The 243793-nt window shown below is 35.4% G+C and overlaps 5 protein-coding genes, 1 long non-coding RNA gene and 1 other non-coding gene across 12 annotated transcripts; 4 read left to right on the top strand and 3 right to left on the bottom strand.

Moving 5' to 3' along the window:
* Nucleotides 1-3468: 3468 nt before the first annotated feature.
* On the bottom strand, nucleotides 3469-83975 carry LOC123533984 (rabankyrin-5-like). Its single transcript, XM_045315997.2, has 25 exons — nucleotides 83917-83975; nucleotides 77278-77467; nucleotides 75509-75630; nucleotides 74529-74664; nucleotides 72741-72864; nucleotides 70360-70509; nucleotides 69205-69370; nucleotides 67636-67840; nucleotides 56626-56755; nucleotides 54867-54972; nucleotides 54013-54110; nucleotides 52584-52821; nucleotides 51450-51699; nucleotides 50317-50485; nucleotides 44146-44264; nucleotides 43523-43585; nucleotides 41113-41206; nucleotides 38703-38903; nucleotides 37121-37297; nucleotides 35775-35922; nucleotides 19613-19703; nucleotides 12071-12195; nucleotides 9438-9584; nucleotides 6375-6465; nucleotides 3469-5069 (listed from the first exon to the last, which is right to left on the bottom strand). Exons 1-25 carry the CDS (start codon nucleotides 83951-83953, stop codon nucleotides 4937-4939), a joined length of 3510 nt encoding a protein of 1169 aa, XP_045171932.2. The 5' UTR covers nucleotides 83954-83975; the 3' UTR covers nucleotides 3469-4936.
* Nucleotides 23099-24414, top strand: LOC123533989 (uncharacterized). Its single transcript, XM_045316003.2, has 2 exons — nucleotides 23099-23650; nucleotides 23915-24414. The coding sequence occupies exons 1-2, from the start codon at nucleotides 23353-23355 to the stop codon at nucleotides 24160-24162; spliced, it is 546 nt and encodes a 181-aa protein (XP_045171938.2). The 5' UTR covers nucleotides 23099-23352; the 3' UTR covers nucleotides 24163-24414.
* LOC123552463 (uncharacterized) lies at nucleotides 26793-28374 on the top strand. Its single transcript, XR_008366354.1, has 3 exons — nucleotides 26793-26948; nucleotides 27533-27720; nucleotides 27985-28374. It is a non-coding gene; the product is annotated as an uncharacterized LOC123552463 (long non-coding RNA).
* Nucleotides 83976-84013: 38 nt separating the features above from the next.
* LOC123535138 (uncharacterized) lies at nucleotides 84014-126173 on the top strand. The gene is made up of 13 exons (XM_045317685.2): nucleotides 84014-84056; nucleotides 88246-88354; nucleotides 90652-90677; nucleotides 93746-93824; nucleotides 96514-96564; nucleotides 97690-98054; nucleotides 98936-99120; nucleotides 102124-102237; nucleotides 104995-105148; nucleotides 106943-107023; nucleotides 110756-110840; nucleotides 112718-112794; nucleotides 114599-126173. Exons 2-13 carry the CDS (start codon nucleotides 88339-88341, stop codon nucleotides 114767-114769), a joined length of 1404 nt encoding a protein of 467 aa, XP_045173620.2. The 5' UTR covers nucleotides 84014-84056; nucleotides 88246-88338; the 3' UTR covers nucleotides 114770-126173.
* A 48280-nt stretch (nucleotides 126174-174453) lies between these two features.
* Nucleotides 174454-178739, top strand: LOC123534974 (uncharacterized). Its single transcript, XM_045317477.2, has 4 exons — nucleotides 174454-174657; nucleotides 175963-176154; nucleotides 177536-177667; nucleotides 178428-178739. The coding sequence occupies exons 1-4, from the start codon at nucleotides 174543-174545 to the stop codon at nucleotides 178583-178585; spliced, it is 597 nt and encodes a 198-aa protein (XP_045173412.2). The 5' UTR covers nucleotides 174454-174542; the 3' UTR covers nucleotides 178586-178739.
* Nucleotides 178740-182873: 4134 nt separating this feature from the next.
* Nucleotides 182874-198622, bottom strand: LOC123534375 (uncharacterized). Of its 6 annotated transcripts, none has more exons than XM_053518960.1 (6): nucleotides 198556-198622; nucleotides 188205-188229; nucleotides 185352-185482; nucleotides 184987-185163; nucleotides 184547-184690; nucleotides 182874-184330 (listed from the first exon to the last, which is right to left on the bottom strand). In XM_053518960.1, exons 3-6 carry the CDS (start codon nucleotides 185374-185376, stop codon nucleotides 184068-184070), a joined length of 609 nt encoding a protein of 202 aa, XP_053374935.1. In that variant the 5' UTR covers nucleotides 185377-185482; nucleotides 188205-188229; nucleotides 198556-198622; the 3' UTR covers nucleotides 182874-184067. The 6 variants fall into 6 exon arrangements, with proteins under 6 accessions (XP_053374935.1, XP_053374937.1, XP_053374932.1 ...); XM_053518962.1 differs by lacking the exon at nucleotides 198556-198622 and adding an exon at nucleotides 188891-189724 and having other exon boundaries at nucleotides 184987-185064; XM_053518957.1 differs by lacking the exon at nucleotides 198556-198622 and adding an exon at nucleotides 188891-189196.
* A 3648-nt stretch (nucleotides 198623-202270) lies between these two features.
* Nucleotides 202271-202343, bottom strand: Trnat-ugu (transfer RNA threonine (anticodon UGU)). Its single transcript has one exon. It is a non-coding gene; the product is annotated as a tRNA-Thr (tRNA).
* Nucleotides 202344-243793: the final 41450 nt, after the last annotated feature.

The following is a 243793-nucleotide window of genomic DNA, read 5'->3' as shown; positions in this document are numbered from 1 at the left end:
GATAGTAACTTGCATGTAAAACTTTAACCAGAATTTTCTAAGTCCAAAAGGGGGCATAATTTGCTCAAAATACATGTTAAGAGTTATGGAACCTGACCCAGTGAGGTTGGTAACTGACCTAGAAAAAGAATAAATAAGTTTCAAAGCTATATGCCTTTTGGTAATAGCTGTATGTACTTGCACGCAAAATTTTAACCAGGATTTTCTAATTCCAAAAGGGGGCATAATTTGCCCAAAATACATGTCAGAGTTATGGGACTTGATTCTATCAACTAGTTTTATAACCCCGAAGACACGTGAAGTTTCAATTTAATATCTGCATTAGTTTTGGAGATAGTAACTTGCATGTAAAACTTGAACCAGGATTTTCTAAGTCCAAAAGGGGGCATAAATTGCTCAAAATACATATCAGAGTTATGGGACTTGACCCAGTGAGGTAGGTAATTGATCTAGAAAAAGAAAAAATAAGTTTCAAATCAATATGCCTTTTAGTAATAGCTGCATGTACTTGCATGCAAAACTTTAACCAGGATTTTCTAAGTCCAAAAGGGTGCATAATTTGCTCAAAATACATGTCAGAGTTATGGGATTTGACCCAATGAGGTAGGTAATTGATCTAGAAAAAGAAAAAATAAGTTTCAAATCAATATGCCTTTTAGTAATAGCTGTATGTACTTGCACGCAAAACTTTAATCAGAATTTTCTAAGTCCAAAAGGGGGCTTAATTTGGCCAAAATACATGTCAGAGTTATGGGACTTGACCCAGTGAGGTAGGTAATTGAGCTAGAAAAAGAAAAAATAAGTTTCAAATCTATATGCCTTTTAGTAATAGCTGTATGTACTTGCACGCAAAACTTTAACCAAAATTTTCTAAGTACAAAAGGGGGCATAATTTGGCCAAAATGAAGGTCAGAGTTATGGGACTTGGTGCTATCAACTAGTTTTATAACCCCGAAGACACATGTGAAGTTTCAATTCAATATCTGCATTAGTTTTGGAGATAGTAACTTGCATGTAAAACTTTAACCAGGATTTTCTAAGTCCAAAAGGGGGCATAATTTGCTCAAAATACATGTTAGAGTTATGGAACTTGACCCAGTGAGGTTGGTAATTGACCTAGAAAAAGAATAAATAAGTTTCAAAGCTATATGCCTTTAAATGATAGCTGTATGTACTTGCATGCAAAAACTTAACCAAGGTGTGACGCCGACGCCGACGCCAGGGTGAGTAGAATAGCTAGACTATTCTTCGAATAGTCGAGCTAAAAAGTATGGTTTTCTCAGCTGGGTACGAGTCCAAATATATCTCGTATTGTACAGTACAATGTAAACATGGGACTTTTTGAACTGTCCAGATACGAAAAAATACAGGTTTTTTGTACGCATGTGCAAAATGGACATTCACGATTGGCTCGATAAAGTAGATATAGAATAATCAAAATATCTCTCCGTGGGACATGACATTGAAGGAGACATCACAGGTTCACACAAGTTGTGAGAGATTGCATTTCTGAAGTTTTAAATGCAGTTTTACATTAAAAATTTTTTTTTCATTATTTAATTAAGAAAAATTCAACTATCACAATCATGTAAGGTCTCTCTTTTTTTTTTTAACAAAGACTTTTGTATTAAAGAATGCAATGAAAAAAAACAACAGGTCTTTACACAGACTGGTTTGTTTATTTCTTTTATAGGGTTTAAACGTCACACATAAAGAATTTGTATCAATGAATGACTGTCCTGCTTCAGATGAAGGAAAAAGACCCCTAGCTGCCTCTCTTAGTATTGTTTTAGTGAAGGCTAGCATGTGAAAACAAATATCAAAGGCCTAGGTCTTGTGGTTTTAGAGAAGAAGATTTTTAAAGATTTTTCCTATGTAAGTCTATGTAAAACTTGTGACCCCCAGGGCAGGGCCTTTTTTCACCCCAGGGGCACAATTTGAACAATCTTCATAGAGGACCATTAGATGATGTCACCTGCAAAATATCAAGGCTCTACGCCTTGTGGTTTTTTAAAGTTTTTCCTTTTGGTTGCCATGGCAACCTGAGTTCTGAATGGAATTCAATTCTTTGAACAATTTTGAAAGGAGGCCACCCAAGGATCATTCCTGTGAAGTTTGGTGTAATTCTGCCTAGTGGTTTTCAAAAAGATTTTTTTCAGAAAATGTTGACGGACACACGACAAACGACTGATGACGGACATTGAGCGGTCACAAAAGCTTACCATAAGCCTTTGGCTCAGGTGAGCTAAAAACTAGCTGTGTGAGTTCTGTTTATGAAAGAATCTATACCTCAAGGTTTTGAACTCACATGTATGAGAGACAAGTGATTCCTAGTCAACGACCTTAACCTCTCAGCAGTGGAGGGCCTCTTAAGCCATTGGAGCCTTTGGCAGTTAAGGCCAACTATTTCAGAATTTTACTTCACATAAAACAAGAGCACCGCCTTGCGGGTGCTGACGCTCATCTGATTTTTTTTGTGTAATAAAAATATTGTCCTACCCATGATTTTCTAAGTCTAAAAAGGGCCATCATTCTTGCAAAAAGCAGGATAGAGTTATGTTACTTGATGTACAGTGTCCACTTATGATGGTGAAAAACTGTTGCAAGTTTTAAAGCAATAGCTTTGATAGTTTATGAGAAAAGTTGACTTAAACATAATACTCAACCAAGAAAATGATTTTCTAAGTCCAAAAGGGGCAATAATTTTTGCAAAAAGCAGGATGGAGTTATGTTGCTTGCTGTACAGGGTCAGCTTATGATGGTGAACAAGTGTTGCAAGTTTCAAAGCAATAGCTTTGATAGTTTAAGAGAAAAAGTTGACCTAAACATAAAACTTAACCAAGAAATCTGATATTTTCTAAGTCCAAAAGGGGCCATAAATCTTGCAAAAAGCAGGACGGAGTAATGTTTCTTGCTATACAGGGTCAACTTATGATGGTGAACAAGTGTTGCAAGTTTTAAAGAAATAGCTTTGATAGTTTAGGATAAAAGCTGACCTAAACATAAAACTTAACCAAGAAAACTGATTTTCTAAGTCCAAAAGGGGCAATAAATCTTGCAAAAAGCAAGATGGAGTTATGTTTCTTGATGTACAGGGTCTGCTTATGATGGTGAACAAGTATTCCAAGTTTCAAAGCAATAGCTTTGATAGTTTAGGAGAAAAGTTGACCTAAACATAAAACTTAACCAAGAAATCTGATATTTTCTAAGTACAAAAGGGGCCATAAATCTTGCAAAAAGCAAGATGGAGTTATGTTTCTTGCTATACAGGGTCAGCTTATGATGGTGAACAAGTATTCCAAGTTTCAAAGCAATAGCTTTGATAGTTTAGGAGAAAAGCTGACCTAAACATAAAACTTAACCAGGCAACGCCGACGCAGACGCCGACGCCGACGCCGACGCCGACAACCGCTCAAGTGATGACAATAACTCATCATTTTTTTTCAAAAAATCAGATGAGCTAAAAACAACAAACTTGGCACTTTCAAAATAGAATATCAAAACAAAATTGACCGCGTACTTCAACAAAAATATTAGCAAATACTTTACAAAAAGCAAGTCTACAGCACGGCGATTTGCATAAAAAGCACAACTGAATCTTGTAAAATAATTAATTGGTCACATTTTTCTTTCACAAAACTTCAAAAATTATGCCATTCAAAGATCATGTTGTTTTTGTTAAATAATATGATACAGACCAAATAATTGCACAGTGATAGTGTTCTTGGTGGTAAAGACGAAACAATTCTTCTCTGTGATAAAGACAAAAATACACATGTACTGTGAAATCATTAACATTCGCGGGGGACTAATTTTCGTGAATTTCGTGGTTGACTCAATCCACGAAATTTAATCCCAATGAACAAGTAAAATTCTCATTCATTTTATGTTCAAAAGTTGAAATCCACTAATTCATATCCCCACAAAATTGCCGTTATGACCAAAACCATGAAATTTCATGCCCACGAAATTTGATGATTTTACAGTATACACCAGTATGAGGACATTTTACATAAGTTAAAAGTGCATCTTTGATCATCTGGTAGCTTGCCCTAAATATGACTCCAGGGGTTAAGAGTTCAAGATCCACTCTAAGAACAAATGTGCAATTCCGAACTTTTTATCTATAAGTTGTGCAAGGAGTATTTGTAATATTTGATAAAACATATTCAAAACCCTATGTAAACTCTAGAAAGCTGCCTTTGACGGTAACAATTACTGAACTATAAGTGAATGAAAAAAAGTCAATATTCTGTACAAAATTCACAAACATTATGGTAATTCTTTTTACAAAATGGTACTTATGTCCCATGCTTTGAACTGTTAAAGCCGTAAGAATGTCCTTACATGTAGATTAAAATGTGCTTTTTATTAATAATTAATTTTATTTTAGTGCAAAAAATCTTGTTTATCAGATATACCCCTTTCAATTAAAAAAAAACATAGAAATTAAATCTCATCCAATATATAATGCAAAACTTGGCCGTAGTTAATTCACACGTGTATATAATGCCGTATTTAATCATACTGCTTTGTGGACTTTAACTTAAGATGTGATTCCAAAAACTGACATGCATGCATTGCAGATGATGTTACAGGCCACTTCAGAGATGCAGTGCAAAATGCTCTTTTAAGAATAATACCGCAGCAGACGTCATATCCATGCAGCTTCTCTATAAGATATTACAAAGTAGCAGACATCATATAAATATTTTCTTCTTCTGCACAACACATCATGTCCACTGATGTCAAATCAAACGACACACCTTAGTTAGAGGAATTTATATCAAAATACACCACTTTTAGGTTTAACATGACAGCCAACATTACACCAAAAGATGCACAAATAAGTTAAGTGATGTTACATCGAAATGTTCCGCTGATGATATAATATCACAGTGGACATTACAAAGCACTAAAACTTGAAGATGTCCAATCAAAATGCTCCTCCAAGCGACAGCACATCAAAGCAGACGTCACAAACTCGTACAGGTTTCGACAGGTTGTATTTTACAATTGGCATGTCTTTTGCAGAACATTTGGAACACAATAAACGGCCACAATGTCGGCTGAAAAGAAAAACAGTTGAAAACTTTTATCAAAAAAATCAAAAAAATCTAAGAATGCACAATCTAATCTGTCTAAAGGAACTGACTTAAAAATAGAATTAATAAACTGAATTAAACAAGAGCTGTCTCCATAGGATGACACATGCCCCCAATGGCACTTTAATTGAATAGTTATGGCAGATGTTAGAGTTTAGGACCTTTGACCTACGAAGCTGGGTCTTGCGCGCGACACATCGTCTTACTGTGTCACACATTCATGCGTAGTTATTTTAAAATCCATGCATGAATGACAAAGATATGGACCGGACACGCCCATCAATGCACTATCATGAAAAATGACCTTTAACATCTAAGTGTGACCTTGACCTTTGAGCTACAGACCTGGGTCTTGCGCGCGACATGTCGTCTTACTGTGGTACACATTCATGCAAAGTTATTTGAAAATCCATCCATCGATGACAAAGATATGGACCGGACACGCCCATCAATGCACTATCCCTTAATGTCTAAGTGTGACCTTGACCTTTGAGCTACTGACCTGGGTCTTGCGTGTGACACGTCGTCTTACTGTGGTACACACTCATGCCAAGTTATTTGAAAATCCATCCATCGATGACAAAGATATGGACCGGACACGCCCATCAATGCACTATCCCTTAATGTCTAAGTGTGACCTTGACCTTTGAGCTACGGACCCGGGTCTTGCGCGCTAAACGTCGTCTTACTGTGGTACACATTCATGCCAAGTTATTTGAAAATCCATCCATCGATGATAAAGATATGGACCGGACACGCCAATCAATGCACTATCCCTTAATGTCTAAGTGTGACCTTGACCTTTGAGCTACGGACCTGGGTCTTGCGCGCGACACGTCGTCTTACTGTGGTACACATTCATGCCAAGTTATTTGAAAATCCATCCATCGATGACAAAGATATGGACCGGACACGAAAAATGCCGACAGACCGACAGACGGTTCAAAAACTATATGCCTCCCTTCGGGGGCATAAAAATAGGTGGTCATTCATAACTCATGAAATTTAACTGTTAGTGGGTTAACAGGAAGAGAAAATGGCAATATTTCCAGGCAGGTTATGTAGTATTAATCTATATTCAAAGGTAGACTTTAATACCGATTTTACTATATTATAAATGACACCTTCACAATATTATTATTAATAATTAAGTTTTACCTCAAAAATCATATTAAATTTCTCACTTCCGCAAGTACAAGTGATGGAAAAGTCGATGAAAAGTCATTACTTACTTACTTCCTAAAATACAATAAAGAATTCAATACTTACCAGTGATGTTTTCTGGTTTTGATACTAAATTTAACATTACATTCTAAACAGACTTCCCCATCACTCCATGGCGGCTCTTTTGATAACATATCTGTAATACAAACATAATAGTGCAAAATTTTAGCTTTTTTTTTTTAAATTTAAACTTACATGTATTCATTTCAAGAATGTTCTTACAATCTACGTTAACTAGCTCAACACGAGCTTTCTGGATTTCTGATTTCACAGGATTTGATAAAGTTGTGGAGTATGTGGTCAAACTCCGCTCTCACTGAAATCTGAAAAGGAAACCTCAGGATCCGGAATCTTATCCTATAAGTCTGCTCCCTAAGTGATTATTCAATTTCTTTTGTAGAAACTTTCATCAGGATAAATGTTTGTAGGTGACAAATTGAAAGATAAACAAGAACTGTTTGTATGCCTCCATCACCATAATGGCCTGTTAGAAACTATAGCTATCACTAAATGTGATGAATGTACACCTAGCATGCACTGACACAGTACATTGCAATTTGACGCACACAAGATTGCATAATTATGTGGACTGTATGTATATAGACTGTATGTATACAGTATAGTAACAAAAAACAAGTCCCATAACTATGCAGAATATTTATCTAAAAGAACGTGACATGCACCATGCACAACTAGGGTTGGTACTGATCACTTGTGTGAAGTTTCATTAAATTGTGTGCAAGGGTTCGGAAGATTAGGCGTGCACAAGATTGCATATGCACACTGTATGTACATAGTAATGTTTACAAGAAACAAGTCCCATAACTCTGCAATTTTTGTTGTTGAAAGAACCTAACATGCCCCATGCACAACTACTGTTGTTACTGACCACTTGTGTGAAGTTTCATCAAATTGTGTCAAGGGGATGAGGAGAGATGGTGCGCACAAGATTGTGTCTATGTATATAGTATAGTAACAAAAAACAAAGTCCCGCAACTCTGCCAATTTTTTTTCTGAAAGAACTTAACATGCCCCATGCACAACTACTGTTATTACTGATCACTTGTGTGAAGTTTCATTAAACTGTGTCAAGGGGATGAGGAGAGATGGTGCGCACAAGATTGTGTCTATGTATATAGTATAGTAACAAAAAACAAAGTCCTGTAACTCTGCAAATTTTTTTTCTGAAAGAACTTAACATGCCCCATGCACAACTACTGTTGGTACTGATCACTTGTGTGAAGTTTCATTAAATTGTGTTAAGGGGATGAGGAGAGATGGTGCGCAAAAGATTGTGTCTACGGACGGACAGACAGACAGACAACCTGAAACCAGTATACTCCCCCTTACAACTTTGTTGTCTGGGGGTACAAAAACATATGACTGTACCGGTAATATTGTGTGCTGTAAGCCTAAAAGATCAGAAACCATTTTTAGCTTCAAGGTCACTGTGATCTTGACTTTTGACCCATTAACCCCCAAAACATCTACTGATTACAGGAAATAATTACAGAATGTTAATGGAAGGCACAAGTTTTCCTTATTAATTGAGCGAAAAATGTTTTTCAGTTTTAAAGTCAATGTGACAATGACATTTCACCTTTCAATATCAGAGGTCATCTACTGACCACAGGCAATCATCCTATGAAGTCTGGTGACAGTATGTCAAAGGATTCTTAAATTATTGAATGGAAACCCATTTTCAGTCTGGAGGTCACTGCGATCTTGACCTTTGATCTACCAACCCTCAAAATAATAGGAGTCATCTACTGATCACAAACAGTCGCCCTATCAAGTCTGAAGACTGTAGGCCAAAATGTTCTTTAGTTATTAAGCAGAAACTGTTTACATTATGATGGTCACTATGACCCTGACCTTTGACCTATTGACCCAGAAACAATTCTCTAGTTACTGATAAGAAACAAAATGGTCTAGCAACAGACGGACAGGCCCAACTACAATGAGCAAATCAATATACCTCTTGTTCTTTGAAGGCAAGCATAATAAATGGGAATTTCATTTTTTCCTTATGAGCCAATAAATTAGTGACTCTCAAACAATTTCACCATATGTTTTAACAAGTCCTACTGGACTTTATGGAAGTTTTGATTTTTTTTCAATGTTTTCTGCAACTGAAATACACATGTTAAGAATATGACTGAAATATGCAGTCACAGTTGAAAATTCAGTCTTGCAAAAGTAAATCTAACATACAATAAAGTACTACGAAAAGTCTATCACTCGAAAAAAGTTGTTAATACTTTTCAACATATGCACATTCAGACAATCCCTGTTCTACATAATTATGTACATTCAGACAATCCCAATCCTACATTATGTACATTCAGACAATCCGTGTCCTACATAATTATGTATATTCAGACAATCCCAATCCTACATTATGTACATTCAGACAATCCCAATCCTACATTATGTACATTCAGACAATCCCAATCCTACATTATGTACATTCAGACAGTGATGATCCTATGTACATTCACATAATCACTATCAAATACATGTACCTTGAGACAGTTACTATCTTACATCTGTACATTCAGACAATCATTTTTCTATGTATGTACATTCATATAATCACTATCCTACACATGTGCATTCAAACAATCACTATTTTACACTTGTAAATTCAGACAATCTTATTCGTACATAAGAACATTCAGATAATTACTATAATGATGACAATTACTACATATATACATTCAGACAAAAATTATCCAGCATAAAATTATCCCTATCCTACATATGTACATTCAGGTAACTACTATTCCACACATGCACATTCAGACAAATGCTATCCTGCATATGTACATTCAGACAATCCCTATCCTACATATATAGATTCAGACAGTAACTGTCTTACATCTGTACATTCATCATTATACATATGTACATTCAATCACTATCCTAAATATATACATTCAGACAATCACTATCCTACATAAGTACATTCAGATAATTACTATTCTACATCTGTACATTCAGACAATTGCTGGCCAGCATGTGTACATTCAGACAATCCGTATCCTTTTATTATGTACAGTCAGTAAATCACTATTATACAATGTTACCAACAACACGAGCATTTACCTAAAAGTTTAAAAAGCAGCTGTTTAGTTGCCACCGGGGCATTGAACACGCTAAGTCCTTGCTTGTTGACCTCTCCCAGCGGAGACCCTGCACGCACCAGAGCTCGACACAAGTTTCCATTACCATTCATGTACGCCAACAACAATACTGAAATATAGAAACAACAACACTGAAATCTAACAAGAGCTGTCCGTAAGACAGCCAAGCTCGACTATTCGAAATATTGTCCCAGAAGCAGGAAAATATTACCCAAAAAGGTTAAATATCAAAAGAGTTTTAAGTTCAAAAGAGGGCATAATTTGACAGTTATGGGACTTGCTGCTATCAACTAGTTTTATAACCCCGAAGGCACATGTGAAGTTTCAATTCAATATCTGCATTAGTTTTGGAGAGAGAAACTCGCATGTAAAACTTTAACCAGAATTTTCAAAGTCCAAAAGGGGGCATAATTTGCCCAAAATACATGCCAGAGTTATGGGACTTGACCCAGTGATGTTGGTAATTGATCTAGAAAAAGAAAAAATAAGTTTCAAATCTATAATTACGCCTTTTAGTTATTGCCGTATATACTTGCATGTAAAACTTTAATCAGGATTTTCTAAGTCCAAAAAGGGGAATAACTTGCTCAAAATACATGTCAGAGTTATGGAACTTGATCCAGTGAGGTTAGTAATTGATCTAGAAAAAGAAAAAATAAGTTTCAAATCTATATGCCTTTTAGTAATAGCTGTATGTACTTACACGCAAAAATTTAACCAGAATTTTCTAAGTCCAAAAGGGGGCATAATTTGGCCAAAATGAAGGTCAGAGTTATGGGACTTGCTGCTATCAACTAGTTTTATAACCCCGAAGACACATGTGAAGTTTCAAATCAATATCTGCATTAGTTTTGGAGATAATAACTTGCATGTAAAACTTTAACCAAAATTTTCTATGTCTAAAAGGGGGCATAATTTGCTCAAAATACATGTCAGAGTTATGGGACTTGACCCAGTGAGGTTGGTAATTGATCTAGAAAAAGAAAAAATAAGTTTCAAATCTATATGCCTTTTAGAAATAGCTGTATGCACTTGCACGCAAAACTTTAACCAAAATTTTCTAAGTCCAAAAGGGGGCATAATTTGGCCAAAATGAAGGTCAGAGTTGTGGGACCTGCTGCTATCAACTAGTTTTATAACCCCGAAGACACAGGTGAAGTTTCAAATCAATATCTGTATTAGTTTTGGAGATAGTAACTTGCATGTAAAACTTTAACCAAAATTTTCTAAGTCCAAAAGGGGGCATAATTTGCTCAAAATACATGTCAGAGTTATGGGACTTGACCCAGAGAGGTTGGTAATTGACCTAGAAAAAGAAAAAATAAGTTTCAAAGCTATATGCCTTTAATTGATGGCTGTATGTACTTGCATGCAAAAACTTAACCAAGGTGCGACGCAGACGCCGACGCCGACGCCAGGGTGAGTAGAATAGCTAGACTATTCTTTGAATAGTCGAGCTAAAAAAAAAAATCAATAATAAATTACAGAAGTATAAAAATGACAATACTGAACAAGAGCTATTTGTACAACACATATGCCCCCATGATGATCTTCCCATTTTTAGTCCTGAGATCACTACTTTGACCTTTGACCTTTGACCTACTAGTCCCCAAAACAATAGGTATTATCTACTGACCACAGGCAATCACCCTATGAAGTGTGTGCACTACAGGCAAAAGCATTCAATTATTGAGGGAAACCATTTCCAGTCCCGAGGTCACAATGACCTTGACCTTTGACCTACTAACCTTTAAAACAATAGAGATCATCTACTGACCACAGGCAATCATTGAACACAACAGTCCAAAGGTACCTTAATTACCTAGCAGAAACCATTTTCAGCTTTGAGGTAACTGTGGCTGTGATCTTTGACATACTGACCTCCAAAACAAAGGTGTCATTTACTGACCACAAGCAATCATATTATCAAGTTTAATGATGTAGGCCACTGCGTATTCAATTATTGAGAAAAAAAAGTGTTCAGTCTTGAAGTCACTGTGACCTTGACCTTTAACCTTCATCCCAAGAAACAATACTGTAAAAGCTCATATTTTCACTGGATAAAAATTTCATGAATTTGAAATTCTGAGTATATTTGCGAAGTTTAATATTCGCGAAAAAGTAAATGTGGTATCCTACTTGAATTTGAATTATACTAATGGTGAATATTTACATGAGGATTAATTTTTTGCGAGATGTTGGGCCCCACTAATATAGCGCAAATTAAACCCTCGCGAAAATTTCTGCTTTTACAGTATGGTTCTTCTACTGACCACAAGCAATCTAAAATAATAGGGTTGTTTTTCCACAGTACTGATTATCTCCCCTGAGGTAAAATGTAGGTGATCATGGAATTGCTCAAATGTTGTCCAGTGAAACTTAGATACAACCCAATTTCAATAAGTAGAATAAAATTCTGTAAAAGGAGAGAATATTTTTCTTGATAAATTTGTATAAAGGTAGTCATCATAACTGCATAAACAAAACATTTGTTTTCCTTATAGCATTAGCAATATTCTACAGATATCTAATATTCAAATGCCTGCATATGTTAAAGGTAGGCAACTGTTACAAAAGATAGAAACTATAACAAACCTGTATTTCCTTCAACATCAGTTTTGGCAATGGGATATTCTGGCATACTCTCTTTAAACAGTTCAAATATGGCTGCTGCATTGTCCCTGCCATACTGACCAAGTACATGTAATGGGTTCTGCCCTCTATAAAAAGTAAAATCACATTTCTAATTTTATAGAGGATATTTGTTTGTTTCAGTGTAAGATTGAAATATATTTCACCGAGTGAACACCATATTCAATATTTTCACGAGTGGCGCAGTCAAAAATAATTAAGGGCCTAGAAGTTTGTGTCACATGTATCTCATTAAGTATTTGACCTTGAGTCATGAAACATTTTCAACTCTGTTTTATATTATTATGTATCTATCTATCCCAAACATTTCAATTTTCCTTTTTAATTATACTGATATTCAAAGATTCTGTATTCTCCTATATCACTAACAAAATGACATCACAATATAATAGACAATTAATAATTGTTTGTTTGTTTTTAAGTTAATTTATAGTTGCCACTGGTAACCCATATTGGCGACTCCTCCATAAGACTGTTACCAATTTTTAGTGGAAGGATAGTGCAAGATACAGAAGACACTCCAATTCCAGAAGCTTCCATGGTTCTTTAGCTTCAGCTCCAATACAAAGGACTCTTCTCCAAATCTTGATATTTGTAGCTGGAGGAATACTGGCTCAAACTCTTGATCCCTCGTTTGGTAGTTAGACAGCGTTACCAACAGACCACTGTGTTCCCTCTTAATTGATGATTTGTGTGTGTGTTGAGTTGTTTAACATCGCCACCAGTTAAAAAACCATATGGGCGGCTGGTTCTACAATTATACTCCTCCTCCTCGTCTTTCGTCTACTCCCATTAGTTATCTTCATAGTTATGTAGCTTCATTGTTGTGAAACATCATGATTATGTAGTGTGTCATTGTAGTTAGCTGTTCTACAATTACGTGATATCGCCTTGAAGTGAATGAGCATCGCTGTTATGTTTCTGCATTTAAAAAACGTCTGGTCGTCTGGTCTTCATCCCGTCTTCTTTCCCCGGCGTTGTACGTCACTCCTGTTGCTGTCTTGCCCAGAATGTCACATCCAGAAGCCTGATTCCGAAGTCCCTCCTTGTCGATGAACCAGCTGGAGTTGGACTGCACAAACCCCCTGAGATGGTAATCTGGCATCGAGTTGGCAGACAAGGATCAACATCAACCTCGTTGATGAACCAGCCGAAGTGAACGCTACCCAGTCATATCATCAAAACCGGGACGCCCCTCAGAGATGGTAATCCGGCATTGAGTTGGCCAGGATTGACCAGACCCGGCACTCCGGAGACAGAAGAAAGGTCCAACACCATAGACAAGTTGGCAAGATGAAGTCCAGTGGATAGATGTCCCCTTTTTACGGCCACACTCCCCGGTTTTAGTCATGTGGCACTAACTAGGCTGACAATATACAGACAATATACATGACCCAGTCAGTGCCACATGTGCACTATCTGCGACGTGCACGCACCGGGGAGCTTGGAGAAGAATTGATGATTGCTCCACTACTGTCATTTTAAAGGTTTTAGGTTTGCCTTGTCTGACAGGTCAATGTTTAGCTATCTCTGACAGGTCAACATTTTGCCTTTTCTGAGTGGTCAACAATTTTGCCTTTTCTGATTGGTCAATGTTTTGCCTTTTCTGATAGGTTTTGGGTTTGCCTTGTATGACAGGTCAATGTTTTGCCTTTTTTGACAAATCAACATTTTGCCATTTCTGACTGGGCAACGTTTTGCCATTTCTGATAGGTTATGGGTTTGCCTTGTATGACAGGTCAATGTTTTGCCTTTTTTGACAGATCAACGTTTTGCCATTTCTGATTGGGCAACGTTTTGCCTTTTCTGATAGGTTTTGGGTTTGCCTTGTATGACAGGTCAATGTTTTGCCTTTTTTGACAGATCAACGTTTTGCCATTTCTGCTTGGGCAACCTTTTGCCATTTCTGATTGGGCAACGTTTTGCCTTTTCTGATTGGGCAACATTTTGCCTTTTCTGATTGGTCAATGTTTTGCCTTTTCTGATTGGTCAATGTTTTGCCTTTTCTGATTGGTCAATGTTTTGCCTTTTCTGATAGGTTTTGGGTCTAACTTGTCTAACAGGTCAACATTTTGCCTTTTCTGATTGGTCAACATTTTGCCTTTCCTGACTGGTCAATGTTTTGCCTTTTCTGATAGGTTTTAGGTCTGCCTTGTCTGACAGGTCAATGTTTTGCCTTGTCTGACAGGTCAACATTTTGCCTTTTCTGATTGGTCAATGTTTTGCCTTTTCTGATTGGTTTAAGGTTTGCCTTGTCTGATAGGTCAATGTTTTGCCTTTTTTGACAGGTCAACATTTTGCCTTTTCTGATTGGTCAATGTTTTGCCTTTTCTGATTGATTTTAGGTTTGCCTTGTCTGACAGGTCAATGTTTTGCCTTGTCTGATAGGTCAATGTTTTGCCTTTTTTGACAGGTCAACATTTTGCCTTTTCTGATTGGTCAATGTTTTGCCTTTTCTGATTGATTTTAGGTTTGCCTTGTCTGACAGGTCAACATTTTGCCTTTTCTGATTGGTCAATGTTTTGCCTTTTTTGATTGGTTTAAGGTTTGCCTTGTCTGATAGGTCAATGTTTTGCCTTTTTGACAGGTCAACATTTTGCCTTTTCTGATTGGTCAATGTTTTGCCTTTTCTGATTTATTTTAGGTTTGCCTTGTCTGACAGGTCAATGTTTTGCCTTTTTGACAGGTCAACATTTTGCCTTTTCTGAACTGGTCAATGTTTTGCCTTTTCTGATAGGTTTTAGGTTTGCCTTTTCTGATTGGTCAATGTTTTGCCTTTTTTGATTGGTCAATGTTTTGCTTTGTCTGATTGGTCAATGTTTTGACTTTTCTGATAGGTTTCAGGTTTGCCTTTTCTGATTGGTCAATGGTTTGCCTTTTTTGATTGGTCAATGTTTTGCTTTGTCTGACTGGTCAATGTTTTGACTTTTCTGATAGGTTTTAGGTTTGCCTTTTCTGATTGGTCAATGGTTCGCCTTTTTTGATTGGTCAATGTTTTGTTTTGTCTGATTGGTCAATGTTTTGACCTCTCTGATAGGTTAATGTTTTGCCTTTTTTGACAAGTCAACATTTTGCCTTTTCTGACTGGTCAATGTTTTGCCTTTTCTGATAGGTTTTAGGTTTGCCTTGTCTGACAAGTCAATGTTTTGCCTTTTTGACAGGTCAACATTTTGCCTTTTCTGACTGGTCAATGGGCCTATTTTGACAGGTCAATGTTTTGCCTTTTCTGATAGGTTTTAGGTTTGCCTTGTCTGACAAGTCAATGTTTTGCCTTTTTTTCATTGGTCAGTCATTCACAGGTGCTGGTTGTCTGACCTGTTTACTTTTGTTTATAATTGTTCTCATTCATTCTTGAAGGCACTGACTGTTGTTTTGATATATTTAAACAAATAACTAAATAAGGGCGACTATGATGCATGGCGGACAGAAGATTTGGTAACCTAAAAACAAAGTTAAAGTATTTTCAAACCATTTTAATCTACAAATTGTCTTTATATACACAACACATTTCTCTGATATGCAAAAAAATGTAGCATCTGTTTTACTGTTATGGTATATTATTACTCAAACTCCTTACTTCCAAACTGTGATTCACATATAACCATGTGTCTGTTCAATATATTTCCATATAATGCAACATTTTTGACTTGATCTTGATGTTAAATCACCATGATAAAAAGTATCTGTATGAATATCAACATTACTTAATGTTTGATGCAGTGTTTCTATATAAGTTTAAAAGATAAAATTGTGTCTTTTTGACATTTTTTTCTTTTTTCTACTGAAAAAATAAGCGTAGAATAAAAAGATTTTATCACTGTCCTATTCAATATGTTGGATATAATTGGACTAGTAGCCATCCAAAAAACATATTGGTCCAAAAAGTATTTTCGAACTGGTACTAATTGGATATATAGCTATACTGTACAGAACAATGTTAATAACCAAATATTAACTTTAAAAATGTCACAAAAAGTCTGCAAGGGTTTTTTTACTTTGCTTCATGCTCTCAACCCAATTGGTAACAAAAAACAAAGACTGAAAAATATCTGTCCACCCAAGAACGCGAGAAAAAAGAATTTATCCAGAAAGTGTGCAATATCTTGCCAGGTGATTTCTGTTTCAATTTCATTTTCATCTTTGGGCTCCATTTCATCCTTTGAGGTAATAACTATGTCTTTGTGTCCTTCTTCTGCTGAATGAATTTTTCTACCTCCTTTCATGCGAGAGCAAGAATTTCTTCTATCTCTAATACATTCACATTTCAGGAACCTAACACATCTGATAATGCATTGTGGGACTTTTTCCGAGTCTGGTTTATGGAAGAGTTTCATTTGGAGAATAACAAAAGCTGTATTGAGTCCGCTAAACATCATCATGGACACAGTATAGAAACAAAGATACGATATCGGCGAAGAGGAACGAGGCAAAATATCCATTATCATATTAAGTAGCACAACAAATGACAAGAAACATGTCACTGAAAATCCGACTCGTTCCCCCGACTCGACTGGAAGCCAGAATACCATACCATTCAGAAGTACGAGCACTAAAATCGGAAGAATTATGTTAAATGCAAAATATAAAGGTTTCCGTTCAATTGTTATCGACAGACTAACTGCTGGTTCACTATCAGTAAATGCACCTGAAGTTTCAGTGTCTGTTTCAATCAGGGTCCATTCTCCATTCTCCTCATATGAACTAATGCTCCATTCTCTTTTATATGTATTAAGATATAATTCATGACCTGTATATCCCCATGCTGAAAATGTAAATGTGCACTTTTGTCTATCGAAAGGGTAGTAGGTAACATCAGGCGAACAAGCGCTATGCACTTGCACTCTCGGATTCCACTTGACCTCTCCCGTTTCTAAATTAAACCTCTGCCTAAATGCATTCCCACCGATACTTTCCATTGACTCAACAGAGTTCATCAAAACCAGCTTTGGTGTCCAGATTGTTCCATGTGGAACTAAGAGTGTTTTAAGCCTTGGTAAAGTATTTGACGCCAACGGAAAAGCTTCGTACATAGATAACCCATTGCAATACACTATTTCATCAAACCAAGACATATTAAAGCCAATCATCAATTCTAACGAACCGGAAACTTCATCAAAGTCAGTTAGAGCGTACAGCTCAACACTGAGTTGAACGTGAATTGCGTCTTCCGTCTGCAATATCGGGATGAAATCTTGAACACTTATATTGTTGCTGCTGTAGAGTTCCGTTAAAGTCACAAAATGTGCTGTAACATCCGAGTGAGTTACATTTGATGGATCGCCTGCAGTATGAGAGATGTAACTGCCCCCGAATATCCAAAATAAAAGAAGTCCAAAACATAACTGCATTTTGCTACTGTACTTAAACGCAAAATTTTCTTCAGTTCAAAAATTTATTACAGAAACTTGTAAGCATAATTTTAGAAAACATAATTCAAGTCTCAATTCCATAGAATCTCTTATACAATTGCAGATTTCTCATTTTCTTTGCTTGTAAAAATTTTTTAAATTTGTTGATACCCACTTTAAAAATCAAAATTTAGTATTATTGACAAAAGGAAAACTTCTATCATTCTAATTGTTATAAAAATTGAACCATAAATAAAATTGTTTATATAAAAGTTTTTATTGCCTTGTAACAGAAAATTAACATTTTCAGTAGAATGGTTTACTGCTATAGAAAAATTTAACCACTTTTGTCATTTAAGGGTAAACAGTCTGTAGCCAATCTAAATTTTATTACTGTCAAGTAATTACTGTTATTGGTGTTATTCCCTGCTGTGATTTATCCTATCATAACATTTATTTTTGTCACCAAAATGTCAGCAATGATTTCCAATTTAAAATAATTTGAGAAAAACAGATCAGCTCAGAGGATGTCTTATCTGTAATTCTACCCACACGGCCTTAATAAAACTCTACCCTCATGGCCTTTGTGGCAGACAAAAATACTTTCTATATGTTGACCTTTGGTCTAAGTTTCCGACCTTGACCTTAAACACACAGGGAGTTGCTTTCTGCAAATGGTCTTATATGTAAAACCAAATTATGCATAGATCAAAGGAGCGAAAGATTTATGGAAGATATAGATACTATTTGACCCTTTGACCTCAATGTATGAATCTGACCTTGAACTGTCAAGGCTGAAATTGTGTTCTGAACATTGATTCTTTATATGTCAAACTTTTGCTTATTTCATTAAAATTCTTTTCAAGAGAGTTAAAAGAAAATGGGCATCAATTTCTGCCTATATCCTTTCCACGCCTGTAACATAACAAAACATATTAACATCTGATGGCCCTTTCACGCTTCTGTAGAATATACATTTATTACATGAAATCCATTTTGAAACTATTTCTGAAATGTCTAGGTCTGCAGCTCTCAAATATAGAAATATCTAACATCCGAGGCATATACTGACACTTTTAGACAACATCAAAAAGGACCTTTTGAACGATTTGACAAAGTTCCAAAAATCTCAATATTCCCTTGCTCTGTTACGGACACCTGTGGGTTTGTGTTTATTCCGAGTTCAAATATTTTTTCGTAGATGAAAAGCTGACATGTCATGCTAAAGCCCAGGTATTTTCAAATCGTCAGAAATTGTGCATACATTTAGATAGGGTGACCCCTGCGTGTGACCCCTGACTATAGACCAATGCAGATGCGACATGAGTTTTCAAGTTTAGCCAGGTGTTTACTTTCATTTTCTTTACTTCCGGAAAAAGCTGACGGTCATCTGACATAATTTGCTGTGTTGTCAAAAACATACTTATGCCTGGCGAGATTGTATAAAAATGTGCTTGTCATCTTAAGGATATTAGGAAATTCATTTTTTTCTAAAAATGAGTGTTTTTTTCAACATTTTTTACATGTTTGTATGAAAACAGCCGAATGAGACAAAAATAGCTATAAAAATGCAGTTTAGGAAACCTGTATATCCTTTCCACACCTGTAACATAATAAAACATATTAGCATCTGATGGCCCTTTCACGCTTCTGTAAAATATACATTTATTATAAGAAATTCATTTTGAAACTATTTCTGAAATGTCTAGGTCTGCAGCTCTCAAATAAGGAAATATCTGACATCAAAGGCATATACTGACACTTTTAGACAACATCAAAAAGGACCTTTTGAACAATTTGACAAAGTTCCGAAAATCTCCATATACCCCAAGAAGTGGCCAAAACATCATAAGATAATATGATGAATTAAGGGCCATAACCCTACTGAAAATGATGGAACCAGTTAATTCTGACGACATTCACTGTTAAGTTTGCCAATGATCACTCTTGTGAAGTCTGATGTAAATATGCTCAGTGGTGTCATAGAAGTTGCATGGACAAACTTTATGACATACAGTTAGACAGACTGGAAGATGGACTGCACTTCAATTTGTCACCCCAACTACATGTTGGAGACATAAATAGATATATATATATATATATATATAAGAAACAAGTATGAAAATATAAAACTTACTTGGCATTTATTGCCTCAGCATTTATACTCGACTCTGTCAACAGCACCCGTACACTGTTTAAGTTACCATTCTTCACGGCTAAATGTAATGCTGAAAGTAGAAGATTTGGCAAATGATTTTCATAAGGAAGGAGATTCAATGTTAGATAAAAATGTATTAAATTTATGGACCCCGCCCCAACTCCGCCTCCACAAACTCCCATTTCAATCTCTGACAGCCCACTCTTTCAACATTGGCTGATGATTTTTCATTCTAACACGACCCGTTTCATTTTCATATTAAACAAAGAAGGCTGAAAACTCAGTTATTAAACAACAATTCATTTTTCTGACGTCACAATTATTACATCATAGTGTCAAATGGCATAGCGGCGCGCTGGAAAAGAAACCAACAGAAAACTGGCAAATATTTAATGTATGTCATCAAGGATGTACTTTAAAATCCTTGGGAATGTGTTAGAATCAAAATAATATATCTCATTTAGTGATTTGCTCTTGAATAAAATCATTGTTTGTCGTTCAGATGCGTATTATTACCCCGCTGCGCCTTCATGATATAATTCCATAATCACTTTGCATCTGAACTCCAAACAATGATTTTATTCAGCAACGAAATCATAAAATGAGATATATCATTTCTTAAGTAAAATAATACATCATAACTGAAAGATTTAATAATGTACAGAGGTGCAAAAAGGTCAGGATACCAGGGACACGAAAGTGTCTGGACTAGCTGACATTTGTTTTGGGTTTAATGCCGTTTTTCAACAGTATTTCAGTCATGTAACGGCGGGCAGTTAACCTAACCAGTGTTCCTGGATTCTGTACCAGTACAAACCTGTTCTCTGCAAGTAACTGCCAACTTCCCCACATGAATCAGAGGTGGAGGACTAATGATTTCAGACACAATGTCGTTTATCAAATAGTCACGGAGAACATACGCCACGCCCAAGGATCAAACTCACGACCCCGCGATCAGTAGACCAATGCTCTACCTACTGAGCTAAGCGGGCAGGCTGGGTTAGCTGAGTGGGACCAATGTGTAGATACAAACTAGTAAATGATCCCCAAGAAGAAAAGGCACTAGCAAAGTAATCTACTTCGTGCCCTGTGTGGCTGCATTTGCTATATGTAAAGCGCCTTTGAACGTGTTTATCATGAAAAGGGCACTATATAAATCTGGTATAATATATATAATATATACTATGGCCTTTTTACATTGTTTTAATTTTTCTTACATTAAGTACATTACAGATTACTAATTACTGCTAAAAATAACAATTAATCTGTTAAAATTTTAGCCAACTTAGAAATTCTACAACTACATTTACACACACTGATCTCAACATTTTCCCACAAATCTTGCTACAAAAAGTGTGTCTAAAATAGGCAGTCAAGGCTATCAACAGTCATGTGAAGAGGTCAACATATTTGGAATGAAACTTCGATCTTGTCTTTAAAGGTGGTCATATCACATTTAAGCAATTTTAATTTTTATGACATCTTTAACATTTCATATATTCTGTTAGAGATTCACTTGAGGAACAAACTTAAAAAATACTGACTACATAAAAATAGATTATTATTAGAAATGTATCTTTTTCATAAACTTTTGTAATTTGCCCCTAAATTGGTATAAAAGTATTTGAGAATGATAATGAGATATTTCAACAATCTGACAAAAAGGCAAGTTTTTAAAACTGTTTGGCTTCAAAAATACTTTATTTCCAGTCAACCTTGGTTGCACAACCATGATAAGAAAAGGAAGGTAATAATATTCAATTGAAATTTAGCTAAATATATAACTGTCAATGCAACTCATTTTTTTTATATTTAGATCATTCCTTAGGCAAAGTATGTTTACCAAATTTATACTCATGCTTAATTAACTCTTATCTTGGTTGGGCAACAAGGATAGGAATATAATCAAAGCCTTGAAATGGCTGATGGTTGCGGGTTGTTGGTAAATTTATTTTCTGTTTAAATGCCAGTCTATGAATATACATGAATGAGAAACAAATACAAATTTAATGTGCCTCATATCTAAGATGAACTCTGCCTGACCCAGCTTGTGATGTAACCATGGGCTGGAATGCCTTATCATTGATACATCTTATATAATCTAAATGGTCAGTGCTAGTGGATAAAGGCTGAATAAGAACTGCTTGTTCAATGATAATTCATCCGCATTGTTCATGAATGGGACTATTTTGTGTAGCACATGAACATACTTTGGATGTGATTTGGAATCAAATAAAGATGCTATGATTGTCAGAAATACACTTTAACTTTGGTAGCGGGATAAACCCGCAACCAAAAATACAAAGATACCTCAAACAAAAATTTAACATGTAAGCAGATAGTAAATATAAATAAGTGTAAAAGATCAGATATCAAGTTTTGGACAAATCCACAAAGTGACCAAAATCAGACTAACCACCTTTAAGAACCTTCTTATCATGAATTACGCACAATAAGAGATTCAGGTCACAGATAAAAGACATAATCAGTAGAAACTAGCAAACATTTGGGACATGCCACAGTGGCAATATGTACATGACAAGGATGTACACCATTAGGCTAACTACCCTATTTCTAGTGACAATTGTACCTCTCTGTTTTGGCAATGCTGACCCTTCATCAACAGCAATTTGGAAGAGACTTGAAGCTCTAGAAAGAAGAGGTACAAAACTTTCTTTCATTATATATTTTTCTTCCCTACTTCTAAAGCAAAATTTAGGTCATATGAAAACTTAACAAATTTCATTTTTCCTCTCATTAACAGACTCAAGACAATCCAATCGAGTTTACTATTACTTTGCTCTAATGCTTCTAAATGGTTTTATTCTTATTTGTATGTAAGCTTATTTATAGTCATCTCCAGACATCCATATGGGCAACTCTTCCAGAAAACTGTTAGTATGTTGTTTAGAGGGAAGATAGAGCAAGATAAAGAAGACGCTAAAATTCCAGAAGCTTCCCTGGTTCCATAACTTGCCAGGTGTAAAGCACCCAAAAATGAGACTCTTATCCCAGTGTTAGTTAATTTTTGTTGGAGAAGCAAACTCTCGAGCTCACGATCCCTGGTTTCATACTCAGAATATGGGCCACTAGACCACTTTTTGATTCTAGTCTTCTTATGAAATTCATTAACAGATTTGTGGAGGAAGGCCCTGTGATCCTCTGAGCAGTTAAGTATATGAAGCACATGGGCAGAACCACGGACCTATCTCATAAAAGAATTTGACATTCTGCACAAGGCTCAAACAAATCAAGGTGAGGGTAAAGTGATTTGAGGTCAGCAACCTTAACTACTTGTTCCAAACACCATTATACAAAATAAACTAAACTTTATGTATAGATCAATCAGTTTTACTGAGATTAATGACAAAGTTTAATACTTTTTACTTTTACCTTAGCAACATTTTTTTATTGACTGAACTGTATCATGATACGTCTGCACTACTTCCAGACAAGGAACAGTCAAGTGAAATAGATACACTGAGGCACGTGTAACTATCTCCAATAAGAAACTGACAATCTTCTCTGAACTGAATGAAGACCTCCAAAAATATCTTGCTGCTAAAACCAAGGAACTTGCAGAGCAAAAAGGCATTATAGAAGCACTCAAGCAAGATGTAGAACTTCAAAAATCAGAAGTTGAGAGCAACAGAAGAGAAGTTGAAATCCTTGAGCTGAAAGTTCAGAAGCTGGGTGAAAGACCAGAAGAGACAGATAAAATGTTTGTCCAACCTAAAACAAATACTGAGGAGCTAAACAATATCAAAGCCATACTGGATGGAAAAGGTGAATATACAGTAAAGAAACAACATCCAAACACTCTGGATTCAAATACAGAAAATGGGGAACAAGAAGAAAGTGTTGAAACTGAACTGAAATCATCCCCAGCCAATCACAAGCTTGCTAAGAATGGAATCATAGACTCGGGATCAGATATGGTTGGAAAGCTTTTGAACACTTTTACTGGAAACACACTACATACATCAGTCCATGGAAAGCTGAAAACCAGACATACTGGTGAGTTTCTACCCCCAATAACCACCTACTTCTCACTCCACTCTTTAAGAATGACAAATTGGCCAAAATCAACTTCATTTACACAGTTGTATGATTAATATCAACTCAGAACAATCTGGCACAGAGTTTTAAACAGATTATTTATTTCAAGTCTCATTTTTGTCTTTAAAGACAAAAGTCTACAGAATGATTGAAGACTTGTGTAGATGCTGTGTCAATATCAGTTCACTAAACCTAAAATTTTCTTGTTCTGTTTCATTCCAGGGGCTCAGATCTCTAAAAGGTTTTTGACCAATGGTGTTCAAGAGGGACCTGTAGCATTCCATGCAGTTATAGCTAGGAATCATATTGAACATCTAGGTCTTGATCAGAATGTTGTCTTTGAATCTGTTAACCTCAACCTAGGGGGGAGGTTACAGCAATCAACATGGACTTTTCATTGCTCCAAAATCTGGACTTTACATTTTCTCTACATCAATTATGAGCTATATAAATGCAAAAGCAGAGTTTAGTGCAGCAATAATGAAAAATGGAAACACTCTTGCTGGTGCCTTTGGTCACGGAGATTCTGGGAGACCTGATCAAGGCTCTGTTACCGTGGTAACTCAGTTAAATGTCGGGGATGAGATCAGTGTGAAGAACAAGAATATTGCTGATGATGACCTATGGGGAGGCAGATTCTGTAGTTTTATGGGAATATTAGTTATTGAAATGTAACAACCACACTAACTTCTGTTTTCAAAACTGTAAGCCATTTTTCAATAAAAGAAACTGGCACATTGTTTTTGTATTAAATATATACCAATAAGGAATAAAATACCAATTATCTTTCTCAAAGCAAGAGTAACTGTTGTCAAAAGGATAGAAAAGTAGATTATTTGAAATTGTCTGCTAATAGACAGGTGAAAATGACTGTCAACAGACATGTGTGTGAGTGTGTCTGTGCATGTGTGCATCTGTGTGTGCATGAGAAAGAGAGAAATAGGGAGTAATGCAGGGGTGGAGCACTAAGAAAATATAATGAGTAAAGTTACGGGTGAAACACAATATAGGGAGCATTTAGAATATCGCATTGTTATACATGGTTTTCAAAAATTTCCTAACCCTTTAGTGCAATTTAACATTTACACTTCACAACACTAAATATGAAGAAGTTCTGTGCCAAATTTTATTGATCTAGCTCAAATAGTTTTCAAGCAGTGGCAAAAAACGCATCTAGAAAAAGTCATTTTTGAAGCGTTATGTTGTTGCACTTAGAATTTTCCATATTTTTCAAATAAAATAATGGTATAATATTATATATTTCTATGTAAATGTGTGTTATCAGCATAAAGACAATTTTTTAAAGATTATTTTGGTGTTTGATTTATCATGATCAGATGAAAATTGTTGAAGCTGTCGAGAAAAATGTGAAATGGGTAAGATGTTATGCAGTTTTTCACTGAAATTCCTTCCTTTTGTTATAATGATTAATTGCTATGTTAACATTATTTTTTCTTTAATATTTTGGTCCAGAATCATTTCTCTGTTGTAATAGTACTTAAAGAAAAAAAATCAAAATCATGTATTTCTGAAATTTATTTGCATGAATTTTTAAAATTGAAAATCAGGTTTTTATGAAAATATGTAGAGTCCGTAACCAATTGTATTTTATAGATTTGTAAGATATTATAAGAGTCTTTATTGATTTTTTTTTATCAAATTTAACTGTTGACATTAAATTTTTATGCTATTTCCTTTATTGTTAACTACATTTTTGCTGTAGCACCACTAATATGGTTACAGACACTACAAAAACACTGTAGTGTCCGTAACCTGTCTTTCAATGGTGTAAATAAACATTTTTTTAAATTTTGTTTATAGCTATTCTTATGAAAGTAATAACTGATTTCACAAGTTAATTAATCAACTTTATTTTTCATCAACTTGTTGATGTTGCAACCACATTGGAAAACCCTTATTGCAGCATCTTTATATACAGCATCATTTTCTGTTGCTGCAGCATGAAATTGAAAGATGTAATAGCAAACATTGAAGCGATGAGAGATAAAGAATCACTACTTTTTTTCAATTTGGAAGGTTCACTGATGACAAATTTAGTAAAGTCTATTAATAATTTCACTACAAAAGGTAAATTTTGTCTATTTAATAATGCTACTTGAAACTGTAGTGTCCGTAACCAGAGCTGAAAAAATTAAAACGTGCATCTTTTTACAGAAAAATGAAAAATCATCATTTCAAAGTTTATTAATATTGAGAAAAAAAACAAATATATGTATTTGTTGACAAATATTTTCAGTTATGGAAAATATAGATACAGTTCAAAAGTACTAAAAAACATGTTTATCATCTAAATTGCACAGAAAAATGTAAAGATGTGATAATGATAATTAACAGTTATTCACTTAGACAAATTTCTTCAAGAGCATCATTGTTAAGATAATTCAAGTTCATGCAGCTTACAATAATGTTTCTTTTCAAAATGTTTCAGAGGGGCAGTGTTATCTGGTTACGGACACTACAGAAATTAAAACAATGTAAAAAAACATCCAGTATTACTGAAATTTCTGTTTAAATTATTATACATCTTACAGTTCAAGTGAATAAATCTTTACAAGTATTTATGATTAAAAGTAATATCTTAAAACTTGCAAATGAAAGCAAGATCTCTCCAAGAAGTACTAAGTACAAACCATGTGATGACAGGTACATGTATATTCATTTAGATGAGATTTTATATTTATGTGATGGGCATATAGTGTTGCTGCTCTATGTATGTACGTCCGTCAGTGCATTCAAAGTCTTGTGTGTCCAACTCCTCCCGCCATTAAATTGCTCTGCTTCAAACTTTCATAGGTGAACAACCTTGATGTGTAGATAACCATAAAAGAAGGAATTTCTCAGTGACTATTTTAACCACAGTTATGATACTATGATATTCAGGCCCTTCCCCAGCCGCATAAGGCGCCGCGCTACCGCGGCGCTTAAAACACGCAATACAGCTTCCCGCAGCGCTTAATTATCCCACACGGTGCCTCAATTATTAGCGCAGCGTCTTAAATCAGTAAGCGATTTCATCCCTCAGGTAAATATCGATCGGGGAAGTTTATGAATACACAGTGTAGCTAGCTGTTTACCGTGTACTGATAAGGGTTTAAAGATGACACGTGTTGATGAAAGTCTGTGTTTTCACAAGTTTGTGGTTAATTGGAGCAGGAGTGATTGGATTATAATTAGTTAAAGATTATAATTAGTCTCTGCAACGAAATGGGATAACAGTTGGTGACGGAATGCATGGGTAAGTTAATTGTTATCGAGTAATAATTAGCAGAGAAAGGCAACTGTATTAAAATGACCAGTGATTCTTTGAAGTTTGAAATCATTGTTCCAGATGAACCGAAGCAAACTTTTTCGAGGATGTTTAATTACAATTGTTTAAGATGCTATTAATTTCTAAATATTAAACTTTATCTACTATGATATTTTGTGTTTCACTTTGCTTTTGTATCTCTCAAAGTAAACATGCAAAGACCAAACGATACAAGTTTCAGTGGAATAACAAAATTTAGGGCAGGTTACCTAACCATCGTTCCTGGGAAAGACCAGTTCCAAATAAGCAACTGCCTACTTTCTCACGTAAAGAACTGGGCTAGTCGATAAAAGGGATGAATGAATTCTCTTCTGCTGTATTTCAAGGAAGTCAATATTTCTATGCTAAATAAACATTGATTTAATTATTTACTGACTATATTTACAGCATCATGTATGGTCCAAAGAATTTTAGAAGAAAAAAAAAACAAGAAACTTATCAACTACAAAAAAGTTATGATTCATTTTGTCAAGTCATTGAAACATGTCATTGTAACTTATGTTTCATTTCAGGCTCTTTCATCACTCTTCTCCCTTGAAGAAGACCGGGCGGTTATTGAATGGGCACAGGCGAAAGCCACCCTTACCACAGATGAACACTTTGCGCACCATGGAGTGGATTGTTGGTAATCTGTCCGAGTCTCACCCAAACCTGAGCAAAGTCGCTACAGTGGGACTGCTTCTACCAGCCTCCACAGCTGGTGTGTATACATGTTCTTTCTGAAACTTGCTGCTTGCAGTAAAATACAGTAGTTAAACTTGAAATACAGAACCTGCTTCTGTGTGTAAAAAAGCTGCAATGGTGTTGTTAACACCCACAAATTTTTAACAGAAATACTGTTGCAATTCATTGTGCAGAAGAACACAAGATAAATGTCAAATCTTAGGAACTTTTACAATATAAATCCATCCTTGGTTATCCTTGCTCTAGGAAAATAACAAATACTTTTTTTTTGTACTTTCAGATTGTGAGAGAGGTTTCAGCAGTTGAATGTGTAAAGACCACCCACCATTCACCGGTGAGCATGAAAGTGCTTAATGCCTTACTCATGGTGTCCATGCAGGGACAAAAATTGAATGACTTTAATTTCAGTGGTGCAGTAAAGGAATGGCACAGAGCCAAAGACAGACACTTACCTGTATATGAAAACAAAAATGCCTATGTGTTGTTAGTGTTAGTACAAAAGAAGTGGAAGGACATATGTGTTGTTTGAAAATACATATAAAAGAAGTGGACATCTGTTTAGTGTATATGATATATTGATGGTTATATGATTATGTAAAAATGTAGAAGTAATGAAAAACATGTTGTTGTGTTTTTTTGCATATGGTATACTTAAAAAAGCACCATTTGGGTTCGATTTTTAAAATAAAATCGAACACGGGAGGGGAAACCTCTCCCGCACCCACCCCTTATCCCGCCACGCAAACTTTACCCCAGCGCCTTAAAAAATTTCTGGGGAAGGGCCTGATATTTTTATATAGAAATATAGAATATATCTAGAAAAATCTTGTGTGTCCAACTCCTCCCACACTATTAGCCTGATTGGATTCAAACTTTTCACAGATGAACAAGCTCAAGATGTGTATATTACAATAAAGCGACATTTTTTTTCTTTGACTATTTTACTACAGTTATGGCCCTTCGATAATTTCTGTTTTATCATAAGGAATATAGAGAAACATTTTTATGTGTCCAACTCCTCCAACACTAGTAGCCTGATTTGTTTCAGACTTTCACAGATGAACAAGCTTGATGTTCAGATGACTGTAAAGGGAGAAATTCTTTCTGTGACTGTTTTTATTTTAGTTATGGCCCTTTGATAATTCTTGCTATATGGAATATAGTATGATAGGGGAAAATCCTGTCAACGATTCCCACACTTTTAGCCTGATTTGCTTCAAACTTTAACAGATGAACAAACTTTATGTGCAGATAAAGGGAAGGAATCTTCTCTGAGTATACTTTTACTGGCGGCAGTTATGATCATTTTTGCTTTCTAGAGAATGGGCAATGGCATGTGTATGTGTGCACATCTGTGTCGTATGGTTATAATATCTAGTTTTATACTGCAATTTAATTGCTTTATAATAAAGTAGAAGTATGTCTGATTTCATTGTGCATTTGTGGTTCAGATATAGAGTTTTGATCTGATGAGCCACCTGCAGTGCTGAAACTTAAAAGGCACAAAAATGCTGAATACGTTAGAAGAGGTTAAATGGCAAGAAAGGCAGAAATTCAATCCAGGCCAATGTGAAAATTAAAAGAAAAATGAGAGAGAAAGAAAGAAGGGTGGTAGAATGAGACAGCGACAAGAAGTAGAGAAAAGTAACTCAAAACTAGATTAGTTAAGAAAGCACATGATGAAGGAAAAAGAGTGGAAAGAAATTTATGTGTCTGCGCAAACAGGATCTGGCATAGGAGATAAGAGACAATGTTGTTGCATTTATAGATGAATCTACTATGACTGATAATAGGGCTACATTTTCAACACCAAGACATCTGAAAATTTGAGAAAAAAAAGTTACAAAAAGATTATAGATATGTGTACTTTCGTTAGATAATTCATTTTGTACTTTTGGAGTGTCCATAACCATAAACTTAATTTATTTTTTCTGGTTAGTGACATTCTTGAGTAAAAAAGTGTAAGTGTTAGTTGTGTGATACGAATACAAAGTATTGATAATAATGTATCATTTAGGGAACTTAATATTGCTTGTTAAGTTACAAGATTTCATGAAAACAGTTTTCAGATTTTGTTGTTCTGTTTTCTTTGGTTTTAATTTGGCAAGTTGTATATTTTTGTTTGAAGAATATCAAATTTTAATACACTTTCCATTCAGATATCATTTTAACATGATACCAAATAATTCATGAGTGGATTTAATGTTTTTAACATAATCTAATTAATGCAAAACCATTCTTGAGGCTTTTTTGTAGTGTCCGTAACCAATTACTGGTATCCATCAATATTTAGGATTTTTTGAAAATTATTCACTTTCCCTTTTAATCTAAGTCATTTTGTTTCAACAAAGACTGAATTTGTGTTGATTTTTCATTAAGTTTTCATCATTAAAACTGAAATTGAAGATGTCAGATGATTTGAAATATACATGTTTTTTAGCAACAAAGTAATATCCAACAATATGTTTCTTTTTTCGGTATCTATACCTTTTCCAGACCTATTTTTGCCTTGCATTATGTATTTCCATGTGTTTGTCCTACAAAACAGTAAAAATAGTTCAAGTTTATCATAAATTTGAAGCTTTATTTTACAAAATGTACCACTTGTAGTGTCCGTAACCAGCAAAAATATGCATTTTATCAGCCTTTAAAAATTACATTTCCGATACAAATACCAGCAAACCACTTAAGTTGCTTATACTTCAAGCACTCTGCTATGTAGAAAAATACTTTTTTTGCCAAAATTAAGAACTTATTTCTTCACCTCCAAGTGCAACACTATTGTTCCCTATATTGTGTTTCACCCGTTAGTAAGAAACTACCAAATATATGTTAGTGTGTGAAAAATCAAGTTGTATTACATACATTATGGATTAGTTTAGCAGACAAATTGTTTTTGCTGCCTACAATTTATTTTATCAGGCTAAAAACTTCATTTACACACATTGATCTTAATCTTTTATACTAAATATATGTACTGTTGAAGAGTGCATGACATGTGAACATTGGAAACAATCGTGTAGAAAGGTGAATTTATTTGGAAGGAATCTTTTATCATTTCCTTATTTAGCCTTATCTTCATAGAAAACATTTAGGTCACAGTTATACAATTATATGAAATGTTAATATGCCATAGTGGTAATATGTACAATATAAAGATGTACACCATTAGTCTAGCTAGTGTATTTCTGATGACCATTGTGCCTTCAAGTTCTGGTAAAGCTGATCCTTTGTCAACAGAATTTTGGGATAGAATTGAGGCTCTAGAAAGAAGAGGTACTGAAACTACATTTTAGTTTGTATCAATATTTATTCATACTTTTTATAAGCATAAAATTACATTTTAACAAGAGGTCCACAGGGCCTGCTTTGCTCACAAGTTCTTTTTGTGTGGATTTCATATTTCATTTAATTTGACAGTTGGCATGTAGTGCAGTACATGTAACTGGACTTGTATACATGAATGATTTAGACCACATTTGGTGAAGACCTATCACTCGGTTCATGTGAAGAAGTTGACACCAAACGACCTTATAACCTCATCTTACTCCTTCTGACTTGGTCCTGACTTGGTCAAGCTAACAGTAATAAATTTCACAAATTAGACTCACATAGCATGAAATAGCCTTTATATCAGACTCTATAATGCTAAAGAACCTTACACATCTTGATTATATAACTCTCAGAGTTCAATTATACAGTTTGGCATTTAAAAGGAAGGTTCTGATCTTACTGAAATCTGTTACTGATTGAGCCATTTTACAATAATCATTCATCTTCACAACTTTCAGACAAAGAACACTCAAGCCGAATCGTAACTTTGGAGCAACAAATTATACTCTCCAATAAGAAGCTGACAATCTTCTCTGAACTGAATGAAGACCTCCAAAAAGATCTTGCTGCTAAAACCAAGAAACTTGCAGAGCAAGATGGCATTATAGAAGCACTCAAGAAAGATGTAGAGTTTCAAAAATCAGAAGTTGAGAGCAACAGAAGAAAAGTTGAAATCCTTGAGCTGAAAGTTCAGAAGCTGGGTGAAAGACCAGAAGAGACAGATAAAATGTTTGTCCACCCTAAAACAAATACTGTGGAGCTAAATGATATCAAAGCCATACAGGATGGAACAGGTGAATATACAATAAAGAAACATCCTAACAATCTGGATTCCAATACAGAAAATGGGGAACAAGTAGAAAGTGTTGAAACTGAACTGGAATCATCCCAAGCCAATCACAAGCTTGCTAAGAATGGAAACATAGACTCAGGATCAGATATAGTTGGAAATCTTTTCAACACTTTAACTGGAAACAGACTACATACATCAGTCAATGGAAAGCTGAAAACCAGACATACTGGTGAGTTTCTACCCCCAATAAACACCTCCTTCCCACTCTTCTATTCAAGAGTGACAAATTGGTCCAAAATCAACTGCATTTACACAGTTGTATGATTAATATCAACTCAGAACCATTTGGCACATAGTTTTAAACATATTATTTATCCCAAGTTTCATTTTTGTCTTTAAAGACTGAAGTCTATAAATTTCTTGAAGAATTAATGTGTACATGCTGTGTCACACATCAGTTCACTAAGACTAAAATTTTCTTGTTCTGTTTCATTCCAGGGTCATATCTCCAAAAGGTTTTTGACAAATGGTGTTCAAGAGGGACCTGTAGCATTCCATGCAGTTATAGCTAGGGGTCATGTTGAACATCTGGGTCTTGATCAGAACATTGTCTTTGAATCTGTTAACATCAACCTAGGGGGAGGTTACCATGACCAACATGGACTTTTCATTGCTCCAAAATCTGGACTTTATATTTTCTCTACATCAATTTTGAGCTATGTAAATGCAAAAGCAGAGTTTAATGCAGCAATAGTGAAAAACGGAAACATTCTCGGATATGCCTATGGTCATGGAGATTCTGGGAGACATGATCAAGGCTCGGTTACTATAGTAACCCAGTTAAATGTCGGGGATGAAGTCAGTGTGAAGAATAAGGTTATTTCTGATGATGACCTGTGGGGAGACAGACACTGTAGTTTTATGGGTATATTAGTTATTGAAATATAAAAACCAACACAATCTTCTGTTTTCAAAATTGTATGCCTTTTTGCAATAAAAGAAACTCGCACATTTTTGTCTTAATAAATATGTCATAAAGATTAAAAACAAAAAATTATCTATCTCAAAGACTTTAAAATGAAACAAGAGCAGTCAAAAGGACAGTGTGCAAGAAAGGTTACTTATTTTGATTAGATATACAATTGAAATCATATGTTCTGTGCAATATATAAGTACTATCTTTTTCATATGTGGGGTGAGATTGAGTTTTGGTGAAAAAAAAGAGGGAATCAGGCTGCAGTCAAGAGGGTCTCTTAGGCAAGACACTGTCCATGGTCCTTGGATCTAAGGCCCTGGAGTCATAAGAAATGCAAAATTTTGCATCCTTATCCAATAATGAAAGGCTAATATTCTTTATAAACCTACAAATGTACTCATTTACACTACTGATGTTTTAGGCTCCACTGTAATTTAAAAGAATTTGAAAATGAACATGTAATATAAATAAAATGATGAGACTAATACAGTTGTTGATGCTCCCAGCTGTTCCCAGCTTGTCTGTGCATTCTTAAAAGAAAGAAAGTTTTACATGATGCTATCTTGTCAAAATAAAGAAGTATTTTTCTTTCATGTTGTACCATCAGAAAAGTGTTTTTTGCAGATTTCATAGCAAACTGCTTGTTGAGGGGCTGAAGTTGTAACTCAGACAAATTCTGAAAGGAGATCCTTCAAAAGCAGCCAAACATAATCGGTGAAATACCATATGTTGTCTAAGACTCTGTCCATGTGTTTGAATCCCTGCGGCTGTTACTGTCTCCATGCTAGGCTTTCACTAAACTTTTAAAACTGTTATTTTTCTCAGGTCATGATTAACAATATCATGTTATTTGAAAGTAGATTTAAAATGTTAGAAGTAAAAGATACCAGTTGAAGCTTAATAGATTAAGAAAGATTTCAGTTTGAGAAGTTGGTGAATGACATCTTTGTGTACCTCTATACCATACTGGAATACAAGCCCATCTAGTTTGGGCTCAGATTCCCTTTCATGAACTGTGTCATGCAGCATTACCAAGATCTCTGCGAGTGGATCTTAACACTGGCTTGAAAATACAGGTGTATCTTGCAACTGCTATAATTTTTTATGTAAATACTTCTTCAATCTTCAATAACCATGCAAATGAGCTCATAGTAAGAATTAAAGACTATTATGCTGGACATCAAAATCTTTGTTTCAATACACATGAATATCAGAGCATATGAGGCAACTGCAACTTCCTGTGACTTCAAGAAATTTGACCTGTGACTTCCAAAATTCCAAGGAAGGATGACATGACTTCCTTAAATCAAAACCTTTGTGGAAGCCCTGTATAAAAATTTGCAGAAATACACTGGATGCAAAATATGCAACAAGAGTGTCAGACTGTCACAAATTATGCCCGTCATTGAACTTGGCCTAATTCAAGGGGCATAATCCAAGAGTGCCTGGGGCAATTTTGGTGGTTATCGTACTTGGCCGAGATATTATGCCCACAAACATTGTCAGCAGGTTTGGTGAAGATCGGATGAAAACTGTTTGACTTAGAGTGCGGACAAGGCTGAATTCGCAGTTTTTTTTAGTAATTCAAGGGCCATAATCCAAGAGTGCCTGGGGCGATTTGGCTGGTTATTGAATTTGGCCGGGATATTATGCCCACAAACATTGTCAGCAAGTTTGGTTAAGTTCAAATGAAAACTGTTCGACTTAGAGAACAGACACGGCTAAATTCGCAGTTTTTCAAGTAATTCAAGGGGCATAATCCAAGAATGCCTGGGGCAATTTGGCTGATTATCGTACTTGGCCGAGATATTATGCCCACAAACATTGTCAGAAAGTTTGGTGAAGATCGGATGAAAACTGTTGGACTTACAGAGCAGACAAGGCTAAATTCTCAGTTTTTCAAATAATTCAAGGGCCATAATCCAAGACTGCCTGGGGCGATTTGGCTGGTTATTGAGCTTGGCCGAGATATTATCGATTTAGAGAACAGATACGGCTAAATTCGCAGTTTTTCAAGTAATTCAAGGGCCATAATCCAAGAATGCCTGAGACGATTTGGCTGGTTATCAAACTTGGCCGAGATATTATGCCCACAAACATTGTCAGCAAGTTTGGTAAAGAGCCGATGAAAAACTGTGCGACTTAGAGAGCAGACATTCTTTGGACGCCGACCGCCCACCCGCCGCCACAGGTGTTCACACAATACGCACCCCCTCTTTCAGAGACGGGCGTATAAAAAGTTAATAGCATAAGCAGATAACAAGGTAAATGTTTCAGGTAAATGTTAGGTATGCCAACTGTTTCCAGTAACATCTAGCCAAATATTTTTCAGTTGATATGCTCGACATAAATTTAAAACTACCATACAGTAAACAAGTTTATGCAAGGTGGCTAATAAATGCTTATGAGATGATACAAACCAAGCCGGAAACAATCAAAAGTGGAAGGTACCAATAAGACTTGCTATCAAATGCTTGAAGTACTTAAAAGGTTTTGTATTCAATAACAGGCCGAAACTTTGTACCAGGTTTGTGACTGTAATATTGACAGTACATATAGACCTACTTTGATATAAGCTATTCTGAATGATAGTGTGGCTAGTGGACATGGCAAATGCATTTTGTATGCTCAACAAGGTAAAATATTGTATATTCTTTACACAGAAATATGTGTAATCAAGTTGTATGTTTTTGTAAGCTTGCTTCCATGGTACTTTTAACTCTTACCATGCTGGACATGATTGATTCTGCCTTTGCGACCAATGTAGATCATTATCAGCCTGCACACCCATGCAGTCTGATCAAGATCTGCACTGTTCTCCTTTCAGTCAGTATCTTTTTGGTAAGCACCCCTTTTAACGGTCAATGGTACTGTCTAAATTGAAAGACGGACCTGTTCATTATAGAAATTCAGCAGGGTCAGAGTTAAACTACATACATGTAGTTTCTGCTATATGTAAAACACTTACCATTATCTGAATTATCATCCAGACCATCAAAATCCACTCCATTCTCTAACAATATTGTACAGATAACAGAATGGTCTTTGCTTGCTGCTATATGTAACACTGTCTGTTTATTGTTCGTCTTTGCATTTACATCAGCGCCAGCCAGTAGCTAAAAACACAGAAAAGTTTTAAACAAATTCTTGATTTAATTCAATTTTACAACCGAATTTCAGTTAAGTAACTATGACCAGTTAACATAGCAAATGTTCCTGGATTCTATACCAGTACTTACATGTTCTTGTTCATAACTCACTCAACTTTCCCACATTAGAGATGAAACGCAAATTATTTCTGACCACATTTTCTTCTATAAAATCATCAAGGAGAACATGCATTGTGGCCTGAGATTGAACATGTGACAATACAATTCTTGAGGTACCAGAGCTGGCACCAGAAGTTAAATTTGGGCAAGAGTTTACATGAATTTATAGCTGGATAAAGACTTAAAATAAAATTGATTTCAATATTTAGCTACTCTGTAAGATATACTTTCAGCAATCACAAGGGAGTAAGGTTTGGTCTTTAGTCGATGAAGATTTTCAACATTCAACATTCTGATAGAAACAGCAGTCACTTAAACAACAATGTTTAAAGAATAAGGAACAATTAAGAGCTCAAGATTTGTCCTGTATTAGACTGTGCATAAAGTGTCATAAATTTATAATTTACAGGTAGTTTTGGTCCAAAATTTGCATCATTTTTAATAAAATTGACATGCTTGATCAGTTAAATAGCAACTGATATGTAATTTGTCCACAAATAACACAGGAATTGGCTATTTCTGCCTGTCTCAGACTGATTTTGAGGCATAAAAAAAAATGTGTTGTAATTTCCAACACTGAAAAATACTGAAGTTAATTAAGGTAGTGGATCCGTAATATTGTTGTAATCTGCAATTTCCATTTCCTGGCTAGTATGGAAAGCTGCTACAGTAATGGCAAAAGAATACAGAAGTAGAATTCAGAAATTACTTAATGCCATAGAAACTGCTGAGCCTCAATATGGGTCCATTCTCTTGAGACAAAAACATTCACATTATACTGTTAAAGCACATATTTTCGCTGGGTCAAAACTTCGCTAGTTCTAAATTTTGAGCATGTTCCCAAGGTTTAATATTCGTGAAATTGTAATCAATGTATCCTACTTGAATTTGAATTATACCACTGGTGAATAATTACGCGAGGATTAATTTTCGCGAGATGTAGGGCCTCGAGAATATATAGAAAATTAAACCCTCTTGAAAATTTCTGCTTTCACAGTACATAGTCATCTACAGTAATATGTCAAGCTATAAAATGTGTACTTACTAAATTGCGAACAATGATTTCGGAGCCCACATCTACAGCTAAATGCAACGGGGTTAAATGTTTAGAATCCTGAACACGTGAATTAACGTTTGCATGAACACTAATCAAGAATAGCACACTTTCTATGTCTTTGTTCATTATGGCAACATGTAAGAAATTCCGTCCTCGATTATCTACCTGAAAAAAAAATACAATGAAGATATAAGTCCAAGTGAGCATATAACACAAAGTCTGTACCCCTGTTTATAATAATACAAGGTCAAAAAACTTACAATTTCTCCAATGTGTATTTCAAAAACTGCATGTTTTATGGTAAATTCTAGCAAATACTGTAAATTCCTAATTCAAACAAGGGCACCACCTTTGGGTGCCATCGCTCGTCTGCAAGTGCTGGTCAGTATGTAAGAAAAGTGTTAAAGTTCAGAATTTCTAAGTACAAAAAGGGCCATTATTCTGACAAAATGCAGGTCAGATTTATGTTCTTGGCCTACATAGTCACCTAATGATGATAAACATGTGTGCAAAGTTTCAAAGCTGTAGCTCTTAGTTTTTGAGGAAAGGTGGACCTAAACAAAAATTTTAACCAACAAACTCAAATTTTGTAAGTACAAAAAGGGCCATGTGTTCTTGGCCTACTAAGTCACCTAATGATGATAAACATTAAAATAAATAAATTTCAAAGCTGTAGCTCTTATAGTTTTTGAGAAAAGGTGGGCCAAAACAAAAAAAATTGACCAACGCCCACACCGACGATCAAGTGACGACAATACCTTGTAAGTTTTTTTTCAAAAATCAGACAAGCTAAAAATGATTAACATATTTATATATAACGGAGCCAGTATACTGTCAAAATCTAATCTGACAACCTCTAATAATTAAAGAGTAATAACATTTGAAAAATATTGTAAGTAATGATATGTCTATCTGACTAAAGAACATGCAAACTAAATTTTATGAACTTCAAGTTTCAGTTATAATCACACAGAGTGCAAAGACTGAAAGTGCAGAAATGTTTCACAAAACTTTAAAAGATCATTACATGTTATGTATGCATTGAGGTAACATTTAAAGGCACTGACCTCCAGATTTGGCTAAAACTAATCTTTCTTTCAAATTGAAGTTTGGTCATATTATGAACATTAGAATATGAGTTTTTGTTTCTAAAATATTTAAAAAATTCAAAATCAAGAAAAAAAGATGACCGTGTCAGGAATCGAACCCCGGACCGCCGCGGCAATAAAGACATTTTCCCATCGTCATAACCAATAGCATTATAGCGGAATTAGTGAATTATGACTTCAAAATATAGATATTTATAATCGAGACAGTTTACCTGGAGTAAAGCGTTACAAACGCTTTTCGATTTTCATCGTAAAAAGTAGTAAAAACAGCAAATTCTCATGTGTTTCCATAACATATAGTTTGTCAGTTATTAAGTTTTAAAGCCTTCTTAAGAAATATAGCATTTATTTCCAGATATCTAAAAAAAAATTATTTTTGTTGTTGTCGAACGATCGGAGGCCAGTCCCTTTAAGTAACTTGACTAAAATATACCAGTATCAAACTGTCAGAAAAATCTTACTTGTTCGGCAGCCTTGGGCTCCCTATTCAAAATAGACTGTGCCGCTTTATTATTCCTAGTTGTCATGGCTGCTGCAAATGGGGTGAGTCCATTCTTGTCTCGTAGGTTAAGATCAAGGTTTGGATGTGAAAGTAAAAGGGAGATTATCACAGTGTGTTGGTTCTCTATGGCAATATGTACTGGAGATTTTCCATCAATGTCCTATACGAATAAAGTTATATATTTTAATACCTATGCCAACAACATGTTCAAAAGAACCATCGTACAAAAGACATTATGCTGAAAAATGATGCTGAAAATCTTTTTTTCTATTTTATTTATTTTTTTATTTTTATTTTTTTGTTGGGTTTAACGTTGCACCAACACAATTATATATCATATGGCGACTTTCCAGCTTTGACGGTGGAGGAAGATCCCAGGTGCCCCTCCGTGCATTATTTCATCACAAGCTGGTACCTATGTAGAACCACCTACCTGCCGTAAGCCAACTAGATGGCTTTCTCACATGAAGAATTCAATGCCCCGAGTGAGGCTCGAACCCACATCGATGTGATTTGAAGTCAGCGACCTTAACCACTCAGCCACGGAGGCCCCTTTTTTATATTTTATATTATAGTTTTTCATATTTTGTTTAAAAACACACAGGAAACAATATACATGACACCTTGAATTACGTAACTTGCCTTGTGAGGTCACCTCATGTTGCAAAAGTCATGTTTGATGTTTGAAAGCATTTGGCCTAGCAGTTTTTGAGAAACCTGCTTACATGTAAAACTTTAACCAGTTATAAAGGGGCATAATTTTGACAAAAATAACAGCTAGTTATGTAACTTGTCCTGTGAGATTACCTCATAATGCCAAATATATATTTTGAAAGTATTAGTCTCAGTAGTTTTAGAGAAACCTCTTTAAATGTGAAACTTCTGTGATGCTGACACTGATGAAAGGGAGACAACATAAGCTCTACTATCTGAAACTGAAAAATTTCAGATAGGCGAAGTAAACAAGAGGACCATGATGGTCCTGAATCGCTCACCTCTTCCCACATGACCCAGTTTTGAGTATGACGTCGTTTTTTCTATTATTTGACATAGTGACCTAGTTTTTGAGCTCGTGTGACCCAGTTTTGAACTTGACCTAGATATTATCAAGATAAAAATTCTGACCAATTTTCATGAAGATTCATTGAAAAATATGGTCTCTAGAGAGGTCACAAGGTTTTTCTATTATCTGACCTATTGACCTAGTTTTCGAAGGTACGTGACCCTGTTTTGAACTTTACCTAGATATCATCAAGGTGAACATTCTCACTAATTTTCATGAAGATCTCATGAAAAATATGGCCTCTAGAGAGGTCACAAGGTTTTTCTATTTTTATACCTACTGGCCTAGTTTTTGACCGCACGTGACCCAGTTTCAAAATTGACCTAGATATCATCAAGGTGAACATTCAGATCAATTTTCATGAGTATCCATTGAAAAATATGGCCTCTAGAGAAGTCAAAAGATTTTAATAATTTTAGACCTACTGACCTAGTTTTTGTCCGCAGCTGACCCAATTTCAAACTTGACCTAGATATCATCAAGATGAACATTCAGACCACCTTTCATACAGATCCCATGAAAAGTATGGCCTCTAGAGAGGTCACATGGTTTTTTTATAATTTGACCTACTGACCTAGTTTTTTAAGGCACGTGACCCAGTTTCAAATCTGACCTAGATATCATCAAGGTGAACATTTTGACCAATTTTTATGGAGATCCATTCACAAGTATGGCCTCTAGAGAGGTCACAAGGTTTTTCTATTTTTAGACCTACTGACCTAGTTCTTGACCGCACATGACCCTGTTTCGAAATTAACCTAGATATCATCAAGATGAACATTCAGACCAATTTTCATACAGATCCCATGAAAAATATGGCCTTCAGAGAGGTCACAAGGTTTTTCTATTATTTGACCTACTGACCTAGTTTTTGATGGCACGTGACCCAGTTTCAAACTTGACCTAGATATCATCAAGGTGAACGTTCTGACCAATTTTCATGAAGATCTTGTGAAATATATGGCCTCTAGAGAGGTCACAAGGTTTTTCTATTTTTAGACCTACTGACCTAGTTTTTGAAGGCACGTGACCCAGTTTCAAACTTGACCTAGATATCATCAAGGTGAACATTCTGACCAATTTTCATGAAGATCTTGTTAAATATATGGCCTCTAGAGAGGTCACAAGGTTTTTCTATTTTTAGACCTACTGACCTAGTTTTTGATGGCACGTGACCCAGTTTCGAACTTGACCTAGATATCATCTTTGTGACAGGTGAGCTAAAAATTGATAAACATTTACGAATTCCTTCATGTAAGTTTAGGTTCAGCATAATGCAGCAGGATATTCTAGTACTATTGCCTACCTGAGTATTAACTTCGGCACCAAATTCCATCAGACATTGTACAACCATTTCCATACCCCAGGCACATGAAAGATGAAGGGGAGTCTGACCATCTCTGTAGATATATTTCACATTTCACTGAATGTTTTTAAAGCCTTCTTACATTAAACAATATCAAGCAGCAAGCTGAATTTTCTCTCCAGACAGGGGACTACTTTTAAAGACCAAATTTACAATTTTAGAAGTACTACTTTCATACACATGATCCAGGGATCATCCTAGGTCCAAATTTTCCACAGAATTTAGAATGTATTATGCTATGTGTGCATCAAGTTTTACAACTTCACTAAACAGATTACAACAGTCTGAAAACTCGGCAATTTGGATTTTGCCCGAAAGCAATAATTAGGAGAAGTGGCCGATTCTACAGAGACGATATTGCTCAAATTGCCCTGTAGGATGATCCCTGCACCTCATCAACATTAAATTTGACTACAGACCCAAATTACTCCATTGTAAAAATATCAAAGCTTTAGGCTGACAGTGTATCTTCTTTGATCAGCATTAAAATATCAAGTGAATTTATCCTAGCTCATAGATAACAAGAGGACCATGATGGTCCTGAATCGCTCACCTGTTCCCACATGACCCAGTTTTGAGTATGACGTCGTTTTTTCTATTATTTGACATAGTGACCTAATTTTTGAGCTCATGTGACCCAGTTTTGAATTTGATCTAGATATTATCAAGATAAAAATTCTGACCAATTTTCATGAAGTTCCATTGAAAAATATGGCCTCTAGAGAGGTCACAAGGTTTTTCTATTATTTGACCTATTGACCTAGTTTTTGACCACAGCTGACCCAGTTTCAAACCTGACCTAGATATCATCAAGATGAACAGTAAGAACAACTTTCATACACATCCCATGAAATATGGCCTCTAGAGAGGTCACAAGGTTTTTTCATTATTTGACCTACTGACCTACCTTTTGATGGCACGTGACCCAGTTTCGAACTTGACCTAGATATCATCATGATGAACATTCTGACCAATTTTTATGAAGATCCATTCGAAAGTATGGCTTCTAAAGAGGTCACAAGGTTTTTCTATTTTTAGACCTACTGACCTAGTTTTTGACCGCATGTGACCCAGTTTCGAACTTGACCTAGATATCATCAAGATGAACATTCAGACCAACTTTCATACAGATCCCATGAAAAATATGGCCTTCAGAGAGGTCACAAGGTTTTTCTATTATTTTACCTACTGACCTAGTTTTTGATGGCATGTGACCCAGTTTAGAACTGGACCTAGATATCATCAAGGTGAACATTCTGACCATTTTTCATGAAGATCTTGTGAAATATATGGCCTCTAGAGAGGTCACAAGGTTTTTCTATTTTTAGATCTACTGACCTAGTTTTTGACCGCACTTGACCCAGTTTTGAACTTGACCTAGATATCATCAAGGTGAACATTCTGACCAATTTTCATAAAGACCCCATGAAAAATGTGACCTCTAAAGTGGTCACAAGGTTTTTCTATTATTTGACCTACTGACCTAGTTTTTGAAGGCACGTAACCCAGTTTTGAACTTGACCCAGATATCATCAAAGTGAACATTCTGACCAATTTTTATGAAGATCTTGTGAAATATATGGCCTCTAGAGAGGTCACAAGGTTTTTCTATTTTTAGACCTACTGACCTAGTTTTTGACCGCACGTGACCCAGTTTCGAACTTGACCTAGATATTATCAAGGTGAACATTCTGACCAATTTTCATAAAGACCCCATGAAAAATGTGACCTCTAGAGTGGTCACAAAGTTTTTCTATTATTTGACCTACTGACCTAGTTTTTGATGGCACATAACCCAGTTTCGGACTTGACCTAGATATCATCAAGGTGAACATTCTGACCAATTTTCATGAAGATCTTGTGAAATATATGGCCTCTAGAGAGGTCACAAGGTTTTTCTATTTTTAGACCTACTGACCTAGCTTTTGACCGCACATGACCCAATTTCGAACTTGACCTAGATATCATCAAGGTGAACATTCTGACCAATTTTCATAAAGACCCCATGAAAAATGTGACCTCTAGAGCGGTCACAAGCAAAAGTTTACGCACGGAAGCACGGACGGACGACGGACGCTGTGCGATCACAAAAGCTCACCTTGTCACTTTGTGACAGGTGAGCTAATAAAACTAAGAATGGAGACCAGTCTATACAGCAACCTTGTCATTGGTCAATTTCAGAAGTGTGCTCAGCAACAACCAATCAGATGTTAAAACTTTTAGACTGTTTTCTAAACTCAGTTTTATAACCTTGGATCTGCAGTATTGGTAACAAATACTGGTCCCTTGAAGTCCTGGAAGCTGAAAAAAGGCAGAAAGATATTATGGTAATTCAGCAAAAGTCCCTTACCTGGCCTCCTCTCCACCTTCACCATTAGGCCCGGGCCTGCGAGGGCTATTTTTATCACAGTGACTTGAAAAAAAGAAGAAGAAAAAATACATTTTCTAAAAGATATACAGTACTTTTTCCCCAAATTTTAGCTAATATCTTGCAGAAATATAATATCTCAAGGAAAGGCAGGCAGTATTTTGATTTTAAGGTAAAATAAAGTAACACGTATTTTCTTTTTCATAAAGTAAATAAATTTTTTTTGGCACAGTTCAGAATTTGGCAAATTTCAAGCTTCAAGTTTATTTTATTTAATTAATGGAAGCAATGCATAGTTATATGCTACTATGAAGTTTACATACACAGCTAATGGGGGTACCAAATTCCAAATACGGTATCAATCAGTTGTCTACCCCCTCCAGTTAACCCTGCTTACTGTGAAATCATTTAATTTTGTGTTTTTGGCTCAAAAGATTATTTAGTGATGATCTGATTTTGTGGGTTTCAAAGTTTGAAAACAGAATGAATAGATATTTTCTTCATCATTTGGGATGAACTGACCCAACCATTAAATCCAAGAAAATTAATCCCCTATGAATATTAATGATTTCATAGTACCTTGTAACCATGGTTACAGTTCTTACCTTCTAATAAGGAAGCATGCTACAGATTCATTATTTTCATCTATTGCTCTATGTAACAATGTTTGTTGGCAGTTTCCTGGACCTGACAACCACAGATCTACATCACAACTGTGTTTTACCTGTAAGTAAAATATACAACAAATTACGGCAGTTTCTTTACACTAACACCTGTATTTGCAAATGGAATTTTAATTTTAGTAAGTATTGTAATTCTTTTGTTTTTGTAAGTCCACAAAAATCTCCTTACCAGGTAGAGATACCTTAAAATACACCTAAAATTTGAAAGTAACATCTATGTTGTACCACAGAAAAGTGGTCTTGGTTTTTCCCTATGGTCAATTATAAAAAAGTTACATTAAGTTATTTATAGTAACAACTAAGCGAAGTTAATCTTAAACAAGAGGACCATGATGGTCCTGAATCGCTCACCTATCCCCACATCACCCAGTGTTGAACTGAGTATGACGTCGTTATTTCTATTATTTGACATAGTGACCTACTTTTTGAGCACATGTGACCTAGATATCATCAAGATAAAAAATTCTGACCAATTTTCATGAAGATCCATTGAAAAATATGGCCTCTAGAGAGGTCACAAGCTTTTTCTATTATTTGACCTAATGACCTAGTTTTTGAAGGCACGTGACCCACTTTTAAACTTGACCTAGATATCATCAAGGTGAACATTCTCAGCAATTTTCATGAAAATCTCATGTAAACTATGGCCTCTAGAGAGGTCACAAGGTTTTTCTATTTTTCGACCTACTGACCTAGTTTTTGACCAAACATGACCCAGTTACGAACCTGACCTAGATATCATCAAGCTGAACATTCTCACCAGTTTTCATGAAGATCCATTGAGAAATATGGCCTCTAGAGAGGTCACAAGGTTTTTCTATTTTTAGACCTACTGACCTAGTTTTTGACCCCACGTGACCCAGTTTCGAACCTGACCTAGATATCATCAAGGTGAACATTCTGACCAATATTCATGAAGATCTCATGAAAAATATGGCCTCTAGAGAGGTCACAAGGTTTTTCTATTTTTAGATCTACTGACCTAGTTTTTAACCACACGTGACCCAGTTTCGAACTTGATCTAGATATCATCAAGGTAAACATTCTGACCAATTTTCCTGAAGATCCATTGAAAAATATGGCCTCTAGAGAGCTCACAAGGTTTTTCTATTTTTAGATCTACTGACCTAGTTTTTACCCCCACGTGACCCAGTTTAGAACTTGACTTGATCTAGATATCATCAAGGTGAACATTCTGACCAATTTTCATGAAGATCCATTGAGAAATATGGCCTCTAGAGAGGTCACAAGGTTTTTCTATTTTTAGACCTACTGACCTAGTTTTTGATCCAACATGACCCAGTATCGAACTTGACCTAGATATCATCAAGATGAACATTCTGACCAATATTCATGAAGATCTCATGAAAAATAGTGCCTCTAGAGAGCTCACAAGGTTTTTCTATTTTTAGATCTACTGACCTAGTTTTACCCCCACGTGACCCAGTTTCGAACTTGACCTAGATATCATCAAGGTGAACATTCTGACCAATTTTCATGAAGATCCATTGAGAAATATGGCCTCTAGAGAGGTCACAAGGTTTTTCTATTTTTAGACCTACTGACCTAGTTTTTGACCGCAAGTGACCCAGTTTCTAACTTGACCTAGATATCATCAAGGTGAACATTCTGACCAATTTTCATGAAGATCCATTGAGAAATATGGCCTCTAGAGAGGTCACAAGGTTTTTCTATTTTTAGACCTACTGACCTAGTTTTTGATCCAACATGACCCAGTATCGAACTTGACCTAGATATCATCAAGATGAACATTCTGACCAATATTCATGAAGATCTCATGAAAAATATGGCCTCTAGAGAGGTCACAAAGTTTTTCTATTTTTAGATCTACTGACCTAGTGTTTTCCCCCACGTGACCCAGTTTCGAACTTGACCTAGATATCATCAAGGTGAATATTCTGACCAATTTTCATGAAGATCCATTGAGAAATATGGCCTCTAGAGAGGTCAAAAGGTTTTTCTATTTTTAGACCTAATGACCTAGTTTTTGACCCCACGTGACCCAGTTTCGAACTTGACCTAGATATCATCAAGGTGAACATTCTGACCAATATTCATGAAGATCTCATCAAAAATATGGCCTCTAGAGAGGTCACAAGGTCTTTCTATTTTTAGACCTACTGACCTAGTTTTTGACCCCACGTGACCCAGTTTCGAACCTGACCTAGATATCATCACGGTGAACATTCTGACCAATTTTCATGAAGATCTTGTGAAATATATGGCCTCTAGAGAGGTCACAAGGTTTTTCTATTTTTAGACCTACTGACCTAGTTTTTGATGGCACGTGACCCAGTTTCGAACTTGACCTAGATATCATCAAGGTGAACATTCTGACCAACTTTCATAAAGATCCCATGAAAAATGTGACCTCTAGAGTGGTCACAAGCAAAAGTTTACGGACGCACGCACGCACGGACGGACGGACGGACGGACGGACGGACGACGGACGCCGCGTGATCACAAAAGCTCACCTTGTCACTTTGTGACAGGTGAGCTAAAAACAAAATCAAAAAAAAAAAAAAAAATTGCAAGTCCGCAAAAAAAATCTTACTAGGCAGAGATAGGTCAAAAGACACCTCAAAATTGGATGTAACATGCATTTTGTACTACAGAAAAGTGGTCTCGATTTTTCCCTACGACCAGTAATGAAAAAGTTACAATATAAGCTATTTATAGTAAAAACAAAGGGAAGTAATTCTAAAGAAGGGACCTGTGCATGAAACTCCATCTCATAATGGTGTACAATTGTGCCAAGTTACATCAAAATCCCTCCATGCATGAAGAAGAAATGATCCGGACAAAGTTTTCATTCTTGTTTCCTTTGACTGCTAAGTGTGACCTTGACCTTAGACCTAGGGACCTGGTTCTTGCGCAAGACACTCTGTCTCATGATGTTGAACAATTGTGCCAAGTTACATCAAAATCCCTCCATGCATGAAGAAGATATGCTCCGGACAAAGTCATTCTTGAATTTGACCTTTGACCTCTAAGTGTGACCTTGACCTTAGACCTAGGGACCTGGTTCTTGCGCAACTCCGTCTCATGATGGTGAACAATTGTGCCAAGTTACATCAAAATCCCTCCATGCATGAAGAAGATATGCTCCGGACAAAGTTTTCATTCTTGAATTTGACCTTTGACCCCTAGGTGTGACCTTGACCTTCGACCTAGGGATCTTGTTCTTGCGTATTACACTCCGTCTCATGATGGTGAACAATTGTGCCAAGTTACATCAAAATCCCCCCATGCATGAAGAAGATATGCACCGGACAAAGTCTGTGAATGCCACCTGTCCGAAATCCCACCCGCCCGCCAGGTGGGTTCCCATAATACGTCCCGTATTTCGGACGGGCGTATAAAAATTGGTATCACTAGACCTGTGTAGATCAAAATATAAATGTCACTGGGATGTAAAATACTCTGTAATTTCAAGACACTCAATAACTGTTCTATCTCCCCTAAGATTCTAGGATTTTCATTGATTAAAACATTTCCCAATAACTTTAATCTGCTTACATTACAAGTAAACAAGAGGGCCATGAAGGCCCTGTATCGCTCACCTGACCTATTGACCTAAAGATCATCAAGATCAACATTCTGACCAAGTTTCATTAAGATATGGTCATAAATGTAGCCTCTAAAGTGTTAACTAGCTTTTCCTTTGATTTGACCCGGTGACCTAGTTTTTGCCCCCACATCACCCAGATTCAAACTTGACCTAAATATCATCAAGATTAACATTCTGATTAAGTTTCATGAAGATACAGTCATAAATCTGGCCTCTAGAGTCTTAACAAGCTTTTCCTTTGATTTGACCTAGTGACCTAGTTTTTTAACACACCTGACCCAGATTTAAACTTGACCTATAGATCATCATGATTAACATTCTGACCAAGTTTCATTAAGATATGGTCATAAATGTGGCCTCTAAAGTGTTAACTAGCTATTCCTTTTATTTGACCCCCGTGACCTAGTTTTTGACCCGACATGACCCAGATTCGAACTTGACCTAAAGACCATCAAGTTTAACATTCTGACTAAGTTTCATGAAGATATAGTCATAAATGTGGCCTCTAAAGTGTTAACAAGCTTTTCATTTGATATGACATAGTGACCTAGTTTTTGACTCCATCTGACCCAGATTTAAACTTGACCTAAAGATCATCAAGATTAACATTCTGACCAAGTTTCATTAAGATATGGTCATAAATGTGGCCTCTACAGTGTTAATTAGCTTTTCCTTTGATTTGACCTGGTGACCTAGTTTTTGACCCGACATGACCCAGATTCAAAATTGCCCTAAAAAATCATCAAGTTTAACATTCTGACCAAGTTTCATGAAGATATAGTCATAAATGTGGCCTCTAGAGTGTTAACAAGCTTTTCCTTTGATATGACCTGGTGACCTAGTTTTTGACCCCACCTAACCCAGATTTGAACTTGAGCTATAGATCATCAAGATTAACATTTTGACCAAGTTTCATTAAGGTATGGTCATAAATGTGGCCTCTACAGTGTAAACTAGCTTTTCATTTGATTTGGCTTGGTGACCTAGTTTTTTATCCTACATGACCCAGATTCAACCTGGACCTTGAGATCATCAATATTAACAATCTGACCAAGTTTCATGAAGATCCAGTCATAAATGCGGCTTCTACAGCGTAACAAGCTTTTCCTTTGATTTGACCTGGTGACCTAGTTTATGAACCCAGATAACCAAATATCGAACTCGTCCAAGATTTTATTAAGGGTAACATTCTGACCAAGTTTCATTAAGATTGGGCCAAAAATGTGACCTCTAGAGTGTTAACAAGCTTTTTCTTTGATTTGACCTGGTGACCTAGTTTTTGACCCCAGATGACCCAATATCGAACTCGTCCAAGATTTTATTGAGGGTAACATCCTGACCAAGTTTCATTAAGATTGGGCCAAAATTGTGACCTCTAGAGTGTTAACAAGCTTTTCCTTTGATTTGACCTGATGACCTAGTTTTTGACCCCAGATGACCCAATATCGAACTCGTCCAAGATTTTATTGAGGGTAACATTCTGACCAAGTTTCATTAAGATTGGGCCAAAAATGTGACCTCTAGAGTGTTAACAAGCTTTTCCTTTGATTTGACCTGATGACCTAGTTTTTGATCCCAGATGACCCAATATCGAACTTGTCCAAGATTTTATTGAGGGTAACATTCTGACCAAGTTTCATTAAGATTGGGTCAAAAATGTGACCTCTAGAGTGTTAACAGTCAAATTGTTGACGACGGACGGACGGACGGACGGACGACGGACGACGACGGACGCCGGACACAGGGTGATCACTAAAGCTCACCTTTGAGCACTTCGTGCTCAGGTGAGCTAAAAACTTCAGCCAATCAGCGATGTTTTGCGACAAATCTTTGCAAACCAATCAAAATCGGCCATGAAAGCATGACTGCATCCTTTTCAATGCTGAATTACGAACATTTTAATTTCTTGAAGTAAATTTCTTAACATGCAATTAGAAGAATTAATCTTTATTAATCACAGTCATGCAGTATTGTCTTAATTCATCGTGAGCAAGCATGTTGCTAAGATTATTTTCAATTCTGCATGCCAAATAATGGCCAACACACTGAACGGCTGAAACTGCTCCCGGAAGTAATTACGAGTGTGCATGCTCAACAAAGAAACAAACAAAATTAATCACCTCTGATGGTTGAGAATGCTGACAAGAAGATTTTTGAAGTTTTCCCTAAAAGCATATATGAAAAAAACATGTCTGCTGGCAGCCATGTTTTTTTGATAAATTTAAATATTTTGAATATTTCTGGTAGAAGGTCACCAAAAAAATAATTTTGTATATTTTTTTCAAAATTGGACAGCACGTACATTGTAAAAGGAAAGATGTAACTGATAGATTTTTCTTTACGTTAAGCTCTGGTGACCAATATACTACAGAGCAGAACTCAGTGAAGTACCACAATAGCTTACCTTGACAACATTATGTTCTGGTGAGCTTAAGACAAAGTTCTCATTTACTTTATATTCAAACCACTAATTCATGTCTCTGAAAAATAGCAATATTTACCAAGGTTTGTGCTATATCTTCTTGACCAGAATCTAGTGCCTGCCACAATGGACAGTTGTTGTTGTTGTCTGTTATATTCATATCCACTCCACGCTGACACAGGACCTCCACAACCACCGGTAGGTGGCGCTTTATTGCATGCTGCAATGGAGTTTCATCTTCCGTTGTTCTAAAAATAGTACAAATAAAAGTCAATGCAATAATTTAATTTTCTGGATAAAAAAATTCATGGTTTTGCCCAAAACAGCTACTTCATTAACCTTTAGCCTGCTGGTGGCAAGTGATTATGCCTTTGCAACCAGCGCAGACCAAGGTCAACCTGCACATCTGTGAAGGCTGATCATGGTCTGCACTGTTCACTGTTCAGTCAGTAAATTTTCAGTGAAAACCCCTTTGAATAGTAAATGGTACTGCCCAAATTGTATGATAGACCAATTCATTTTAGAAATTTAGCAGGATAAAGGTTAAGATATGAATTGTTGGTTTCCACTTACCAAGATAATAGAATGAGCATCTTACATAATATCATTCAATTCATGGATTAACACAACTATGAAATCTGCAGAAATTACTCCCTCACGAATATTAATGATTTCACAGAATATGAATTTGACATGTATTGATTATAACAAGAAAATACTGTACTATAATATCAACAATTCCCTGTTAATAATCTTCTGGTAGTACAAGAAAACTTTATAACCCTTTTTCGGCTTAAATCAAATCTGACAGATGTAGAGAATTAGGTTATAGTGCAAACTTGGGTAACATGAAACACTGAAATTACTTAAAAGAAAGCAGAAGTGGATAAATCAAAATATTGAAAATGAAAGAGAAAATACATCTGTGAAAATTAAGAATGAATCTTGGATGGCCAGGTTGCTGTATGTTTTCATTTAGCTATGAAATACATTGGATTGTGTTTAAAATTACACATGGAGAAGATGGGAGGGGAAGCTGTAGCCACCACACACTTTTAAACACATTCAATGTAGTTCATATACATTTAATTCATATCTAAATGAATATCCAATGTAATTCATATCTAAATGGATATCCAATGTAATTCACATCAAAATGAATATCCAATGTACAAATGTAATTCATATACAAATTAGCACCATCATACTTACTTTATGGTCAGATCTGCTTGATGTTCTATTAAGAACAATGCCCCGGAGATGTCCTGTTTCTCTATTGCTTGGTGAAGTAAGGTGAGACCTTCTGTATTCTTCTCATTAATATTTGCCCCCGCCCCCAACAATTTCCCCGCCTCCTCATACAGGTGGCTCCACAGTGCAAGACCGAGCACCGTCTGTCCGTCTGAGTCTTTGATGTTGAAGTTAGGAATAATTTTGTTATCTGAGCTTTGTGCAGCTTCCACTGTAACAAGGTATAGTTTAATTCGGAGTCACTTTAAACATTTTAAAATACCACACTTCTTCTGTAACAAAATTATGGTTTAATACCAAATCATTTGAAACATTTTTACATACCATACTTTTACTGTAACAATATACGATTTAAAATTGAGTCATTTAAATATCTTAAAATATCGAAATTTAATTGTTTAATACTGAGTCATGTTAAACATCTTTAGAAATCACAATTTCACTGTAACAAGAAATGGTTTAATACTGAGTCATTATAAACAACTTCAAATGAGACAACAGCACTGAAACCAGATACGGTTTAAAGCGGGGGTCATATAACATACCTAGATACCACAACTTCATTCTATTAAACAAGATGTGGTCATTTGAAACATTAGTAAATACAGCAACTAAATTTATCAGGAAAAGGCTTATAACTAAGTTATTTTAAACATATCTAAATGCCACAATTATATATACAGTCAAACCTGTGTTAAAGACCACCTCTGAATAAAGACCATCTAGAATAAAACATATATCAAGAAAGACCACCTATGTCACTTCCCATCTGTGGTCTTTGTTCACAGGTTTGACTGTACAGTACATTCCTCATGCCACATACTTTATGCAACTTCAAATGTAATATTATTAATTTAATCTTAAAACTCATTATTTACCTAAAAATAGTGCAATTTTACCCATTTTTTGAGACCATCCTTATTTCAGACAATTTCTTTCCTAGGGGAGTTCTGTATCATAAGACTGACCGTATTTTATGGCTTAGTTCTATAGAGGAAGTAACTTAAATTTTGTGGATTGATTCAACAAAATCAGCCCAAGAATATTACTGATTTTACAATAATTAAAACTAATATATTAACAACATAAACATACATTTAAACTGTAGGAAGACGTTGACTATATCACTATGACCATTTAACAAGGCGAGATGGAGCGGAGTCTGCTGTGATACTGGCACCGTATCAGTTTCCGACAGTAAATCGGCTGTCAACATGCCTCCAGGGGTCTCCACTCTCACTGTCTGAGCATTTGGGTTACTTCCCTTGTCTAGCAGAATTATTACAAGATTTGTAAGGCCCTTCTCACATGCTATATGTAATGGAGTTTCACCCTGCAAAATAATTATGTTCATTGAAATGTGCCACGTAAAAGTGTACAATACTGTCATGACTGACCCTTTATTAATAAACTACAAGATGGTTTTATATATTTTCATTTTAACTTGCTAAAAAAAAATAAAGGATAAAATTATGATAAATTTGATGTATTTCATCACAGTAGAAATGAACTAGATGTCATTTGGCAATGTGATGTCATAGTTTATTACATTATGTTCTCTCATTGGTTCCCATGTCAACCATTGTTTATTGATCAATAAACAACGTTTGTCTTCCTTTTATTTTTAACTAACAACAAATTGAGCCATGTTAGATTTTAGTATATTTACATTGCTTCTGCATTTGAAACAATAAACCTGTAAAACCAAAGTGTTTCATAATTTCTTCTAACCTCACATGGCCATAATATCATATAAAGGCAATCACAATATACATCTGACTACATTTGTCTACATTCTTCACATCATCATCTGAGAGATACGTGCATTTACTAGATTTCAACCATATATATGGTGTGATGTAATTTTAGAAGCTTTGTTTTTCCAACAGCCATCTTAAATTGATAATTTTTTGTTTTAAGATATCAAAAATTTCAAATGTATGCAAAACTGCATTCACTGAAACAATTTTGAAAGTAACGGAAAATAAATGTAAACGCTTCTGATTTTTTTAGGTATCAAATACAAAATTTTGTTACAAGTATGCAAGAAAGCTTCAGCCCCCACATACTTTAACCCTGACCCTGCAAAATTTCTATAATGAACTTGTCCATCTTACAATTTGGACAGTATCATTAACCATTTAAAGGGGTTCTTACCAAAAAGATACTGACTGAATGGCGAACAGTACAGATCATGATCAGACTGCATAGATATGCAGGCTGATCATGATCAACACTGGCCACAAAGGCAGAATCAATCTTGTCCAGCATAAGGGTTAAACATAACCATAAGTTTCATACACAAATGTTTTCTAATCACTCGTGATTTACATCTTAAATGAACTACGGACCAATTAAAGTTAAATCTGCCCTTGCAGCCATCTGTAATAAGCAGTCATGCACCTTAAGCAGTCATTCAGCTTACTTCCCGTACTGACATTTTGTTCTTATTTCCATCTGCCTTAAACAACCATACAATATCAGACCCTTGACTGGCTGCCTAATGCAGGTCCGACAATTATACCTTATGGTTAGCCTGTCCAGGTTTGGCACCATGGGTAGCCAGGAATATAGCTGCCTTCTCGTTACCAGATCTTGCTGCAGAATGTAGTACCGTATCACCTGTAAACAGACATAACTTGATGCAGAATTTAGTACTGTATCACCTATAAATAGGGTTAACACACGCGCCCTCTCTTCTTCTTTCTTTTAATTTCATCCCTCATATTGAGTATTGTCAAAGATTATGCTATTTTCAGTCTTGACGGGAAATAACTTGTGTTTACCGCTTTAGTCATTCGTTTTCTTTTCAATTATTACAGTTCATCAGCTTGCCCACAAATATACGTTTGTATCTATTTAAAAGTAGATTTTGGAATAAAAAAACAACACTGCACATATTTGCACCAATGCCAGTGCAAGCTGTTGTGGTTTGGACAAGTTATGTGAATGCTTATTAGGCACAAGGAAAAGGCGTATTCTTCCAAAAAATCTGGAGTCAGATGCTCTGTGCACGTACCAGAAGTACACATTTTTTAATTCGATAGCATATCTCATTCGGTAATTTGATAGGATTGATTCCCTATAATAGTAGCTTGGTCTGGGATACTGTATTCAGCTCAAGTGAATTTTGCAAGGTCAGATGACATGAGGTGCGCAAGCGCCCAAGTGTTATCCATCCTGGCAAAATCCATGAGAGCCGAATAGGAAATCTCAGAAGATCTAGCTACTGTTATAATGACCCTTCGTATATACCTCCACCTTTTTGTTTGTCGTTTTGATATCGGACACACATTAATTTTCATGTGCTTTTGATTTAAATTAAGCCCCATCCTAACTGAGGCAGCCGGGAAAACTAAAATGTTTCTTCAAAATAACCTGACTCCGGTTCTGTAGCATTGGGATCACTTCCATGTTTCAGTAGCTGTGCTGCAAAACTCTCTTCACTGTAAATGTCCTCCGTCCTGCCATCTACAGATTCTCCCTGGAAGAGATATCTTTTGGTTATAATCTCAATTTGTTCTCATATCTTATGTTGTTTTATGAATTTTAATGTATTAGCCTTTAACCTGCTGGGGACAAGTGATTCTGCCTAAGCGACCAGTGCAGACCAAGATCTGTGCAGGCTGATCATGGTCTGCACTGCTCGCTATGCAGTCAGTAAATCTTCAGTGAACACCCCTTCAAATAATAAATGGTATTGCCTAAACTGAGTGATGGACCAGTCCATTTCAGAAATTTAGCAGGCTAAAGGTTAAGTACATATTGCATAAACAAATATGAGTATCTGCTAAAAGGTGATAAAAATAAACCTAGCCTGTACATCATTGCTTAAATTTATTATAATAACATATTCAATATAATGGCATATTTCCTGGTACCAAATACAAATTTATGGATTTAATAACTGAGTCAATCTGCAAAACTGAATTCCAGAGATTTCAAGACAAAAGAAGAAAAACAGATAAGACAAACAATGTACCTGTATTTGTGGATTTGGGTAAGTCTTGCACTATATGGCAATGTGTGACCATGATGGTAAGGAAGTGTTCAAAGTTTCTAAACCATATATCAAAAAGTTTAGACAAAATATGGTATGGTATGCAAACTTAACTAATTTCTATGTCAAAAAAGGGCTATAACTGAGCTAAAGTCCTTATCGTAGTTATGTTAAATCTTGCCTACATATATAGACTATGACAGTAAACAAGAGGTCAAAGTTTCAAAGCCATATGACAAACAGGTTAGGCAAAATATGGACTGGTATGAAAAATTTAACTGATTTCCAAGACCAAAAAGGACCATAATTCAGCCAAAAAACTTGACAGAGTTATGTACTCTTGCCTACAGATGAAGATCATACCATTAACAAGTGCTCAGAGTTTCAAAGCCACATGTCAAATAGTTTTGATAAAACCCTGATTTGTACAAAAACTGAGCCAATTTCCATGTCTAAAAAGGGCCATAATTCAGCCAAAATATTTGACAGAGTTATTTACTCTTGCCTACAGATGGAAATCATGACAATAAGTGAGTGAGTGCTCAAAGTTTCAAAGCCACATGTCAAATAGTTTTGACAAAACATAGACTTGTACGAAAACTGAACCAATTTCCAAGTCCAAAATGGGCCAGATGAAGATCATGTCCATAAACAAGTGTTCAAAGTTTCAAAGCCACATGTCTAATATTTTGACAAAACATTGACTTGTACGAAAACTGAACCAATTTCCAAGACCAAAAAGGGTCATAATTCAGCCAAAATAAATGACAGAGTTATGTACTATTGCCTACAGATAGAGACTGTTATAATAAGTGATAAAAGTTTCAAAGCCATATGTCAAACAGTTTACACAAAATATGAACTGGTACGAAAAACTTAAGATTCATAAGCTAAAAGGGACCATACTTTAGCCAAAATCCTTGATGGAGTTATGTACTCTTGCCTAAAACTGGACATGGTGATGGTACATAAGTGTTGAAAGTTTCAAAGCTTTATCTCAAAAGGTTTTGTTAATATGTGGACAGGTACGAAAAACTTAACCAAGGTGTGATGCCGATGCCGACACCATGGTGAGTAGGATAGCTTACTTATTCTTCCAATAGTCAAGCTAAAAATGATTCCACAGAATGTTTTTACCTCTTGTAAGGCCAGCCAGAGAACAGTATGTCCATCGGCATTCTTCAGTTCTAAATTTGGTTTGCCTTCATGTAACAACACTTTAAATACTGGTTTGTTTTTACAGAATATTGCACTGTGTAATGGTGTACTGAAAATACAAAACATAATCAATAAAATCTGTGAGAAGATCCTTTGGTAGCAAAGAGTGTAAATAAGAACAAGAGGACCAAATGGTCCTAGGTCGCTCACCTGAGAACAGCTTGATCAAATTTAATGAATATCTTGCTTTAAATGCGATTCTGATTTGACTGGGTGACCTAGTTTTTCACCCTAGATGAATCATATTCGAAACTGACCTAGATTTCATCCACACAAACATTTTGATCAAATTTCATGAAGATCCAGTGTAAAATGCAGTCCCTAGTCCAGTGACCTAGTTTTTGACCCCAGATGACCCATTTTCGAACTTAGCCTAGATTTTATCAAGGCAATCATTCTGACGAAATTTCAAGAAAAGCAATTGAAAAATACAGCCTCTATCACATACATAAGCTAAATGTTGATAGACGACAGACGCCGTACATCGAGCGATCACAATAACTCACCTGAGCATCAGGTGAGCTAAAAAATCTACAAAACATTAAAAAGCAGTCAGAGGACAGCAACACTTGACTATTCAAAAGCCGTGTGCATGAATACCAAAACTGCAAAGAAGCATAAATTTGTGGAGAAGCTAAACCAAATTATGAATTGCATCATTACAGTTAACAATTTTGGTAAATTTTAATCCATTCCCAATAGTGGGTACCGAGACACCAGCTTACAATATAATACTGGTATACAAAAACTTGCCAAGTTGAAACAGGGGCATATATTTGTAAATTGCAAAACAGAATTATGGAACTTTTGTAAAGCATATCAGATCAAAGTAGTAAACATATGTGTAAAGGTTCATTTTATTCCTGCCAGTAGTTACTGAGATACCAGCTTACGTAAGTATGTTTACAAAAACTTTTGAAAATTTAGGATTCAATTAATTTCTGCACTGTACACAAAACTTGATTCCATCATCAGTGTACAAGAAGAAGTACTTTAACCTTTAGCCTGCTGGTGGCAAGTGATTTTGCCATTGTGACCAGTGCAGACAAAGGTCCATGCAGGCTGATCACAGTCTACACTGTTCACTATTCAGTCAGTAAATTCTCAGTGAATTCCCCTTCGAATAATAAATGGTACTGCCCAAATTGAATTATAGAACAGTCTATTTTAGAATTTAGCAGGATAAAAGTTAAAGGGACATTCTCAGCTTAGGCTAAAGCAAGACCATTTAAAATATGAAGGGGTGCATTATGCAGGTACTGTACATTATGCTACAAACTTTATTAGAAGTAGTTGTGTTTTTTTTTGGTAACAACAAAATAATTTCCTAACAGCTCTGTAATGTTTTTTTAGAATTTATACTTATTGAGTTATCTTACAATTACAAAAGATTACTGAAGTAACAAGTGAATAGCAAAAACAGTTAAAATATCTTCCTTTTGAAACAGAAAGAGGAAGTATTAAGTTTTGCAATTTTCTAATATAAACAAATGTCAAAGAAATACAATTTTATCCAGAACTGCTTTTTATCATAGGGTTTGAATTTAGAGAGATAAAATGTGAAGGTAATGTATTCTGATTCATTGGCATTATGAAACAACAAAAAAATAGGCTTTAGCAGTACCATTAAATTAAAACAAACAGTGTAGGGTGGGGTGTGTTTGTGAAGGGGGAATGTAATGGATTTGCCTGAATCTTTTACAAATCTATTACAAAATTATATGATAATTTATTTATAAATATTCACTGGGTAATTAATACAGTCATGTTAGATTTTTACTGGAGATATTTTCAAACTTTGACTTTTCAAACGTGGTCAGCACAATGTTCACGGTCGTAAACCAAAGTTCACGGTCATTAACATAGGATAACGGCCGAAAATCATAGTTTTGTTCAAGAAACCTAGTTTATCGAACGTAAACCTAGGTTCATGCTCGTATACACAAGTTCACGTCCGTAAACATAGGTTCACGTCCGTAAACTATGGTGCACAGTTGTAAACATAGGTTCACGTCCATAAACATGATTCTTGGCCATAAAACCCATGTTCACGCCGAAATTCATAGTTGATTTTATAATCCTAATATATCGACTGTAAACCATGGTTTACATTTGATAAACTAGGTTTCTCAATTGAACTATGAATTTTGATTGTTATCCTATGATTATGGTCGTTATCCTATGTTTACGCTCGTAAACCCCAGTTCACGCTCGTAAACCATAGTTTATGAACATGAACCTATGTTTATGACAGTGAATTTGGGTTTACAAGCAGAACCTACGTTTACGGGCTTGAACTATGGTTTACGGCGTTATCCTATGTTTTTGCTTGAAAATATAGGTTAGTATTAGAAAAACCTGGTTTATCTATCGTTATTATTGGACAAATGGCGTGCCATAACCGTTACATAAATGAAATACTGTTGAAAAACTGCATTAAACCCAAAACAAACAAACAAATATTTAAAGATTGAAAATAAATCAATTCCCAATCTTCAAACAGTTTAAAGACGTTTTTGAAGATAAAATGAATTGGAATTTAACTTTTTCATTTGGAGTTAATTTCATGGAACAGACACAGCATTAAAATAAAAATCAATTTCACAGTATTCCACCATGAAATGCTACAGGGCAAGATAAAGACAAGGAGCAAGTCTTTATACTCATAACAATTATTTTCAGAATGTTTCATCAACCTGGCTTTTTTGAGAATATGTATATTTAACACTTTCATACATTAATTAATATTCATACTAAAATTAATGTTTCAACAACCTGGCTATATAGTCAAAGTCCGTTGGCTCAAACTCAGAGAATTCAAAGATCACCCTTCACTCAAACTCATGATCAGGTTCGGGCAAAATCCCTGTGTAATGTATATTATTTGTTGGCTTGAACTACTGATAACAGAAACAAATTCTGTTTGTCTCAAATGACTGTATTGAGAATACCCAAACAAATTTTGTTTGTCTCAACTAGTTCAAGTTAATGAAGTTTGACTGTATTGAGAATATGTACATTTAACACGTTCATTTATTTATTATAAGAATGTTTAATCAACCTGGCTATATTGAGAATATGTATACAATGTATTTAACACTTTCACTCATTAATTTCAGAATGTTTCAACAACCTGGCTATACTGAGAATGTATCAGTGAGACTGTCAGAAGTGCTTGCTGATATAGGGGTAGATGAAAGAATTGTAACAAAGCAAAGAAGAACTTGGCTGCTGGCAGAATCTATAGGATCAATATCACTACAATTAGACGATCTCAAAGGTTCATTATACTATTTAGGCAGCAGATCTGAAGGCACAACTACACCTGAACTTTCTTCAGACATTGATCTACTTCTCTGTTATAACAACTTAAATGTGATACAAGACTGGTGTAACTGGGAACTTGGTGTATCCAATTACTTGGTGATCCAGGATGAGACTGTATCACCTGGTTATTGTCTTCTACAACGTCTGAGAGGTGACGCTCCTCTTCCATGCAATAATGTACATATTGAAGATCATTTCAGAGACAGAACAGGAAGAATCCTTTTCAAAAATAAAGTTATATCTGCAGCTGTAGCTCACATTTATGGGGAAGCAGTAAGAAATGGACCAGCATTTACAGAAAAGCCTGGGTATTATGATATTGACCATGTTTATGCTTTCTTCTGTAAATCATGGCCCCAACAAGCTAGACAACGGTTAGTCTGTCGAGGACAATGGCCTTCAGTTGATATAAGGAGATATTGTAGCAATACTAGTTGTTTTGTTGTTCCAGTTGGAAGCAAGGGCAGTGGACACGAGGACCTTGAATGGAGAGTATCAACATGTCTAGCCGAAAAGTGTTTAATGTTTAATCTTAATATTACACAGATTCGATGTTATGTCTCAATGAAGATGATGTTAAAAACATTCTTCAAGTATCCACAATTTAAAGATACCATTTCAAGTTACATGTGTAAAACAGTGCTATTTCACTGTATTGCAAACACACATTCTAACATCTGGAAAGAAAATAACTTACTGGCATGTCTATCATTATATTTATTTGTGCTGTACCATAGTATTTCAATTGAAAATTGTCCACATTTCATCATACCTGGAAATAATTTAATGAGAGGGAAGATTTCACCTCAGGTGAAACCTTACATTCTTGATATACTAAGGTTTATAATAAACAGTGAAGGAACAGCATTACTGGGGATTAAGTGTGATGAACTAGGTTCAAGGCTTCTGCTGAAAATGAATACTTTATTCACATTCAAAACATGCGAAACTGTTTCAGGTTCCTTAGTTTATCAAAGTGCAATGACAACTGATGACAGTATAAAGATCTGTCTACATCCTGTTATAAACAGTAGTTATGAAGAAGCTATACAAACACTGCTTAAATACATTTTCAATCTAGTCAGTATATCTAATCAATGCCAAGGAGTGGACAGAATAGCTTGCTGTCTTCTTGCACCAAGGTTTTGTACAACCCTGGGATCTGTCCTGGCATCCTACAGCATTCAACAGTATAATGCTATATCAGCAGAGGCTCTCACCTGGATCTCACTGGGTCTGAATACAGATGTTTCCTCTAGTAAACTAAAACTTGCATCCATGTTTTACTGTTTAGGAGACACTCAAAGAACAGACATTGTTCTAAGAGATATTGAAGAAAACTATGATCTAAGCATTGTTGAGCCTATCTGCTATTGCCATGAGTATATCCGTCAAGCTCTAAGAAGAGGATTCAATGCAATCTCTGACAATCACAATGAAGAAGCTATACAGAATATTACAGCATCTTGTGTCAGATTTTTACCACATGAAAATAACTGCATTCCGACTGAACTACAGTATGAAATATTTAGATCTACACAAGATGACATGGCTTCCAGAGGTATAGTTGATTACTGGATGGACTGTGCTGTGGTGGATTCTCTGCCTTACCTCTACTTCCTACAATACAAGACCTACAGCCATCTTGAGAGACAAAATGATAAACAAGAAGCACTGTCTAACCTTGTCAGGACCATTGACTGGGAACCAAACCTGGGACATAGGGAAACAGCCCTGAATCTACTTGGACAATGTATGGAGCAAGAGCACAGATCTAGGGATGCTTTACATTGTTATTTAATATCCCTAAATCTAAGGGAGAAAAACAATGCTGCCAGAATCCATATTTGTAGACTTTTATCAAATTTTGCAAATAATCAGTAATTAATACAAGAGGGCCATGAAGGCCCTGTATCGCTCACCTGACTATTGACCTAAAGATCATCAAGATTAACTTTCTGACCAAGTTCCATTAAGATATGGTCATAAATGTGGCCTCTAGAGTGTTAACTAGTTTTTCCTTTAATTTGACCTAGTGACCTAGTTTTTGATACAACATGACCTAACGAACTTAACTTAAAGATCATCAAGTTTAACATTCTGACCAAGTTTCATGAAGATATACTCATAAATGTGGCATCTAGATTGTTAACAAGCTTTACTTTTTATTTGACCTGGTGACCTAGTTTTTGCCCCACCTGACCCAGATTGAAACTTAAGCTTAAGATCATCAAGATGTTTGCATTGCTCAAAACCCTTAACAAGAGGGCCTATGTCACTCACCTGTGTAACACACCATAACAGTGAAAACATGTTTTACCATGTGATTTCATGGAGACAAATATTTTGACCAATTTTCATTAAGATTGGACCAAAAAACCTGGCCTCTTGAGTGTAAACAAGCGTTTTCTTTGATTTGACCTAGTTATCTATTTTTCCCCCAACATCACCCATGAACTTGTCCAAAATTTCATGAAAACAAACATTCTGACAAAGTTTTGGGAAGATTGAAGAAAAAAAGTGGCCTCTAGAGTGTTTACAAGCTTTTCCTATGATTTGACCTAGTGACCTAGTTTTTGACCCAACATGACCCAGATTTGAAAATTGTCCAAGAATTCATGAGAACAAACATTCTGACCAAATTTTATGAAGACAGAATAAAACAAGTGAATGAAGTATTGCCATGCAATACAAAGTCCCCTACTGGAAGGCACCTAATTTTCTCTACTGCAGTGTAGCATAATGAACTGATATCTGTCAGTGATGTATAAACAATATTGTACTATATATACAGTATGTTATAAACAAAAGACTTGGATTAAAATTTGTATATATAAAACCCTATAGTTGTTTTCATATAGCATTTTTGGCCAATTATTAAAACGTTATTTATAGTAAAAAAAAAAAAATCGATGTAAGTCCACACAAAACTCTTTACCAGGTAGAGATAGGTCAAAATACACCTAAAAATTGGATGTAACATGCATGTTTACCACAGAAAACTGGTCTCGATTTTTCCCTACGGCATGTAGTAAGTAAGTTACAATATAAGCTATTTATAGTAATAACAAAGGGAAACAAGGAGCTGCGTTCAATAAACGCTTGATGCCCCCGGTGGCATCCTTGTCGATACAAAGCAACCTAAGTCCAAAATAAGGTCAAGGTCAAACTGAGGTCAGGTGATGTTTGAAGATGAGGAATGATCACAGGTTTCATCTGTATTAGTATCAATTCATTCTTGTAAGCGGTATTAATGCTAGATGAAACAGTCCCATTTGGTTAACCAAGAGATGGCCCATATAAAGCAACCTAAGTCCAAAATGAGGTCAAGGTCAAGGTCAAACTGAGGTCAGGTTATGTTTGAAGATGAGGAATGGTCACAGGTTACATCTGTATTAGTATCAATTCATTCTTGTAAGCGGTATTGATGCTAGACGAAACGGTCCCATTTGGTTAACCAAGAGATGGCCTATATAAAGCAACCTACGTCCAAAATGAGGTCAAGGTCAAGGTCAAACTGAGGTCAGGTGATATCTGAAGATGAAGAATGTTCACAGGTTACATCTGCATTAGTATCAAGTCATTCTAGTAAGGGGTATTGATGCTAGACGAAACGGTCCCATTTGGTTAACCTCGTATGGACGGACGGACGAACGAACAGACGGACAGGAAGATCAGTATATGCCTCCCGCATCAGTAGATGCCGGGGGCATAATAATTCTAAAAAACAAGAGTGCCTCATGGTGGTGAACATTTGTGCCAAATTACATCAAAATGCCTCCATGCATACAGAAGAAATGCTCCAGACAGTCATTCTTGAATTTGGCATTTGACCTCTAAGTGTGACCTTGACCTTAGACATAGTGACCTGGTTCTTGCGAATAACAATCTGTCTCATGATAGTGAACATTTATGCCAAGTTACATCAAAATCCCTCCATGCATGAAGAAGTGTTCCAGACAAAGTCATTCTTGTATCTGACCTTTGGCATCTGTGTGTGACCTTGACCTTCAACCTAGGGACCAGGTTCTTGTGCACGACACTCCCTCTCATAGTGGTGAACATTTGTGCCAAGTTATATTCAAATCCTGTTTTGCATGACAAAGTTATACACCGGACAGGAAAAATGTCCCATTAACCTTTGATCTCCAAGTGTGACCTTGACCTTTAAGCTAGGGTTCTGGGTGTTGCGCATGACACGTCGTCTCATCATGGGGAACATTTATGCCAAGTAATATTAAAATCCCTTGAGTTCTGGACCGGACAGGAAAAAAACCCTATTGACCTTTGACCTCCAACTGTGACCTTGACCTTTAAGCTAGGGATCCTGGTTTTGCGTATGACACGTCATCTCATCATGGGGAACATTTGTGCCAAGTGATATTAAAATACCTTCATGGATGGCAGAGTTATGGCCGGACATGAAACGGACCCTGTTCATGCAATGTTAACATTTGACTGCCAAGTGTGACCTTGACCTTTGAGCTAGGGGTCTGAAAGTTGTGCGTGACACATCGTCTTATTATGAGGTACATTTGTGCCAAGTAATATTAAAATCCCTTCATGGATGACAGAGTTATGGACCAGACAGGAAAAAAGCTCTGTTGACCTTTGACCTCAAATTGTGACATGACCTTTCAGCTAGGGATCCTGGTTTTGCGCATGACATGTCGTCTCATCATCGGAAACATTTGTGCCAAGTAATATTAAAATCCCTTCATGGATGACAGAGTTATGGACCGGACACGAAACAGACCCTGTTCATGCCATGTTAACATTTGACTGCCAAGTGTGACCTTGACCTTTGAGCTAGGGGTCTGAAATTGTGCATGACACATCGTCTTATTATGAGGTACACTTGTGCCAAGTAATATTAAAATCCCTTCATGGATGACAGAGTTATGGACCGGACAGGAAAAAAGCCCTGTTGACCTTTGACCTCAAATTGTGACCTTGATCTTTAAGCTAGGGGTCCAGGTTTTGCGCAAGACACGTCGTCTCATCATGGGGAACATTTGTGCCAAGTAATATTAAAATCCCTTCATGGATGACAGAGTTATGGACCGGACACGAAATTGCGGACGGACGGATGGATGGACGGAAAGGCGGACGGATGGAAAAGCGCATTCCTATAGTCCCTGAAACAGGGGACTAAAAATGTGCTCCCTTGGATGTAAACAAGCTTATTCTTTGATTTGACCTGGTGACCTAGTTTTTGACCCCATATGACCCAGATAAAAATTCCTACAATATTTCATGCAGACAAACATTCTGACCAAGTTTCATGCACACCAAATGAACAAGAGTGTCAGCAAGCTCTTCCTTTGATTTGACTGGGTGACCTTTTTTTGATCCCATTTGACCCAGATTCAACCTTTGCCTAGGAATCATCAAGATAAACATTCTGACTAAGTTTCATGAAGATACGATCATAAATGTGGCCTGAAGAATGTTAACAAGCTTTTCCATTGATCTGACCTTATGACCTACTTTCTGATCCCATATGACCCAGTTTCAAACCTGGCCTAGATATCATCAAGATAAACATTCTGGCCAAGTTTCAAGAAGATAGGATCATATATGTGACCTCTAGGTTGTTAACAAGCTTTTCCTTTGATTTGACCTGATGGCCTAGTTTTTGACCCGACATGACCCAGTTTGGATCCAGGCCTAAGATCAACATGATAATCATTCTGAGCAAGTTTGTATAAAATCAAAGCATATATAGCTGAAAGGGCCAAAATAGAAAATTTTGCCGCATTCAGGGGCAGTAACTCTAGAACCCATAATGGAATCTAGCCAGTTTTCGTAACGAATTGAGATCTTATTGTGACTTAAGTTGTGTGTAAATAAGATTAAAATCAAACATAAAATGTCACTTCTATCATGTTCACAAGGTAAAAATTACCAAATTTTGGCTCTTTCAGGGGTCAATCAGGGGCCGTAATACCAGAACCTATGATTGGATCTGACAGATTCATCATGGAATCCAAGATTTATTGTTGTTGAAGATATTTTGCAAGTTTGTATCAAATCAAACAGTAAATGAAGTCTCTATATGACTGCAAAAGGCAAAATAGCAAATTTTAGCCCCTTAAGGGGCCATAACTCTGGAACCCAAGATGGGATCTGGCCACTTTTCTAAAGGAACCGAGATACTATGCCAATAAAAGTTATGTGCAAGTTTGATTATAGCTGATTGCAAAATGTTGTCCCTATCGTGTTCATAAGCCAAAAATAGCCAATTTTGGCCCTTTAAGGGGTCATAACTCTGTAACCCATGATGGGATCTTGAAAGGAACCGAGACATTATACCAATACAAGTTGTGTGCAAGTCTGATTAAAGTTGATTACAAAATGTGGTCTCTATCGTGTTCACAAGCCAAAAATAGCAAATTTTGGCACTTTAAGGGGCCATAACTCTGGAACCTATAAAGGGATCTGGCCAGTTTGAGAAAGGAACTGAGACATTAAGCCAATACAAGTTGTGTGCAAGTTTTATTAAAGCTGATTGCAAAACAAGGTCTCTATCATGTTCACAAGCCAAAAATGGTAAATTTTGGCCCTTTAAGGGGACATAACTCTGGAACCTATGACGGGATGTGGCCAGTTTTCAAAAGGAACCGAGATATTATGCCCATACAAGTTGTGTGCAAGTTTGATAAAAATCAAATACAAAATGTGGTCTCTATCGTGTTCACAAGGAAATTGTGAATGGACGGACGACGGACGCTAAAAACAGATGCTTATCCTCTTGTGACTTGTAACAAATAAAAACAAGTTTAATTTTCTACCTTACTATGGTTCTTTTTGCATGGTCGAAGTTTTGATGATTTTACCCAAGACAGAGTCATTTCAGCTTATTAGTAATATATTTTAGATTAACTGTTGAAAAGTATCTACAATTTAATAATAAGTCACTCTCGACATTTCATTCTATACTGTACCAACAGCCATGAGCATGCAAGAGAAATGAAACCAGTCTCTTTCAATATTGGGAACAATTCAGTCTGTTGTTGATAACAGTACAAATCTACCAACACAGAATTGAAGACAACTCTTCCAAACTTCAGTATGCTGATTCCAGATTACTATACTGAAGAAATCCAAAAGCGCAAAGAAAGCCAAATCTGAAGAGCTAGTCTAATTCATATACAGTCTAACCTGTATTATAAAGACCACCTCAGATTAAAGACCACAACTATATCACCTCTCTATAAAGGCCAACATATTCTCTCCTCAGTACAAATCTACCTTTAATGAACTTCTTGTTTTTTTTGTTTGTTTGTTGGTTTAACTTCACACCAACACAATAATAGATCATATGGCGACTTTCCAGGTTTTCATGGTCGAGGAAAACCCCAGGTGCTCATCGGTGCATTATTTCATCACGGGCATGCATGGTAGAACCATCCGCCTTCCATAAGCCATCTGGATGGCCTCTTCACAAGAACTCACTGCTCCGAGTGAGGCTTTAACCAACATTAGAGAGGGCCAAATAATTTTAGGTCAATGACCTTAACCACTCAGCCACAGAGGCACCCTGGTCGGTAAAAACCAGCTTGACCAAAACAGATATACAGCAGTGATAGTTATACTAACCTGCCTGCAGTGTCCTGTGAATTTACTTGTGCTCCATTGTTCAACAGAAGCTCCGCTGTTCTTGCCATACCCGACATAATTTCCGGACTGGTGATATCCGGACTAAAACAAGCAGTCATATGTAATGCTGTCTCTTTGTCCAGATGTGTGGTCATGTTTACATCCGCTTTGTTCTTTATCAAGAAACTCGCTGAAAACTCATCACCTTAAATGTATTTAAAGTGTAATTTTGCACATTTTTAAAGTAAAAATCCAGCAAAAATAGATGTGTGTGTAAAATGGGAGGAAGAAGTTATAGCTTTTAACCAGTTTACTCTTCCCGTTACCAGTATGAAATGATTTCTTTCCAAATATGACTTTTCTTATTTTGACTGGAGCAGTCCTTTTAAGAAAAGTCAAACTGCATGCAGGAGTTGCTTCCCTTCAACTTCAGAAATCTCTACCTATAGGTAATGCAGATCACTGCAGAGAAGATTGAAGAAAAGAACTTTTATTTTATTAGTCTGATTTCTTTATTTCTGAGGGGCATCAACTTCAAATACTTATGCGTCATTATCGTATATTTGGCACATCTAAATGCACAGCAACTGAAAATTGCTTTTATAAAACATTCACCAAAACCACACTATGTGCAGTAAGATGCTCAGGACATCGACAATCATCAGGAAAATAATTTTAAGGCTCTGAATAATTTTTTGAGTGTTGCATTATCAGATAACTATCACTGAAATCTTTGAAGCACTTGACCTGCATAATTTTTTTTCCCTAAAATTTACTCTTAAGTTTGTGAGAACATAAGTCATAAAAATACATATGACTATATCAATCAACCTTACTGTTTTTGGTTGGGAGCTTTTAGTCACGTGTTTTTTTTTTTTTCAGGTATTAATTCAGGCATGGGCAGACACCAGTGCAAAGCCATCAGCCCACAAGCAAGCCTGACAAAATTGTCAACCAACATTTATATTGATGTTAATATGGTTCAACAAATATAGGTAATGAGAAGTGAGTCAAATTCAGCTCCCCGCAGAAGTCCCATTTAATCTTACAACAAATTTAACATAACCACATTCATTCAATTTATCTAACAGCAGTAACTATGACAAGGTTCTGAGCTTACAAAACTGACCATTGGTCAATTTAGAAATTGTGCTATCAATGAACCAATGAACCAGCCCGCCCGCTTAGCTCAGTAGGTAAGAGCGTTGGTCTACGGATCTCGGGGTCGCGAGTTCGATCCTCGGGCGGGGTGTATGTTCTCCGTGACTATTTGATAATCGACATTGTGTCTGAAATCATTAGTCCTCCACCTCTGATTCATGTGGGGAAGTTGGCAGTTACTTGCAGAGAACAGGTTTGTACTGGTACAGAATCCAGGAATACTGGTTAGGTTAACTGCCCGCCGTTACATGACTGAAATACTGTTGAAAAACGGCGTTAAACCCAAAACAAACAAAATCAATGAACCAATAAGATGCTGAAGTCTTCAGACTGGTCTCCAGACTCATCTTGATAACCTCTGACCCTTTGAACTTTTCCAAACTTTTTAAGCATCTTACCCTAACATACCTCTTTTTATTGCTTTATGCAGTAAACTCCGTCCAGCGTTATCTTTATTACTGCAGTTGACACCATGTCCTACCAAGGTCTGTGCGACACTTTCTTGTTTAGATTTCAGTGCTAGATCTAATGGCAGGTCACCTTGGTTATCAACCTCATTTAGCTTCACAGTCAACTGAAATAAAACACAAAATGACAACATGCAGACTTTCAAAACAAAAATCAAAGTGAAAAGTAAACCAGAAATCCAACATTTCATTTTTAAACTCAGTATGGAGACCAGTCTAAAATCTCTAGCATCTGATTGGTTGTTTCTAAACAGTATACTGAAGCTGACCAATGACAAGGCTACATTCTTAGACTGGTCTCAAAACACAGTATGGAGACCAGTCTAAAAACTCTAACATCTGACTGGTTGTTTCTGAACAGTATTCTGAAACTGACCAATGACAAGACTACATTCTTAGACTGGTCTCAAAACTCACAACAATTCTTGATATTTACATAATCATGACAGCAAACCATTGAAGCATGAATACAGTGGTCTGAGATGTACTGAAACCTAAATTATATCAGAAACAATTCTAAAACCTTCATCTGAAATGTTTACTTTATATCAAAAAATTTTACATAAGAACAGAAACAGACCAGTTTGCTTCGTATAAGTGCTTTTTATCTATTTTCCTACAGTCTATTGACCAGTTCTAGAAACATAACTGAACTGCCAAATGGTCACAATTTAAAATAACATTTATTTAAGAAATAATTTATAGCAAAACCGTGTTTGAAACTATTTATACACAATGGGCGGTTATATGTTGAATGTAATAATTTGTATTATTTCTAATTATTTCGTACAACTAATAACCGCCGAAGTGTATAAATAGTTTCAAACACTGTTTTGCTATAAAGCACTGCTATTCATATATGTCTTTTATTGTAAAATTTATATCAAATATGATAGAATTGTTTCTTGGTGCATATATGGCACCGAATGGTAGGTCGTCACACTCCTTTGTTCATACATGCCTGGACTGGAAATGGTAATACGTCTGGCAGAATAGTTCAATTAGAGCATAAATGATGTTGATTTATTCTGCACACCTAATAACCAACTCAATGTGTGTGCAGATTAATCAAGACAGTTGGGAACTGTATACACACCTGTGAATCATACTCTATTAGGTATAAAAATACGACATCCTCTCTTCTAGCTCGTATTGCTGTATGTAGTGGATAGTCTGTTTTAGCCTTAAACATTTTATACAGCAGTGGTGCTGGCATCGATACAAAATCATCGCTCGTAAAATCATTCTGAAAAACATAATATTCAGTGTACTGCACACTGTTTTGTGTTAATCTTTGGAAGAGGTATCCACATCAACCCTTTAGAATGTGGAACTTTGAAATTTTTACAAGTGTCCTTAACCTTTTTACCTGCTAAATTTCTAATATGGACTAGTCCATCATTAAATTTGGGCAGTACCAATTAGGATTCAAAGGGGTGTTCAATGAAAATTTACCGACTGAATAGCAAACAGTGCAGACCACGATCAGCCTGCATGGATGTGCAGGTGGTCTACATCTATTAAAGAGAAAATGTCTTTAAGGACTGACAGTAACTAGAGAAGAGATTTCCATGATTAATGACCTAAAATATTACATAAAATCTATCCAAGACTGGAATAGCAAACAAGAGGGCCATGAAGGCCCTGTATTGCTCACCTGACTTATTGACCTAAAGATCATCAAGATTAACATTCTGACCAAGTTTCATTAAGATATGGTCATAAATGTGGCCTCTGAAGTGTTAAATAGCTTTTCCATCGATCTGACCCAGTGACCTAGTTTTTGATCAGACATCACCCAGATTCAAATTTGACCTAAAGATCACCAAGATTAACATTCTGACTACAGTAAGTTTTGTAAAGATACAGTCATAAATAATGTGGCCTCTAGAGTGTTAACCAGCTTTTCCTTTGATTTGACCTAGTGACCTAGTTTTTGATCCCACCTGACCCAGATCTGAATTTGACTTATAGATCATCAAGATTAACATTCTGACTAAGTTTCATTAAGATATGGTCATAAATGTTGCATCTACAGTGTAAACTAGCTTTTCCTTTGACTTGACCTGGTGACCTAGTTTTGAACCCAGATTCAAACTGGACCTTGAAATCACCAAGATTAACATTCTGACCGAGTTTCATGAAGATACAGTCATAAATCTGGCCTCTACAGTGTTAACAAGCTTTTCCTTTGATTTGACCTGGTGACCTAGTTTTTGACCCCAATATCAAACTCGTCCAAGATTTTATTGAAGGTAACATTCTGACAAAGTTTCATTAAGATTGGGCCATAAATGTGACCTCTAGAGTGTTAACAAGCTTTTCCTTCGATTTGACCTGGTGACCTAGTTTTTGACCACAGATGACCCAATATCGAACTTGTCCAAGATTTTATTGAGGGTAACATTCTGACAAAGTTTCATTAAGATTGGGCCCAAATTGTTACCTCTAGAGTGTTAACAAGATTTTCCTTTGATTTGACCTGGTGACCTAGTTTTTTATCCCAGATGACCCAATATTGAACTCATCCAAGATTTTATTGAGGGTAACATTCTGACTAAATTTCATTAAGTTTGGGCCAAAATTGTGACCTCTAGAGTGTTAACAGTCAAATTGTTGATGATGATGGATGGACAATGGACAAAGGGCGATCACAAAAGCTCACCTTGAGCACTTTGTGCTCAGGTGAGCTAAAAATATCTTTAAGGACTGACAGTAACTAGAGAAGAGATTTCCATGATTAATGACCTTAAATATTACATAAAATCTATCGAAAACCGGAAATAACAAAAAAAGTGCTGAATTATTGACTTCATTTTCAAAGCATGAATGATTTTAAAATATATCATTAGGAATTATATTTAAATGTTTTACATTTACAAATCTGTTTTATTATAAAAAATATCATTTCAAATATTCACCATACTTTTTTACAACTTTAAAATGTCAAACATTTGGAATGTTTGAAAGTCCCTTAGTGTATAACAATGCAAATTTGAACAAGAGCACCACCTGCAGTTGCCAATGCTCTTCTGAAAGTGCTGGACAATATGTAAGAAGAGTTAAAGTTCAGATTTTCTAAGTACAAAAAGAAGGGCCATAGTTCTGACAAATGCAGGTTAGAGATATGGTTCTTGGCCTACATAGTCACCTAATGATAATAAACAAGTGCGCAAAGTTTCAAAGTTATAGCTCTTACAGTTTTTGATGGAGCTAAACAAAATTTTTAACCAAGAAACTAATTTTTAAAAATACAAAAAGGGCCATAAGTCTGATAAAATGCAATCAGATTTATGATTCTTGGTCTATATAGTCATCAAATGATGGTAAACAAGTGTGCTAAGTTTCAAAGCTGTATCTCTTATAGTTTTTGAGAAAAGGTGGGCCTTAACGCCAATGATCAAGTGACGACAATACCTCACAGATTTTTCTAAAAAATCAGACCAGCTAAAAAGCATGTGACAAGTATATAGTTACCCAATGATTAGAGATCAGTTCTGAACAATGACTCTTCAACAGATTAGCATTCATCTCCTCAGCTGTTTGGTAAAACTGAATACAGTTCTTCATGTTCACATAGGACATCAAACCATTTTCACACCTGCAATCATTAGTTCTATATCAATATGGCCATTTGAAACTTATTTCTTTTTAATATTAAAACATAAGTTCATGAATGTAAAAGAAATATTACTTGTTTTAGAAAACATAGTAGGTAGGTAAATAAATCGGCAAGAAAAGCCTATAACCACTTGACTAGTAGTTCAAGGTGTCTCATGTAAGACAGCAAAAGATGAAAGGTAAGGGTAGATTTCTCAGAAGCAAAACAGGTTGAAATTTCCTTCTTGTATGTGTTTTATAGGACAGGTATACTACAGGAATTTAAATGACTATGTAGGCCAATAACAGTCTTGCCCATGAAATAAAATGTAATTTAAAAAATATATATAGCAGAACCATGTTTTAACATATTTAAACAATACGATGAGGTTATATGCATGCAGAATAATTTTACGAGGGTGTAGCCCCAAGTGAATTATACATGCAGTGTATAACCAATCTGTATTGTTGAGATATGTTAATACATGGGTCTTATTAATATTATTTTGATTCTAATATGAGCCGTGCCATGAGAAAACCAACATAGTGGCTTTGCGACCAGCATGGATCCAGACCAGCCTGCGCATCCCCACAGTCTAGTCAGGTTCCATGCTGTTCGCTTTTAAAGCCTATTGGAATTGGAGAAACTGTTAGCGAACAGCATGGATCCTGACCAGACTGCGCGGATGCGCAGGCTGGTCTGGATCCATGCTGGTCGCAAACCCACTATGTTGGTTTTCCCAAACAAGTAGATGAAATAGGAAAGCACTTTTTCATGGAGAATGTATGGTCCCAAATATAGTATGTCGACATGGCCTTAATGCGGAACTGTGTTTTAAAAGTGTTGAAATATGGGAAGTAACACATTCTACGGAATAATTTAGAATGCGTAGACATCAAAAGAGTTACTTTTCACGCGTAATAACCTATATAGTGTGTATTAATTAATTGTTACACCATTCCGTTATATCACTTCCATTCTGAAACGTATTTTATATGGGCCATTCCATGAGAAAACCTGTATAAGTGACATCATGAATTAAATTATAATTTAGGCACAAGCCTGGTGACATGGTATTATTAATGCATAATAAATAGTTTAAAATACTGAAAAATGATTGTTTTTCTTATGTTCAGACAGAAACTAGAAACACAGTTATCTCTGGCAAATCATATTTTACAAATAAATGTTACTTGTGTTGTCATGGCAACAGAAATTCCAAAGCAAACGTGCATCATGAAAATATAGAGGGGCGTAGATAAAAGGCCCGTAATGAAAGCAAAAATATACAGTTAAGTTATTTTTCAATAAAATCATTTTAAACTGTGCCGAAATATTCAAAAGTATGATGTTTAGTAAGTGATATGCAAAAGTTGTTGCATTAATGACTTGAAAAATACACGGCATGCACGGCAATGCCATATTGCTTTCATGACGTTCTTAACGTCATGTCTCAAAATGCCTTCGGTGACTTACTTAAAATAATTGTAACTCTTGAAACACTGAAGATAATTACTTCTAATTTTCAGATTTGAAATGTTACAGAATGCTCTTTATAAATATTATATTTTCTCAATTTTTCTCAATGTGAAGTCGGATTTCCATGTTTTAATGGAAATGTGCATGGATTTTTCATGCTGTATTTCACATTTTCACAAGCATACCTTTGCCGAAGATGTTCCAATTTAAATCTGGTTGCTGCCCGTAACAGTTCCAGAAGGAACCCGCTATCTGACTCAATGTTGATGTCATCGGTGTACACCCATTTCATGAGAGCATACGACACATTGTATTTGATATCTGTAATATAGAGAGACTGTTTAAACTTTGTCACCATCATAAGCAAATAAAACAAATCTAATTGTAACACTACTTGCCTGCAGAATTTGACAGATAAGAAATAGAGGGAAAATGCATCGAAACTTTAACCTGAAATTCTGTATGAAAAGGGATATAACTCGTGAAAATATTCGTATCAAATAATATGACTAATATGATATGGTGATAATGAAAAACAACTATTTCAAGTCCGAGTCAAATCCATTTACGAATAAGAGAGACAGAGTAATAGTGCATAAAAAACTTTAACCTGAAATTCTAACAAAGGGGCATAATTCATGAAATATTGGCACAAGAGTAATATCCTTTGCTTGATAGGATGTGTGTGGTAATGAGGAGCAACTGTTATAAGTTTGAAGCAAATCCATCATGCAGAACTAAAGTGAAAGCACATCAAAACTTTAACCAAGCCCTAGGTGTGGGCACAGGTGCAACAGAATAGCTCTCCTTATACTGTTGTCCAGCTAAAACTAACATGTAGAATATGAAGCACAGTTGAAACGCAGTATCTGAATTCCAAGGGATCAAGCGGTTTACTTCGAGATGAACAAAATTCGATTTTAAATTACTGTCAACTGGAATTTTGAGATAAGCAAATTCACGGTATCAAATTTCAACTGACAGTCTATATCATTTAAATTCTTTTGGTTTTATTCTAGATGTCATGTGATTACCATCAACATTTAATAATCCAATGTAGAGAGTAATGTACTGTCAGGGGAGGTAATCCATGCACAGAGTAAGCTGTTATATTGTGTAATTATATATTCATAATATTTTCTTTTAAAAAAAAACTTTAGCTCACCTGAAAAATCCAGATCTGATACTTTTGAAAGGTCATCAACACCCCAGTGGTCACTGCGAGCTGCTAGGACAAACCTGTGTCCGAAAAGTTGTCGCCCACCTTCTAACTGTATTGTGAGGTCACTAAAGACATAAAAAGATTGATCAACATGTAACATACGTTTTAACCCATTCAAAACTAGAACCGTCACAGGAGTGATAAATAATATCCCCACAATAAGGCCTTGTCACAGAAGTATGGCAAATTTTAAGTTAGAAAGGGGCCATAATTACGTAAAAGAATTGGTGGTTTGTAGCCAAAGTCTAACTTGTATTTTATGATGTAACACTTGTGTACCAAAAAATTAAATCTGTCAAGTCTTTCACGAGTTATTGTCCGGAAACCATGAAAACCAACGGACCGACAGACTGACAAGCACACTCCTATATACCCTCAAAAACTTCAGTTGTGGGGATATAGCAAGTTCAGTACTGTTAGAAAGTTGTAATGCCCTTGCCATGCTCCTAGGGCAGAAACCTTGATGAAACTTTGAACATAGGGAAATTCTAACTCTACTGGTTGGGAACCATTTTCCGGACATATTTTCATATTTCGGCTCCATTATTCCCTAAAAAAATATTTGACATAAATGAAGCCCACACTGCACAAACTTCAGCTCCTTCCACATCCGATGTTGTAATCAGCATCGCGTTGTGACGTAAAATATGGGTTCCATGGGGCCTCAAATGGGGTCACTAAAATAAGTCATTTTTCCCGTCAGGTAAACCAGTATCCGGACAAATATTTTGACGGTGTTTGGTTGTTAACTTGTTATCAAAATAAATAATTAAACTAGTTCTACACATTTCTTTATCATTCATCTCTTCAAAATTGCGCATGAAACATAATCCGCTATTCAATAGCAGCTACGAAAGCAAACCGAGGTTGACTATAAAAAACTCGAATTCGTCTTATACGAATTCTTGATAATTCCAATAGATATAGAATAAAATTAGTGCAAAAATCGACAGCCCTGCATCTTACGTATCTTTTAGCGTGACATTAAAAATAGAACATGTTATAAGCAGACAATCATTATGTAGTTTGATTATTCCTTCCCCACTTGATACCTCGGCATGTGTGAACTACTGCGCATGCGCAATGCTATCTTCATGCCCCGTTAAGACAGAAAGTTATTTTGTCAACGCAGGTGAGTTATCATCAAAAACCCAAACATTATACAGCCTTATAAAATAGTGGATTGTTGTAGACATGAAGAACAAACATCTATATGATCTAAATGAAACAATTACATGAATAACAACGAAATACATATATATTACATGTGTCCGGAAACTGGTCCTGTCCGGAAAATGGTTCCCAACCAGTATGCTACCTGTTTAAAATCTGACAATTACAGTGACCAATCAACTCATTTTAATCTACAGAACTAATATTGTAAAACACTTCAAACTTGTGTGAACTTTATTGTGCAAGATTACTGAACTGTCTTAGTTAATCATACTGTAATAATAGGGTCACACATTAAACCAGAATCCACCTAAAAACCGGAATACACTTTGCATAACCTGTTTTTTTAATTTAACTTTAAATATATAATTCACAACGTTGTAAGTTGGATCCAAAATGCACTAGAATATACCATGTACCTTTTCGCAAAAACAGTGAGTTAAGAAAGGATAAAACTTGCTAATATTAGCGAAAATAAAGTCCTCAAAGTGTTTTATAGTAGATCACAGATTTTAAATTAAACCACAAAAGAAAAATACCTATAAAGTTGTTTGTCAAACAGATCTGCAACTGTGTTTAAAAGTTTTGTGACGAAGTTGTTGTCGCCGCTCTGACCCGCAGCCGCTGACAGAACCTGGTATTTCTTCTCCACATCAGCTAAACGATTCTGTAACTTGACATATTCCTCACGTAAAAGTCGCAAGTGGTTCTGCAGCTTTGTAACCTCTCCTAAAACAATTAGCAAACAATCATTTAGAATTTATAGGTAATCAGATTTGTATTGAGAAATATGCATGAGTTCTGCAGTGGAAATACTGCGCGATTTGAGGAGCGCAATATTATCCCACGAAAGAATGAGTGCATATTTCTAGATGCAAATCTAATAACCTATTTATATTTATTACATACTCATACTACACTTATAATTAATATAAAGTTCTAAATGATATAAATTTGTTCTTTAACCTGAGTAAAACTGAAAATATAGTCGTTCAAGAACTTTTAAACATGACGACATGCATGAAACTGACATCACAAATGACGTCACACACCCGAAATTAAACTTGAATGTCAGTATTTTTCCATGCAGGTTCTATTGAAACTTAACAGAGTTTTTAAATGAGTATGTAATAATCTGATTATACTATACCTGTATTATGTACCAGCAACTAGAAGGATGGGACTATGAATTATTTATTGCTGACTTAGAAAGCTTTACATCACTTATTTCACATTTTCATAGGGTCTGGATTCATTCAAAACTTCTAGAATTCCTAAGCATAGTCTTACAAAAAAACACGAAAATCTTCATTAAGTAGTTAGGTCAAAATTAAAAATATGTCTGTTTGCTGTCTCCCTACCTACCCGCTTAAAGGGCAATGCTGTTCAAATTGCAATTTGACAAGTGCCACATATATATATATTTCAAGTAAGCAAAATAATAAGCTGTATTATTTAATTTCATCCTTTTATACAACATAATAACAGCTTTGTCTTATTTTTACAGAAGAAATATTCTGTAAGAAACAATCATATATCTACTGGTAAAATTATACTCCCCCCACAAAAAAAAAAAAAAATGCCTACCTACCTACCCAACTATAACAAGAGGACCATGATGGTCCTGAATCGCTCACCTCTTTCCACATGACCCAGTTTTGAGTATGACGTCGTTTTTCCTATTATTTGACATAGTGACCTAGTTTTTGAGCTCATGTGACCCAGTTTTGAACTTGACCTAGATATCATCAAGATAAAAATTCTGACCAATTTTCATGAAGATCCATTGAAAAATATGGTCTCTAGAGAGGTCAAAAGATTTTAATAATTTTAGACCTACTGACCTAGTTTTTGACCGCAGTTGACCCAGTTTCAAACTTGACCTAGATATCATCAAGATGAACATTCAGACCAACTTTCATACAGATCCCATGAAAAGTATGGCCTCTAGAGAGGTCACAAGGTTTTTTTATTATTTGACCTACTGACCTAGTTTTTTAAGGCACGTGACCCAGTTTCAAACTTGACCTAGATATCATCAAGGTGAACATTCTGACCATTTTTTATGGAGATCCATTCACAAGTATGGTCTCTAGAGAGGTCACAAGGTTTTTCTATTTTTAGACCTAATGACCTAGTTTTTGACCGCACATGATCCTGTTTCGAATTTGACCTAGATATCATCAAGATGAACATTCAGACCAATTTTCATACAGGTCCCATGAAAAATATGGCCTTTAGAGAGGTCACAAGGTTTTTCTATTATTTGACCTACTGACCTAGTTTTTGATGGCACGTGACCCACTTTCAAACTTGACCTAGATATCATCAAGATGAACATTCAGACCAATTTTCACACAGATCCCATGAAAAATATGGCCTCTAGAGAGGTCACAAGGTTTTTCTATTATTTGACCTACTGACCTAGTTTTTGACCGCACGTGACCCACTTTCGAAATTGACCTAGATATCATCAAGGTGAACATTCTGACCAATTTTCATGAAGATCTCATGAAATATATGGCCTCTAGAGAGGTCACAAGGTTTTTCTATTTTTAGACCTACTGACCTAGTTTTTGACCGCACATGACCCAGTTTCGAACTTGATCTAGATATCATCAAGATGAACATTCAGACCAACTTTCATACAGATCCCATGAAAAATATGGCCTCTAGAGAGGTCACAAGGTTTTTCTATTATTTGACCTACTGACCTAGTTTTTGAAGGCACGTGACCCAGTTTCGAACTTAACCTAGATATTATCAAGGTGAACACTCTGACCAATTTTCATGAAGATCTTTTGAAATATATGGCCTCTAGAGAGGTCACAAGGTTTTTCTATTTTTAGACCTACTGACCTAGTTTTTGAAGGCACATGACCAAGTTTCGAACTTGACCTAGATATCATCAAGGTGAACATTCTGACCAAGTTTCATGAAGATCTTGTGAAATATATGGCCTCTAGAGAGGTCACAAGGTTTTTCTATTTTTAGACCTACTGACCTAGTTTTTGATGGCACGTGACCCAGTTTCGAACTTGACCTAGATATCATCAAGATGAACATTCTGACCAACTTTCATAAAGATTCCATGAAAAATGTGACCTCTAGAGTGGTCACAAGCAAAAGTTTACGGACGCACGCATGCACGCACGGACGGACGACGGACACCGTGCGATCACAAAAGCTCACCTTGTCACTTTGTGACAGGTGAGCTAAAAAGTAGGGTCGGGAGACAGCAAACAAACACTTTTTCATAAGTGGCCTTATGTATTATGATTTTTGATGTTTGAAATATTGACGCCATAAAAGTCATATACATGTAACAACATCATAAAACTGTATAAAGGGAGGGAACAACATCACAAACTGTTTAAAGGGAGGGACAACATTATAAAACTGTATAACGGGAGGTAACAACATCATAAAACTGTATAAGGGGAGGTAACAACATCATAAAACTGTATAAAGGGAGGGAACAACATCATAAAACTGTATAAGGGGAGGGAACAACATCATAAAACTGTATAAAGGGAGGGAACAACATCATAAAACTGTACAACAATAAAGTAGGTTTTGGAACAGAACAACACTCAACATGCCTGGTAATATGTATAATGAAATGTGTAAGTACGGTAGCTTTATACAAGCAGGGTTTCAATATTAATTTGTAAAAAGACAGGATGTGTACATCATTCTGGAGGAAAAAATGTGCAGAAGTGTATATAAACTAGGAAGCTGTTAAGCAAGAATACAGTTACAACGTACATTGTAAGAGGATGTGAAATAGTTGTATTACTTAATAATGGGTTAGTTTCATTCAATGAAAAAGCTAACATCAAATAAGGATTTTTTCACATTACTTTTTATATATGCAACCTCTCTAGAGCAAACACCACATGAAAAACTAACCCTTACCCTGCTAAATTTCTATAATGAACTTGTCCATCTTTCAATTTGGACAGTATCATTAACAGTTAAAAGGGGTGGTTACCTAAAAAGATACTGACTGAATGACGAACAGTGCAGATCATGATCAGACTGCACAGATGTGCAGGCTGATCATGATTTACACTGGTTGCAAAGGCAGAATTAATTGTGTCCACCATGATAAGGGCTAAAAATGTTTGTTATACAAAGGTGGTGAAAATTTCAGTACTGGTGATTGCTCTATGTAGGCGTTGTTAATACAGGTAATATGGAGGGCAGAAATGTTAAAAAGAAAAGGGGTGTACAACATTCAACTTGCCTGGTGTATTAGTTTGGTTATTAAGAAGATCATCAACACGTGTTAGTTGAGTACTAGTATCTGAAGTGTTACACAAACATCGTTATAAGTAACTAAATACCGTATTACCCCATATAAATGTCCCTCCAGCATTTTTTTCAGAGAGGCATGGGGGGAATATGGGTGGGAGTGGGTGGTCCTTTAGTTGAGGAAAGTCCTGTTGCAATGATTAAGACCTGGTTAAATCACACTAAAATCAATGTTATTTTTTTTATGTTACGTTTCAGAAGAAATTTCGACATTAATTTCGTACAAAGAGTTTTGACTGGAAGTTTTTTGTTTACAATTTACAAGGGTTTAAACCATTTTATTTGTCAAAATTTCTGAATTAAGTTCTTTGGATGAGAAAAAGGGCTGAATTTTTTGCCCAAAACAGGTTAGAAAAATGCTAAGTATCTATTAATTAATATAAATAAATACTTGCCCTATGCTGGTACTGTTATGAAATTCAGTGTAACTTAAAATGCATAAATATAATTCCTAGTGTATATTCGATTAGATTATTAAATTAAAGACAAACAATGCTACCATAATTATGTGTTTATAGAGGGGTATACGGTATTTACAAAATATTATCTGCATTCATAAGCAACTGATGAATATGTTTGGAAGAATATATCAATTTCAAACTGTAAGTTTATATTGTCATATATATAAACGCATGCCACTTATTTACTGAAAAAGATGTAAGAAAGTAAGCTACTCTAACTGTTGAATGCATGCCGTATAAAAATTTCAAGGTTTTGGAAATATCTTTTTAAAATTTGTAAATAAATATAAGTTAAAGTTAATGTGCCATAGCCTTTTGAATTTAGACAGTAAAAATTAATGTCTTTTTACTTATAAAGAAGAATACATAACATATCTAGGTCCTCCTAGTTCACAAAAAAAAATATTTAGAAAAAAGAAAATCAGTCCTGTAGACTGGACATACATGCACGTCCATGCTCATGATGACCAAAGAGAAACCCAGGTTGGATGCCATTTATGGTGGGTGTGAAAATGTGCAGCAAAAATGGACCTCACACTATTTCCAAGGGCTTTTTTCCTTTTAAAATATGGGCTGTTTACAGACTCCTTCCCCTCTGAAAATTTCTTTCCAATCATGCAGTTTCCCCTAAAATTGAGTTTTGGTCAAGATTTTTCTCAGACATTTACCTAAATACCAAGTGGCTCTATATTTTCTCCAAAGAACAAGTGCAGACCCCTTCCCCTTTAATGAAAATTATTGTGGAACAGATCACAGACATGATGTAAATTCCATACCATGACACACAAAATGTAACAAAACCTTGGGACGATTTCCAAAGGAATAACCAGGTCTTGGCTATTGATGTTTTAATAGACACTCTGTAAATCATAAATTTCAGGATTTTTCAGTTTGTAATTTTGCAGACTGTGAATAATATTATGAAATCTGCTGAAATTATAATTCAACTCAACAGTCAGGGGTACTGTTTTAAGTTATGTAACCTATTTCAGTTACTTTTTCAAGCATTTTATAACCTGTATTAGTTATAAAATATAGTTAACTCAGGTAAGTTATTCAAAAAAAGTCTTTTTGCTGTTCTCACAAAGTGATCTTTAAAGTGAAATTAGTAGCAAACTGTGGTTAATCAAATTCTCTTTTAGTCTGATCATGACCTGATAGGCATAATGGGATGTTAAGAGTTTTATAGCTTTAAAACTTTATCAGCCTTGCGTAAAAATTTTTACTGCATAGCGGGAAAGATAAAAGTTCAAGGATTCAGGAAATAATTGCATTAGTCTCATTCAAAATGAGGAATTGGCACAGGAGGGCTTTGTAATATTTTATGATAACTGAAACAAGTTATGAAAATATAAGCAATAACTCAAATGGGTTATAAACTGCGATAACTTAAAACAGTTACACCCCTGACTGCTCAAACCTGCAGTTTAAATTCACATGATTTACAGACTGCATGCGTAAATGAAGGTGATTTTTAACTTACAGTCAATTATACTCAATATGGACGACTCTGATTTTTAAAAAATGTGAAAAAATTAAAGTGATTCAAAACTGTCAGAAATTCTTTTATTAGTTTTTATGGACGCATTGGTCGAGAGAGCTAAGACGCTTTCCTACAGAGGTGAAGACCCCTGGTTCGAATCCTGCAGGCTACTCCCACTGCGGTGTGTCCTTCGGCAAGGCACTTCATCATGATTTCCTCAGTCAACCCAGCTGTAAATGGGTACCAGAAATTGCTGGGGGTAAGGTATAAATGGTTTTAACGGTTGCTCAAAAGTTCTACAGAGCTTATGTTAATTGTTTCACAAAGTGACGGTAAATAAAATTTACCTTAAATGCAGAAAGTAAAACATTTCATTTTAACCTGCTGTTTTTAGATCGTAATTTCAACTGCATGATTTGACACATCCAGTCTGTAAATTTACAGACTGAAAAATCTTTAAATTTATGGATTTCTCTATATTAACAGAATGTCTGTAAAAGCATCAAAATCCTAGACCAATATCTCAGATTATCTGACTGAACCTTTTAGTGAAGAGAACTGAGATCAGGCTTACAACTAGGACAGGCAGTAGCCAGTACATACTTTCAGACAGAACAGGAAACATTTAACAGTTTTAAATACAACTATTGCAAATGATATTAAACTGCAGCAAATCCGAGTATACAGGTGAGTTAGCAGATTCCTGTTAAAACTGCTGCAATAAAATTACTCCACCCATTAATTCTAAGCGAAAGAAATAAATTTGAAAAAGTAGAAAATGAATTTGTGACAGTCATTGCAAATTTTTGTTAGAGGCAGTTTGAAAATCTAAGAATATGATGTAGCTTAAAGCAAAGCGAACTGTGTAAGAGAAAAATTAAAAAATAAAGAAATTATTTCCAAAAAATGCAAATTACCATCCGCCATTTTGGATTTTAAGAGGTCATGTGACATTTGTAGACTGTGCTAAGTTATTTCTCTCCACAAATGGTACTTTTTAAAGTTAATAATGTAAACAAGCCAAACGGTGTAGATGTAAATAAAACTGACCTGACAGGTAATTAAGCATATGGGGAATTATTATTTTCGTATAATTTACCCTCAAAATAGTTAAATAGGGAAAGAGATTTGGTAGTTCTGTTTGACAACAGTTTTCAATGAAATATATCGCCGTACAGAATTGTCTTTTGTTTAGGCTTTATTTGCTTTTGTCATGATCTTAGATGACTTGAAACTTGACAGACTTGGCAAACCCAAATATATATAGGACACTTAGGGACTGCTTGATAATTTTTGGCTGTCGCTTTCCCATCAGAGGGATGGCAATTATAAAATATCAGATCATAGAATAAGCCATCCAGATAAATTTCCTGGCCGTAAAGTAATGTGGGCTGGACTATAGGATTATAGGGACAATTAACCCAGACCATATTAGGGACAACCCAGACTATGTTTTAGGACGACCCGGGCCTAGTCTCAATTTTTCGACTGCAAGGCAGACCGATTTCACAGACTGACATTTACTGTATGTCTGCCTTTATGTCTGAAGTAGTTGGGATCAAAACTGTGGTGGAAATCGGCGCGATTTAAACTTCATGATTTATAGTATTACAAACACATTTTTCACAAGTTGGGTTATTTTGCACTAGGAAAATATAAACAATCATTTAAAAACACCCAAAGGTAAACAAAAGTTAAAAATGGCATGTTAAACCTACCCTGATAGTGATACATTCTGGTTTGCATACTGTAAATTTGAAATGAAATGTATTAACATGTAACTTCAGTAAATTCTTGTCCGGGCTGTAACTCTTCCATCCGAATAAAGGGATTTTGAAGTAACTTGGAATAAATGTTCACCATAATGAGACGACGTGTCATGCGCAAGACCCAGACCCCTAGCTCCAAGGTCAAGGTCACACTTACAGGTCAAAGGTTAACATGGTCTATTTCGTGTCTGGTCCATAACTCAGTGCCATCCATGAAGGGAATTTGAAACAACTTGGCATAAATGTTTACCATAATGAGATGACGTGTCATGTGCAAGACCCAGACCCTAGCTCCAAGGTCAAGGTCACACTTATAAGTCAAAGGTTAACAGGGTATGTTTTGTGTCCAGTCCATAACTCTGCCATTCATTAAGGGATTTTGAAATTACTTAGCATAAATGTTCCTCATAATGAGACGACATGTCATGAGCAAGACCCAGACCCCTAGCTCCAAGGTCAAGGTCACACTTAGAGGTCAAAGGTTAACATGGTCTGTTTCTTGTCCGGTCCATAACTCTGCCATTGATGAAGGGATTTTGAAATTACTTGGCATAAGTGTTCCCTATAATGAGATGAGATGTCATGCGCAAGAACCAGGCCCCTAGCTCCAAGGTCAAGGTCTCACTTAGAAGTCAAAGGTTTTTCTTGTCTGGTCCATAACTCTGCCATTTATCAAGGGATTTGAAAATAATTTGACACAAATGTTAACCATATTGAGAAGATGTGTCTCGCTTATGACCGAGGCCTCTTAGGTCAAGGTCAAGGTCACAAAATGATATGTGATTTTTTGCGCATACAACTGTGGCATTCTTGGGCCTACTTCAGGGGCATTTATCACCAATAGTGACAGCTCTTGTTTAAAGTGTGTCTTTATTAAGTTAAACATATTTAATCGCTAAGATCCAATTACATTGGCCTTTTCATGTGTTTAAAGGTGGGACAAACGTGTCTTTAATCATAACTTAATTCAGTCACTGATGTTCTATGTTAGCGATATTAATGAGGGTGATAATTCAGTTATGACCTATGTTGAATTTAGCAATATTAACAAGGTGATAGTTCAATCATGGAACTTTTTTCATTGAAGTGCGTTATTGTGACTTTTTTAAAGATCTATAGTTATTAAAAATCAGATGTTTGTCAATAGATGGATTTCTTAGAAACTGAAATAAATAATCAGTTACACTTATTTATGTTCACTGAGTGTTCAATGCGTGTCGGTTTAACACTAGAGGTGATAGCTATTATTTTCCTATCAAGATAAAGTTGTTTAGGATAAAAAATATATTTGATAAATATACTTTGTCTTATGAATATTAAGACAGTGAGTAATTCTCTCTTATATTATCTTTTTCAAAGATTTCATTAGCAACTAAATTTTTAGCTGAAATTCATTACAAATGCATGTTTGTAACATTATTGTTAGTGAAAAAATGACACATGACTGACTATATACAAATGTACCTTTAAAAATTTGGTGTAGTTGTGAAATAGTCTTAATCCGGAACTGGGTTTTCCCAAATCAGTGTAGGTACACATATCCCTGATTTATAATGTAAACTATTAAAGTTTAACCTTTAATACATCAAATATTTCTTTGAATTGAGAAGCCAAACTGATACTATTTACTAAAGACAGATATGTTAACGTCATTATTTGAGCCGCGCCATGAGAAAACCAACAGTCTGGTCAGGATCCATGCTGTTCGCTAACGATTTCTATAATTGCTATAGGCTTTGAAAGCAAACAGCAAACAGCATGGATCCATGCTGGTCGCAAACCCACTATGTTGGTTTTCTCATGGCGCGGCTCAAATTTTATTGGATTTATAAAATAAGGTAGGATTTGTGTTCGTGTGTGAGTTTAATATTTTGACATATTTCAATACTACATAGTGCAATCTATTTATAGAATGGTTTGTTCGTACCCACAGCGCGTGCATGAATCTTGGAAATACCAGACGTAAACCGAGTTTCGGAGTAAATCTATTAATACATTTATATCTAAATTATACATTTATATGTTGGCATAATTTGTCTGAATGTATGCTTAATGACAAAATAGCTAATGGCGGGTGAGAGGTTTTGTTCATTATTCTATAGGTAATGTAAAATTGAAAGACATAAAATAAAAACATAAAAGAAATAAAAAGAAATGATAAGAAATTTTGTGAAATATCTTTCACTTCACTCGTGAACAACAACTACACCACACTTGGAAATGAGGGGCCTCCGTGGCCGAGTGGTTAAGGTCGCTGACTTCAAATCACTTGCCCCTCATCAATGTGGGTTCGAGCTTCACTTGGGGCATTGAATTCTTCATGTGAGGAAGCCATCCAGCTGGCTTACGGAAGGTCGGTGATTCTACCCAGGTGCCCGCTCGTGATGAAATAATGCACGAAGGGACACCTGAGGTCTTCCTCCACCATCAAAGCTGGGAAGTCGCCATAATTATGACCTAAAATTGTGTCAGTGCGACGTTAAACCCAACAAAAATAAATAAAAATAAAAAACTCTTAGAAATATTGCATATGATCTCTTTAGGTGAGTCTTCCTATATTTTTGTTTGATTTTCTCATCGTATAAAGATAAGTAGCTCATTTCTACATCTACATTTCCACAAACATTTAAAATAAAATGTACATAGTACACTCTTCATCAAAAACAATATTCTTCAATCAGTTTAAGATCAATAGAACTGCCGACATTCAATTATCAATTTTTTTTTCATAGGTACTTAACACATTCAACAATTTTGATTAAAGGCATGTCATCGATCACCAGTAAATCAAACTTAATCGTAATCCAATCAGATATAATTTATCTTATACTGTTAATCACCGCTGTTAAGAAAACAAACATGCAATAAAAAATCCACTTTATTTGCAAATTACATTATGCTAACACATTTACAAAAAAATCATCCATCTCATCAGTGAACTACAAATCCTAATTAGTTTGTCTTAAATTTTTATTTTCACTTGTGTTTCTCAGTATCGTTTCTTACTTTGACTTGAACAGAGTGAAGATTCATACATAAATAAGAAATTTTGACCAGACCTGAATATTTCTTTGACAAAGCAGGAATTTGAGACAAGGAGTTTCAATATAATAATCTGCCACTGGTTGTAGACGCAAATGGGAGTATCTGGTACGAGGATACACAACTGTTTTGTGGTTACTCTGCAGAATTACTGCCTCAAGAGTTACCTGAGAGCTGGATATTCCCTTATGCATCAATTCCTAGTATTTTTCTTGCTTACTGTATATTATTAGAAAAATATATTACAACTATCAACTTATGAAGATATCTAATTTTTATCGAATTTTACATAAACAGTGTGTAATAAATGCATGAATCACCAGCTGTCATTAACAGCACAAGAGTCATCTGGCATGGGGGTGTTGGATGTGGTTTGCCGGCAGGAGTAAAATCATCATGAATGACAGTCTGGTGTACAATGTGTCTACTTTTCAGGACTTTCATATGTGGTTCTGTGAGTGACCAGACATGGCCTAGATTATAGAAGATACATACATTATACAGAGCACTGTATCAGAAAACAGGAAGATGGATGACACTAAAGGTGGGATGTTATATTAACCCTTACCCTGCTAAATATCTATAATGAACTTGTCCATCTTTCAGTTTGGACAGTACCATTAACTGTTAAAAGGGATGCATACCAAAAAAGATACTGACTGAATAGTGAACAGTGCAGAGACCATGATCAGACTGCATGGATGTGCAGGTTGATCATGATCTGTACTGGTCGCAAAGGTATAATCAGTTGTGTCCAGCATGATAAGGGTTGATATACTGGCTGGATTTTTTGGTATTTTCAAAATTGAGAAAACATAATTTAGGTAATCAGACCACAAGGTGACAGCCCTGTGTCTGCCATCATAAGACATTTTTGTTTTAAAAAGTCAAAACCCACAGAATTTCGCAAGGTAAAATATGTTGAAAAGGCTCCTGCTGGAAAGAAAGCTATCTCTACTTCCTATATATATGCATCAAAGTATGGGAAAAATATCTAGAAATATGAGATAATCAAAGAAATCAATTTTAGGACTGTTAGATGCATGACCGTGTTACTCTGCATAGCATTTAACATAGATAGGTTACTTTTCCATTGCACTGATATAACATGGACAGGATTAGGATTGACAAACGGTGTTCACTCAACAATTTCACTATATAAAAAAATTGTTTCCCTTGTGTAAGTGGGTTTAGGGTAAGTTTCTACATTATAAGCCTTGTGAAACGGTAGTTTGTTGTACACATGAAGAACAAACATTCAAATGATCCAGAGATCAAATAGTTGCGTGAATAACGCCAAAATAAAGTGGTTATTACATGTGTCTGGAAACTGGTCCTATATGGCTACTGGTTCCCAGCCACTTTACAAGTCTTGTCAATTGAATGAATATTGAAGTCAAAAAAGGGGCATAATTTTGTAAAATTGCAAAACAGGGTAATGGAACCTGTACAGTGCATATCAGCTCAGGACAATGGACCATTGTTTGAAGTTTCAATCCATTCCCATTAGTGGGTACTGAGATACCAGCTTACATACAAAAACTTAACCAAAAAACTGCTAAGTCAAATAAGGGGCATAATTTTGTAAAAATACAAAGTAGAGTTATGGAACCTGTGCACTGCATGTCTGATTATCACAGTGAACAAGTGTGTGAAGTTTCCGTCCATTCCCATTAGTGGGTACTGAGATACTAGCTTACATATAAAGCCTTAACGAAAAATTTCTAAGTCAAAAAAGGGGCATAATTTTGTAAAAAAGCAAAAAAAGAGTTATGGAACCTGTGCAGTGTAAGTCAGTTTATCGCAGTGAATAAGTGTGTGAATTTTCAGTCCATTCCAACAAGTCCAACAGACATGCAGGCTGATCTGGTCTGCACTGTTCGCATATGCAGAATCACTTGCCGCCAGCAATCTAAAGGTTTAAAGGCACTGGCCTCCAGATCGTTCGAAAACAAAAAGAAAAAGATTTTTTTCAGATATTTGAAAATTAATGCTATATTTCTTAAGAATGCTTTGAAACTTAATTACTGACAGAATATATGTTACGGAAACATGTGAGAATCAGTTGTTTTTACTACTTTTTACGATGAAAATTGAAAAGCTATTGTAACGCTTTACTCAAAGTAAATTGCCTTGATTATAAATATCTATATTTAAGGTGCATTGAACACTAAATCCTATATAGCAGTATTGGCAACGACAGCGGAAAACTTCTTTATTGCCGTGGCGGTCTGGGTTCGATTCCTGATGCGGACATCTTTTTTTCTTGATTTAATATTTTTAAAATAGTTTAGAAATTAAAACTCATATTCTAATGTTCATAATATTACCATAATTCAGTTTGAAAGAAAGATCGTTTTTAGCCAAAATCTGGAGGTCAGTGGACTTAGTGCCTTTAATGCTAGTGAAGAAATAAATTTCCCTTTTACTTTACCTTCAAAAGTTGAAATCAACAGCGTTATATCCCCACAAAATAACCATTTTGGCTGAAACCACAAAATTTCATCACTGCAAAATTAAATGATTTTTGCAGCATTTCGTAACTTTCATATGTATAACCTTTGAGGTGTCTTAATTATTATTTACTGTTTATGTGCATATGTTCAAGGACTGCCGATGCAATTACATGCGTTCTGTAGTTCAGGTATTCTATTGTTTGGCAGGTGTTTAATAATCTTAAAGACGTAAGCCAAAATCATATGTTGAGTTAGAAGTTTTGATAAATGTATGTACTTAGGTATCTCAATTATTATTAACCATCTAGTTGCATGCAATGCTCAAGGATTAACAATATAGTTAAATACATTCTATGATGCAGATGTTTTCTTCTCTTTTTTGCAGGTGTCTGCACGACTTCTAAATTAAAGGTAATTCTTAACTTATATAAACATAATTCCACACTAATTAAGACCTGTACATAATTATGGACAGTACCATTGACAGGGGATGATTATTATTATTTCTTTGTCTGTCTGAGTTGTAAATTAACAAAGGATTTACTACAAAGTACAATAAGACCTTTGCTAAAGACCACCTGTGAACACTGTGAACATATACCACCTGACATGATCTGTGAATAGAGACCACCTGTGAAAATATATCACCTTTGTACACAAACCAGATGTAAATAAAGACCATCTATTAACATAGGCCACCTGTGATTATACACCACCTGAGTACACAGACCACCTGTGAACAGTGACCACCAGTTAACATAAACCACATGTGAACACTGACCGCCTGTGAACATATATCACCTGTGTACACTGACCACATGTGAACAGAGACCACCTGTGAACATATACTACCTGTGACCATATACCACTGATGTACACAGATCGTTTGTGAACAGAGACCACCTGTGTACACTGACCATATATACATACAAATTAGCAAAACTATTTTAAAACTATTTAAAAAAAATCCTAAAATGTAACTCTCATTTGGGAATTTTACATTCAGAATTGGGGGGAAAAACCATAATATTTTGCTTTGTGATTTCCTCCATTTACCGGCTCGGTGATATATGACCATTTTGTGTCGAATCGCCGTAAAACCCAACTCACTCACTCCATTTACCGGAGATAGGTTTATAGGGGAAAAAGCCTTGAATAGGGACCACCTGACACCAAGCTCCAGATTTATGATTTTAATATTTTACTTTGTTTGTAATAAAAAAATAAAGACCACCTATTAGTGGAACTCAGGGATGGAGTTTGTAGACAGGTTTTGCTATATTTGAATTTGTTTTAACTTTGTTTACTTCAGACTGGTTTCCTTGCACAAACAGGCCTTGAAATAGACTTGTGCCCTTATGGAAGATAGTGTGTTAATTGTCTTATTTATGTTTGAATTTAAGCTGAAGCCTGGTGGTAAAAATTTAATTGTTCATGGATTTCAAGGACCCGTTATTCCATAAAATAGAAGTGCATTAAAGAAGTAAATATCCTAGTCTGTGTTCAGACCTAATGTTTTGTTCAAAGGAGAGAACTCTTGAGACTATTCAAATTTTGTGTAATTATGTCCCTTTTCTTCTCAAAACATTAGATAATCAGAGCCAGGACTGATGAAGTTGGAATTATTTACAGATTTTTTTTCTAAAAAAAAAAAAAAAGATTATCTAGTCGGTAGCCAGACTATAAATATCCATTCATTTAAGCTTTGAAATGTGAATTTTCAAATTTATTTCCACTTGAAGTACCAGTACACAACGCAGTCTTTTTCATCCAAGACCATGCGGAATATAGTAATGCTTGTTGAATGTAAAGCTTAGTGCCTTTAGTACAAAAAAAATCAATGAACTTAACCCATTTTATTACAGTAACTTTTTATTATGCCCCCGAAGGGAGGCATATTAGTTTTCAACTGTTCGTCCGTTAGTTCGTCACAACGTTAACTTACAACGTTAACTTTTTGCATGAAGGCACTTTACTCGCGAACCACTGCACCCAGGACCTTCAAACTTCACCTGCTGATAGTACTTATTGAGTACACGACCCCTGCTGACTTTGGGGTCACCAGGTCAAAGGTCAAGGTCACAGGGGCCAACGTTAACTTTTTGCATGAAGGCACTTTGCTCGCGAACCACTGCACCCAGGACCTTCAAACTTCACTTGCTGATAGTACTTATTGAGTACACGACCCCTATTGACTTTGGGGTCACCAGGTCAAAGGTCCAGGTCACAGGGACCAATGTTAACTTTTTGCATGAAGGCCCTTTACTTGCAAACCACTGTACCCAGGTCCTTCAAACTTCACATGCTAATAGCTTATTGAGTACACGACCCCTACTGACTTTCGGGTCACCAGGTCAAAGGTCAAGGTCACATGGGCCAATGTTAACTTTTTGCATGAAGACACTTTACTCGCGAACCACTTCACCCAGGACCTTCAAACTTCACATGCTAATAGTACTTACTGAGTACACGACCCCTATTGACTTTGGGGTCACCAGGTCAAAGGTCAAGGCGCTTAGGGGGCATTTGTCACCATTAGTCCCAGCTGTTGTTCTGTGCTTGGGAAATCTAGCCTTAGTGACTATCAATCTGACTAAAGTATATCTCCAATTAACACTACGCACATTGGATCTGAAGACTTGCTATTGATAGCCTCATTCTGACAACCCTTCCGCTAGCCAATCAGAGCCTTACTTACAACATTTTGTATGTGAAAGTAGAAGTTTAAAAAATCTATATTTAGCATGGGTTTTTCATGTTTATTATGATGGCCACATCATGACTGCTCCGTCATGTTTTGAGAGGTATCATATGTCATGGTGCGGACTTGGTCACGTAAGGGGAGAATGTGAGTTAGGCAGCCAGTTAGCTCATTCGGTAGAGCACTCACCCTATAAGCGAGGGGTCTCAGGTTTGAGCCCCGGACTAAAGGCACATTTTTCTCACCCTGTGACATTCTACGCTATTTTGATGGTTCAGCTAAATGCTTGTTGAAACGAGTCGTCTGATTGGTTCAAATAAAAATAAATTTGCGAAAATAAAAATAGCAACATCGGAAATCCAGAATATACAGAAGACGAATTTGAATGGGTCATTCTCAGATCTTCGTTTAGAAGATCAAGTACTTTAGTCAGATTGAGTGAGAGTGACTCTAACTAATGTAAAATAAGACTGCACTGGACAAAATCTTATCTCCCTTGCCATTCACATTTTAACATTTTGAAGAATATGCCCATTTAAAAATCAGATATTATTGTTTCCTCATTTTTCTCTTACAATGAGGGATTTGCATTTTGTATCCCACGGCCATTCATTATATTTAAATCGAGGTGAAGAGCCGCATATAAAATTATCATTAGTTAAATGACTTCATATTGGCCCTGTTATTTGACCATACAACCACCCATGGATAAATAAAAAGGCCAATACGCATTCATTTTCATTGATTAATAACATTATATTATTTTCATTTTGTATAGATAGAGGACTGGGGTGTGTCAGATGTGGTCAGCTGGTGTGAGAACAAACAGCTTCACAAGTTTATCATTCTGTTCCAGAGTAAGTCATTTTCACCTGTTACATTTTGGTTGCACTCGATTGAAAACTCAGAATAGTAGAGCAGTATTGCTTCCAATCAATGTGTAATTCTGTCGTGAAATGGTTCTGGCTAGTGAATTATATCAGGGGCATATAATTGGAGTATTTATATGGATATATGGCCCGCTATACTTTGTTGTCTTTTTTTTCTAATATGCTTGTTATGAGAACAAGTAGATGAAATATGGAAGCACTATTTCCTGTTGCATGTATAGTGTCAAATGTAGTAGGATTATGTGACGTCAGTACATAGCCATGTTTTAAAAATACAGTTGAAACTCCATATCTTGAACTTGCTTATCTCAAAATTCCAACTATCTCGAAGACGGTTTAAAGTCCCGTCCCTAAAACACGTGCACAAAAATATGCTTTTTTAAGTCAAATTTCGGTTATATTGAAGTAAAAAGCTCGATTCCTTGGAATTCAACATACCGAGTTTCATCTGTATTAAAATGTCCCACAAAACAGCTTAGGAGTATGTAGATGTCTTGTGACTTATTCTGTCTTTTAATTGCTTCAGATTATGCTAAATTACTGTAATGAACTTGTCCATCTTTCAATTTGGACAGTACCATTAACTGTTAAAAGGGGTGCTTACCAAAAAGATACTGATTGAATGGCGAACAGTCCGTGCAGTCTGATCATGATCTACACTGGTCACAAAGGCAGAATAAATCATGTTCAGCATGATAAGGGTCTGCGTGCTGTAGGTTTCATTTTGGGGAGGCTGCTTTTTTTGGTACGCGGCATTCCCTGTTTGATATTTGTCTTTGTTTTTAGCTCAACTATTCGAAGAATAGTCTAGCTATTCTACTCACCCTGGCGTCGGCGTCGGCGTCGGCGTCACACCTTGGTTAAGTTTTTGCATGCAAGTACATACAGCTATCATTTAAAGGCATATAGCTTTGAAACTTATTTATTCTTTTTCTAGGTCAATTACCAACCTCACTGGGTCAAGTTCCATAACTCTAACATGTATTTTGAGCAAATTATGCCCCCTTTTGGACTTAGAAAATTCTGGTTAAAGTTTTACATGCAAGTTACTATCTCCAAAACTAATGCAGATATTGAATTGAAACTTCACATGTGTCTTCGGGGTTATAAAACTAGTTGATAGCACCAAGTCCCATAACTCTGACCTTCATTTTGGCCAAATTATGCCTCCTTTTGTACTTAGAAAATTTTGGTTAAAGTTTTGCATGCAAGTACATACAGCTATTACTAAAAGGCATATAGATTTGAAACTTATTTTTTCTTTTTCTAGATCAATTACCTACCTCACTGGGTCAAGTCCCATAACTCTGACATGTATTTTGGCCAAATTATGCCCCCTTTTGGACTTAGAAAATTCTGGTTAAAGTTTTGCGTGCAAGTACATACAGCTATTACTAAAAGGCATATTGATTTGAAACTTATTTTTTCTTTTTCTAGATCAATTACCTACCTCACTGGGCCAAGTCCCATAACTCTGACATGTATTTTGAGCAAATTAAGCCCCCTTTTGGACTTAGAAAATCCTGGTTAAAGTTTTACATGCAAGTTACTATCTCCAAAACTAATGCAGATATTAAATTGAAACTTCACATGTGTCTTCGGGGTTATAAAACTAGTTGATAGAATCAAGTCCCATAACTCTGACATGTATTTTGGGCAAATTATGCCCCCTTTTGGACTTAGAAAATCCTGGTTAAAGTTTTGCGTGCAAGTACATACAGCTATTACCAAAAGGCATATAGCTTTGAAACTTATTTATTCTTTTTCTAGGTCAGTTACCAACCTCACTGGGTCAAGTTCCATAACTTTTAACATGTATTTTGAGCAAATTATGCCCCCTTTTGGACTTAGAAAATTCTGGTTAAAGTTTTACATGCAAGTTACTATCTCCAAAACTAATGCAGATATTGAATTGAAACTTCACATGTTTCTTCGGGGTTATTAAACTAGTTGATAGTATCAAGTCCCATAACTCTGATATGCATTTTGGTCAAATTATGTCCCGTTTCGAACTTAAAACTCTTTTGATATTTAACATTTTGGGTAATAATTTCCTGCTTCTGTGACAATATTTCGAATAGTCGAGCTTGGCTGTCTTACGGACAGCTCTTGTTTAAGTGTAACATTGTTCTGTTATAGCAATTAGATTCTGAAATATCTTTAATATGAAAAAAATAGATCAGATTTGGTAACATTCTTTCTCAGGGCCTGTACATCTCACCGTTCATATGTCTGGATTAAAGCTTCCAGGTGAAAAAAACATTAGTTTGGAGACCAGTCTCAAAATGCAGCATTACGATTGGTCAGTTTTAAAATTGTGTCTTAGAACAACCAAACAGATGCTAGATATTGTAGACTGGTCTCTCAACTCTGTTTTATAACCTGGTAACTGATGCATGTTTTTCTCAGAAAGCAGTCAAGGAACTATTCAAAATCTCACCACTTTAGTTATGAACGTTAGAATAAACTATTATAATAATTATCTCTTTTCCGTTCATATTTATATACAGTAAAATCATTTATAATTGTTATGTGCTCAATTTGGTTGATTACTGTATCATTGACAGTATGGCATTTATGTTAGAAAAAGAAAATCAGTTGCCTTGTCTCTTAGTGTGTATGACTACTAAAACAAATATTTCATTTTACTTTGTAGAGCATCATGTGACAGGAAGTGATCTCATTAATCTTAAACTGCCATTTCTAGGTAAGATTTACACATTTTCATACTGCCATTTCTAGGTAAGATTTACACATTTTCATACTGCCATTTCTAGGTAAGATTTTACACAATCTTATACTGACATTTCTAGGTAAGTTTAAAACAGTCTCAGACTGCCATTTCAATGGATATTCCTTTTAATTAGAGATGATTATGAGCATATCTTGGTAGATTAATATTTTCTTACAGGTGATTATGAGTGTATCTCAACAGACTAATGTTTTATTAGAAATGATTATGAGCATATCTTGGTAGTTTGATATTTTATCACAGATGATTATTTGTATATCTCAATAAATTGTTGTTTTATTGCAGATGATTACAAGCATATCTGGATAGATTGATGTTTTATTGCAGATGATTTTGAACATAACTCAATAGATTGATGTTTTATTGCAGATGATTACAAGCATATCTCGATACATAGATGTTTTATTACAGATGATTACGAGTATACCTCGATAGATTGATGTTTTATTGCAGATGGTTATGAGCGTACCTCGATAGATTGATGTTTTATTGCAGATGATTACGAGCATACATCGATAGGTTGATGTTTTATTGCAGATGATTACAAGCATATCCCGATACATAGATGTTTTATTGCAGATGATTACGAGCATATTTCGATAGATTGATGTTTTATTGCAGATGATTATGAGCATATCTCGATAGTTTGATGTTTTATTGCAGATGATTACGAGTATATCTCGATAGATAGATGTTTTATTGCAGATGATTACGAGCATATCTTGATAGATTGATGTTTTATTGCAGATAATTGCGAACATTCCTCGATAGATAGATGTTTTATTGCAGATGATTACGAGCATATCTTGATAGATTGTTTTTTTTTTGCAGATGATTACGCACATATCTCAATAAATTGATGTTTTATTGCAGAAGAATAGAACATACCTTGATAGTTTGATGCTTCATTGCAGATGATTACGAGTATATCTTGATAGATTGATGTTTTTTGCAGATGATTATGCACATATCTCAATAAATTGATGTTTTATTGCAGATGATTACAAGCATATCTTGATAGATTGATGTTTTTTGCAGATGATTATGCACATATCTCAATAAATTGATGTTTTATTGCAGATGATTATGAGCATATCTCTGTAGAAGAAAGAGAAGTGCTGCTTTCCGAGATCTACAACTTGTTACATCCAGAAAGAGTTCATGCTAGCGAGGAAGATCTCACCAAAATCAAATCTCCTGCTGATAAAAAGAAATACTATGCTGCTATAGAACTTGCTCAGACAAAAAGTGCCAGTCTTCCCCGATCGTCTTCCGCATTCGTATATCCTTCCCATTATTCCTCAGGGAGATCTTCATCATCATCATCTCAGCCTTCACCTGTGTTCAAGCCCAGACATAAATCGGAATCCGGTATTGAGCGGAGTAGAAATACGAAATTTGGCATGAAATTGGCAGATACCAAGAAGAGAAAAACACTTCCAAAGGTTTACCCTATAGTTGTTTATTATTACTTGCTTCTTGTAGTTGTTGTTCTTCAGCAGATATTGACGTGCTTAATAACGCTGTTACATTTTTGAATAGATTTTGTGAACTTGCTTTAACCCTTACCCTGCTAAATTTCTAAAATGGACTGGTCCATCATTCAATTTGGGCAGCACCACTTTTTATTGAAAGAGGTATTCACTGAAAATTTACTTTCTGAATAACAAACGGATGTGCAGACTGATCTAGGTCTGCACTGGTTGCTAAGGCAAATCACTTACCGCCAGCAGGCTAAGGGTTAAAATTGCCTCTGTAAGATATGGCTAGATTCTGGTAAGATTTAATGATAAAGATGATCTTGTCTACCTAGCAGGAAAATTATACGTTTTTCTAATCATGGTGATGTTACATGGTATTAACTCAGTTATGACATCATTAATTATATACATTATGCCTGGTGATAGGCGAGACAAATGATCTTACATGTCTGCCAAGGGGCCTCCATGGCCAAAAGGTTAAGGTCCCTGACCTCAAATCACTTGCCCATCACCGATGTGGGTTCAAGCCTCACTTGGGGCGTTGAATTCTTCATGTGAGGAAGCCATCCAGCTGGCTTACGGAAGGTTGGTGGTGCTACCCAGGTGCCCACTTGTGATGAAAGAATGCATATTGGGGCACCTGGGGTCTTCCTCCACCATCAAAGCTGGAACGTCACCATATGACTTATAATTGTGTCTGTGCGACGTTAAACCCAACAAAAATAATTACACAGGCAGGCATGGAAGATTCATATAATTTTCCTGTGACCCTGACAAATATTGCTGAAGAAAAGGCAGTTTTCAGAATGTATAATCCCTAATGAACGGTATGATTTATGGCACAGGTGTTATCAAGCCCAGTTAAACCTATGTATGACTATATGAAGACTTACGGACCACATTGTGTTCAGTGTATAGAACTTCCTTCTCCCGAACGAGAGCAAGTTACCATGGCAGCTGACGGTGAAGGTCATGTGACTATTCAGGAAGTGCCATCTTGTTTAGCAGAAAAATTGCACCCTGGTGACAGGTAAAATAGAATTCTTCTTCTCTGAATTTTCAGTATATTCAGCTAATGTTAATTAAGGTGATTAGGTGGCTAGGTGAAATAATATTAGAAATTTAATTGTTATTTAAAGTAGAAGATACAGTATGACAGTGGTCGGTTACCTTTGAATAGTTTTCTCTGTGTTTAAGCTGCTGTGAAAAGGCATGTGTTGTAATGAGCTACATTAATAACTGTAGAATGTGTAAATAGCCTAGGAGAAAATATAATTGCAGTGAAATTGCTGACTATCATTAAGTGTCCACTACCTTAGTTGTCCTTGTAGGTTCACAACCTGGTCAGTATGGGTGCACCACATCATTATAGAGTCTTCGTGGGCAAGTGATTAAAGTCTCTGACATTGAATCACTTGCCTTTCACTGATGTGGGCTCAGACCTCATTTGGGTTTTGGGCATAGAACTCTTTATGTGAGGAAGCCATCCAACTGGCTTACAGGAGATTGGTGGTTCTACCCAGGTTCCAGCTCATGCCGGAAACTGCCCAGATGGACACCTGGGGTCTTCCTCTACCATCAGAATACTGGAAAAGCGCCGTATGAATTTTAAAGGCACCTGAGCACAAAGTGCTCAAGGTGAGCTATTGTGAACACCTTGTGTCCATTGTCGTGCATTGCTCTCCTCAATAATTTGACAGTTAACACTCTATAGAGGTCTCATTTTTTGCCCAATCTTAATGAAACTTGGTTGATATTTTCCTCATTAAAAACTCAATGAAATCTCAGTGATTTCAAAAATTTAATGGAAAATTTTATTTTAAAATCTCGGATGTTTTGTTATGTCTCCCAAATGTGGTGGGGAGACATATTGATTACTGTGAAATCATTTTTATTCGCGTAGGACGAATTTTCGCGTATTTCGCACTAGAACCAATGCGCGAATTTAAGACCGCGCTATTATTATTTTTTAATTTATTTTTTCATTTATAAATTGAAAATGCGCGAATTAAAGCCTGCGCGAAACAGTCCTTTTTTACGTTTGTGCGAAATTTCATGCCAGTGAATTTAAATGATTTCACAGTAAGTGCTGTCAGTCTGTCTGTTTGGCACAAGGTTTGACCATATTACTCCTCTGACACCACCAGGCGGATTTTTCAGCAAACCTTACAGAAGTCATCATTGCTAAACCTAGTAGTGCACATTGTTGGCATGTTCCAGTTCAGTGGTTTTCAGTGGAGTTATGGCCCTTTAACTTGTCAAATTGTTTGATGTTTTGCCCACATCTCTAATAATTATTGGGCGGATTTTCACCAGACCTTACATGAGTGATTAGTGCAAAATCCTCATTGTGCATATTGTTGGCATGTTTGATTCAGTGATTTTCAGTGCAGTTGTGGCTCTCAATTTGTCATAATTTACCTTGTTCACACAAATGTTCTTATACCACCAGGAATAATTACACCAGACTGCATAAAAGTTATCATTGCCAAGCTTAGTTGTGCATATCATCATTGTTGGAGAAAATGCCAATATACCTAATGTTAAACATTTATTTTTGACAGTCTGGGCCCTTAAATAAAAAATAGCTAGTTTATATCCCTGCATATCATGGGCATATTGTTATGTTTTAGCTACTTCTCATACACCATATGGCAGATTTCAACAAAACTTAACAGGAGTTAGTGCCAAGCCTAGTTGTGTATGTCATTGGCATGGCAGATTTCAACAAAACTTAACAGGAGTTAGTGCCAAGCCCAGTTATGTATGTCATTGGCAAGGCAGATTTCAACAAAACTTAACAGGAGTTAGTGCCAAGCCTAGTTATGTATGTCATTGGCATGTTCCGGTTCAGTGATTTTCAGCAGAGTTGTGACCCTTGATTTGTTTATTGTAAATAATTATACCATTTGATTGAATTACACCAAACCTCAGGAGTGATCAGTGTGAAGCGTAGTTAAAGAGATACTGTGAAATCATTTAATTTCGTGGGCATGAAATTTCATGGTTTTGGTCAAAACGGCAATTTCGTGGGGATATTAATTCGTGGATTTTAACTTTTGAACATAAAATGAATGGGGATTTTACTTGTTCGATGGTATTGACTCAACCACGAAATCAACGAAAATTAGTCCCCCACGAATATTTATGATTTCACAGTATTATAATATGTATCTGAATGACAATGATTTTATTCAACAACAAATCACTGTTTTAGGTATATTATTTCGATTCTAACTGTTATATTCATCCTTGACAACATTCACCAGATATTTGCCTTCTTCATGTGTGTTTCTTTTCCAGCACATTGCTATGATGTTTGATGTTATGACATAATAATTGTGAAGTACAAACAGTGAATTGTTGTATAATACCACACAATTTTCAGTCTTTAGTAGAAAAATCAATTGTGGTCGTGTTAGAATTATTATTTTTGATCAGATTATAATGATCTTTCTTTGCCCATGTTGATGTACATGTTACATAGAAATAAATCTATTTATGTTCAAATCTATGAAATGGTACAAAGAAGTTTGAGTTTTTATGCCCCCGGCATCTACTGATGCGGGAGGCATATAGTGATTGTCCTGTCCGTCCTCCGTTCGTCAGTACGTCCATACGAGGTTAACCAAATGGGACCGTTTCATCTAGCATCAATACCCCTTACTAGAATGACTTGATACTAATGCAGATGTAACCTGTGACCATTCCTCATCTTCAAACATCACCTGACCTCAGTTTGACCTTGACCTCATTTTGGACTTAGGTTGCTTTATATGGGCCATCTCTTGGTTAACCAAATGGGACCGTTTCATCTAGCATCAATACCCCTTACTAGAATGACTTGATACTAATGCAGATGTAACCTGTGACCATTCCTCATCTTCAAACATCACCTGACCTCAGTTTGACCTTGAACTTGACCTTGTTTTGGACTTAGGTAGCTTTGTATTGACAAGGATGCCACTGGGGGCATCAAGCGTTTATTGAACACAGCTTCTTGTTTTAATATTTGAATTGGATTTATTTTCAGAGTGATTGAAATTAATGGACATATGATTCGGCCATATTTAAAGAAAGATGGGATAAGCCATTTACAGGCTATGTTGAATTACAGATCACCCGCTACTCTCGTCACCCTTACAGAGTAAGTCTTTCTGTATCCATAATTATATAACTTACTGTGACCATTTATCATTTGACTGTCGTAGTGCTGGGAATTAGTGAAAACTTTAATGAAGATTAATTTCTGAAAAATAGCCAAATTGTTGATTAATCATAATTTAATTGAAATTGAGTCAAAACTGTTTTAAAAGATTGCTATCTGGAGAGCCATAAAGTGGTCTTTATGGCAGGTGTTCTTAATGGACAGGTGTTCTTTATGGGCAGATGTTCTTTAAGTACAGGTGTACTTTAGGGACAGAACCTGGTGTTCTTTATGGATAGGTGTTCTTTATGGGCAGGTGTTCTTTAAGACAGGTGTTATTTATGGACAGGTGTTCTTTGTGGACAGATGTTCTTTTTTTATGGGCAGGTGTTCTTTAAGGCCCGCCCGCTTAGCTCAATAGGGAGAACACAGATCTATAGATCACGGGGTTGTGAGTTCGATATCTGGGCGGGGCGTATGTTCTCCATGACGATTTGATGAATGACATTTTGTCTGATAGCATTCATCCTCCACCTCTGATAATTCATGTGGGGAAGTTGGCAGTTACTTGCAGAGAACAGGTTTGTACTGGTACAGAATCCAGGAACACTGGTTAACTGCCCACTCTTACATAACCGAAATACTGTTAAAAAATGGCGTTAAACCCAAAACAAACAAAATGTGTTCTTTAGGGCAGGTGTTCTTTATGGACAGGGGTTCTTCATAAGCAGGTGTTTTATATGGACAGGAGATCTTTATGAGCAGATGTTTTTAATGGGCAGGTGTTGTTAAGGGCAGGTGTTATTTATGGACAGGTGTTCTTTATGGAGAGGTGATCTTTGTTCACAGGTAGTCTGTATGAGAGGTTTGGTAGAAATTGTGATCAAACTGGTAAACTTTTTTGCTCTGTACAATGAATACCTGATAACTCCATATTTTTTTGATCTTGACCAAAACTCTTATCTATAGATGAGTCAGTTTAACATTTTTTTGGCATAAAAAACCCATTTTATCTGGAAGAAGGAGCATTTTGTTGACTGAACAGTTGTATAACATTAGGTTTAGTATATTTTATTATTTTCATTGCTAGGATGTTAGAATCTGTCAATGATAAAGATTCATTGATACCCACGTCATGAACTGTTTATTTATGATTTGAGCAGCGCCATGAGAAAACCAACATAGTGGCATTGCGACCAGCATGGATCCAGACCAGCCTGCGCATCTGCGCAGTCTGGTCAGGATCCATGCTGTTCACTAGCAGTATCTCTAATTCCAATAGGCTTTGAAAGCGAACAGCATGGATCCTGACCAGACTGCACGGATGTGCAGGCTGGTCTGGATCCATGCTGGTCGCAAAGCCACTATGTTGGTTTTCTCATGGCGCGGCTCATTTGTCTATGCTATGATTAATCATCTTATGATTTTCCTCATGCAAAAAGTAGTCCATAGTTTGCATGTCTGAAATAACAGTTACAGGAGCAGCACACCCATTGATCACGTATGTCTACCATGCAGTCATTATCTTTATCATTTGATACAGTTTTAGTGCTAGTTATTTCTGGAGGGTGAAGACACTATGGTGTATAATTGTACATTGTAAATGCTTGTTATTGTACATTGTAAATGCTTGTTATTTCTTGAGGATCTCTGTATGTCATCTTGACATTTTGGTGTATAATTGCACCTTGCCGTGTAAACGACAGGCGTGCCCATATTTCGAGTAAAGTGCATTTTAATCTTGAGACAGCTATATGTCATTAGCATGTACAGACCTATTGTAAATCACTTTTGAACATGTATATACTGTGAACTGATTTAGTAACAGAGTGAAACCATGAAGTGAAATTCCGACAAACAAGTAAAATTTCCATTTATTTTTTATCCAAAATTTGAAATCTATTATTCATATTCCATGCAAATTATCTGTTTTAGCCAAATCACAAAATCTGTTACCCACAAAATTAAAAGATTTCACACTATGCATGAAAACAGTGCTTAATAAATGTTGTATAATATAGGAGTGAGCTTGTTGGTCTGTTGGTTGGTCTGTCAGTCCGTTGGTTTTCATGGTTTCCAGACAATAACTCGTGAAAGGCTTGACAGAATAAATAAATTCTGGTACACAGGTGTAATATCATAAAACACAGGTCAAGTTCAACTTTGCCTACAAACCACCATTTTTAGCTCATCTGATTTTTTAAAATAAAATGATGAGTTATTGTCATCACTTGACCATCGTTGGCATCGGAGTCGGCGTCGGCGTTGCCTGGTTAAGTTTTATGTTTAGGTCAGCTGTTCTCCTAATCTTTTAAAGCTATTGCTTTAACACTTGTTCACCATCAATAGCTGACTGTGTACAGCAAGAAACATAACTCCATCCTGCTTTTTGCAAGAATTATGGCCCCTTTTGGACTTAGAAAATCTATTAAACAGAGACAAAAAAAATCAGATGAGCGTCTGCACCCACAAGGCGGTGCTCTTGTTTGACGTAGTTATGGTTCCATTCCAACTCAGACTTTGCCAAACTCATGGTTCCCGGACAATAACTCATGAAAGGCTTGACAGATTTAAATAATTTTTGGTACACAGGTGTAACATCATAAAATACAGGTCAAGTTCGGCTTTGGCTACAAACCACCAATTTTTTGACATAGTTATGGCCCCTTTCCAACTTAAAATTTGCGATACCTCTGTGACAAGGTTGTATTTTGGGGATGTTATTTGTCACTCCTGTAGTGCTTGTTTTTCTTGAAGACATGTCCCAGCCATGAGTAATGACTGTACTGATGAGAAATGGCAGAAATTACACACAATGCTGGTTGAAATGAGGGACACGGATTCTCTTCCCGAGTCGGATATAGTTCCATTTGATCAAGAACAGTATCTAAAACACACTAATATATTGCAGGTAAATATGTTCACATTTACCTCTCAGATGTGTTTCTTTTGATAAAGCATGATTATCTAGATATTATTTACAAGTACGTGACATGGATGTTTGTTAGCTATTTTATTGTATAATTTGTTTTATTTTATGTTACTTAAATCCTGCTTACCACATTAATCAGTAACTGGTCGCAAAAAGTGATATTAACCAGAAGGAGTAACATTCTTAGGAAAAGCTCACATGTTATGCTGCCCACCCACCCGCTTAGCTCAGTAGGGAGAGTGCAGATCTACGGATCGCGAGGTTGTGAGTTTGATTCCCGGGCAGGGCGTATGTTCTCCATGACAATTTGATAAAAGACATTTTGTCTGAAAGCATTCATCCTTTACCTCTGATTCATGTGGGGAAGTTGGCAATTACTTGTGGAGAACAGGTTTGTACTGGTACATAATCCAGGAACACTGGTTAAGTTAACTGCCCACCATTACATAACTGAAATATTGTTGAAAAATGGTCTTAAACCCAAAACAAACAAACAAACAAAAACATACGTTATGCTAAATATAATTTTATTTCACTTGCAGATTACATTTCCATATTATAGCTTGTACAGAGATACAGCTCTAAGCAAGGCGATATAAATTTTAATAATATTTTTTGTACAGTCAAACTTGGATAGTTCAGAAGTCATTTTTTGCTCAAATTTATCGTCAGGTCCTGGCAAATCCCTTTATAATCTTTATTGTTTGATAGCTCGACTTTCAGTAACTCAAACAAGTTTTCCCAGTCCCATCGAGTTCAAGATTACGAAGTTTGACTGTATTCGTAATACATTACAAACAGGATTATCTGATTGTAAACACATTTTCTTTAAAATAGTCTGGCAATTAATTTTACCATCGTAATCCCAATTTCTGACTCTAGTTACCTTCCCCTGACAATCTGCCCACAGAGTCACAAGCAATGGCTATTAAAAATCACATTGTCTCAGACAATATGACTGTACAGTTGAATTTGTATTTGCTATTTACTGACAATATTTGAATACACAAAACATTTCTATGGAGTTGTAGTTTTCATTTTTCTATTCTTTTATGAACATCCTGGATAAACTTTGATGGACAAACCAAACATGATTTCACAGTGTGCTAAATGCCATATGTTCATGCATATACTTAATAGCTGTTTTTTTTCCAGATGTCATGCAGAATAGGCTAACAGGACATATTGTCGCCATATTTCCACAATGCCGTAACTAACTTTTTGATAGTTTTGGGAATCAACATTTAAAGATTAAGTGTCAATGATTTTACCATACTTACAGCATTGTTGAACTAAAATTTAGCCTTTTTTGATATAGTTCTACAAGGACACAAATTTACCATCATGCAGAGGTCATAGAGACATACCTAATGACACTAAAATCTCAGTTTTGCCAAAAATGGACTTATGTCACTCTGGAATTAAGGTGATATATTTGTTCACAAGATAGATATATGAGCCACACCATGAGAAAACAAACACAGTGCGTTTGCAACCAGCATGGATCCAGACCAGCCTGCGCATCAGCACAGTCTGCTCAGGAACCATGCTGTTCGCTTTCAAAGCTTATTGCAATTAGAGAAACCGTTAGCTAACAGCATGGATCCTGACCAGACTGCGCGGACGGATGTGCAAGCTTGTCTGGATCCATGCTGGTCGCAATGCCACTATGTTGGTTTTCTCACTGCGTGGCTCATATTACTTACAGCAAATTCATGATTTATCCTCAGTATGTTTGTGATGTATAAATTGTTTTTTAACTTACATTTATAGGATCAGATAAGAAAACTTGAAGAAAAAGTAGCTGAGCAGAAAAACCTCAGTGAGACACTGCAGGTCGAACTGGAGGACAAGGTACACGCTTACACTTAATGTCACAGTTCTTGGACATGGCTTTTTACAGTATAGGTGCTAAGTCCATCTGCATCATCCTGCATCAACATTTCCACTTATCACATGTTTGCATCGCAGGAGTGTAATAAAGCCATTAAATAAAAATGATAATACTTTGATACAGCCTGATGTCGACATTGTTTATAGTTTAGAAGACGTTTGTCAATTTGACTTGTTTATAATAGTTAAAGAAAGTAGATTTTTTATGTTTTGACAGGAAAAGCTAACATGTGATAAAAAGAATATTACATTTGTGACTCTCGACATTGAATTTAGTAAACTCGTCAAATGAAATTGATAAAATGCTCGGCAGAGCCTCGCATTTTATTATTACTGGTCAGAATTACATCAAATTTGGTCTGTAGCATCCTGGCATGGAATTCTCTCAAGATTGTTTAAATGGTTCCATATTGCAACAAGAGCTAAAAATAGAAAAACCTTTAAACAATTTCTCATAAACCAATGAATAGATTTTTACCAAACTTGGTCTGCAGCTTCATGGCATGGACCTTCCTCAAGATGGTCCAAATAGTTCTGCTTTATCTATCTTAGGGGTCACTAGAGCTAAAAATAAAATAAGCCTTACTTCTTGATAACTTGATGACTTGATTTAGGGGCCCCTAGAGCTATAAAAAGAAAAATGCTTAAACAACTTCTTCCTGTGAACAAATTTATTCATTTTTAGCTCACCTGTCACAAAGTGACAAGGTGAGCTTTTGTGATCGCGTGGCGTCCGTCTTCCGTGCGTGCGTCCGTCCGTCCGTGCGTGCGTGCGTGCGTAAACTTTTGCTTGTGACCACTCTAGAGGTCACATTTTTCATGGGATCTTTATGAAAGTTGGTCTGAATGTTCATCTTGATGATATCTAGGTCAAGTTCGAAACTGGGTCATATGCGGTCAAAAACTAGGTCAGTAGGTCTAAAAATAGAAAGACCTTGTGACCTCTCTAGAGGCCATATTTTACATGAGATCTTAATGAAAATTGGTCAGAATGTTTACCTTGATGATATCTAGGTCAAGTTCGAAACTGGGTCACGTGGGGTCAAAAACTAGGTCAGTAGATCTAAAAATAGAAAAACCTTGTGACCTCTCTAGAGGGCATATTTCTCAATGGATCTTCATGAAAATTGGTGAGAATGTTCACCTTGATGATATCTAGGTCAAGTTCGAAAATGGGTCACATGGAGTCAAAAACTAGGTCAGTAGGTCTAAAAATAGAAAAACCTTGTGACCTCTCTAGAGGCCATATTTCTCAATGGATCTTCATGAAAATTGGTGAGAATGTTCACCTTGATGATATCTAGGTTAAGTTTGAAACTGGGTCATATGCGGTCAAAAACTAGGTCAGTAGGTCTAAAAATAGAAAAACCTTGTGACCTCTCTAGAGGCCATTTTTTACATGAGATCTTAATGAAAATTGGTCAGAATGTTTACCTTGATGATATCTAGGTCAAGTTCGAAACTGGGTCACGTGGGGTCAAAAACTAGGTCAGTAGATCTAAAAGTAGAAAAACCTTGTGACCTCTCTAGAGGGCATATTTCTCAATGGATCTTCATGAAAATTGGTGAGAATGTTCACCTTGATGATATCTAGGTCAAGTTCGAAAATGGGTCACATGGGGTCAAAAACTAGGTCAGTAGGTCTAAAAATAGAAAAACCTTGTGACCTCTCTAGAGGCCATATTTGTCAATGGATCTTCATGAAAATTGGTGAGAATGTTCACCTTGATGATATCTAGGTTAAGTTTGAAACTGGGTCATGTGCGGTCAAAAAACTAGGTCAGTAGGTCTGAAAATAGAAAAACTTTGTGACCTCTCTAGAGGCCATATTTTTCATGGGATCTTTATAAAAATTGGTGAGAATGTTCACCTTGATGACATCTAGGTCTAAATCGAAACTGGGTCACGTGCGGTCAATAACTAGGTCAGTAGATCTAAAAATAGAAAAACCTTGTGACCTCTCTAGAGGCCATATTTTTCAAGAGATCTTCATGAAAATTGATCAGAATGTTCATCTTGATGATATCTAGGTCAGGTTCGAAACTGGGTCAGGTGCGGTTAAAAACTAGGTCAGTAGGTCTAAAAGTAGAAAAACCTTGTGACGTCTCTAGAGGCCATATTTCTCAATGGATCTTCATGAACATTGGTGAGAGTGTTCAGCTTGATGATATCTAGGTCAAGTTCGTAACTGGGTCATGTGCGGTCAAAAACTAGGTCAGTAGGTCGAAAAATAGAAAAACCTTGTGACGTCTCTAGAGGCCATATTTTTCATGAGATATTTCATGAAAATTGGTGAGAATGTTCATCTTGATGATAACTAGGTCAAGTTCAAAAGTAGGTCACGTGCCTTCAAAAACTAGGTCATTAGGTCAAATAATAGAAAAACCTTGTGACCTCTTTAGAGGTCATATTTTTCAATGGATCTTCATGAAAATTGGTCAGAATTTTTTATCTTGATGGTATCTAGGTCACATGTGCTCAAAACTAGGTCACTATGTCAAATAATAGAAATAACGATGACATACTAAGTTCAACACTGGGACATGTGGGGATAGGTGAGCGATTCAGGACCATCATGGTCCTCTTGTTTTTAGCATCCTTGGATGTGGATGGACCTCGCTTAAATTTGATCAGATGGTTTTGCTTCGCCCTTTAGAGTTAAAAATAGAAAAGCATTTAAGTGTCTCATGAACTGCTAGATGGATCTTTACTAAACTTGGTCTGTTATTTTGTGCTGAAATTTTTTCGAAGCGTTACACTTAGCCCCTTTTATGGACTGCCTGAGCTAAAAGTAAAAAACAACTGTAAACAAGTTCATCTTTTGAAGCTATTGATAGGTCTTCATCAAACTTTGTCTGTTCACTAAACTTGGTCAGTAGTATCATACAGATTGTCAGGACAATTATTTATTAAGGTCCAAAGTTCAATGTCTTTAGGGCCATCATAGCCCCCTCGTCTTGTATGTATTAGATTTTTGATCAATCTCAGAATGAATAATTTAATGACCAGAATTCCAGCTTACATAAAATGCACCATCCCATATGGTTATGCAAGAAAATGCATCACACCTAAAAATAAAGAATTTTCGAAGATGTTTGCCAGAAATTATCGATGACGCACATTCTTGAACTGTAGCTGACTTCTGTAAGATTTTATTTTCTAAAATTGTGCTCAAAGATCAGCATTTGCAGTCATCTGTAGGTGTTGTTTATACCTGAATGTGTCTGCATGCATGCATGCATGATGTAAAAGTAATTGAATTGAAATAATTATAACTTATAAAACTAGCTTCATCCCGAGAATCATCCCAGATTTATACATTGTGATTTGAATCGACCAATCAGAAAGCTGCAGCTTTTTCTTGTCTGTTTCCTGATTCTACTGTTAAATCAATTTAATTTGCAGGAGAATTAATTTTGTAGGTTTCAACTCAAGACTTTATTAGCCTAGGTATGGTTATTTCATTGAAACTTTGTGTGTATATGCAAAATGAAATGATTAGATTTGTTTTTTGGTGCCCTGGTGTCTAGGTCAGTTTGTAAGTACCTAAAATAGAATTTTCATTACTAAAAATAGAATCTCTGTACCTATCCAGTCACGGAAATGAAATTTGTTCTGTAAGTTATTAAATGTTTTTATAAAAATTTTTTAGCCAGTTCACATCTGACAGTAACTCTTTTCTGATACTTACAGGATGCTGTCATGCATGATTTAGAATTGTCACGAGACAAGGCAATAGAAAAGCTGCGACAGACACGCAGTAAAGTTAAACAGAAAAGTAAGTAAACTCCTCATTGAGGTAAGCTGTTCTGGAGTCCTTCAAATCCAGCCAATTTATTTTTGAAATTAAAAGATAAAATTTTTGATATTCTGTTATAAAGTTACTCTTACTGATAAATCGGTAAATATATCAAAATATGTTGGGAAGTTTATCTTCTAGAGAAAAACATCTCGTGGAGAGCTTTCCTACTCCCTGTATCTGGGTCCGCGTCCACATCTTGGTTAAAGTTTTGATGCATTTTATCTCTGTTATTATTAGACGGATTTGCTTCAAACTTAAGATAGTTTTTAGCTCATCTGATTTTTTGGAAAAAAATGATGAGTTATTGTCATCACTTGAGCGGTTGTCGGCGTCGGCGTCTGCGTCGGCGTTGCCTGGTTAAGTTTTATGTTTAGGTCAGCTTTTCTCCTAAACTATCAAAGCTATTGCTTTGAAACTTGGAATACTTGTTCACCATCATAAGCTGACCCTGTATAGCAAGAAACATAACTCCATCTTGCTTTTTGCAAGATTTATGGCCCCTTTTGTACTTAGAAAATATCAGATTTCTTGGTTAAGTTTTATGTTTAAGTCAACTTTTCTCCTAAACTATCAAAGCTATTGCTTTGAAACTTGGAATACTTGTTCACCATCATAAGCAGACCCTGTACATCAAGAAACATAACTCCATCTTGCTTTTTGCAAGAATTATTGCCCCTTTTGGACTTAGAAAATCAGTTTTCTTGGTTAAGTTTTATGTTTAGGTCAGCTTTTATCCTAAACTATCAAAGCTATTCTTTTAAAACTTGCAACACTTGTTCACCATCATAAGCTGACCCTGTACAGCAAGAAACATAACTCCATCCTGCTTTTTGCAAGATTTATGGCCCCTTTTGGACTTAGAAAATATTAGATTTCTTGGTTAAGTTTTATGTTTAGGTCAACTTTTTCTCTTAAACTATCAAAGCTACTGCTTTAAAACTTGCAACTCTTGTTCACCATCATAAGCTGACCCTGTACAGCAAGCAACATAACTCCATCCTGCTTTTTGCAATAATTATTGCCCCTTTTGGACTTAGAAAAATCATTTTCTTGTTTAAGTGAGCTTTTCTCATAAACTATCAAAGCTATTGCTTTAAAACTTGCAACAGTTTTTCACCATCATAAGTGGACACTGTACATCAAGAAACATAACTCTATCCTGCTTTTTGCAAGAGTGATGGCCCTTTTTAGACTTAGAAAATCATGGGTAGGACAATATTTCTATTATCAGGGTCAAGGTACACTGACCCAGAACAGTTTAAACCGTTTCCAGATGATTGGGCCTAGGAACACGAAATTTAATAGGAAGGTTGATCATAATTTGCAGATGACATCTACTCATTTTGAGGTCTGTAGGTCAAAGGGCAAGGTCACAGTGACCTGGAACAGTTAAACTGTTTCGGGAGGATAACTTGAGAACACTTGGGCCTAGGATCACGAAACCTAATAGGGAGGTATATCATGACCAGCAGATGACCCCAATAGATTTTGAGGTCAAAGGTCAAGGTCACATTGACTCAGAACAGTAGAACGTTTTTGCCAAATAACTAGAAAATTCTTTGGTCTAAGATCACATTTGATACGGAGGTCACTTAAGACTTCTTACTGACCCATAATTATTGATTTGAGGTCAGTACATCAAACGTCCAGTACACAGTGACCAAATAATTTCTGTTCCTTATGCAATAACAAAATGCATCAAGGAACATTTCATGTTTTACGAGCTCTTCTTCAATATTCTGGTGTTTTCTAACCCAGTCAGATTAACTCTATTCACTTGATGGTGACTTGTAACATAAAAAGACACAGCTGTGTTGCCTGGCTCGCAATATTAAATAACATTTTAATTTCAGATACACGAGAGAGTGTGGGTGGTGCTGAATATTATAACATGACAATGACTACCCTAGATCTGGAGAATGCATCGAAGGTACAAAAAATTCATTATCATGATGTATACACTACTATAATAGGTAGCACAACTGTACAGGACAGAATCCTGAAAGTCATGCAAATAAGCAGTTATTAGCATTCTGTGTGCCATCAGATCATGCAAAATAACTGGGTATTAGCATTCCATGTGCCATTCCAGTAAACAGATCATGCACAATAACTGGGTATTAGCATTCCATGTGCCATTCCAGTAAACAGATCATGCACAATAACTGGGTATTAGCATTCCATGTGCCATTCCAGTAAACAGATCATGCACAATAAATGGGTGTTAGCATTCCATGTGCCATTCCAGTAAACAGATCATGCACAATAACTGGGTGTTAGCATTCCATGTGCCATTCCAGTAAACAGATCATGCACAATAACTGGGTGTTAGCATTCCATGTGCCATTCCAGTAAACAGATCATGCACAATAACTGGGTGTTAGCATTCCATGTGCCATTCCAGTAAACAGATCATGCACAATAACTGGGTGTTAGCATTCCATGTGCCATTCCAATAAACAAATCATGCACAATAACTGGGTGTTAGCATTCCATGTGCCATTCCAATAAACAGATCATGCCCAATAAACAGTTATTAGCATTCCATGTACTATTCCAATAAATAAATCATGCAAAATAATGGGATATTAGCATTCTGTATGCTGTGACAGTGACTGGATTATACTTGATAACTAGATATTAGCATTCCATATGCTATGCCCACTACTGTATCATGCACAGTGAATGGTTGTTAGCATTCAGTGTGCCATTTCAATAACTGGATCATGCACAATAACCAGATATTAGCATTCCATATGCTATGCTGATTACTGTATCATGCACAGTAAACAGTTGTTAGCATTCAGTGTGCCATTTCAATAACTGGATCATGCACAATGTATAGGTTAATAAATGGGAGAGCGGTGCCTTTGAGTGATAATGGCCCTGGCAAGGTGATAATAGCCCGAGGGCTTTAGCCCGAGGGCTATTATCTTCTTCCAGGGCCATTATCACTCAAAGGCACCGCGCTCCCATGTATTTACCTGTTTATTACATGTTTACCTATAATATAGTAAGAAATGTGGTTTTTGTGTCATTTATATGGGTAGGCCTACTTGCGTCTTCTGGCACAATAAAATTCAGCTTTTCAGTTTCTGTATTATTTGTATAAGAGTCTATTTACTGTATAAAATCAAATACCTGGATAGTTTTACTTTCTTGCTTATTGCATAACTTAGGGAGAAAAATACGCTATTTCACGAAGAATACACGATGTTACGCTCAAGATGATAAAATAAAACTGAAATATTCCCTGTTTTACCTCCATGAAACGCCATGACGTCATTTTTGTTTACGGACGTTAATTTCCCGCGCTAACGCCAGGGCCATTATCGATAATGGCCCCGGGGCTTATTATGATAATGTGATAATACACGACGCAATGCGATAATGGGAGAATTTTCAGCACAAATTTGTTACTATTTATAGGTACTCATGTAATAAAACCAGATATTAGCATTCCATATGCTATGCCCACTACTGTATCATGCACAGTAAATGGTTGTTACCATTCAGTGTGCCATTTCAATAACTGGATCATGCACAATAACAAGATGATGAAATAATGCATCTTAATGGGTCTTTCTCCACCATCAAAACTGGAAAGTCGCCATATGACCTATAATTGTGTACGCACAAAGTAAAACCCGACAAAAACAAAACAAAACAAAAAATTATAGCTGATTCTTTAGATGTCTATTTTTAGTATTATCACAATGTGTTTTATTTTCCAGGAACAAGTTGTCAATTCTCTGAAAGAAATTGTGTCTGAAACAAGTAAACAAAAATGGTATCTGGATAGACTTATCTCCCTTATTATAGAGGAGTCACCATGGTTACTGGATGAGGTGGACTCAGAATTTGATAGCCTCACTTTGACAGACCAGACAGAGGAGTTTTGTTGATTGAAATTTCTTTTCTGTTGTCTGACAAAAGAATTTGTTCATACTTTTTGAAAAAAGGATTCATGTTCATGTCTGCCTAAATGCAGACGAAGGTTTGGTAGTACTTCTTCTGAGAATGTGATCAAAGGCTAATTTCTTTAGAATCTATAAGATCAGTCAGATTCTGGTTTTCATATAACCTTGTATGTATGCATTGTTACATTAACCCTTACCATGTTGGACATGATTGATTCTGCCTTTGCAACCAGTGTAGATATGATCAGCTTGCACATCCTTTCAGTCTGATCATGATCTGCACTGTTCTCCATTCAGTCAGTATCTTTTTGGTAAGCACCCTTTTTATACGCCCGTTTGAAAAACGGGACGTATTATGGGAACGCCCCTGGCGGGCGGGCGGGCGGCGTCCACAGACCTTGTCCAGAGCATATCTTCTACATGCATGGAGGGATTTTGATGAAACTTGGCACAGTTGTTCACCATCATGAGACGGAGTGTCATGCGCAAGAACCAGGTCCCTAGGTCTAAGGTCAAGGTCACACTTAGAGGTCAAATTCAAGTAGGACTTTGTCCGGATCATATCTTCTTCATGCATAGAGGGATTTTGATGAAAGTTGGCACAATTGTTTATCATCATGAGACGGAATGTCACGCGCAAGAACCAGGTCCCTAGGTCTAAGGTCAAGGTCACACTTAGAGGTCAAAGGATACAAGAATGAAAACTTTGTCCGGAGCATATCTTCTTCATGCATAGAGGGATTTTGATGAAAGTTGGCACAATTGTTCATCATCATGAGACGGAGTGTCGTGCGCAAGAACCAGGTCCCTAGGTCTAAGGTCAAGGTCACACTTAGAGGTCAAAGGATACAAGAATGAAAACTTTGTCCGGAGCATTTCTTCTTCATGCATGGAGGGATTTTGATATAACTTGGCACAAATGTTCACCACAACAAGACGGAGTGTCATGCGCAAGAACCAGGTCCCTAGGTCTAAGGTCAAGGTCACACTTAGAGGCCAAAGGTCAGATACAAGAATGACTGTCCGAAGCATTTCTTCTTCATGCATAGAGGGATTTTGATGTAACCTGGCACAATTATACACCATCATGAGACGAAGTGTCATGCGCCGTTCCCTTCTTTAGAATTACTTCCCTTTGTTGTTACTATAAATAGCTTATATTGTAACTTTTTCATTACTAGACGTAGGGAAAAATCGAGACCACTTTTCTGTAGTACAACATGCATGTTACATCCAATTTTGAGGTGTATTTTGACCAGTCTCTACTTGGTAAGGATTTTTGTGTGGACTTACAATTTTTTTTTTGGAATTTTTTTTTTTTTTTTTTTTTTTAAAGATTAACTTCCCTTAGTTGTTACTATAAATAACTTATATTGTAACTTTTTTATAATTGACTGTACGGAAAAACCAAGACCACTTTTCTGTGGTACAACATAGTTGTTACTTTCTAATTTTAGGTGTATTTTAAGGTATCTCTACCTGGTAAGGAGTTTTTTTGTGGACTTAGAAAAACAAAAGAATTACAATGATTACTAAACAACCACAAAATTAAAATTACATCTGCAAATACAGGTGCTAGAGTAAAGAAATTTGCTGTGACGGGCGTATATTGTGACATTCTGGCACTCTTGTTAACAGTTAATGGTACTGTCCAAACTGAAAGATGGACAGGTTCATTACAGAAATTTAGCAGGGTAAGGGTTAGTGTTTGTCAGCAGTTGAAAAATTTATTTATCAAAGTATCAGCTATAGATAAACATTCTGAATTTAATGGTATACGCAAGAGAATGGGACCAAGCTTTTTTATTGTACTATGATAATATAAAGTTTTATTTTTGATTCTATAGAATATTCCTTTTTTGCATGTTCAAACCCTTCGTATACAATGTAGTAATTTATGGTTTCATGTTTCATTTTATGCAGGATCTATGTCTTCTAGAGTTGATTTTAATGACAAATTTGACTTAAGTAATTAGTTATGTAAGGTAGATTTTATACACCTGCAAAACATTTTATGTGATCAACTATTGCTATAGGCATCTGGCATCCACTTCAGTTGTACACTCACTTACCTGAGCACTTTTCCAGACTTGGTCACAACGTTTATGCATATAATGTTTGGATAACCTGCTAGATAGTCAGAGTGGCTCTGGAGTTACGGCCCTTGAATTGCTAAAACTTGCAATAATTTAGTGTCTGTTCTGTAACTTGAGTTGTTCTTATGCAGTATTCACAAATTTGGTTATTTGTTGTTATAATATCTCATCCAGGTTCGATAACCAGTTGGATTGTCTCTGTGGTTATGGCTATTGTGTTACTTAAAATTGTGGAGTTTGACAGTGCCTGCTCTCTAACTTGAGCAGTTCTTATCCAATGGTCACAGAATATAGTTTTTTCATGTTATAACATCTGCCATGATTCCTGAGGGATTCTGAAGATGTTATAACACGAAAAGAGCATGCGCTAATGCTATTCTATCATAAAATGCATTTAAACCAAGTAAATGAACATACTGTCCCTCAGCGTCATTAAATTTTCATGAAATGTGCGGTAAAGTCTATGTTGTTTTTTCATGTTGACGTCATTTCCTTTTGAATTATCCGTTTTGGGACCCTAATACATTTACGCTTTGCTACAGAACGTGCATATATAAAAAGGTGTTATAACAGCATGTGAGTGCGAGAATCTCTCTGTTAACACACGTTTTCTCTTCTGTTAAAAAAAACCCCAAAAAGTGACAATGACAGCAGTTTTATGCTAGAATTTCTTTTGCATATTGGCCAGGTTTGATAACGAACCAGATAGTCTTTGAGGCACAGGTATCATGGACCCGACTGAGTCAAGTATTGAGAAAGATGACAGCTCTGTCTGTTCAGTGAGTAGTCTAAGAGTCTTTTAAAAGTCAAAAGTAATTTGCTGTATTTAGCATATTTTGTGACAATTTGGCACTGAGCTGATAATTTATAATGATTGCTGTCATGGTTACAGGACTGGTGTATCTATTGCTTTGGCAACAATTCTCTCGGTGGTTGTTACTTTGACTTTTGTCATTATATCTGTTGGAAAAAATGAGTGTCTTGTAAGCTTTTGTTGAGGAAACTATTTTGGTGTCTGTTACCATGACGTTTCTTATGATTTTTGTATATACTGTGCTATAGATACTGTTTTCATAGCAACTCATTTCTCTCTTTATATATATATATATATATATATTGTTGCAATTGTCATTATAAGGTTCTAGTTTGAAGCTTGCAGGTTCGAGCTTCAGCTAAGAAACTAGCCCTAATTTCAAGAAAAAACTTAAGTCATTACTAAGCTAAGTCTGTTAGTTTAAAATTGTGGTATTGCTTAAGTTATTGTTATGTCTCCCACCACACAGTGGTGTGGGAGACATATTGATTTACTCCGGTCTGTGTGTCTGTCACAAAGCTTGTCCGCACTCTAAGTCGAACATTTCTCCTCCGATTTTCACCAAACTTAAACAAAATGTGTTTGACCATAAGACCTTGGCCAAGTTCGATAACTAGCTAAATCTGTCCCGGCGTCTTAGAGTTATGGCCCTTGAATTACCAAAAATCAGTCTTTTTACTCTTGTCCGCACTCTAATTCGAATATTTCTCATCCAATCTTCACCAAACTTAACAAAATGTGTTTGACCATGAGACCTCGGCCAAGTTCGATAACTAGCCAAACGGTCCAGGCATTTTGGAGTTACGGCCCTTGAATTATCAAAAAATTGGCCTTCTTACTCATGTCCGCACTCTTAGTCAAACATTTCTCATCCGATCTTCACCAAACTTGAACAAAATGTGTTTGACCATGAGACCTCGGCCAAGTTCGATAACCAGCCAAATCGGTCCAGGCATTTTGGAGTTATGGCCCTTGAATTATCGAAAAATCGGCCTTTTTACTCTTGTCCGCACTCTTAAGTCGAACATTTCTCATCCGATCATCACCAAACTTGAACAAAATGTGTTTGACCATGAGACCTCGGCCAAGTTCGATAACTAGCCAAACGGTCCAGGCATTTTAGAGTTACGGCCCTTGAATTACCAAAAAAAAATCCGTCTGTTTACTCTTGTCCACTCTCTAAGTCAAACATTTCTCATCCGATCTTCACCAAACTTGAACAAAATGTGTTTGACCATAAGACCTTACCCAGGTTCGATAACTAGCCAAATCTGCTCAAGCACTTTCGATTTATGGCCCTTGAATTACTGATTGGATCCACTCATCCAGACTATCTAATTGGATCCACTCGTCTAAAACATCTAGAGAAACTAACATTTTTCATAGGGGCAGTTGTGGGAGACATGCGCTTTTCTCAAAAGCATCTCTAGTTATAACAGTGAATTTATAGCTAAATTGAACTATGGTTAGTAGTATTTGTCTGCAGTACTTATTTCATTCACGCAAATTCAATATTTCTATTTAAGCATGATATAACATACTTGCGTTAGTATATTTCTTATTTCTATACTTTGTTTTCTGTAAAATTATGAATTCTTGTTCTTTAATCTATGAAATATTAACAATTCTGATATAGATGAAAAAGTCAACATTGAAGACACATAAATATGTCTGCCTGAAATCTTTGGAAAAAAATAACAAAAAAGCACGCTAACACTCAGTTGCCATTCCACGTTGTCCCAGGGGTTTGGAAAATCCCTGTCTTACACAGGCAGTCATATAAGATCCTTACAGTCTCTTCCAAATGTGACTGTTAATGAGAGGTTTGAATGTAATTGCCAGATGTTGCCATTTATCATTATTGAAATATTTATGGTATTCAGATGCTATTAGTTCACTGTACTACTTTAATATCAGAAATATTTGTGAGGGAGATATTTTTGATGTAATTCCTGACTTAGTATGTTCATGTGAAAAATCTCACAAAAGATGCTGTTTTTGTTATAGACTTTTATATTTTACAAGTTTTCCATATGTTGCGAATATAGTTCTTTAAGGTAGCGGATCTGTAAGACCAATCGGCAATTTACGTGATCCCCTTATGCAGTTTTGTCATTTTCAGTTTTACAGAAAATGATTTGCACTTTAAGCATTTAGGATCAAAGAATGCCGAATGGGCAAACGTGAATACGTAATTGCACAGAAATTACCCAGTGTCATTACAGGTCCACTGCCTTAACTGTTAAATTTTTTTTTGTGCACCGACACAATTTTAGGTCATATGGCGACTTTCTCCAGCTTTGATGGTGGAGGAAGACCCCAGGTGCCCTTCCGTGCTATTCATCAGGAGCAGGCACCTGGGTAGAACCATGGACCTTCCGTAAGCCAGCTGGATGGCTTCCTCACATGAAGAATTCAATGCCCCGAGTGAGGCTCGAACCCACTTGATGAGGGGCAAGTGATTTGAAGTCAGCGACCTTAACCACTCGGCTATGGAAGCCCCTTAACTGTTAAAGGTTTGGGATAGTGATTAGGAACTTTTTATTCCCTTAAGTCCTTATTACCTGAAGTCCTTTAGAGGTAAGAATGCACAGTTTTTTCAGTTCATTAAAGTATCTTTTATTCTGCTAGTTTTGAAACTTTTTAAAGTCTTCAATAAAGAATGGCATGCTGTTGATGAAAAGACCAAATCAAGCTTAAGTGTAGTGCCTTATGGGAAAACTGTAAATTCAAAGAAGAGTTCGGGATGGGCTGTGCAGACTGGTACACATGTTTTATATTTCTGATATAGAATCATGGTAATTATTTGCATTGTTGATGATAGTCTAGGTTTTGACTCGGATATAAGCATATGTTGTTGAACTGTTCCAGACAGAAAAATGGAAGCAACCTGTGTTTATCAGATAATATTCTTCTGTATTCACTCCCTTTCTCTAAGGTCGTTAGGACTCGGTTTTCTGAAATTTCAGAAACTGTGTGGTTGGGTTTCAGGAATGCATTACTTTTTGTTAGCTCCACTATTGGGAGAATAGGGGTGCTATTCTACTCGCCCTGGTGTCGACCTCTCACTTTTTTTGGTTAAAACTTTTCAGCAACCTTTGTTTTTCTGTCATATCTTTGTTATTATTGCTTATATCTTACTGTAACTTCACATAAACATTGTCCAGTATACAAACAACATATATGCAGGGGCTGGGCCCATTATACCCAAGGTCAAGGTCACCAAGGTGTTATACTTGGGTTATTTTTAAGGTTAAAGTTTTTCGGCAACCTTTAATTTTCTGTCATATCTTTGTTACTATTGCTAATATCTGACTGTAACTTCACATAACATTGTCCAGCATACAAACAAAGTATGTGCAGGGGCTGGGCCCATTATATCCAAGGTCAAGGTCACCAAGGTGTTATACTTAGGTTATTTTTATGCCCCCGAAGGGAGGCATGTAGTTTTTGAACCGTCTGTCTGTCTGTCGGTCTGTCGGTCTGTCAGTCTGTCGGTCTGTCCGCAGTTTTCGTGTCCGGTCCATATCTTTGTCATCGATGGATGGATTTTCAAATAACTTGGCATGAATGTGTACCACAGTAAGACGACGTGCGGTGCGCAAGACCCAGGTCCGTAGCTCAAAGGTCAAGGTCACACTTAGACATTAAAGGATAGTGCATTGATGGGCGTGTCCGGTCCATATCTTTGTCATCGATGGATGGATTTTCAAATAACTTGGCATGAATGTGTACCACAGTAAGACGACGTGCAGTGCGCAAGACCCAGGTCTGTAGCTCAAAGGTCAAGGTCACACTTAGACTTTAAAGGATAGTGCATTGATGGGCGTGTCCGGTCCATATCTTTGTCATCGATGGATGGATTTTCAAATAACTTGGCATGAATGTGTACCACAGTAAGACGACGTGCAGTGCGCAAGACCCAGGTCCGTAGCTCAAAGGTCAAGGTCACACTTAGACGTTAAAGGATAGTGCATTGATGGGCGTGTCCGGTCCATATCTTTGTCATCGATGGATGGATTTTCAAATAACTTGGCATGAATGTGTACCACAGTAAGACGATGTGCAGTGCGCAAGACCCAGGTCCGTAGCTCAAAGGTCAAGGTCACACTTAGACGTTAAAGGATAGTGCATTGATGGGCGTGTTCGGTCCATATCTTTGTCATCGATGGATGGATTTTCAAATAACTTGGCATGAATGTGTACCACAATAAGACGACGTGTCACACGCAAGACCCAGGTCCGTAGCTCAAAGGTCAAGGTCACACTTAGACGTTAAAGATCATTTTTCATGATAGTGCATTGATGGGCATTGATGGGCATGTCTGGTCCATATCTTTGTCATTCATGCATGGATTTTAAAATAACTATGCATGAATGTGTGACACAGTAAGACGATGTGTCGCGCGCAAGACCCAGCTCCGTAGGTCAAAGATCCTAAACTCTAACATCGGCCATAACTATTCATTCAAAGTGCCATCGGGGGCATGTGTCATCCTACGGAGACAGCTCTTGTTAAGGTTAAATTTTTTCGGCAACCTTTGTTTTTCCGTCGTATCTTTGTTACTATTGCTTATATCTTACTGTAACTTCACATAAACTTTGTCCAACATACAAAAACAAAGTATGTGCAGGGGCTGGTCCCATTATACCCAAGGTCAAGGTAACCAAGTTGTTATACTTGGATTATTTTCATGTTAAAGTTTTTAGAAAGCTTCGTTTATAGACATATCGTTGGTACTTTAAAAGATAATGACTTGAAATTAAAAGTATTTCTAATAACCTAGTAATCATCATCTGCATGTGTGGTTACAATCCCCATAACTCTGATTGTATTTTTGATAGAATTATGCCCCATTCATACTTAAAGTTTTTTGGCAGTCTTCGCTTTTTGGATATAACTAGTACAATATAAGATAATGACTGAAACTTAAAATGTATCTTTATCATCATCATCTGCATATGTGGTAACAATCCCCATAACTCTGATTTGTATTTTTGACCAAATTATGCCCCTTTCATACTTAAATTATTTTTTTTTAAATTGAGACATATATTCATTTTACTGTCAAATTGCCAAAATAGTGGAGCACGCTGTCTTACAGACAGCTTTTGTTGATAAACAAGTGTTAGATATTGATAAAGAAGCAAGGAGAATGTTGATTTTTTCCATTATTTCATAAGCATTACAAACTGTTTACTCCATTCTGCGCACTATTTTTGGTAACTTATTTAGATATCTTGCAAAAGTCTTATTTCAGTAACTTTGTACCGCTGGTCATTTTAACAGTTTCAACATTTTATTGATTTTTGAGAGAAAAATGTTAGCCTTTTGTATAAGATGTAAATGAGTCTCTTTACCCTTATCATTGATTGATTCTGCTTTTGTGACCAGTGTAGATCATGATCAGCCTGCACATCCATACAGTCTGATAATGATCTGCACTGTTCGCCATTCAGTCAGTACCTTTTTGGTAAGCACCCCTTTTAACAGTTAATCGTACTGTCAAAATTGAAAGATTGACAAGTTTGTTATAGAAATTTAGCAGGGTAAGGGTTAAGAGGTTAATCTGTAGCCTACTGACAGCAAGTGATTATGCCTTTGCAACCATTGCAGATGAAGATCAGCCTGGCTGATCATGGTCTGCACTGTTTGCAAGTCAGGTCAGTAAATTTTCAGTGAACACCCCTTCAAATAGTAAATGGTACTGCCCAAATTGAATGATAGACCAGTCCATTTTAGAAATTTAGCAGGGTAAAGGTTTAAACAGAGCTCTGTATTCTGTCTTGAACAGTCACTCCTTGAAGCAGACAAAATTGATTGGAGGCATAGCCTTTATAATTCCATTCTTTTTAATATATTTTTATTGCATTTATGATTATAACATAGTCAAGGTTGTTTTTTGTAATCAAGAAATAATATTATTTCATGTAACACATTTTTGTTTGCCTTAGTTATTTATAGAATAGATACATGTAGTAATACAGATTTATATTTGACATGACCATACAAGTTTTATACACGGACAATATTTATTTCCTGTCTACAGAGATACTGTATACTGTATAGTAATTTTTATGCCTACCCTTTCAAAGAAGAGGGGTAAATTGTTTTGCTTCTTGTCGGTCAATCTGTCTGTCTTTTTCATCTCCATCAGTCATTCAGTAGATCATTTGGTTTCCTATCAGTAATTAGGGAATATGTGTAGATGACCTCTGTCATTTTGGGAGTTAGTTTGTCAAAGGTCAAGGTCACAGTTTTCTGTTTAATAACTGAAGAATGCTTTGGCCTACAGTTGTCATATCTTCATAGGATGATTGCCTGTGACCAGCACATGACCCCTATTATTTAGGGGTTCAGTATGCAAAAGGTCTAGGTCACAGTGACATTGAGATTTAAAATGGGTTTCCACTCAATAACTAAAGAACACTTTGGCCTGCAATCATCAAGTTACATAGGATGATTACCTGTGGTCAGTAGATGACCCCTATTATTTTGTGGGTTAGTAAGTCAGAGGTCAAGGTCACAGTGACCCAGGCTTAAAACGGTTTTTGCCTGGTAATTAGACACTTCTTTGACTAGTCTCATGGGTCAACTGTCTTTAGTCAGTATAGTCAGGAGTTGACTGCTATATTTTTGATGTCTTAATCAAATGTCAAGGTCACAGTGTACAAAATTAAATAACCAATTGCCTCTTAAAGACAATCATATGCATGTGTGTTTTACAAACAACTCTTGTTCATTTTTGCAAAGATGAAAACTGGGTATAATCTATTTTTAATACATTGTTCTGTTGATAGACATTTTATGAAATTTTATAATGCTAATTTATTTTTTTAAATTTTCTTCTCCATTTGAAAAATAAATCTTATTGTTTATTAGTCACTTCTAGATATTCTTTTCATTCCTTTCTCAAGCATTGGGATATGTTTTTGATATTTATTTTTTTTTATCTCTTCTGATATAGAAAACTAATATTCTTTATATTTTGCTCATCTCTATAAACAAAGCAGTCTTCCTCACAAGTCAGAACTTTCTGTGAAATCAGTATTTGTGGGAGATCAGTTTTCGTGGATTTCGTAGTTTGGCAATAAAATGCGAGGAAACAAAATTCCTGTTGATTTTGTCTATAAAATTTTAAATTAACTAACTTTTGTCTCAACAATATACCTTGGTCAAAACAAGTAATATTTGTCTATGAAATTTAACGATCTTACAGTTTTTTTTTTAGATTTTCCAGTTGATATTTATCACTGACTTCTGTTCTTATTTTGCGCTGATTATGAATATTGAGTGAAAGTAAATGCAGTGTGATTTATATACAATTTACAAGAACACATTTAATGAATCATACACTGTAAAAGCACATATTTTTGCTGGGTCAAAATTTCGCGAAATTGAAATTTTGAGTATGTTCGCGAGGTTTGATATTCGCGAAATTGTAAAAATGGTATCCTACTAGAATTTGAATTATACTTTTGGTGGATATTTACGAGAGGATTAATTTTCATGAGATGCAGGACCTCGCGAATATAGCAAAAATTAAACCCTCGTGAAAATTTCTGCTCTTACAGTATAATAGGATTTAGTTGTTCAGAAAAATGTGACCAAATATAATTTAATACAGGGACCAGTTTGTGATTTTGATTATGATTTAGCATACTAATAATTATATTGTACTTAGATATTTTTTGGGCAATTATCTGTATTTGAGACATTGTGGTCTATCTTACGATATAGCATGCAGTTTGTGGTAAAGGTTTGTGCTACATGGTTAAGTCCCAAAAAAGATTTGGTGCTGCAGTTGCTACGTCCATATTCATTTATGAATTTTGGACATAAGAATGGCAAATATACAAATATACTATTTGCCATAAAAATTTTCCTTAGTGTATTCTCACTGCTAAATATTTGCTGAGCCATGATTGGCTATAGGTTGAAGATTCCAACGAAGTTTCTTTGTAATCTGTGCTTATTTTGCAATTCAAGAGCAAAATGAAAGGTAAGCATTTTAAGGTGTTGATGAAAACAAGCCCTGAGCAAACATATTGATAAACGTTTTGGTCTTAAACTTTGGTTTTGAAATGTAAATTTTTTTTTTGCTCTGTAATTAGTCATAAAACATTGCGTTAATACGCATTTTGTACCTAAAGACAGCTTTGAAAATTTTCGTTACCATAGATTTGATATAGATATAGATATAGATATGGAAACCTTAATTCTTAAGTCTCAGACTTAAAATGTTGATGAATATAGACCCTCAGGGACTTGTTGCCACTCTGACAGTAAACATGCAAAGTAGAGTGAGTTTGATTCTAGTCGTTCATTATTAACCAGGTGCTATTTCTATGCTTAAATGACTAATAATTGTTTACTATGCAACCTCTTGTATATTTTACATATAACTTTTTTATATTTTAACCTTGTATCTAATGTTGCCAATATGTTAAGAATTATGCAATAAAAAATTAAAACAGTCGTGTAATTTGTGTTGTTCACCAGTCAGCTCTTCATCATTTTTATACTTCTACCAGTTTGTAGAAGAGCTCAAACAAAATAGGTTGATAATTTTTTCAATATGCCCCCCTACGAGGAAGTGGTGGTATATTGCTTTGCACCTGTCTAATGCATCTGTCAGTCTGTCTTTCAGTAGAGTGAAGTTTCCACCCAATAACTGGAGAACCACTTGACCCAGAACCTTCAAACATGGTAGCATGATTGGGCTTATGGAGTAGATGACCCCCTAAAGATTTTGGTGTCAAAGGTCACAGGGGTATGAATCTTGAAAACAGTTTGCCCAATAACTAGACAAAATCACTTGTCCTAGAACCTTTAAACTTGGTAGCATGATTGGGCTAATGAAGTAGATGACCCCTAATGATTTTGGGGTCTGTAGATTAAAGGTCAAGGTCACAGGGACTAGTTTTTGCCCAGTAACTTGAGAACCTCTTGACCAAGAACCTTCAAACTTGGATGCATGATTTAGCTTATGAAGTAGATGACCCCTATTGTTTTAGGGTCAAACGTCAAGGTCACAAGGGCCTGAACTTTGAAAGTGGTTTCCGCTCAATAACTGAGAACCACTGGACCTAGAACCCTAAAACTTAAAAGCATGACTGGGCCTATAAAGTAGACTACCCCTATTGTTTTCGGTGGTCAATAGGTCGAGGTCACTGGGACCTGAAGATTGAACAGTTTCCCCTCAATAACTTGAGAACCAATTGACCCAGAACCTTCAAGTATGGTTGCATGATTGGGCTTATGAAATGGATGACCCCCTACTGTTTTTGTAGTCAGTAGATCAAAGATCAAGGTCACGGTGGACCTGAATCTTGAAAACGGTTTTCACCCAATAACTTGAGAACCATTTCCTTTAGAACCTTCAAGGTTGGTAGCATGTTTGGGCTTATGAAGAAAATGACTCTTATTGTTTTTGGGCCAGTAGGTCAAAGGTCAAGGCCACAGGGCCATGAACCTTAAAAACGGTTTGATAACCATTAGACATAGAACCTTCAAACTTGAAAGCATGATTGGTGTTACGAAGAAGTTGATCCCTATTGTTTTTGGGTCAGTAGGTCAAAGGTCAAAGTCACAGGGGCCTAAACCTTGAAAACAGTTTCTGCTCAATAACCTTCAAACTTGAAAGCAAGTTTGGGCTTATAAAGTAGATGACCCGTATTGTTTTTGGGGTCAGTATGCCAAAGGCCAAGGTCACAGGGACCTGAACCTTGAAAAACATTTCCGTGCAATAACTTGAGAGTATCTTCAAACTTGGTAGCATGATTTGGCTTATGTAATTGATGACCGCTATTGCTTTTTTGAGGGTGGGTGGTAAGTAGGTCAAAGGTCATAATTTTCACGGGACTGAGAATTGGACAAGCCATCATAGGGGGTGCATATGTGTTTTACAAACAGCTCTATGTATATATTCATCTATTATGAGCAAAAGAGATAGATTTGTACTTGCAGTATGAACTTGTGTTTGCCAGGATTACTCTTAATCGAAAGTAAGTCAGACCTAGATTAACCTTTACCCTGATAAATTTCTATAATGGACTGGTCCATCATTCAGTCTGGGTAATACCATTTATTATTCAAATGGGTGTTCACTGAAAATATAATGACTGAATAGCGAACAGTGCAGACCGTGATCAGACTGCACGGATGTGCAGGCTGATCTTGGTCTGCACTGGTCGAAAAGGCAGAATCAATTGCCGCCAGCAGGCTAATGGTTAATAAAAATCAAACTCACATTTAGACCTTTCTGCAACGTGTTAAGTGTATAACTTGCTTTTTAAATTGTTTTTATCGGGTTTATTCATCGACACAATTAGAGATTTTCCAGCTTTTTCTGGTGGCGGAAGACCCCAGGTGCTCCTCTGGGTATGGTTTCAGACACAGGCAGTTACCTGTATAGAACCACCGACCTTCTGTAAGCCAGCTGGATGACTTCCTCATATGAAATAATTCTACACCACAAGTGAGGTTTGGATTCCACAGCAGTGATCTGACACTACTTCGTGGTCAGCGGCCATAACCAGTATTAACCACACGGCACATGGAGGCCTCTGTTAAGCGTCTGTTATTTCGCAAACTTTCTAAATCAATTGGTAACATAATTATTCCGAGGAAAAATTTCTAGCCATTTCCTAAATTGGGAAATTGTTTTTATTTGGCATGTGATGAACTAAAGGCATTAATTTCTTTAAAAAACACACCTACGGATCAGCGACCTGGTATATGAATCATCGAGCTTCTTGTAAGATCAATCAGATACACCGACAAGTAACTGGTATTTAGTTAGAAAATCAATGTGCACCACTCACTGCAGATTTATGTCTATACAGTAGTGCTAATAACAAGACTTTAGCGACAGTTTTTTTTAAATTGAAATCGAAGTTTGACATTATCGAAGCCAACATGATCAAGATGTCTTGATGATATTTTAAAGCATGAACAGTGTTCATTTCTCAAACATGATAAAATACATTTAGAAGAAACATCGAATACCCCGGAGTTATCAGCAACATTTGTAGACTAGCATTTAACTATTTTAATAAATATAAAAAAAGTAAGGCAAGAGAAACAATTTTAATTTATCCGCGTTTTAAAGATGTTTCACGAGCATCATCGTACCGGGTCTACATTTTATAACTACCAGAAAACATAATTTATTACAAAATGTTTTTACAACAAGGTTGTCGCATTCACTAAATGTCCAATATCTAATTAAAGAAATGTAGGCCTATTGCAAATCTTAAAGATATGCTATGCTCTTCTTTCGTCAAAATATCTTATCATTAAATATTGATTCAAATCTACAAATACTCATCAAATACATTCAACCTAGCTAAATATATATTAACTTACTTTGTATGTAGGCAGGGCTGAATCAATATTAAATGTTATTACTAACAGTCGTTTAAGTGTTGTTTTTTTTAAATTCATAAATTGTGTTTACTTACTCAATGTATTTTTGTTAAACCTAACATGTTCACTCTATGTTTACATACTTCCGGTCCATGTCGGAACGTCAGCGCTAAAGTAATCAAACGAATGAGTAACGAAAAAACAAGTCACTATGGCTTCGAAGGAATTGAGACTGTTAGGACTGACATTTATCAGTTGTAAGGTTTAAGCAAAGCAAGGCTGTTTGGAAAGCATTAGAACCCTGACTTACCTCGCCACGCTCTCCCCCTTGATTCTCAGATGTTACCAAACATGCTTTCCCACTAATAACTATTCCATTCACGATGAATACGTACAAAACTTATCATGAAATAAAATAATTTCACTGGAAAATGAAAATAAATTATTTCACTGGGGCTCGAACACGACCTCGAGAATGTTTAATAGAGAAATTCCTAAACAACTCAGTATGTATCTAGTAAAAATCTAAAGGCTCTAATATACCAATCTATCAAAGCTAGATGTAAGTGGACTATAAACTATTACGTATCCACAACAGACCGCGTAACGGACTTATAGTCAAACGATGACGTCAACGTGAACAAACTAGGACATTCCCGCGCATTTCGTGGAAAATTAATGACGTTGAGAGACATTGTATCCATTTATCAGTTTTTACGCGTTTTATGCTAGAATAGCGTTAGCGCATGTTCATTTCGTGTTATAACATTTGCAGAATCCCTCGGGTACCAACTAATCCCTCGGGATTCTGCAGATGTTATAACACGAAAAAAAACATGCGTTATCCCTACATTATAATAACTTTATTTTATGCCATTCAGTGAAATACTGAATACTAAAATTTATCAGTGAAATAAAAATGATATTTTCACTGTTTTAAACAGTGAAAATATAATTTTATTTTTTTCACTGGTACGGAACTAGATACACATGAATGCGAAAGAATATGAATTTTAAATAATAGAAAATTCCTTGTAAAATATACTTCAGTAATGATATCTATGTATAAAAATACTAACAGGCTCATAAATATACACATTCTATCATAATAAAATGTAAAAGAAATCAGGAAACGTAATAGAACTATTTACAGTATTTCCACAAAGATATCCTGACGTCACGGCGTTATGACGTCATGATGCGATGCACGTAACGTTGCGCGGACAAACTGGATATAATTTGGTTAAAACCATTAAATTTACAAAAACAAATAGAAAATTTGTTTGTTTCGATCTTACACTAGAACAAACAAATATCTTCTATATATAAATTTTGTCAAAATACGGCTTGTATTTAAAGTAAATATGAACAGGCAAAAAAATCCGTATTGTACAATTTGTATTGTATGTTTCCGGACTACTTTCCTTTAATATGCATAATCTGATACAGTTCTATAAATAGTGTCTCAGTTCTATTTTAACTTCTATAAACATCGAAGATTTCGTTTGATAATAATATAACAAACTAAAAGGTGTAGGTATATGATAAAAGGTCATTATAACAGTAGCTGGATCTGGGATTTTGTATTCGGCTCTCGTCTTGTGCGCCTCGTGTGATCCGACCTGACAGATCGAGCTACTATTATAATAACCTTATATTATTTTCATATATGGAGTTCGATCAGTGGCTTGGTCTTGCATAGCCAGTATAATATCCGGACGTAAAATAGGTGTATAGCAAGCCGAGCATAGTATTAATATTGGTTAATTTCGTATTGCTGGGACTTACAGAAAAAAAAAATCAGGAACTATAATGCAATAAAACAATAGATATTAAAGAACTGTTCTAAAAAGACTTTTGATTTTGTAAAACAATATGTGGTATGCGCTTATTTTATAAACAGGGATAGTCTTTCTTTGGCATTTTCTTTCGAAGTGAATGAAAACTGGTTCAGTGCAGTTGCACCTAAATTATAACCAAGCAACATTCATTATTTGAACTCGTTTAAATCTTTGTCTACATACTTAGTACAGCTGCACCCGATGCCACAAGCATATTCCAGTCTCACGCTTGACTATGCAACATTGCATCATTTAATTAAAGCAAATTTAGCTTCATTTCAAGGATATATAAAAGTCTCAGAAATTTACTTTCTAAGGAACGTTGACTTAAAATATAACGTTCAGCTTGGAAATGTACATAAAATAAGAAATCTCCATAGTAACTGAAAGGATTATTTCAGCAGTTTTTCGCAATACTTGCATATTCTTCAAGTTTCGAAGATACGTTTCTTCAACCATAATTTTTTTCCAGCCGCATCTGCGCTTTCAATATTTATGAATTTAGATAGACCTATGTAAAATGTTTGAAATCTTTCTAGTTTTATGCAAAAATGATAGAGCACAGTAAATAGCTGGGCAGATAACTGAAACATAATTGCATTTGGTGATGCAAGCATGAAATTTGGTATGTATACTCGTCTGAGCCTACTTTTTTCAAAACGCCCGTTAGCCACTTGAAAATTTAAAATGGTGGCCATTTTTTCAAGATGGCCGCCACAGGAAGTTGATTTTTGACTTGAGCAGACCTATACAGAGTTTATTTTTGTCAATTTTGAGAAAAAAATATCTCTTAAGATGCTTTGCGTGTGCAAAACCTATTTTTGAGACACAAAATCCAATATGGCGTCTTTTTTTCAAGATGGCTGCCGTTTTATGTGAAAGAACTAATTTGCCATTAATACTGACGTTCCTAGTTAAATCAGTTTTAATATTATGGACAAATAACATATTTAGAGTGTTGAAGGACAGTTTTGTCTCGCCTGCGTCTTTTAAAACTGAGGCGAAGCTTTTCCGACGGCGACGGCAATGATGACGGCGGCGGTGACGTCGACGTTAAGGTTGTATGTCAAGTTTTTTCTCAGAAACTACTCAGTCTATTGGATTGAAACTTCGCACACGTCTTTGTAATCATTAGGCGCTGTATAAAGACAAGTTCCATAACTCTGACACACATTTTAACAAAATTATCCCCCTTTTCAACTTTTCAACTTAGAATTTTCAACGTTAAGTCTTCGTATTAAGTTTTTTTCTCAGAAACTACTATTTTTATCGGGTTGAAACTTCACACATGTCTTCATGGTCATTAGGCACTGTACAAAGCCAAGTTTCATATTCTGACATGAATTTCAACAAAATTACCCCCTTTTAAAATTGGAAATTGTAACGATAAGTTTTTGTCTCTACATGGAATATATTTTAATTATATCCTTATATGGCCGTCACTGCTTGATTGGAACGTGTAGTCAAACTTTATATAAGGCAGACATTTTTAAAATTAAAGTGTATGTAGCGATCCACGTAGACACATCAATTTTGATAAACAGAAGATCTGCTTTTTGTCATAGGTGAAACATTGCAGATCTACTGTACTTGTTTCCTCTGGAAGGCATGTCTCAAGACTTTATATTTTGGCCAAATAGTTGTCACATTTGCAGCTGTATAAATCTGTAAACGGGAGTCCAAGACCATTGCATTTACACCTACCACAACATTCTGTTTTACATGCACATTTGGTCAGTACTTTACAGCTATTTGCAACTGGTGGATTGTTGTTCAATGTATCTGCCAAAGGTCACCATGTTTCTCCCATCCCCATTCAGCAGGATTCTCGACTTCCATTTGGCTAAACAGTGTCTGTCCCAACTGCAAGCAGCTTGGTATGCAACACGCTTTGTGTGTTCGGCAAAGGCTGCTGGAGTTGTGGGAATAACATCATATGACCTCTGTTTTGGGGCAAACATGTCCAGTCTGACGCAATAAAGATGACAAACTTTTCAAGAACCATCTTGTCCTCATTAGTCATCACTGTCCGATATACTCCTAGGTTCTCAAAGACATCTGTCACTTCCCAGCAAACATTCCAAGTTCTACAAACAGCCTTTTAACCCTTTCCCCGGAAACCTGACACTACTGATTGACATGGCCGATTGATTGAATAACATCATGTATGGGAATCCAATTCAAATTCGTTCCCTGTTTGAAGGCTACCCACAGCTGTTCAAGGCCAAGCCCTTCCAGCTCAGAAAATACGTGAAAAGCGATGACAACAAAAACGAAATGAGGTCATGGCGCTAGTCGAAGGGTTACTAGCAGCGGGAAAATCTCACCCTATTGGTGCAGTTTCTTGGGGGATAATGATAACTAGGCTGATCTTTTTTATTTTTCGGCCGACAGACATGTTGAAATGCACATACAAATAACTGTAATTTTGACCAGAGAGGAAAAGACTGTATTCAATCAGGAAAATCAGTCTTGAAGGTCTGACGCCATGCAGTCATGAGGAACTCGATATACGGATGTTTATGCATGCATGCTGTTGTGGAGGGTCATAAACAGCTTGCCAGTAAAGCTACAGACACAGATTTAGTTGCCACCGCTATTCATGGCTATTCATGTATTTTTTCAGCTGAAAGATCTTGGCCTTTTGTAGCTTTCGGACAGGGAACAAATTTAAGATGGATTCCCATAAATGATGTCATTCAATCAATTGGCGATGAGAAAGCAAAAGGTATTGCTTTCTTTCATGCGTTTACAGGTTTTGATGTTTCCGGGGAAAAGGGTAAAGACTGTTTGACAACGGAATTTCGAAGTGACAGATGTCTTAAGAACTTGCAATCGTCAGTGATGAGACAAGGGAGTCCGTGAAAGCTTGTTATCTTTAGTAAGACAGGTTACAGTTTTATAACGGATATTCGGACAACTGACTTGTTGCCCAAAACATGACGTCTTGAACATGCCTCGGGAACACAAGCAGGCGCATTTCACCAAACACAAAAGCTGCTGTATACAAATCTGGTGTATATGGACAGGCTGTTGCCAAATGGAAGTCAAAATTTCTGCATGAATGGGATGGAGAAAATGTACCTGGGCAGATGCACGGCCAACAATCCACCATTTGCAAAATAGTGTAGAGACACAAAACTGTACTTTTAAAACAATTTGTGTAGGGTAATGCAATCGTTTTTGGACTCCCGTTTACAGATTTATACAGCTGCAAATTCGACAACTATTTGGCCAAAATATAAAGTCTTGAGACATGCCTTCCAGAGGAAACAAGTACAGTAGATCTGCAATGTTTCACCTATGACACAAAGCAGGTCTTCTGTTTATCAAAATTGATGTGTCTGCGTGGATTGCTATATACACTTTAATTTTTAAAGTTTTCTGCGTTATATAAAGCTGGACCAAAAGTTCGAATCAAGCAGTGACGGCCATAAATGGACATAATTGAATAACATTCCATGTAGAGACACAAAAACTTAACGTTACAATTTCTAATTTTGAAAGGGGTATAATTTTGTTAAAATTCATGTCAGAGTTATGGAACTTGGCTTAGTACAGTGCCTAATGACCATGAACCTGAAGGCGTGTGTGAAGTTTCAACCCAATTAACCTAATAGTTTCTGAGAAAAATACTTAATACTTCAACGTTAAAAATTCTAAGTTAAAAAGGGAGATAATTTTGTTAAAATCTATGTCAGAGTTATGGACCTTTGCCTGGTACAGCGCCTAATGACCACAAAGGCATGCGTGAAGTTTCAGTCCAATAAACAGAGTAGTTTCTGAGAGAAGGACTTGACATACAAACTTAACGTTGACGCCACCGCTGCCGTCGTCATCATCGTCCCGCCGGAAAAGCTACGCCTTAGTCCGCCATCGTTCCTAAAGTCTCAGGCGAGACGAAAACTGTCCTTTAACACTCTAAATATGTTATTTGACTCTAACATTAAAACTGATTCAACAAGGAACGTCAGTATTAATGGCAAATTCGTTCTTTCACATAAAACGGCGGCCATCTTGAAAAAAAAAAAGACGGCGTATTGCATGGATTTTGAAACCAGTCTTTTGTGTCTCAAAAATAGGTTTTGCACACTCAAAATATCTTAAAAGATATCTTTTCCTCAAAATTGACAAAAAAAAACAACAACAACTCGGTTTAGGTCTGTTTAAGTCAAAAATCAACTTCCTGTGGCGGCCATCTTGAAAATTTTCAATATGGCAACTGGCTTTTTGAAAGAAGGCTCAGACGAGTACCATGCAATTTCAATGCTTGCAATCACCAATGCCATATTTTCCTGAATATATACTTAATCTTCCCACTAAAAACGTGAGTTCAGTGATTAAATTTAATCCTGTCATTTGGCCGTATTTTCGCCCTATACCAAGGTGCGTATAGTTTCTTGATATAACCGTCAGTTGATAGTGACCATTTATATACGACAGTTGATCACTGTGACCTCTGATCATATTGTCGTCTAAGAAATGTGCAACGACCCATCAATTGTTTGGAAAGTCAGCGAACGAAAAAATGAGGTCCAAATAATGAGTTTTTATTCAAAAACGCAACAAGTAAGTGCGATTTTGCGGTAATCACGTCATTATAAAGTGACGTCATTAAAGAATAAATGACGGCATTAAGCGGTTTTCGCAACACTTTTTGTGTAAAAAAATTGCCAAATATCGAAAAGATATTTTAAATGACAAAAAAAGAAAACAAGGTTAGTGCCTAAGATGCGAAAATTATCTGGGCTCGGCTCCGGACGTTTATCAGGTAACGCTTTTTGGAACACCATGATACACATCCAATTTCACCTCACCAATGATAATCTATTTCATCTTAACGGCACTAACATTATTTCTATTAATTTATTTCATTATTTAAACTTTCTTATCGCAGTGAAATATGACGTCAGTTCTGTTTTCATCAACATTATTTTTTTTTTCTGGCGAAACATCCGATTTAGACGACAACAGCTACTCTGATTGGCTGATGGGAAAAGGGTGGCGAAACAGCTCAAAATAGTAAGTCATTATTTTTTGCTATCATAATTAAGAAATAATGTATAGAAAACGTAAAGAGGTTATATGTCCGCGGAAAAATTTCACGAAGGCGTATTCTGTCGACGTGTAACCGATTTTGAGTGTATTAATCCCGAGGGATTCTGAAGATGTTATAACACGAAAAATAAAATGAACGTGCGCTAACGCTATTCTAGCATATAACGCAAAAAAACCTAATAAACGAATACATTCTCCCTCAACGTCATTTTTCCATGAAACGCGCGGGAACGTCTGCGTTGTTTTTTCACGTTGACGTCATTTCCGTTTTAATTATCCGTTTTGGGGCCGTAATGCGTTTACAGCACGTGAGCGCGAGAATCTCTCTGTCAACACACGTTTTCTCTCTTGTTAAAACACCCCCGAAAAGTGTCAAGAACAGAAGTTTTATGCTAGATTTTAATCATTTGTTGGTGTTAATAGTGATCTTCATACCGAAGAGCAACAAACTGCTTGATCGGCTATATCACTAAATTATGTCCGTTCTGCATTTCAGTCCCTAGAATAAGCAATCTACTGTCGTTTTCAAGTAATAAAATAAGCATGAGAATAATTTTTTCCACGATTGCCATTATCTCGTCTTGGTTCCCGGTTTACCTACAAATGCCTTAAAATCAGGGAATTCATATTTTTTTTGATACCTAATTATGAATAGTAAGTACACAAGACCATAAAACATCCGGGTTTTTTTTTTCAGAAACGCTACAGGATGAACATGTTCAATTTTTCAATTTTTTATTTAGCTTCATGGTGTATACAGCACGAAGAAAATAAGGTTACTCTAAGGAACACCGGCACAGTCTTTTGTAGTCATGGAAATCTATTATGTTTGTTTTTTATTATATTATGTAACGAAATCTTTACATGTTGTGCAAACATATTTATGTTATGTGATTATATCGTTATATGTTGTGTTTTTGTAGTAATATTATGATATTTTTGGTTATATTATGTAGAAACATCTGTACACCATGTAGACAACTTATCGCATTATGTGCATTCTTTACTATATTATGTCCATACTTTATAACATTGTGTCTGTTCTATATTATGTCATGTCATATATTATTTTCATCATGTGTTTTTATCTTTACATTTTGTGCATCTTTTATTGTAGGGATAACGCATGTTTTTTCGAGTTATAACATCTGCAGAATCCCGAGGGATTGGTTGGAGCCCGAGCCCGTCAGGGCGAGGGTACCAACGTATCCCGAGGGATTCTGCAGATGTTATAACACGAAATGAACATGCGCTAACGCTATTCTAGCATAAAACGCGTAAAAACTGATAAATGAATACAATGTCCCTCAACGTCATTAAATTTCCACGAAATGCGCGGGAATGTCTGAGATGTAGGATAACGGGCTCGGGTACCAACTGATCCCTCGGGATTCTGCAGATGTTATAACACGAAATGAACATGCGCTAACGCTATTCTAGCATAAAACGCGTAAAAACTGATAAATGAATACAATGTCCCTCAACGTCATTTAATTTCCACGAAATGCGCGGGAATGTCTGAGATGTATTGATAACTGGCTCGGGTAGTAACTGATCCCTCGGGATTCTGCAGATGTTATAACACGAAAAGAACATGCGCTAACGCTATTCTAGCATAAAACGCGTAAAACCAAGTAAATAAATATATTGTCTCTCAACGTCGTTAAATTTCCATGAAATGCGCGGTAAAGTCTACGTTGTTTTTTACGTTGACGTCATTTCCTTTTGAATTATCCGTTTCGGTGCTGTAATACGTTTATGCTTTGCAACGGAACGCGCATATATAAAAAGGTGTTATAACAGCACGTGAGCGCGAGAATCTCTCTGTTTACACACGATTTCTCTCCTGTTAAAACACCCCCAAAAAGTGACAATAACAGCAGTTTTATGCTAGAATGGTTTTTACGTTGACGTCATTTCGTTTTAAATTATCCGTTTTGGGGCCGAGTGACGTTTACGCTTTGCCACAGAACGCGCATATATAAAAAGATGTTATAACAGCACGCGAGCACGAGAATCTCTCCGTTAACACGCGTTTTCTCTCCTGTTAAAACACCCCCGAAAAGTGACAAGAACAGCAGTTTTATGCTAGAATAAAATGTAAAAGAAATCAGGAAACATAATAGAATCATTTACAGTTTTTATGCAAAGATATCCTGACGCCACGACATTATGACATCATGATGCGATGCACGTGACGTTGCGCGGACAATCTTGATATAATTTGATTAAAACCATTAAAAATGCATAAAATAAATAGAAAATTTGTCTGTTTCAGTGTGAGATCGAAATATATTTCACTCGTGAACAGTATAATTTACATTTCCACTGTGGCTGTGCCACTCGTGAAAATATTGCATTATAAATTATAATGTTCACTCGGTGAAATATGTTTCAATCATACACAAAAACAAACAAATACCCTCTATATATTCTGTCAATACTGTCTTATATTTTGTAATGAAGTTATTTTATCTTGTGCAAACTTTGTTATGTGTTAGTGGTAACTGTATTACGATGTAGTGGATATTTTGAGTGGGATGATAACCTGCCTCGACACGATAATATCTGATGAATCCATGAACCCCGCTACGGAAGGCACATTTTTTTGTCCAAGGGGGTATTTCCTATTTCCTGACAGTTGTCCAGGGGGCGGGGGGGGGGGGGGGGGGGGGCAGAGTCTGTAAACGGTTTGTCCAATGGGGTCTTTTCGGGCAAAAATGCCTTCCATAGTCTTGTCCACGGGGGTCTGTCCCTAACGTCTTTATCTAAATTTTGTCATTTACAGTCGAAAATATAACAAGCTCAGAACGAATAAAACTGAAAACATTTAATAAAATCTTTGTACTCTTTGATATTAGAAAAAAATGAACTGGTGTCAGGTGTAAAGAATATAATCACAATGTTAGTAAGTTTTTGTTTTAGGATCGTGGGTTTGAACTCACGAACACTGCTTTCGCATCTGATAGTGTTACCAATGGACCACTACTTAAAATAATGCGAAAAAACACCCGCCTTAATGGCATGTCATGTCAAAGCTTTTAGATTTCATAAATGACCCCAGCAAGAATTTTGAACCTACAACCTCTGTTAGGCTTAGTAGTGTACAAAATCCGAAAGAATACAACCATCAATAGCCTTAAAAGCACCTATACATAGCATTTTTCTACATATGTAAAAATCAGCCACATGTAACGTGGTCAATCTCGTTACCGTAAGTGCCGTAACTGTACGTTTCCCTCGACGTACGTTGGCAGTTACATCGTTCATTCAGTTACTCGTTTAATTCACTTGGTATCTTCGCACCCTTCTGCAGAAAACGCTGGCTGATGCAATGTCTATGATAAAAACTCTATCATGCCAATCTATGAAAATTAACTCCTACTTAGAGGCATAGGACTTCGAAAACATCTAATTTACTGATAAATAATAGACATGCAATGCAAGCCATTTCGACAAATGACAATAAATCACGCAATTAATAAGTATATAAGACAGCGAATCTTGTCACTCAATGCAGGTGACAGCTAGGAGCATACCAGTTGTGTTTGTCCGAATATCACTGACTGAAGAACAGAAGAACTACTTGGTTCCCGGCCATGGAGATGCTACTGAACGTCATCGTTGGGTTGATGATTTCGTGCACAAGTGCTGTCTATGTGAGGAGACTGGAAGGAAGCGTGTACTTATCAAGAGAAAATTGTGGTAAGTCCATAATTATCATCATTATTATTATTATATCAGATTTATATAGCGCCCGTTTCATGATAAATATGTTCAAAGGCGCTAACGCAGCCGCACGGGGCGCGAAATTCATCCACAGTACAGGCACAGAGTGATCTGACCAGAGGGACAGAGTGAGATAAACGACCCCCAGAACAGATAGAGAGAAATAATTTTAGATAAAGGCCTGTCCGACTAACTTAGCCTATAGCTCTTTGCGAATAGACAGTCTGGTTCTTTTACGTGCCTGGTGTATTTCGCCGATCTTTCCTGGGAAAAACCAGTACAGGCTTCTAAGTTAGTTTGGAGACAATCAAGAGCATCTCAGAAATTTCCAGTGCCAGGACCTGTTCATTAATTAAAAAATATTACACTCATCTTATGCGAAACTTATTTTGATCTAAATCTTGATATTTCTCACATGCTTGAAATATCCATTTGATGCCAATTATTAATAGGAATGCGTGTCCCCTGTCATCTGCAACCTTGAACAACTTACACTCTTTCCAACGTCAATATTTCTAGAATGGTAAAGGTTTCACAATAATGACCACTCGTATCAGACTTAAAAAAAAATAATGATCTTTGCTAGCTGATAGTGCTAAGTATTGTATCGTAAAATCTATTTTCGTTCAGACAGTAATTTCAGTGAGTTTTGTTTTCTTCTGTAAACGTACAGAACGCAATTACAGCTAAACTTCGTTCGCTCGAAATCGGATAATTTTAACACCATCTTTCCCTCGCAATCCTCGCCAGGTCCCGGCAAAATCCCTGTATATTGTATATTGTTCGATTATTCGAACTAAGGATAACTCGAACAAATTTTGTTAGCGAAGTTTGGCTGTATCTTATTTACAAGACGGCTCCCTTATAGAGTTAACCAAATCTTGACATAGCAGACTTGTAATGACCTTAGGTAATTCCTTAAGATATATAATCACCGTATAGCCTTACTTGCTTGAAATTTCCCTAAGATAATCATCTTCTTCTTTCAAATCTAGAAGTTATTTTATTTACAGTAAATTTGCTAAATGCTGTTAATGCCATATTTAAATATCTTAGGTACCGAATATGTAATTAAAGTACTTTATTGATGAATATCAACAAAAGAATAAAGTACCGCCATTTAAAATGCAGATAAGATAAGATAAGATAAGATAAGATAACGGCTTTATTTTCTGAAGGTTACATACTAAGCGTACAAATTCCGAGGTATTTTATCTATATTCCTCTATACTTTAAGCTTTTCGAAGAGTTTGTAATACATAGCAATATTTCTTTTCTGTAATCAACATTTAAGAGTAAATTTTCTAAAACTTGCGGGGGTATTTGATAGTTCAAATGTCCTCAGTTTTATTGTGGAAATAAAATGCTTCTAGATCGCCCCAAAGTCGTTCTAGAAAACAAACATTTCCCCGGCATTTATTTGCAGCTTAGGACACGAAGTTATAAAAACAGACAGTTTACAGACCAGTCTCAAAATTCAAGCCTCTGACTGGCTGTTTTTTTAAATTAAATTATAAATTGACAAATGAGAAGAATTATAATGAAGACTGTCTCCGAACTTATTTTTATAATGTTGGACCCAGATAGTGTGTAAATAAAAGACTCAGGTACCCTGCGACTGGACGTATGGCAGCCGTGTCGACTACTAGTCGTAATTTGACTGATATTTATCCTGCTTGAATTTCTTCAGATATTCTATTTTTATCCTACCCTCATACAAGATATAGCATAAAATCGGCCTGCCTAATAAACTTTGTTTTATCTAGTCAGTGTCAAGATACCACTTTTGCGGGAACTTTTGAAATCACATATTTTATCAAAATTTTGCATTGAAACCTCACCATTGTATTGGAAATGCTTGAACTTAGAAAATGAGTGGTCAAATTATAGGTTTTTATCCAGAAACAAAAATTTTATTGCTATTTTTCACTTTTACAGCACTTCAGCCGGAAATTTTGAAAACACCTTTTTTCCGAATTTTTCATAGAAACCGTTATCATTGTATTGGAAATGTTCTAACTCAGAAAATAAGTGGTAATATCAAAAGTTTTTATCCAGAAACAAAAAAGTTATTGCAATTTTTCAATTTTATCCGCAAATAGAATTGCACTTGCAAACGTCGTATATGACGTCAGCACGCTGTTGCTCTTTCCAACGACTTTTTCCCTATTTTCTGAACAGGTAGGATAAATAGAATATTAGATTACTGTCTGAAAATTTTAAACTTATTAGGCTCGTCTACGAAAAAATATAAGGCTCGGCACAGCCTCGCCTAATATATTTTCTTCAACTCGCCTAATAAATTTAAATTTATCAGACAGTAACCTAATATTCTCTATCACCGAGTCATACACAACTTTCGATTTAAGGTGGAATGCGCCTAATTTGAAGTTATTGGGTTTCGAAATTTTGATTAATATATAATTCAGCATATTCCTCATAGACTGCGTATTTTACTTTTTTGATATTTCTGTAACTTTTTTCTCTGCAAACCTTCAAAAACGACAACTGACGTCCATTTTTGATTAACCGCGATTTCACGTCCATCAGTCGATTTTTCTAAATCGTTCTGTTCATTCTAAAGAAATCGATTTGCTTCTACTCATAACATTTTCATTTAAAAATGTCTTTAAAATGGTGTATAATTTATGGAGATCATTTTAACGTTAAAGTATATATTTACGTTAAAGCGACGTCAGAGCGACAAATATGACGTTGAGTTTCGAATACAAATTTTTTTTTATTCGTGCCCATGTAAAACACAAACGATAGAATTTGAGAAAAAAACTAACATAATGATGAAAATTTTATTTTCTATGGATTGAAGGAATAGAATTATGGGGTCACCGAATTCATTTTCGCGTAAAATTACATTATGCTACCCGTACCCCCAAAACACAAGATAGCGCAATTGAGTATTTTTTCCAGTATCTCTTCTTTTCTACTATTTTACTTTTCTTAGTACAATTAAATCAAAATACTCTTTAAAACTCTGCTACCTTCGGCAAAATCATTTCAGTGTAGAACTCAGATTTTAATGTTTAGATTATATTGGGACAAAATCGACACCGCATTACCGTTGTCCTGAATTACATTACTCTACCTCAATCCCAGATAATAAAAAATGCGTAATTCAATAATTTTCTGATGTTTTGTGATATAGACAAACACATTTTGAGTTCTTTACAACTGTGCAATGATTTCATTTAACATTAAAATTGAAATGATTTATTTCGTAAGTTAATGGTAATACAAGAACAGTCCTGTATCGATGCAAATTTACAAAAACATATAAGAAAACGACAGAATATAGATTTCTTTCTAATTAAAATCTTTTATTTGAATTATCTCGACCTTTTAATTTCAACAATTACCTGTACAGAATGCCATCACAGGCCGTTATTTCCGTGACGTATTATCTGAGCGTAAAACTGGATACATAAAGAAATGAAATTTTCTGCATGTAATAGCATAGAGACAAACAAATAGAATACAACTTTAGAAAATTAAAAAAGCCCTAAGGTAACTTATATCATCATGTTTGAATAAACTTTATTAACTAATTTAACTTTACTACAAATTTTACGTTTGGGAAATATTTCGATTGTTTGGAAAGTAGTCGGACACACCGATTTCGAATAAAGTGCATCCTCTGTGAATACCCGCGGGGAAACAGAGTACATTTGTTATACGGAGGTTGTTGCTCTGAACAGGTTAATTTATTTAGTAACTTGGCTAGAAGAGAAACACCATCCTTAGCAAAGAGGTTTTAGCTCTCCAGATATGTGTGTAAGGAAGGTTATCCTTGTATTCATAGACACGTAAAAGAATATTCCATATGTAATTCTTTTTCCTAACAGTAGAAACCTATCAAACACCACAAATATGAATAAACATTCTGCTAAAACTGTTAAATATTCCACGAAATAAAAAATGTTTGTTTTGGGTTTAGCGCTGTTTTCATTTGAAATCGCGGTTCATCAAAAATGGACGTCAATTGTCGTTTTTGAAGGTTCGTAGAGAAAAAAGTTACAGAAATATCAAAAAAGTAAAATAAGCAGTCTATGAGGAATATGCTGAATTTTATATTAATCAAAATTTCGAAACGATACCCAATAACTCCAAATTAGGCACATTCCACCTTAAATGAGCTTCTTAAAATATTCAGAATTTGCCAATTATAATCAGCTTCCACAATTTAGATCTCTCGCTATTTCTTTCGACCAACGAACGTGCGCAGACGCTCAATCCATTTCCATTGGTTGAAAAAATGGCGAGAGAACAATTTTGTGTATTTAATCATAATTGGCAAACTATAAATACTTCAAAGAAGCATACTGGTTTTTAGGCGTCTGTATCTATTATGAATTTCAAGAAGGAAAAGTATCGGCCAAATCATGGCAGTTAGTCAACATGGCGGCTATATGTCCATCCACAGAATAACTACATGTGAGTGAGGCTAATAATAATTAGTTAGTCTATGTCTATGAGGGTTGATTAACACTCATCTAAATATAACTTTATTTTTAGGGTCATCAACCTGTCCAACACCACTTCGAGGAGGAACGAGTGTAAATTTGGTAAGGGAGAAATTAGCCATGAAATGTAGCTGGAAGGAAAATATGCCTTATAGTTTCTATCATGAGGAGCCTGTTGTAGACCAACGAAATCGACAATTTGAAGGTTCTCAAACGTCATGTAACCGGTTTACAAACGGTACGTGCTACAGTCTCTTTGCGTCCAACATGACTTAATCAGAAACTTAAGGCATAAAGTAAAAGTGGCTTCTTAATGCAGGTAACTGCCTATTATAGAAAAAACAAAACTGATCAGACTGAAAATATATTGACTTGAAAATGTTGGTACCGCCTCAAGGAGGTGGAAGAACGACAACTTTGAAAATAGAAGGCTGCTAGCACTTGTTCGGCTGTATTTCAGCCCAAAATGGGGCTCATTCATTATTTTGAATGCATTCAAAAACTACTAGGTGTTGAAATTAATACAATTTTTTTCTGATGAGCTCTGTCGGTGTAAAATATCTTACATTCAGAAACAAATATTGGAATTTGTCACTAAACTCGACATTATTCTTGCTAATTTTTCAACTATTTTGCACCGCTGAAGGTTTAATACAATAAACTGCACGACTTCATTAATTTTTTATAATTAACTGCGCAGAGCAGAGACGGTCGATCTGTTTTGAAATGATGCGTCAGACATGCAATCAAAATTTCTTTCTTAGGCAAGTAAAATGATGTACTTTGTACAGAATATGTTGTTGTAAAAACAGATATTTGCTAGTAGATATTTTTCATCATTCATGTTGCATAGCTATTGATTTCGACATAGAAAGAGAATAATTGAAGGTACATATGTAAAATGCGTTTCTTTAGCGCGTGATCGCGAGTCTGTGTTCTTAAGAATGTCGCAACTTTCTCTCATTTAACACTGTACATTTTTCTGGCAGAGTCTGGCATTTTTTCCCCTTAATTCACGGGTTTTACATGTTGATGTTACAGGCACGTACAGTTGCACGCCACAACCTGGAAACTACTGTTATGCCTATGTAAATCTGGGATTCCGGGCAAGAAGTTGCAGTAGGGTATCAATACACACACCAGCTAGGTACATGCAGAAAGAAATCAGTGGTAAGAAAATATTAATGTAAATTGATTTCCTTTCTATTTATTTTTAGTTTTTTCCCTTTCCAGTCTCTTCTGTACCAGTGTCTTCTCCTTCTGATATTTCTTTCTTTCCCTTTTATGATTTTTATTTTTGCTTTCTTGGTTTTCCTTTTGTTTTTAACTATTTATTCTCGTTTTCGTTTTGTTTTAAGTCTCTTTCTCCCCCCCCTCTCTCTCTCTCTCTCTCTCTCTCTCTCCGTCGTCTTTAACGTTATCTACAGTTTTCAACTAATCCCCTTTCCTCACTCGTTTTTTTTTCACCAGCATCTTCTCTTAATCTCTTCTTGTTTTCTTCATTCCGATTTCATTGTAATTTGTAAGCTTCAGCTTATCTTTTACATGCTTTGCTTTATCTGAATAAAATTTATTATAAAAAGTTATTTCATATTTTAAGTCAGTATGTTTTAACCAAGGGCGGGATTTCCTTGTTCCTGATTTTGTTTATATATTGCATAGCTGTTTAAATTATGTCATATTTTATGTCTCGCAATATTTCCGCGAAAAAAAAACTCGTCCGTATGCTCGATTCAAAGCTAATTACCTACAAGTATTTTACTCAAAACTGTTTAGTTACCTCATATTATATAAAGTTTAAAATTATATATACTATTTAAATAGGTGCAGAGGTCTTACAGATATATTCCTTGGCAAATGTTGTCCCGAGTGAGGTCAGGTTCGAACTGGAGTGTAACGATGGCAGCCCGTGCTTGGAGGACAACTTGACAGTGATGAGTCTACTGTACAGATGTCACAACAACTAAAAGCACCACCGGATATCAACGGATTTGACCTTTCGCTACAGAGAATACTTTATATTACATAAAACATTTTTTTCATACATTTTTTGAAGTGAAACATATCCCTATAAAAAACAAGGACAAAATTCCTACAAGAAAAGCTACATTCAAATAACACAGCCGTCCGTATAAAACTTTTAAGCTGATTATTCCGCAGATTCGACTTATATCAGTATTATAGCTTAGAAATGTCCAGTAGTTTATAAACCATAAGGCCTAAAAAATTCTCTGTTTCCGGTAACATGCTCAAAATATCTAGGGTAAGGTAGGTCGGAAATTTTTTTTTTGGGGGGGGGGGGGGGGATTTTTTTATTAAGACTTTTTGGAAATTATTTTCGTGTCAAAAAGAATACAAATAAGGGGGTTATGCCTTTAGAGCATCAGTAAGTTGATTTCTAACATCACTGGCCATGTTTAAAGCATGATAAGTGCAGTTTTGCAACTTTCTGTTAAAAAGTTGAAAAAAATATTCTCCAAGGCCATAAGAACATTTAGGGTCGGGCCAAAAATTTAGGGTAGGTCGGCATACCGGAAACATTTTTTTTTACGCCTAAATAGATTTTAAAGATAAAATTATTTATTGACATGATATAAACAATTTTGCCAATTCCGGATTAATAAATCATTTTTTTATCCTTTATAAATTTATTATTTGATTGTTGGGCATCTAAAATTAAACAAAATTGTAACGACTTGAATACTTTGGAAAAACACAGATTGTAATATGGTATAACCAGGTCCAACATATTTTATCGTTTTCTGTTAAAATCTAGATAAAAAATTCACGAACTGTGATGATTTTATCAGTCCTCTTCTCTTCTGAATTTCATTAAAGATTCATATAATTTAACAGCTTTAAAAAGAATTTATTTAATCATGTTGTTACTATTATGTAATCTGATTGCAATTAAAAGTAATTGTCTTTGTTGTTGTTGATGTTGTTGTTGTTGTACATGCTTAATCAAAAAAACAAACACAAACAGTAAGCATGAAGTTAAGGCGAACAGTAATACATTCCACAAAAACAACACATTGTAGTGCTATCTAAATGTGAGATGTGTGATTGTAGTCCTCAAGTCCTGCTAGATTATATATGTTTCATAATTGTTATTTAAGTGATGTGTGTTATTTGCATTTATTCGAATCTACAGGGGCGTCTATCTAATCCATTAACCGCCCTAGCAATTCTTGAATGATGTCCTAATGTGCCTTACACCCGTATAAACACATAAAATTACATCAAAGTTTTATATTTACGTTTTAACAGTCGCTAAATACGAAAAATAAGGAAAGATTCGTTCCAAAAATATAAGAAAACCATTATTGATCTTTACATTAAATAGATGGAACAGCCAAAAAGATCCAGCCATGTTTATTTGTAATTTGCATTCTTTACCATAAAAAGGAGTAAGGGTTAAAGCTAATATCTAATATTTTTTCTTGAACCTTTTATTGTCGATTTTTTATGCTTACTATTAGTTTTTAAATTTTTTTAGAACGACGTCAAATCACACGTGCAGTCTCTTGGAAAAGGCCGCCCTTGATATTATTTCATCAATGTTATTTAATTGAAAATAAACATTTCTTTTAATGAGACCTCATTATCTTATTGTCATACTTTAAATTCGTACACGAGTTGAAATTGTACGTGGAACGCTTCTGCACGTGCAAAAGGTTTTATAGAATCTATTAGCTGTCACAACAGCAATTTTAAAGTTGCGGCCGTAAAAAGTTTCCCCGTTCATTTTAATTCCGTGTTGTTATTGTGAGTCCATTTAATTTCTGTGTAATAGATTATGCTGGTGCTAGTGGGGTATGAGAGGCTTTGCACATTTCTGTAACTTTCATAAACAGACTCGGTCAAACCGAGTCTGCAGCTATTTGTTTAGTTCCATTCTTTGCTTCCAAAGGATCTTCATTTAGATTTGTTTTTTTTTTTCACGGAAATGGGGTTTATAAAATGTCAAAGTCAAATAGTTCAATTTTAGGTGCGTTTTATAATTTTATACATATACAAATCTTACGAAAGCTTTTGCACCCAGTTATGAAACTGGAAATCGTATATACAAGAATATTTTATAAAATGAAAAAGAAGCAAATGTTACGAAACTTGTTTGGTTTAAACATATCATGTACATAAATCACATAGATACAACATGTCAAATCAAATATAATCAAACTAATGCAAAGGATTTGAAAACAAGCTTTCATCGAAAACTTATATTAATTCATTTCCTTGACAGTAAAACATGTCATAAGGTTAAGGTGTCTAGTTACTTGTTTTATAATTTATAATAGGCTGATACTGTATAGTTTAATACTAGATAATTTGAGCCGTGCCATGGGAAAACCAACATAGTGGGTTTGTGACCAGCATGGATCCAGACCAGCCTGCGCATCCACACAGTCTGGTCAGGATCCATGCTGTTCGCTTTCAAAGCCTATTTCAATTAGAAAACCTGTAAGCGAACGGCATGGATCCTGACCAGACTGCGTGGATGCGCAGGCTGGTCTGGATCCATGCTGGTTGCAAACCCACTATGTTGGTTTTCTCATGGCACGGCTCAATTTTCACCATAATAAACTAGAAGTTGCAATACTGAACTGCATTTGTTCAATTCATTACTGAAACGCACTTACACACTTTTCAAGTTAGGAAGTTAGTTTTTCATCTCTATGTAAACCATAGTTCATAAGTTAAAATGAATAGTGGGGACACATGACAATGAAAAGCAACGTTGCAAAAATGTCTTGGAACTATAGAAAAGAACAGTAAGACTTTAAAAAAAGTTTTGAGGAAAACACGTGGAAACAAAATTTTATATTGTAATCAGACAAACACTAGTTCTTATCCCAAGTCTGCTGAGTTTTCTCCTTGAATATATTTTTGTAACAAGATTAAATCGGCTTTAGAATGGAAAAAATGTATTGCACAAGCATAAATTTTCGACACTTCAAATTTTTTTCCATTGTTTTAAATACTATTCAACAATAGGTTTTAAATGTTTCTTATTTTTCCACGAAAAGGTGTTTCTAATTGAATATTTTTTGTTGTCTTAATTAATTGACTTTTTTTAAGCTTCATGCGTTGTAATCAAATTTACTACACGATGATATTTGTATCAATTGATTAAATGCAGCCTATTACACTGCAGTATAGCATTCGATTGATTACAGCCTTTAACAATGCAGTGTGGCGTTTGTTTAATTGCAACTATTACATTGAGGAATAACATTGCTTTAATCGAACCTTTAACATTACAGTAAAGCATTTGTTTAATTGCCGCCTATTACATTGTAGCATAATATATGTTTTATGGCAGCCTGTAACATTGCAATATAGCATTTATTTAATTGCCGCCTATTACATTGCAGTATAGCATGTGTTTAATTGCAGCCTATTACATTGTAGTATAACATTTGTTTAATTGCAGCCTATTACATTGTAGTATCATATTTGTTTAATTGCAGCCTATTACATTGTAGTATCACATTTGTTTAATTGCAGCCTATTACATTGCAGTATAACATTCGTGTGATAGCAGCCTATTGCATTGCATTATAACATTTGTTTAATTGCAACCTTTTTCTTTACAGTATAACATTTGTTTAATTGAAGCCTGTTACATTAAAGTATAACATTTGTTTAATTGACGTCTATTACATTGCATTATAACATTTGTTTAATTGCAACCTTTTACTTTACAGTATAACATTTGTTTTATTGAAGCCTTTTACTTTACAGTATAACATTTGTTAATTGAAGCCTGTTACATTAAAGTATAACATTTGTTTAATTGACGTCTATTACATTGCATTATAACATTTGTTTAATTGCAACCTTTTTCTTTACAGTATAACATTTGTTTAATTGAAGCCTGTTACATTAAAGTATAACATTTGTTTAATTGACCTCTATTACATTGCATTATAACATTTGTTTAATTGCAACCTTTTACTTTACAGTATAACATTTGTTTAATTGAAGCCTTTTACTTTACAGTATAACATTTGTTTAATTGACGTCTATTACATTGCATTATAACATTTGTTTAATTGCAACCTTTTACTTTACAGTATAACATTTGTTTAATTGAAACCTGTTACATTAAAGTATAACATTTGTTTAATTGACGTCTATTACATTGCATTATAACATTTGTTTAATTGCAACCTTTTACTTTACAGTTTAGCATTTGTTTAACTGTCACCTATTTCATTGCCGTATAATATTTATCTAATAGCAACCTGTTTCATTTCAGTACATAATTTGTTTACTTGCAACCCTTTACTGCAATATAACATTTGTTTTATTGCACCCAATTACATTAGAATATACTATGAACTTAAAAATATTCGGGATGAACTATTTTTGTTGATTTCGTGCTTTCGTCACTCCATTTAATTTAATCCAAAAGAACACATCAAATATCCATTCATTTAGTCTTTAAAAATTGAAATTAGCAAATTCATAATTCTTGTTACCTTCCGGTTGGAAAAATCAACCATAGAAAACATTATTAGGCAAGAAGAGATACATTATGGAACATTGTAAAAAAGAAAACAGCATTATTCTCTGAAAAGAAAACCCACAAAAAAAAAACAAAAAAAAAAAAAAAAAACAGGCGAAATCTAGAACACCAAAGATGATGTTTCTTTTAAATAGAGGATCGGATTTATACAAAGTTGACTCCCTTCTATGTGTCCAGGATAAACAATTCAAATTGAAATTAGGACGTTTAATTGACAATTCAGTTACCTCCAATTTTACACATACATAGTGCCATAAGATGTAAATATCACAGTAATTTAGAACTCATATTCAATTTTAACCAGACATGTCCTAAAGGATGCTACCAACAACACAATTACGAAGTTTCATCTAAATGTTATTATATTGATTTAATTCAAAATTCGAGCAAGGAGTCTATGATAAAGGCCGAGTAAAATGTCAATACCATTTCGCAGTGTTTCGGACATAAACAAGGTACAAATAATTTGTGCGTTACTTTTACAAATTAATTGTCACATTAATAATTTATTTGCTAATAAAAAAATCAGTGCACTCCACACAATATAAAATCTATTATTGTTTAAAGAAAACAAAATTAGTTACAAGGACAAATGTAACAATTAAATAAACACCACTTGGGAGCTTAACTGTTTCATGTACAAAGCTCATGTATATTGCCATATGTGCAGTTTTCGAAATAAATACTATTTTTATATCAAACTGATTAATGACGCATTTAACTGCGATCTTCCTATTCTAATGGATCAATCGGACTTCAAATTTAAACCAGTGATAATAAAATAAATATTAAAAAAAAAAAAAAAAAAAAAAGTCTCAATAACCAGAAAAAAAAAAAGATAAAAAAAGTGGTAAGAAAATTTCTCCCTTGTTGGAAGAAGAAACTAGTATGGCTGAATCTCCATCACTTGCCATATATCACAAATACGTATTGAACAAAAAATTTGTTTTTGCTATTTTTACGTATTTAGTTTAAGCAATCTTGCCATTTAATTAATTGACAAGACTGTGTTGGTTTTGGAATAGATTTTAGTTTTGCATGCTTTGTTAGCAAATAAAACATGGTCTTGAGTTTAGATGCGTAGTAATCTAATCACTCAGACCGAAACACGCAAAACCAAATTCTATTTCCATTCTAACACGTTCGAGTAACATCTTGAAGGGGTACTTATCTGGAATCCTTTTTAGGCGTAAATATACGGAGTAAACCAGAATAGCCAAAAGTAGGTCATTTTGCGAAACTTGTTTAAATCGACAAGACAATACACGGTAAAATCCTTCTTTGTTTATAGAAAAGAAAATCATAAAAGTGTTAAAATTGTGAATTTACAATGCCATTTAATTATAGAATTCTAAAAACAAGAAAAAACATAGATTTGTACAGTTATATCACCGATTAAATCGATCAGAATGTCAATATGCCAAAACCTTTAATACTTCTTTTGATCAAAATTAAGCTAAGTTTTATGAGTTTTGTTCTGATTGGCTTGTTGAAAATAAGTTAACTCTACATCTTGGAAAAACTAGAATGTATACTGTTGGGCATAAGAAAGAACTGAAGAAAAAAAAACACTTCAATATTGCATGTAATGGACATACCATAGAATCTACAAAGCAGTTAAAATATCTAGGTTTTAATAATAATTTTGCCTGGTGCTACGATTATATCATTTTCTGATAATATGAGAAAAGATTGTTCGTGTACCTGATGTATATATATGACACTTGCTCAAATGAGTTTAATTTTTCTATTCCTCATGGATTTTAATGACATTTAAGATTGTATTAGCTTGCCAGATAATGTGTAAGAAACGCGTCTTTGCAAATAGGCCTTTTGTTAAAAGTCATTCTGCAAGTGAATCGATTATAAAATCTGAAGATTGTTTTTGATATTACTAAATTTGCTGTTAATGCTAGCTTCAAATTTCTTACAAGTACATTAATATTTTTATTTTTATAATATGAACCTTCGGTGATATTAAAGTTTTCAGTCTTTAGACCTCTCATTTAACTCTTATCACGCTGACATCCTTTGCGGCAAGTGTAGATCATGATCAACCTGCACATCCGTGCAGTTTGATCAAGATCTGCATTGTTTGCTATCCAGTCAGTATAGTTTTGGTAAGTTTATGTGATTGAAAATAAAACACAATTCTGTTTCATTTGTCAAACATAGTTTATGATTGTTTATTATAGATAATGTCTTATTTGTTATCTGTTACATTGTAGTAAAGCATTTGTTTAATGGCCGCCTATTATGCTTATCAAGCTCTACTTGCAACTCTGAAATAAATAAAGAAGCATTCAAAATAAACTTTAGTGTTTTTTTTTTATTAAATAATCAAGACCTTGCGTGTACAGTAGTAAATAAATTTGCTATATGCTTTATATAAAAAGAGCTATAACACATAGCCAGGTCCATTTAAAAAAAAAGAATTACTAGCCTTATGTTCTAAAAAGACCTATAAACCACAAAAAAACAACACCAAGTGAAAGAAAAATGAGGCTTTTTTTCGTTCCGCCATTATCCGGCTAGCCCGGAAGTGTTGCTTGATTACCTATTTAGTACTAGTGTATCTCCAGAATTAATATGCGGGCGTTTGCTCAGGTGGTTAATTATCCTAGCCTGTTGTAAATCGAACGATACACCACACGAAGACTATGTTTTATTTTTCATTTAAACTTCCTCAATTAAATGCGACAATAGAAATTATGCTGAACATATTTTAACTTTTTTAAGAAATTAAGAAATATTAAAGCATTAAAAAATCATAAAAGGTGAAATTGTCGTCTTCTGGAAATGTCGTCTGCTAAAATTGTAAAGTTCATTCAATTTGCTCCAAAACTGGAAGAAATATTGTCAGAGTAGCAAACAGCTTGGAACCTGATCAATCGGCGTCTGATCTGGTTCCAAGCTGTTTGCAAAGGCTGTTAAATTCGCCTGCAGCAGGTTTGAAAATCGTAAAGTATGAAAAAGTGAACTTAACGGTTTTATACTTGACGATTTCATGATATTTTTTTTAAAATCTATAAAACGCAAAAAGTCAAGTTTGATCTCATTAACATCTTGACCTTTGAGTTCGCAAAGTATAAAATCACGAAGTTACGGTTTCACACTCCACGAGTTCATGCTGTACGAAATTTTAGAAAGTGTGAATTGGTTAAGTTCATAATTTCATACCTCTCGATTACAAACTTCATGATTTCACCTACACTGAAAATAAATTTAAAAAAAAATCGTGAAGTAGTGAAGTGTGAAATCGTGATGGTCAAGATGACATACTTCACGATTTCACGTATCATCCCGGTTGAAACAGTCTTCCTTCGGATTTACTAAACTTGCCCCGGATGAAATGGTCTTACCTTGTACAAGATAGTCCTCAGCCGCATGAAGTTTTGGGGTTATCTTGTCCCAGATGAAGTAGTCTTCAGCCGCATGAAGTTTTGTTTGGGGTTATCGTATCCCAGATGAAGTTGTCTTCGGGCGAATGAAGTAATCATACCATGAATGAAGTAGTCTTCCTCCGAATAAATTATTCTTACCCCCGGATGACGTAGTCCGGTCCTGGATGAAGTAGTCTTCCTCCGAATGAATTATTGTTACCCCTCCTCCGAATGAATTATTCTTACCCCTGGATGACGTAGTCCGGTCCTGGATGAAGTAGTGTTCCTCCGAATGAATTATTCTTACCCCTGGATGACGTAGTCCGGTCCTTGATGAAGTAGTCTTCCTCCGAATGAATTATTCTTACCCCCGGATGACGTAGTCCGGTCCTGGATGAAGTAGTCTTACACCAGATGAATTATTCTTACTCCCGATGGAGTAGTCCTATCCCAGATTATTATTCTTGCCCCCGATGGAGTAATACTACCCCAGATGAATTATTCTCAACCCCATTAAAGTAGTCCTACCTCGTTTGAAGTATTCTTACCCTAGATGAATTATTTTTACCTCCGGATGAAGTAGTCCTACCTGCAGTACAGTACGTTTCCTTTTTTCTGTAACTTTAGATCCTTCCTGGAAGACACTTTATCATTGGACTGACGGAATTATTGAACTAATGATTTAATCTTGTATTCATTTAAATGGAAATGAGCTCAGAATCTGTCCTACCTGTCTGTATAAAGTTCTCAAGCTAGAAACTGAAGTAAAGAAGAGAGAAAGAAAATTAAAAAACAAGCAATTAAGAAAGATGATAGGCAAGGGTAGCTTTCTCGGTAGCACAGAGCACCACAAACACAGCCTCAGTGCCACGCATTGCAAAGTAGGTCCACAATAAAAAGAAGCTGTAACGAAAAAAATATTATAGATGTGTTGCTTCTAATATTCAACAAGTACATTTTAATTTTATGCAAATTATAGAAAAAAAAGGGCGAGGAAGGGGTAGGAGGTAGAAAGTTGAAAGGGAAAGTGGAGAATACAAAAAGAGTACATAAAGCCAAGAAGGCACACGTTTGGCTCAACATGTAACTAAAACTGCAAATGATCGCTAACAGATTTAATTTGTAAAGTGAGAGAAATATATTTATATAACGCCAAGCACTTAATATTTGAATTGTGTCTGCTGCAACATTAGAACTGAATGCAAATGTTGTCAAACATCTACAAAAAGAATGAGAAGAAAACTTGGAAGAATCATAACATACTCCAGTTAGAAAGAACAAGTTTTAATTTGTTTTGAAACATGTAATAAGTGACTACCTGTATATAGATCACGAATCATTTGATTGAAGGAATTATTGAATAACGACTTAATGATTTTTTCTCATATTCGTATATACAGAAAAGAACTCAAGAATCTGTCCTACCTGTCTGTATAAAGTTCTCAAAATAATTGGTTGTTGCTAGAATATTTTTTTTTTACAATAAAAACTTTACTCTTTGGTGGTTTCCCTGCATTGTCAGTTGAAGAATTTTGTCATAGAAACCGATTTAATTGCAACAATATTTTATCTTTAACCCTATCCATAATATTGAGGCCTCGTTCTTCTCTTTGAGGTAGGACTGAGTTAATTTCTATGTATGGGAATATACAACATAATGATTAAGCCTTTCTTTGATATTCAATAAAATATCTTCTTGAAAATAGGGGATATTACATGAGTATCTTTTGATGTTGAATTTATTGAAAGAGTTGAATAAAATAACAAAATGCGAGTTTAAATAAATCCATTATAGGAAGATACAAACGTAATAATCTTTTTATCAAATGGGAGTTTTTCCTGATGAAGTGACGAAATAATTTTTTTGGGGAAAAAATACTACATTGTACAAGATGTATGCCTAAAACATTGTTATGTCCGAAAGCTGTGCCATACTATTTTAAAATCCATCCAGGATTGATGAAAATATCATAAAAGGACTAGGCTAAATTATTATCCGACGTGAGCCTTTCCTGGAAAAGGTCACCTGGGATAGTCACCTTGTTGTTGTAAATGTTCTTTATAAGACAGACTAAATTGCACGAAAATTATCAGCTAGAATTTGGGAAATCACACAAAATTATGTCTTGGACTGGCGAAATAATTGCATATTTTGCATTTTAATTTGAAATGGCTGGTAGTCAGCTTGTTAAATATTTATAATAAACACACGATTGTCAATCATCGTTTTAGAATAATAAGTATTTCCACATTCACGTAACGCTCATTATAAATCCGTTATATTCGAATTCTCGGAACTTATTGCGTTTCAAAGATATGTTTTGTTTAACCGATTTCTTTTTAAAAAAAAGTACGATATGATGTAGAGCAAAAGCTGACCGCTTTTATGTAAGTACAAAATAAAATGTGCATTTGTCCTAAAGCATTTTCTTGTTCAAAATTTGACGCACAGTATTACGCTATTTATTAGATATGATGATCTGATTGGATATGCATCTACGTTGATGGCGTCATTTTACGTCCACATGAGAATTTTTTTTCTGCATTCCCATGAAAGACCGCATATACAGTATTACCAATGACGTCAACCTGCCTGTATTAAATGATTAATAATTGATTCGCTGCGTGGCATTTAACTTTTTAAAGAAAATTAACATGATGAACATTTTATTTAGCTTTGTTGTAAAAGAGTTTGAAGAGAATACAGCCATTCTTGAATTCTTGGGTAAAATCAGTTACGATATTTTGAGAGGAAGCGTACATGTGACGCCTCTAAGGGTCAAGCTTGCTACTTCTATAAGTACTAGTGATATAACAAACAGAAACAAGGTGAACCCCATAGACCTTTACCAATTGCCATCGCACTATATAATTGTACATAGCATTTTTCTACCAGCCGCTTGAATCATCCTATCTAGATGGCGTTCATGGGTTAATATACTGTAAATGCTTTTAATTTTCCAAGTCACTCCCTGACTACACCTTTTGTACGAAACCTTGGTAGATGCGCTTATGAAACTATTCCACGCAAAAACTGCGTAGAAAATACGTATATGTAACACCTATAGAGTTCCATTCAGTCTTCGAAAACATATCATTTTCTCACAAATTTAGACATACGTCGCGTGTCGTTTCGCAAACATGAAACTAAACCACGCAGTTAAAAAGTATATAAGTCTCTCAATGCGAGTGTAAAGCTAGAAGCAGACAGTCTGTCGTCCGAAAGTCACAGACTGAGGAAAAGAACAGCTTGGTGTGTAAATATGGAGATGTTACTGAAAGTTATTATGGGCTTGATGATTTCGAGCGCAAATGGCATCTATGTGAGAAAACTTGAAGGGAAGGTAAAATTGCCAATGATATCGAGCAGCAGTTGTGGTAAGATCTTTTATATTTACACTGTACATGCAGAAAAAACTGAGACTCTATTCACCAAAACATTGTTTATGATATATTTAATATGGTGATTCTTTTTTCAGAGTTACCTGTAGCCGCAAACGGCACATTAAAAGTTCAAATTAGCACCGGTGAAAAATATAATAGTGCATTAGCTTTACTGTCAGATATATAAAAGGGCATTACTTTTTTCTATGATGATATGTACATAATTGTGTGTGGGGTTTTTTTTACTGTAGGCCATACCATATTGGATCTATGTTTAACGTCCCCTACCTACTAGGCAGAAAAAAAACAGTGTCGATAAAAATCAAATTAAGGTTTTGTATATACTACACCTGACTTGGCAGAAAAAGCGGGTTTAATAATAGGCAGTAAAATATAAACTACAAATTAAAACACATCAAAAAAAAAAAAAAGATAAAAAAAAGATAAGAATTTTCGATACATTTCGGCTACAAAACAGTATTTTAAGAATACTTCCAGTCATCTAAATGTTTGTAACATTACAAAAAAAGATTTTTACTCCATACACTATTACCCTTCCGGGATCGTTAAACATTGATCAAAATTGCTATGGACTTATGTCATAACATACATATATATATAATAACCCATTGTATTCTGTGCAGTACGTTTATTCTCCTGACAGTCATTTCTCGTTGGATTCGTCATTACTATTTTTAGCTCGACTATTCGAAGAATAGTCTAGCTCACCCTGGCGTCGACGTCACACCTTGGTTAAAGTTTTGCATGCTAGTACAGATGGCTATCATTTAAAGACATAGAGCTTTGAAACGTATTTTTGCTTTTCCTTTGTCAATTACCAACCTCACTGGGTCAAGTCCCATAGCTCTGACATGTATTTTGGGCAAATTATGCCCCGTTTTGGATTTAGAAAATACTGGTTAAAATTGTGCATGCAAGTTACTATCTACAAAGCTAATGCAGATATTGAATTGAAACTTCACATGTGTCTTTAGGGTTATAATACTAGTTGATAGCACCAAGTCCCATAACTCTGACTTGCAATTTGGCCAAATTATGCCACCTTTTGGACTTAAAGAAATCCTGGTTAAAATTTTGCATGCCTTAAAAAAAAAAGTTTTGCATGCAAGTATATAGAGGATATTTTTTGTTTTGAGTGAATATGGAATATATCTCACTGAGAAGTGAGAAAATTTCAGATATTTTCTCGAGCGCGTAGCGCGGGTGAAAATGTGAAAATTATCTCACTTCGAGGTGAGATATATTCCATATTCACGAAAAACAAACAAATTTTCTTTTTATTTCATGCTCAGTTACGTTGAGATGTGCATTTTACAACTATTTTAATCTCAGCGCGGGAAATAGACGCGCGTAAAAAGACATGACGTCAGACGTGCTATGCCGTTATAAAGACGCATACAACATAAAGTTCCATTTTATTTTATTTGTTGCTGCATAGCGTTATGAAATTCTCTTTAAGTAAAATAATTTGAATCGAGAAATATACTATAAAGAACAAAGTGCGAATACAATTTTCATCCTGTTTTAAGCAAATAATTTAAAATACATACACAATATTTGAGGGGGCGGAGCTACATCTCTCACAGTGTGAAAATACAGATTTCATATTTTCACAGTGTGAGTGATGAAATATGAAAAAAATTAACTGATAGAATACAGTATTTCATTAGTTAGCAAAACATAAATATAGCTATTACTTAAAGGCATATAGCTTTGAAACTTATTTTTTTCTTTTTCTAGGTCAATTACCAACCTCACCTTAACTGTATTTTTATTGTAGGACGCAGTTGTCCAAAACCCACAAAAATAAGTGGGACTGGCGTCAGTTTCCCTAGAGAAGTTTCAACCATGACATGTAACTGGAGGGAGAATGTGCCCTATATCTTCAATCACGTGGAACTTGTTGATGGCAGACGACAATTCTTTCGCATGTTCAATGGCTTGCAGACGTCATGTGACAAGTATCCTGATGGTATGTATACTTATCTCTTTTTCACCACCGTTCTGAGTCTGAACCCGAATTGTCAATCGGCAATTTCCGTGAGCTATGAATTATTTCATGCTGTTACGGCTTCATTCAACCGCAAAAGAACATTGTTAATTTTTCGTTATGTGGTCCATGCTTGCTCATTTTAAAGCATTTGTCACTCATGGATGTTTTTCCGAGCCTGGATTGTGACCGATCAAATTTATCATCCATGGCATTGGTTCTATCAAGATGCCTACTCCTGTGGGAAATAATGTTCAGAGATCTATACGTTGTAGATTACAAATTATGAATGTTTAACACACTTTCATTATCTTCACATAAAATTTGTCCACACAGTGTTTTCAAGTCAGAACAAGCTGCATCTGAAAAAAAAGCTACAGAAATGTCTCTTTCGTCCTTGTATTATAAAAATCGCTTGTGTTTCCAAGTAAACGCGGTAACATAAGATCTTCCAGCAGACACAATTATCATATTGCTTTTTTTACCGTTTAGCCTTACATTTTGAGAAAAACAATCAAACAACAACAAATCATAGAAAGAAAGGGTTGTTTCACATGAAAACTGAACAGCATATAAACCATGTTAATTACTCTATAAAAACATTGTCAGTTTACTGATATATACACTGAATTCCAGAAAAGGACTACATAAAAGGCCCATACATTCGGGCAATTTGTGCATCAACGCCTTTAAAAACACCATTTTCAAAGAACTGTTACGTATCTTCGTTTTGAAGCATTTGCAATAATCTTCCAGTGCTGAAATTTCACATAACTTGATTGAACGTATAGGACTTGATTATTAAAACGGGGAGAGAATGTGTAGCTCAGTCGGTAGAGCATCGGGACGGTGTTCCGGGGCCCCGGGTTCGGGTCCCGGTCTGGCTGCACATTTTTCTCACCCTGTGACATTTCTTTACATATGCCATTAATTTATAAAGGGGGCCAACTTTTTGAGAATATTTTAAGTTTCCATCGTACGGGACAGTACGGCAGAACATGTAATGGTCAGGTAGATTTGTTCGTTTATCAAATATGTCTGGGTTTTGACGATATACTCCTATTAAAACTAACAATATTTTTAAGGAGTAAACTTTATTTTTAGTGTAACAACATTTCGTGCAAGTAAGGACAAACGTAACTAACAGAAAATCAGCACAACAACCAGTCAAAATTGAGATTATACGGTTCCTTAAGGACCACCGATTATTTCTGAACCTCATTATCTCGAAAGTCGAAATCACGAAACTACGATACTAAAAGTCGAAAACACGATGGGAAGTCTAAATTACGATGGTGAAAACTCGAAACTATGATGGTGAAAGTCGAAATCACGAAACCACGATGAAGAAGACGTGATATTATTTCGCGTTTTCACCATTGTGGTTTCGTGTTTTCCTCATCGTGGTTTCGACTTTCACATTCGTGCTTTCGACTTTCGATTTCAGCATCGTAGTTTCGTGTTCGACTTTCGAGGTATGGGGTTCATGAATGAAAATCTCGATGGTCCAAATGGAACACCGTAGGAATAACTAAAACAATTTTATAAATATACAGGTACATACAGCTGCACACCCCTGCCAGGACACTATTGTTATGCTCATATCAGACTTGGATTTCGTACAAGAAGAAGCAGTGAACTTTCGATACATACACCAGCTAGAAACATACCCCCAAAACGTTACAATGGTGAGAACATATTCAGTTAGATTTAAAATGGTAGTCCTCTCTCTTTCTCTCTCCCTCTCTCTCTCCCGGCCCTCTCCCTCTCTCTCTCCCCCTCTATCTGTCTCTCTCTCTCTTAATTCTTTCTTCTTCTCGCTTTTCTTTCTTTTCTTTGCCTTCCATATTTCTAATTTTGCATATCACCACTAAACTTTGTCAGAATGCTCATGGGTATAGTATCTTTGGTGAAGGATCGTGTTTGTTGCTCTAGCGTTATGGCCCTTGAATAAGCCGAAATTGAGAAAACTGACAACTAGTCTGCATATTAAAAGTAAAAAAAAATGCTGTGACGGGCTTATATTGTGACAGTTTGGCGCCTCCGTTTCTTTTCATTTTTCTCTTCCTTTTCTTTTTCCTTTTTTTTATTCCTTATCTATTTTTATTCTCTCTTTCTTTTCTCTCATATTTTTACTCTTTCTCGTAATTCCCTTAAATTGTTGCATTTCGATCGGATTATAGTTACTGTAGCAGAAATACGCTTTTTAAGCAAACAAATAACAATATATTTATTACAATTCATTAGTCATGGCCTTCATAGTTTGGCATAATTGATTTCTATTTATTTGTACTTCTGTTATTAAAATTACAGAGCCATTGCCTATATTATTTTCAGAAACATCTAAGCCTATATATTCGTACATAAAATCGGATGTTTCTTGAAAATGGACAAGAGTCATAACGTTCGAATTGTAAAAAAAACTTATATCACAATAATTCATTATAATACATGTACTTTAAAACCTTAATTCTAAATGATATTTAAAAATATATGAATTAATATTCGCAGGGGCAGAGACGGTACAGATATATTCATTCGGAACTTCCCAACAAAGACGGACGGTCAGATTCGAGCTAGAATGTACCGGTGGCAACCCGTGCTTAGAGGACCACGTGACACTGATAAGTCTCCAGTACAGATGTACCTACCAACAACCTAGCTTTTAACGAAACCATGGTATCCCGTCACCCAAACTCCAATCTTTAGTAATATATAAAAATACATGTTTCCTTTGATCATGGATCTTTTAATTGATGACTAGATATGTCCCCAAATTACAGCACTAAATAATGTATATGTTATATATATATATATCTTTATTTACGTCTCATTCTTGCATACATACATTTCATACAATTACATTATAATAAAAACATAAAATCATATGCAAGACCATTCTATTATAGAATTATAAGAGACTAAATTAAATACTATACATGTCACAAAATTCTATCATATTACTATTATTGTATTAAGAAAGATTAAAAAAAAAAAAAAAAACCAAAAAAAAAAAAAAAAACATTATGATGTGTAAAAACCGAGAAGCTGGCATTAATCTGGGCTTTTAATGGCCTAAAAACTGCCATAAAACTGGACAATTACATTAAAAAACTGAAAGGCCAAAACACCACTAACGTGTTTCTAATAAAAAATGGTTTAAAAGAACAAATATTATAACAGATCAGATCTGTTATAAACTGATTAATACCAACCTCTCTTTAAAACATAATTGTCTACTACAGTCTTTCAATATTTTACATACAGTACCATGCATAAATACAACCGTTTTTTACACAAGCTGTCCTTAAGGCAGTGCGCTCCACTCTTCGGCTATTTGACAGTAACATGGAAATAATTCCATGTATAACAACTCAGTGACCTTGACCTTGGGTATAATGGGCCCAGCCCCTTTGACAAACTTTAACCAAGAAAGCTCACGCCGAAGCTAGATAATAACAAAGATACTTGACTTTATCAAAAATTTAACCCAAAATTCTAAGTTAAAAAGGGGCATAACTGTCAAATTCATATCAGAGCTACAGAGATTGTTTCTCCTGGTGTAGACTCTGATAGTAAATAACTAGTTTAAGTTTCAAGTCAATAGCTTTTATAGTTCCAGAGACATTTAACATTATCAAAACATTTTAACCCAAAATTCTAAGTCAAAAAGGGACATGACTCCATCAAAATCAGAGTTATGGGGATTGTTTCTCCTGGTGTAGACTTTGATAGTAAATAAATATTTTAAGTCCCAGGTCAATAGCTTTGACAGCAACTGAGATATTTGACTTTATCAAAAGCTTTTACCAAATATTCTAAGTCAAAAAGGGGCATACCTCTATCAAAATTTAAATCAGAGTTATGGGGATTGTTTCTCCTGGTGTTGACCCTGATAGTAAATAAGTATTTTAAGTTTCAAGTCAATAGCTTTTATAGTTACAGAGATATTTGACTTTATAAAAAACGGCGACAGCGATGCCGAGAACGGGACGAGTGAGCTAGCTCTACTTTTTCTTCCAAAAGTTGAGCTAAAAAGCATGGCTGCTCCCATAAGTTACTAAAGACTGTGAAATCTTAACTGTACATCTACTACATGTATAATTATTTAAAAAATGTACACATGCTAAAAGATAAAATAGAATCTTTACAATGGAAAAATATTAACACAGTTAATACATTGATATACATTGTGTATGTTCATTATGCATACATACACTGTTGTAAAGCGTTGATTTGAGAGGGCCGCGGTTTTAGAATGTGACGTTAGGTTTTGTTTTAGATATTCATTGGTGAACGGTTCAGTGGGAAACTTTAAGTCAAAATCCATTCCAAGTGTGGCAATTATTGACATATAAAGAATTCGACTTTTTTTATATTTTTCAGTGATTCCTTCACAGCGTAGATTTTATTGATATTTTTCACAGTTGTAAACTAACATAATTATGTTTTATAATAGGTGCAAAAGAAATACGCCAATGTGCTTAATTATGAGATAATTGCCTTTGATTGTATGTTAAACTGATTACATTCATAAAAATATTTCCCATGGCAATAGTTATGTTCTTACATTCAAGCCCCATGTGGTTCTGGGACGATCTGTGTATGAAAAGAATTGGAACCACTGCCTTACCCTTGCATGATCGTAAGAGGCGACTAGTAGGGTCTTAACACTTGGTTTTGCAGTAACTCTGTGATTCCAGCAGGTATGCAAATTATGATTCCATACCTCATCTTTTATTTCGATGTAAATGAGATGTGGAACCAAAATTTGTAGTCCTGTTTGGCGCCATATAACCTATACTGTGTTGGTGCGCCGTAAAAACCCGAATAAAAAAATAAATAAAATCTTACATTCAAATTGTATTTTTGGTTGTAAGAGTTAATGCACCTGTCAATATTTTGCCCGCCCGGGAGAGCGGCGGGCATACACGGGACTTTAGACAGAAGGCCATTCCCGACAGGCGGGAATTAGACAAACATTTGATGTACCAACAAGGCTCTAGGGTGGGATTTAGACAACAATTTTTTTTGAAATGTCAAATTCCCCTGGGTCAGCCCGCCGCCCCCCTGGTCGGGCAAAATATTGACAGCTGCATAATACACGGGTTGCCATTTATTCGTAGTATTATTTATGTTTCGGTATTCCAGATTCGGGCTTTATTCTATATTATCAGGGCAATGTAAGGATCGAATATGACAGCCTGTGTAAGACAGGGTTTTCCCAAACGCGAGTGACAGCCTGGAATGGAAAACCGAGCGCCAGCGAGCAAAACGTCTTCTTACTCAGGCAGACATGATAGATAATTTTTTCTTGCCTACCTTTAATACGATTTCATCATTTTCAAAGATATTGTAAATCAAAAATCGCTCGTACACTACGACGTCGAGTGAAATATATTTTGATCTTGCATATAAGAACAAATAAATTTTCTTTATGATTGATAGATTTTCAATGGATTGACCAAATTAACTCATTTTATCCGCGCAACTCCACGTATATTGCGTCATGACTTCACAATATCGTGACGTCACGATATCTGCGTTGAAAATATCAAATAGTTCTATAAAGTTTCCAGATATCAAATTCTCTGAAAAGTTTAGATGTACATCAGTATCTTTATCGAATTACATTTTGCAAACAATTTCCGATTATATTCATAGTTGTAGTCCCGTAATAGTGAAAAATAAAAGTAGATATAATAGAGATCTAGATCCTATTAGATCTATTAGATTCTAGATCTATTTTCATAACTTTGAAACAGTGAAAGTATCAATTTCATTTCACAGATATACTCCAGTATTTCGTTCAAAAGCGTAAAATAAATGACGTCATAAATTGAATAAATCGTTTACATGTCGTGGAAAAAATCCTCTAGAATTGGTTAGTTTTATTATATAGTATTTTTGTAAAAATTAGATCATTGTAATTGTTGATAAGTTACATTGTAAATTGCCAATTCATTGTTTCAAAAGGTGTAAAGCATCAGAGATGAAAAAAATCAACACTTTACATAGAATTTCACAGATATTTGAATCAGTGTAATAGGACAGAGTATAAGCTAGGGTGCAGTTATATGTCATTGCTAGTGAACTTTTATAGCGACGTGGTAGAGTGTCCGCCGTAGGTGTGAGAGGTCCCGGGTTCGATTCCTGATCAGGACTGAAGTATTTTCTGTCTGTTGTAACAGGCTCTCATGTTTATACTATATACTAAACTAGATGTAAATAGTGGAACTCAAATGTGAAGTAGATCTAGTAGCTTTAAATATGTTAAAGTTTAAACAGAAATTTCCTTTCGATTGAACATGCCATGTAAAATTAAAAGCACACAATTTTCTTTTTAAGGGTGTCTAATGAAACATCTTTTATCTAAATTGATCAGAGTGTCCCCCGATGTCAAAATGTTACATGCTTCTGTCAACCGAAAGCAAATCCAGTTTTGTCTCCTCGCTGGCAATAACGACACCTTACCACTTATACAAACAAGACAGAAAGTTATTAGATTAGCAGTGTTTTGTTCTTTTAACGTCTCATCCATGTTTCAGTGTCTCAACTCCTTGTTTTTCCGTGGTACATAACTGAACCTTTTTTTCTCACTCTAACGACGAAATGACATGTTTCCATACAGTATATATTTAGGTATGTCCAAAATATGGCACAACAACAAATTAAAGTCATTTTGTACGTCATCATTATATGATAATTATGATAAGATGTATGGTAAACAAAAATTCCAGTAATTTTGATAATTGCTGTCTGGAAAGATAATGTATTTCGATAAACTAGTTACTGGACTTCTATTAAAATTGTCAACAAGTAAACAACTACATTCCTCACGAGAAATTAAACGAAAATACCTGTTTAAGAAATAATATATCTCTTTTTGTGATTTGCCGCTGAATAAAATCATTGTTTGGAGTTCAGATACGAAGAAATTGCGCCCTCGTGATATAATAAATCTAATACGCATCTGAACGACAAACAATGATAGTATTCAAGAAAAATCACTAAATGAGATATATCATTTTGATTCTAACACATTACCAAGGATTTTTGAGTACTTAATAGGAAAATGAATCGGGTCGTGTTAGAATTAATATTATTACGTCATAGAGTAAAACGGCATAGCGGCGCGATGGAAAAGAAACCAACAAAAACAAGCAAATATTTGATGGACGTCGTCAAGGATATAGATCTACTTAAAACTCCTTGGTAACGTGTTAGAATCGAAATAATATATCTCATTTAGTGATTTGCTCTTGAATAAAATAATTGTTTGCCGTTCAAAAATATATCACTCGTGATATAATTCCTTCGCATCTGAACTCCAGACAATGATTTATTCAACGACAAATCACTGAAAGAGATAGACCCAGTCTATATTATTTCTTAAATAAAATGAATAAGTCGTACAGATATTTATCTTGCAGTGATTACATGGGACTTAATATATATAGTGGGAGAGGGCTAGTGTTTTATTTTCATTTTAAATCATTTTGCTATTATTCATATATTGCCAAAATGTTAGTCTACTTTGAATACAACATAATTTAGCTTTTCAAACTTTTAAAAAGCTTCAATGCAATAAGGAAAACAAAAACCTTGGTTTTGTGGGGGGGGGGGGGGGGGAGGAGCACATAGAAATAAAATCATTTTGCTATTATTTCATAATATGCATAAAACTTGTCTGTCTTTTAGAATTACAACATTGAATTTACATATTTATTTCAAACTATCTGAATAGAAGTCTTTAATTCTAACTAAAGTGAAACGACAAGATATACCTTGGGTTTGGTTAAGTGGGGGGGTGAGGGGGTGGGGGGGGGGGAGGAGTTTGCACGTTGAAGAGACGAATATGTATATAAATTAATAATTCAATTAATGCTGTGTTTATACAGTAGGCTACATCAAAGCAAATGTGATTTTCTTTTCTTTGTAGTAATAAAGCATTGTTGTTTTGTGCGGCTCACTCATGTTTATGTATAACGGTAAATATGTCCTGCTTGATATATGTTAAGGAATTACTTTGAGATTATTTAACTGGAGAGAGAGAGAGAGAGAGAGTTAGTTAGTTACGTTTGGTTAAAATTTGTGTTCAAATAGTGTTAATATATTTACTTTTAAGTTGCATTTTATGTTTTTGAATGATTTGTGCCTTTTCTCATATGGAATCATTGTGGTGAAAATGGAATTACCTTTAGAATATTTGAGATATTAATTTTTCTTCGTATGTTTTATTTGATATATTCTGTAAACAAATATGTTTAATCGAAGGGCAGAACCCATACATAACACTTACTGTTGAAAAGTCGTCTGCTGGATCAGTTGCACTGTTCTATTCATTTACTGTCTTACTGAAAACAAATAAACAAGCATCCAAAAATAAATCCTTGTTTGTCTTTATTAAACAGCGTACATATATTATAACTTAAGCGATCATCTTGAGTTTAGAGCCATTTCAAGTACAAGAAAGTGGCCAATTTGATAACTAATACTTTCTATGCTAATTGGTTACAAATCTAAACTAAAGTTGGATATAATGGTATCTATAAACATTGCAGAGAACATTTATAACAGTCTTCAACAATGTACAAGCAATATGCACTTGGCACATACGAACATACAGGAGTTGAAGTTATACATTTAGAACAAGCTGAGAAAATAAAGGTGACGATTTCTACAGTCACGTGTTTTAAAACAATTCAAAGGCAACAACTATGATGACAGTCATATTGGAATATGGTGGGTCAAAAAAGAACCGTACTTTTATCTTTATCCCTTACCCTGCTAAATTTCTAAAATGAAGTTTTCCATTTGCACAGTACCATTAACTATTAATAGGGGTGCTAACCAAAAAGATACTGACTGAATGGCGAACAGTGAAGATCATGATCACAGATGTGCAGTCTGATCATGATCTACACTATTCACAAAGGCAGAATGATTAGTGTCCAGCATGATAAGGGTTATATTGATATTATATAAGTACAGTCAAACTTGTGTTTAAGACCACCTCTGAACAGAGACCACCTGGCTCTAAAGACCACACGTTTTGTTTCCCATTTTAACATTTATAGTGTAATTAAGACCAAATTTTGGCTCTCCCAAGTGTGGTCTTTATAGACAGGTTTGACTGTATATATTATCACTCACGAACAAACTCAGTCAAACCGAGTTAGCTATTATGTTGCTTGGTTGCGTTCTATATAGGTTTCCAAAGGATCTTTTCACATACTTTATTACGTATCATAACAGCAGTCTGTATGTGTCCTGTGACTGCTGTAATATGTTTCCCCGTGGTTAGGCTCAGTGGTTTTATATTTTCTGGTCCTTTGGAATCATGAAGAGCATTCAACTTTACTGTAACAGAATTCTGACTAAGCCGGGGCTAGATGGCGTGAGGGGTTTTGCGCATTTCATCACATCTCACTAACAGACTTCATCAAAATGAGTCTGATACTGTGTTGCTTAGTTACGTTCTAAGCTTCAAAAGAATCTTTTCACAGATTTTACGACATTCATTAAAAATGAACGATGTCCACAACAAAATGTAAACTGTTTCGGTAACATAGCTCTGAGAATAATGATTCAGATTTGGCCAGTTCATGGAAGGAATCACCCTCTGATATGGTTATATATGTATCTTCTGTGCTGATTTGGTGTGAAGTAAATGATTATAAGGACTGGACACCATACGATCATAAAATCTAATCCTGATCCTTTTGCTTAATTGATTTTTTTTTGAGCTGGGGGGGTGGGGGGGGGGGCAGGGGGCGGGGATTAACGCCGTTTTTCAACAGTATTTCAGTTATGTAACGGCGGGCAGTTAACCTAACCAGTGTTCCTGGATTCTGCGCACCTGTTCTCCGCAAGTTAATGCCAACTTCTCCATATGAATCAGAGGTGGAGGACGAATGATTGCAGACACAGTGTCTTTTATCAAGTCGTCACGGAGAACATACGCCTCGCCCATGGCTCGAACTCACGACCCCACGATCCGTAAATCTGCGCTCTCCCTATTGAGCTAAGCGGGCGGGCTTTTGCTCAGTTGAGCCTAATTCCGTTTGTTTGGTAATTTCTCAAAGTATGAGCGATAGTGAATGTTGGGCCTGAATAGAAACAAACAGTACTTGTATAAATTCGTCAGTGGTAAAAATGATATCAGACTTATCTACCTTACAGTGGTCTCCGTGATCACAGAATGAGTCGACTGACCAAATGTAAAATTATTTTTTTTTAAATCTAACTTTATAAAAATGAATTCTGATTTTGAGAAAACAATCAGAAACAGAAAAGAAGGAATACTGAAAGACCTTATCAGCGTCTCCATCCCCCCCCCCCCCCCCCCACCCCACAGATACCGTTAGTAAGTATGGTCGTGTGAGCGTCCCGCAGAATGGAATCCTTAAACCTAAAGCACACACGAGGATCTGAACAGACATGCTGTTGGCACTGCTTGTGTCTTCATTCTATGATATAGAACTTAAGTAATTTGATTCACAAACTTGCGTCATAGGTATATCATGTTGCATTTTTTTCCAGACAGGCCACAATTCAAGGACGCAGTTCGCGTGAAATCAGACTGAAAGTAATCAGGATGATTGTGTATGACCCAGCGATCTAATAATAGATAAAATGCCCACACAGGGTCACAAGTCACTGGGAAATCACCAAAAACCGACCCAAAAATCTAAATTAATATTGTAAAGGCGTAGTGTTAAAATTTCTTAATAGTCAAGGGTATAGAGTAGACAAACACGTATTCACATAATACAGTTATCATCACATGTATATTTGTACTGTCATATCGTACCGTTTTGTATATGCTAGAAATATCACATTTTATTATATTTCTATTTTATTTATCCAATCATGAACGTTTATTTGCAACACGTGACCGTACAATATATTACCGTATTGGCCGCACGTGCGTACAAAAAAAACCCCGTTCCAATATGGTTTTCTCAGCTGGATATCTCCGTATTGTACAGAACAATGTTAAATAACCTAATATTAATGGTCTGTCTTAATAAATGTACTCGACATCTTGTTTATTTATGTCAACCACGAATGTAATTATTAAGGTATAATTATCTCAAGGGATTGTCAACTGCTAGACAGAAAATGATAGAAGCTGGTTTCATGCTCTGGTTTTGTTATTTTACAAGGCCAACGCTATAATGGATTACATATTTCATTATTTTACCTTGCTTATAAGTCCACTATTAAAAGATGTGTTTGTCTAAAACACACTTTGTTCCAAAAATCACAAGTCCAAAACATTTTACATTGACCTTCGAACATTACATTTTCCAATTTTTCACATAACTTTTTCATTTCATAATAACAGACCTTCAAAATCAAGCATTTCACGGGCAAACACCCCTTACCCTGCTTAATTTCTATAATGAACTTGTCCATCTTTCAATTTGACAGTACCATTAACTGTTAAAAGGGGTCCATACTAAGCAGGTACTGACTGAATGACAATAGTGCAGGTCATGATCAGACTGCAAGGATGTGCAGGCTGATCATGATCTACACTGGTCGCTAAGGCAGAATCAATCGTGTCAAGCATGATAAGGGTTAACAGATTTATACATAACATATTTCCAAATACAAGTGCGCCAAACATCTTTTTAAAGCTACTCGCCCACAGTTTGGGTGAAATTTTTTGTCAAGTTCATTTCCACTAAGTTTTGCATAGAATGTATATATGGCACTGAAAAATAATAAAGTGTGTGAAAATAAAAGTAAGATATTGATAAAAATGCAAGAAGAATGTAAATTTTCTGTATCAATTCAAAAACGTTGCAACAGTTTAGTACATTCTGCACAATGTGTTTTGGTTATTTATAAGAATATCTTGCAAAAAATTATGTCATTAGGTTTGTACCACCAGTCACATGAGAGTACTCACTTTGTATGGATTTTTGAGAGAAATTATTTTTCTACAATGTGTTGGTTAGTCCCTTTAAAAGCTATTTCTTGTTATGTTTATAAATTAAGCAAAAGTATAAAACAAACTAAAAATGAACATCTGTCAAATAATCAGTTGTATATCACATTTTATAGCAAATGTACACGTCAAAAATTTACTCGTTTATAGATATGTATATACATTATCTTAGCCTTCTTCTTTATTGCTTCTTAAATACTTCACTTTTGGAAGAAAATCTAATTAGAATTAAATTTATGTATACGGTAAAACATTATAGTTTGTTAATTTCCATACTGCTAATAGTCTGTTTTGTTGTTCTCTTCTTCAAACTTGAATATATCTTCTCCTATCTTCCAAAATGTACAACTGTTGAAAAGCAAAAACACTTTGCTTTGGCATTCAACCAATGGCACATTCAACACTGTAGTTTCAGCTTTCAAAGTGTTAGGATCTATGAGACAACTGAAGTTTCAAAACAGGGAAAACACATCCAATTAAATGTATATGATAAAACCTTAATTGCTACGACTGGCATCAAGTTTAGGTTATGATCTTGGATTCAAGATTTACTTGTGAGCTAGCAGGAGCTTCCATTCCTAACTATTGTGGATAGTATTGCTATAACCATTCAACAAATTATATTCATGTTCCTGATATTCACATTTATACATGTATGTACACTGTCACTTGAATGTTTCTAAATAATTATGTTTTGATATGTTTTATGATTAAAACAATTTCCTCTTAAAACCACATTGAATCATGTAAGGTAACGCGTTAAACCTTACCTGTTTGTGGTTAATGTGTTTTGTAAAACAGGATATTTTGATATTATGATATTTACGTCATTTATGTAAACATGAAAAAAGTGGTGTTTCTATTTCTTGTGACATTTACGTCATTTACTTGTTTCTAAGCCTTTACAAAATGCGTCCTGAAAGGAAAATTCCTTGTTTTGAAGTCCCTGGATACACGTAATACCTTATAATATAGCTATCGTCTGCTTGGAATAACACTTTTTCATATACGTGTTTGACCTAAAGCGGCAGAATTTTCACAACATGATTATCCCATTAATGTTTTAAAAATACATGTAACAAGAAATATCTTAAAAAAAAGATAAACGGCGCAATTACATTAAAGTCTTTAGTTTGGTATATTCAAAAACACAGTGGTACTTATGCATGCTTTTCTTGCCCCCCTGTGCAGGCGTGCTTAAAGCTATAATATTTACTGTTAGGATTTAACCGCCCACTTCTGCAGTTGTGCCTTTACAATATAGCCTTGATTTTCTATGCAGGTAATTAGTCACAACACACTGGTGGGCTTTAATGTTATTTTAGCAGACGGGCCTCAAATTGTCGACGTTTTTAATAAAGGTTTATTGATGTGTCATTTTATTACAGGTCACGAAGTTTTCGTGTTTCGACCTAGGCCAAGTAATTTTGTGTTTTTGCTTCTCTGCCTCGCTATATCGATTCGACAATATATGTATTTAGATATGATTTAAACATTATTTTCGCAGATCAGTTAAGGCAGAATTCTAACAAAAAATGAGCAACACCCTGTAATCTCCTGTATCAGTTGTAAATGTCTTAAGACAAAAAGAAGAAATAGTTTGCATGCGACCAAATAATATTTTACATATAAAAATATGAACCTAAAAACACGGGGAATCCCACGTTTCGACAAATCGGAACAGACATAACATGTGCTTTTTTACTGGCTTTCATTAGTTCAGGAGACATGCTTAATTTGCATATTCAGTGAAGAAACTGCGGCACCGAAAAATATCCTTTTTAAAAATGTCTTATTATCTCGTAGGAGATTTTCTTAAAATTTTAACGATTTAAAAGACCACGTAGCATCAAAGCACGGCATTAAAACCTATTTACTTAAGAAATGGATTTTTCGGAGTCCACATGATAGGATCTGCAAATACATGAATGGCATTTTTTGTAAAAGAACGTTTTAATGAATCGAAAAATATATAATAAAAGGAACAAGAGAAACTATCAAGGTATTTGATTTCTATCCGTATTTTTCGTAAAACATTATAAAAGATGCACAAATCTACTACATACTGATAACTGTGGTTCGTTATACGTCCTTTACGCACGAGAGTCACCTTACACTCCTAGTACCGGTGAAATCCCAGTCCGGTATACAAGAAACAGTTATACATAGCGTTTTATTTTCTGTATTTGTAGATATCAACCACGCCCCATTCTTAATCCCAATGTTCAAAGTGTGGAGTTGGCAAACCCATTTCCAAAAACACCTCACTGGTAACTTATGATTATAGGGAATTGATCCTACGAAGCGACGAACATCGGGGTCGATCCCTCTACGGTAACATGAGATATATACTATCGAAAAATGTGTCCTTCCAGCTCGTGCACGGAGCGCCTGACCGCATGTTTTGGAAGAATATGCTTTTTCCACGTGCCTAATAAGCGTCCACATAACTTGTCCGAACCGCAACGTCTTGCACTGTAAGTATGGACAGTGTTGTTTTATTCCAAAATCTACCTTAAATTGATAGTAAATCGATCCCTCTACGGTAACATGCGATATACCGAATGAGATATTTACTACTGAATTAAAAAAATGTGTCCTTCCGTGCTGTCATTAGACAGTTCTTTTCAAACCTTGTGGGATGAGTTGAAGTCGGACCGATTCCCGCTTGAGGCAGTGCCTTATTTCATATTATTTCCTTTGCAGTAGTCAAAATAACGTTCATATGCACTTATATTGTATGTTTTCTGATTTTCCCTGTCACTATCTATCTTTCGCGCCCATCTGCATAAAACATATGTTCATGCACAGACATAACACTCCTTTTCAACTCAGAAACTTACTGATTTAGCAAATTGAAGGACACTGTTATTATATCGCCTACAGAGATATGTGCATTCTGTGACAAACATCATTTTCTCACAAATGATGGACATGCATTGCGTGTCATTTCACAATAATTAAAATAAAGCACGCAATTAACAAGTATATAAGTCTGTAAAGTTTGTCACTCAATGCGAATGAAAGAGAGGAACACATCAGTTGTGTTGTCCGAACATCAGTGTTATAACAAGAAGAACGGCTTGGTGCTTGACAATGGAGATGTTACTGAATGCAATGGTCTGCTTAATGGTATCATGCACAAATGCCATATACGTTAGAAGAATAGAAGGTAGAGTTAATCTACCGATGGTATCGGTCAGTAGCTGTGGTAAGTTCTTTAAAATATTTATTTCAATAATTTTGAAAGTATTAACCGTTTTTTTAACATAAGAAAGAAGTTGCGATTATCAAACAGGTAGGGAAAAAGATAAAAACATTGGAAACCTGAAAGGTTGTCTAATGGTAACATAGGCTTCAGTTAACGTCGCATATAATCAACATACAACGCGAGCTACAAAGCTCTTGTGCGACAAACTAGGTATCTGGTAATAGATACTTACCTGTGCTCAATTTACCTCCAGGTACAACCCTTTAAAATACTAGTGTCAGGAAGCTACCAGTACCATTTTTCGCCTCTTTGGTATGACGCTGCTAGGGATAGAATCTCTTGTGATATTTAAATCAGTAAAAAGTATAGCTTCGTAGATAATACCACATATTACATGAATAACATGACAATCGCCGTTTCTACATGAATAGTCTATATTCAGCAAATGTTAAAGGCACTGACCTCCAGATTTGGCTAAAAATGATCTTTCTTTCAAATTGAAGTTTGGTCATATTATGAACATTAGAATATGAGTTTTTGTTTCTAAATTATTAAAAAAAATCCAAATCAAGAAAAAAAGATGACAGCATCGGGAATCGAACCCCGGACCGCCGCGGCAATAAAGACAGATTCCCGTCGTCGTAATCAATAGCGTTATAGCGGAATTAGTGAATTATGACTAAAAATTATAGATATTTATAATCGAGACAGTTTATCTGGAGTAAAGCGTTACAAACGCTTTTCGATTTCATCGTAAAAAGTAGTAAAAACAGCAAATTCTCATGTGTTTCCGTAACATGTAGTTTATCAGTAATTAAGTTTTAAAGCCTTCTTAAGAAATATAGCATTTATTTCCAGATATCTAAGAAAAAATATTTTTTGTTGTTGTCGAACGATCTGGAGGTCAGTCCCAAAAGTTTAAGTTGTGAAAATTATGTTTTGTTGTCACGTTATAAAACACTTACAGAACGTCTTGCCAATCTACTGGCTCTCTGCCTTTCGAACCTCTGGACTATTGGCCTGCCATTCAATATATACAGATGCCGGAGTGTTGCTGGACTATTTCCCTCGTAATTCCAAATCCTTTTGGATTTTTGGATTATTTCTCAGTATTGATTATTTCTCATTAATACTTATTTCTCATAATTATTATATCTCATAAATGTTACTTTTCATAAATAACTTTATTCTCGAAATTATTATTTCTTATCAGCTGTAATTTCTCATTTATTATTATTTCTCATAAATCTAATTTCAAGTACGTAATTTCATGTAAACTTATATAATTGTATTTTTTTCTTGTAGGACACAGTTGTCCAAAACCCACAAGAACGAGTGGTACTAGCGTCAATTTCCTTAGAGAAGTTTCAACCATGACATGTAATTGGAGGGAAAATGTGCCTTACATTTTCAATCACGTGGAGCTTGTTGATAGCAGACGACAATTCTTTCGCGTGTTCAATGGCTCACAGACATCATGTGATCGGTATCCTGATGGTATGTATAAGTACAAGTTTCTTGGCCAATTAAACTTTAGACACAGGTTTTTAAATGCAAAAGTTGCAGTATTTTAGTAAATATACCACAGAATTCATTCTATTCAATCAGTAGACATATTTAAGATCGCTTACTTAAAGAAGTCCGAATCTCGCTCGTGACTACTCGAATTAAAATTCGCCATTAATCTTTTAGAGTATCTTAGAAATCACAAAAGAGTGAAATAATGTAAAAAAATAAGGAAAATCTGCATTTTTTTGTCTGACAAAATTTGCCTACTACTGTATTCCCTTGAATCTTCATAGCTGCTCATTCATCCGTCGTCATAAAACGCGAAATACAGTTCCAAGGGTAACACCAGTTTTCTATTTTGGCCGTTTAAGGAGATCGTGAGCAGTTCCTACGGCCACTCATGTAGACCTACACATTGCTTAATAATGAATTGTTTTAGAAATTCACGAACCGCTGTTTTAGAATATGTGTAGACTAGAAACTATATTTGTTTAAAAACATTCCTAATCTTTACATACAATCTGTTGAAATATTTTTCATGATAGGACCGAGCTAAATCTAAATAAAAATCCATCGAATCACTTGTGCTTCCGCAAAAACAAAACTCGGAAACACACGATCTTCCAGCGTGTTGCAAAATTAACATAGCTCATGAGGCTTTGTTCTTAATACTGGAAAATATAACGAAATTTTCTGAAAATCAATTTAAATATTTGGAATTGATGCTTTTCACGATAAACGCAAAGGCATTGCAAATAAGGAGCAACTGTGATTCAGTTTGCGAAATGAGAGACGTCCGTCATCTTATTTCTAATGCAAACGCTTATCAATTATACTCCTAGGGTATATAGGGGTCATCATGCGGGTCGGTTGATCATACAGTCCGTTGCAAAAGGTTTAGTTTATACAGAATTATTTTTAGGTCGATTGTGAAGGAAGTTCTACAACATATTAATCACTCTCGACACCTCATTCCTGATGTAATCCATCGCCACGAGGGTGAATGGAAAACTGTGGCTAAAACTGCTCTTTTTTTTTTGGGGGGGGGGGGGGGGGGGGGGGGGGGGGGAGGTTAACGTCACATCCACACAATTATTGGTCATATGCCGACTTTCCAGTTTGTGATGGTAGAGGAAGACCCTAGGTGCATTATTTCATCAAAGGTGGGCACGGAGGCCCAATTTTTAAATGGAATCCAATGGAGCCTAAACGCGTGTAGATGTGCATGTCATATTTTAAAGGTCAGTTGAGGTATTGCAGAGTTATGCGCCCTTCTACATATACAAAATATCCTGCTATCTGGCCAGCTGTATTGTGGGGATATTGGTGAGTGTTGGTTATTGATCTCGGTTTTCTTTTGAATATACAGGTACATACAGTTGTACACCGCAGCCAGGACACTATTGCTATGCGCATGTCCGTCTTGGATACCGTACAAGAAGAAACAGTATGGTGTCGATACATTTACCATCTAGAAACATACCCCCAACACTTTACAATGGTGAGAACATTTTTCCTTTTGGATTTATATCAGATATCTTCTTTTCTTTCCTGGTCTTTTATTTCTTTTTCTTTTTTGCCACCACTTCTTTCCCTCTTATTCCTTAACTCCCCATTCATTTTTGTTTGTTTTTCATTGTCTTCCTTTTTCTGTTTACTTTCAAGTTTTGTAAAAAATGTCACAGAAGAGCTTTTACAATATCATGATTGACTGATCGTCCAGATAGCCTGAAGTGCTCTTAAAGCATTGATATCATGGATGCGTGTCTGGTGATGTACCTAACATAAAACCCCATTCAGCAATATAAAAACAAATGTGCTTCAAGTGACACACTATTGTTAATGTGGAAATGCCAGTAACCTATCGGACCACAGTATTCCTAAAACTGATAAAGATTTTGTCTAAGAACAAGTAGTGGGTCTAATAAACAACGTCACAAGTCCACATTTTGAAACGTTCAGCCCTACCTTTAGCGAAAATGCTATTTCATATTTACCAGCCAAAGGATGCGTTCCATTTCCCTTGAGCAAATGTTTTGTTTTTGTTGTTTTTTTGTCAAAGAGAGCAGTCAATGTTTCTTTAATAAGACTATGTGGTAGAAAAATACTTAAATACTTGCACAAAATCTTTGCTACTTGGAAATGGATATTAGTTTACATGTTCGATATTTAAAGTGTGTGTATAAATGCTTTGATCTATTCTAAAACATTAAAACTGAACTGTAAATGACATTTGTAAAATCAATGGTTTTTATTCACAGGGGCAGAGACAGTACCTATATATTCATTTGGAACTCACCTCCAAAGGCCAACGGTCAGATTCGAGCTAGAATGTAGCGGTGACAACCCGTGCTTAGAGGACCGTGTGACACTGATAAGTCTCCAGTACAGATGTACTCACCAACAACCTAGCTTTTGATTAAACCATGGCAAACAAAACCCAATTTTTAGGAAAATAACGAAATACTTGTTTTCATTGACCACGGACTTTTACAAAACATTTTGTTTTTAATCAACTGTTCCAATACGAACTTTTAATCAAATTTATGACTATTAAAGCATTGAAAAACTTATTTTCTTAATTTTATTGTTTATTTCTTTTCATTTGGAAACTTATTTTATTACCGAAAACTTGCAAGAAAGCATAAGCTTTACATTTATTTCTACCAACGTGATGCAAACAAACTTTTCCATATCCGGTTTACAATGCAGAAGAACTAGTTACAAATAAACTTGCGGACCCACTGCGCGACCAATCCCTCTGCACGGGACAAATCTTATCAGTTGACATTATTATCACTATCCATTTGAATAAATTAAAGCATTATTATCAATAAATTAAATCTTTCAAATTAAATCAAAGAATCATATATAGATTGACTATTATATCTAATATATGTGTTTTGTTAAACCTAAGACGCATAGGAAATTACGTTTTATCACTGTCATTTCGAATGAACTGGTATGGTAAAGTCATATAAATCCATTTTTTAAAAATAAATATCCTTTTGAATTGAATAATCTCTTGAATTGGGTAATGAGCAAAATTGATATTTTATCAGTATCATTTTGAATTAAATAGAAACATCATTATACACAAACACATATTGCTAAAAGCTTTTATCACATTTCAGAACGAATGTTTGGTTATTTACCAAACACGGAATGAAAATATTGCAATAGCCTTTTCTACCATTTAGACCAAAACTTTTGTAGTTTACCACAATTAAGTCGGAATGTTTGGTTAGTTACCAGACAATGGATGATGTCAAGGTCGATGATGTAGCATGGGTTTCACTTTTCCAAAAAAAATATGTTAAAGAAAAATCACTTACTAACATCTATCCACCTTGTAAGAAGATCACAGATGAAACAGAGTCATCTTACAAATACAAAAATACAAATACATGGCATTTATATAGCGCAAAAATTATAAAATATTCTATTGCGCTTTACAATTACATAACACACATTTAACATATATACATACAAAATATGAACAGGATTCTAGAACTTAGATTTAAAGATTTGGACATATATAAATACTGTTTTACACCACTTCTGAATATTTTGTATTTTAACAAGACTACACTCATTGTTCATAAAACTGCCTAAATAAATGTGTTTTCAGTTTTGATCTAAAGCTGGCTTCAGACTGAATGTTTTTCAGATAGCTAGGCAGATCGTTCCACCACTTGGGACCAACGACTGCCATAGATCTGTCTGCTAGTTTTGTTCGCCGTCTAGGGATGTTAAAGTTAGTGTCACTTTGTGAGCGAAGTCTGTATCGTTGTCGAGTAGGTACAAACATTTCCCTCAGATATACTGGAGCTGTACCCTTGATGACACGGAAGACTATTACTAAAACTTTGAACATGACTCTAGCCTTAACTGGAAGCCAGTGTAATTCTTTCAGAAGTTCGGTACTTGGTTTTTTTATAGGAAGCATTCTTGACTACTCTAGCGGCATGATTTTGGACTCGCTGTAGTTTATTGATTTGGTAGGCTGGAATTTCTGTAAATAAACTGTTGCAGAAGTCAATGTGAGAATGAACCAATCCATGCACTAATGATTCAGTTGACTTCTGTGTGAGATGTTTCCGTATAGCCCTAAGGTTTCGTAACTGTACATGAGCTATCTGACACTTTTTCTGAATGTGATGGTCAAAGTTGAGTGTATTGGTCATAGTTACACCTAGGTCTCCGACGTGATCGACGCATTTTACGTCACACCCACCAACGTTTACACTTGTGATGTCCAATTTCGCTAACTGTTGTCTTGTTCCATACATAATAATTTTAGTTTTAGACTGATTCATTTTCAGTTTGAAGGTTGTCATCCATTTTATGATTTCATTTAGACAACTGTCGAGTTGCTGAAGAACAGTTGTCTCATTTTGAGAATTTCCCGCTTGAATTTTTAACACAATCTTGTGGTCGTCCGCGTATCCATAGAGATCAGCTGGATATTTCTGCACCACTCGGTTAAGAGCCGATATATACAGGGTAAAGATCACAGGTCCGGCACAAGAACCCTGCGGGACACCAAACCTTAGTGGCTCCGTGTCAGATGCTGACTGTTCGACTAAAACTTTCATTGTTCTGTTCGTGAGATAAGATTCTATCCATTTCAAGGGAGTGCTATGTATACCAAAGTCATCTTGAAGGATTTGAATCAGTATCGGGATATCGGTGGTATCGAACGCTGCACTCAAGTCGATCATGACCACGATTGTTATTTGATTTTCATCTATGGTTTCCAAAAGATCATTATACATTTTGACCATTGCTGTTTCAACCCCATGATATGTTCTATAGGCACTTTGGTAAGCTGGGAGGAGATTGTTAGCTTCAATATGCTTGTTGATTTGATTTAGTGCAGCTTTTTCAAGAATTTTGGAGAGGAATGTTAAATTTGACACTGGGCGATAGTTTTGCAGTTCAAGTGGGAGACCTTTCTTCTTCAACAAAGGTTTTATCACAGCACTTTTCCATTCATCAGGGAACACACCAGATAGCAGTGATCGATTTACAATTTCTGTCACAACGGGAACAAATTGTGAAAAATGCTCCTTTAATTTCTTAGTTGGTATCACATCAAGTTCACAAGTTGTAGATTTTGATGCATATACAAGTTTCAAAATATCGTTTTCGGAAAGTGGTTTGAACGCAGTAAATGTATTCATAGTCACAGGTGGATTTGAGTAGGAAGAATTACCATTGGGTGTTTCAGTTGATATGTTGTCAAGATCATTTCTCAACTTGATTATTTTATCAGCAAAGTATCGTAGAAAGTCATTTGCCAAAGATACTGCACTTGTGTGTAATGGGGCGGATTGTCTTTCGACCTTCCCAGTAAATCGGATGTTACGGCATACAGCTTTTTGATGTTTCCTTCTGCTTCTCCAATCTTGTTCTGGTAATACTCATCCTTGGCCCTAGAAAGCTCAGCGCTATATACATTTCTTACACCACTATACACTTTCTTTGAAAGGTCAGATTTGTCATTCATACAGATTTTTTCTATTGATCGTTTGTATTGTTTCAGCTGTTTTAGGTATCCAGAGTACCAAGGAACTGTCGGTCTACAGAGAATAGTTCTTTCCTTTAGAGGGGCATGTTTCTGAACAATGTCGGACGTGATTCTAGTGAACTCAGACACAAGATCATGGACATTGGAAGTGTTCACTACAATTTCATTTAATTGACCGAATTCTGATTGTAATATGTCACTTGATACAGATTTCCAATTGCGAGATTTGATTTCTTTCCTGATCAAGGGAGGGCGACACTGTTCAATGTTACAACTTACAAAGCAGTGGTCAGAGATGTAATAGTCTGGCAAAGGTTCTGAGACATTCACACGTTTGTCTTCTAGCTTTGTGATCATCAGGTCAAGAATATGACCACCAGAATGAGTAGGAGCATTGACATGTTGAACCAGTCCAAAAGATCTCAAACACTTACAGAAAGTATTAAAATTTTATCTGTGAAATTCCGCCTCGAAAACTTTTTATTTTTGATTACTTCATTGTGTCACATATTTTCGCGAGCTAAATTCCATTGTTTACATTCGAAATCTTACCCTCCGGTGTGATATGTATACATATACTCTGTGTGTGGTGGGGCTTATGCTCACAACGCTTCATGAGTGCTGAGCTTGCATTGGATTCTAATGCATGAAATACGTCATACAAACAAGATAATGGAGTCATTAGACCAACTCGTAATCTATGATCGAAATGTTTTGAGTAAAAATTACAGTCCCATAAAGCAGCAGCCTTATTAAACCGTTTCTGTAATATTGTTGGTCAGCCTTTTGCTTCGAATAAATTGTCTTTGTATTTTGGACTGTGTTCTGGTCTAATCACTCGCCATAAGAAAAAACTCTTTGGCAAGAACCGTCCCACACTCACTTACCTATGTTTCATACTTATTTTAATGGCTTTTGATACAGTCAAATCCTGGACCAGATAGGCACTTGTAATTTAGAAGTGAAATGGTATCCAGTCTCCCTCCACCATTTAAGCTGGAAAGTCGCCATATGACCTATAGTTCTTTCGGTGCGACGTTAAACCCAACAAAAAAAAAAAAGACCGAGGCATATTTTGTGAGGACTGTAATACTTGGTTTCAAGCCGAATGCCAGGGTATGAGTACTATAATGTGCCGGTTTCATTCTGATCATTCAAATAAATCATGGCAATGTACAAATTGTGGTGTACCACATTTTAATTCTTCATTTTTTTGACTATTCAGAATCACTAGGTCTAGATCAGCCATTATCCTCCACCAGTACAGACAATTCATCTATTCAGTCACCATGTGGAACAAAACATTCTATGTCATTACACTATAGCACACCAATCAGCAACCTTCAGATAACAGAAAAAATGGAATACATAAATACGACGAAAAATAACGACGCTCCCTAACGCCTATAGTTTTGACAAATTGGTATTAAGTCCGGTGTAAAACATTACTGTGTACCTGGTATTTATGCACAAATTGTCTTTGCATATCACAAATTATAGCGAATGCGTCATTATAATAACGAAAATAAATATGAGCCGCGCCATGAGAAAACCAACATGGTGCATTTGCAACCAGTATGGATCCAGACCAGCCTGCGCTTCCGCGCAGTCTGGTCAGGATCTATACTGTTTGCTTTCAAAGCCTATTGCAATTAGAGAAACCATTAGTGAACAGCATGGACCCTGACCAGACTGCGTGGATGCGCAGGCTGGTCTGGATTCATGCTGGTCGCAAATGCACCATGTTGGTTTTCTCATGGCGCGACTCATATCTACTTTCTACTGTGACCTCAATTGCTGTCAGGATAACGTGCATTCAGGACAAGTCCTTACAAAGTGGATAACAAATATTTCAATAAATAAATGCAGAACGCTAAATTTCAGACCCACGACAATGTCAACATTCATTTCCTAATAATATTAACATTTTATGAAAAACTAAAAAGACACAGAGTTGTCTCTCCTGAATATGCTTCGAGTTAAGTCAATAATTACGATCCGCATTCATAGTCAAATGATATCAATGGGCTTGTCAATGTGTTGATGTTGGTTTTCAAGATTCTGTCTCACTTCCGACCAAGTTCATTATCAAATCAATTACAGGAACCAGATAAAGGCCTAGTAAATACTGTACTTGCCGAGTTGCAGCAAAGTATTTCCTATTTTGAGTTTGATGTCGGCAATAATTGCAGCACTACAAAAATATGTAAAGTTCCTTTTTAAAACAACGTAATTACAAACATTCAAAACAATGACAGTTTAATAGTGACACAAATTTCTCCGAGTTTCAATTTTATTTGTGACACATACAATAAATTTTATTCCATACATGTATTTAACGCTGCTACTAACTTGAGCATCGTCATTTTCAATCTCCAGATAACGGCACCAGTGATCCTGGAAAAGCGTCAGTGTTTTGAGTTATGAAAGCTTTTAATATTCTTTTCCTTTCTGAATATCGCCTTAAGGAAATAAACATCTGATTTGATGCCTCATACCCTTCTTTCAGCGAGATCAGTTCTTGATACAATCTTTCAAATTTCCTCTTCATTTCCGATAATTCATTGTTTGTTATTCTGATTTGTCTTTGTAATTCCTCTGTGTTTAGGTGCTCAACTTCACTTTGTATTTCTGAAATTTAAAACCTAATTCTATTCACAATGTACATTAATGGCGAATACCTCTCAATTTAGTGATCTTGTTTCAAATAACAACGTTTCACGGATTTTGAATCATGTGGAGGTCATAACCCGCCATATTACAGAAAAATGATACCGAGTGAAAACCTAACGTCTTACAATTAATGTTTAAGTGGACTACATATAACTAAAAGCAACAATTGTTTACCTTCAAAAACTCTCACTTCTTCTATGGCTTCAGCATATTGTCTGGCAGCTGCTAGCAATCCTCTTGGAGGGTTGTTCTCTTTATGTTGGTTTTCACTGGTTGATAGTTGTCGAAATTTTAGCATAACAGAGTCGTCAATGCACCCTCATAAATAATGTATAAAACTTGATAATAAAACTCGTAACTCTTTAGTTGTGAAGCACGTCAACCTTATTTGAACCTAAATTTTGTTGTTGAATAATAGGAATAGCCTTATAAAAACCACCGGTCCACAGCTGTTTCTGCTTTATGGTGGCTTTATATTCAATTTGTTTGATGGGGTTAACATGAAAACTAAAACATCTGCGAGATATATTTCTGATGTCTAGTAATAAAACACTTTCACAGGAGAACTGTTTTGACTATTGACGGCTAGTCATTCAATAAGTGTATATATATACCTTCTATCATATCTTTGATATCGTGTTTTCGCCGGAGAATGAAGTGGTTCTTGCATCTTAAATATTCTGTGGCAGTACCTTGAACGACAGAGGAATATATATCGTCATATATTTCCTTTAACTGGCGCAGTTGCATTTGAAGTTGTCCATACTGCTCTCTTAATTCATTTCTTGGTCCTGATTTCAAAGTAGGAAAACTCTTAACATTAAAGGTAAAAAACGTCAGGATATTTAAACGTTTTGAAAAGTAGCTTGTTCAAATTTGCAAAGTGTTGAAATATTTCATTTAAATATACGTTTTTGAAAAATAGTTTAATGTAAAGGTTACTTATACATGAACGTTTTCTAAAAATGGCAAATCTTACCTGTTAAAGAAGTTTCATTACCCATTCCGATTTCGTCTTCTATATATCTTATGTGTTCTTTTTATTTTCTAAATTCTTGAAAATGTCACAAGTATTATCACGGCGGTCTTACACTGGCACGTAGTTTTATCCTGCAAAGATGCACAGAGAGTCTAAGATTTCAAATCTTTTTGATGCCTATTGAAAATCTCAAAACTAAAAAGTGTTTCAAAGATAGCCGATGTTATGTGTCAACAGTTAACATGTACTTTGGTATAAAACTTTCTTATTTTTTTTTCTATCTGATCGAGGTTTACAGAAAAAATGTATAGTGTATTTAACAGATTCAGAACAAGCATATATTTAAGCTCACATGATCACAGGGTTCAAGGGGTTGGCTACTGTGATCATGAATAATCCATTTCGAATGTTTTAATAAAATCCATCTTAATACTATCTGGTTTTACCACTTTCTAGGTTGTCAAAGACGTCTTTTGTAAAGCTGATAAGTTGAGTACCACATTTATGTTTAGATTGAAATTCATGCTGGTACTGGCTAAGCAATTCGTTATTATCGTAATGTGTCATAATTTTTGAAAACAAATTATGCTTAATGAGTATTGAAGCAATGTAGGTGAGAGGAATTGGCCTCAAATAACTGGCCTTTAACTATTGATCTTTCATGATCTTTTATACATATATCTTTTATGGGAGCGACAACTGTACTGTTCCAAATTGAGGGAAAATACCTCTTTCTGGGGATTGAGCAAAGCTTAAAGTAAAGATGAGAGATAGCTCGTGTTGTAGCTCTTTAAGTGGTTTTGTTGATGTTTTTCTAAAGACTACAGACTTTGTTGAGTAATATGATAGCACTAGCAGTAATTTGTTAACATCGAGAGAGCTTTTGAAAATTCAGGCATCTCAGATGTTGATGGGCAAGTAATTTTCTTACATAACTGTTTAGAATGAGCAATTAAGGATTAGAAAATACTGATTTGAACTGCTTGTTTGGTGACTTTTTCGTCAGGGTCAGTCTAAGCGATAGTCTTGCTTTTTTATAGGTGTTTTCAGTTTTATGTTTTTGAATAATAGGTGTTGTTACTGCCGGTCTTGCCATCGATAATTACAAATTTTAGTATGACCAATGGGCAAGTATACCACACTTGAAAGATTTTAGAAGGACGAAGTTCGCATGTAGAGATTTCTTAATTATCGTGTTTTGTCTGTGGCGCTTACGTATTTGCCCAAGGACTGTCTGGGTTAACCAATGGAGATCAGTTCATGACATAGATATTTTGGTTGGCATATGAGACCTAAGGTCATACAGCTCCCTTTAAACACATTCTAAGCTGAAGTCTTTATAAATTTAAATTCTGATATGTCCCGCTTGAAGTTGACCAAATTTATTTTGCTATATCTCTTTATTAATCTTTTGGGTTGGAAGGCTCTGTGGCTCTTGACCAATCGTTGTAAGTTTAAGAAGTTTGACGGATTCTTCATACTTTATACGAGATTATTTGTATGGATATTGCAGATCCCCTTCAAGCAGAATGTGTTCCATGAGATATTTCAGTAAGTTTTAAGACCTCGCTGCTCTTGACAGTGAAATTCCTCGAAAGGCAGTGAGAACTCCACCATTGTTTTACTTACAATAGAAAGAAGATACTATTTATTGTTTTATCTTAACTTTAAACTGGGTAACTTTATGAATGGCTAAAAGAAGTCAAAACTGTTTAACTTACTACATTGTAAGATTAAAATAACTTCATACTTCATAACTCTATGTGATTACTCATATATCACGTTTCAGACATATAACACTTGATGATTCATTACTAATTTTTAATTGTCCCGACTATTCTGCATTGTTCTTTAGTTCATTATAATCTTAAACTGTTTCATAATGTATATAAGTGTTACATCACATGCATATTGTACGCCTACATGACACTTGAAATAATTGCATTTCTTTTTTGATAAGACATTCATTTTAAGGTATGACCTAGCAAATGGTGAATATTTCAAATGTCCAAAACAATGTTACAGCAATATACTATATCCAGTGAGAGACTTGTAGGCAAAATTTAAACAACTTTTACCGTGCCGTTTTTTTTATATAAATTTTGTATATTTCACGATATTTTCTCAAGCTCAAGTAGAGACAAATTTCAAAGTGATGGTATACTGTCCAAACTGTTTGCAGAAATTTCATTATACCATTATCCTTGATAAAAGAAACGTCAAACTATTGGAAAACAATTATAAAACACAAAATAAGATGTGAATGTCATTTTGGTCTAGGGTGTCTCAAGTAAAAGGATTTAATGAGACAGATTTCTAACTCCAGCATTGAAAAATTAAGGTCGAGTCCTGTGGGACTGTTTTAAATTTTGCTCACTTTATTCAAAAATAAACTTGAGGCAGAAGTTAAACCTACCTATATTTCTTCCAAAATATGTAATCTAAAGAGTAAATGGGAAATAGATAAATTTTACCGCATGTAAGTCAGCATCTTAAAAGATGTCTTATTCTGCCCCGTTTTGTTTCAGAGGTAAATCCGCTTTGAACAGCAAGAAATCACTTATGAAATAAAAACTTTTCACTTTTGTACGATAAGTCAACAATAAGTCTTGAAACAAAAATTAAAAAAAAACTTCCTAGAAAAAGGAATATAACGGAAAAATGTCCAATTGGGGCTTGAACCTATGCCCTCTGAAAGGTTTATTGTAGGAATTGAATACTATTCAAAGGGAGGAACACTATTACATGGGTCATACCTTAACCCGATGTTAATAAAACATTCAACAGCATAATATTACCATACATGTATATTTATATGAGACTAGAATTGTTGAAAATAGAACAGAAACTTACCTTATTTTTTTCTTGTTATCACAACCTTTAAATCAGAAAATGAAGGTATAAATACGTTATAATTTTCTAAATTTAAATGTCCAACTTCAAGACTTAAAAAAATAGAATATCGATTGTATACAAAATGTACATACCGTTATCTATGTTTCTGTCATTACTTTTTGTATTTATTAGCTTAGTTAACTACATGTTACTAAAGGGATCCCACGAACACTTTATCTATAAAATTAGTTCAGATATTGATATAATTACGTCAGCACTGATTCAACAATTATTTATAATCTTAATATTGCATTGTCATGCATAAAAGTAGAAATATAATCAATATATTCTTAAAAATATTAAGTTAAGAAGTAGTTATATTTTGCCAAAAAATATATATACCAATATACTTATCCTACAATGAATCATACCAGGAAATAATAAAGAAACAAAACAAAAAATGAAAACAATAAATGATAAAAAAGGAAACCATCTAAAATGGCTAACATGCCATACATGATAACTTAAAATTACATTCATTACCCATCATTCCGTACATGATGTTAAAAATAAATTCATCACATCGCACTTATTTTATGTGACAGTATGTTAACTTATCATGCACATGGAACTATTAATATATTAAGATATTAAAATCTTGCGTCAAAATACTAAAACTATAACAAATATTAATTCAACAATACCTGAAGTTCATATCTACTAAGATCACTATGTCACATATATTAAGAGTATACTTAAATAAAACTTCCTGGTACTGTTATTGTCTCTCAATTTACAATCAGTAACAAAATATTAATTTTCCTTGTCTAGCGATCAGTCTTTTTTATTGAGAATGACGACTTATTTCTGACAATTTCGTCTTGTAGCTACACCTACAACAAAAAAGCAATAGTTTGCTCTTTTATTTTCGCTATAGCATTTTGTCCTGTTTTTCTGCGCCGCGCCTGCCATTGAAAGAACGATATAAAATTGTTTCATTATCTTGTTCTGCCACCCAGTCACAACGACAGAGCGACAAGGCAACAGTTTTAGTGCGCCGTATTAGTGAGTGAATAACTGTCGTTCTTTCGTTCTATCGTGCTGCATTTTTCTTTTGGCGTTTTGGTGGTTGTGGTGGGAGGGGAGGTAGGGCAGAAAAAGACAATGAGACAAAAGAAAATATCGTTCTGTCGTCGTTGAGCCGGCGTCAGAACAACAGGAATTGGTAGAAATCAGCCATGATGATAATTATAGAGTATCAGATGTAAAAATAACTTCCAATGTCTTTATATACACTTAAATGAAAACGCGTTCAGGGCATGCCAACCACTTACCCTATTTTCAACAAGACAGTGTAAATGAAATAACTCCCCGCTGAGAATGGCTCTAACATTATTTACAAAATACCAGATGATATAAAGTAAACCATTACCATCAAAAGTCCGGACGATCTGTAGTAAATTTAGTGGAAGCCTTTTGTAGCCTATAACATCGCTGACCCTGTTGTAATAACTTTTGGTAATATGAAGATTTCTATCATTTAAATAAGCAGTGAAATATAGACACTGTATAATGTCGCTCAAGCGACATCCCCATCAATGCTGGGAAAGCTGACTATTTCAAAACGGGCAATTTCTTAAATTAACTGTTGGACAATATCTTAAGATTATTTTGAATGTATAAAGTGACTTACTTTTTCGTAATCATTCTAACGGCAGTTCAAAAATTGTAGTACACAACAATAGCGTCTTCAGTTATCATTTTCTTTTGGCTAAAATCGTTATTTTAGTGTGTCTCTTTTTACTCTTATGTGGACACACGTTTAAATTAAGAGCAATTTATATTATAAAGCGTTATTAATTTAATCATTATTATCAATAAATTAAATCTTTCAAATTAAATCAAAGAATCATATATAGATTGAATATTATATCTAATATATGTGTTTTGTTCAACGTAAGACTCAGGAAATTACGTTTTATCACTGTCATTTCGAATGAACTGGTATGGTAACGTCATATAAATCCATTTTTTGAAATAAATATCCTTTCGAATTGAATAATCTCTTGAATTGGGTAATGAGCAAAATTGATATTTTATCAGTATCATTTTGAATTAAATAGAAACATAATTATACACAAATACATATTGCTAAAGCTTTAACCACACTTCAGAACAAATGTTTGGTTATTTACCAAACACGGAATGAAAATATTGCAATAGCCTTTTCTACCATTTAGACCAAAACTTTTGTAGTTTACCACAATTAAGTCGGAATGTTTGGTTAGTAACCAGACAATGGATGATGTCAAGGTCGAAATAGCATGAGTTTCATTTTTCCAAAAACAAAATGTTAAAGAAAAATCACTTACTAACATCAATCTACCTTGTAAGAAGATCACAGGTGAAACAGAGTCATCTTACAGAAAGTAAGATTTACATTCGAAATCTTCCCCTCCGGTGTGATATGCATACAAATTAGAACGTACAATTAACCTTGCAGATCGACCAAACAATACAACTATCATCGGCTGGGACCTGAATCTAGAAGAATGTAACAAACTTTTAGATTTTGTTGAATCCTACTGTTTTACTCAGATGATAACTGAACCTACTAGAGTTACTGATGCTACTAGTAATCTACTTGACTTTGTACTCTTGTCAAATCCTACATTGGCGGTTGTCAAATCCTACAATGGCGGAACCTGTAAAAGTTATTCCTCGTTTCAGTGATCATTGCATTCCTTTTGTTGACATTCTTTCATCAGCTAGAATCAATCCAAAAGCAAAACACAAAATTTTACTGTTTGATAAGGCAAATTGGTCCGAATTCAAAAGAAGCTTAAGACATATTACCACTCAGAATTGTCTGCAAACTTTGAATGTGGAAGATTTATGGAACTCCTTTTAAAACAAATTAGAAGAATTAGTTTCATATACCGAGTAAGATTGTTTCTGGTAAACAACACCTTCCGTGGCTGAATTTTGTAATTAAAAAGAGCTCGATTGTGACGTAACCTCAATGATTATTTGAAATATTGTCGCGGAATATAGCCTAAAGAATCACATTTAAACCTTTAAGAACGACGTCACGCTACGGGAAACATTGAAAAATGAGTTGAAATATATTCATATTGCTAACATGTACTACTTGTATGTTTTGACAAAGGACACACTTGAAATGTTTCAAGATACCCAAGACTGCAGATAATAAAAGAAAATCTGCGAGACAGGAGCTTACTTGCTTGCTTTGTTGTTTTTTTTCAACAGTATTTCAGTTATGTTACGGTATATAAATTACCAGTTTTCCTGGATCCTGTACCAGTTCTAATTTGTTCTACGCAAGTAACTGCCTACTTCCCCACATGAACCAGTTTCTGTCACAATGTATATATACTATAGGAAAATGTTAGGCCGGCAATTTCCAAAGAAGATTATTTAGGTTCCCACTAAATACAAAAATACAAAAGAAAAATGACAATGCCATCTGGCGGTCACAGTTCTAGGCAATTTATGAATAACTATAACACTCTTTCAGGTAGAAACACAAGAATAATTTGTATTGAATTATTACATAACTGAGCTAGGTTTGTTTGTTTGGCTGTTCCAGGTGCAACGCTGGTTTTCTATCCTGACCAGTGTTCCTGGATTTTGTACCAGTACTAACCTGTTCTCCGCCAGTAGCTCAAAACTTCTCAACATGAATCAGAGGTGGCTAAAATTTCAGCAAAATATCGTCTATCAAATTGTCACGGAGAACAAACGCCTCGTTCTAGGATCGAAATCATAATCACATGACTCATAGATCTGCGTTCGCGTTTTGGCATTGCACATTTGGTTTGGGGGAAATGTCGTTTTAATATTTCTGGAAGCCATGCTTTTTAATGAATCAAGATAATTAAAATACTCTTCGTAAAAGAGTAGCACAAGGAGCATTTGTGTGGATTTATTTGAAATAAATAAAAAGTTTTTACAAGATTATTTTTAAAGTTCCACTTTATACGTGTATTGATTAGCGGCCATGCACAACGATGATCATGTGTTTAGACGAATCGGAATAATTTGAAAACATCTTAAAAGAGGATCACGAGGAAAATTTGAATTGAACTATCTTAAAATCAGGTGTGCAGTTTTCTACAAAGGTGATGTAGTTTAAAGTTCCCACAATATACATAAGGGAGGAGTGACCACGTCTTCTTGGTAGAGGATCATCCACGAAAGACTTTATCAAATTAATTCATTCATAATTGAGACAGCAGTTTCTGACAACATTTTTTGTTCAAAGTTCAAATTACATAAATACGACGAAAAATAACGACGCTCCCTAACGCCCATAGTTTTGACAAATTGGTATTAAGTCCTGTGTAAAACATTACTGTGTACCTGGTATTTATGCACAAATTGCCTTTGCCTATCACAAATTTTAGCGAATGTGTCACTAATTACAAAACGAAATGGCTGCTTTCTACTTTGATCTCAATTTCTGTCAGGATAACGTGCATTACAAGTCCTAACAAAAATAATAACAAATATTTCAATAAATAAATGCAGAACGCTACATTTCAGACCCTCGACAATGCACACATTCACTTCCTAATAATATTAACTTCTCATGAAAAACAAATATAAAGACAGAGTTGTCTCTCCTGAATATGCTTCGAGTTAAGTCAATAATTATGATCCGCATTCATAGTCAAATGATATCAATGGGCTTGTCAATGTGTTGACGTTGGTTTTCAAGATTCTGTCTCACTTCCGACCAAGTTCATTATCAAATCAATTATAGGAACCAGCTAAAGGCCTAATCTTGCCGAGTTGCAGCAAAGTAATTTGAATTTGATGTCGGCAATAATTGTAGCATTACAAAAATTATGTAAAGTTCATTTTTAAAACAACGGAATTACAAACATTCAAAACAATGACAGTTTAATAGTGACACAATTTTCTCTGTGTCTAAATTTCATTTGTGACACATACGAGAAATTGTATTCCATACATGTATTTAACGCTGCTACTAGTTTGAGCGTCTTCATTTTCAATCTCCAGATAACGGCGACGCCAGTGATCCTCGGGAAGCGTTAGTGTTTTGAGTTATGAAAGATTTTAATATTCTTTTCCTTTCTGAATATCGCCTTAAGGACATAAACATCTGATCAGATGCCCCATACCCTTCTTTGAGCGAGATCAGTTCTTGATACAATCTTTCAAATCTCGTCTTCATTTCCGATAATTCATTGTTTGTTATTCTGATTTGTATTTGTAAGTCCTCTGTGTTTAGATGCTCAACTTTACTTTGTATTTCTGAAATTTATAACCAAATTCTATTCACAATGTAAATTAATGGCGAATACCTCTCAATTTAGAGATCTTGTTTAAAATAATAACATTTCACGGATTTTGAATCATGTGGAGGTCATAACCTGCCATATTACAGAAAAATGATATCGAGTGAAAACACGTTAATGTAGACCTAAAGTCTTACCATTAATGTTTAAGTGGAGTACATATAATTAAAAGCAACAGAAAGACTTGTTTACCTTCAAAAACTCTCATTTCTTCTGCGGCTTCACGATATTGTCTCGCAGCTGCTACCAATCCTCTTGGAGGGTTGTTCTCTCTATGTTGGCTTTCACAGGTTGATAATTGTTGAAATTTTAGCATAACAGAGTCGTCATTGCACCCTCATAAATAATGTATAAAACTTGATAATAAAACTCATAACTCTTTAGTTGTGAAACACGTCAACCTTATTTGAAACTAAATTTTGTTGTTGAATAATAGGAATAGCCTCATAAAAAAATCACCGGTCCACAGCTGTTTCAGCTTTACGGTGGCTTTGATGCAAACATTTGACATGAAAACTAAACAAATCTGCGAAATATATTTCTGATGTTAAATAATATAACACTTCACGGATGGATAGTTTTGACTTTTGACAGGGTGGCCATTCAGTAAGTGTATATATACCTTCTATCATATCTTTGATATCGTGTTTTCGCCGGAGGATAAAGTGGTTCTTGCATCTTAAATATTGCTTTAGTACCCTGAACGACAGAGGAATATATATCGTCATATATTTCCTTTAGCTGGCGTAGTTGCAACTGAAGTTGTCCATACTGCTCTCTTAATTCATTTCTTGGTCCTGATTTCAAAGTAGGAATAAATTTTAACATTAAAGGTAAAAAAACGTCAGGATATTTAAACGTTTTGAAAAGTAGCTTGTTCAAACTTGCAAAGTGTTGAACTATTTTATTTAAATATACGTTTTTGAAAAATAGTTTAATGTAAAAGTTACTTATACATGAACGTTTTCTAAAAAATGGCAAATCTTACCTGTTAAAGAAGTTTCATTACCCATTCCGATTTCGTCTTCTATATATCTTATGTGTTCTTTTTATTTTCTAAATTCTTGAAAAAGTATTATCACGGCGGTCTTACACTGGCACGTAGTTTTATCCTGCAAAGATGCACAGAGAGTCTAAGATTTCAAATCTATTTGATGCCTATAGAAAATCTCAAAACTAAAAAGTGTTTCAAAGACAGCCGATGTTATGTGTCAACAGTCAACATGTACTTTGGTATAAAACTTTCTTATATTTTTTTTCTATCTGATCGAGGTTTACAGAAAACATGTATAGTGTATTTAACAGATTCAGAACGAACAAGCATATATTTAAGCTCACATGATCACAGGGTTCTTGGAGTTGGCTACTGTGATCATGAATAATCCATTTCGAATGTTTTAATAAAATCCATCTTAACACTATGTGGTTTTACCACTTCCAAGGTTGTCAAAGACGTCTTGTGTGAAGCTGAGAAGTTGAGTGCCACAGCTATGTTTAGATTGAAATTCATGCTGGTACTGGCTAAGCAATTCGTTATTATCGTAATGTGTCATAAGTTTTGAAAACAAATTATGCTTAATGAGTACTGAAGCAGGTGAGAGAAACTGGCCTCAAATAGTTGGCCTTTAACGATCTTTTATACATTACACATATCTTTCATGGGATCGAGTACGGTACTATTCCAAATTGAGGGAAAATACCTCATTCTAGGGATTGAGTAAAGCTTAAATTAAAGACGGGAGATAGCTTGTATTGTAGATCTTTAAGTATTTTGTTGATATTTTTCTCATGACAACAGACTGTGTTTGGTATTATAATAGTACTAGCAGCAATTTGTTAACATCTTTGAGAGATTTTGAAAATTCGGGCATCTCAGATGTTGATGGACAAATAATTTTGTTACATAACTGTTTAGAATGAGCAATTAAGGATTGGAAAATACTGATTCGAACTGCTTGTTGCGTGACTTTTTCGTCGGGGTCAGTCTAAGCGATAGTTTTGTTTTTCATAGGTGAAACACCAACGTTTTCAGTTTTTATGTTTTTTAATAATAATTGTTATTACTGTCTGTCTTGCCACCGATAATAACAAATTTTAGATATGACCAATGAGCAAGTATACCATATTTGAAAGTCTTGTGTATTCTCGTATATAGTCTGTCGCGCTTACCTTTGTCCAAAGACTGTGGGGGTTAACTGATGGAGATCAGTCCATGACTTAGATATTTTGGTTGGCATATGAGACCTAAGGTAATACAGTTCACCTTTAAACACATTCTAAGCTGAAGTCGTGACGGCGATGGCAGGCTTTGTAAATTTGAACTCTAATGTCCCGCTTGAAGTTGACAAAATTTGCTTTGCTATATCTCTTAATTAATCCCTCTGTGTAAATATTAATTTTATTGAATACTATAATAAAAGGAGGTGTTAAGGTTTGAAAGGGTTTCAGTGTAATCAACAATCTGACTAAAGTACATCTCCTATTACGCTACGCATAGGATCTGAAAACGACCTATTCATTGCCTCGTTCTGACGGCCCTTTCACTAGCCAATCAGAGCCTAGCTTACAACATCTTGCAAATCTACCTCTAGCATTGACTTTTGATATTTACAATTCTTATGTCGTAATGTATCAGATAGCCGGTTAGCTCAGTCGGTAGGCCACTTGCTTTGTAAGCGAGGGGTCCCGGGTTCGAGTCCTGGAATGACTGCATATTTTTCTTACTCTTTGACAATCGAACAAGTCGCCTGATTGGATAACATAAAAATAGCAATAATGGAAATCCAAAATATACAGAAGACGAATGTGAATGGGTCGTTCTCAGATCTTCGTTTAGAAGATCAAGTACTTTAGTCAGATTGGTGTAATCAACTAATGCTAATAACAAATAATCAGAAAGAGATCCAAGACATTCTCATTGCTGGCGGAAATTGACCAATCGTTGTAAGTTTTAGAATTCTTCATACTTTTTACGGATTTATTTGTATGGATATTGCAGATCTCTTTCAAATAGAATGTGTTCCATGAGATATTACAGTAAGATTTAAGACCTCAATGCTCTTGACAGGTGAATTTCCTTGAAGGGCAGCCAGAACGCCACCACTGTTTTACTTACAATAGAAAGAAGATACTATTTTATTGTTTTATCTTAACTTTAAACTGGGTAACTTTATGAATGGCTAAAAGAAGTCATAACTGTTTAACTTACTACGTTGTAAGATCATTTTGTCTATATTAAAATAACTTCATACTTCATAACTCTAGCTTATTTCATAGTTGTGATTACTCATATATCACGTTTCAGACATAAAACACTTGATGATTCATTACTATTTTTTAATTGTCCGGACTATGCTGCATTGTTCTTTCGTTCATTGATTATAATCTTAAACTGTTTCATAATGTATATAAGTGTTACATCACATGCATATTGTACGCCCACATGACACTTGAAATAATATGTTTGACAAAATTGTATTTCTTTTTAGATAAAACATTCATTTTAAGGTATGACCCAACAAATGGTGAATATTTCAAATGTCCAAAACAATGTTACAGCAATATACTGTATCCAGTGAGAGACTTATATGCGAAAATTAAATAACTTTTACAGTGTCGTTTTTTTTTTTCTAATATTTTTTTGTATAGTTCATGATATTTCCTCAAACTAAAGTAGAGACAAATTTCAAAGTAATGGTACACTGTCCAAAACGTTTGCAGAAATTTCATTATACCATTATCCTTGATAAAAGAAACGTCAAACTATTGGAAAACAATTAAAAAACACAAAATAAAATGTGAATATCATTTTGGTCTAGGGTGCCTCAAGTATAAGGATTTAATGAGACAGATTTCTAACTCCAGCATTAAAAAATTAAGGTCGAGTCCTGTGGAAAAAAATAAACTTGAGGCAGAAGTTAAACCACCTACATTTCTTCCAAAATATGTAATCTAAAGAGTAAAGGCAAAATAGAGAACTTTTACCGCATGTAAGTCAGCATCTTAAAAGATGTCTCACTCTGCCCCGTTCTGTTTCAGAGGTAAATCCACTTTGAACAGCAAGAAGTCACTTATCAAATAAAAACTTTTCACTTTTGTACAATAAATCAACAATACGTCTTGAAACAAAATTAAATAAAAAAACTTTCTAGACAAAGGAATATAACGGAAAAATGTCCAAGTTGGGCTTGAACCTATGCCCTCTGAAAGGTTTATTGTAAGAATTGAATACTCTTCAAAAGGAGGAACACTGTTACATGGGTCATACCTTAACCCGGTGTTAATAAAATATTCAACAGCATATTATTACCATACATGTATATTTATATGAGACTAGAATTGTTGAAAATAGAACAGCAACTTAGCTTAGTTTTTCTTGTTGTCACAACTTTTAAATAAGAAAATGTAGATATAAATACGTTATAATTTTCTAAATTTAAATGTCCAACTTCAAGACTTATAAAAATAGAATATCGATTGTATACAAAATGTACATACCGTTATCTATGTTTCTGTCATTACTTTTTGTATTTATTAGCTTAGTTAATTACATGTTACTAAAGGGATCCCAAGAACACTTTATCTATAAAATTAGTTCAGATATTGATATAATTACGTCAGCACTGATTCAACAATTATTTATAATCTTAATATTGCATTGTCATGCAATAAAGTAGAAATTTAATCCATATATATTTTTGTATTATGAAAAAAAATATTGAGATAAGAAGTAGTTATATTTTGCCAAATAGATATATCAATATATTTATCCTACAATGAATCATACCAGGAAATAATAAAGAAACAAAACAAAAAAGAAAATAAAAATGATAAAAAAAGGAAACCATCTAAAATACCCAACATTCCGTACATGATAAGTTAAAAATTACATTCATTACATCCCACGTATTTTTTTCATATGACAGTATGTTAACTTATCATGCACATAAAACTATTAATATATTAAGATATTCAAATCTTACATCAAAATACTAAAACTATAACAAATATTAATTCAACAATACCTGAAGTTCATATCTACTAAGATCGCTATGTCACATATATTAAGAGTATACTGAAATAAAACTTCCTGGTACTGTTATTGTCTCTCAATTTACAATCAGTAACAAAATATTAATTTTCCTTGTCTAGCGACCAGTCTTTTTTATTGAGAATGACGACTTATTTCTGCCAATTTCGTCTTGTAGCTACCACTACAACAAAAAAGCAATAGTTTGCTCTTTTATTTTCGCTATAGCATTTTGTCCTGTTTTTCTGCGCCGCGCCTGCTATTGAAAGAACGATATAAAATTGTTTCATTGTCTTGTTCTGCCACCCAGTCACAACGACAGAACGACAAGGCAACAGTTTTAGTGCGCCGTATTGGTAAGTGGATAACTGTTGTTCTTTCGTTCTGTCGTGCTGCATTTTTCTTTTGGCGTTTTGGTGGTTGTGGTGGGAGGGGAGGTAGGGCAGAAAAAGACAACGAGACAAAAGAAACATATCGTTCTGTCGTCGTTGAGCCGGCGTCAGAACAACAGGAATTGGTAGAAATAAGCCATGATGAGAATTATAGAGTATCAAATGTAAAAATAACTTCCAATGTCTTTATATACACTTAATTGAAAACGCGTTCAGGGCATGCCAACCACTTACCCTATTTTCAACAAGACAGTGTAAATGAAATAACTCCCCGTTGAGAATGGCTCTAACATTATTTACAAAATACCAGATGATATAAAGTAAACCATTAACAGGGTCAATCTAAGGTATAGTTACATCAATGTACTCAACAGCTTGTCTGAAGTCAGAGCACGAAGAACCTAACTTTACGGGCACGCCTAAGCAAGCTACGATACAAAATTCCAAATTACGGAGTCTCACACTTATTAGTCATCGCACCAGCAAACAAGAAATTGTAGCGACTAATCGTAGAATGGTCAGTCACCAAACCAGCACTGTGCTTAACGATTTTTGCATTGTGTCTTCTTTTGATATATTACAAATATTTGGGGAAAAAACAACAAAAAAATATGATGTTCATTTTTTATTATTTTTTTTTATCAAACTATATCCATATAATATGCGGTGTGTAGGACCAAGTTTTAGAAGTGTATTAAGGTTTGTTTGATATTATTCAAAAGTCCGGACGATCTGTAGTAAATTTAGTGGAAGCCTTTTGTAGCCTATAACATCGCTAACCCTGTTGTAATAACTTTTGGTAATATGAAGATTTCTATCATTTAAATAAGTAGTGAAATATAGACACTGTATAATGTCGCTCAAGCGACATCCCCATCAATGCTGGGAAAGCTGACTATTTCAAAACGGGCAATTTCTTAAATTAACTGTTGGACAATGTCTTAAGATTTTTTTGAATGTATAAAGTGATTTAGTTTTTCGTAATCATTCTAACGGCAGTTCAAAAATTGTAGTACACAACAATAGCGTCTTCAGTTATCATTTTCTTTTGGCTAAAATCGTTATTTTAGTGTGTCTCTTTTTACTCTTATGTGGGCACACATTTAAATTAAGAGCAATTTATACTATAAAGCGTTATTAATGTAATCTTTAAGCATTTACGTTGCACAGTAATTGGAATAAAAACATATTTTGGAGTTATTGTTATAAAATTGCATATTTATGTCAAATTATCTTTTTGACGATTAAGACATGACTTATCAGATGCTCAACATTATACTAAAGTATATGAGACACAATTCAAGCAAACTGCGTTTACCTCTCACATTTATCGAAATCTGGACTAACCATAGTGAAGGTGTCGTGTGTTCTCTTTCTCTACGGAGGCGTTTTGGCCTGTAAAGGCACAAAAACAAAACCTCGATAAATAAATTTATCAGTGAAGAAAAACTTCAGGTGCAAGCCATCAAGAATCTATTTCCAAGTGCAATTCAATAAATACAGCGCCGAAATACATAAATATGATATGGAAAGATGCATGAATACATGACAAAATGAATGCAATAACAATTACATGTAAAGGCATAAAAACAAAAGCTTGATAAATAAATTTATCAGTGAAGAAAAACTTCAGGCGCATGCCATCAAGAATCTATTTCCAAGTGCGCATGCGTGTAGTTACATTCGGGAATTTTTTTATAAAATCGAAGCCCGGCATGCAAATCTTGTTAAGGCCTTTAATTAACTGGTAAGTGTTAAAAATGTTAGATGGATGAATGAAATGAAAATGATATAGGAATTCATATAGGATCGGGCTGTATAGAAATAATACAAAATAATAACACATAAAGACATTTCATACAATATATACACGGAACGAGGACAATACAACATATAGACAAAATACTGTTATTCAGTGGTTTTGGACCTCGTGACCTACTCCCCCATTCGGTGAATTTCGTCCCGACATGCAAAAGACACTAAATATACCAGCTTGGAGCAGAAATACTATCAATGCAAGTCTAGACTGTAAATAACTAAACTATCCACTACAGTAAGGCATACGTGTACTACAAATATATGTGTATAAACACTAATAGTAACACCTTACATGGTTATATAGCAAACACAATTCTTCCGCTTCAACAAGACTAACCACCGAACATCGAACTCCGCGAAATAAGTAAATGTGTAAATTTATCGTAGATGTGCACAGTCTACAATAAATATGAACAATCTGTACTGTGAAGTACACAAATCAAGGATTTCAGTACTTTTATGTGATGCATTCAATGAACCACATAAACTAAGGACAACAAAATAATAAAAACAGGTATATTGACGTGCGACATATCAAATACAAATATATTATACACTGTTCCATATGCGAATAAAATGAAAGTGACCAGTATCACTTAAAATTTCAGCTATCTGATCTCATCTATCCAGGTTTAGCTCTGGTTCGTCTAGGCCTTTGCACCTCTGTCTGATCGTCAGGCTTACCACGTAGAGCTGGTATTACATATTTTGCACTAGGAGCAGGACTGTGTTCTGTTCTTTCAACAGGAACTGTCTTATCTGAAACAGAATGAGAAACATCATTTGTTAGGGACATTCTCCGATTCACAGATGTATGCTGAAGAAGAATCTTATGTATTGAGGGAAACACTGCTGGGAGAATTTAGATTTGGACTGGGAGTAGCAGGTTTCTGTGAAGAACTCCAGACTTTTCTCTGCTATGCTTCTTCTTCACCTCAAATATGGGGAAACCTTGAGTAGGCTGACCAACAATGAGGTATACATCCTTCTCCCACCTGTCTGCTATCTTGGCCTTCCCTCTGATGCCAACATTCCTTACAAGGACTCTGTCTCCTACCTCAAGCTTGGCTTCCTTTACCCGGAGATCATACCACCTCTTGTGTCTTTTACCTTGCTTCCTGGCTTCTCTGCTTGCTACTCGGAGGTACATAACAATGTATGCGTCGTAAGACTGACCAAGCAAGTATGCCACGGTCCCATGTTAAGCGCCAAATGTCACAGGGTGAGAAAAATGTGCAGCCAGACCGGGGCTGGAACCCGTGGCCTCGGAATACCGTTCCGATGCTCTACCGACCGAGCTATCCGGCCACCTACACATTTTCTCCCCGTTTCAATATTCAAGTTCTATACCGTGACATATTTCCTCACCATTTTTAAATTCCTCCTCGAATTTCAGCGGGTACTTTATATAAGAGCAATTACAGGCATCGGAGACTAACCAGTGTAATGCCGTCACGGCCCCACGTTGGGCGCCAAATGTCACAGGGTGAGAAAAATGTGCAGTCAGTCCGGGGCTCGAACCCGGGAACTCTCGCTTACAGGGCGAGTGCTCTACCGACTGAGCTAACCGGCTGCCTGACACATATTCTAACCTTACGTGACCAAGTCCGTACCGTGACATACACCCCCAAAAAATTGGAAATTCGTCCTCGAATTCCGAAGGTACATAATATTGCAGGCGTCATCAGACTAACCCAGCAAGTATGCCACAATTCCCCGTTGGGCGCGAAATGTCACAGGGTTAGAAAAATGTGCAGTCAGTCCGGGGCACGAATCCGGGAACCCTCGCTTACAGGGCGAGTGCTCTACCGACTGAGTTAACCGGCTGCCTGACACATATTCTACCCTAACGTGACCAAGTCCGTACCGTGACATACACCCTTACAAACTGGAAACTCGTCCTGATTTCCCCCCCCCCCCCCCCCCCCCCCCCCCCCCCCCCCCCCCCCCCCCCCCCCCCCCCCCCCCCCCCCCCCCCCCCCCCCCCCCCCCCCCCCCCCCCCCCCCCCCCCCCCCCCCCCCCCCCCCGGGGGGGGGGGGGGGGGGGGGGGGGGGGGGGGGGGGGGGGGGGGGGGGGGGGGGGGGGGGGGGGGGGGGGGGGGGGGGGGGGGGGGGGGGGGGGGGGGGGGGGGGGGGAATTCCGAAGGTACATAATATTGCATGCGTCATAAACTGACCAAGCAAGCATGACACGGTCCCATCTTTGACGCCAAATGTCACAGGTAAGAAAAATGTGCAGCAAGACCGGGACTCGAACCCGGGGCCTCGGAATACCGTTCCGATGCTCTACCGACCGAGCTATCCGGCCGCCTACACATTTTCTCTCCGTTTCAATATTCAAGTTCTATACCATGACATATTTCCCGCCATTTTTAAATTCCTCCTCGAATTTCAGCGGGTACTTTATATAAGAGCAATTACATGCGGTCGGAGACTAACCAGTGTAATGCCGTCACGGTCCCACGTTGGGCGCCAAATGTCAAAGGGTGAGAAAATGTGCAGTCAGTCCGGGGACTCGAACCCGGGACCCCTCGCTTACAGGGCGAGTGATCTACCTACGGAGCTAACCGGCTGCCTGACACATCTTCTCACCTAACGTGACCAAGTCCGTGCCGTGACATACATCCCCAAATTGGAAACTCGTCCTCGAGTTTCGGAGGTACATAATATTGCATGCGTCATAAGACTGACCAAGCAAGCATGCCACAGTCCCCCGTTGGGCGCCAAATGTCACAGGGTGAGAAAAATGTGCAGTCAGTCCGGGGCTCGAAGCCGGGACCCCTTGCTTACAGGGCGAGTGCTGTACCGACTGAGCTAACCGGCTGCCTGACACATATTCTACCCTAACGTGACCAAGTCCGTACCGTGACATACACCCTTACAAACTGGAAACTCGTCCTCGAGTTCCGGAGGTACATAATATTGTATGCATCGTAAGACTGACCAAGCAAGCATGCCACGGTCCCATGTTTGGCGCCAAATGTCACAGGGTGAGAAAAATGTGCAGCAAGACCGGGACTCGAACCCGGGGCCTCGGAATACCGCTCCGATGCTCTACCGACCGAGCTATCCGGCCACCTACACATTTTCTCCCCGTTTCAATATTCAAGTTCTATACCGTGACATATTTCCCCACCATTTTTAAATTCCTCCTCGAATTTCAGCGGGTACTTTATATAAGAGCAATTACAGGCGTCGGAGACTAACCAGTGTAGTGCCGTCACGGTCCCACGTTGGGCGCCAAATGTCACAGGGTGAGAAGAATGTGCAGTAAGTCCGGGGTTCGAACCCAGGACCCCTCGCTTACAGGGCGAGTGCTCTACCGGCTGAGCTAACCGACTGCCTGATACATAGTCTACCCTTACGCGACCAAGTCCGTACCTTGACATACACTCCCACAAACTGGAAATTCGTCCTCGAATTCCGAAGGTACATAATATTGCATACGTCATAAGACTGACCAAGCAAGCATGCCACGGTCCCATCTTTGACGCCAAATGTCACAGGGTAAGAAAAATGTACAGCCAGACCGGGACTCGAAACTGGTGCCTCGGAATACCGTTCCGATGCTGTACCGACCGAGCTATCCGGCCGCCTACACATTTTCTCTCCGTTTCAATATTCAAGTTCTATACCATGACATATTTCCCCGCCATTTTTAAATTCCTCCTCGAATTTCAGCGGGTACTTTATATAAGAGCAATTACATGCGGTCGGAGACTAACCAGTGTAATGCCGTCACGGTCCCACGTTGGGCGCCAAATGTCAAAGGGTGAGAAAATGTGCAGTCAGTCCGGGACTCGAACCCGGGACCCCTCGCTTACAGGGCGAGTGATCTACCTACGGAGCTAACCGGCTGCCTGACACATCTTCTCACCTAACGTGACCAAGTCCGTGCCGTGACATACATCCCACAAATTGGAAACTCGTCCTCGAGTTTCGGAGGTACATAATATTGCATGCGTCATAAGACTGACCAAGCAAGCATGCCACAGTCCCCCGTTGGGCGCCAAATGTCACAGGGTGAGAAAAATGTGCAGTCAGTCCGGGGCTCGAAGCCGGGACCCCTTGCTTACAGGGCGAGTGCTGTACCGACTGAGCTAACTGGCTGCCTGACACATATTCTCGCCTAACGCGACAAGTCCGTACCGTGACATACACCCCCACAAACTGGAAACTCGTCCTCGAGTTCCGGAGGTACATAATATTGCATGCGTCGTAAGACTGACCAAGCAAGCATGCCACAGTCCCATGTTGGGCGCCAAGTGTCACAGAGTGAGAAAAATGTGCAGTCAGTCCGGGGCTCGAACCCCGGACCTCTCGCTTACAGGGCGAGTGCTCTACCGACTGAGCTAACCGGCTGCCTAACACATCTTCTCCCCTAACGTGACCAAGTCCGTACCGTGACATACCGTACTTTGGGATTTTTTCGTGTCGGCAAATTTTCGCCCTTTTAACCCAAAATGTAGTGTTTTTATTTTGGCGTGTGTATTTTTCGCCATCTTACATAGGTGGCGAAAATTTGCCCAAAAATTTCATCAAAATCCAACAACATTACCCGCATTTTTTAAGAGTATCCAAGTTAGGTTACTTTCCTGCGATTATCCAACAACACAAACTGCGTACATGTGACTTTATTATATCTGGTATATACATACTGAAATTTATTGCAAATTGTATTAAAACATAAAAGCAATAAAATTCGTTAAAATGTTTTGTTGAAAATATTTGAGAATAGACATGCTTGTTTTCACACTGTGACAACCATGTACAGTAAGTGTATCGAAATTCTAACCGCCCATTAATTATCAACTACACGTATTCAACAGATTTAATAAAAATTGGTCAAGGTGAGAAAATCTCGGGTTTCTTGTTTTTGTAACAATACAGGTAAAACAAAAGCAATTATCCTTTTATACCCGATGTCAGGTATTTGCAATCGATAATCAATGTAGATAAATAGGTATTGTAGTGTTAACGTTTATATGGTGTCAAATTTTGACATAGGTATATTTTTGAGTGTTAGATTTTCGCCACTTCATATGGGTGGCGAAATAGGCGAGAAATTAACCATGACGGAAATATCCCAAAGTACGGTACATCCCACAAATTGGAAACTCGTCCTTGAGTTCCGGAGGTACATAATATTGCATGCGTCATAAGACTGACCAAGCAAGCATGCTCTTTCTGTAGGGATGGGGCGTTTTGGCCTGTAAAGGCACAAAAACAAAACCTTGATAAATAAATTTATCAGTGAAAAATTTCAGGCGTAAGCCATCAAGAATCTATTTCCAGGTGCAATACAATAAATACAGCGCCGAAATACATAAATATGATATGGAAAGATGCATGAATACATGACAAAATGAATGCAGTAAGAATTACATGTAAAGGCACAAAAACAAAAGCTTGATAAATAAATTTGTCAGTGAAGAAAATTTTCAGGCGCAAGCCATCAAGAATCTACATGTATTTCCAAGTGCGCATGCATGTAGTTACATCCGGGCAAAATTCATAGGAATTCATATAGGATCGGGCTGTATAAAAATAATACAATATAATAACACATAAAGACATTTCATACAATATTTATAGGTTATTAGCTTTGTATCGGAAAATATGCACGAGTTCTTCAGCGGAAATATTGCGCGACTTTAGGTGCGCAATATTCTTCCGCTGAAGAACGAGTGCATATTTCCCGATGCAAAGATAATAACCTTTTTATTACATACCCATCTACACGTATAAATATTATGTAAATATCATAAATATGTTCAATAGCCTGAATAGGATTGACAATACTGAACTAAATAGAAAAAAATAGTGCAACAACACACACTGAATTACGTCACGCACCCGATATGAAATTCAGGCGCCAGTGTATGGAAAAATATTGACGTTTCCGGTACCAGTGTAACTTAACGGGGAATAGAAACGAGTATGTAATAAATACACGGAACGAGGACAATATAACATATAGACAAAATACTGATATTCAGTGGTTTTGGACCTCGTGACAAAGACCTTATTCGGTGAAGTACAAACAGTAATATTTCGCCATAAGTTCTGTGATTTTGATGTGACTTTGTTGTATTACGTAGCAAATGTTACAAGAAAAAAATCATAGAAGATGTATGCCATGTTCTTCGATTCAATTCAGTTTTAAGATAGAGAATACATAGAACATATATACTATTTATGTATAACATTTAGAAAGTATTATCAGCAATATTATATAATCTATTCCTAATAACGATCACTTATTATTAACGATACATTAATGTATATTGGCAGTACACAGAAAACAGAATATCATAAAAATTACTATTGAGCTTTTATATTATTAACGATAGGGTGCATAATATTTATTTATTGTACCATTTAGATCCTTATTTTGCACATCAATTGTAATTTGCATAATATGTGAAATGTCCGCCAAATGTCAAACTAGATGATAGCTCTTTTAACGGGAAATTAATAGTCTTGTAAGTGATTCTTCCTTTGTTGCGCCATAGAAAATGTTAAACACTAATGGACGGTGATAGAAACAAAAATATATTCTAGGGTTAACATAGAAAAGGGACTGTCACTACAGCTTTGTTAGCAATTTATGCAGTATTGTAAAAAGGGTACCACGTACAAGCGACATTTTCCACTTCTAACTACATCTGTATACTTATAAACAAGAGCTGTATGAAGACAACAACGCTCGACTATTCAAAAATAAGTTGAAAAGGGGACATAGTTTTGTAAAAATGCAAAACAGAGTTATGGAACCTTGGTAATGTTAGTCAGTTTATCACAGTGAATAAATGTGTGATGTTTCAATCCATTCCCACGAGTGGTTTCTGAGTTACCAACTTATATTCAAAAGCTCGGGACGCCGACGCCGGCGCAAACGCGGAGGCCGACGCCGGTAAACAGGTTTGTCCAATTAGCTCTACCTATTCTTCGAAAATTGTAGTTCTCCACGTAGTACAAATATGAGGTTATCCTAGAATCATAGTAACGCGCTATTGGCCGTGGTGACTTTTTGGAGTCTTAATTGCAGAAACATTGATATAAAAGAAAAGCGCAGTAACTATGTGCATTCACGTTCTGGATACGCCTCTTAAAATTTGATATCAGTTTGTTATAATAGTCTAAAATAGATAAGTAAAGTAGTCATGAAAAGTTTCTATTTGATAAAAAAATACTATATTTTTGTCTTCTATATTAAATCAATTAAACTCGTTGAATAAAATTGATATAATGCTCGGTAGAGCTTCGCTTATTCCCTGACTCAAATATAATGTGCATAAAAATATAGTGCAAAGTTTCAAATGAGTTTTCAATCTTATTTACCTAAAATGTCAGTCAGATGTGGCTTATGTAACGCTAGAAGTAGGTATATGTAAATAACAGTAAGGCCATTTCAACAGTACCTAATCTGCATCGATGCATTCGGCTCTCATTGATTTTGCAGGGCCGAATCACATTCGGCGAAAGTGTCTTGTTGGATCCAGGACCGGCAAAATCCACTTGAGTGATATATAGCATTGTAGATCAAGGTATTATTATAGTGACCCTATTTTATTGTTTTTGCTGTTTATTCACAGCAGTGGCAGTTAGAATATCTGCATTTATTGCATACTCATTTCTAAACTTTCATCAATGTGGGTTCAAGCCTTACACGGGGCGTTGAATTCTTCATGTGAGGAAGCCATCCAGCTGGCCAGTAACGGAAGGTCGGTGGTTGTACCAAGGTACCATCCCGTGATGAAATAATGCACGGAGGGGCACCTAGGGTCTTCCTCAACCATTAAAGCTGACAAGTTGCCATATGACCCATAAATTGTGTCGATGCGACGTTATCTTTCACCCTCCAAAACAAACACAATAAAAACAAGAAATATCTTTAAAAAATATACACAGCCGCATTAGTCAATGCACACTTTAAGCTACGACACTTGCATGCACTCTGCACTTTTACATACGATTGAGTATTCATAAAGCAAAACAAAATGTAGTTTTTAATGTAAACTTTTTATGTGTTACATGTAGAATATATTTTACAGAACACATATTTTACATCATAATTATATTAATCATAATCTAGGAAACTTTGACAAAATATAAGACTCAAAATGAGGGGCCGAAATATGGGGGAAGAAATGACCATATTTGGAATCGCCAAGGGATACGAAATGACCAAAATGGGGTCGGGTTGACTGGGGGACGAGTTAACTGTAAATCGTTTACGGGTGTATCAGAGTGGCAGAGGTGGCAGATTTATAGTCGAACTCTGCCACAGGCATTCAGGTTTATGACGTAAGTTATTTCCACAGGAGTATTGCAACGGATTACTAGTATACTGTCAAAAAATACAGCTCAGTGCACCTGCACACCCCTTAAAATATTATCTATTCCATCGTAAACCTGTGGGATTTTTCATCCACCAATCAAAATGTACAGTTTTAATCAGCTGTTAAATGACCTTCATCCCAGATATTTACAGGATGTAAAGGTGAAATTAATATCGACATGCGGCCGAAAAGAAACAACAAAACATCCCACGGCAAATCTATCAGAAGGAAATGGAATCACATAATAAATTATGCCAAGTTCCACGCATTTTTGTCGCAATCGATATCTAGTTCAGTATATGTCAGATAATCGCTCATTTTTGCTTGAGTAGTTAGTTGTGAAATATATTGATGAACAAATTTGAACATTTCTCAGTGAATAGTGATAGTTCTACATTGTTTTTGAAACATTATACTGACAGAGTAACTGTTGGAATATGTTTGGATATATCATCCTTTTTGCACTTTGGATAACTGTGCATTCCTCAAATAAAAACGGTATTATACTAAAGTTTTGTTTTCGATAATCAATTTTTGTCTTTGATTTCAATTTAGCAGTAAAACAGTGATGTTGGTTCGAAAAATTGCATTCCGCAGAGATAATTGATAGTGGCGAACTGAGATGGACATGTACACATTTTAATCAAAATCAGAAAAACTTAGAATTAAAATTCATAAATGAAAAGATTTTATTTGAATATGTTCAACGTTGCTGATAATACTATAGACACATGTAAAATATTAATGTGGCGCATTCTAAATTTTTAAAAATTGAAAAATTACACTTTTTTTTCATTTAATTGAAAGCATATTTGAATTATCATAGTTCTGATTATTTCTCTTAAAAGAACCAGTTATTGTGGTGACAGGATACACAAATGCCCTAACGCAACGTTTGCTCTGGAGAAAATATTATTTGAAATTAAGCATACATGTATGAAAATGTATTGGTAAAACTGTATCAAAATGTCAATAACATCATTAATTTTACGACTTTATGAAAGTTTAAAAGTCTTAAAATACACATCTTCTATTTAATATTCTGTATTTATTTATAGAGCGAATTCAATTAAATCAATATAAAGGTTAATTTAAAATCTTTTCAAATTTCAATTTTCTCTTCAGTGTTGCTTTTTTGTTAACTGTCATCTGACATCTGAAATTAATACTGTAAGTAGATTTACAAGAATTACAAGAATTTGGAAATGGTTTAAATATGTTATATATTTTTAGCTTTTTATTTCAGTCGTCAAAGTCTCACCAGCTCTACTTGCCGAGGCTAATATAACCGTTTCATCAGAGTTAGAATATCACGGTCAACGTCATAATAAAGAGTACATTTTTCTGCCGGGTAACACTTCACTGCGTGCATGTGATTGTTGTTACAGTTCCGTAAGTGAACCATTTCCATGGCTTGAAATTGAGCTGCCATACCAGACACATATTGCGTATATTCATATCAAAGGGCGAACGGACTTCCAAAGCTTTTGGTTTGACAGTGAGTGCTATGTTTTTTCCTGTAAAATTTACTTTCTTTTATTTAAGGGAAATGATAAAAATTTAATGTCGCGCAATAATTTTATATATCAAAATTCAACGCTGGGAAAATCCGTTGCATTTCCTTGTACCGTTAGCGCCACAATGTTTTCTATACACAAAACTTTCTTTGAAATTTTGATTTCTGTGATTATCCCATAGGACTTTTGAAAGCTTGAAAAATGCCTACTGTCCAACGTTTTCAAATGATCTGCAATACAGAGCTGCCGTATTTCTACTTCCGCCAGATGAGGTAAGGTCAAGAAAAACAACTCGATGAAAAAAATTGTCTAGCACATCAGGCAACACACTATGCTATTTGAATTTACTTACCTTGAATTTATAAAATATCAGTGTTTAACCTAATGCTAAATCTTAGCTTTTTGAACAACGGTGATTAATTTTCAATGCATATATGCATAACATAATTATTTAATACAGTGTATCTTTTGCATTTATGGTATAAGAAATTTCTGTTTAGGGTTCAAAGAGACTAGAAACATACAGTTTCTGCAAATAGAATTTGACAGTGAAGAGTCACCATACAATATGAGCGATTACAACATATCTAAGAACACGTTGACGGTTTACCCTCTATCAACAACAACCAAAGGAGTTAGAATTACAAGACCAAAATACAATCGAACAACAGACTGGTACCTTCAGATATGCGAAATAGAATTCTATGAGAAAGGTAGATTCAGATTTTCATAAAGAATATCGAGAATGGGCAGCATTAGTCAGTAACTTCCCCTGATTATGTCCAAGAAGTAGTTTGGTCCTTCCTCTATTTTTATCGTTGACTTCCTTGTAATTTTCAAAAGCAATATCTGTACTAAATGTCACTGGATTGAAAAATGATTAAGGACTTGTTTTCTTTTAGTGGCTCGATGCTATATTTATGTTTGATTAATCATTTTTATTTAGAAACCTACAAATAAATATCATATTTTTGACCTACCGCAACATCTTGGACAAAGCTTAAATGTTATAACGAAAAGGTCAGAGGAATCCAACTGAAAGGGACCAAAAGTACATTTGGTTATCCTTGTGCTTTATCATACAACTTTTCAAGGGAAGTAACAAGGTAATGCTCCTCACTGTACATGAATACAGACTCAGTCAAACCGAGTCTGCTATTAGTTTGCTTAGTTGCATTCTATGCTTCCAAAGGATCTCTTTACAGATTTTATGTTTTATTCATATGGTCTTAACATGAACGGAAATATAAATATAATATTATGCACTCATTTAGAATTACGTAAATTGGCACCCTAAATAAGGAAATGCCGCAAAAAAGATGGGAGACGCATAATGGCAGACAACATAGGTCTCAGCAGCTGTGCTCTGTAGAGATTTTTCCTGAACCTCTTTGCTATTCATTATACTAAGATCACACGACAAGTCTATGTTTGATATTAAGGTCACATTTTCATCATGAACTGATAGCAAAACATTTACATACTCATCATAGTACCTTAAATCATGAAGCAACATCAAAAAAACTAACGTTATATGACATTTGTAACTGAGTATGATACATGTCTTGATTAGAAAAATTGAGTTTGATACATAAGTCTTGATTAGATCATTATGAAACATATTGTTCAAGCTTTTCTGAAACTTCTTATTTAATTTCCATGTAGTTTCTAGTTCAAGTAGTCCTGTCTATCAAAACATTGATTGAAACATTAAATATATAATCCCAAAGTATAATTGGATGACTGAAAAACCTTATCTGACAGCGAAGTAGTCATTTAAATGAAAAGAATTATCACAAAGTTTTTAACCATACAGTTAATTCATTGTTCCTTTTTACTGGTATCATACAGGTGCATAGATAAAAACCAGGTCGGATTATTATTTGTGACTTTGATTGATCTTAATTACTATATCTACGTTACAGAATTTGTCACCTAGGTAATACATCGCGACCACAATATTTGGGCCTCAATTTTGAGCTGATTTTACAGTGTAATTTCTGAGAATTTTTCTTGCATCAAGTATATCTCCAGATATTTTTCTATTTTTATTCAGCACTGGCACTGTTCTTCAAAAATTGTAAGTTACTTACATTCAAAAATTGTCCTGATGTGTGCAGTAGCCCTTTGAAATTAATAAGACATGAATTTATCGTGATATAGTTCAGACTTCTGTATGAATTTCATTTTGTAGATTCATTTATCAAGTAGATGACATATCATTAAATTTGAAGGGAAAGATGCAAATAACATATTATAATATCAATATTCATTTCAGCGGATGTTGCTTCGGGATGTACAGCAGGCAAGGATTTTATGGATCTTCACTGGGATCGAGGAGCCAAAGGATTATTTACACGTGGATCCTGTCCCTATGGATATAATGGTTATTGCACTAACTGTGAATGTGGGAATGACGTCACATAAAATGATGTTATGCACAGTAAAATGGCCGACATTTCCCTTGCTTCTGCAGGAAAATCACAATAACGTTGAAACGTTGTCTAAGCTATTCTTACATAATATGTCCACCTTCTGCCCATTACCTTCCTAAATGTATTGCTATTTTCTTAGAACACTTTGAAAGTTCAATTGCGATTTCATTCTTCGAATTTCAAATGGTGCTTTCTATGAACCTACAGGATCTTACAGATAATAATATTTTTGAACACTTAAGTCAGTAAACAGCATGTGTCAGAGTATATACTAAATAAAAGTATAATTTGTTAATGTGCATAAAAATTGTGGTTTGAGTTAAAATGGCAAAAAAAAAACACGTCTATCGCAATCTATGGCAGCTTACACGTACAAAAACACATCATGCTAAGCATTTAAGGAAAGTGTAATATTCATATAATAAGTATATTACTGTACACATGTAAAAACAGTAGTGTACAGGGTGTTTCAAAAAGCAGTGCATAAAGTTTTTACTTTAATAACAATCTCAATGTATGCTAGTTTTTCAAAACATCAAGTGAATAGACTTACGAATACTATTTTACAGAGAAGACACCAACCAACTTATTACTATGGTCCACTGAAGTGTTTTTTTTTAATCCGCACATACGTGTATATATGCAAGGCATTCATAAAACACACATTGAACACAGGTTTGTAGTTAACAGTTTTATTGCACGTTTGGAGCTGCTTTCATCAATTTTTGTTTTTAAGAAAAGAGTATTTTATTCACCTTAATTTTGGATGTTTACAATATAAACAAACAAACAAACAAAAAATAATATAAATAATATAAATGATGTACATGTTCGTTAAGCAGCTTTCGACCGAATACTTATTCGGAATACCTTTTTTTTTTGGATATGACTTAGACATTTTCTCAAAAAGTCATGTCAGCCAATAGATAAAAATGTAGTGACCTAGGAACATATAACTTAAAATGTACAAAGGTATCAGTTTGTTTAAATGCTTAAGCCGACAATGTTGTTTTTCGCAATTGTCACTTTTTTTCTCACAAAACGTTTTCAAAGGGTGCTTTTAAGCGGCAATGTTGTTCTACTTGTTGCACTTTTGTCCTCTTTTTCCAAAAATGGTAGCTAGATTTTAATGTACCTGTAGGCACCATTTACTAAATTTCAAAATCTTTTACACAACAGATTTTATGCACATATTACAAATTTCCTAACTGTAATGCATACTTATTCAAAGTTGCAATAAAACACAGCCGTTTTAATCCGTAAATATTTATTTAATTGATTTTATTTTCAAAAATACTGAAGCCCTATTGAAAGCGCCATCAAAACATGACCAATGCATACTTCACGAGTGTATAAATAAAATAAGCACATAACGTTCATTTCGGAAGGTAATGAGTATATTATTATATATATAGTGGGGTCACAATATATCTTGAACAAAGTTAATAATTACCAATACAGAATACGTTGATTTTTCTGCTGAAGCGAGAATTTTCCGTTTACGTCGCCATTTTAAGTTACGTGATTCCTCGCACCGACTAAGCTTGCGATTTTAGATATATTCTACGAAAGACCGGTGGTGACTTCGAACTTCATACTTCACAGTTCAAACTTCACACTTCATATATATAATTCTTAATACACATACAAATAATAGGAAAGTCTGAAGTGTGAAATGTGAAGTGTGAAATGTGAAGTGTGAAGTTTGAAGTGTGAAGTTTGAAGTGTGAAGTCTGAAGTGTGAAGTATGAAGTCTGAAGTGTGAAGTGGGAAGTATGAAGTTTGAAGTGTGAAGTGTGAAGTTTGAAGTGTGAAGTATGAAGTGTGAAGTCTGAAATTTGAAGTGTGAAGTTTGAAGTGTGAAGACTGAAGTGTGAAGTCTGAAGTTTGAAGTGTGAAGTATGAAGTGTGAAGTCTGAAATTTGAAGTGTGAAGTTTGAAGTGTGAAGACTGAAGTGTGAAGTCTGAAGTTTGAAGTGTGAAGTCTGAAGTTTGAAGTCTGAAGTCTTTTTTCGGGCGTTTTTTTCTATTTTTTAAACAACCTGGGATTACCGAGATTGAACATAATGAAGTAGAATAATGATTATGGCTGAGTTACTTCTGAAACCAGGGGCGTAATTTGAATGTATATCGTAGAGTATAAATATACTGTACGAGAAGAAGATATTAAAAAGGTTTTCCTTTATAAGTCTGTTTAAAAGTACTGTCCCTCGGATGGTTTAATTTTGAATCCAGTGGCATAATTTGAATACCTTTAATACTAGAAGACCGCTAGGTAATGCCACACACCATATATCTAATTTCTATGCCTTTCTGTTTTACACATGAAGATTTTTAAACATATTTTTCCTTTCGTTTACTATTGCAACCACATTTCTACATTGAATGAAATTGTTTTAGCAATTTGTATGTGCGTCACCCTTGTATCATTCCCGTGAGATTGTTTAAAAAAATTATCCCAATAGTTTTTCTCAAGAAAATTTTGAACGGACGGACGAAGACAGTGAATTTCCCCTTATTTTTCGAATATCAACAAGTGATATAATCTAAACTCGAAAAGTCATTTGTTTTCCTAGAACATTCAAAATGTACACAATCAATAACACTTAAAACTCAAATAAGAAATGGCATACAGTTCGTTTTTGTAAACATCATGTTTGTAAACATAAATATTGCGTTTTGTAAGCTAAATTCAGGGTTCCATATTTTAGTGTGTCTTGTATAAGGAAAACGTGAGCTCAAGCTAAAACAAAACATAATCAAAAAGTAGAAAGGTCATTTTGTAAGTAGAGAAATTTTGGTTTGAAAACGTGTAAACACGTATGACCTAGTAATTGAACTGTACATATCTATGGCAATACAAAATAAGCAGATGACGTCAGTCACGTGATGTTTAATCTACGAAGTGCGAAGCGTGCAGTGAAGTGTGAAGTCTGAAGTTTGAAGTGTGAAGTGTGAAGTCTGAAGTTTGAAGTCTGAAGTATGAAATGTGAAGTATGAAGTGTGAAGTATGAAGTTTGAAGTGTGAAGTTTGAAGTGTGAAGTCTGAAGTTTGAAGTCTGGACTTTGAAGGGTGAAGTATGAAGTGTGAAGTCTGAAGTATGAAGTCTGAAGTTTGAAGTGTGAAGTATAAGGTGTGAAGTGTGAAGTTTTGAAGTGTGAAGTCACTACCGGTCTTTCGTAATATTCACCCTCAAATGTATTTATTCACCATGTTAGACAGGATGCACAATTTAAGCACTCTTTTAAATTTATTCCATTTTTTCCAGTCTTCTTGTGAAAAAATGCGGTCATTAAAAGAGTCTTATATTTACAAGACACTCTTAAGTATGGATTAATTTAAATCGTACTGAAAGAAGTTTACTATACATGTCTTCGTGGTATTAACTGGGAGAAAATCGCTCGATTCATGTAAGATTTTTGCTTATAATTTACGTATTGGTAGACATATTGTAATGAAATTAAAAGGAACGAAGATAGTGAAACAAGTGTTTTTCTTGCCAAACACACTCAATAATTTTATCAAACACTTCGTTCAAACGATTATTTTAACGGACCAATGTGTACGCAACGTGCGAAATGGGATTTGATCGTTTCAATGTCTTCCGGATGCTTTGTTCACTCTTTCTCTCGGAAATTATAAGGAAATGTACCTGAATCGAGCAATTTTCGCGTGTATGCGTTTTCGAAATATCACGCGGGTTGGCCACAATGTCTTTATGCCATTTTGATTGGCAAGATTTAAAAAAATCCTTTTTAAACTAAAACACTAACACAAAGAATTGATTATTTCATTCTTGTGACAGCACGAGGTTGTGTATAAGTTAGGCGCCTATTTATAATTTTGATTGTTACACTAAGGTGAGTTTAAGATATATTGTGATGAAAAAGCTTATTTACAATGTTGATTATTCCATTAAAGTGAAGGCAAGAGATATTTTGATTCAGGTGGCATTTATTTACAATTATGACTTTTCAGTAAGGGGAACCAATCAATAATTTGATAAAGGAGGTTTTTTTTTACCATATTGATTATTTCTTTTTTTTTTTTTTTTTTTTTTTGTTGGGTTTAACGTCGCACCGACACATTTTAGGTCATATGGCGACTTTCCAGCTTTGATGGTGGAGGAAGACCCCAGGTGCCCCTCCGTGCATTATTTCATCACGAGCGGGCACCTGGGTAGAACCACCTCACATGAAGAATTCAACGCCCCGAGTGAGGCTCGAACCCACATCGATGAGGTGCAAGTGATTTGAAGTCAGCGACCTTAACCACTCGGCCACGGAGGCCCCATTGATTATTTCATCAAGGTTAAACCGAGATGTATTTTGATAACAAAGGCGTTTATTCAAAATGTTTATTGTTTTAATAACACGGTGGGTGAACCAACATATGTATCACAAATGGGTTCCGCTTAAAATCATATGTTGTGCTTCCGGTAGTACATATGTGGTAAACATTTAACAGAAAAACAGATATGATTTTTATTTGTGAGTGAATTTTGTGAAAATGAAATTGTTTTGCAAAAATATCGCGATGCAGTGCAACCGAGCATACATTACTAAGCACGTAAGTGCATTACCTTACCTGTATTTGTAGAAATAACAGAGAAAAACTTATTCTCCGTGAAGCGGTACGACTGAAAATTAGCAACAGTTTTAACAACAGATGGAAATATGTTGTAATTGTCCTGTGCCTGCTTAAATTTTGCCCTTGAAACCTTTCATATGCTAAACCCAACCTAGAAGAGAAATTATATGGCGATCACTTTACTAGAAAAAGAAACGAATTAGAAATACGTTTCATGTATATGTACCATTCCAAATATTATAAACATGTGTATAAAACGGTTAACCTTTGACATCGGGACAATTAGAAACGAACATAGCTTTGAGCTAAAATTTGATGTTGCAGAACATTCCAGTAAGGTAAGGAGACAACGCGTCTCTCCTAAATCCGAATCGGTTTATGTATTGCTTAATATGTGAATGTCGGAAATATACATGTATAGTTTGGTGTATAGTTTATTAGTTGCCGATACGGTCTGCGAAATTATGTGTTCTTGAACCAAGTGTCCTTTCATGTTTGTTTTACTCGTTCATGTGCGCCTCTATATATATATATCTTCGGTTGTATTTTGCATCATTACCTGTTGAAATTGTCTGTCCTTGAATTGTGTACGTGAACTGAGTAATTGGGTCAAATATCCCGGGCAACGGTCTTAAAAATAAAATGAAATAAATACTTTAGGGTCATAGGGTTTCTGGAGGTAATTTTAGTTTGCCCGGACTAAGTTAAAAATAAAGTGAGACTATTAAAAAGAAAAGTTAGGATAGTTATTGTTCTATGACAATTCACTTGCTCTCAATGTCTTCTACCATTCTGTGAAGTTTAAACCAAATGCCTTTTACATTTTTAAAGTTATGCTCCAGAGGTATTACTTTAATAATAAAAGGAGATAATTGAAAAACTAGGTACGGCATGGTTATGGTTCTTTGACACTGCACTCCCTGTAAAAAGCCCTTTTCATTTTTCATTTTTGAAGTTTCAGTCCAATACATTTATTTCTTTGGAAATAAATGCTCCGGACAAGCATTATTTTGTATGATAAAAGGGAGGTAATTCATAAACTAGGAAAGAGGGAGTCATTGTTCTTTGACACTACACTGTAAATGGGTTCTGTGACTATCTGACGTTTCAATCAAATGCCGTTTATGCCAGAACAAAATGTGTGACAGACAGAAGGATGGACAAAGCCGTAACTATACATGATGCTCGCCCTCTTCGGGAGCATAAGAATAACTATGCTTGCAGATCCTTGTTATCTATTTTGACATTTCAATGGTCTCACCAAAACATCGCAAACCCGTAACAAAAAAGGAAAATTTTAACAAATATGACCAGTAATATTGACATAATCTAGAAATAGGTAATTCAACATTAACAAGGCACTCTCTTGTACCGGGGATCATAACTACTTACAGAGATACTGTATGTAACAAAAATATAGTCCGTGCATTTAAAATGCTAGTAAATGATTTCTTTTATTGATGTCATGCCTTGAACAGACTGATTTTGATAAAGAACTAGTACTTCATTAAAACATATTCTTAAACCTTAAAAATGTTGTTTCGAAGTTGTCAAACAATATTGACATTGGCCTGATGCAGAGGAGAATGTGAGTGTAAGAAACGAATTGAAGACAACAAGGCATCAAGCCTTCATTTTAGCTCAAGATCCATGGAGTTTTTAAAAAAATAATCCACCACATATGTAGCCCATGCACAACATAATTATGTATCCCATTCGGTTTTTCGCCAATAAATATTTTCTAGCAAAGTGATCGCCATGCAGTTTCTCTTCTAGGTTGGGTTTAGCATACGGAAGGTTTCAAAGGCAAAATTTAAGCAGGCACAGGACAATTACAACATATTTCCATCTGTTGTTAAAAATGTTGCTAATTTTCAGTCATAGTCTTTCTCTGTTATTTCTACAAATACAGGTAAGGTAAGTGCTCTTACGTGCTTAGTAATGTATGCACGGTTGCACTGCATCGCGATATTTTGGCAAAACAATTTCATTTTCACAAAATTCACTCACAAATAAAAATCAAACCTGTTTTTCTGTTAAATGTTTACCACATATGTACTACCGGAAGCACAACATATGATTTTAAGCGGAACCCCTTTGGGAATACATATGTTGGTTCACCCACCGTGAATAAGGGGACGTGAATGGATACTATGATGAAGTAGGCATTTATTAAATCAATGAATGATATTCCATCAACGCAAAGCCAAGAGATATTTTGATACAGGAGTCGTTTATCTACTTTGTTTATTGTTTCATGAAGATAAAGTGAAGAGATATTTTGATAACGAAGGCCTTTAGTTATCATATTGCTTGTTCGATTATTTTATGAAGGGGAAGCCAGGAGATACTGTGATACAGAGGGCGTTTATAGAGAGCCTGTTTACAATTGTACAAGTAATGCTGTGGCAGATATCTATAAACAGGTATTCTAAAACTGTTGTGAATAGACTGTGACCAATATTTTTCTGAAATATGCATTCTTCAGTTATTTTGATAACGAAGGCCTTTAGTAATCATGTTGCTTGTTCGATTATTTTATGAAGGGGAAGCCAGGAGATACTGTGATACAGAGGGCGTTTATAGAGAGCCTGTTTACAATTGTACAAGTAATGCTGTGGCAGATATCTATAAACAGGTATTCTAAAACTGTTGTGAACAGACTGTGACCAATTTTTTTCTGAATTTTTCCCTAAAGTTAAAAAACAAAATTAGCAATAACAACTTCAACTTTTTTTATTTTTATGTCTGTTTTGGAAACATTGTCCGAAGAAAACGGTCATTCCGATGCTCGAAACACTTATTTGCGAAGACCAAGAAAATGTTATTTACAAAAGAGTATTGTTTTTCGTATTTTCAACATTTAAATTGCCTTGAAAAAATGCACAAAATATTAAAAAAAAATTATATGTTTTTTTTTCTAAGTGCTTCTAACACATTATGACAGATACTCATATTTCTGTACAAAATTTTACAGCTGTAAATGACATGTAATTTTGTTCAAAATAACAGTCATGACTATCTGATTACCTGCAGATTTTATATATCAACTTTGATTTTAGACTAGATGCAAAATTTTGTAAAAACGTTACAGATGTAAAAATGAAATATCTACATATATATTTCATATTATCCAGGTATTCAATGATAATGTAGAAGTCGAGCCGATTACTGTTCTAGAAGCTCTAGCGAATGTGACATCTACAAAAAATGAAAGCAATGGTTCGATTCTGTTAGGGGATATGAATGCAATCATTCAAATAATGTCTGTAGTTTCTGATTCTGCTGAAAAGAACACATTTGATGCTAAAGTAGAAGACTTAACAGATGTAAGTTGTGATAGATACATAAATAATATGAATTGTGTTTTAAATTAATATAAGTCTTCCCGACAGCTAGTTGAGTAGAAAAATTATAAATACTTAAAGTGTCGGACACCATAGCAGGAGACATTGATTGTTCGAACCCTGCATGGCACAAGAACTGCATTTCAAAGAAAGTGAGCCCGACATTTATATTAAATAACTGTTTAATAAATGATTATTTATATGTTGCATCAAAAATCAATCATTGTAGCTTACATAATGAGCTTTCAATATTTTTGTACCAAATATTGTTATGTGCTTTTATTTTAGCGCTTCATGGAAACAACAAGTAATATCATTGGAGAAAGTTCAACAACTACGTGGAAAAGCATGATTAACGAGGTGATGTATTTGGCTTGCTTTAAACAGATAATTACAGATGAATTAATGTTTCCTAGTTGCTATTATGGGACAACATTTATGACGAAGTTTAAGTTTAAGACAATAGTAGAATACACATTAAGGTCGCACTCCACGATGGATAACAATATCTTCTATAGTGTAGAATTTGATTTAACTGTGGATTTTCAAAGGAACAAAAGGACATCGGACATTATGCTAGGGATTTTGCCCTAAGTTCAATGCTATTTCTTGACTTCAGTAGCTGATAGTTTTATATAACAGCTTCAAATACTGATAAATAAGTTATATTCCTATCAAACTGTCACAAAAAATAGTTTCATTTTATATTCGTTTTCTTGAAATTCGAACAGTTTGTAACTAAGGGTCATATTTTTTAAAAATTTAAAATGTGTCGTTTTAGTTAAAATAAGCATTGGTATTTAAGGTATGTGTACTATGAAATATTTTAACACAATAAATAAACTGATAACATGCAGATTATCAGTTTTATTGACATTTTTGAAAATAAACGAAACGGAAAAAATAAAAGTGGAACAAAACATTTGGTCCCTAACTGTACTTCAGTTATTTCCACCCGAATGCCCATGATAACACTGATGCATTGATCATATCCTATTGTTTGTTTTCTATACATCTATTGCTATACTGTATTTATACACATGTACAATACTGACCGGGCATTATGTTGAGGATTATTATTGAATACATGCAGTGGTGTAGCTGGCCATACATTGGCGTAGTTGGCCTTTTTCAGTTAAAACGGAGGGGTGCAGGAGACTGCCTATTCCACTGCGGGTTCAGGGATGCCTTATTTTTAGCATTTTATATCAGTGGAACAGAACTTCACTAGCTAGTATCAACATTTATATAGATATTCTTGGGGTGTCTGTGTAAGTTCTTTGAGGTTCTTACTAGTATTTCGGTTGTCTTCGAAATAAGTTTCAGACGTGTGAGCGAATTGATGTTAATTCTGGGGGTGTCAGTGTTAGTTACGGGCGAGTCAGTATTAGTTCTATGGGTGTCAGTGTAAGTTCTGGAAGCAACTAGGTTAGTTAATGAGATGGTGTCTGGTGTAGTTCTGTTAGGGTATAGGATGCTGGATCGAATAAAAGCAAATGTTGCTCTTAAAATGCATTCTAAGTTTGCTTCAACTGTGTCCTACAACAGGTAAAAAAAAATTGCACCTAAGTGGCACTATTCCATAGAAGTTTGTCTGTATTTCTTTGTCATGTTTATGTTGAAGACACATATGTAATATGTCGAAGCCACTTGCTTAGTTCTTGACTTACGACAGATGCAGTTGTCTCAATCCTGATGACACTCAATCGACAGACTTAGACTGTCAAGAGGTAACAGATCTGATTGAAAAATTCATAAGATATACTTATAAGGATCTGTCTGTTTTCTAGCTTCACTTTCTATGTCCCCTATTTATTTAGTTTAGTGTTTTCTGTGCTTGAAATATTTACAAACATGTATAAAGCTGTATATATGTAAGGTTTAGGAAAGACATGCAATAAGTGTCAATATTTATGTAAAAATTTATTTGCTGACACCCTGTACGTAGTTTTTTTCAATTTTAAACACTTTCCCACCTGTGACCAAGTGCCATTTTTGCAGCATACATATATAATAATTATTTACAAAGGCATGTGAACTATTTTGTTGCGTCACTGGTGGGAAAGATGTTTAAAACGTAAAAATGATTTATATTCATATTTTAATAGAAAAGAGAATGAGAAATGTCTACAAAGTCTTCTTTTTTTGTTCATAAACTTGTAAAATGAAGTCGCATTTATCAAGAAATGGTCTTCAACTATCATAACTATGAAATTTCAGAAGTCTATCCCTATGTCACTTTTTCCTTAATCGGATAGGCAATCTGAATAGGAAAATGTCCGAGGTCCTTTAATCAATTCAAAACAATTTAAAGTTTCAAACATCGAAATAAAAAGAAACTTCATGTTGTTGCAGTAAATTTTACTTGAAGCAAGAACTATATATTCATCGAAGTCCTCGCTCAAAGATGTGGTAAAAATAAATGTCAGGCGACAAAAGGAATAAGAGATGAATATTTTGTTCACTTTTTACCTGTGCTTTATTTGTGTAGTACTAAATTTAAAACTGAATCACAATTTTCATCAAATTTGGTCCTTTCTCTACGATACGCCGGGCATAGGTGCATTTTAAAGTAGACCGTACAGGTTCTACTCAGTCTATTCTTATGTAAACAATACAAAGTTAGCTCGTAGATAACTCTGAAATTGAATGGTATATAGGAAAAGGCAGGTTTGTTTGTAATGACTTTATTCGTTTCGATATTACGGCAATTTTTGTCCCAATACTCTGAACATGCTAACATTTATATTCAGACTGGAGTTGGCGCCGATGCAGTACTTGACAATGTTGATCAGTTTTTAGAGAAAACATCAAATAGACGCGACAAGGTGGAGTTTGCAAAACCGAATCTGTGTAAGTGGAGTGTATGTATTTTAAAATATTGTAAAGACATGATAGTCAATATATACATAGCTTGCCTTATAATGTAATGTATGTACTTTACAATACGTAACATATAGTCTTTGAAATGTAAAAAAAGAAACACAAAAAAACCCAAACATTTCGCTGAGCGTTCGACATATTATGTCTTCTTCCGAAATACTAACAACGTCTTACAATATCATCAAGACATAAAAGACAGTATAGGCATGGCTTGCCTTATGATGTAGTATATGCATTTTACAATATCGTATATTCATTATGGACATGGCTTGCCTTATAATGTAAAGCATGTATTTAACAATATCGTGAAGACATGATAGGCAGTATAAACATGACTTGCCTTATAATGTAGTGAAAGTATTTTAAGATATCGTAAAAACGTGATATTCAATGTAGACATGATTTACGGAGCTATTTTGATAACTGTCTTCTTGTGTGTTTCAACGAGCCTTTAAAGATGTTTCCCTTGTTGCTCTGTTTTCTGCAAAGGCATTGAGTATATGCGTTTTTGGTTCTTAAGGATTGCTTTTAATATATATTCATAAGAGCAGTTTTGTGTTTAACATAATTTGTCTTCTGTTGCCATTGCGTGTATTAGGGATTCTCCCGGCGGAGATAACTTTTATTTACACCGTCTTTTGGAACATGGTGGGTGTAAAACTGAGATTAGGTGCAACATAAACCGATCTAAGTTCTTCAATTGTGTTTTTGCCACTGACCGTTCGAAAATGGTGCCCCACTCTGTTCCTTTTTTTTGTTCGGTCTGTCATCGTGTGTTTGCTTTGAGTGTGTATGTTGGTCTGTGTGCTGTGAGTTGCGGTTTGGAGAGGCTGTGATTTTTTTAATGTGGCTTTCTCTGTTGGATATTTATCCTTGATTTTTGCCTTATTATGTAATGTATGTATTTGACAATATTGTAAACATGATAGTCAGTATAGACATGAATTGCCTTGTAACGTAGTGCATGTATTCTAAAATATTATAGAGCATGATATTCAATATAGACATGACTTGCCTTATTATATACTGCATCGTAAATATTTGATAGTCAGTATAGACATAGCTTGCCTAATAATGTATAGCATGCGTAAAGACGTAATAGTCATATAGACTATAGCCTCGCCTTATAATGTGGTGTACGTATTTTACAATACCAGTATCATAAAGAAACGAATATATTCAATATAGACATGAGTTGCCTTATAATGTATTGTATGTATTTTACAATATCGTTAAGAAATGATAGTCAATATAGACATGACTTACCTTATACTAGTAACGTAGTGCATGTATTTTACAACATCGTAAAGAAATGATATTCAATATAAACATGACTTGCCATATAATGAAGTGCATGTATTTCAAAATATCGTAAATATGTTATAGTCAATATAGTGATGGCTTCGCTAATAATGTATAGTATTCGTAAAGACATAATAGTCAATACAGACATGGCATTTCCTTATAATGTGTTGTTTGTATTTTTCCAAAATATCGTGAATACATGATAGCCTTTTCCTATCGTTTTATAATGTATTATCATAACACAGGTAATTTTCTTTTGTTTGTTTTTTTTCTATATTTTACAATTTTATTTGTAATGTAATGCCGAATTCTGTAAAACTTTGTAGGAATTATCAATACAGGTATTAGAACTGCTGAACTGCTGATTTTTTAACTATTGCAGACATAAAGAAAGAACCGACTGCTACATGCGAAACGGGAACTCTGTTTCCGAATCGAAGAAAAGACAATTTGCCTGAATGGATAGAGAAGACGCGTAACAGCATTTCCCTCAGCTGTAACGACAGTAGGTTCATAGTATAATTATGTGCTATTTGCCATATTTTATATCATCGGATAAATCGTTTCCATTTATTCTTGATGTATGAAGCGGTGCTATTTTTGGAACAACCCTCATTATTGCTATAAAGTATTCAGAAATATTAACAAGTTAAAACAAAGCAAAAGTTCCTTCTAGAGCACATCTATATAAATATATAATGATCATCTTGTAACATTTTGGTTGCAATGTCTGTTTTAAATATTGGTCATCAGTGTGTGGAACCCCAGGATTGGACGCATTCTGCCTTATTGACATATATTCGCTTTATTGTTTTTTCTGTTTAACATCCTAATGTAGTGATTTGATGCGCTAACAGTCTACGTCCTCGCACACAACAAACTTAGTGGTCGTTGATTATGTAATTCATGGCTATTATTTAGTAGTACCTGTCCTAAATCAATTTCTAGACTCTTCCACGCGTTTATACAACGTATTGTTAATTCTTGCGCACAATGAGAGGGTCGCAGTGGGGTTTGTTTTCACATATTGACCATCCATTCGAAGGTAACGATGTACCAATCTGTGTGACAAATAAGATGTTTGGCATGTTTCAACAACGCCACTTTTCCATTCTCGGGTTTAGTAATATGTAATCCACGGAGCGTATTCAGCCAGAGAGTCGCCTCAATTAGGAAAGAATAATTTTAACGTCAAAGGTTATTTCTAAGGTCACGGTGTTAGATTGGCCAGCTTGTAACGACAACAGTTTTCGAGGTCAGTTGCTCAGACAAGTGTGACTTACCAATTCTAAGGAACAACAATCAAGTTAAACACCATTTACAACGGAAATAGAACATAGAAAGTACAGCAAACACCCAAACCAGCTTTTATCCTCCGAGTATTGCTATTTTTATAGAAGGTATCCATCCACGTATCCAAACATTCATACATTATTTTGATCTGGCTGAAATTAATAAAGGTTGTTTGCTATTTTGATCAAGAAAATTGTATAAAGGGCCAGTTGTGCAGGTGGAAAGATAAAAACCAAGGGAGATAAGCCCTTAAATAACAAATTATTATTTCAATTTTCTATAACAGTAAGGAAAGATGCAATTAACGGTCTAGTTCAACAGCTATATGTGTGCACCCACGCCCTTAAATCCAATATATACAAGTATACCCTTATCTGCAGGCAATCAGTGATAATGTACTTAGTGATAATGTACTTATATCTGTTAACTGTAGGGTAATTAGCACTTACACTTAAACAGGAGATGTAAGAGTTTTTGATGATGGTGATAATAATAATAATAATGATGATAGTAATAATGAAGAAAAAATTTGATGCTTCAATTTCAAAAAGTGTTGAAACATTGTACTGACAAATTTATATTTTCTGTTTAATATTGAAATGATCATTAGTAACAAATCAGACTTAAACATTTAGAAACCGAAGGGAGGTGCCGTAGCCACCGACTGCGGTGTATTAAAACTGAATATTTCACATTTTTAAGTTACTGACCCTGATAAAGTAAAAAGAATTTATAGAAATAAAATTCATTGTCACACTTGTAATACATTGTTTGTATAAATAAACAATATAAAAATTTGAAAAAAGATCTCTTATATCAAATTTTAAAACGGCTAATGCGACTTCGAGGCCGATGACTTTCCTAACTGATTTTTGTTCTTGTATATTGGAACCATACTGTGAAGTCAAAATTCGCTTGGCCCTCTGCCAAAAACTAGGCCTTTAGTAAAAGATCTTTTCATTTTAATACACATCTGCGCTTCATTTGTCTAGAAGACTTCTACTTCAAGACAAAAATATGTAATGTTTGTGAATTCCATATTAATGAAAGTTTTTAGTTTCTTATTTTCGTAACATACCTTCTTTCCCTATAGACCGTTATTCTTGTGTTGTTTGTTAACTTGTTTATACTTGTGAAGATTTTATTCTCACAGACAGGAATACCAGTTCATTCAGTGGTACTATATACAGAAACATTTCACAGATCCTTCCAACAAGATTTGGCAGTGAAAGGTATACACAACATCACACCGTGTTGAATTATATGGGTCTCGACCCGTTTCCTCATATTTGAAAACATGAACACTTACTACGCAGTATCTATGTAAACATAAAATGTGTGTGCGTGCGTGCGTGTGTGCGTGCGTGCATGTGTATGTGCGTACGTTCGTGTGTGTTTAAGTAAACGTTTATTTAAATGTTACTAGATTACTAGATAAGACATTGTTAAATTGTGATTGCAACTCGATAATATACACAACCAGTTCATATTTATGTAGCCAAGATAGCTCTTTTTCTAGAGTTCAGCCAATACTAGTAATTAGCTGTAAAGTATTTTAATGAAAATTAGCATATCATATCTTTAAATCATAAGTACAGTCATAACAACATCACACCAAACTGATACAGAAAAAATGTCTGTAGTTCGATGGGCCAAAACGCATGACAGATGTAATGTTATGAATTGTGTTGTCAAGGTTTAACCCATTCTTTTTCATCTTACCGTTTTGGTTACTCGCAATTTTTGTACACTGCAGTTTTTATACAAATTTATTTTAGGTACTTAATTATCACCAAACAAGAATGAAAATAATATTTGTACGTTTATAATTCTGACTAATTTTGATCCTTATAACTGGTATACAGGGATCTACATCAGCAAATAAATACGCCAGTAGTTTCCTTTACATTCTATCCCAAAGCTGAGGATAAATTGGAAACTCCGGTAGAGATAACTCTCCAAACGTATAGTGTAAGTTATTTACCTATCCAAATCGTTTAAATATAAGTACACATGTACGTAAAAGCGATACTTTTTAAATTACTATATACCCTTGTGCAGACAAGTAAAAATTTTAACTGAATTGGCAGTAAAATGTCTAAGTTTTTCTAAATGATTTTCTGATTTACTATATAATAAAATTTTACACAAACTTTATTTTGTATATCTTGTGCATCTTCTTAATTTATCAGTTAGCAAATCAAGTGCGTTCTATTAAATTTATACTCAGTGAATTTATAAAATTATGATATAACATTTAAATATACTTGCATATTTTTCAGAATGCATTCGACAAACCAGTATGTACCTATTGGAAAAGTGGAAAAGGGTTAATACTGTTAATTCACAGTTAACTTAAGTTAACTTTTAGCCTGATTATGTTTCTACAAACAATTAATGTAGACACTATTTCTTGAGGTTATTTTAAAGCTTGTTTGGTTAAATACTGCCTTTGTCTCGGTTTTATACCATACTGAATCTCACTGGTTTATCTGAGCTAGGAAGGAAAAGATTGCTTAATCCTATGTAATTTTACATGACAATAGACTGTCTAGCAGCTTTGGTAATCGAATCACTACTGAAAAAAGACCAGTTTGAAAATGAAGCACTTCGAAGTATTATTCAGAGTTCAAGTAAAAATGTAGAAATCTTAAGAAGATTTTGAAAATTCTTTCCTAGCAGATAAAATGAGCATTCGATTAACGTCTCCTTTCCCTTTAATTTGGTTAATTTATAACTTGAAATTTCCCTATTTACGAAGAAATCCTTTGAGAAATAGAATCCATACATAATGACTTTATGAATTGATATACATGTAAAAAAGTTTATGCTAATAAAAAAAATGAGATAATTTTCTAAAGTTTCATCCTGGCGGAGAGATTTGTTTCTTTTTCTCACTTGTTTTTCTTAAATTGACTATTTCTTAATTTCTGATTATCCAGTACGTATGTAGTCAATCTTGTGTTTCTGTATCCTCTGTAGTTCCAGTGCTGAATTGATCAGACTGAAATATAGAATGTAAAGATTCAACATAACTTTTATTTAATTATTAGTACGAATTGATATCTGAAGTGCTCAAAACTCGCACGCTTATTACATTCAATACAGTACCGGTTTAGCTTTAGTTCTTACTACTTTTAGTTTTACTTCTTTTCCTCTGTTCTGCTACATTTTTTGTGCTGTTTTTTGAAAACACATCAGGTCTAATGCTGTACCCTTATGTTTGATTACTTATCTTTGCATGATCAATTGATATCAATTAGCAGCCCGATTCAAATGAGTAAGAAATCGAAAAGATAAGAAAGTATCATCCAATCGCATGCACTCGCCATCGCGTTTAACAGAGCATCTTCGAGGGAATGTACACGTAACTATGCTATTTTACATTACGAAGCATGAACATGTTATAGTTCTAAAGAGTAAACGAATGCTGGTTTCTTCACGTAAACGAATCATATAATTCTTTATATTTCATATTGCCCCTTTTCACGTGAAATTTATAGACTTTGCCAGCACATGTGAAATATATTTCTTCTAGAATTTGGGACATTATATGACTTCACTTTTAAAAACTGATCTCGGTTTCTGCTTTCGTCTGGCATGACAGAAATCTATAGTTTAAAGTTTAACATTATAATTCACCGATACTTATACCAGTTAGATGATTGTATAACTTTAATATGAAAATAATATTTATTTATTATCTCAAACAAATTAATATTTATCTTATCTTATCTTATCAAGAGCACAAGGGTACTGGTCCAGTAAGGGTTGCTGGCTACATCAATATCACCGACAGGATAATATCGTCGTATGTAAATGTGACCATCTTACAAATTTCGCAGTGCTGATGAGCATCTCACCTTACACAGTATGTATTCTTTTATGAGCCTCTCACTTACACAGTATGTATTCTTTTATGAGCCTCTCACCTTACACATTACGTATTCTTTTATGAGTCTCTCACCTTACACAGTACGTATCCTTTTATGAGCCTGTCACCGTACAGAGTACGTATCCTTTTATGAGCCTCTCACATTACACAGTACGTATTCTTTTAAGAGCCTCTCATTACACATTACGTATTCTTTTATGAGTCTCTCACCTTACACAGTACGTATCCTTTTATGAGCCTGTCACCTTACACAGTACGTATCCTCTTATGAGCCTCTCACCTTACACATTACTTATTCTTTTATGAGTCTCTCACCTTACACAGTGCGTATCGTTTTACGTGCCTCTTAACTTCACAGTACGTATCCTTTTATGAGCTTCTCAACTTCACAGTATGTATCCTTTTATGAGTCTCTCACCTCACACAGTACGTATCCTTTTATGAGCCTCTCAACTTACACAGTACGTATTCTTTTATGAGCCTCTCAACTTCACAGTATGTATTCTTTTATGAGCCTCTCACCTTACACAGTACGTATCCTTTTATGAGCCTCTCAACTTCACAGTATGTATTCTTTTATGAGCCTCTCACCTAACACAGTACGTATCATTTTACGAGCCTCTCACCTCACACAGTATTGGTTTCATCTCGATACTTGGTACATTTCTTTAGTGGTATAAACTGAGCCCAAATAGATACTGTTCAGATGTTCTATTACCACCTTTTTTCAATATTGACACCTTTTCTCAGTATTGATCAACATACATAAAGTCAACAAATCCTAATGTTTTATTCTTTAACAGCATTTGTAGTATAGATAGAATGTTAATTAAAATAAGCTACATTGAGCCTTAATGACTAATATCCTTAACTCTAACACTACGTTAAGTTTAAATTATTTAATCAAAACGAGCGTCAGTTACATCAAGAAAGTGACCCGTTACAAGCTGTATGTTATAAATATTTTTTTCTAATTGGTAAGAAGCGCTTGATTCTTTTATTGTCAACAAAAGTTAATGTCTCTACAATACATGTAATACATTAATCCGAATTAGTTTCCTACGACAGCATTTAATGCCAAAACTTTGCAATGTTACTTAAAAGAAGTTTTTATTAATGAACCATTTAGTCAAACGATCAAACGAATTGTCGACGTTTTTGCATTTAGAGTACAAATCCAGTGAAAAAAAACATATGACTGTTTATACTACAATTTTGAATGTTTTAGGCAATCGAGCACAAGGTGGCATTGAACATAATAACCAAAATAGGTTTGATAACCTCGTTGGTTTTCGTTCTTCTGACAGTTGTTGTCTACTGTGTCTTTTGGAGGTAAGATATGTCATAAATATACACGGATTTCCAGTATAGTGGAAATTTATTGGATATAGAATGTTAGGTAAATGACTTATGACTGCAGAGTTATAAGGCGAGTTGGGAAAAGATCTGCTGAACATTGTGATAGTGTCTTTGTATTCTGTTCATACTGGTTAAAAGTATTCTTTACCTCCTCGGTAGCATAGAGTAAGAGTGTCCGCTTCGAGTGCGGGAGGTCGTGGATTCGATCCCTGGTCGCGTCTTACCAAAGATGTGTAGAACTGGTAGTTTCCTCACGTTGAGCTCAGCATTAAGAGGATAGTACTAGAACTTGTAAGCCCAGTGTCAGTCTAATGTGATTGGGTAGGGTATCATGTTACGTGTCTACGTCGCGATATTCCGGCGAAGCAACACCATAAAGTTGGGCATTGTACTCACTGCTAAAAGTAGATACCGTCGTTTATTTGACTGAAAAATTGTTGAAAAAGACGTTAAACCCGAACAAAGACACACAAACGCACACACTAAAAGTGTTCTTACTTTTCAACTATCCTTCCACATTATCGACTGGCTACAGCATTATAAAAAGAGTATATCTCTCGCAGTAAACACAGCCTGAGTAATAAAAGGACAGCCAAAAACTATAGTTGAAAAATATAAATAGCCTCCACAAACCTCGTCAGTGTAAGCATGGATACGCACAACACACAAACATGCTAGCACGCACGAACATACATATAGATACAGCAAAAGGAAACAGACAAGTAGGACAAAATGAATAAACAAAAACATCATACGGGAGCTGCAACCGGCACCTTACCACACTCATAGTAAAACGGAGAAGGGGCGTAAAAGTGGGGATGGGGTATAAGGAAAATAACACCACCAACATACAAGGCAATATTTATAACATGTAATACAAAACAGAACTCAGTCAAGTTGATAATAAAGGTATCGCTTTAGTTTATACTAAATATTTTAGGTCGATTGTGAAGGAAGTTCTATATCTTATATTAATCACTCTCGACACCTCATTCCTGATGGAATCCATCGCCACGACGGTATGAGAGAAGAGGCCAGTTTCCCTTTTAATGCTGAGCCCCAAGCAAGGGTCTTTGGTATGACGCGGCCGGGGATCGAACCCACGACCTCCCGCACTCCAAGCAGACGCTCTACCACTAGGCTATCGAGGCGGTATCGCTTTGTAACGGTCAGTAACCCATATAAAGGAAAATGAGGGTTTAAACGCGTTTAGAGAATGCTAACCTCGCAATTACCCTATTTTCAATAAGATATACAAGACTGTGTAAAAAATAACCCTCCACTGAAAAAGGCTCTAAAATAAGTGACAAAACATCAGATTGTTTAAACATATGAATTTTGTCAATCTATGCAATTAGTGCACCAATGTCCCCAGCAACTTGTCAGAATGTCAGAGCACCAAGAGCCTAACTTTTAAGAGTCAGACTAAGCAAGTTGTAAGATAAAATACCAATCCCTTCGTCCGTTTTAGTACTAAGGTTCTAGCATCATAAAATCAAAGCCTTGAAATGTCTGATGGTTGCGGGTTTTTGGTAGATTTATTTTCTGTTTAAATGCCAGTCTATGAATATACATGAATGAGAAACAAATACAAATTTAATGTGCCTCATATCTAAAATGACCTCTGCCTGACATAGCTTGTGATGTAACCATGGGCTGGAATACTTTATCGTTGATAGGTCTTATGTACCTCAGGCTACATCTTATGGGGTGTATATTTCTCAATTAATTCGGTTTGCCAAAGCGTGTAATCATTTCAAGCATTTCAATGAACGCAATCAATATAATACAAGTAAACTTCTTCAGCAAGGCTACCGTTATTACAAATTGCGTAAATATTTTGCTAAATTTTACTATCGTAATTCTGATTTAGTTTTAAAATTCAATAGTAATTTAAAGACACTTCTGCGAGAAGGTATTTCTAAACCCGCTTTTTATGGGGATGGATCGTAAGATCTTGGGTCATTGTATTTGGTAAAATTATAAAACGTTTTATTAAAAGAGGTTACGACCCAATTGTTTTAGATATACCGCATGTTTAGTGTTCAACCCGTTTACAGTTGGACACTACGCTTCCCTCTTTGATTGTGTCTGACGGAAGAGGGGAGTGTGTGGGGGTCTATGATAAGCAGTTTTTAAATCCTACCAGGACTGAACTGTTTTGATATCTGTCTTCTGGCCTGTTTCGTCGGGTCCTTAAGGGTGTTTCTCTTGTTGCTCTGTCTTCTGAAAAGGCATTGAGTACATACGTTTTTTGGTTCTAAAGGTTTGCTTTTTATATATTTATACACGAGCATTTTTGTGTTTTACATGCCATGCCTTTTTGTTTCCATTACGTGTGTTAGAGATTCACCTGGAGGGGATTACTTTTATTTACACTGTCCCGTGTCTTTGGAACATGGTGGGGGTAAGAGTGAGGTTGGGTGCGCACCATAAACCGGTTTAAGCTCCCCAGTGGTGTTTTTGCCACTGACCGTTCCAAGGCGGTGCCCCACTGTGTTCCTTTGTTTGTTCGTTTTGTCCTAATGTGTTGGCTTTGTGTGTGAGCGCGTGTATGTATATGTGTTTGTTGTGTGCGCGTCTGCGTGCTGTGGGTTTCGTTTTGGGGAGGCTGCGTTTTTGGTACGTGGCATCCTTTAAGCTCCCCAGTGGTGTTTTTGCCATTGACCGTTCCAAGGCGGTGCCCCACTGTGTTCCTTTGTTTGTTCGTTTTGTCCTAATGTGTTGGCTTTGTGTGTGAGCGCGTGTATGTGTATGTGTTTGTTGTGTGCGCGTCTGCGTGCTGTGGGTTTCGTTTTGGGGAGGCTGCGTTTTTGGTACGTGGCATTCCCTGTTTGATATTTGTCTTTGTTTTTTATAGGTTGTAACACGCTAAATAGTTGTTGTTCTTTATTCTGTATAAAATTGACCTATTTCCAATGGCCGCAGCACACACCAGGACCTATTTTGAATGTCGGTAACCTACATTTTCTTAAAGAATAATGTCAGTGCTAAACAAAAATCAAAAGAAGAGTGAGGGTCATGTTTGAAGCAAGAAAAATAATTTCAGTCAAACGCACAAACTCAGCTAAAAAATGAGATCCAAAATTACACTGGTGGTGTATGATCTAAGTTTCCATGAAATATTTTGTCATGTTGTTATTTCATTATGAAAATGCTACCTACATGTCAAGCATAGATCTGTCATGAGATTTTAGCCAAAAAAAAAATGCAAAGAAAATAAGGAAAATAGCTCTGCAGAGCAAAAACACTGAGAACTATTTGTATCCGCCATTTTTTTTCGCGCCATTTTTCTATTTAGTGTCTGTATGCCTATATAATCTAAATGGTCAGTGGGAGTGGATACAGGCTGAATGAAAACTGCTTGTTTATTGATGATTCATCCGCATTGTTCATGAATGGGACTATTTTGTGTAGCACATGAACATCATTTGGATGTAATTCGGAATCAAATAAAGATGCTATGATTGTCAGAAATACACTTTGGTGGCGGGATAAACCCGCAACCAAAAATCAGAAATATAAATCAACTTAATATATTGAACATCGGACATGAATGTATGAAAACGTGTTTAATTTTAACCGAAGTCTTTATTTTGAATTACAATGATAATGGACTAGTAGCAAGTCTAATAGGGAATATCACTTCAATCTTTTAGTATAAATCGTGCAATTTGCTAAATATCAAACAAACTGAATTCGAGTGAACGAGTTCTACTGTAGTAATTAAACATGTTTCCTCATGTCTAGATGTAACATGCATTATTTGTATCACAGGGTGAGAAGAATGTACATCCAGACTGGGACTCGAACCTGGTGCATCGGAATACCGTTCCAATGCTCTACCGACTGAGCTACCCGGCCGCCTACATATTTTCTCCCTGTTTTGATATTAAAGACAAAGTGTAATGCCGTCACGGTCCCACGTTGGGCGCCAAATGCCACAGGGTGGGAAAAATGAGCAGCCAGACTGGGACTCGAACCCGGGGCGACGAAACACCGTTTCGCTGCTCTACCGACTGAGATATCCGGCTGCCCATACATTTTCTTCACGTTTTAATATTTAAGCCCTATACCTTGACATATTTTCCTACAATTTAGAAACTTGTCCTCGAATTTTAGAGGGTACTTTATCAATCCACCAATTACAGGCGTCGGAGAACAACCAGTGTGATGCAACCACGACCCCACTTTGGTCGCCAAATGTCACAGGGTGAGGAAAATGTGCAGCTACACCGGGACTCGAACCTGGTGCCTCTAAATACCGTTCCAGTTGTCTACCGACTGAGCTAACCGACCGCCTACACATGTTCTCCCTATTTTTACTATTCAAGTCCTATAACGTAGAATATCAAGGTTTGGCAAATGTATGACATTTTAGACGTCCATTTACTTGTAGCATTCTATTTGTACAAACAAGCTTTATTAAAAGAAAAAAAAAAATCTCTGTTACAACAAAATCCTAATTTTTACCCATTACAGATACGTGAAATCTGTCCAATCGATTATCATAATGAACTTGTCCTGCATGTTGTTTCTGGCAAATCTGTTGTTCTTAACAGGGATTGACAGGACTGGTAACAAGGTAGGTAATTTAGACTTCAACAAGTTGAGACGTTTTACTGAATTCTCAGTACGATATATGTCATTTCATCTGCTAAACTTATTTCGCATAACTTGATCTATTATGCATGTATAATTAAATTTTACAGAGTAGACAAATGTCTATATAATTGAAAATTTGTTGTTGAGATAGGTATATTTGCCAATTTAGAAGAAAATACACGAAATGCAAAGCTCTGTTCGTTTAAAACGCTGGTGGCTGTCTATATAAGACAACAGATTCAAACATCTACTGAAAGGGAAAATTCACTCGGTGGCGTAAAGACATGAGCAGAAAAAAGGCAATAGAAAAGCAGAGCAACAGTATCCGGGTTACAATGACGCACAGGGCTTTGACAGAAGCGTAGGAAGTAAAGCAAATGCATGCGGAAATTTTACTGGAAAAGAATACAATCTTGCTGATTGCTTATGACGACGTGTCTCGAGCGTGAGGACTGGAAAACAACAAGACAGCACCACCGTTTGCGGGGATGATTTAACGCAACACCAATACTGTCAATAATTAACATGGCGTTCTTTTTCCTATCTAAACTTTAGCATTTAAGTAGCTAGTTATTAATCGATTAACCTTCCTAAATGTTTATAATAAACTCGTCCAACATTCAGTTTGGACTGTACCATTAACTGGTAAAAGGGACACTTGCTAAAAAGATTCTGACTGAAAAGAGAACAGTGCAGATCATGATCTACACTGGCCGCAAAGGCAGAATCAGTCGTGTTTAGCATGATAAAGGTTAAAATACCTATGCAGACATTCACACTACAAATGAGGTAAGTAAAATCAAATTTTGTTATTTTCTGCTGTTGGAAAACAGCACGTTTATAGGAGCATTTTTTTCTAAAAAATATCCATAGAGACAAACGAAAGTAAAACAATAACAAAGTAACGGATTCTTATGATAATACGTTAAGAAAGCACAAAGCACAGCAAAGTCTCCCATAAATAGTTTAAAGTTCTCTTTGTAAGTTAACAGAATGATAAGATGTCAGTATAATATATTTTCAGATTGTTTGTACCGCAATAGCTGCTCTTCTTCATTTCCTGTATCTATCAGTGTTTGCCATCATGCTTGCACAAGGTCTTGAATTGGCGTACATGGTCTTGAAACCTATCCATACACGCACTCCGGGATTGCGCCTTTTATTTGCCTTTTACGGTAAACATCTTTAGATCTGGAATAAGTACATAATTTTAAAGAATATAATTGTATGTCTCTGTCATAGAAACAGACCGGAATATCCGGTCTGAGGGTAACTGTTAACTGCGCTCGAAGGATATTCCAAAACTTATTTCTTTTTGATAATAGTGGTATATTATTGTAGGTATTTCTTGAAATAAACCATGAATAATATTAACTTTATCGTGTCTCAACGTTTCAATAAATGATTTTTCAGGTCAGTATGTTATATTGACCAGTGTTTCAGTAACAGGAGAATGAGTATATTTAATATTTTCTACCGTTTGATGGAAATACATAAAAATGTAATTTGCTAAATATCAGACAGTTTATATTGTGCTTATTTTCACAGATTTTATTTTGCAGTATACCGAGTATTTTAGGTAGTCATACATAAACTCCGTTAAATAACAATTGAATATTGTTTCTGTATTGACATTCGAATTCAATATCGAGCGTGACGTCATTTGTTACATTAATTACACGAGTGTAGTCGCATTTAATTCAAAGTTTTGTCAGGTTCAAGAACAAACAGTATATCAGTTATATTATAAGCTTAGTGTAGATGTGCGTGTGTAATAAAAATGTAAGTATACAATTATGCATAGAAAAATATGCACTCTTTCTTTCGCGGAATAATATTGCACTCCCGAAGTCTCTAAAGATTTCCACTGTAGAACTCATGCATCTTTCTAAATAAAATGAAACAAACCCTGTAATCATAAGTTAAATGAAAAAATAAGGAAGTATCAGACTGTAGTTAGATTGCCACTCATTAATTCAGTTTCATAATCATAATCATATTTTTTCAGGTATAAGCATGCTTGTTGTTGCAGTCACTATGGGAGTTGTAAAGCTTGTGGGATATGGAAATGAGAAAGTGTACGTAGTTTTCTGCTTAGTAATTCTTAATTAGGTGTGGTAATCTCTTGAGTTTATTGATTCACTATGGGAGTTTTTAAGCTTGAGGTATATGGAAATGAGAAAGTGTACGTAGTGTTCTGCTTAGTATTCTTAATTATGTATGATACTGTCTTGAGTTTATTGATTCACTATGTAAGTTGTAAAGCTTGAGGGATATGGAAATGAGGAAGTGTTCGTAGTGTTATGCTTAGTAATTCTTAATTATGTGTGATAATCTCTTGAGTTTATTGATTCACTATGGGAGTTGTAAAGCTTGAAGGATATGGAAATCAGAAAGTGTACGTAGCGTTCTGCTTAGCATTCTTGATTCTTAATTATGTGTGATATTCTCTTGAGTTTACTGATTCACTATGGAAGTTCGTAATTTTGAGGGATATGAAAATGAGAAAGTGTACGAAGTGTTCTGCTTAGTATTCTTAATTATGTGTAATAATATCTTGAGATCATCGATTGGTAGTAGTTTTTGTACATTTTAAAATTTCTCTTTTTTTACTGATTGATTACACTATCAATACTCGTAGTACATATAGAGGACATTACATTAGTGTCTTTTCATACTGAATATATGCAATGAGTTGGATAAAATGATAAAATGCGAGGCTCTGCCGAGCATTTGATCAATTTTATTCAACGGGTTTAATAAATTCAGTGTGGAAAATCACAGATGTTATATTCTTTCTATTACATGCTAACTGTCGAGTAACTATACCATCATGGTTTGCATGAAAAAAGAGATATACAAGTATTAAGTTACAAATTGACAGTGACATATATGAGGCCAAAACAATGTATTTAATGTCTTAACATTTTATTGAATTACTTTAGCAATATGTATAGAAATAAGTGTATCTAGTTAAATTTCAATTACATTTTGTCTCTAATGTGTAAGATAGTTGTTCATCTATATTTTCTAAACTATGCTGAAAAGTGATTGGCTGAAGTTTGCAGATAGAATTGCAAAAACATATTCAGGAAGGGCCTAAATTGTCCATCTGAAAACTTATATATTACGTGTATTATAAGAATGATTTTCATAAAGTTTTTTGTGGGTGAAAAAAAGAAGGTCACTAGGTCGTAGTGGGTCTTCGAATAGCTATCATACACAGCTACTAAACCCTAGCACCACCACCAAAAAGTGGTGATATGGAAAAGAACTATCAACATTTCCGTGGTGCAATTATCATCATTTATCAAACTGTAAATGTTAATATTCTATCTTATATATTTATTGATAAAGCTTATTCCAAAAATCGGAGAATATAGTGCTGTGTAAGAACACTTTTACTACCAGATGACTGTAATTTCATTAAAATATCTTAAAAATTGTGGTGTCAAGAGTTTTTCTCCTGATTCGCACTATTGTACATTTTGATATCTGACTGTATTCGAGCTGTATTTTGATGCATAAACACACTATAGGAACATTATCGCGCATGAAAATGGTCTAAATATGTATAATACTTACACAGGCAAACATCAGCTGTAATGAAATCTCCCTTAAAAGAAATATGCCAGTATTTTTTCAAAAGTGGTGGCGCTATCGCATCAGTGATAGTGAATTAATCCCTTCGGAGAAAAAGGCTTGACAAGATATTGTTCTTCTTTTTAGCGCCACCACTGATGTGAAAGCGCCACCACTTTTAAAAATGCTGATGTATTTGATTAACAGGACATAATATTAATACTAATGTATGTCTGTGTGTGTATTATACACATTTAGACCATTTGCAGGCACGATAATATGCATATAGTGTGTCTATGCATCGAAAATTAGCTGGAATGCATACAGATGTCAAAATTTACAAACGCCGGAATTAGGAGAAAAGCTCTTGGCACCACAATTTACATAATATCTTAACGAAATTACAGTCAACATATAGTAATACTGTTCTTATGTGGCACTACATTCTCCGAGTTGTCAGATATTTATATCAACGAAAATGTAACGTAAAATATAATTTTTTTCACCTGTTTACATTTTGAAATCGCGGAAATGTCAATAGCGTTTTCCCTTATCACCACTTTTTGGTGGTGGCGCTAGGGTTTAGTAGCCGTGTAATAGGATCGATTTGTAGTAATTATCAAATATGTTTTTGCGTTTAAATTACTAATTCGGGATGGTGAAGGATTATCTAAAATACATCCATGGAGTTAAAGTATTAAACAATAAAATCCTTTAACATGAGAAATTGTTTTGCTCATTTCTGTTTTAATATCTTAATATTATAATTTCAGGAAAATATTTTATATATATCTAACTCTTGCAGATGCTGGCTTTCAGTAGAGACTGGCCTTATCTGGACATTCCTCGGTCCTGTTATGTTGGTCATTTTGGTACTATATTATACATATTTCTTTTGTTAATCTATACATTTTCTTTATTTGGTCAAATTAGATATTATTCTTTATTTGGCAAGCTACATGTGTTTTCCACAAAAATATTTGGAGGCAGCGTAAAACCCGATTGCTTATTGCTGTAAGTTTGTGAAAAACATGGGTGTCATTAAAGTAACAACAATATATTCGAAACATTTTGAACAATTGTTGAAAGGACACACGCACGCACATACGCACATTTTGTCTGACCCTTCTTTAAACTAGTAAAATGCAATGTTTTGTACGTTTGAAATTATAGATCTCTGGAACCATAAAGTCGGTTGTAAAAGGCGACTGTAAGTCCTAACTTGCTTTACCGCAATGGACGCTTCACATGAGAAACGTCCGGTATATTTCACGTTTCTATGCTTTGCCGTTCTATTGCTGGTACTTTACAAAATATAGAATATCGTTCTTCCGTTGTAGCGGTGAAAAAAAAAACAAAAAAAAACGGCCTGGCAATAAAATAGAAAATGTCGTTTTTGGGAAGGTGAAATAACGATTCTTTGCTGTGTTTTCGTTGGTTCGTTCTGTCGTCACCACCACAAACACTGGGCGAACAGACAGTTGTTTGGCACCGTTTGCTATTCCTGAATTTACTAAGACATGAACTACTTTATTTCAGATAAACCTCATCATTATGGTGATTGTAATAAGAATTATGTGTGGAACAGCATACATGTCACAGAAAACGAGCACAGAAAAAGTGAAGTGAGTGCTGCCGTGTAATACATGTACATTGCTTGATGAAATTCAATTCTGTTACATAAGGACATGCATTATCCTGCGTGAAATCCTTATTTCGTGGTACATCCCTATCCTTCATGTTTAACCTGACTACAAAAGTGCCATGAAAATAATATTACATAGGCTAGTTAGTGAGAAAAGAGATGTTATTATACATGTACTTTGGTCCAGCTATGAGTAAAGGACTACGGCTTTCTCTTATTTATGACTAATTATATTATTATTTTAGATCGATGGACATTGCGCAAATATTTCTAACCGATATCTGACTTTTCAAAAGGGATGCTAGCCCACTTAGATCAGTATGTAGAGCGCAGATCTACGGATCGCGAGGTCGTGAGTTTGTTCTGTGGACAAGGCTTATATTCTCTGTGGTGGCTGATAAAAGATAATGTGTCTGAAATCATTCGTCCTCCACTTTCGATGCCCAGAAAAGTAATTTGCAAAGAATAGGTTAGTACCAGTTCAAAACCTGGGAAATTCGGTTTGGTTAACTACCCGCCGTAACAAACCTATAATTGAAAACTAAAGCAAACAAATTGAAATGACAGGACACTCAGAATTTACTTTTTTATCATTTGCAAGCTATAACAGTAAAGTAATGCCAATGGAAAATTGAAATGATATTGATAATATTTATACAAAGATTGGGATTAAATTCTTTGTAGATCTGGAGTATTGAGTATTTTGGTCATGATGCCCATCATGGGACTGACATGGATTTTCGGAATATTTTCAATGGATGAAGAAACAGTGGCCTTCCAGTACCTCTTTGCAGTCTTCAATAGCTTACAGGTTGTATAAATCCTTATCATCTATTGAAAGTGATTTTGTTTTCTGTTATAATTATATTTAATTTTTTTTTGCGCACAGCAGAGAGAGAATTAAAGATTTAACAACTGGTTACAAATAGAAAACTTTTAATTTTAGACAGAAATGTTCATGATGTTTTACTCTGCACTTATGATAACAATAATCATAAACTTTGAAAACATCTAAGGTCAAAGCCCTATTCGTAATACATATGATATCTATAATTGTTTGTAAATGCATGTGTACACATACCATAGGCATTTCGGCATAGGAACAGTACAAATACATTTATCTAAAAAATTGTCACGAGCTGATTCCATGCACTGTCCGTTTATTTCAACATATTTGTATATGTGGGGAGAGAGTCAAGACTCCGGACTCTACAGTAAAAAGACTGTCAAAACAATTAAATGATATTTCATAGATATTATATTCAGTTACTACAACAATATTTACATCTGTTATATGTTCAGCTTGGACGATGGCTGCAATGACATTTTAATAAACCTATAATGACTGTAAAAGCAATGTTATCCGTATCTATTAGGATGTAGCATTTTATTACCTGCCATGAATAGACTCAATGTCAAACAGAGTCGACTATTATTTTCCTTGATTGTGCTAAGCCAAGCCGGCTATTATTTTCCTTGATTGCGCTGATTGCTTCGAAAGGATCTTCTGGTAGATTTTATTTACTCCCAAAGTTTATTTCAGCATTAGTAAAGTATAGACTTCAACTAATTTCTTTACCTATTTTCAGGGATTTTTCATCTTCATTTTTCACTGTGCCATGAACAAAAAGGCAAGATATTCATATTGATACATTTCAAGAAATATTTAATAAAATATCACACCAACCCTTTTCCTGCTAAATTTCTAAAATGAAATTCAAATTTTTCAAACATCCATTAACTGTTACAAGGGATACATACCAAAAAGAACAATTAATAGTAAATAGGTAATTTTCTTATTTATTTAACAAAAGATCTGTGTTATGTAAAGAAAATATATATTGTATTCACATTTTTACAATCATCATAGTTGGACATATCGTCATAACTATATAGACTATTATAGTATTATCTGTATCATATTAGATTCAGAATGCAGCCGGAAAGATGCGGGCCAGGTGGATTTCTTCTAAAACAAGAAAAACCTCAATTGTGTTAAACAGTTAGAAGATTAAGAGAGGCAAGGTATATACTTGAATTATTACAGTATTACTGATAATTGTAGTGTTGCGACGTGGCCGGGGGGCTGTAAGGTGGTTTTGTGCGTCGTCTTGCGTTGGTCGATGAGTGGATGTAATATAAACTGATTGTATCCCCTCGTTGACTGATAGTAGATTATGCGTATGACTGTTGTGAGGTCTTCTGTCACGTTGTAAGGATA

Source organism: Mercenaria mercenaria, chromosome 12 (assembly GCF_021730395.1).
Source record: "Mercenaria mercenaria strain notata chromosome 12, MADL_Memer_1, whole genome shotgun sequence".
Classification (NCBI taxonomy): domain Eukaryota; kingdom Metazoa; phylum Mollusca; class Bivalvia; order Venerida; family Veneridae; genus Mercenaria; species Mercenaria mercenaria.
The sequence above is the reverse complement of the archived record's forward strand: the minus strand, read 5'-3'. Positions and strand labels throughout refer to the sequence as shown.

Coding starts and splice junctions, on each gene's coding strand:
- LOC123534974 (XM_045317477.2), top strand. CDS start 174,543: ATGGAGATGTTACTGAATGCAATGGTCTGCTTAATGGTATCATGCACA. Junction 174,658..175,962: donor GGTATCGGTCAGTAGCTGTG/GTAAGTTCTTTA, acceptor TTTTTCTTGTAG/GACACAGTTGTCCAAAACCC. Junction 177,668..178,427: donor ACCCCCAACACTTTACAATG/GTGAGAACATTT, acceptor TTTTATTCACAG/GGGCAGAGACAGTACCTATA.
- LOC123535138 (XM_045317685.2), top strand. Junction 98,055..98,935: donor AGAGAAAAACACTTCCAAAG/GTTTACCCTATA, acceptor TTTATGGCACAG/GTGTTATCAAGCCCAGTTAA. Junction 110,841..112,717: donor CAGTAAAGTTAAACAGAAAA/GTAAGTAAACTC, acceptor TTTTAATTTCAG/ATACACGAGAGAGTGTGGGT.
- LOC123534375 (XM_053518960.1), bottom strand. CDS start 185,376: ATGGGTAATGAAACTTCTTTAACAG. Junction 185,164..185,351: donor TAATGAAACTTCTTTAACAG/GTAAGATTTGCC, acceptor CTTTGAAATCAG/GACCAAGAAATGAATTAAGA. Junction 184,331..184,546: donor AGAAGTGAGAGTTTTTGAAG/GTAAACAATTGT, acceptor TTTAAATTTCAG/AAATACAAAGTGAAGTTGAG.
- LOC123533989 (XM_045316003.2), top strand. CDS start 23,353: ATGTTTGTCCAACCTAAAACAAATACTGAGGAGCTAAACAATATCAAA. Junction 23,651..23,914: donor GCTGAAAACCAGACATACTG/GTGAGTTTCTAC, acceptor GTTTCATTCCAG/GGGCTCAGATCTCTAAAAGG.
- LOC123533984 (XM_045315997.2), bottom strand. CDS start 83,953: ATGTCACATGACCTCTTAAAATCCAAAATGGCGGATG. Junction 38,904..41,112: donor GTGCCGAAGTTAATACTCAG/GTAGGCAATAGT, acceptor TTATTCGTATAG/GACATTGATGGAAAATCTCC. Junction 12,196..19,612: donor GCTGAGGCAATAAATGCCAA/GTAAGTTTTATA, acceptor TACTTTTTATAG/AGGGCAGAACCCATTACATG.